The sequence below is a fragment of the Homo sapiens genome, chromosome 8 (genome assembly GCF_000001405.40).
Source record: "Homo sapiens chromosome 8, GRCh38.p14 Primary Assembly".
NCBI classification, from domain to species: Eukaryota; Metazoa; Chordata; class Mammalia; order Primates; family Hominidae; genus Homo; species Homo sapiens.
Genome location: NC_000008.11, coordinates 11,671,046 through 11,890,639, shown reverse-complemented (window position 1 = coordinate 11,890,639; position 219,594 = coordinate 11,671,046). Strand labels below are relative to the sequence as shown.

Genomic DNA, 219,594 nt, shown 5'->3' with positions numbered 1-219,594 from the left:
TGGTATTAGTCCATTTTTATGCTGCTGATAAAGACATATCAGAGACTGGGCAATTTACAAAAGAAAGAGGTTTATTGGACTTAAAGTTCCACATGGCTGGAGAGGCCTCACAATCATGGTGGAATGTGAAAGTCACATCTCACATGGGGGCAAACAAGCGAAGAGAGAATTTGTGCAGGGAAACTCCCATTTCTAAAGCCACCAGACTTCATGAGACTCATTCACCATCTCAAGAACAGTGCAGGACAGACCTGCCCCCATTATTCAATCACTGCCCACCAGGTTCCTCCCACGACACATGGGAATTCTTGCAGTTACAATTCAAGATGAGATTTGGGTGGAGACACAGCCAAACCATGTGCAGTGGCACAATCGGCCCACTGCAACCTCTGCCATCCAGGTTCAAGCAATTCTCATGCCTCAGCCTCCTGAGTAGCTGGGATTACAGGCATGTGCCAGCACACCTGGCTGATTTTTGTATTTTTAGTAGAGACAAGGTTTCACCATGTTGGCCAGGCTGGTCTTGAACTCCTGACCTCAAGTGATCTGCCCACCTCAGCCTCCCAACATGCTGATGCCTGGCCCGATTTCTTCTTTTTCAATATAATGTGGAATTATCTGATATCTGGATCCAATTTAGTTGTTTATGGAACTGAAACTTCCATTTATTTTGTGGATTATTTCCAAAAACTGATTGGGACTTTGTGTCCGATTTCATTCGTTTCTGTGTGTCATCAAAAGCTGTATTTGTTATGGAGATTAATAATATGTTCTAATTCCCCAGAACTTAGCCATGTCTAACCCTGATATGGACAAGGTTCCATCACCTTTTATAAGACCTTTACAGTAAGTCTTCAATAAATATTTGTTGAATGAATGAGTAAATGACTGAATGGATGGGTGAATGGACACTTTCGCTGGCTTGGGTTTGGGCAGACAGTAGGAAGTGGGGGCCACTGTTTCACCAAAGGAATCACGCTGGAGAAAATCCCTGCATAGCATTGAGTTGTGCAACTATAAATCTATTCCCATAAATTCCAATCAATCCTGTAAACTTCAGAGCAAAAATGCCAGGCTGTGTTAGTTTGCTCAGGCTTCCGTAACAAAATACCACAGGCTGGGCAACTTAACAATAGGCGTTCGTTTTCTCACAGTTTTGGAGGTTAGAAGTCTGAGATCAAGGTGTTGGCATGGCTGGTTTCTCCTCAGGCTATGCCTTCTCCGTGTCCCCACATGTTGTTGGGTTTTTTTTTTTTTCTGTGTATGTGCAGCCTTCATGTCTCTCCCTCCTCCTATAAGGACACCAATCAGATTGAATTAGAGCCCACCCTAACAGCCTCGTTTAACTTAACTACCTCTTTAAAGACCGTGTCTCCAAAGACTGGGTGTGGTGGCTCACAATGTAATCCCAGCACTTTGGGAGGTGGGAGCGAAAAGATTGCTGGAGCCCAGGAGTTTGAGACCAGCAGGGCAACATAGTGAGGCTCTGTCTCTACAAACTGTTTAAAAAAACAGCTGGGTGTGGTGGCGCATGCCTGTAGTCCCAGCTACTCAGGAGGCTGAGGCAGGAGGATCGCTTCAGCCAGGTAGAAGAGGCTACAGTGAGCTATGATCATGCCACTGCACTCCAGCCTGGGCAACACAGCAAGATCCTGTCTCTAAAACAAAACAAAAATCAAAACCTTATCTCCAAATATAGTCACATTCTAAGGTAGTTGGGCTTAGGACGTCACTGTGTGACTTTGAGGGAAGTCACTATTTAGACCATACCACAGACCAGGCCTCGTTTTTGCAGGCCTTCCTGTCCTTGCCTCTCACCATCAGACCCTGTCAGTCCCCAAGTCAGTTGACTGAGGAGCCTTCTATCAGCAGCCCCAGACCATTCTTATGGGGGTGTGAGGGGACAGTGCAGGTCCCTAGAGGATATGTCCATCTTCTTTACTCTGGGGATCAGCCCAGAGTCTGGGGGCCACAGTGGACCCCTCTGAACAGCTGCTCCCCAACCCACACACTCCCACTCCCTTCAATGGGGCACCTCCCTACACGCCCGGCCCTCCTGCACTGCTCCTCAATTCCCATCCCTAACCTTGTCTCCTCACACAACTCCAAACCCTGAACTGCCTCCCAATGGCCCTCAGATTTAGCAGTGGCTGTAGACAGATTCGTGCAGGCACAAACCCTGATAGTAGGAAGCTCCCGAGGTGCCACTCCGCCCGAGCCCACGAGCATAGCGCTCACCCTTCCGGCGGTCCTCCCTCCCTCGTTGCTGTTCCTCCTCTTCCCCTTCCTGATCCCTCCTTGGATGGCTGACCTTTCAGCTTAAAGTCTCTGGCTCACTCCTGGGACCTGTGGAGAACGTTTTGGTTTGGTTTGGTTTTGGCTGTTCTCGCTACGCTGGTGAACTCTCAGTCCCGTGGAACTGATGCCATCTGTGCACTGATTGATTGCAAATCCATGTCCCCAGCTTGGCTCTCTGTGAACTCCAGACTCAGCTCTGTTCAGTGTCTTGGCTCGAATGTTTAATAAGGCATCTCATTCTTGACATGCCCCAAACTGAGCTCCTGCTCTCCCCCATAAAACTTCCTCCTCTGAAGTCTTCCCCACCCACGTTTATAGCATTCCCATTGTTGCACAACCATCTCCACCATCCATCTCCAGAACTTTCTCATCCCCCAGCTGAAACGCTACACCTATTAAACACTAGCTCCCCCTTCCCCAGCTCTTGACAGCCCCCATTCTACTTCCTGGGCCTGGGCTTTTACTTTGATGGTGTGGGCGCGATTGGTGGCCTTTGAGCAGAGGAGTGTATGATTTGACTTGGGTTTTAAAGAAGCCCTCGGGCGCTGCGTTGAGACTGACATGCCAGGCGTGAGGGAGAAAGCAGGACGCAGGGGGTCATTAGGAGGAGCCCAGAGGCTCAGCCAAAAAAAAAAAAAAAAGAAGCTGGGCGCATTGGGTCATGCCTGTAATCCCAGCACTTTGGGAGGCTGAGGCTGGTGGATCACGAGATCAGGAGATCGAGACCATCCTGGCTAACACGGTGAAACCCCATTTCTACGAAAAGTACAAAAAATTAGCCGGGTGTGGTTGCGGGCGCCTGTAGTCCCAGCTACTCGGGAGGCTGAGGCAGGAGAATGACGTGAACCCGGGAGGTGGAGCTTCCGGTGAGCCAAGATCACGCCACTGCACTCCAGCCTGGGCGACAGAGCGAGACTCCGTCTCAAAAAAAAAAAAACAACTTGGAATCATCCTGCTTCCTCTTTTTCTGTCTTTTTCTCTCATAGCCCACACCCAACCCATGAGGAAATCTCTGCCTTCAGAATATTCTCACTTCTCACACCTCCCTGCAAGCCCCCTGCTCCAAGTCACCCTCTCCCCTAGCCTGGATTCCTGTTTTGTCTTTCATTTGAGCCAACATTTAAAAAGCAGGAAGCTTCATCCAAAAATACGGATTTCTGCTTCTAGCGAATAAAGAAGCAGCCATGGCAACATTCTGCTATCATCCTCTCTTGGCAGGAATCTGCTAGAACTAAGTAGAAGCTACCGTCTTTATTTAAGGCTTACACGTTCCACTTTTCCTCCTCCGTCCTTTAGTTTCTCCGCAACATTGAGGCCACGTGTGAATTACCACTTGTCATTGTCACTGAACTTTTTCTTTTAGAAAAAAGAGAAATAGGGATAGGCGCTTTGAGGGTTCAAGGTGATAGGATCACTTGATACCAGGAGGTCAAGACCAGCCTGGGCAACATAGGGAGCCCCTGTCTCTACAAAATAATAATAACTAATTAATTAATTAATTTAGCTAGGTGTGGTGACACACACCTGTGGTCCCAGCTACTTGGGAGGCTGAGGCAGGAGGATTGCTTGAGCCTAGGAGTTTGAGGCTGCAGTGAACCATGATTGTGCCACTGCACTCCAACCTGAGCAACAGAGTGAGACCTTGTCTCAAAAAAATAAAAAATAAAAATGCTGGATGCGGCAGCTCACACCTGTAACCTCAGCATTTTTGGGAGGCTGAGGTGGGAGGATCACGTGAGTCCAGAAGTTTAAGACCAGCCTAGGCAACATAGCAAGACCCCATCTCTTAAAAAAAAAGAATTAGCTGGGATCTTCAGTTGTCACATAGGTGGAAAAAAAAAGAAAAAAATTAAAATAAAAAATTAGGTAGGCGTGGTGGTGCATGCTTGTGGTTCCAGCTACTTAGGAGGCTGAGGTGGGAGAATCAGTTGAGCCCGGGAGATTGAGGCTGCAGCGAGCCGTGATTGCACCACTGCACTCCAGCGTGGATGACACAGCAAGATCCTTTCTCGAAACAACAGCAACAAAAACCCTGAATTGCCAACCCGGGGAGCCTCTGATGGACTCCGCCCTGACCAGGACTGTAATGAGCTGTGGACGGGGCTCATGGGCTATTGCGTTCCATAGTGCAATTCACCTCACCATTTATGTGAGTGGCACCCCCTAAGGTTATGCCATGGGCAGTCACACAGCCATCCAGTGCATCCTGGAGACAGAGGAAAAGTCAAGTGTGGTCTGGGCCCAGGACCAGGACAGCAGGGTGGGCAGGCATGGCCAACAGAAGGAGCCCTCTAAGCTTCACTGGGAAAATGAACAGAAGGGAGGAAGGAAGGCATGGGGCTGGTTGTGGGGTCAGACTCTGCTTCCGTGACCCTCAAAGCAGAGATGGCAAAGCAAACCTCCAGGGCCTCCAAAGGCCTCACGAGTCCTGGCTGTGGAGCGGGGGCTTGCAGGAGGCTGCAGGCTCAGGAGCACCCAGGACATCAGTGGCCTCTGCAGACCAGCCTCGTCTGAATGCTTCCATCACAGTAACGCAGAAGTTTCTGGACACCAAGAGACAGAGGCCAGGCAACATGTTTTCACAGTCTCATTAGTCCCTGTCCAAAGTAGTGCCATGCAATATGGGGCAGTCCCACACCGAAGGGGCCTCTTCACTGCCCGCCTGTCCAGGGTCCTTACCGCCATTGACGGGTCACCTGGACCCTGCAGCCACACTCTGGAAGAGCCTCTGCAGAGAGGCTTCAAGCCCCTTTTCTTTCTTCCCCTGCTGCAGAGAAGGGGCTCACGAAGGCATCCTGTCAAGCTTCTCTTGCCTTACTTAGAATAATGACGGGCTAGGTTTTTGTTTTTCAACTGTCAAATCAAAACAGAAAAAAAGCAAATGTAGATTGTAGACCCAGGGGACTTTTGCAAGGGATCCTTCTGGCATGAAACTTTCTCCTTTCTCTGCCTGGCATATTTTCTGGTAAAGGGGAACACACATCTTGGGGAGGTATCTCGAGAGTCGATAATAGTTATGGTTCAGTTCCGTCTGCTTCCCAGAGAATTCTAACTGTATTGCATAGTGAGTGCCAAGACCTCTTGAGGCCAGTGGGGGATTGCCTGAGGGGCTCCCATAACTCATCCATGGACTCATTTAGCAGGAAGGAGCTGAGGGAGGAGGCAGGCAGGAACCAGTCCTGAGTGAGGGCAGGGAAGTGTAGGGTGCCATCTCTCCCTTCAGGGCAACCCAGGGTAGTGGCACTTATGCTGCAAGGTACAAGTACCTGCAAGGCCACTAGCAAGGTGACGACAGAGAATGAACTCCAGCAGGCTTAGGAAAGGGAGAGTTCACTTCCCACCACGGGGATCAATAACACTGCGGAAAACAGATGCATTCATTCTTGGCCTGAGCTCCCAGGTGCAAATGGAGAGAGGGGAGGGCATTGGAAGTACAGAGAGCAGCAAAAACAAATTTCAAAGGCATGGCTATGAAAGGCTCCACGTGAAACTTCTTCAAAAGAATGCCCCACGGTCTACTGTGGCCGCCATTCCTTCCTGGTGCTTAACCTCCCTCCCTCAGCTGCTCTTTCCAGCCACATCTAGTCCCCTTGCCAGCTAGATTCTACTGGCAGAAGATTCAAAGACAGAAATCCCCCTGTCTTCCAGTCTAACTCCGAAGCCTCTATGGTAAAGCCTACCTGAGTCTCTCAGTCTGAATTCTAGCCTCTCCTCCCCACCCTCCCTGACACAGCATTTCTGAGTATGTGAGTACTGAAGTGCTAACTCATGCGGATCCTCAACTAGAATTCCAGCTCCTTGAGGGAGTCTCTGGGGCTCACTCTGCTTTCTGTCCCACCCCATGTTCTTCCCACCCGGCTGCCTCAAGAAGAGCTCTCCATCTCTCTCGGTCTGTCTCAGTCTCTCTCTATCACTGCCCCGGCCGTCTTTGCTGAATGCCAGTCACTGAATTGAGTTCATGTCCTGACTTTACTGCTGACCTATCTGGGATCTTGGACAGGTTACCTCATTCCTTGTGCCTCAGTTTCCTCATCTGTTAAAAGGTCTTAAAATTGATGTAAGGACTGAACGATATTGTGCATCGAAAGTACATGTTAACTATTATTATCATTTACATTTACTTGTTATGTATACAAAACATATATCTTTAAATCTGTCTTTGAAAATTCCAGAGCTATTTTTACCTTACACCCAGAGATAAAAATTTGCTTTGATAACTACAAGAAGAGAGTGACCTATCCTTGAGCTCACAATGATCTGAGACTATTCCAGAAAGAAAAAGGAATTCCTGCCATCCCCTTTCAGCTCAAACCACAGAGTCGGCTTTTAGAAATCCATAAAATATTTAGGACAGGTTTGCTACACCAGACTTGCCGTAACTGGCCAACTTTTTACAAGTGGACCAATGTAATTATTTATAACAACAAAGGGCACGATTTCATAAGGCTACTTGAATGTAAGGAAGGGGGAAGTGCAGGGATTGAATGGTGAGTTTGAATGTTAGAAATGTGAGGAAAAAATACTCTTTTTTCCCTAGTGTTGATAATCTTATTGCTTCCTGAAGAAATAGCACCTGGATCTGTGTGAGAACCACTATCCCCCCTATTTCTTCTCCTCCTCTGACTTGGTTGCAACACATTTCTGTGAATTCCAGAAAAAGCAAACAATTCCTCAGTACTCCTAGCCCAAGACAAGTACCAGAGTAGACCCTGCATCTAGACGATGCTGAGCAGGCTTTACATGTTTTTCTCCTCCTGACATCAGCTTTTCCCGTGAAACTCTGAAAAATACTGCAAGCACTCCCTGCAGAATCACCAACTCCCAAACCATGGAAACAGTCCAGAATTAGGAAGAGCCGCGGGAAGGAATGAGAGCTCTTGTAATAAGAGCAGCTAGACCGAGCGCAGTGGCTCACGCCTGAAATTGTAGCATTTTGGGAGGCCGAGGTGGGCCAATTGCTTGAGCTCAGGAGTTCGAGACCAGCCACAATGTGGCAAAACCTCATGTCTACTAAAAATACAAAAATTAGCTAGGAGTGGTGGTGCATGCCTGTGGTCCCAGCTACTCAGGAGACTGAGGCAGGAGAATTGCTTGAGCCCAGAAGGCTGAGGCTGCAGTGAGCCGTGATTGCACCACTGCACTCCAGCCTGGGCGACAATGAAACTCTGTCTTGAACAAATATATAGATAAAAAATGAACAGCTATAATGGTGAACTGTGTCCCCCAGTAATTCATACATTTAAGTCCTAAGCCCCAGTCCCTCAGAATGTGGTTATCTGGAGATAGGGTTTTTGAGGAGGTAAGCATATATATATATATATATATATATATAAATTTTTTTTTTTTCAAGAAACGGAGGCTGGCTAGGCATAGTGGCTCACACCTGTAATCCCAGCACTTTGGGAGGCTGAGGTGGGTGGATCACTTGAGGTCAGGAGTTCGAGATCGTCCTGGCCAACATGGTGAAACCCATCTCTACTAAAAATACAAAACTTAGCTGGGCTTTCTAGCACATGCCTGTAACGTCAGCTACTAGGGAGGCTGAGGCAGAAGAATTGTTTGAACCCAGGAGGCAGAGGTTCAGTGAGCCAAGATCGCGCCATTTCACTCCAGCCTGGGCAACAGAGTGAGACTCCGTCTCAAAAAAAAGAGAGGTTTGGAGACAGATACACACAGAGGAGAGACCATGTGAGCACATAGTGACAAGGCACCCATCTGCAAACCAAAGAGAGAGGCCTCAGAAGAAATGAAACCTTCTGACACCTTGATTTTGGACTTGCCAGCTTCCAGAACGGTAAGAAAATAAACACATAGTTTAAGCTGCCCAGTCTGTGGTATTCATTATAGTGGTCCAAGCAAAGTAATACACCTGTTGTATTTCATTTCACCCTCAGAGCTACACCGATTCTTTTTTTCTATCCTGCAGAAGAAATCAAGGCTCAGAGAAGTCAGCTAATTTGACTCAGCTCATAGTGAGTGTCAGAGCCAGGCTCTGCAATGAGGTTTGTATGGTCGCAAAACTGACATTCTTTTATTTTTTCTTTCTTTTTTTTTTTAGACTGAGTCTTGCTCTATTGCCCAGGCTAGAGTGCAGTGGCTCAATCTTGGCTCCCTGCAAACTCTGCCTCCTGGGTTCAAGTGATTCTCCTGCCTCAGCCTCCCCAGTAGCTGGGATTACAGGTGCCCTCCACCACGCCCGGCTAATTTTTGTATTTTTAGTGGATACAGCATTTCACCATGTTGGCCGGGCTGGTCTTGAACTCCTGACCTCAAGTCATCTGCCCGCCTCGGCCTCCCAAAATACTGAGATTTTAGGTATGAGTCACTGCATCCGGCCAAAATGCATATTCTTTTTACCATATCAAGTTGCCTAGTCAAATGAACATTTCACTAAAAATATTCTAGAATCTAACTGAAACTAGTTACTAGCTAGATCAGTCATTGGAGGACCTCCCAATGGGGCGATTTCTTGCTAATCCTACAAGTAGGCTGGGCAACACCAATTTAACGCCTTTGCCAGCTTCAGTCTCACCCACAGCAAAGTTACATGGGCCTGATGACCACTGGCATGAGGAGGAAAGTCCATCAAGTCCTCAATACATTTTTTTTTCTTTTTGAGACAGAATCTCACCCTTCTCCAGGCTGGAGTGCAGTGGCACAATCACAGCTCCCTTCAGCCTCGACCACCTGGGCTCAAGTAATCCTCCTACCTCAGCCTCCCCAGTAACTGGGACCACAAGCAAATGCCACGGGGCTAAATTTTTTTTTTTTTTTTTTTTTTTTTGGAGATGGAGTTTCGCTCTTGTCGCCCAGGCTGGAGTGCAATGGCACGATCTTGGCTCACTGCAACCTCCGCCTCCTGGGTTCAAGTGATTCTCCTGCCTCAGCCTCCTGAGTAGCTGGGATTACAGGCGCACACCACCATGCCTGGGTGATTTTTGTATTTTTAGTAGAGATGAGGTTTCACCGTGTTCGCCAGGCTGGTCTTGAACTCCTGACCTCAGGTGATCCACCCACCTCAGCCTCCCAAAGTGCTGGGATTACAGCGTGAGCCACCGTACCTGGCCAAATGTTTAATTTTATGTAGACACAGGGTCTTCCTATGTTGTCCTGGCTGATCTTGAACTCCTGGGCTCAAGTGATGCTCCTGTTTCAGCCTTTCAAAGTGCTGGGATTACAGGCATGAGCCACTGTGCCGGGTCAAGTCCTCAATACTTAAGTCCACCTTTAGCCATTCCTTGCATACTCTGAAGGTGGTGCTGACTGTTACACAAACTCCCATCTCAGTCCCTGTCCTCATGGGTGTCAGAGAGCGGGGTTCCTCGCAGAACAATAATAATTATGGTGCCAACTATTACCTGCAGCCTAACCCCTCCAATCCACTGAGCACAGTGCTAGGCACATGACATATGCTATGTCTAATCTTTTTTTTTTTTTTTTTTTTTGAGACTCAGTCTCGCTCTGTCACTGAGGCTGGAGTACAGTGGCATGATCTCAACTCACAGCAACCTCTGCCTCCCGGGTTCAAGCGAGTCTCCTGCTCAGCCTCCCAAGTAGCTGGGAGAAACGTGCCACCACATCCAGCTAATTTTTTGTATTTTTAGTAGAGACTGTTTCGCCTTGTTGGCAAGGCTGGTCTCAAACTCCTGACCTCAAGTGATCCACCTGTCTCAACCTCCCAAAGTGCTGAGATTACAGGAGTGAGCCACCGCACCTGGCCCCTGGCTGGTTTTTGTATTTTTAGTAGAGACTAGGTTTCACCATGTTGGCCAGACTGGTCCCAAACTCCTGACCTCAGGTGATCCACCCACCTCAGCCTCCCAAAGTGCTGGGATTACAGGTGTGAGCCACCACACCCGGCCTGTTGTGTTTAATCTTTCCCTCTGTTTTGTGAAGAATATACTATCCCCATGCTGCAGAGAATAAACCTGGGCCTGGGAAAAGCAGTGTGACTCACCCTGGGAGGCACCAACGGAGCAGCACAGAGCCTGGGTTCAAGCTCACCTGTGCTGGCCCCCAAAGCCTGTTCTCCCTCCTCCACCCCGCCCTGCCTCGCAGTGACAGAAACCAAAGGACACTAAGGCATCCCTGTGTGGCTCATTCGGGCTGCCCCAGAGACCCCTAAGAAGACCCTCAGGAGGTCCCTGAAGCCCCTTCAGAGGGGAAACCACTATAGGAGTCAGGGGAGCTCCAGGGTTGTCATCCACCTAATTAAAGCAAGTACCCAGCCAGTAATGGACCAAAGATGGTTCACAGAGAGCACATTCCTGCCAGCCCATCCCAGTGGCTCCTAGCACCCTGCTCAGCCCCACACCTTTGACCCACCCTCCAACAGGCAGCCATGGACCGGGGGAGTGGTGGGATCAACACTATGACCTTGGCATTTGTTATCTCTGGCCCAGGTAACAGCAGCATGAGGATGACCCTCATCATGTGAGTGTCTCTGTCATGTTTGTGGACATCTGGGTGTGTCTCAAGGACAGGCAGAGTGGGGCAGGGGACTGCAGGAGTTCCAGCTCGAATGAGCCACAGGCCCATGTTATCTCTCTGAGCCTAATCCTCCTCAACTCTCCATTAAGGGTGTGCCTGATCCTCTCTGAAGACCCTCAGGGCAAAATGATTTTGCATTCCATTCCCTGGATTTTAGTCCTAACCAATAGTGGCTATACCATGCTTCTAGATGAGAACCAGAGTTGGACTTTATAATTCACACATTTACCACATCCAGCTGATGTCTACTAGGTGCTGCTGTGGGCCTGATGTGGGAACAGCTACAGGAATCCCTTGGAGAAGCATAAGACAGCACTTGATAACCCGGGTTATCAGGCCCCCGAGGGTCTGCAGCTGGGAGATAAGCACACTGTGTCTGGTTGAGCTGACTGATTGACGTCTGTCTTCTCCAACCTAGACCCAAGTTCCATTCCAGGTGGGCTGACATTCAGTTCCCACTGCCTGCTGCAGTGCCTGGCACACAGGAGGCAAAATAATAGACCAACACTGCAAGCCTAGAGAAGGACTTTTATTTTATTTTATTTTATGTATTTATTTTTATTTTATTTTATTTTTTGGGACAGAGTCTCTCTCTGTCACCCAGGCTGGAGTGCAATGGCGCGATCTCAGCTCACTGCAACCTCTGCCTCCTTGGTCCAAGTGATTCTCCTGCCTCAGCCTTCCAAGTAGCTGGCACTAAAGGCACACACCACCACCCCCAGATAATTAAGAAGGACATTATTTTTACATGAATACAAACATGGATATCTCTGGAGTACAAGTCCAATTTCACATGCATTTTTAAGATGAAACTTTAGGGCAAATTGCCTAAGTGGGTACGTTTGTAGAACAAGGTTATTCGTCTGGGAGAGCTTATGGGACACCAGCACCAGACCAGGCCAACAGAGAAAAAGGGGCCCACCCCACGCCCATTATCTCCCTGCTGGGCGCCCCTTTGGCCAGCCCGTCTGCTTCCTATAGGCATATCGGGAACCATGGAAGCCACAAGAAGATGGGGTGTTCAGGCCCACATGACCCCACCAGCAGTACTGCCCTGACCCCCTCCGTTGAGCTAAGCAAGGTTGCAATTTCTTAAGAAGCTTTTCTAGAGAAGTGAAATTAAAAAGAGAGAGAACAGCTGGCCCCAGAACTCTAACCAGTGAAGGAACTATCTTTAGCGTAGAGAGACTTGGTTGGGGAAGATGACATCTTGTGGGACGAAAGTCAGCTCTGAGCCTGCAGATCATGAGGGAGGCTGTTCTTGGGGGAACAGGGAAGAAATGAGTTGTTTTGCCACTGAAAGGAATGGAGAGAAATCTGAGAATGAGGGCGAAAGGGAACCAAAAAGATGGGAAGTTCAGAGTGAAATGAAATCTAGCCTGGAAGGGTCACCAAAGAACGTTAACTGAAAGGCAATGCCTGTGTTCTGGATGCATTTCTACCAAGTAAATCTCTCCTCTATCTCTTGGTCACCCCCTCCTCATCCTCATTGCCTACCCCTAAGCCTCCAGAAAAGTCTAAACTCACTATGATTCCAGTGTACATAGAAATCAAGCAAGAGGCTGAATTTTATAGCCGGATCAAGCATGCCCAAGAGACAAACATGCAGAAAGAGTCCTCTTAGAGACAAGACATCAAAGCATGAATGAAAGACAACCACAGCCTCCTCCACCAGCACTTCCTTCTTTGCCTGGAGGCTTGCAAACATCTTAGGGACAGGTTTAAGCCATCAGAAACCATGAAAACGGAAGGTTTTTGTCCATTTTACCTAGATCTAAAAGGAGGAGAGGCCACAAATGGAAATCTAAAGCCCATCCGTGAAAAGAAAAAAGAATAAAAGGGATAAATGAACAGAGCACAATAGTTCTGTCTGAATTAACTCAGGACTGTCTGAGACACACAGACCCTGGTTCACTTCCTGCCCCGGTCTTGAGCTAATGCGCTGATTCATCATGAAGGCTTGGGCAAAGCTCAGTCTCCACCCTTGGCTCCAGATTTGCATCTGGCCCAGTAGTACCACAGCCACTCTGATGGCAGGCCCGGCCACGCTCCCACCCGGCCTCTGTATGCCAGCTCCCCCTCTGTTGGCAGGAGGCTCCATTCTCTGACAGGCTTACTCGCCTGCAACCCCTAACCCCAGTCAATCTTCCAGGAAGCTCCTGTTCCAGTTCCAGTTCTTCTTCTTCTTCTTTTTTTTTTTTTTTTGAGACGTTGTCTCACTCTGTCACTCAGGCTGGAGTGCAGTGGCGCAATCTCAGATCACTGCAACCTCTGCCTCCCGGGTTCAAGCGATTCTCCTGCCTCAGCCTCCCTGACTAGCTGAGATTCCAGGCACCTGCCACCGTGCCCAGCCTGATATTTTTGTATTTTTGGTGGAGACGGCGTTTCACCATGTTGGCCAGGCTGGTCTCGAACTCCTGACCTCAGGTGATCTGCCTGCCTTGGCCTCCCATGGGATTACAGGAGTGAGCCACCGCACCCGGCCCGGTTCCAGTTCTGAAGGACACTTCCAGTGGAAAGGCAGTCAACTTGAGCTCTCGTTAAGCCAGCTGACCTGAGACTGAAGATGTACCCTGCCCCTATGGAATGTTCAAGCCCTTCCCAGCTATTGTTGCAAAATTTCACCAGCTTCCCACATGTTCCCGGGTGACTAATCCACCACTTCCCCCCATACACACAAACAAGATGGCTAACAAAAGAAAAATGTCTTCTGTGTCTAGTCACAGACACATCTGCCAATTAAGTCCTCTTGCCCACACAGAGCCCTAAATAAATAAACAAGGGTCATATGCTCAGGCAGGTAAACATCTGGGAAAACAAATTATTTCATGCCTCAACATGGATTTCCAAACTCCAAAGACACCCTCAACCAAAGCAAAATTCACAAATAATAAAAACACTTCTTTAAAGATGAGGACATTTTTGAAAATGATTTCATGGCCATCTACAGCGAGCATGCCAATGATAATGAAATCCATAAAGCCCTTAGACCTTCTCCATGGATGATCTCCCTGGTATCTAAGTAAGTCAGAGCAGGTCAGGTGTGGTGGCCCACACCTGTAATCCCAGCACTTTGGGAGTCCGAGGCAGGAGGATTGCTCGAGCCCAGAAGATTGAGACCAGCCTGGACAACATGGCAAAAACCCATCTCTACAGAAAAATACAAAAATTAGCCAGGTGGCCAGGCATGGTGGCTCACACCTGTAATCCCAGCACTTTGAGAGGCTGAGGCTGGTGGACCTCATGAGGTCAGGAGTTCGAGACCAGCCTGGGCAACATGGGAAAACCACATCTCTACTAAAAATACAAAAAATTAGCCGGGTGTGGCCGTGCACACCTGTAATCCCAGCTACTCGGGAGGCTGAGGCAGGATAATCCTTTGAACCCGGGAAGCAGAGGCAGCAGTGAGCTGAGATCACGCCACTGCACTTCAGCCTGAGCAACAGAGCAAGACTTCATCTCAAAAAAAAAATAAAAAAAATTAGCTAGGTGTGGTGGCACACAATTATAGTCCTAGCTACTTGGGAGGCTGAGGTGAGAGGACTGCTTGAGCCCAGGAGGCTGGGTCTACAGTGAGCCATGATTGCACCACTGCACTCCAGCCTGGGTAACCTGGTGAGATCCTGTCTCAAAAAAAAAAAATTAATTAAATAAATAGGCTGGGTGTGGTGTCTCACACCTGTAATCCCAGCACTTTGGGAGGCTGAGGCTGGCAGATCACTTGCAGTCAGGAGTTCGAGACCAGCCTGGACAACATGGTGAATCCCCATCTCTACTAAAAATACAAAAATTAGCTAGGTGTGGTGGCATGCACCTGTAGTCCCAGCTACTCGGGAGGCTGAGGCAAAAGAATTGCTTGAAGCCAGGTGGTGGAGGTTGCAGTTAGCTGAGATCGCACCACTGCACTCCAGCCTGGGTGACAGAGCGAGACTCCATCTCAAAAAATAAACAAACAAATAAATAAGTCAGAGTAACAATGATGCATGGAAATGGGAGTGGTTTACTGTCCACCTTTACTCCACCTACAAAAGGAGTCTCATTCAGAAGCTTTTTCTGCTGGCCTGTGGTACTGAAATGTCTCTTCTGTTTGGGTTTTTTTTCTGAGACGGAGTTTTGCTTTTTCACCCAGGCTGGAGCGCAATCTCGGCTCACTGAAATCTCCGCCCCCGGGCTCAAGCAATTCTCCTGCCTCAGCTTCTCAAGTAGCTGCGATTACAGGCACCTGTCACCACACCTGGCTAATTTTTTTGTATTTTTAGTAGAGCGAGGGTTTCGCCATGTTGGCCAGACTGCTCTTGAACTCCTGACCTCAGGTGATCCACCCACCTTGGCCTCCCAAAGTGCTGCGATTATAGGCATTAGCCACCACACCTGGTCTGTCTCTTCCATTTGGACCACGGACTGGACCAAAAATGATTGAGAAATCCAATTGTTTCCTCTTCTTGTCCACAGAAACTGAACTGATAAGTTTGCCAGGTGGACATTCAGTGTCCACCGTTGACAGCACAGATCTATTTTTCACAGACAGCGAAGTCAAATTTACTACCTAGGATAAAACACTCCAAAATATTCCGTGAAACGCCAAGGTATAGGATCTGAAGTAGATGCCTCATTTTTCTGTGACTCAGATTTCTCCGCAAACTTCCCAGCAGCTTTGGGGTGGGCCCAGGGGGCCACACTGCACTCAAGGTGGTAACTGTGATCTCCGCAAAGAGACAGGAAAAGTGCTGGACTGAGTCAGGAGGCTGAGCTGTGTAAGTGCCATGTGACCTTGGCAAATCTCCCAGCCTCTCTTCGGTTTTCTCATCTGTGAAATGCCTACCCCACAGCTTGCTGAGAAGCTAAAAGTAGAAACAGTTATGAAGATGAGAATGCATTGTAAACTGCAAGGAGTTGTAGGAGCGCAGGTGGTTTGCAGGGCTGGGTGGTAGCTAAGGTGAACTGAGCTTGCTCTCACTGAGTACCAGGGGTACTAACTCCCTCATCTCACAACAGCCTTGTGACACCAGCCCATCGTCACAACCCTTCTGCAGATGAGGAAGGCCCCAGGGAGTTTAAGGAACTTCCCCCAAGGAACCATCGGGGAGGTGGTAGTACCAGGATCATACACCTGTGGCTCAGATAAGCTGGAGCCCACCAAACCGTATTTTTTTCCCTGGGAATGCAGCTTAACCACATTCCCCAACTCTGTGACATTCAAATAGTTGTCATCAATGGAGCACATATCCTGCTCGCAGGCTGGGACAGTTTTCAAGACAGGAGGGTTTTTCCCATTCTCTCCCTCCCCTGGAGCAGGGACCCTGGCATCCATGTGTAGGAGATGGTGGTGCATCCCAAAGCAGCCCGAGTCCCTCAGGAACCTCAGAGTGCAGCATCTCCCCCCTTACGAACCCTCACGGTCTTCAACCTGAATAAGAAATTAACCATTGTTGGGTGGGCTTGTTTATTATAGCAGCTTGCATTATTACCCTGATGAATACATCTCCAGTCCCCAAGAGTCCTTCTTAACAGGGACTACTGAACCCTCTTCTGACTACAGCTACAGGCAGCAAAGAGGTACTACCATTTAGGATGGCTTAACAGCGTAAAGGTAGAAATTTAGTATCAGCCAGGCAGCCAGACCAGAATTATATGTGAAACCAATGAAGATTCTTGGCTGCAGTATAAAAGAATGAATGAATGCTACCTCTAATTATAAATCAGGAAACAACACAGAGTTTTCTTTTTGTTTTTTGGAGACAAGGTCTCTGTTGCCCAGGCTGGAATGCAGTGGCACAGTCTTGGCTCACTGCAGCCTCCAGCTCTCAGGCTCAAGCGATCCTACCAAGTAGCTGGGACCACAGGCATGCACCATCATGCCCAGCTAATTTTTGTGCTTTTTGTAAAGACGGGCTTCACCATGTTGCCCAGGCTGGTCTCGAACTCCTGGGCTCCAGCGATCCTCCTGCCTCGGCCTCCTAAAAATGCTGGGATTACAGGCATGAGCCACCATGCTTGGCCAACACAAAGATTTTTAAATGAATATAGGAAGGATCACTTGCTATTGCACTTACGTTCAAGGAAATTTATTGTGATTACTAATACATATGGCACCAAACCTAGGTGGCTTATAGCAAAGTTTCCCTTTAACTTCCAGTTTGCAGTGCCTGTCACAGGCCAGGTTCTCAGCTAGCATTTGTGGAGGGATGACTGGCCTTGCCCCTCCTCGTTTTGTGCTCACTACCTTGTTGACATAAAAAATGTTCTCAAGATCAGGCGTGGTAGCTCATGCCTGTAATCCCCGCACTTTGGGAGGCCAAAGGCGGGAGAATTGCTTGAGGTTAGGAGTTTGAGACCAGCCTGGGCAATACAGCAAGATCCCATCTCTACAAAAAATAAATATTAGCTGGGCATGGTGGCATGCACCTGTAGCCCCAGCTAATTGGGAGGCGTAGGCAAGAGGATTGTTTGAGCATGAGAGGTTGAGGCTGCAGTGAGCTGTGATCAGGCCACTGCACTCCAGCTCCAGCCTGGGAAACACAGCGAGACTCTGTCTTAAAAAAAAAAAAAAAAAAGAAACAGAATGTTCTCACCCCGTTTTTCTCCAGAGTTTCCAAACAGCCTGCCTCTGAAGCAGCCCTCTTCTCAAGCATAGTATTATGGGCTGAATTAGGCCCCCAAAAGTTTGTATGTTGAAACCCTAACCCCTAGTACCTCAGAATGTGACTGTATTCAAGGTCTGGGTGTGGTGGCTCATGCCTGTAATCCCAGCATTTTGGGAGGGCAAGGCGGGCACACTGCTTGAGCCCAGGAATTTGAGTCCAACCTGGACAACATGGCAAGACCCAGTATCTGTAAAAATAAAATAAAAAACAACAGCCAGGCATGGTTGTATGCGTCTGTGATCCCAGGTAGTCCAGAGGCTGAGGTGGGAGGATTGCTTGAGCCCGGGAGGTGAAGGTTGCCGTGAGCCAAGATCCTGCCACTGCACTCCAGCCTGGGTGACAGAGCGAGACCCTGTCTCAAACTTTTTTTTTAATTAAATAAATGAAAAATAAAAATAAATAAAACTACAAGGGCAACTGAAACCCCAAGTGAGATAATACATTTGCTCTTCATGGAAGAGGACAAGTGAGTAAACCCTGCTCTTCTGTGGTGGGGAGGCCATAGTTAGAATTGAAGGGGCCCCACCAGAAACAGAAATGGTGGGAAGTGGTGGCCTCTGGAGGCAAAGCTTTGGGGGCTGTGGACATCTGCTGAGACCCTGGCTGCAGACATGGCTTCCCTTCCGAGGGAGTTCATGTGAAAGTCGAGGCCCCCACCGGTATTAGAGGAGCAGCCATCTCTTTTGCTCGCAGTTAAACAAGTGCTCTCGCAGTAGGATAAGCCACAAAGGAGACACTGTAGGAGAATAAAGAGGAATCCTTCTGGAAGCCAATAGAAAAAAAAAAAAAACAATGTGGTCAGCCCTCATAAGGCTAGAACCAGAAACTTAGTTCTCTGAAGCCAAGGCACTGTAATTTCCCTCCCTCTGATGACAGTCACACCACAGAAAGGGAGCTGTCGGGAGGAAGAAGAAGGAGCCCAGAGGCACGGCTCATACCTCCCTGCTGGAAGGAGGGGTAAAGGGCACGAAAGTCCTTTGAGAAGAGAGGAAGGAGAAATAGAAATGAATAAGACAGCACCCTACACCAACCAACTTAGAGTTTAGATAGGAATGGAGACATATTTCTGAAAATACTGGAAACAATCACAGCCAAATAAGAAATCCAGTTCATTTCAACACTGAATAGTTGGGCACTGTAGCGTATTCAAGGATAATTTTTAAAAATTAAAAAGTTAAATCAGGCTGGGCGAGGTGGCTCACACCTGTAATCCTAGCACTTTGAGAGGCGGAGACAGCAGGATCATTTGAGCTCAAGAGCTTGAGATCAGCCTGGGCAACATGGGAAAACACCGTCTCTACAAAAAATACAAAATTAGGCTGGGCCCTGTGGCTCACGCCTGTAATCCCAGCACTTTGGGGGGCCGAGGCAGGTGGATCACGAGGTCAGGAGTTCGAGACCAGCCTGGCCAACATGGTGAAACCCTGTCTCTACTAAAAATACAAAAATTAGGGGAGTGTGGTGGCGGGTGCCTGTAACCCCAGCTACTCAGGAGGCTGAGGCAGAATTGCTTGAACTCGGGAGGCGGAGGTTGCAGTGAGGCGATATCGCACCACTGCACTCCAGCCTGGGCGACAGAGCGAGACTCTGTCTCGGCAAAAAAAAAAAATTCATATTAGCCCCCAGAGAAACCCCACACCCTTTAGCTGTCACCTACCTAACCTCCCATGTGGATTTCACGGAATCATACAATACTGAGTCCTTTGGACCTGGCTGATTTTACTTAGTAAACGTTTTCAAGGTTTATCGATGTTGTAGCATGTGTGACTACTTCATTCCTTTTTACGACTGAATAAAACTCCATTTGGTGGATTTATGACAGTTTGTTTATTCGTGCAATGGTTTTTAATGGATGGACATTTGAGTTGTTTTCACCTTTTGGTTACTGTAAATAATGCTGCTATAAACATCTGGTGTAAGTTTATACATACGTTATTAACTTTTGTTTTAGAGTTGGGGTCTCACTATGTTCCCCAGGCTGGTCTTGAACTCCTAGGCTTAAGTAATCCACCCACCTCTGCCTCCCAAAGTGCTGGGATTACAGGCGTGAGCCCACTGTGCCCGGCGGATTTTTGTGAGGACGTATGTTTTCACCTCTTTCAGGTGTTAACTTAGGCCTCTTTTACGGATGTTCAACAAGCAAACAGCTTTTACACACGTGAGTCAAGGCCTCTCTGTAAGTTCTGAGAGCTGTTCCCCAGGCCCTGAACCCTGACCCCCAAATCTAGCAGGTTAAGCCAAAATTCTCCTCAACTTCAAGGCCTACTTCATTCATTATGCATCCACTCAACTCACATTTCTCTATCCTCTGCTATGGGCCAGACACCCTGCAATGAGCTGGGATGAAGCAGGGGAACACCGCAGGTAAAAATGCTTGCCTGGGTGGGGCTTAAGATCCAGTGAGGGCAGGAAGGAACATATACAAGTAAATATGCTGTATGTTCCTTTCTCCATGAAGCTTTCCTGGATGTTCCAGGAAGGGACGAATTCTACTCTGGTAGTAATATATTTCTTTTCTTGTCTTTTGAGGAGTCTTGCCCATGTTGGAGTGCAATGGCGTGATCTCGGCTCACTACAACCTCTGACTCCCTGGTTCAAGGGATCCTCCTGCCTCAGCGCTCGAGTAGCTGGGATTACAGGCCCGCAATGCCACACCCAGCTAATTTTTGTATTTTTAGTAGAGACGGGGTTTCACCATGTTGGCCAGGCTGGTCTTGAACTTCCAACGTCGTGATCCGCCTGCCTTGGCCTCCCAAAGTGCTGGGATTACAGGCGTGAGCCACTGCGCCTGGCCTATTTCTTTTTTTCTTTTCTTTTCTTTTGAGATGGAATCTTGCCCGGGTTGGAGTGCAATGGCGTGATTTTGGCTCACCGCAACCTCCACCTCCCGGGCTCAAGCGATTCTCCTGCCTCAGCCTCTCAAGTAGCTGGGATTACAGGCGCGTGAACCACCACGCCCAGCTAATTTTTGTATTTTTAGTAGAGACTGGGTTTCACCATTTGGGCCAGGCTGGTCTGGAACTCCCGACCTCAGGTGATCTGCCTGCCTCAGCCTCCCAAAGTGCTAGGATTACAGTGGTGAACCACCGCGCCTAGCCTGTTTCTTTTGTTTCAAAAGTGATTTTTACCTCTCAAAAGTGATTTCTATAATGACACTGATGGAAAATTCCATCAAATAGCCATAACGCATGTCAAGCACTCTGCTCTGCATACCTTCTGTCACACTCTAAGGATGAGAGAGGGGAGAGTTATCCTGGTTCTGGCTGTGTCCTCCCCATTTTGGCCATCTTATGAGCTCCTTATAGAGGTCTGAAATGATTTGGAGTCCAGAGTCCATGGCTGTCAGGATATGACTAGGGTGAGCAGGCAGTTGGGACCACCTTGACCTCCAGCCTCCTGGTCCTCAGTTCCTCGGGTATCCCACTCTGCTGGGGGCTTAGTGACCATGTTTGGGCTCCAGAGATTATTTTTTCCTTCCACTCCTATCCTTAGTTTGTTACTAACCAGGCGGGAGTACAGGCATGTCTCTGAAGACAGGCTCAGGGCTGTGTGACAGCTGACGACCAGGCTGCAGGGAACCAGGTCCCATGCAGTCCTACTGCCTTTTTTTTTTTTTTTTTTTTTTTTTTTGAGGCGGAGTCTCGCTTTTCGCCCAGGCTGGAGTGCAGTGGCACGATCTCAGCTCACGGGTTCACGCCATTCTCCTGCCTCCGCCTCCCGAGTAGCTGGGACTACAGGCGCCCGCCACCACGCCCGGCTAATTTTTTGTATTTTTACTAGAGACGGGGTTTCACCGTGTTAGCCAGGATAATCTTGATCTCCTGACCTCGTGATCCGCCCGCCTCGGCCTCCCAAAGTGCTGGGATTACAGGCGTGAGCCACTGCACCCGGCTACTGCCTTCTTACTGTCGCCACAGCCTGGATAAAATACGATTCTTCTGAGCCTTTTTTTTTTTTTTAATACAGAGTTTCACTCTTGTTGCCTAGGCTGGAGTGCAATAGTGCGATCTCTGGTCACCGCAACCTCCGCCTCCCGGGTTCAAGCGATTCTCCTGCTTCAGTCTCCCGAGTAGCTGGGATTACTGACACGCGCCACCACGCCCGGCTAGTTTTGTATTTTTAGTAGAGACGGGGTTTCTCCATGTTGGTCAGGATGGTCTCGAACTCCCGACCTCAGGTGACTCACCGGCCTCGGCCTCCCAAAATGCTGGGATTACAGGCGTGAGCCACCGAACCCAGCCCCTCTGAGCCTCTTGAATACAACTGGGGTCATGCCTGCTTTGCAGGTTTGTCTTAAGGATTAAAGCTGTTTGGGGAGTGTCTGGAGGAGGGTGAGTCTTGAGCCAACCCCTGCATCTCCCTTCCAGGGCCTCCCGGTAATAAACCCCAAGTAAATGTGCACTTTGTCCGTCCTCTCGGAGCAGGTCTCCGGGTACTCCTGTGCCAAACCGATTTCCGCCCCCAAGGTCCTTCTCCTCTTAGAAATCCTGACGCAGCTCCTAGGTTCCTTCGCAGTGACAGCCACTCTTTTCTATTTGTACGTAGCTGTAGTGTTTTGTGGGTACGTTCTCTGAACAACAAAGTGGCCCTTCTAAAGGCTGTTCTGTGGGGTCCACAGCCTCGCCACCCCCAGCCTCTGCAGCGGCTTCTGAATGAATGAAATAAGCGACGGCGCCCTCTCCACCACCCCACCCCCGCCAACTCGGCAGGCAGGGATCCCAGGCGCGGGTTCTGGCGGAGGCGGTCCCGCGAGGCGGGGGGACTTTTCTAGGCGGGGTGGGGGCCTTGGGACCACCTTTAGGGGCTTTTTCCCCATCCCCTGGCCCCAATTCGCAGCGTTTCGCCACCCAGGGCCCGCAGGGCTCCAAGCCCTTCTTCCCCAGCCCGCGCGCTCAGGCCCCCGCCCGCCCCCGGCGGTGGCCCCGGACCCCGAGCGGAAGGGGGCGGGGGGTGTGCGGGGCCGGGAAGCGGGGAGCGCGGGCGGCGGAAGGTGGCGGGAGGGGGTGGGGGCTGGGAAGCACCGTGCGCGGGCGGCGGGAGGGCCCGGGCGGGGCTGCGCGGTGGTCACGTGGGGCGGGGCCGGGAGGGTACTTAGGGCCGGGGCTGGCCCAGGCTACGGCGGCTGCAGGGCTCCGGCAACCGCTCCGGCAACGCCAACCGCTCCGCTGCGCGCAGGCTGGGCTGCAGGCTCTCGGCTGCAGCGCTGGGTGAGTGCTGGGGACCCGGGGCCACCGCAGCGTAAGTGACCTTGGCGGGGACGGTGCTACCCGGCCGCCGAGACGGGTTCCTCTGCGCCCTCAGTCGGGCCCAGGCGCGGCCCCGCGGCGTCCCTGGGGGCCGGCGGGGAGCCGGGACCCTCGGGACTGTCCCTGACGGGCGGGCTGGGGTGGGAGTCCGCGCGCTCCGAAGCGTCGGCGAGAAAAGCAGAAAACAGCTCCGCCCGCCAGCCCTCTGCCCTCCGCTCCCCTCCCCGGGCTGTGCGCCGGACCCCGGCCCTCGGAGCGGGGACGCGGCCAGGACCGCCGAGGGAGGCGCCTGCGAGGAAGAGCTCGGCCGGGTCCGGAGACTGCTGCCTGGGACCGCGCTCCCAGCGCCTGGGCCTCGGTGTCTCCGGGCCAAACTGCCGACATAATCGCATCTGCCGGCATCTATTTTCGGTTTATTTCCCCCTCATTGCGAAGGATTTGCCTGGCCAACTTTCTGCGCAAGATCCCACGCAATTCCTGGGACCCCAGAAGACAGGTCCTGTTGAAGAACAGGAATCTGGCACTGGGTGGGCTGGGGAGGAAGCCGCACGGTGTTAAATCCATAAACAGGAAGAGAAACCAGACAGCGAAACCAAGAGGCGAATGGGCGATTGGATGCCGGTGGGGAGAAGGCCGGGGGCGCACCCTGCTCCTGGACTCCAGTAAAGGGAGGCCGGGCAGAGTCCCTGGGGCGCCACCTCCCCCTCGGTTAGTAGCCCTGGAGGCCGGGGGGAGTTGGCCTCTGGGGAGCAGTGGGTGCTGGGTGTGGGGCGTTGCAGGCAGGCTGGGGTGGGCGACCCAGGTGGAAGTGAATTGCACTTGGCTTCCTGGTGGGCCTCTGTCACCCCCTTCCCAGGCGCTGAGAAAGCCAGCAGGCTGGCAAAGAAAAGGACCCTAGCGCAGGCCCCACACTCCTCCTCCTAACGGACGAGAGACCCCCCAAACCCACTGGAGAAGTGACGCTGTGGGGTTCAAATGCAGACCTGGCACCTTTTTGTAGCCTGGAAAAACATTCCCACTGCCTGCTGCCGGAGGAGAGGATAGCTGAGATGCACTCTCTTTGAATCCAAACGTTCAGGAACGTAAGGCGAAGAGGCCTAAGAGGGCGTTGGCTGGCTCTGTCTCTCAGGCTGGAGCACAGTGGCGCGATCTCGGCTCACTACAACTTCCGCCTCCCAAATTCAAGCTATTCTCCTGCCTCAGCCTCCCGAGTAGCTGGGATTACAGGTGCCCGCCACCACGCCCAGCTAATTTTTGTATTTTTAGTAGAGATGGGGTTTCACCATGTTGACCAGGCAGATCTTGACCTCCTGACCTCAGGTGATCCGCCTGTCTCGGCCTCCCGGTGAGTCACGGTGCCTGGCCAAGAACTGTTTCTTGTTGGCTCTGGTGCTGGTGACTTAGAACCCGCCAGCTCCTGGAGAAAGGGGCTGGGCCGCCCACCCTGTGTAGCTTTCCCAAAGACAGAGTCAAACGTCTCCTGGAGAACAGAGGCTTCCCTTCGTCTTTGGTCATTTGTCCTCTAGCTGGGGGTACCCCCTGGTGGAAAGGCACAGGTCCCTTGCTCCCCAGGTGGCAACGCAGGCCAGACACGGCCCTGGCACAGCTCTCCTGGGTGTTGGCTCAGGACAGCCCTGTTTCCAACTGGTTAGGCGGTGAGGGGTGGTGGCCCTTTGGTTCCAGGTTGAAACTGCCCATGTGGTGCTGATTTAGCAGACTGGGGAGGCTCTTTTTGTAGGCAGGTTCTTTTCTTTCCCCAGCTGCTGGACCTGGGAGTTGGAAGAGAAGTTGCACCCATTTTAGGGGTAACAGATATTTTCTGTTGCTCTTGGTTGGATTGGGAAGTGAATTGAAGGGAGGTCACGTTTCAGGGGTGCCTTGGGATGTCTGTCAGTGATTTTCTTTTCTTTCTTAATTTCTTTTTCTTTCTTTTTTTTTTTTTTTTGAGACACACTCCCTCTATCGCTCAGGCTGGAGTGCAGTGGTGCGATCTCGGTTCACTGCCACCTCCGCCTCTCATGTTGAAGCAATTCTCCTGTCTCAGCCTCCCTCCCAAGTAGCTGGGATTGCCAGTGCCCATCACCACACCTGGCTTTTTTTTTTTTTTTTGTATTTTTAGTAGAGACGGGCTTTCACCATGTTAGCCAGGCTGGTTTTCGAACTCCTGATCTCAAGTGATCCGCCTCAGCCTCCCAAAGTGGTAGGATTACAGGCATGAGCCACCGCGCGGTGGAGGGGTAATTTTCTTAAATCTGGTAATGAGTTGTGGTTGTGTAGAGTAACATACCGTCCTTTCGAGATATGGACTGAAACATTGAGAGGGAGGAGTTACAGGTATGTCGATTCTTCTTTTCTCTCTCTCCTTTTTTTTTTTGAGGTGGAGTCTGACTCTCTCACCCAGGCTGGAGTGCAGTGGCAAGATCTCAGCTCACTGCAACTCCGCTTCCTGTGTTCAAGCCATTCTCCTGCCTCAGTCTCTCAACTAGCTGCGATTACAGGCATGTGCCTCCACACTCAGCTAATTTTTTTATTTTTAGTAGAGATTTTTTGTCTCTCCTAAAAAAATCCAATGTAAAAAAATCCCAATGTGGGGGTTTTGCCACGTTGGCCAGGCTGGTCTCGAACTCCTGACCTCGTGATCCGCCCACCTCGGCCTCCCAAAGCGCTGGGATTACAGGTATGAGCCACTGCGCCCAGTCTGCTGCCTCTTTTCAATGGTCTGGCCTAAGGAAATTATTGGAAACATGTGCGGTTGAGTGATATTTACTGGGCACTTCCACATGGTCCATGTAAAGGGAGATGGTTGGGGTGACAGGCAGTTGAGTCTAGGGGAGGCATGTACAGATGTGCTGTGCCTCTGGGATATCAGGGTGGCAGGCAGCAGTCTCTACGTCTGGTCCCAGGCTGCCTGAGAAAGAGCATGTGGGAGGCAAACCTTGCGCCCTGGCATGGTTGTTAATGTTTATATTTACCCTAGCTTGTGTGGGGTAGGAGGTTTAGGGATCAAATTCCACTCTGTGTTTAGACATTTTTTTCTTTCTTTTTTTTTTTGAGACAGTTTCACTCTGTCACCCAGGCTGGAATGCCGTGGCACAATCTCAGCTCACTGCAACCTCACCTCCCAGGTTCAAGCAATGTTCCTGCCTCAGCCTCCGGAGTAGCTGGGATTAGAGGCATGCACCACCATGCCTGGCTAATTTTTGTATTTTTAGTAGAGACCTCAAATGATCTGCCCGCCTCGCCTCCCAAAGTGTTGGGATTACAGGTGTGAGTCACTGTGCCCAGCCATGTGTTTAGACTTTTAACTAATCTCTTTTTTAGTTTCAAGCCTTATCGTCCGCCTCTGTAGACCACTCCTGTGCCTGTTTCCTGATCCTTCCAAGGGCCATTGTATTCCCTGTCTGCTGCCCCTCTTTTGGATTCTTCTGCACATTTTTTTGTTCATGCATTCATTCATTTATTGTTTGATTAATGACAGGGTCTTGCTTTGTCTCCCAGGCTGGTGTGCAGTGGTGCGACCACGGCTCACGGCAGCCTCAGCCACCCAGATGTAAGCGATCTGGTTCCCACCTCAGCCTCCCGAGTAGTAAGTAGCTGGGACCACAGGCGGTGCCCAGGTTTTTTTTTTTTTTTTTTTTTTTTTCGTTGGTAGAGACAGGGTCTCACTGTTGCCAGGACTGCTCTGAAACTCCTGGTTTCAAGTGATCCCCTTGCCTCCTCCCACTTAGGCCTTCCAAATGCTGGGATTACAAGGCATGAGTCACCTCCAGGCCTTTTTGTACTTTTAAAACTCTGCATCAGTGTATAAACAATGTTATTAAAGTTTATATGACTTCAGTTACACTACATGGATCCTTTTTCACTCACGGTTGTGAGATTTATTTCTGTTGCTACATCCAGTTCTAGTCCATTTGTGTTAAGTGCCCAGTGTGTTTATCTACTGAGGGACAGTTATGTTATTTCGTGTTCACTATTATCCCATGCTACAATAAATATCCTGTGTCTCCCAGATACTTAGAAGAGTTTCTGCAGGGCACATGTGGGAGAGTTTGTTTCTGGGTCATGAGGTGTGTTCATCTTCCATCTTGCTAGATGCTGGCAAAGGGTTCTCCAGTGTGGTTGCATCAATTTACTCGCCCAGCAGTGTGCAGAGTTCCTGTTCCTCACATTTACCAACACTAGATAGTACCAGACTTTGATTTTTGCCAATCTGATGGGTTTGAAGTGGTACCCCTGTTTTAATTTCATGACCAGAAATTCAAATTTAATCTTTGCTGTAGGACAACAGTAACCCACTTATGCCTAGTGTTCCATTATTAGAACGCTAAGCATGTGGGAGTTTTTACATCATACTGCTCAAGGTCATCGCCAAGGTCTGATGTTTTTACTCGTGCAAAAATTTAAAAAATTGCAACCTCTGGCATAAATGGGTTGAGTGACACTTTTCCTGTTTTTATTGTTGGTCAGTGATGGCATATTTGCTGGGTTTTTTTGTTTTTTTTTTGAAACGGAGTCTCACTGTGTCGCCAGGCTGGAGTGCAGTGGTGTAATCTCGGCTCACTGTAACCTCCGCCTCCCGGGTTCAAGTGATTCTCCTGCCTCAGCCCCCTGAGTAGCTGGGATTACAGGCGTGTGCCACCACGCCCAGCTAATTTTTGTATTTTTAGTAGAGACGGGATGTCACTATGTTTGTCGGGCTGGTGTTGAACTCCTGAGCTCATGATCTGCCTGTCTTGGCTTCCCTAAGTGCTGAGATTACAGGCCTGAGCCACCGCTAGCCTATTTATTTTTTATTTTAAATTTTAATTTTCTATATAGAGACGAGGTCACTATCCTGCCCAGGCTGGTCTTAATCTCCTGGGTTCAGTCAATCTTCCCACCTTGGCCTCCCGAAGTGTCAGAATTATAGATGTGAGCCACTGTGCTCAGCCCAGAACTGATGTTTTCTAAATGCTGGGTGCTGAGAAGGATGTGTGGCTGGCAGTCTTGACTGTGTTATCTGTCTTTACCAGGCCAGTAACTTCTTTGGTCTGGTCATCAAGATAATCTAGCATCACCAGCAAGCATGCATGGAGAAGGATGGGCCCAATGTGGCCAAGATGGTAACGGGACCAGTAGAGAGCCCTGTAGAAGACATCTAGATATTCTGCCCTAAGAGCCCGGAGGGCCGGGCTGTCTCATGACCCTCTGACGTGCTGACCTGGACTCTGGCAGAATGTGCACACACACAGTCACACAGCTTCCTGGCTTGCGCAAGTCCCAGGAGGGCGGTGCCAGCCACAGGCTTTTCCCATTCGAGGGTTGGAAGCGTATCATCAAACCACATCAGAGTGCTGGGGGCCACCTGCCACCCATTCCCAACCCACTCAGCCTTCCTGGTGTTTGGGACATGCTTTGCTTTGGCAGTCAAGACAGCAGAACAAATCAACTTTTAAGGCCTTGTCACTGATAGTACAATTTCCATTATTTTTCATCCAAATTAGGATACTTCTGAAAATAGAAATGATGACTCTGGGATGCAAACGTTGGCTGTCCTATGTATAAGGAGATGGCTTTTCACGCTCCCAGTGACTGAGGAAGTTTCTCCCAGATGGCGCTGCTCTGAGCCTGGTGCAGGGTAGGCACTTTCAAAAGAGTGTCTCCTTGTATCTTCCATCAGCCTTGCGAGATGGGTATCTGTTCCCAGGGCCCCAAGGGAGGAAAACAGGACCTAGCTGGATCCAAGAGCTAGGCCTTTCTTTTTTTTTTTTTTTTTGAGATGGAGTCTGACTCTGTCGCCCAGGCTGGAGTGCAGTGGCGTGATCTCGGCTCACTGCAAACTCCGCCTCCCGGGTTCACGCCATTCTCCTGCCTCAGCCTCCCGAGTAGCTGGGACTACAGGCGCCTGCCACCATGCCTGGCTATTTTTTTGTATTTTTAGTAGAAACGGGGTTTCACCGTGTTATCCAGGATGGTCTCGATCTCCTGACCTCGTGATTCGCCCACCTCAGCCTCCCAAAGTACTGGGATTACAGGCGTGAGCCAGCATGCCCGGCCCAGAGCTAGGCCTTTCTGTGGCTGGCCTTCGCGTCAGCCTCAACTACCCTGGTGTAATCTCGCCTGCGGTTGAATTAGGGAACCGCCGTGTTCTGCAAGCTGGAGAGGCAGAACACTAATGAGCAGAACACTAATCTCATTGCAATCTCAAAGGATCTCTAAAAGCTTTTATAAAGCAGGCCCAAGGTCCTTTGGTATCCGATGCAGACGTGGTGAATGCATTGGCTCTGTCAGCATCTGAGCAAGTCAGTAACAGAAATGGGGAGTAAAAGCTTTCAGAACTTTCCAGAATATTGACTAAATTGTCTTGTTTACAACCAACAACGACAACAAAAAATAACTGCTGAGGGCCTTCGTAGTGTCTGCTGTTTCAAGTGTACAGTAGTCATTTTGTCTGCAGGATGTGGGGTTGCTGTGGCTGACCTTGTACAATATTCCACTCATAGGTGTCTTCAGGCCTATGGAGAGCAGCTTGCGTGGGCTGGGCCTGCAGTACCTGGTTTGCATAGATGATTGGCAGGTGGGCAGCACGGGGAAGGACCTGTGAGTGGCCAACCTGGTTCAGGTGAGGGAGGTGGAGTGGGGCTTCTCTGCTTCCCCTGGTTCCCTGGAAGCCTCCAAGGCTGGTGAGCATCACTGCTGCCTCTGCACACCTGTGTGCTGGGTGGGTTTTCTGACAGGTTTTCAGTTGCTTCGGGGCTACAGCTGCAGGGAGCCTGCTCCATGGGACAGATGGGCCTCTGGTGCCCGTTCATCAGGGGACTGATGAGACCGAGGCCTGAGAGCCCTTTGGATTTTGTTTTTGTCCTTAATTTAATCATAAGCCAAGAATCTACTAAACACAGTTCCATTAGGGGCAAAGACGTAACACATCAGAGGCCACAGCAAGGCTGTGATTCATACTCAAAAAGGAAAGGTCTCTGGGTCACAACAGAGCATAGTTGAGGTCAGCACACTCCCACCCAGTGCAGGGCTGCTCCAGCATTGAGGTGTGTCTGGCAGGTTGAAGTAGGGGAAGATGAAACTCGCCGAAGTCTTGTTTTGTGGTTGCACTTAAGTGGTCAAAACTTCAGGAGCAACTGCCGTTATTAGCGGTGAGTGCCAAGACTAGTTTTTATAGAAGAGAAAGAAACAAAGTACTCTGGGAAGGTCTTACTGAGCCTTCACAGTCTCCCCACCTTTCCACTGTTCCCGTGCTCTTAGCCGCTCTGCTGGCCTATAAGGCACAGTCTTCATTTGTGGCTTCTGGCAAAATGTAAGCACTTGACTTTTGTTTTTGTTTTGTTTTGTTTTGTTTTTTTGAGACGGAGTTTCCCTCTTGTTGCCCAAGGTGGAGTGCAATGGTGCGATCTCAGCCCACTGCAGCCTCCACCTCCTGGGTTCAAGCAATTGTCCTGCTTCAGCCTCCCGAGTAGTTGGGATTATAGGTGCACAACCACCACGCCTGGCTAATTTTTTGTATTTTTAGTAGAAATGGGATTTCACCATGTTAGCCAGGCTGGTCTCGAACTCCTGACCTCAGGTGATCCACCTCCTTGGCCTCCCAAAGTGCTGGGATTACAGGTGTGTGCCACTGTGCCCGGCCAACTTTCAATTCTTTAGAGCTGACTATGAGAGGAGCCAGCAGTATAGCCACAGCACCAACGAATGAGGAAGAGCAAAATACTGCATGACAGCTTTGCTAAGAATTCTTTCACTTTTTTTGTCTATCAGCCAGGAGCTAGCAACTTGGCTTATTTGGAAATTTTAAGTGTACATATCCTGTCTCCTTAAATCCTTTACAGATTTAAAGTGCAGTCTACCTGAGGGCTCTGTGACCATGTAAGAAAGCTTTTTCTTTCTTTTTTTTTCTCTGAGACAGAGTGTTGCTCTGTCGCCCAGGCTGGAGTGCAGTGGTGTGATCTTGGCTCACTGCAACCTCTGCCTCCTGGGTTCAAGCAATTTTCCTGCCTCAGCTTCCTGAGTAGCTGGGACTACAGGCAGCACCACCATGCCCGGCTGAGTTTTGTATTTTTAGTAGAGACAGGGTTTCACCATGTTGGCCAGGCTGGTCTTGAACTCCTGACCTCGTGATCCGCCTGCCTCAGCCTCCCAAAGTGCTGGGATTACATGCGTGAGCCATTGTGTCCGGCCTTTTTTTTTTTTTTTTTTTTTTTTTGAGACAGAGTCTCGCTCTGTTGCCCAGGCTGGAGTGCAGTGGTGTGACCTCAGCTTACTGCAACCTCCGCTTCCTGGATTCAAGTGATTCTCCTGCCTCAGCCTCCCAAGTAGGTGGGATTACAGGCACCCACCACCGTGCCTGGCTAATTTTTGTATTTTTAGTAGAGACAGGAGTTTCACCTTGTTTAGTAGAGACAGGCTGGTCTCGAACTCCTGACCTCAGGTGATCCGCCTGCCTTGACCTCCCAAAGCGCTGGGATTACAGGCATGAGCCACTGTGCCTGGCCAGAAAGCCTTCTTTATTGAGCTTGGTGGCAGCCCAAAACTGATTCTTTAAGGGTGTCAGGACTTAACACCTCCTGTGACTTAGCCGCACCTCCTCTCCTTTGACTTTCATTCCACCTCCTTCCAGGATCGCAAGGTCCCTATTTGTCCTGGAAACGGCTTCAAGGTAGTCTAGGGTGCCGTTTGCCGGGGGAGGAAGGTGCTCTGGTTGATAGAGTCGCCTGGCCGCACACTCTTTTTGGCACATAACAACGTTCTACAGAGCCGGGGTGGAGCGTGCTTTCTCATAAGTGCTCTGCAGGTTTGGAGAGAGAGGATATGAGGAGCACCCTTTTCTGTTTTTTTTAACCCAAAGATTAGCTTGGAAAAGGGGCAGAGGGGTGCACTGGAACTCAGGTCTGCCTAAGCAGCACAGCAGACCAAGGTCTAGAGATGACATCTGCTCGCAGCTGTTCTTCCACCAGCCCGCATCCTGGAAAGGGGTCTTGTGGCACACAAGAGTTCACATCCTTCCCTCGTGAAATAAGGACTTTGTGTTCATCATCTCTTGTAAGAAGCAGAGCAGAAAGCACAGAATTAAGAAATAAAAGGGAAGTGGGTGCCTATATAAAGGGAAGTGAAAATGGGTTGCTGTCCCATGCAAAGACCCTGGAAAGCTGTTAACAGCTCAGCTTGTCACTTTCACCATCTGCATTTGTCCAGAGTGATTGAGATTTGCGTTGTTGTGGAGAGAAAGGCGCCTGTTGCACAATGGAGTGAGATTGCCACTGCTGTCAGGACCTCTGTGTTTGGCTTGACACTTTTTGAGTTCTCAGCAGTCTCGGGACCCTCAAGAGTGGAAGCATTTTTGGATGTTAAATGCTGGGGTTAATTGAAGTTAAGAGCTTGTTTTACTGGGCATGGTGGCTCACACCTATAATCCCGACACTTTGGGAGGCCAAGGCGGGCAGATCACTTGAGTCCAGGAGTTTGAGACCAGCCTGGGCAACATAGCAAAACCCCATCTCTACAAAAAATACAAAGCTGGGCGTAGTGGTGTATGCCTGTAGTCCCAGCTCCTTAGGAGGCTGAGGGGAGCAGATCTCTTGAGCCCAGGAGGCAGAGTTTGCAGTGAGCCATGATCGTGCCACTGCACTCCAGCCTGGGCAACAGAGTGAGATCCTGTCTTAAAACAAACAAAAAAAACAAACTTGTTTTCATTTAGACTCTTCCTGGCGTTGGGGACCTATTGGAATAGGTTTAGTGTGAACTGAGAGCTAGAAGTGTTAGAGGAGAGAGGGAGGGAACAGAGCCCGCTGGAGCGAGTGCCCTTCCTACCTTATCACTGCATGCCAGGCATGTGCCGGCGCTTTGGTCCTCCTCATTTCATTCTTGACTGCCACCTGAGACACGATGGTTACTAGCTCCATTTTATAGGTGGTGAAACTGAGGCTTGGGGAAGGTCAGACCCCAAGGGTGCCATTTAGTCAGTGGCAGAGCCAGATCCAAATGCAGGTCTCCTGACTCCAAGTGCAGGGCTCATTTTATCGTCCGGTTGCAGCACGCTGGCGGCCCCTTGAGCCCCAACCTGGATACCATAGGGGAGGAGCAGAGAAGCCAGGAACACCACAGCCCTGGGCCAAGGTGCGGGGCTGAAAGAACTTCCCAGCGCTCAGCCTGGGACTAGTGGAATGGGCTGGGCCCTGGGGCTGGCAGCGGTGGCCCCGGGGAGCCTGGGAATGAGTAGGGAGCACAGGGAGGTGTGGGAGGGCCTGGGAACCATGAAAAGGAGGGCGGGTGCAGGGAAGTCGCCTGCTAGTGAAGTGGCGAGGGGGCCCTGTGGGACTCCAGGGAATGGCCACGGCAGGTTGTCCTCCAGGAGTTGAGAGCCACTGGACATGGCAGCTGCCTGTGTTCTCAGCCACCACAGTAACCAAAGAAATCTTGGTTTTAAAATTCAAGTTGCCATGGAAACGCTCCCATCCTCGACTTGGCTTATTATTTAAAATAACATCTCTACAGCACAAAGCCCCCGGGTACATCCAAGGACACTGCTGTCTGCCCACGAGACATGCTAACCTCACAGTGTGGAGGCTGTGTGGGTCACTGACATGCATGGCCACGTGAGACGCTGCCTACCCACGAGTCACGGAAAAGGGGAAGATTATTAAGAAAGTCACTAGGGGCCAGGTCCAGTGGCTCATGCCTGTAATCCTAGCACTTTGGGAAGCTGAGGCAGTTAGATCCCTTGAAGCCAGGAGTTCAAGACCAGCCTGGCCAACATAACGAAACACGGACTATACTACAAAAATTAGCCAAACGTGGTAGCACAGGCCTGTAATCCCAGCTACTCAGGAGGCTGAGGCACAAGAATCACTTGAACCTGGGAGGTAGAGGTTTCAGTGAGCCAAGATTGCGCCACTGTACTCCAGCATGTGCCACAGAGCGAGACTCCCATCTCAAAGTCACTAGGGAGGAAGCCTCATTGGTGGGAAGGAAGACCAAATTGGAAATGCTCTGAGGAATCATTAAAACAAATGTCCTTTTATCAGTTTGGTGGCTCAGGGCCTTTAGTAATACTGCCAACTATTTTTCCTAGAAGAAACAAAACTGAAATAATAGGAACATACTCACTTTTTTTTTTTTCTTAAAAGTAAGGGTATGTTGTGAAAAAAAGTCTCCCCACCGTAGTGACCGACTGCCGTGCATCTTCCTTGGCATTTTGCATGTAGTGGCAGGAGTGTTCCTACATGTGTAGATTGCTGAGAGGGTCAGATGCTTATGGTCCTCAGTCACCCACAGCTTGCTTTTTCCCCACTTAACATTGGGACTTGGGGCATTTTTACTCTGTTAATACAATAGAATTCACTTCAACTAGTTGGTTTTTTACTTTTATTTTATTATTATTATTTTTAGATGAAGTCTCAATCTGTCGTCCAGGCTGGAGTGCAGCCTCTGCCTCCTGGGTTCAAGTGATTCTACTGCCTCAGCCTCCCAAGTAGCTGGGATTACAGGCATGCGCCACCACGCCTGGCTAATTTTTTGTATTTAGTAGATACAGGGTTTCACCACCTTAGTCAGGCTGGTCTCTAACTCCTGACCTCAGGTGATCCAACCGCCTCGGCTACAGGCATGCGCCACCGTGCCCCACCAACTAATTGCTTTTTTAATGGTTGCTTCATATTCTATTTAACCACTTACCGTAATTTAACAGTTACTCTGTTATTGGATACTTGATTCATTTCCAGGACATGCAGATTTAGAAACTGGTGGGCGTTGCTGGTTGATGTCTCGGTGGTTGTGCCCACCCACCCCAGGCACTCATTATCATGCCTTCCGTTTCCCCACTTCCTAAGCCCTGCAAGAAGTGCCAAACTGTCCAGCCCTTGCCAATCTGATACATGCTGAATACCTCCTTGATTTTATCTGCACCTCCCTGAGGTTGAACTTATTTTACTTTATTTTATTTTATTTTTGAGGCAGAGTCTCACTGTCACCCAGGCAGGAATGCAGTGGTGAAATCTTGGCTCACTGCAATCTCCACCTCCTGGGTTCAAGTGAGTTGAAGCAATTCTCCTGTCTCAGCCTCCCAAGTAGCTGCGATTACAGGCACCTGCCACCACACCTGGGTAATTTTTGTATTTTTAGTGGAGACGGGGTTTCACCATGTTGGCCAGGCTGGTCTCAAACTCCTGACCTCAGGCGATCCACCTGCCTCAGCCTCCCAAAGTGCTGAGATTACAAGCTTGAGCCACCATGCCGGTTGAACTTATTTTTATCTGTGTTGGCCATTTGTAGTTTTTCTATTATGCTGGTTCCATTTTTCTGACTTTGAAGAGCCTTTTGTGGAAACGAAGCCTAAAGTATATGTGAGTACTGCTTTGTTTCGTCAGTTTTTGTTTTAAAGAGACTTTTCAGTGTAATGCAAGCATTTTCCCTTGAAGGCTGTGTTTCCTGTCAATCCTAAGCTTTCCTCCAGCATTACCTTTTTAAAAAACTTTATTTTCTATATTGATGGGGTCTCACAATGTTGTCCAGGCTGGTGTTGAACACCTGGCCTCAAGTGATCCACTTGCCTTGGCCTCCCAAAGTACTGGGATTATAGGCATCAGCCACCGCACCCAGCCTGTTTTTCAAAGGGCATTGATTTTTTTCATAAAACTTTTTAAATTAAGATCTGTGGGCCTGGTGCGGTGCCTCACGCCTGTCATCGCAGCACTTTGGGAGGCTGAGTCAGGTGGATCACGAGGTCAGGCGTTCGAGACCAGCCTGGCCAAAATGGTGAAACCCTGTCTTTACTAAAAATATGAAAATTAGCTGGGCATGATGGCACATGCCTGTAATCCCGCTGCTCGGGAAGCTGAGGTAGGAGAATAGCTTGAACCCAGGAGGCAGAGGTTGCAGTGAGCCGAGATCATGCCATTGCACTCCAGCCTGGGGGACAGAGTAAGACTCCGTCTCAAAAAAACAAAACAATTCTGTGTTGCATGTGGTACTTTTTGTGTGTGAGGAGTCCAGTGTGAAGATTCAGACTTCAGGCAGCCACTTGTACAAGCACTGTCCTGTTTCCTCTCTGGCCTCACCTAGGTAACGCTGATTCCTCCACGGAGGATGTGCTTCTGAGTGGTCCGTTGGGTGCTGTGCTGATGAGCATCACCCAGCATTTTACGACACATGTGCTGCCCCAGAGGGCTGGGCTCCCGTCAGAGCTCTTTTCCACTGGCTGGGTGCGGTGGCTCACACCTGTAATCCCAGCACTTTGGGAGGCTGAGGCCAGTGGATCACCTGAGGTCAGGAGTTCGAGACCAGCCTGGCTAACATGGTAAAACCCCATCTCTACTAAAAATACAGAAATTAGGTGCGTGTGGTGGCGCACACCTGTAATCCCAGCTACTTGGGAGGCTAAGAACCTGGGAGGTGGAGGCTGCAGTGAGCCAAGATTGTGCCACTGTACCCCAGACTGGGTGACATGGCCCACAGACCAAGACCCTGTCTCAAAAAAAAAAAAAAAGCTTTTTTCCAGAGCCATCTTGCTGTCCTCATATATTTATTCTCCTAGATGAATTGTTGCTTAAGCAACAATGAAGTTTAAATTGTTCTTCAGATAGAACCCCTAGGTGCCAGGCAGTTTGTTAAGCACTGACACCGCAGTCCTGTGACTTTCATGACGACCTGTGACCTGTGGGAGGTAGAACACCTCACCCACCCGTGGGAGCCCCTGGAGTGACTGACAGGAACCCCTGCCTCACCCAGCTCCCCGCGCCGCGGCTCTCCCCAGCCCTGGATGCAGGCGCCCAGGAGACATGTATTGCTTTTGTTGAGCTGCTCACTTAGGAGGGTGACTCAGAGTTCAAGCTGGAAAGCACTGGCTTGTGACTCATGAGCCAGTGCAAGATCAAACGGCTGGGGCATCGAGGTGAGAGTTTTCCTTCTCAGAAGCCTCATCTCCGCAGCCGGAAGCAGAGCCCTTGGCTGACTGGAAAAACCAGAGAGGCCCCGGGAGTGGGTGGATGGCCAGCCCAGCCCCACCTCTCAGCCTCAACCTCCACCAGCCCACACCGAGCTTGTTTGTCTGTGTCCTGTCGAAACTAGGACTCCTGGATTGTAACTTTTCTTACATTTCCCTGTCCCCTGGGTCCTCCACTTAGGGTGTAATCACACAGACAGGCTCTTAACTGTTTCATATCACTCACTTGGGAAAGTGTCTCAAGCTGTTCTACAAATCCATGCAAAGGCCGTTTAAAAATAGCAGCGAAGGCCCTGGACTCGGTCTCGTCCAGCACAGCCCCTTGGCTCTCTCTCTGGGCTCTGGCCGCCTGGCCCCCGGGGACCCACACGAGGTCATGGCGTGCTTCGGGCAGGGGGGCGGGGATCCCATAGACACCTCAGCTCCTTAAGAGTTCTCCGCCTGGGCCAGGACGAGCATGGGGGTCCCCACTGATGCCCGAGACGGTGCCCCTGTGTGTGTGAGCCCTCGACCCACATAACAGAGAGGTGTCCTGATGCCCTCTGTCCTCTCCAGGTGGATCTAGGATCCGGCTTCCAACATGTGGCAGCTCTGGGCCTCCCTCTGCTGCCTGCTGGTGTTGGCCAATGCCCGGAGCAGGCCCTCTTTCCATCCCCTGTCGGATGAGCTGGTCAACTATGTCAACAAACGGAATACCACGTGGCAGGTAGGCTGTGGGGCTGCGTCCTATGTATGTCCCCTCCCAGGTCGGTCTGTGCACACTGACTCCAGGAATGGGAAGCCAGCCCTCACTGTGGCCCACAGAACATTGTCCTGGACTGTTGAAAAATGGCCCTGACCCTGAGTCATGTCGGCTCTGGACCACGCCTCCCTCCTTTGTCCCATACCCCACGTGTGTGCATGAGTGTGTGTGCATGTGTATGAATATATGGTTGTGTGCACGTGGAGGTGTGTGGGGGAGTAAGTGAGCTTCGGAAGTGTTCAAAACCAGCTAGCCCCTGTGACGCCCGCCGTGGCACAGTGGCAGTTTATCAGTCCCGCCCCTGATTCCCTTTGTCTCTGCCCAGCCCTGACCCTCGGACTGAGAACCAAGAATGAGGAGTGAGCCATGTTGAGGGCTGGAGAGGGTCTCTGATTGTCAGCAAATGGGAGCAGATCAGGGGAGACACCCACTCTGCCCGTGTGTCACTCTGGGCTGTTCCCCAGTGCCCCCCAACCCTTGGGCCCTTGAATTGGGTAGGGTCTCTGGTTTTCCCTGGGTTGGGCTTCGTGTGTGGGCAGCGTGCCCATCCACCGCCATCCCGGGAGACCCTTCAGTCAGTGGGTGACTCTCTTCCAGGCCGGGCACAACTTCTACAACGTGGACATGAGCTACTTGAAGAGGCTATGTGGTACCTTCCTGGGTGGGCCCAAGCCACCCCAGAGGTGAGTGCCTGCTCCTCTGCACCGCTGTAATGTGAGTGGCAGGCGTTGGTTTGGGGCAGTGGGAAGTGGGAGAGTGAAGGCCTCTCTGGCGTCCGCAGGGCTCATGCTGCCCAGGGCTGCCGACACCGCTTGAGGTACAGTACTTGTTTCTTTTCATTTTTATATTACTTTCTCTTTTTATTTTATTTTTTCCTTCTCAAGTTATTAGTAGAGAAGATGCTGGTGCTTTTTTTTGGTTTTTGAGAGAGTCTCACTCTGTCACCCAGGCTGGAGTGCAGTGGCACGATCTTGGCTCACTGCAAACTCTGTCTCCCGGGTTCAAGCGATTCTCATGCCACAGCCTCCTGAGTAGCTGGGGCCACAGGCTTGCACCACCGTGCACGGCTAATATTTGTATTTTTAGTAGAGACTGGGTTTCGCCATACTGGCCAGGCTCGTCTCGAACTCTTGGCCTCAGCAAGTCATCTGCCCAACTCGGCATCCCAGAGTGCTGGGATTACCGGCATGAGCCACCCCCAGTGTTTTCTATTGTGCTTCTCCAAGGTGTCTCAGCCGCAGATGTGACAGACAAGGTCTGGGTCCCCACTATGTGGGCAGACTCAATCTTGAGTAATTTAAGGGAAATCTAAGAAAAGCCAGATGAGGCCAAGTATGGTGGCTCACGCCTGTAATCCCAGCACTTTGGGATGCCAAGGCAAGCGGATCACCTGAGGTCAGGAGTTCGAGACCAGTCTGACCAACATGATGAAACCCCGTCTCTACTAAAAATAAAAAACTTTGCCAGGCGTGGTGGCGGGCGCCTGTAATCCCAGCTACTCGGGAGGCTGAGGCTAGAGAATCGCATGAACCCGGGAGGCAGAGGTTGCGGTGAGCTGAGATGATGCCACTTCCCACGTGAGGATGGGGTAGTTAAGTTGCACGACACTGCCTTCTGCACAATGGGGATGATATGAGAAATGATGAGAGGATCCTGGGCAGAGGTTGAGGCAGGAGAGCAGGGCAAGAAACACTATCTGGACTGAATAAACTTATTTAAAAATGAGTTTATAATTTGTGGATAAATTCATCTTAAAAAATCCATTACATAAGCCTAGAAAGAAGCGTACAATATCGCAAGTCAGGCCAGGTGTGGTGGATCATGCCTGTAATCCCAGCACTTTGGGAGGCCAAGGCAGGCAGATCATTTGAAGCCAGGAGTTTAAGACCAGCCTGGCCAACATGGTGAAACCCTGTCTTTACTAAAAATACAAAAATTAGCCGGGTGTGGTGGTGCATGCCTGTAATCCCAGCTACTCAGGAGGCTGAGGCACGAGAATCGATTGAACTCAGGAGGCAGAGGTTGCAGTGGGCAGAGATCTCGCCACTGCACTCCAGCCTGGATGACACAGTGAAATTCTGTCCACTCCCACCCTCCCGTCCCACCCAAAAAAAAAATCAAAAGGTGCATTGAGCAACAGAATTTCCTTTTGTTTTATGAAATTACCAAGGACACCTGTCTGCAGCCTTCTTCGGCATGTCTTGTGCTCATTTCCTTGTTAGGGGAGTGTGGCCCAGCCAAAGTGGCCTTTGCAGGGATTGGGGAGGGAGTTGTGGGATCAGAGCTTGTAATGAAGACCTTCCTTTATCCAGAGTTATGTTTACCGAGGACCTGAAGCTGCCTGCAAGCTTCGATGCACGGGAACAATGGCCACAGTGTCCCACCATCAAAGAGATCAGAGACCAGGGCTCCTGTGGCTCCTGCTGGGTAAGGCCCTGCTGGCTGGCGGGGAAGCGCTGGAGAGAAAGTGGGAGCAACACTGGAGAGTCTTGGGGGATTCGGGGTGGGGACAACTCTGACAAGGCAAGTTATAGAAACTTTCTGAGTCCCAGTTTCCATCAGTACAAAAATCACAATCCCTCTGGCCATGAATGATGGCGAGGATTAGGTGGAGTGGCGGGCAGAGCATCCAGCAGATTGCAAGTCCACGTGTACAGGTGGCGAAGCAGCTCCCTTTCCCTGACATGCTGGCCCGTCCGCAAATACCAGGAGCTCTCACTGCTACTCTGCTTCAAGAAAGCATCCCTTTAGTGTCAGTGAGCTGTCTTAATTTTGTCATTTAATTGTGGTAAAATACACGTAACAGAAATGTAATAATCTTAGCAATCTTCTTTTGTTTTCTTTTTCTTTCTTTTTTTTTTTTTTTTTTTTTTGGAGATGGAGTCTTGCTCTGTCACCCAGGCTGGAGTGCAGTGGTGGGATATTGGCTCACTGCAACCTCTGCCTCCTGGGTTCAAGCAATTCTCCTGCCTCAGTCTCCCCAGTAGCTAAGACTACAGGCATGTGCCACCACGCCCAGCTAATTTTTGTATTTTTAGTAGAGATGGGGTTTTGCCATGTTGGACAGCCTGGTCTCAAACGCCTCACCTGTTGATCTGCCTTCCTCGGCCTCGCAAAATGCTGGGATTACAGGCGTGAGCCACCGTGCCCAGCAACTATTTTCAAGTGTACAGTTCTGTAGCATTAAGTACATTCACAGTGTTGCTCAGCCACCACCACCATCTGTCCCCCGAACTCTTTTTCAGCTCGCAAGACAGAAACTCTGTCCCCATTAACACCAATATTGTAGCCCCTGGTAAGCCCCACTCTACTTTCTGTCTCTATGAATTTGACTCCTAGGGACCTCATACAAGTGGATCACAACAGTATTTATTTTCTGGGTGAGCTGTGTTTTTTGTTAAGAAAAAAACACAGCCAGGTACGGTAGCTCACGCCTGTAATCTCAACACTTTGGGAGGCTGAGGCAGGCGGATCACCTGAGGTCAGGAGTTTGAGACCAACCTGGCCAACATGGTGAAACCCTGTCTCTACTAAAAAGACAAAACTTAGCTGGGCCTGGTGGCAGGCACCTATAATCCCAGCTACTATAGAGGCTGAGGCAGGAGAATTGCTTGAACCCAGGAGGCGTAGGTTGCAGTGAGCTGAGATTGCGCCACTGCATTCCAGCCTGGGCAACAAAAGTGAAACTCCGCCTCCAGGAAAAAAAAAAAAAACCACACACACACATACAAACTAATACTACACATTTTGCAGATTTCAGAAATGAACCCAGTTTCCAGGCAGAGGTTCACGGGGGTGCTTCTCTTGCTTTAAAAGCTGAGTTGGGCAAATCGTTGAGGCAGGAGAGTGGGGCAAGTGGCTCATCACGCCTCTAATCCCAGCACTTTGGGAGGCCAAGGTGGGCAAATCACTTGAACCCGGGAGTTCAAGACCAGTCTGGCCAACGTAGCAAGACCCCATTTCTACCAAAGAAAATAAAAGCTGAGTTTGAGCCCCAGGAGCGTCCCCTGGTGTTGAGAGATCAGTTGCCTACAAGGTCTGAGGTGCCCCTGTGGCCCTTTGAGGGGACTGCTGCAGAGGGCCCAGCCCGGACATGGCAGCCTCACCCGGTGGGGCTCGTTCCTGCAGGCCTTCGGGGCTGTGGAAGCCATCTCTGACCGGATCTGCATCCACACCAATGCGCACGTCAGCGTGGAGGTGTCGGCGGAGGACCTGCTCACATGCTGTGGCAGCATGTGTGGGGACGGGTGAGTCAGGCTGTGCTTCCACAGCGGGTTTAGTGCTGAGAGACCCTGGGCCCCAGCTTCTCAGTGGAGGGGACTTTGAGGACTTCCTGGGACTGCTGCGAGTCAGAAGTGTTTCGGGGAGACTCCGAGAGTCTGGCAGGCAGGGCCTGGCAAGGCTGCTGCTTCCTGGGAGGTGCCTGAACCAAGGCTGGCCCGGCAGAGCTGTCTGAGGGGTGGCATCCCAGCAAAACAGTCAGTTTCAGAAAATGTGGTGGAATGTCTGGCCCCTGGTCTGGTTTGTGTCATCGCATGTTCCTTTTTCCTGCTTGGGGAACCAGTTTGGGGCATTTCCTTATGTGTAGTTAGCGGGGATGGCTCCACCTTAACAACAAGGTGGTGGCACAGAACTTTCTGCTCCAGCTGCCTGCAGCCTCGCCTTGGTTCCGCAGTAGCGGTGTTCACTGGCGGCTGCAGATCCGAAATGCCTGAGGGCTTAAAAAAATGCATGGGCTTCTCCCCTAACTAGTTAAATGGGAATCACTGGCGATTCTCATTTCAGAGAACTGGTGGTGTTTTTAAGTACCTTAGGGAAGTTTAGCGTCTGCTCAGTTGAGAATCAGTGTTCTACCCGGAAGGGCACTCGTAGCCTGGTCTGGTATGGACATGAACAGGAGAGCCTCCTGTCTTCTCCCGGATCTTTGTGGGCAGGGGTGGGGCTGGCGGTTATTCCCTGCAAGCTGTGCTTATCTAGGGAGCGTCCCTTGGAGGGTTTGGGGTCTGGGAGGTCTGCTCGCACCACTTGCTGCAGCTGGGGGTGGGTCCACGAGTGGCCTCGGGCACTTGGGTAGCACACAGTGGTCTGGAGAGCTGGTGGTGCTTCTCTCAGAGGTTTTCATTAGAGGCTGTCTTTTCAGCTGTAATGGTGGCTATCCTGCTGAAGCTTGGAACTTCTGGACAAGAAAAGGCCTGGTTTCTGGTGGCCTCTATGAATCCCATGTAGGTAAGTGTGTCCCCTTGGCCACTTTCTGGCCAGATGGATTGTTTGAGCAATTAACCATCATGGCTTTATTTGCCTTTATAAACTGGGGGTTGAGACAGAGGGGCTGCTGAGAGGTGCTAGCCAGGTGCACAGGCCTCTGGCAGGACCTGCCTGGCGTCCATGCTGCAGGCACGAGGCTTGCCTTGCCCCAGGTCTTCTCCGTGGGGGCTGTAGGTTGACTCCGCTTTCTCCCGCGTCCCATCAGGGTGCAGACCGTACTCCATCCCTCCCTGTGAGCACCACGTCAACGGCTCCCGGCCCCCATGCACGGGGGAGGGAGATACCCCCAAGTGTAGCAAGATCTGTGAGCCTGGCTACAGCCCGACCTACAAACAGGACAAGCACTACGGTAAGGGGCCTGGGGCCTGGCCACGGCGCACGTGGAGGCTGGGGAGCTGCTGCATCCCTCCTCACGCTGCAGCGAAGAGGTCAGGGCTGAGGAGCCTTGGGGTCCCGGAACTCTAGGATAGAGGAGGGGGAGTGATGCCCTCTTGCCAGGAGAAGCAGCACACTCTCCACTTTCTGCCTGTTCCACCCTGAACTCAGCCTCAGCCCTTCCAAACTGGAAGGGACCAAAGCCCTCCTTTTACAAGGGAGTGGCGTGTCCTGGAGTCTTGAGGTATCCTGGCCTCTTCCGGGGCCTCGTGCTCATTGCTCCGTTCTCCCATTTCTGAGCTTCCAGCCCCAGCCCTGTCCTTAGTTCTTCAGGGGAGCCTTCCTTGAGCTCCCCTGGCAGGGCAAGTCCCCTTAGATGCAGTCTTCCCCTGGAGGCCACCAGAAATCAGTGACTGGCTGACCGTGGCGTGCCACGAGGCACGGTCACTGCCCTCCCCAACCCCGAGCTCGGTTCATTTTCCAGGATACAATTCCTACAGCGTCTCCAATAGCGAGAAGGACATCATGGCCGAGATCTACAAAAACGGCCCCGTGGAGGGAGCTTTCTCTGTGTATTCGGACTTCCTGCTCTACAAGTCAGGTGCGTGCTGATGGCTGATGGCAATAGAGGGTGGGGGTCGGGAGGGGAGCCTGGGTGCCAGGATGGTTCATGTTGACCAATAGGGCTGGATTGGGCAGGCAGGTGAGGGGCTGGGGAAGAGGGCTGTGTGGGGCCTTCCATATAGGCTCACTCCTCTGTGGACCAGCCTGGCACCTGACTGTCTTTGTCCAGGTGTTGTGCCAACACACACAATTCCAGAGGCCTCTCCCAGAGCCTCTGGGCTAGTTCCTTCCCATCCATTAGCGTCCAGCTCATACATGTTCTCTGTGGGAACGCCCCCCTCCCTGGTGGCTGGCCACGCCTGCCCTCGCCTTCCTGGCTTTGCATTGCTTTACCAGCATGTTTCTGTTATAATGGCAGGCCGTTCGTGTTTGCACTGGCTGACACATTTTCTTCATCTTTCTCTTTGCAAAGGCCTAGATCGTGCCTCACACCAGTGGATGAACACACAGGGAGGACCTTGCCCTGGGTAGTGCCATAGGGACTCCAACCAAGGAATCTGGACAGTCCCCATCCCCAAGTCCTGTCTTAGAAATCCCTTGCTCCAGATGAACAGTCTTTGCTGACTGCATCTATCCCATTAATATTTTGCTAGATTGGAAACTTGTAAAACAACAGTTTGACAAAGGAAGATGATTCTGGCAAGAAAAAGTTTCTGTGAAGATGGCACTTCTTAGCATAGTCCTCGCCCTTATTATTAAAAGATGCATTTCCACTTTGACAGTGATTTCCCCACCCGAGAGCCTGGTTGGGCAGCCCTGAGCCCCTTAGCCAGTATCTTTCCCATCAGCTAGCATTAGCTGCCACCAGTCCTCCCTTCTCCTCCCTCACCTCTTCAGGGTGTACCTGGAGCAGCTATTAAAACTCTTTAAGCCGTGTAACGCTTTTGACAAACCCTTACTTACATGGAATCCCAGTATAAAGAACAGATGAATCAGTCATCTAGCATTAAATGTTTTATCAATTAGAATGTATTAGAAATTCTATTTTTAAAGCCAACAAGCACATTTTGTAGGAATCTATTTCAATATTTACTCAACAACTTTGAGTGTGTTGGGCCTTCAAAAATATATTTAATTCCCCAGTATTGTGGGACCCCCCCTGGAGCCTCCTGGTGGAGCAGCAGGTTCCCTCTGGAAGCTGTTTCTCCTTCCCGGAGCATGACCAGCTGAGTGTGGGGGGTGCTGTGGGGCGTGGGACAGTGGCCCGGTCTCGGTCTCAGCCAGTTCTTCCCTTTTCAGGAGTGTACCAACACGTCACCGGAGAGATGATGGGTGGCCATGCCATCCGCATCCTGGGCTGGGGAGTGGAGAATGGCACACCCTACTGGCTGGTTGCCAACTCCTGGAACACTGACTGGGGTGACAATGGTGAGTGGCTGCCCCCTTCCTGCCAAGAACAGTGAATTGTGAGCCACACCCCGTGGCCATCTCGGCTTTCTCTGTTCTACCCACCGCACAGCCTTAAACCCTGGACCTACGGCCAGGCTGTGAGCTCCTCCTAAGTGCCAGGCAGTCAGGAGTTCCCTTTTGCTGTGAGGGCAGACTCTGAGCAGCTTCAGAGCCAACGCCTGCAACAGTTCCCACAGCATCGCGCCAGATCCTGTGATGGGAAGGGTGACCGGGCAGGGGGCTTGCCCGTGGAGGTGTGCCCCACGGCTCCAGAAGCCTTGTGGTGTTGAGGACTGTGCTAGTGGGCCAACAGCAGGAGTGGCCAGGGATGAGTGACTTAAGGTCTTTTAAGGATGAGTCTGACTATATTGGTTGACCCTTGTCACACTTTAAAAGCACCTTACTTTTTATTCCCAGGCTTCTTTAAAATACTCAGAGGACAGGATCACTGTGGAATCGAATCAGAAGTGGTGGCTGGAATTCCACGCACCGATCAGTACTGGGAAAAGATCTAATCTGCCGTGGGCCTGTCGTGCCAGTCCTGGGGGCGAGATCGGGGTAGAAATGCATTTTATTCTTTAAGTTCACGTAAGATACAAGTTTCAGACAGGGTCTGAAGGACTGGATTGGCCAAACATCAGACCTGTCTTCCAAGGAGACCAAGTCCTGGCTACATCCCAGCCTGTGGTTACAGTGCAGACAGGCCATGTGAGCCACCGCTGCCAGCACAGAGCGTCCTTCCCCCTGTAGACTAGTGCCGTAGGGAGTACCTGCTGCCCCAGCTGACTGTGGCCCCCTCCGTGATCCATCCATCTCCAGGGAGCAAGACAGAGACGCAGGAATGGAAAGCGGAGTTCCTAACAGGATGAAAGTTCCCCCATCAGTTCCCCCAGTACCTCCAAGCAAGTAGCTTTCCACATTTGTCACAGAAATCAGAGGAGAGACGGTGTTGGGAGCCCTTTGGAGAACGCCAGTCTCCCAGGCCCCCTGCATCTATCGAGTTTGCAATGTCACAACCTCTCTGATCTTGTGCTCAGCATGATTCTTTAATAGAAGTTTTATTTTTTCGTGCACTCTGCTAATCATGTGGGTGAGCCAGTGGAACAGCGGGAGACCTGTGCTAGTTTTACAGATTGCCTCCTTATGACGCGGCTCAAAAGGAAACCAAGTGGTCAGGAGTTGTTTCTGACCCACTGATCTCTACTACCACAAGGAAAATAGTTTAGGAGAAACCAGCTTTTACTGTTTTTGAAAAATTACAGCTTCACCCTGTCAAGTTAACAAGGAATGCCTGTGCCAATAAAAGTTTTCTCCAACTTGAAGTCTACTCTGATGGGATCTCAGATCCTTTGTCACTGCCTATAGACTTGTAGCTGCTGTCTCTCTTTGTCCCTGCAGAGAATCACGTCCTGGAACTGCATGTTCTTGCGACTCTTGGGACTTCATCTTAACTTCTCGCTGCCCCAGCCATGTTTTCAACCATGGCATCCCTCCCCCAATTAGTTCCCTGTCATCCTCGTCAACCTTCTCTGTAAGTGCCTGGTAAGCTTGCCCTTGCTTAAGAACTCAAAACATAGCTGTGCTCTATTTTTTTGTTGTTGTTGTGACTGACAGAGTGAGATTCCGTCTCCCAGGCTGGAGTGCAGTGGCGCCTTCTCAGCTCACTGCAACCTGCAGCCTCCTAGATTCAAGCGATTCTCCTGCTTCAGCCTTCCGAGTAGCTGGGATGACAGGCACTCACCAATATGCCTGGGTAATTTTTGTATTTTTAAGTACATACAGGATTTCACCATGTTGGCCAGGCTAGTTTCAAACTCCCGGCCTCAGGTGGTCTGCCTGCCTCAGCCTCCCAAAGTGTTGGGATTACAGGCGTGAGCCACTGGGCCCTGCCTGTATTTTTTATCAGCCACAAATCCAGCAACAAGCTGAGGATTCAGCTCATAAAACAGGCTTGGTGTCTTGGTGATCTCACATAACCAAGATGCTACCCCGTGGGGAACCACATCCCCCTGGATGCCCTCCAGCCTTGGTTTGGGCTGGAGTCAGGGCCTGTATACAGTATTTTGAATTTGTATGCCACTGGTTTGCATTGCTGGTCAGGAACTCTAGTGCTTTGCATAGCCCTGGTTTAGAAACATGTTATAGCAGTTCTTGGTATAGAGCAAACTAGAAGAACCAGCAATCATTCCACTGTCCTGCCAAGGTACACCTCAGTACTCCCCTTCCCAACTGAAGTGGTATGAGGCTAGCTCTTTCCAAAAGCATTCAAGTTTGGCTTCTGATGTGACTCAGAATTTAGGAACCAGATGCTAGATCAAATAAGCTCTGAAAATCTGAGGAACATTGTAGGAAAGGTTTGTTAAGCATCTCTTAAGTGCCATGATGAGCATAACAGCCGGCCGTCGTGGCTCACGCCTGTAATCCCAGCACTTTGGGAGGCCAAGGTGGGAGGATGACAAGGTCAGGAGTTCAAGACCAGCCTGGCCAACATGCTGAAACCTCACCTCTACTAAAAATACAAAAATTAGCTGGGCATGGTGGCACATGCCTGTAATCCCAGCTACTTGGGAGGCTGAGGCAGGAGAATCGCTTGAACCCGGGAGGCGGAGGTTGCAGTGAGCCAAGACAGTGCCAGTGCACTCCAGCCTCGGTGACAGCGCAAGGCTCCGTCTCAATAATTAAAAAAAAAAAAAAAAAAAAAAAGGCCGGGCGCAGTGGCTCAAGCCTGTAATCCCAGCACTTTGGGAGGCTGAGGCGGGCAGATCACCTGAGGTCAGGAGTTTTGAGATCAGCCTTGGCAACACGGTGAAACCCCATCTCTACTAAAAATACAAAATTAGCCAAGCATGCTGGCACATGCCTGTAATCCCAGCTACTCGGGAGGCTGAGGTACGAGAATCGCTTGAACCTGGGAGGCAGAGGATGCAGTGAGCCGAGATCACGCCATTGCACTCCAGCCTGGGGGACAAGAGTGAATCTGTGTCTCACCAAAAAAAAAAAGAAAAAGAAAGATGCTTAACAAAGGTTACCATAAGCCACAAATTCATAACCACTTATCCTTCCAGTTTCAAGTAGAATATATTCATAACCTCAATAAAGTTCTCCCTGCTCCCAAACTGAGTTGATTCATTCCATGCGCACTGTCTCCCTCACCTCCATCGTATACGCACCTGCAGCTCCTTGCCTGCTTCTAGCATGGAGCCAGCGGGGATGTGCTGGTGAGTGACAAGGAATTGTGGGGCATGTCGACATCAGCTTAAGGCTTTGTTAGAAACACCTGCCTTGCAGTGTTTGTGACTGGGAAAGAGCTCAGTGTTTTAATACACCTCAGATCACCACATTGATCATAACTTTGTCACCTCAGTTCAATAGTTTCTCCTGGATTCTTGTCCAAGTGAGATGACAGGTGGACGTAACAATGCCTTTTCAGTCTTTACCTAGCCTCTCCAGAGAATCACTCCAGAATAGAAATTAGAGTATAGGTAGGCAGTCCAACCTCTGCATTTAAAAAAAAAAATTTTGAGATGGGAGTCTCTCTCTGTCACCCAGGCTGGAGTGCAGTGGCATGATCTTGGCTCACTGCAGCCTCCGCCTCCTGGGTTCAAGGGATTCTCCTGCCTCAGCCTCCCGAGTAGCTGGGATTACAGGCACCTGCCACCACACCTGGCCTAATGTTTATATTTTTAGTAGAGATAGAGTTTCACCATGTTGGCCAGGCTGGTCTGGAACTCCTGACTTCAAGTGATCCACCTGCCTTGGCCTCCCAAAGTGCTAGGATTATAGGCGTGAGCCACTGTGCCCGGCTGCCACTCTTTTTAAAGAAAGCAGTAATTTGCCCTCTTTTATTGTGCTTCAGCCATACTGAAGTGGTCCACAGACCAGGAGCACGGCCGTCACCTGAGAGCCTGTTAGAAATGCTCATCAGAGTGTCAGAGGGCCAGACCTCTGAACCAGCATTTGCATCTCCCAAGACCCCAGGTAGTTTCCCAGGTACATTCAAGCTCACAATACCTTTCCAGCTGCTCCCTGATTAGAAAACTGCATGAGAATTTAGGAATGCAACCTCTTGGGCACCCCATCAGACCTACTGTATCAGTCTCTGTTCCCAGCAATCAGGCAATTCTGATATAAAGTCTGAGAACCACAGCCTTAGAACTGTTTCCAAAACTGCCAAGAATAACCTAGAATGTTTGTTAACATGCCTGACTCGCCCTCTTCCTCCTATACACACCCGAGCCCCTGGGAAATGGCTCAGTAGATGGAAGAAGGGGCCCTCCCTGCACTTGCCCACAGGGATCCGGAAGTTCCCATATGCAGATATAAAGCTCTTGCTCCCAAGCATTCTAATTGTTTATGGTCCTAGATTCACATGGGTCAGAGGCTCCTCTGAGGAAAACAAAATATTGCACCATTAGGTCGGATCCAAATAGACTGTATGCCAGAGATGCTATAAAATTATATTAGAAGTGGGGAGTAGAGGGTAGTGTTGCCAGAGTTACCAAACAGAAATACAAGATGGCCAACTACTTCTGAATTTTCAGTTATGCAAGTTTGTTTGTTTTTTGAGACAGAGTCTCACTCTGTCGCCCAGGCTGGAGTGCAATGGCGTGATCTTGGCTCACCACAACCTCTGCCTCAACCTCTTGAGCTCAAGGGATCCTCCTGCCTCAGCCCCAACACCCTCCGAGTAGCTGAGACCACAGGTGTGAGCCGCCATGCCCAGCATCCCCTATTATATCTGGCAACCTTAGTAGAGAAGATACTTAGAAGGAAAACAAGCTTTCAAAGAGCTTCAGAATGGAATGAGAGCGGATACCTTTCTACAACTCAGTGAGTAGAAAAAAGCACATAGCTTTATAGATAGAAAAAATCTGAGATCACCCAAACCACACAGCTCAGGAAGTGGTCCCACAGGTAATGACCAAGTCAGGAAAGAAGATTTCCACAGGCCCCACTCAGACCAAATCTCTTTCCAGCAGGTTGTTCTGTCTTAACGTGAACTTTGGCAGAATTAAATCTTAGATTTCAACACACAGATTTTTAACAACCTACCCTGAAATCTCAAACCAAGTTTTGAGGCTTTAATTCCTTGGAAAATACTGTCGAGTCTAGCTCAGTGGTCCCCAAGCTTTTTGGCACCAGGGACCGGTTTCATAAAGACAATTTTCCCAAGGACAGAGGGAGGAAAATGGTTTTGGGATGAAACTGCCACCTCAGATCATCAGGGACTAGATTCTCACAAGGAGCATGCAACCCAGATCCCTCACACGCGCAATCGCACCTATGAGAATCTAACGCCGAGTGGAGCTCACGTGATAATGTTCACTCACCCGCCGCTCACCTCCTGCTGTGATGCCCGGTTCCTAACAGGCCACGTAACAGAAGGTTTAGTGCCGGTCCTAGGCCTGGGGGTCGGGGACCCCTGGTCTGGCTGTATTCCATGTGGCAAGTTATCTTGGCTGGTGACAAATGAGTCCAGGGCTAAGCCTCAAATGAACCAATTAACTGAAGTCTCCCTGGGCCCAAACTAATTTTGGTGTCAGTGGTCACAGCAAGAAAGTGTGCTTACAACAATGCAAATCCAACGCTGCAGCTCGAAACAACTCAAATTCAATGATTAAGCCACCATCCACGATGGGCTGCAGAAGAGTAGACTTTATGAGTACCTGTAGCATTAATGGCTTCTAGAAAGTACCGAATGCCCTAGTACACCAATTCTCAACTCGAGGGTCCACAGGCCTCCTTGCTGCACTGAGCACCTCAGTGAGAGCACATCACAAGCTCTGCTGCACTGGAGTAGAGAGGAAGGTGAAACCCCGAGCAGAAGTACTGTTCTGCCCCCAAGCCAATCACCTGAAGACAGCTTTTGCCTTTCTTAAGACCTGAATATATAAACTGATAACTTTAGAAAACAAAAACTGCTGGGGGAAATTTTTTTTTTTTTTTTTTTTTTTTTTTTTTTTTTTTTTTTACAATTTTTTCCTTTTTTTGAGATGGAGTCTCGCTCTGTTGCCCAGACTGGAGTGCAGTGGCGCGATCTGAGCTCACTGCAAGCTCCGCCTCCCGGGTTTAAGCCATTCTCCTGCCTCAGCCTCCCGAGTAGCTGGAACTACAGGCACCCGCCACCACGCCTGGCTAATTTTTTTTTTTTTTAGTAGAGACGGGGTTTCACCGTGTTAGCCAGGATGGTCTCGATCCCCTAATGTCGTGATCCGACCGCCTCAGCCTCCCAAAGTGCTGGGATTACAGGCATGAGCCACCACGCTGGGCCATCAACTCCATTCTTGAGCTCCATCTTTTCCACAGTCAGGCAGGCTTTCAAGCGAACTGTACTTGACAAATGCAGAGCAATTAAATTCTTTATTATAAAAATCTCAAAAATGTCCACCTTTACTGGAGACCAATCTTCTAAAAGGTCAAAAGCAATCCTGCTGTTTCTCTCTGAAAGCTAAACTCCTTTAAATGAGAATACGAGAATACCCAGAATTTTATTCCCAGCCTTTGTGTGGAAAAGGCAGTTTGCATTCTTAGGAAACATCTAACTGTTACCTAAACCATAAATATTTCTATCTACTCCATTCAACCCAATTAAAGAAAACAAAATGATGAGAAAAATAGGAGCCGAACAGAAAGAAAATTCACATCATTTTCTACTATTACGAACATTCAAATGGTGCTTCAAATTAAATACTTTTAATTATCATTCTAGCCAGGATCATACTAAGTAGGATCTCATGACAGTCACATATGCAGCGACTTCACCTAAACCGTGGCACTGAATGCTCTGCCATGAGCCACAAGCAGCACAGTGATCATCACCCACAAGGACAGGTTGCTGGGATGAGGCACCCTTTCCTTTCATGTTTAGGTTCTTCTCACCTGCATTTCACTTTCCTAAAGGTCCCAGCCACACAGCGTTCTTTTAGGGATTAAAGTAGTAGGAAAAAAATAAAGAGAACACAACATCCATCCTTAAAGAAAAAAAGTAAATCCACTTTATGGTGGACTTCAGCTATGGACAAATTTGGGATCAGTGTTCTCCAGTCTGAACATAGTCTTCTGTTACCTGGGAGAGAGTGGTCAGGTACTGCCAGCTCAGGGCAGCCAAAAGCATGACAAACGACAGGTAGATGGGGGAGTAGTGGCTTCGGGAAATCAGCTGACAGTTGGGAAGATTCTGCGTCCGGATGGTGGAGATGATCTGCCTTGTTTTGCTAGAAGATGGGTCTGAGTCGGGGATTCTATGATAAATCTGTTAAAGACACAGGAAAAAATGATAAGTGCTATGTGCTTTACATTTTCCATGGCTACTTACAACAACCCTCCACTGGCAGGTATTTTATACCCATTTTACCAATGAGGAAAGGGAGGCTCAGAGAACATGAACATAACTTACCCAAAGCCATCCCAATGATAAGGTGGGGATGTCAGCCCCAGCTCATCTCAAAGCCTGTCTTCCTGAGCAAACAGGAGGCACAGGTGTGCATACTGCACCCAGAGGCCCTCGAGAGCAGCGGCTGAGCCACAATGATCTTCACATCCCCAGCACCTCACAGTGCCAGGCCCAATAAACGTCACCATAGTTCACGTAGACAGGCACAGACTAACATGACGAAAGGGAAATGCTGGAAAGACTGGGCAAAAGCAGCTTAGAAACAAGATGGAACACGCAGTACAGACCACAGCTTGACAAAGGGGGACAGGAACAGAAGCAGGGAGCCGTATGAACCACCCTGGAGTCCTCCCTGTGCCTCCCTCCCCACTCCTCCACAAGCCTCCCAAGTATGTGCAGAATCCATCTCTTCCCCTACATCCCTAAAATTACTGCCTGAGATTAGGCCCTGAGTGCCTCTCAGATGAGCTATCTCAGTCTCCAACGTGAGTCTAAGCTTAAATTCCCAAATCTACCTGTCTGCTCTACACTGTCACCAAGGAGATCTCAAACCTCTGCTTGATGCCTCAGTGGCACCAGCCCTCTCACCTGGAGAAAAAAAGCCTGAGCTCTGTAATGTGTAGCGCAAGGCCACCCATGGTCCAGACCTACTGCACCTGTCTAGTGTCACCAGCCCTTGCCCACCTCCCTCTCTACAGTCTAGTAACAGTTGCCGGGCCAGGCACAGTGGCTCATGTTTGGAATCCCAGCACTTCAGGAGGCTGAGGCACGTAGACTGCTTAAGCTCAGGCGTTTAAGACCAGCCTGGACAACACAGTAAAACCCTGTTTCTACAAAATGTACAAAAATTAGCCGGGCATCGTGGCATGCACCTGTGGTCCCCCAGCTACTTGGGGACTGGGGTGGGAAGATCACTTGAGCCTGGGAGGTGGAGGTTGCAGTGATCCGAGATCATGCCACTGCACTCCAGCCTGGATGACAGAACAAGACCCTGTCTCAAAAAACAAACAAAAACAAAAGAACAACTGTCTACTGTTGTTTCGCCCATGCGATGCTGCTGCACACCTCTGTTCCAGTCTCATACCACTCCTTCTCTCTGGAATGCGCCTCCCACGTCCCTTCAACTGGCTCCTACCTAGGCCCCCAAGTCTCAACTTCAGGATTATGCCTTCTAGAAAACCTGTCTGCAGCTCCAGGTTCAGCCAGGAGCCACCCTATTGTACATACCTTTACCTTTCCACTTACGTGGAAATGGACCATCTGTAGTTTTCACCCTGACTACACCGCACCTACTTACTCACCTTTTTATCTCCAGCCTAGCCCTGTGCTGGCACACAGCAAGCGTGCATCCCTGGCTAATTTTTGCATTTTTAATAGAGACAAGGTTTTACCAGTGTTGGTCAGGCTGGTCTCAAACTCCAGACCTCAAGTGATCCACCCACCTCGGCCTCCCAAAGGGCTGGGATTACAGGCGTGAGCCACTCCACCCAGCCAAGACTTTTCAATACAAGCATCCATAAAGTAAAATATATAGTGATGAGATAATTCTATTAGAAGTCATCCTTCTGCCTGCCCATGTTGCTTTACTGCTTGTCTTAGCCTTCCTCCTAAAAGCAGAACCTGAGGCAAAAGCTTGCATGCAGCCATTTATTTGGAAACGAGTGGAGAAGTGAAACAGAAGGCAGGAAGGCCTATCAAGGATGTGTTGAGTTGGCTTGATCTTGAGGGACCTTCAAGGAGCCTTATGAAAGGTGGCCCTGAGGAGCAGAGAGGTGGCCCTCACCTCCTCTGGGTTGTGGGGACCCACGTGCCAGGCAGTTCCTGCAGCTCGTCAGAAGCCCAAGGGCAGGAAGCGAGAGGTCTCTGGAGCAGAAGGCAAGGTCCAGCCCTACTTGGAAACTGGTTGCTACAGCAGTGGCCGAAGGCCAAGATGAGTGGCAGTGACACACAGGGTCTCACACACTACTCTTGTAAATGACCTGAGTGCCCTGATGCCATCAAAAGCCATAAAATAGGCATTCACTACAATGACCCTGAGAATAGTTTCTCAGGTAAGTAATGGTTTTGGTATATTGTAGATTTTTTTTTTTTTTTAAGATGGTGTCTCGCTCTGTCACCCAGGCTAGAGTGCAGTGGTGCAATCTTGGCTCACTGCAGCCTCCACTTCCCAGGTTCATGCGATTCTCCTGCCTCAGCCTCCCAAGTAGGTGGGATTACAGGCACCTGCCACCATGCCCAACTAACTTTTGTATTTTTTTTTTTTTTTTTTTTTTTTAGTAGAGACAGGGTTTCATCACATAAGTCAGGCTGGTTTCGCACTCCTGACCTCAAGTGATCCGCCTGCCTCAGCCTCCCAAAGTGCTGAGATTAGAGGCATCAGCCACCATGCTCGGTGACATTTCACTTTTGAAAATTTAAGACTTACCTTCTCAGAGCAACTGTACAAGCAATGTACAAATAAAGGATGATAACATCAGCACCAAACTACACACTTATTCATTCCTGGGTTAATTCTGTGGCTCCTATGACTTTATTTCTTCATTTTACTTTCTCATCTACTTGTACTTTGTTAGCCTGTTGTACTTATAACCATAAGCCATCTTACATCCTTTTGGGAAAAAAGATTTACTTATTTGGAATCAATCGCTGGCACCCAAGTGAATATACACAACCAACAAAAACCCTTTTAGAGAACTCCAAGAGCACTTCAATATGCCCTTCCAGGAGATAAGTAAGGTGAATAAATTAAGAGAAATCTTGGTTGTGACAGTCCCCGGTAATACAATTAGTGGCAAAACTTTTGAGTCCTTTGATGATCATTTCTAACATATAAGCATGACAGCACAACTGGAAGAGCTGCAGTCACTGGTACTCAGACGTGGACTTACCTAAAACAGAGCCGGTAAGGCCAAAGGGACCTTCTAGATGCTTCGTTGCTAGACCAAACCCCACTCTCCATTTACCTGAAGGCACACAGTAGGTTTCTGCAAACTCAATTATTCAGGTCTTAAAAACCTACTAGCCTCAATCAAGGAGTTACATCTGCTTGTCAAGGACAGGTCATAGCCGACTTTTCATCTACATGCCCGGCATAAAGTTGAAGCCAAATACTTGAGGGGTTTGAGAAAGGGCCTTCACCCTGTTGCCCAGGCTGGAGTGCAGTGGTGCCATCTCAGCTCACTACAACCTCCACCTCCCGAGTTCAAGCGATGCTCATGTCTCAGGCTCCGGAATAGCTGGGATGACAAGTGTGCACCACCACACCTGGCTAAATGTTGTATTTTTAGTAGAGACAGGGTTTTGCCATATTGGCCAGGCTGGTCTCGAACTCCTTACCTCAAGTGATCTGCCTGCCTCAGCCTCCCAAAGTTTTGGGATTACAGGTGTGAGCCACAGTGCGAGGCTTGATGATTAAATGACACAGGCTCCTATAAATGTTTACTAGACTGAAATAAGCTCTTGTGCAATGCTGTGCTACATACAGCAGCTCCTCTGTGAGTCCATGTGGTACTTCCACGTCTCAGCAGTTCTACTTACAACTGCGAATATGGAATCAGCTTGATCATCATTTAAAACTCTTGTCTATGAACATCTAAACTTCCATTAAAGCAAAAACATCATTTGGGAAAAAAAGGCAGATTCTGATTCGATACGTTTGGGTGGGGGCTGGATGTCTTAATGGGCTCCCAGGTGATTCCTGGCAGCTGCTGGCTGGGGACCATCCTTGAGCAGCTAGGCACCTGGGGCTCAAAGAGCCGGATGATTCTCTGACTTAACCACAGGAGGGCACAGGAAGTGTGCAGAGACACGAACAAGATTCTCCCTGCCAAGGAATTCACTTTGGCAGAGAGGGGAATGGGGGTTTCTGGCCGTTTGGCTGAGCATTTATTTCTATCCCAAAATAGCAGGTTGATCTTCTCCCCAGCTGACAAGCATCCAGGCTGGTTTGAAGCAGAGGCTGCTCCAGAGTGGGGTGAGGGCCCTGCAGTGTGGCCAACTGCTCGTGAAGACCTGGGGCTGCACTCCAAGCCCCCACTAAGCACTGGAGAAGCATGAGGAGGTCCTCTGGCAAGTCCCTTCCAGGTGCATGCTCGCTACAACACTAAGTCCAGAGATCGGACAGAGTCAACGTTTCTTCCTTTCTTACTACAAAGGACAGACTTGGTCAGCAAGGAGAAATAGGATCAGTGTTAATATCTGGACACCAGCAAGAGGCCAGACGACTTGTGGCTTCATACAAAATGTTTTCATTTAAAACTTTACTTGTAAAATGTCCTTACTGCTGAAACTAAAACCATTAACAGGTTCTACTGCTTAAGACTTAGAAATCTTCAAAGATTTCCCTAAATCAAATCAACTTAAGTATTAATATTAACATTTCTCCCCTAATGCCTTGAGTTTTACTGGGATAACAGAACAACTGATACCCTAAGTCAGAAGTCAGCAAACCTCTTATTCAAGGGCCAAAAAATATTTTCAGCTTTACAAGTCATCGCCTGTTGCAGCTCCTCAACTCGGCCGTCACATTGCAAAAGCAGCCACAGAAGACAAAGAAGCAAATGGGTGTGGCTGTGTTCTGATAACATTTATTCACAAAAACAGGGCTCAGCCAACTGTAGACTGCCCACCCTCGCCCTCAAACTATGAATTACAACCAGGATTTAATCCCAATAGTTAAGGAAAAACCAAATAAATCTGAATTTTAATATAGTAATGGAATTGGCCACAAAGTGTTTAAAAACTGGTTTCTAAAACTAGTGATCAAACTGCAAAACCAAAACACTCTCAACTACTTACTACATAAAATGTTTCTAGTTTATATAAAATGAATAAATAGTGCTTAATATAGCAGGATTCCATTTAGAAAGGGTAGTTGAACCCCTTAGAATTGGGGTTAACATCATGGATTCTGATGTCAGACAGACCTGGGTTCAAATTATGACCCTAGCCATGAGGCTGGGGCCTCAAGTTTCCCTGAGATTACTCCTACCCACCTACTTGGTCACTACCCCAGGCACATAGATCAAAGTAAGTTCTGGCTACATGGCAAAATGGAGAGTCTCATTGGTAGCAATTTTTTGGGTCACTGGCTGAATATTTTCATCTAGTGACTACAAAATTTTAGGGTTTTTAAAAGCGATGTGGTCTTCCCTTAGACTTCCATAGGTGCCTCTGATAGAAGTTCTGGACATACAGCATTTCTGTGTCAGATAAAGGTAGGGAGGAAGTATAAGAAGAATGTGCAATATGCAAGAGAAATCAGAAATCGCTATTTTGTATAATTCTATTTAGATGAAAACACTGTTGCAAACCATATTCCTGTAAACGCGTAACAGGGGGACTAGACGGATGCACAAAACCATGAACAGAGGTAACCTCTGGGGAGGGAGCTCAGGCAAAGGAAAAATGATGAGGGTCTTGTATGTTTTCATAAAGTCTACAGTGTTTCATTCTCAACAGGATCACACCTGAGGATCACAGCATCATCCTGGGCCTCTACTCACCAGATGCCAGTAGCACCCGATTCCTGCCGGTTAGGACAATCAAAAATGTCTCCAGACATTGTCCAATGTCCTCTGGGGGGAGGGGAGCAAATCACCTCCATTTACAAACCACTGCTCTAGGGCCTAGAGATTATTAGAGATTACAAAGACTTCTGGTCTCTAAGACTTTTTTTTTTTTTTTTTTTTTTTTTGAGACAAAGTCTCACTCTATCACCCAGGCTAGAGTGCAATGATGAAATCACACAGCTTACTGTAGCCTCGACCTCTCAGGCTCATGTGATCCACCTGCCTCAGCCTCCTGAGTAGCTGGGACCACAGGCGTGCACCACCATGACAATTTTTAAATTTTTTGTAGAAATGGGGTCTTGCTATGTCGCCCGGGCTGGTCTTGAATTCCTGGCCTCAAGTGATCCTCCCACCTTGGTCTCCCAAAGTGCTGGGATTTCAGGAGTAAGCTACTGTGCCTGGCCAGAAATAAACTTTTTGAACCTAGTCAAATATTAGAGATTTGACCTAAGAAGGTAAGTTTTCTTTTTATAGGATGGTTTTGGTATTTGAAATGAAATTTTCCAAAGAAAATTTAGGAAATAATTGCAACTTGATGGCTTTCCTTGGCCTAAATTCCCTACTGTGATTTTTCAATTGAGGCCTGTGGCATAATGAAAGTACCAGACTGGGTGTCAGGACACATGGACGGGAGCCAGAGATCCACTCAATCACGCACTGCATCAGCACAGACAAGCTTCAACCTCACATTCCTCACCAGCAACAAGAAGCTTGGTTGGCCTCCTGCATCATCTTGCAGCTCAAAATCTATGATTCTACTGAGGGGCTCCAACCTACAGCCTTGCTCCATTTATCTCCTCTCACCAGGGTACTACACAGCAGTGAGCAATCTGCTCGGCTCCTGTGAATAGACTTTTTTCCTTATAAAGGATATCAATTCCTGTCTCTTTAGGCCACAGGATAGTGAATTGTTAGGATCATCTAATATCCAAACCTGGTTAAACAGTGACATTACTAAATCATAAAAGTAGCTACAAATTATCCAAGTAGTTAAATAAAAACCCACCTCTTCCATATACTGATATATGATGGCTTTGACAGCTGGCATATTGGTGGCATCCATCATCAGGGTCACTGCTTGCCCTTTCCGAATCTTCACTGCCCCTTTGAACACCTGCTGGTTATTATAACAGGCAGCCAAAGTGGCAATGGCCATCACCTAGAGACAACAAGAAGAGAGGGAAAAAAGAAGAAATGATGTCGTTAGCTATCATTATCACAAAAAGGTAAGAAAACCTTCTGTTGAATGGGCAATTGCTAACTGCTAATCAACTAAGATGGAATCGCTCAAGAAAAAATACCCACGAAGAAAGTATGTCAAGATTTTTACCTTCCCCACTCCTCCCTTTCTCAACAACACACAGAATTAAGCAGTCTAAAACAATTCTATAATGTAGCCACAAAAGTTCCATTTTATTTGGAAAAAGCAAACACAAGTAAATCCAACATTTTCCATGCTAGAGCAATGGATTATCGGATCGGAAATATGTATTTCAAAATAATATATGGGAAGAATTTTCTATTGTAGTTGTTTTTCTATTTTTCCTACAACAAACATAATCATTATATATTTAAAACCAATGCCAGGGGGAGAACAACCAGAAGGGGATTAATTTCCTGTGCTCAAAGGTAAAGTATTTCTAGGTAAATGGAAACATAAGACGGCGATACAGATTTTACTTTCAACCACCATTCGAAGTTGGTCATTAGAACAAGATCAAACCAAGTTCCCAAATCAGTTAAATGCTGTTACTTTCTTCACTTATTTGCAGTAGTATCTGCAATACTTGGTAAAGGCAACTAAAAAGTGTAAGTTCCTAGCATACTGAGAGGCTAGGTCTACCGGACCAGGTTCTTTTTATGCCGGGTCTAGGAAAAGGACAGCAGTAATTAGGTGCTTAATGAAGACTTTTTAATGATAACAGCTTCACCCAGGTTTTACCCAGCACTCCCCATAAATCTAAGCCAAAGACCTTGACTTAACTGTGAGGAAAAGAACCTAACTAGTTTAGGATAGCTGTAGAAAATAGTAAATCCAGAAAGAAGGTTCTGAAAAGGAGCAGGCTTAACCTCAAGGCTGAGCTGAGTTTGGTGGCTGGAAGCAAAGGCGGGTGCTATGAAACTCCCAGCGTAATAAACTGGAGTCATCGTCTTTTTAAGGAATCATATCCTTGAATATAGCACAGCAAAATCCACCCTTACTCCTACCCCACTCCCTTTAGCCCCGTATCCACCCAGAGGAGCCCCCTTCCCTACCTGTGGAATAGCACAGAAGTTAAACACACTCTGGTTTCTGAGTCTCGAAAGGTAGGTGATGACATCTGGGATGTGGTGCAGTGCATTGGTTATAAGTTCATTCAGGCACTGCACGGCCAAGTCAATATTCTCCGGCTTAGCAAAATCCCCTAACTTCTTAACATACCTGCTCCAAACCTAGACAGATAAGAAGATTAAGGAACAGGTCAGCGTGTGCATAGGGGAGAATTTACAAACAATATTAAAGGGTCTTTGTGCATAAGAACTATGATACAGGCTGGGCGCCGTGGCTCACGCCTGTAATCCCAGCACTTTGGGAGGCCGAGGAGGGTGGATCACGAGGTCAGGAGTTCAAGACCAGCCTGGCCAAGGTGGTGAAACCCTGTGTCTACTAAAAATACAAAAACTAGCCGGGTACGGTGGCAGGCGCCTGTAATCCCAGCTACTCAGGAGGGTGAGACAGAAGAATTGCTTGAACCTAGGGGGCGGAGGTTGCAGTGAGTCAAGATCTCGCCATTGCACTCCAGCCTGGGTGAAAGAGTGAGACTCCGTCACAAAAACAAAAACAAAACAAAACAAAAAAAAACACTATGATATACAGTAAAGTCTCTTAGCTGCAGACTCATCTTTCACGAAGATCAAGTTCATTTTAAGCTCCATGCAATAGCTATTTCTGACTACCAGTAAGTGTCCAGTTGCAACCTGGAAGTGAGTTACGTATTGGGGAGCATGTCCCGAGGGACAACTAGTGCAACACTGCACTACTTGGACGAATTCAGGCTAAAGAGGCTCCTGTTAGAGCTACTGGCCTACTTCTGAAAAAAATAACCCAATATACAAAAACAGTTATAATTGTACTGCAGACTAAACAGTAAACCTTCTCAAGATGGCCAGGCCTCTAAATAATGACTAACATTATATTCCTACTCTGGTAAGAAAGCTGCTGAAAGGCATAGCTGGGAAATGAGCTGAGTCTATCCTCTAAGTGTATTACACCTCCCTGGATCCTGATAACTTGAAAGTGAAATAAAACCTTTAATTCTAACAGTGGGATTCGGCTTGATGATTTTTAATGATATTATTTAGAGGATTCTCTGAAGCTAGCGAAAGTTCTGGAAACATAGTGTTGATGGTTATATAACATCATTAATGTACTTAATGCCACTGAATAATAGACTTAAAAATAGTTAAAATGGCAAATTCTCTATTATGTACATTTATTATAAATAAAATGTTAAGTATATATACATACAGTTAAAAAGAGATAACAACAAGTGCTGGTGAAACTGGGACTCTCACACTGCTGACGGGAATGTAAAATGGTGGAGCGACCTTGGAAAAGCGTCTGGCAGCTCCTCACAAGGTTCGAGCTGCTGTATGAACCAGCAATTCCACTTCTCAGCATAGACCCAAGAAAAAGGAAAACACACATCTACACAAAAACTTATATGCAAATGTACACAGTACTATTCACCATAGCCAAAAAAAATGGGAAGAACCCAAATATCCTTCAACTGATGAATGGATAAATGTGGTCTATCCACACAGTGGAATAATACTAGGCGATAAAAAGGAATAAAGCAGTGATGCAATGCCCCAGCATGGAGGAGCCCTGAAAACATGCTAGCAAAAGAAGCCAATCACCTAGGACCACATTTGGCATGATTCAACTACTACGAAATGTCCAGAACCTTTACTAAGCACTCTATGCTAGAAGTTCATCTCATTTTATTCACACCACCACCGTGTGGTAGAAATGATGCTATTTTACAGATAAAGTAAGTGAATGAGAAGAGCAGGGCTCTGCTCCTGTGTGTGCAAGATGGTGTGGCTCACGCTCATGCATCACATGCCCGTGGCTGATGTTCTGTCTGGGAGACAATGGAACAGTGGTCAGGGGCTGGCCTAGGAGCCGGGAGACTGAGACTCCACTTCCAAGGCAGCCACTGCCTCACTATACATCCCCAGACAATCCCCTTCCCTTCTCTGAGCCCTGTGTCTGCAAAAGAGGGGTAAGACAAGAGTGGTTTCTCAACCCTGGCTGCACACGAGTCACCTAGGAAACTTAAAAGGCCATGTCTGAGCTGAGGGAAGTGTTTTTTGTTTTTTTGTTGTTGTTTGTTTGTTTTGAGACAAGGGTTTTGCTCTGTCTCCCAGGCTGCTAGAATGCAGTGGTGCGATCATGGTTCACTGCAGCCTTGAACTCCTGGGCTCAGGCAATCCTCCTGCCTCAACCTCCCAAGGAGCGAGAACTATAGGGGTGTGCCACTATACCCAGCTAATTTTTGATTTTTTTTTTTTAAATGGAGTCTCACATCAGCCTCCCAAGTAGCTGGCCCTACCAGCGTATGCCACCACACTTGGCTAATTTTTGTAATTTTAGTAGAGACGGAGTTTTGCCATGTTGGCCAGGCTGTTCTCAAACACCTGACCTCAAGTGATCCACTCACCTGGGCTTCCCAAAGTGCTGGGATTATAGGCAGGAGTCACTGTGCCCGGCCAATTTTTACTGTTTTTTTTGTTTTGTTTTGTTTTGTTTTGTTTTAAGAGATAAGGTCTCACTACGTTGTCCAGGCTGGTCTCGATATCCTGGCTTCAGTGATCTTCCTACCTTGGTCTCCCAGTGTTGAGATTACAGGCGTGAGCCACCTTGCCCAGCCCCCAGAGTAGTTTAAATGTGAATTTTTCTTAGGAGTAAGACTCAGCATCTTTTCAGATTTTTAATAATCATCTGTGTGTCTCTTCCTGTGAACTATCTTGTTCTTATCTCCTTGCCCATTTTTCTGTGGGGCAGTTGGCCTTTTTCTTAACTTTTAGAAGTTTTTTTTAATATTAGGAATATGAACCCTGTATCTGCTCTATGAATTGCAAATATTGTTTCCCTCTGTCACTTTTTTTTTTTCTTGAGACAGTTTCATTCTGCCACCGAGGCTGGAGTGCAGTGGTGTGATTACAACTCAATCCAACCTTGAGCTCCTGCGCTCAAGGGATCCTTGTGCCTTAGCCTCCCGAATACCTAGGAATACAGGTGCATGCCAACATGCCCAGTTAATCTTTTAAATTTAGTTTTATTTTTTCTACTTTCTTTAATTTTTATTTTTGCTCTTTCAGCAGAATCATTTTCTAACAATTTTTTATAGAGATGGTATCTTGCTGTGTTGCTCAGGCTGGTCTTGAACTCCTGGCCTCAGCACTGGGATTATAAGTATGAGACACCACACTTAGCCTCACCCGTCTTTTTAAAACTTTAAAGTACTTGGCTGCAGGAAACACTTTTATGGAAAGCAAAAGGTAAATGCTGGAATAAATTCAGGGAACAGTCATAAAATTTTCTACTTTCCTTCTGAACAAAATCAGTATCAAAAGCTTTCTGTTCCCTGTCCATGTTTTAATTAAAGATCGACCCTGTCCCTTATTACAGACACCTGGAGTTTTTGTCTACCTGCCATCCCTTTCCCCTTCCTGCTGCAGAATTCTTTCTTTGGGGGAAATCCATTCTGTGTGTACTGTGTAGACGTAATCCAGGCGAGGCCAGAGAACTCAGCTGTGTAGCAACAGTAACTGATTCAGGGCTGAGCAGAAGAACCAAGCCCTTCCTCTTCTTTTGAGAGGGAGTCTCACTCTGTCGCCCAGGCTGGAGTGCAGTGGCACAATCTGAGCTCACCGCAATCTCTGCTTCCTGGGTTCAAGCGATTCTCCTGCCTCAGCCTCCCAGGTAGCTGGGATTACAAGCCCTTGCCACCACGCCCGGCTAATTTTTGTATTTTTTAGTAAACACGGGGTTTCACGATGTTGGCCAGGCTGGTCTCGAACTCCTGGCCTCAGGTGATCCGCCCACCTTGGCCTCTCAAACTGTTGGGATTACAGGCATGAGCCACTGCGCCAGGCCGAACAAAGCCATTCCTAAGAACTTTTTGTTAAGCTAGTGCACATGGGTTGTTACCATATCCACCACTTGGAGAAAGACCGTCTGAAAGAAATCAAGGACAGCAAGGCTTGAATATACTGATTACGTGGTGTGAATCCTGGGAGTCAGCCAGTCTACCTGAAGCAAACTCATGTCAAGCTATCCTATTTTCCACATCCCCTTATGCTGCCTGGGGGAGGCCTGACTTGTTTTTCTGTCACCCGCAACCACAAGAGTTAAAGGATTTTTCAGAGAATGTCTAAAGTTATTTTCCCCCAAAATACCCTGAATCTGTTACCTCTTGAGGCCAGAACTCTCTTCCTCCTTGCTGGTCTTCCAGATAGTCACGGATGATGTTTGTTTTCTGCAAAAACAGGCCCATAGAGTTGGCACGTTCTGTATCTTCACCAACTAAGGGGTCTTCAAACTCTGAGGCTGAGAAAAGACGGGAAAGGCCAATTCCGACCAGCCCAGCAACATAGTGGCAGTACTGTAAGAGACGATTTTTAAAGCACTTTAATAATGGAATTTTTACTGAAATGGACACACTAGAGATCATTAGCTACAAAAAAGCAGGTTCAAAAGAGAATGGGTAAGAATGCATTTTGATTTTAAAATACAAATATACATACCAGGATTTAAAAAACATTCAAGAAGGATGTGCTCAAAACATTTCATAGCAGTCTCTGGCTGACGGGAATTTGATGTTTTTATTTTTCACTTGTATTTTCCAAATTTCTACAATACACATGTACTGCTACTATAATAAAAGGCTACTGAAAAAAACTAGTAAACATTTTTTTATTTTTATTTTTTATTTTTTTTTTGAGATGGAGTCTCATATATTTGCCCACGTTAGACTCAAACTACTGGACCCAAGCAATCTTTCTGCCTCAGCTTCCCGAACAGCTGGGATTGTAGGCAAATACCACCGTGTCTAGCTTTACAATAACTTTTTTTTTTTTTTTTTTTTTGAGATCAAGTCTCACTTTGTCCCCTGGGCTGGAGTGCACTGGCACAATCTCAACTCACTGCAACCTCTGCCTCTTGGGTTCAAGTGATTCTCCTGCCTCAGCTTCCTGAGTAGCTGGAATTAAAGCACCCACCACCACATCCAGCTAATTTTTTATTTTTAGTAGAGACGGGGTTTCACCATGTTGGCCACGCTGGTCTCGAACTCCTGACCTCAACTGATCTGCCAGCCTTGGCCTCCCAAAGTGCTGGGATTACCAGCCCAAGACACCGTGCCCGCCCTAGCTTTACAATAAACTTTTTGATACATAAAACTATGAGAGAAGGCAACGATGAAAGATGGAATATTCTGGTAACAGGAACTAGGACAATACCAACTATGGTTTAATCTTTTTTTGACCAATCTGATAACATGTCAAGATCCGCAGGCCCTCAAAATCATCATTATATGAAAGAACAAATAACTATTTTATGTTCTTGACACGGTTTTAAGAACTCTGCACATTCAGCCGGGCACGATGGCTCATGCCTGTAATCCCAGCACTTTGGGAAGCTGAGACGGGCGGATCACGAGATCAGGAGATCAAGACCATCCTGGCTAAGACGGTGAAACCCCGTCTCTACTAAAAATACAAAAAAATTAGCTGGCCTGGTGGCGGGTGCCTGTAGTCCCAGCTACTCAGAAGGCTAAGGCAGGAGAATGGCGTGAACCCAGGAGGTGGAGCTTGCAGGGAGCCGAGATCGCGCCACTGCACTCCAGCCTGGGCGACAGAGTGAGACTCCGTCTCAAAACAACAACAACAGAAAAAAAGAACTCTGCACATTCAATCCTCACAAACATTGTATCAGGTACATAGCAGTATGATCTCCATTTCAGATGAGGAAACTGAGGCACAAAGAAGTCGATTTAACTTGCCCAACATTGCCCATGTGAGAAAAAAAAAAAATTAGCCAGGCACAGTGACACAGGCCAGTGGTCCCAGTTACTCAGGGGGCTGAAGTAGGAGGCTCGCTTGAACCCAGGAAGGTTCAAGGGGCTGCCGTGTCTGTGGCAGGGGCTAAGAGTTCAAAACTAGGTAGTATGACTTAAGTGTCAGGCTTTAACAACTTTGCTAAAACTTCCCCTTTTCTTTTTAGTTTTTCTTTTAGAGACAACGTAACTTCCCCTCTCTCAACAGAGATTTCAGTAAATGCAACTCTTAATTGCCAAATACTTTTTTTTTCCGCGACAGCAATTTGTCAAAAGCTGTCCTCCTCTGAAAAGGGTATCCTAAGACAACTTAATGCAATATCCACATACAATAATTGTCTATTAGTTAACTTAAGAAGCAAAAGTAAAGAAGGTAAGCTCTGGAGTGTCATTAGGAAGGGTAAAAGTTAGGAAATGACCGAAGTTCACGCCTGTAATCCCGGAATTTTGGGAGGCTGTGGAGAGGGGACTGCTTGAGCCCAAGAGTTTTAGACCAGCCTGGCCAACAAAGCAAGACCTCATCTCTGTAAAAAATTTTAAAAGGCTGAGTGTAGTGGCTCACACCTGGGAGGCTAAGGCAGGTGAATCGCTTGAGCCCAGGAGCTCAAGACCAGCCTAGGCAACACGATGAAACCCTGTCTCTACCAAAAAATTACAAAAATTAGCCTGGTGTAGTGGTGTGGACCTATAGTCCCAGCTAATGGGGAGGCTGAGGTGAGAGGACTGCTTGAGCACAGGAGGTGAAGGCTGCAGTGAGCCTTGATCATGCCACTACACTCCAGCCTGGGTGACAGAGCAATACCCTGTCTCAAAAATAATAAAAATTAAAATAAATTAGCCAGGCATGGTGGCAACGTGCCTGTGGTCCCAGTTACTCAGGAGGCTGAGGGCAAGGAAGATTGCTTGAGCCCAGAAGGTCAAGGCTGCCTTGTCTGTGCCACTGCATTCCAGTCTGGGTGACAGAGTGAGACCCTGTCTCAAAAAAAAAAAGTCGTCTCTGACTGAAAGTAATACAAAGCCAGAGACTAATCAGGGGGAAGAATGCACAGGTGAAGAGAAAGCACTTGAAATTTGTTCTGGGACAAAAGTAACATGAAAAGAGTGAAATCTTGCTGAAATTAGGTAGACAGAAATTGGCTTTGGACAGCTATACAAAATCTTCAAAAGAATTACTAGAAATTTAAAAAAAAATTAGTATATCTATAGTACTATCCAAAAATATATTTGAAGATAATAGTTCTTTTGGTAGAAATACTCCTAAAATGGAGACTTATATAATTCATCTTCCCCCAAAGTAGAAGAAAAAAAATAACTCCTTGAAATAATTGGCTGGTCATGCCTGTAATCCCAACATTTGAGAGGCCAGAGTGGGAGGACTGTTTGATGCCAGGAGTTTGAGACTAGCCTGGGCAACATGGCAAAACCCTCTCTCTACAAAAAATGTACAAAAATGAGCCTGGTATGGTGTCATGCACTGTAGTTACAGCTACTCGGTAGGCTGAGGTGGGAGGATCACCTGAGCCCAGGAGGTTGAGGCTGCGGGGAGCCGTGATCACACCACTACACACCAGCCTGGATAACAGCAAGACCCTGTCTCAAAAAAAATTTTTTTTAATTCAATTTTATCTGATCAAAACTTCTATTCAACAACCTAAAATTAAGTTTCCTGAATAAATCTGCACAACAGAAAATGAGTTACTATCATAACCAGTGCTGGTTCTTGGCCAGAAGTTTTAACTTCAACTTTATTTTCTTTCAGATGGTGTCTTGCTCTGTCACCCACGTTGGAGTGCAGTGGCACAATCATGGCTCACTGCAACCTTCAACTCTTGGGCTCAAGCAATCCTCCCACACCTCAGCCTCCAGAGTAGCTGGGACCACAGGCACATGCCACCAATTCCCTGCTCATTTTTTAATTTTTTGAAAGACGGGGTCTCGCTATGTTGCTTAGGCTTGTGTCTAACTCCTGGGCTCAAATGATCCTCCCACCTCAGCCTCCCAAAGTGCTGAGATTACAGGTAAACCATAGTACCCGGCTAACTTCACCTTAAATGCAGAAATTGATTTCTAGCAGTCATTGTATGCTGTTAACTTAGGAAGCACAAATCAGCAGTTCCAAAGATAACTGCTGTCAAGTTTTGAGGTTTGAAAAATTAAGAGGCCCAAGACCTTGGACCTACACTAACGTAGTGACCATGTAGCAGCATCTTTTCGGAGATCCTAATTTAAGCACAGTTAAAGGTATGAAATACATCAACACTTTAGATGTCTGAAATGTCTCTGCCTGCTAAATCTGACTGGCTTTAAAATAAATAAATAAAATGTCTTTACTTCCACAGAAGTGATGAGTAAGTCTCACAAACACCATTCCTATGAAAAATAGGCAAGACTCCTAACCCTACCTTATGTTTTGATGTGTAGTTTTAATCTTCATGGTCAATTACATCCCTTTGTCTAGATAAGCACTTCTCTCCAGTACCCTACTCCTAGCCTGGCTGATATCCTACATAGCTGCTGGTTTGGAATTAACTCTGGAATAAACTGTTTATGATGAGACATTCAACCTAAACAGATGAATTGTAAAACCAGAGGGGCTGAAAATACTGGACAACTTTTCTTGTTCTGAGCTTCACTATGAGGACTGCCAGCTCTGTCTAATACATCACACACAGACACTGTTTTATGAGACTAACCTTGTCCCACTCCTGTTCAGAGGTCACATGCTTATCCAAAAACTCTGCCATCCCAATGCCCATTCTCCGGCAAATGTCGGCAATCACTGTTTGGTATTTCTCAGCCAGATTTCTAAACTCAAGGGAGATCTGAAATGGAAACCGTAAAAACACAGAAATCATGAAATATGTACAGACATGGCACCAAAGATCACAAGGCAAACAATGGCGGAATTAATCATGACTGCAATGGTTCATCTATAAGCCTAATTTAGGTCACACATTTTTTTTGTTTTTGTTTTTGTTTTTGAGATGGAGTCTCGCAATGTTGCCCAGGCTGGAGTGCAATGGCACGATCTCAGCTCACTGCAAACTCCGCCTCCCAGGTTCAAATGATTCTCCTGCCTCAGCCTCTCCAGGAGCTGGCATTACAGGCATGCACCACCACGCCCAGCTAATTTTTATATTTTTAGTAGAAGTGGGGTTTCACCATGTTGGCCAAGCTGGTCTCAAATTCCTGACCTCATGATCCACTAGCCCTGGCCTCCCAAACTGCTGGGATTACAGGCATAAGCCACTGAGCCCGGCCTCATGTTTCTTATTATTTCATAAATTTCATAAATATTAAAATAGAATGGTCTAAAAATGCTAATGTTTCTAGATTCAAAAGAAGATTCAAAGTCTCACTACACATTTCATCTTTCCAATGTATAATGAGATGCTTCAACATAAAGCTGGGTTTAAGTTTTTGGGAGAACAGCTTGTTTAGAGAAACCTCATTATGAGAAAGATTCATTTGTGCAAACATGGATCAAGCACTTCCTATGTAACAAGTATCATTCTAGGCACTGGGGATATACATCAGGGCAACAAACAGAAACTCAGACCCAGAGTTGCTTCCAAGATGTCCCAGTAGGAACAGCTCTGGTCTACAGCTCCCAGCAAGATCGATGCAGAAGATGGGTGATTTCTGCATTTCCAACTGAGGTACCTGGTTCATCTCACTGGCACTGGTTGGACAGTGGGTGCAGCCCATGGAGGGTGAGCCAAAGCAGGGCAGGACGTCACCTCATCCAGGAAGTGCAAGGGGTCAGGGGATTTCCCTTTCCTAGCCAAGGAAAGGCGTGAGTGACTGTACCTGGAGGAACAGTATACTCTGCCCAAATACTGTGCTTTTCCCAGTCTTCGCAACTGGCAGAGCAGGTGATTGCCTCCAGTGCCTGGCTCGGGGGGTCCCATGCCCATGGAACCTTGCTTGCTGCTAGCCAAGCAGTCTGAGATCAAGCTGGGATGCTGGAGCTTGGTGAGGGGAAGCGCCTCCCCGCCATTGCTGAGGCTTCAGTACGCACTTCTATGCTCACAGTGTAAACAAAGCAGCAAGGAAGCTTGAACTGGGTGGAGCCCACCGCAGCTCAGCAAGGCCTACTGCCTCTCTAGATTGCATCTCTGGGGGCAGGGCATATCTAAACAAAAGGCAGCAGACGGCTTCTGCAGATTTAAACATCCCTGCCTGACAGCTCTGAAGAGAGCAGTGGTTCTCCCAGCTCGGCATTTGAACTCCAGTAACGGACAGACTGCCTCCTCAAGTGGGTCCCTGAGCCCCATGTAGCCTGACTGGGAGGAGACACCTCCCAGTAGGGGCCGACAGACACCTCATATAGGTGGGTGTCCTTCTTGGACGAAGCTTCCAGAGGAAGGATCAGGCCGCGATATTTGCTGTTCTGCAGCCTCCACTGGTGATACCCAGGTAAACAGGGTCTAGAGTGGACCTCCAGCAACTCCAACAGACCTGCAGCTGACGGGCCTCTGTTAGAAGGAAAACTAACAAACAAAGGAATAGGATCAATATCAACAAAAAGGACACCCACACCAAAACCCATCTGTACGTCACCAAAATCAAAGACCAAAGGTAGATAAAACCACAAAGATGGGGAGAAACCACAGCAGAAAGGCTGAAAATTCCAAAAACAGAACGCCTCTTCTCCTCCAAAGGAACGTAACTCCTCACCAGCAAAGGAACAAAACTGGATGGACAATGAGTTTAACGAGTTGACAGAAGTAGGCTTCAGAAGGTTGGTAATAACAAACTTCTCCAAGCTAAAGCAGCACGTTCTGACCGATCGCAAGGAAACTTAAAACCTTGAGAAAAGGTTGGACAAATGGCTAACTAGAATAACCAGTGTAGAGAAGAGCTTAAATGACCTGATGGAGCTGAAAACCAAAGTACAAGAATTTCACAAAGCATAAACAAGCTTCAATAGCCGATTCGATCAAGCAGAAGAAAGGATATCAGTGATCGAAGATCAAATTAATGAAATAAAGCAAGAAGACAAGATTAGAGAAAAAAGAATGAAAAGAAATGAACAAAGGCTTCAATAAATATGCGACTATGTGAAAAGACCAATGCTATGATTGTTGTACCTGAAAGTGATAGACAGAATGGAACCAAGTTACAAAACACTCTTCAGTATATTATCCAGGAGAACTTCCCCAACCTAGCAAGGCAGGTCAACATTCAAATTCAGGAAATACAGAGAACACCACAAAGATATTCCTCGAGAAGCGCAATCCCAAGATACGTAATTGTCAGATTCACCAACGTTGAAATGAAGGAAAAAATGTTAAGGGCTGCCAGAGAGAAAGGTCGGGTTACCCACAAAGGGAAGCCCATCAGACTAACAGCAGATCTCTCAGCAGAAACCCTACTAGCCAGAAGAGAGTGGGGGCCAATATTCAGCATTCTTAAAGAATTTTCAACCCAGAATCTCATAACCAGCCAAACTAAGTTTCACAAGTGAAGGAGAAATAAAATCCTTTACAGACAAGCAAATGCTCAGAGATTTTGTCACCACCAGGCCTGCCCTAAAAGAGCTCCTGAAGGAAGCAGTAAAAATGGAAAGGAACAACTGGTACCAGCCACTGCAAAAACATGCCAAATTGTAAAGACCATCGAGGCTAGGAAGAAACTGCATCAATTAATGGGCAAAATAACCAGCAAACATCATAATGACAGATCAAATTCAAACATAACAATATTAACCTTAAATATAAGTGGGCTAAATGCCCCAGTTAAAAGACGCAGACTGGCAAATTGGATAAACAGTCAAGGCCCGTCACTGTGCTGTATTCAGGAGACCCGTCTCACGTGCAGAGATGCACATAGGCTCAAAATAAACAGCTGGAGGAAGATCTACCAAGCGAAAAAAAAAAGCAGGGAATGCAATCCTAGTCTCTAATAAAACAGACTTTAAACCAACTAAGATCAAAAGAGACAAAGAAGGCCACTACATAATGGTAAAGGGATCAATTCAACAAGAAGAGCTAACTATCTTAAACATATATGTACCCAATACAGGAGCACCCAGATTCATAAAGCAAGTCCTTAGAGACCTAGAAAAAGACTTAAAGTCTCTCATTATTATTGTGTGCGAGTCTAACATCCCACTGTCAATATTAGATAGATCAACAAGACAAAAGGTTAACAAGGATATCCAGGACTTGAACTCAGCTCTGGACCAAGCAGACCTAACAGACATCTACAGAACTCTCCACCCCAAATCAACAGAATATACATTCTTCTCAGCACCACATCGCACTTATTCTAAAATTGACCACAGAATTGGAAGAAAAACACTGCTCAGCAAATGTAAAAGAACAGAAATTACAACAAACTTTCTCTCAGACCACAGTGAAATCAAATTAGAACTCAGGATTAATAAACTCACTCAAAACCACACATCTACATGGAAACTGAACAACCTGCTCCTGAATGACTACTGGGTACATAACGAAATGAAAGCAGAAATAAAGATGTTCTTTGAAACCAATGAGAACAAAGACACAACATACCAGAATCTCTGGGACACATTTAAAGCAGTGTGTAGAGGGAAATTTATAGCACTAAATGCTCACAAGAGAAAGCAGGAAAGATCTAAAAACAACACCTTAACATCACAATTAAAAGAACTAGAAAAGCAAGAGCAAACAAATTGAAAAGCTAGTAAAAGGCAAGAAATAACTAAGATCAGAGCAGAACTGAAAGAGATAGACACACAAAAAACCCTTCAAAAAAAAAAATTAATGAATCCAGGAGCTGGTTTTTTGAAAAGATCAACAAAATTGATAGACCGCTAGCAAGAAGAAAAGACAGAAGAATCAAAAAGACGTAATAAAAAATGATAAAGGGGATATCACCACCAATCCCACAGAAATACAAACTACCACTGGAGAATACTATCAACACCTCTATGCAAATAAGCTAGAAAATCCAGAAGAAATGGATACATTCCTCGACACATACACTCTCCCAAGACTAAACCAGGAAGAAGTTGAACCTCTGAAATGACCAATAGCAGGCTCTGAAATTGAGGCAATAATTAATAGCCTACCAACCAAAGAAAGTCCAGGAACAGACAGATTCACAGCCGAATTCTACCAGAGGTACAAAGAGGAGCTGGTACCATTCCTTCTGAAACTATTCCAATAGAAAAAGAGGGAATCCTCCCTAACTCATTTTATGAGGCCAGCATCATCCTGATACCAAAGCCTGGCAGACAAACAATAAAAAAAGAGAATTTTAGGCCAATATCCCTGATGAACGTTGATGCGAAAATCCTCTATAAAATAATGGCAAATTGAATCCAGCAGCACATCAAAAAGCTTATCCACCACGATCAAGTCGGCTTCATCCCTGGGATGCAAGGCTGTTCAACATACACAAATCAATAAACATCATCCATCACATAAACAGAACCTATGACAAAAACCACATGATTATCTCAATAGATGCACGAAAGGCCTTTGACAAAATTCAACAGTCTTTCATGCTAAAAACTCTCAGTAAACTAGATATTGATGGAACGCATCTCAAAATAATAAGGAGCTATTTATGACAAACCCAAAGCCAATATCATACTGAATGGGCAAAAACTGGAAGCATTCCCTTTGAAAACCTGCACAAGACAAGGATGCCGTCCTCTCACCACTCCTATTCAACACAGTATTGGTAGTTCTGGCCAGGATAATCAGGCAAGAGAAAGAAATAAAGGGTATTCAATTAGGAAAAGAGGAAGTAAAATTGCCTGTTTGCAAATGACATGATTGTATATTTAGAAAACCCCATCGTCTCAGCCCTAAATCTCCTTAAGCTGATAAGCAACTTCAGCAAAGTCTCAGGATACAAAATCAATGTGCAAAAAATCTCAAGCATTCCTATACACCAATAACAGACAAACAAGGAGCCAAATCATGAGTGAACTCCCATTCACAATAGCTACAAAGAGAATACAACACCTAGGAATCCAACTTACAAGGGATATGAAGGACCTCTTCAAAGAGAACTACAAACCACTGCTCAATGAAATAAAAGAGGCCATAAACAAATGGAAGAACATTCCATGCTCATGGATAGGAAGAATCAGTATCGTGAAAATGGCTATACTGCCCAAGGTAATTTACAGATTCAATGCTATCCCCATCAAGCTACCAATGACTTTCTTCACAGAATTGGAAAAAACTACTTTAAATTTCACATGGAAGCAAAAAAGAGCCTGCATAGCCAAGACAATCCTAAGCCAAAAGAACAAAGCTGGAGGCATCACGCTACCTGACTTCAAACTATACTACAAGGCTACAGTAACCAAAACAGCATGGTACTGGTACCAAAACAGATATGTACACCAATGGAACGGAACAGAGGCCTCAGAAATAACACTACACATCTACAGCCATCTGATCTTTGACAAACCTGACAAAAACAAGCAATGGAGAAAGGATTCCCTATTTAATAAATGCTGCTGGGAAACCTGGCTTGCCATATGTAGAAAGCTGAAACTGGATCCCTTCCTTACATCTTATACAAAAATTAACTCAAGATGGACTGAAGGCTTAAATATAAGGCCTAAAACCGTAAAAACCCTAGAAGAAAATGCAGTCAATACCATTCAGGACATAGGCATGGGCAAAGACTTCATGACTAAAACACCAAAAGCAATGGCAACAAAAGCCAAACTAGACAAATGGGATCTAATTCAACTAAAGAGCTTCTGCACAGCAAAAGAAACTATCATCAGAGTAAAAGGCAACCTACAGAATAGGAGAAAATTTTTGTAATTTATCCATCCAACAAAGGGTAGTATCCAGAATCTACAAAGAACTTAAAAAAAATTTACAAGAAAATCAACAACCCCATCAATAAGTGGGCAAAGGATATGAACAGACACTTCTCAAAGGAAGACATTTATGCAGCCAACAGACATATGAAGAAATGCTCATCACCACTGGTCATCAGAGAAATGCAAATCAAAACCACAATGAGATACCATCTCAAGCCAGTTACAATGGCGATCATTTAAAAAGTCAGGAAACAACAGATGCTGGAGAGGATGTGGAGAAACAGGACTAAATTTACACTGTTGGTGGGAGTGTAAATTAGTTCAACCATTGTGGAAGACAGTATGGTGATTCCCCAAGGATCTAGAACTAGAAATACCATTTGACCCAGCAATCCCATTACTGGGCATATACCCAAAGGATTATAACTCGTCCAACTATGAAGACACAAGCACATGTATGTTTACTGTGGCACTATTCACAATAGCAAAGACCTGGAACCAACCCAAATGTCCATCAATAATAGACTGAATAAAGAAAATGTGGCACATATACACCATGGAATACTACACAGCCATAAAAAAAGGATGAGTTCATGTCCTTTGCAGGGACATGGATGAAGCTGGAAATCATCATTCTGAGCAAAGTATCACAACGACAGAAAACCAAACACTACATGTTCTCACTCCTAAGTGGGAGTTGAACAATGAGAACACATGGACACAAGGAGGGGAACATCACATACCGGGGCCTGTTGTGGGGTGGGGGGCCAAGGGAGGGATAGCATTACGAGAAATACCTAATGTAAATGACGAGTTGATGGGTGTAGCAAACCAACATGGCACATGTATACCTATGTAACAAACCTGCACGTTGTGCACATGTACCCTAGAACTTAAAGTATAATAAAAGAAAAAGAAAAAAAAAAACTCAGACCCTTGAAGAGCTTAGATTCTAGTGAGCAGATCTGCCAACCATTTTATCTCATTAGTTACCCAATTTATATTATGAAGCTATAGAGTTTCTCTCACTATTAAGGCTATACTTTTAAATTCATTAAACAACTCAGTATGAGGCATGCTGCCCAATACTTTTTCCATAGTCCAAGCCCTAATGTAAAAAAGTTGAATTGATGTTTTTAAAATTTATTGTTACTGCCCAAATATCTTGTTTTAAGTTCAAAGAATTGTTTATAGGTTAGCAAAATACAATACAAAAACACCATGGGAAGTCTTAAAACATGAGAGCCTACAGATAATACTGCAAACAGTGAAGAGATTTGGTTAAACATTGAAAGTATGCAATATACCTGGTCTGTGTTTACAGAAAAGTTAGAAAAACTTCCTCGGAATACACCTAAAATTAAGAGCCCAGAGGAAAACCAGGTGGCCGGCTGATTGCAACATACCAGGAATACACATAATTTAGGATTTCTGATTAACATCAACTGTCAATACCCCCATGTCCCTCCAAAAAAAAAAAAAAAAACCTATAAAATCAATCTGGTACTTCCAGAACTTTCCAAAAAGTTTTTCTTTGCACAACAGCTGTTCAAGCCAATGTCAAAAGGTAATTCCTTCTTGTGGCTGAAACAAACCAGTGATTCTACAAGAGGTTATTAGAATCCCTGAATCTCCGTTGGACTCTGCTCATTCCACAGATCCTTGGTTAGACCAGTTCTATTTATTAGAGAGGAAAGGTCAATGAGGGTGGGAAGGAGCTTAGACTCCTCCAAAACACTTTCACTTCTGAACTTCACCTATCCTTCCAACGACTTTTTATTATTTATTACGTAATTGTACAGTTCTAAAAGTAAAAACAAAAATATACAGGAGAAAGTGACAATGAAGGGGTCCACGTTTTCCCCAGAAACCCAGAGGATGGACAGGGCTTTCCTGACTCCGCACTCAGTGCCCAGTTTCATATGTTCCCCGGATACGACCATAAGCCGTGACATGTGAATTGAGCCAGGAGGGCTTTTTCCGCTTCCAGGTAATTCTGTTTCACAACACAGTAGATTTCTATGTTCTCAGATCACTTTCTGATGGTTCCAAGTACAAGAAGGAAGGTCCCAGAGCGAGTTCACAGGGATAATGGAGAAAGGCCAAATCCCACATAGAGGGTAAGAGTAGCAGGGAATACAGATACAAATTCCTCTGATTAGAAACCTTAGAGGTAGTAAAGTATGCGAGTGACTCAGCACAAGAGATCTGAAGCCAGACCTTCCAGATTCATTGATTCTGTCACTTAACTTCACGGGTAATCCTAGGCAAAGTACTTAATTTCTCTGTGCCTCAGTTTCCTCATCTAGATAAAATGTAGATAACAGTACATTATGTACTAGGTAATTTCCCTGTTAAACGATGTTATAGATCAAATAACACAAAGAGTAAATTAACGATGAAATATATTTAGTAAGTAACTCATAGTAAAATGCTCAATAAGTGAACACTATTATTGCTATTATCATTTAAAAATAAGGCTGTATTATTACTTAAGCTATGTTTACAGGTAGACTTCTAAGCCTTCTAGCTTTCCACTAGTACCAGGTGAGAAAGATACGTGCTCATGTACTGTATAATGATGTTTCAGTCAACGGAGACTGGAAATACAATGGTGGGCCCTTAAGACTGTAACACCCTGTTTTTACTATACCTTTTCTATGTTTAAATACACAAATACTTACCACTGTGCTCCAATTGCCTACAGTATTCAGTACAGTACCATCCTGTAGAGATGTGCAGCCTTGGAGCAATGGCCTGTACCACAGAGCCTACGTCTGTAGTAGCTATGCCATCTTGGTATGTGTAAGTACACTCTATGATGTTCACAGAATGATGAAATCATCTATCAATGCGTTTCTCAGAATGTATCCTGTGGCCATTCATTAAGTGATGCATGACTGTACTCTAATCGAACCCCTAACATACAATGAGATTTCTAGAAAGCCTGACTTGAACTGGTATCAACTAATGATCACTAAAGTATAAAGGATCAGGTTCAATCTACTGTACATCGAGGCGGAAGTCACTGGGTTAGAACACTGTATTGAGGCTTATTCCTAAATTCTGCAAGGCCTGGGATAAGAGGACAAATGGAGGCCCACATACTATATGTAGCTAAAAATTTAAAAATGATCAATCGAGCTAGTAACTTAAGTAAAATATATTGTATCCTCCTGCACTGACAAACTTATCTTTGTAACAACCTGGTTGATTCAGGTTTGAATTTAGAATTCTTAGTCCCTCAGAGTTTTATTCCAGAATGCAGCAGGGCACAGACAGCTGATCCCCATATCCCAGGCTCTTCCCTTCCACTGCTTCCTGAATCCCGCTCTCTCCAGCACTGGGAGGCACCTCACATTCATTTGAGAGGATATCCCAGCCCTCGGTGCCAGGATCCATCCACAACACTCCCCAACACAGCCCTTGGCCATCACTCAGGCCCAAGGGCACAGTCAATGGTGGCACGTTCCCACCTGGAGGAGATGGACTGACCTTAGGAAATAGACTGTGCGGACGCAGACGTGGGCTCAGGGATTTGGGGCAAGGAACTCCAGATGTCCAGAACGTGGTACAGAAGGAGAGCCCACGAGAGCTGAACAAGCACATTCCCATGGCCCCAGTGATCCCTCACCCCTTTGGGAGTGAGGGGGCCTAGAATGGGGCACTCTGAAGTGAGGAGTTTCACTTGCCCCAGTCTAAGAGCAGTACTGTGTGTGAGGCCAAGGTATCAGTCCTCTTTCACACTACTTGTTCCATCCTGGGACCTCTTAGCCAAAAGCTGATTGCAGGCCTAGCCCCAGACAACTGGTTTCAAAGACATACTGAGCTATATCAGCACATACACAAATCACTCCTTAAGAAGACAAGGCACTGTTAATTCCCATACAGTCCCATCTCAAACTGAATCACAGACTGGAGGGACCTACAACTCAAGTAGCTTAAAATTATATATGCACGCAAAACACACAACTTAGTACATCTTCATATTCGTAAGGATACAAAAGGTGAACAACAGTGAAAACAGCCGTGCCTGGCTTACGCCTTCTGCTCCCTTTTACTCTTCCCGGGGCAACTGTGCTTTCAAGAGGATGGAATCTCTAACTCTACTACCCAAAAAAGAAAACGATGAGTTCAGTGTTCACATCTGAAACCTTCCAGAACTAAGCATTATTTTTCCACTGGAACACTGTATGAACACAGGAAGACACTGAAGTTTCACAAACATGTTGGAATATCATCTGGAAATCTGACGGCGATATTCCCCAAAATTATGTTAGCATTCACACACTTTCATATTCCCTCACTTCTGCTGAGGGGATAGGGCTGCCTTGACTTAGCAATACCTAACACATTTATCCCATGCCCCAGAAATTTTTTAATTATTATGAATCCACTCAAGTCAAATGTAATTTGGCTGTTTCTAGAGGCTAGGTCCAGCTAGAATAATATTAGTTGTTTTTAAGTGAGAATGCACTTCCATTATAAATGGGGTATTACTACTTCCTCTGCTTCAGCAGAATTCAGAGGCCCATCAATGAATCGCCACAGATTTCCCATCAAAGGAAACCCATCCTCTGGTCATCAGGTGTCCTGTGAGAGTCAAATCACCAGGACCTTCCCAGGGTTACAGTTCTAATTCTCACCCAGCTAGTCGTCATAAATTTTCTTTCTTCTCTTGAATTGTACTGTATAAACTCGAATTATTCTTCAGCTATTTTCTTCTCATTTGTATTATGTTGTACTATATTTGGGCTTTGGTACTTAAGGTCTGATCTCAGCAATCTGAAACAGCCTTTGCACCGCAAGAGTCTTCCCCAAACATTCCTTTTTTTTTTTTTTTTTTTTTTTTTAAATATTGCTCCCATTATGCCCAAGAATCAAAGATTCTTTTGTTTGGGTGGAGGACTCTCTGTCCACTTAGCTCCCTCCCAACTCAGCTACAGATTAGGTTTGTTTCAATAACATAAGGACTGTTCTCCAAAAGCTCTGGCAACTGTGGACAAAAAGGGCTTCTTCGAGCTATTACACAACATGTGACTTTGCTAAATCAAACCTTTATTTATAAGATATGGAAGAATCAGTTATTTGTGTGATAAGACATGCGAATTCTAGGATAGTAGGACCTAGGCAGATGTCCACATGAACTTGAGGGACTTTAAAAATCTTAGGATTTTAACTATAACCCACTTTACTCCAACAAAATAGACCAAATAGCTAATACTTACAGAATACTTACCCTGTACCAGGCACTAAGTACTTTATATGTGCGAAATTAATCCTCTCAGCTCTAACTTTACAAACGAGGAGACGGAGACACAAAGCAGATAAGGAACTTGCCCAGGATCACAGGTGAAGTGGCAGAGGCTCGCCCTAGCTGCCAACAGACACCGCCCCCATGCCAGGCTGCTGCCCATCGTGAGCAGCAGTCCCATGCTACCAGGCTCCGGGTAGTCAAGAGGCCAGCAGTGTTACAGGTAGGCTGCATCATACAGTCGGCAGGCTTTTGTGAGCTAGCCTGAGAATCTTTCACAACACTAAAATTTGACTGCGTCTTCCCACAGGAAGAAACACTGGACTTCCAATACTGATAATAACAGCAGTAGCTAACATTCTAAGAGCATTACCTACGTTAATTCTTTGAATCCTCAGAATACCATGAGGTAGGTGTTATTATTACCCCTATTTTACAGATGAAGAAACTGAGGCACAGAGAGTCTTTGTAAGTAACCAACAGTTTAGTAAGTGGGAGATTTGAGATTCCAACCCAGGCAGCCTGGCTTCAGAGTCTTGGCTACCGGAGTTTTTAACCCTCACATTATGCTGCCCTCAGAATGCTTATTTAACCTTTCTCCACATGTATGGAGGCTACCGGACAACCACGTTAGCAATTATGAACACAACAGTCCGTAGACAAGATGCGTAACCCCACTCACCGTTGGGAAGTCCTCCAGCACCTGGCGATCCTTCTCCTTGCTCTCCATGAACCGCCAGTCTGGTTGGTAAAGGAAAGAGTGAAAGTTGTGTAACAGCGGGACCTTCTTTTCCACACTGATGGTCATGTCATCTTCCAGTGTGTCCAGAGCTCGGAGAACCAGATAAAATATGCACACTGCGTTGCTGTAAAAAAGGGAAAACTATTAATATATTGGAACAAACAGCCAAAGATTTTTTATTTTAAAATAACTTGTGCCTGGCCACTTTCTAAACCCATCTCACCCTTAACTCTAAAGAACTATAAGGATATCCAACGCTTTTCATACTTAACGAAAGTTACATTAGTTTTCCTTCCTTACATGAGAGTAATGAACTTCTGTAGTTTATTAAAAAGCCTACTAGTTGAATGTCACCACTACTCCCAGAAGTGAGTTGCATTTAACCAATGTAGAACTATGGAGACCAGAAGACCAAACGTTTAGACCGAACTAATATGTAGCAAATAGAAAAGAAAGTCAAAAAACACAGTAACTTCTCAGTATAAATACGATCATACATAAAGGCAACTGGTCTAAGTTCATGGGTGTAATGTGCACAGAGGCAGCTTCAAAAGAATCAACCCAATATGCTAGAAATAGAAATGCAAAGTTGGATAAGGGAAGCCGAGAAATACACGACCTGCTCACAGGCAGGTTCAGCTGCCAAGACTAAAAAAAGTTAATAAACATCACCCCCTCCCCCCTCTTCTCTGAAAGGCTGGGCCCGCAGGGACTCTACTAGATGGCAAAGAGCCTGGAAGGGCTTTCTAAAGTAAACACGTAGGGCCGGGCTATGTTCTGGATAAGCCACAGCAACGAGGCTGCAACGCTGAGCGCTATATCAAAAGGTAGCTTCCAACACACTCAAAGGTCCCGGACAAGCTTTCCTCCAAGCCAGAGGCGCTGCCTCCATCACTCACCGCATTTCCCCATCCAGCGCCTGGATAACAGCTGCGAAACTGCGACTGGTCTGATTGAGATACTTGTAGCAAGTTTTCAGGCTGCTGCTGAGCGAGTCCTGCGGGCAGACAACACACACGGCGGTGGGAGACGTCGAGGAGCAGGAGTGGGAGTGGGAGTGGGAGTGGGAGTGGGAGTGGGACTGGGGCAGGCGGCTCCACAGCCTGCCGCCCTCTCCCCGAGGCCAGTCCTTGCAGGGCCAGGCGGCAGGAGGCAAGCAGCAGCCCCGCGGGGCGGTGCCTGCGCCCGGGCCCCTGGGCGCCGCGGCGGGACTCAGCACCAAGGTGCGCTTGAAGAGGGCCATGGCCTTGGTGCCGCAGGCGGCTGCGGCCATGGGAATCGCGGACCCCGCGGAGTTTTTCCTCCATAGACTCAAGCAGATCTGGGAAGCGCCCGACGAGGGGCGGGACGGGCTCGCCCTCTACTCGAATACGCGCTGGGCCGACCCACAACGGGCCCGCCCCGCAGCCCCGCAGCCCCGCCCCCGGCCTCCCGCTCCGCACCGGCGCCTCCTCCCGCTGTTGCCCTTCTCACCAGAACCCACTGGCCGCTAAGGGAACCCAGCGCACTTCCGAGCGGCTCGCTCGTCCTCCCAGTGACAGAGTCTCCCTAGACCAAACTCTACTCGGGCTCCGCTGAAATCCTCTTCCCAATAAGGCCTGGACTTTGTACTCAACGCATCTGTCTTTGCATCGCCCAGTTTTACCAAGAATCCTGCTAAATTGATTTGACCAGAATCCCCCAACTTCAGTATCTGATCACCCTAGACAGCCGATTAGGTTCCACATCCCCCTCCATCCCTCAGGTGATGTCTGATAACTCTGGCCTGCCTTCAGCAAGAATGCACACCCCTGTGTTTCCTCGTAATAATTTTCCATCCACTGACATCCGGCTCCCCCGCCATCAATTCCTACTTTTCTTTGTATTCGCAGTGGAGCAGTTCTGTACCGAGGTCTCTCTCCTCTTACTGCAGTAGTTTTTCTGAATAAAATCTGTTTTGCCGTTTTACTACCACTGTCCAACCCTGGTTTTTCTATGACACCTATTAAGCCTCTACTATTCTCTAGAAAGCCAGCCATTCCTTTCAAGATGTCTTCTCATCTTTCCCTTCGAAATTAATGCAATGCAGCGCACTGACCTTTACTCTTCCCTAAAGCAAACAAGGACTGTGTTTTTCCAAAAGGGAGAAAAAGCCTGATTTTAAATGCAAGCATATCAGAAAGAGTTGCTGTTTGTACTATGTATTTTTTCATGGACTATTTTTTAGAGCAGTTTTAGGCCCACAGGGAGTGGAAAATACGGCGGGTTCCTATTTGTCCCTTCCCTCCCCTCACCCCACAGTCTTACAACAGTTCTTTTTGGGAGAGACTGGAATCATTTATCCAACAGGGCCGGGTGCAGTGGCGCACGCCTATAATCCCTGCACTTCGGAAGGCCAAGGTGGGAGAATCACTTGAGCCCAGGAATTTGAGGGCAGCCTGGGCAACATAGTGAGACCTCGTGTTCATAAAAAAGTTTTTAAAAAATTTTTTAAAAAGCCAGGTGTGGTGGCGCCCACCTATAGTCTAGCTACTGAAGACTAGCTACTCAGGAGGCTGAGGTGGGAGGATCGCTTGAGCCCAGGAGATACACGTTACAGTGAACTATGATATTGTACACTGCAGAGTGGGACCCCATCTCAAAAAAATAAAAAACAAATATCCAATAGGAGTGGTTAAAAAAATATGGCATATCCACTTCTAGGAAATTCCATAGTCACTTCAGAATGGTAACAGTGAACCCTGGGCTCTGGTGGGAGGTTTAAGTGAACTATGTTGTTTTTATTTGTATATATTTCCTATCATGAATACGTATTTTGCCAAAAGGGTCAATCTTTTAAATCACATAATCCTGAAAAAGTCATTTTATTGCCATAAAAAATATTAGTAAAAACAAGTATTTACTGGGCACCATAATATTAGTAAACTTCAGCGTCTGGCACATAAATATATTCAGAAGTGGTGTCATGAATAAATGAAGACATTCATCGAGGATTTTAAAACAATTCACCAACTCCTTCCTTCTCAAAATATCGAGAGGCAGGATTTCAGAGTGAAAGAAACAGAATACCCGCTCTGGACTGAGCTCCAGAGCAGCTCTTCACATAGCCTGACCATTACCAGGCTACAGCAGGAAGTGTTTTTAACTGCACTGCCAAATGTCATGTTCAGTCCAACTAACAGTTTCGGGGTGATGTTAAGCCAGGAGTTTCAATCAATGCCAAGACACGGTCCCCCTAGATTTAAACCCCAACACTCTTCAAGAACACTACCCCTCCTTTCCATACAGCCCTCCATTCTGAAAGAGAGCAAGCCAAGCCACTTACTCCTCCAGCTCGTACCCCTGCTGCTCTTTTTCCTGTCACCTATTTGTTTCAGTCCCTTACCTTGTAAACAGGTTTCTTCAAATCACCAAGAACAAAACAGGAAGACACAACTAGTAAGCATACTATGGAAAACAACACTCACTAAAAATTTCTACTGCTTGATTCCCATGAGCCAGGGGAGAAAGCAAGCTCAGGCTACTGGTGCCTGTCCCTCTTGGGTTTATCTATTGCAGTCTGAGATTCAGCACACTCCCAAAAGCTCGCAAGCGGGAGAAAAACAGGGATGGAGGGAATTTAGAGGAAGGGTGTGGGGGTGGTCAGGAAGACGACAAGACCAGACTCCCAGGAAGGGGCTCCAGCCTCAGGCTGAAAGTTCCACAAGTGAACAGCTACCAGCTACCAGCCCTCCACGGAGCCTTCCTCACTTTAAAATAGAATAGATTTCTCCAGGAGGGGAAAAAAACCACAAACTTGAGAACTGAATTTACATAAATTTACATAATCAGATTGATAACCACCATTTATCAAGCACTTAACTCCATGCCAAGCACAATGCGGACATCACCTGTGATCCTTACTCAATCAACCCTTTAAGGTCTCACAGGCCCATAGTCCACTGAAACATCTGTGGCAAGACCTGGGGCAGAATTTAGCATTTTTAGTGTTTTAGAAAATAGGCAATAAAATGCATATACAACCCTAGTCAGTGTGAAGTAGCACCTCATAATTATTTCTTTAGCAAAACATTTGAATATACTAAGTGGGATGAATGAAGCCTCAACTTCAAGTCAGGTTTTGCTGCCAAGTGATTCTGAGCCAAACACTCAAAAAATTCTTTTCAGACCATCTTAGAGTTGGGAAGTTGTGGTTAAAAAATCGTTACCATACATACATCCCTATTTTACAGATGAAGTAACTGTGGTTCAGAGGTTAAGTTACCAAGGTTGTTCACCTAACTTAATAGCGTCAGAAATCGGACTTAATAACAGACTTAAGATATTAGTCTAAATAACAGGATTTAGATTGGACAGGAGCCAGATCTGCCTGATTACTAACAGCCTGCTCTTTCCATTACTCTCGGCTTTTGGGTGATGCCACACAACTTGCAGGCGGCATATGCCCGTAGATTTACTGATATGCACCTAAAAATTCAGTGTAAATCAAGTTTACTAAACCCTGAAATTCTATAGCCAAATGCTTCTGTGATAGAAATAATCAGCCCTCAGTATCTGCTAAGCGTAAATTTTTTCCCTAGTTTGCAGAGAGAAACTGGTTGGGTGCAGTGGCTCACACCTGTAATCCCAGCACTTTGAAGGCTGAGGTGGGAAAATCGCTTGAGCTCAGGAGTTCAAGACCAGCCTGGGCAATGCAGCGAGACATTGTGTCTACAAAAAAATTTAAAAATTAGCCATGCATTGGTGACACGTGCCTGGAGTCCCAGCTACTCGGGATCAGGAAGCCGAGGTGGGAGGATGGCTTCAGCCAAGGAAGTCAAAACTGGAGTGAGTCATGTTCAGGCCACAGCATTCTAGCCTGGACGATGGAGTGAGACCCCCCCCTCAAAAAAAAAAAAAAAAAGGCCGGGTGCAGTGGCTCACGCCTGTAATCCTAGCACTTTGGGAGACCAAGGCGAGCAGATCACTTGAGGTCAAGAGTTCAAAACCAGCCTCACCAACATGGTGAAACCCCGTCTCTACTAAAAATACCAAAAAATCAGCCGGGCGTAGTGGCAGGTGCCTGTAATCCCAGCTACTCAGCAGGCTGAGGCAGGAGAATTGCTTGAACCCAGGAGGCGGAGGCTGCATCTAGCTGAGGTCCCGCCACCACTGCACTCCAGCCTGGGTAACAGAGCAAGACTCCATCTCAAAAAAAAAAAAAAAAAAAAAGAGAAACTAAGATAATGTTAAGTGAAGGGAAATGTATTTTTCCAATTTATTTCCCCTAATTAAAGGTTCAGGTATTTTTTTAACGGCTCATGGGGATGTAAAAACTGCCCAGAAAGACTACAACTAACATAACAAATACTGCACCATATTATCAGAGCTAGAATAGCTCAAGTCTCGCTTTTAAAAAAACTCAAAATGTACAAAAACAGTATACTGTGAAGTCTTTCTCTACCCACTTACCATGACCACCCACTTTCCCTCCCAACAGGAAACCAATGCTACCATTTTCTCTAACAGTCTTTCTGTAGAAAGGAAAGAGACATAGAGGAATGAAGTCTGGACCCAAATGAGGTCTGACTGCACTCAGATCCCTTGCCCTGCTAGTATCTTCCTCTGCAGTGCTTTTCTCCACGTGAAAAACTGTACATTCGCTTTCTTAAATTGTCTCTCTTCCACTAAAAAGTAAGTTTTATAAAATCAAGGTCTTCACCTAGCTTGTTCACTGTTGTACCTCCAGCACCTAGAACACTATCTGATATACAACTGGTCGTCAAATATTTGTTAAATAAATGAATGCTATATCTAAATATAAAAAGTGACATCTGCCATATCAAATAATAGAAGTTATTCTGTAGCAAAATAATTCAAATAATGTAGCACCGGCAAAGAAAAGATGAAGAAAACTGAATGTTCTACAAATAGACTGAAGGATGTACCTGTATTAAAGATAGCACGTGAAAAATAACACCAAATGAGGGTGTAGTCTACTGGGGACAAAAACCAGAAATTTATTTTCTAGTGTGTTTACTGAAGCACATGGACACTGAAAGAAAGACTCCGATGTTCAGGCACCTATCAAGCCTCGGCCTGAGTCACATTTGCTACTGTCCTGTTGGCCCAAAAAAGTTACAGAAATCAGCCAGGCTGGTCCAGACCAGAAGAACTTGGCTGAATTTGTCTATTCATTCAATAATCGCGTACGAATAATTTTCTTGTTGGAATAAAAACACCTCCTATGCATTCATTAAACAAATAGTACAGGCATGAGGCAGATAAAAATCTAAGTAAAACCAAGTTCTGACCTTCCACCAACCACCTAGCTAATCCATAGACGTTAGATAACTCATTGGAACTTGGAAGCGTAGATAGGCGATTTTAAAACTCAGGAAGCACCGAGGATGAAGCGATGGAAGGCAGCAAGGCGGGGAGAGCTCCGGAAGAGGTGGTGAAACTGGAGGAGTCAGACTTCATTCCAGAAACGGCCTTCATGTGATGTTATCTGCATAGTTCATTCCGCTTACCAAAAAACTCACTCGTCCTCTCCCGCGTAACCCACCCACATTGCCTCAGATGTGTAACCCTCGGGTTAAAATACCGGTAAGCGCCGATGCTCACGGAGGGGACGAAACGGGGAGCGCAACCACCGGGAACCACGCAAAAGTCGCTCATGCCCAGGGCGGCTTGCGGGGGCAGGGACAGGTCAGCCAGGACGGCCGCGTCCACCCGGGCCCTACAGGGGGAAGGCTCGAGGAAAGGGGGACGGGAACACCCAGGCGTCGGCCCTGCTCGCCGCGCCCCTTGCCCCAGATCCGGGCCCGGCCGCTCAGGCCCTGAGGCCGGCCCAGCGAGCTCCTTCCCCGCCCCGGGCAAGCAGGGAGGCTCGGCCCACCTGGTCCATCTTGGGCATCACCTTCCGCTTGCCCCCGATCCGGAAGCGCACCAGGTTGTAGAACTCTTCGGGGTGGCCAAGGCATTTCACGAACTCCATCCTGGCGCAGGCGGCGGACTCCCGGGCGCGACTCTCACCTCTGCGGTCCCCAGGCGCTCACCGGCCGGCTGGACCTGTGGAGTAGGTGCTTCGAGGGGCTGGCCGGACAGGGGGCAGGCCTAGTACGGCGACGCCCCGCCCGCCGCTCCGCCCACTTCAACCGGCCTCGGCCGCCAGCGGGGCTAGCTGCGGCCTCGTGGGGTGGGCTGACGGGCGCTGATTGGCCAGGGCCGCTCACACTAGGAAGACCCCGGCCAATCAGTCGCGGAAGGAGACTGGCGTGATAACACTCTAGAAGCTCATTGGAGGCCGAGAAAGAGGCCGACGAGCGGGATTGGTGCCCTGATGGAGCCGGGCCTTTGTTTTCTTCCGCTTACCCCGGCTGGGAGCGCGAACGCTGTGGGGACTGGAGGTGAGGCGGTGGGGCTTAGGATGCGCAGGAGCCCAACGGTGGTCCGCAGTCGGGAGAGCAGTGCGGGGCTGCTTCCTCCCCACTTGGTCAATAAGTCGCCCACGTGTCCGGCCTCGGTGGCTCCTGCCAGCCGGGTGAGCTCTGCAGCCGCTCTCTGTAGAGCCTAAAACCGTGAAAAGGCCGGGCCAGCGCCAAGCTGGGCGTCTTTACTGTAACACACCCGAGCACAGCCCAGCTCGCCTGCCCGCCACCGCCATCCAGCCCCAGGGAGCCCCACACACTCCTGGAGCTTCAGCTGCCCCCTCTCTAGTGTTTACTTGAGATCCAGCTTAGTCCTAGAAAAAGGAGCTGAAGCCTTAGAGAGCCTGTAACAGGAATGTGGAAACTTCTCTCATCCTAGATCTCTCCAGCCCTAGAAACTACTGGCTACCCGTCCAGGCGTGGTGGCTCACGCCTGTAATCGCAACACTTTGGGAGGCCAAGGCGGGTGGATCACGAGGTCAAGAGATCGAGACCATCCTGGCCAACATGGTGAAACCCGTCTCTACTAAAAATACAAAAAAGCCGAGTGTGGTGGTGGGCGCCTGTAGTCCCAACTACTCCGGAGGCTGAGGCAGGAGAATCACTTGAACCCGGGAAGCGGAGTTTGCAGTGAGCCAAGATGACACCGCTGCACTCCAGCCAGGCCAACAGAGCAAGACTACGTCTCCAAAAAAAAAAAAAAACCTACTGGCTACCTAAGCCATCCTGCAGTCTGTTTTAACACAGCAACCAGTAATCCTTTTAAAACCTGTCAGGTCTAGCCGAGCGCGGTGGCTCATGCCTGTAATCCCAGCACTTTGGGAGGCCAAGGCGGGCGGATCACCTGAGGTCTGGAGTTCAAGACCAGCCTGGCCAACATGCTGAAACTGCGTCTCTACTAAAAATACAAAAATTAGCCAGGCATGGTGGCAGGCGCCTATAATCCCAGCTACCTGGGAGGCTGAGGCAGGAGAATCGCTTGAACACAGGAGGCAGAGGTTGCAGTGAGCTGAGATCGCGCTATTGCACTCCAGCCTGGGGGACAAGAGCGAGACTTCATCTCAAAAACAAACAGGAAACCTGTCAGGTACGTTCACTGCCCAAAGCTGTTCAGTGTCTCTCCAACAAAAGCCAAAGCACCTATAGGGATCCTGAGAGGCTGCAGCCTTCCACCCAGATTACCTCTCTGGCCTCCATCTCTTATGCTTTTGCTTTCTCTGGCCCTAGGACTTTTTGTCTAGCTGTTCACTATTCCTGCACTATCCCCCAGATACTGGCTTGACTAACTCCTGTGCCCCTCGAGTCTGCTCACACCTCATCTAGACCCACCTGTTTGCCCTCTCTCACATTTCCACCACTGCTAATCCCAGTGGGGGTCTACTTGCCTATATTTACCATATTCTAATACATCATTTACTTATGTATTAGATTACAGAGTGTTTCCCCTACTACTGTAAACTAAAAATCCTAAGTCCCTACCACTGGACAGCCCTCCCACTCCCCACCTCGGCCAAGGGAACCCCAGAAAAATCTTAAAAACTTAGTTTCCAGCCATGACGGTATAAAAAGTAAAGTAGAGGTTCCTCTTCAAAGACTTTCCTCCCCATTTAATTAGGAATAAATAGTAACTTCTCTTAGAAGCAAACTTTATTCAAAGACCTGTGCTAACATTCTTAAATATCTGCTAGCTATGATAAAGAAATCAATGTACTTCATGTTCTTAGCTCTCACAATTTAGCCTAAATATTTGCCCTGGCATGCTTATAGTGGTCCAAGAAAGCATTAGGTCATAGCCTGTTCCTCTTCCTTATTTGAAGGTGTTTCAACCTTTGTCACCATTCCACAAGTTACTTCCTCCTTCCTTTGTTCTCCTCTACCTTTGCCTCTTTTAAAAACTTCTAAGTTGCTAGCCAATCGGGACAAATACAGAACGTGAGGCACCGTTCCAGCCAATGGAAACTAGACACAAGCAGTGGGGTGGACGAGTCAGGTTATAAATGACCCTGTCTCCTTTGTTTGGTATACTCCCATGGCAAAACTGCTGGCGAGTGTACCCTTTCTGCAGGAAGTAAAAATGGCCTGCTTAGTAAATTAATGTTCAAGCGCCTTTTTTTTTTTTTTTTTTTTTTTTTTTTTTTTGAGACAGAATTTCACTCTTGTTGCCAGGCTGGAGTGCAGTGGCACAGTCTCGGTTCACTGCCACCTCTGCCTTCTGGGTTCAAGTGCTTCTCCTGCCTCAGCCTCCCGAGTAGCTGGGATTACAGGCGCCCAACCACCACGCCTGGGTAATTTTTCGATTTTTAGTAGAGACAGGGTTTCACCATGTTGGCCAGACTGGTCTTGAACTCCTGACCTCATGATCCACCCTCCTCGGCCTCCCAAAGTGCTAGGATTACAGGCAAGCCACTGCGCCCAGCCTTCGAGTGCTATTTCTTCTTCATTTTTTTTTTTTTTTTAAATGGAGTCTCACTCTGTCGTGAGGCTGGAGTGCAGTGGCGCGATCTTGGTTCACTGCAACCTCTGGCTCCCAGGTTCAAGTGAGTCTCCTGCCTTAGCCTCCCGAGTAGCTGGAACTACAGGCATGTACCACCACGGCCAGCTAATTTTTTTATTTTTAGTTGAGACAGGGTTTCACCATGTTGGTTAGGATGGTCTCAATCTCTTGACCTCGTGATCCGCCCGCCTCAGCCTCCCCAGGTACTGGGATTACAGGCGTGAGCCACGGCTCCCAGCCTACAAGTGCTATTTCTTTCCAGCACCAGGGAAAAAGCATTTCAAATAACGGGACAGGAGATCAGATAGCCCTCATTGTACCCCCTTCCTTTTGGAGTTCATACACAACTGGCTGGCATTAACATTAAAACAGAGATCATAAGACTAACGGAACAGACTCTGTGGCAATAAGATACCCAATTATAAACAGGACCTAAGGCCATGCAGGCAATGGTGAAGTCAGGCACCCCTACACTTGAAGAATCAACTAAGCTCTAACTGCCACAGGGCTCTTCTTTTTCTCCAGCAGCTAAACGCTGGCCTTGAGATAAGCAATAGTAAAACACCTGCAGCTCCACCAGACAGTGACTAATTGAACCCCTGTTCCACCAGCCATAACTACAGCTTTGACTGGTCAAGAGATTGATCTCAGTAACTTTCTCCTGATAAGACCGCCGACCGTGGACTGGTCTGGCCAGTTTACAGAAACTGTACACTCAAGGCGCCTTCCTGTCCTAAAAAGACCTTTTGACCTATAGGGTGTAATTGTAATGCATTCACATGTTGAGTCTCTATCCCAAAGTGAATATGGGTCATATATTACATACATGTTTGTTCAATGTGTCAGGTCCGCCATCATAAATATTCGTAGCTCCTCTTGTAATCTGTTAAATATGTACGTTTAGCCAACCCAGTCAGCATAAAGCTCCTACCTCAAACGCCTTTTCCTTCAAAGTGCCCGTCTGTGGTCTAAGCTGGAAGCATGCTGTAACCCTTTAGAAGAAATAAAGGCTCTTCTCCCTTTCTAAATTGATAAATCATATTTTTTAAGTCAACACTAGAAATCTAAGCTCAGTGACGACACACCTTTGTTTTGCTCACTAATGTCCCCTCAACCATCTGGAATAGTGCCCAGCACATACTGGCTCAATGAATATTTATTGGGTGCTCAATGAGTATTTATTGAATTGAGCTGCGTATAGGACACGATGGTGCCTAAACAATGCAAAGTTAGTTAACGTGCCCATTCTTTAAATCTCTCTTCCATTAAATCTGCTTCTCCTGTGGATAGCGTTAACAGCCTCTCAGTTTTGTAATCACAAAATCCAGGTGTCATTGATAACGCCCTTTCTCTCCTTATATCCACCCCTTCAAAATCATTCATCAAGTCCTGTGGAGTCCAAGAAAACAAATACCTTTCATTTTAATCTCTCCTCTCTGCTCCATCTTGGTTTAAGCCACATCTTCTTTCCCAAACCATGTTGAAGTTGACTTCCCCTGTCCTTTCCCATATGGCAGGTAGAGTTATTCGTCTAAAACACACACTGGGCTGGGTGCAGTGGCTCACACCTGTAATCCCAGCACTTGGGAAGACCAATGCAGGCGGATCACTTGAGGTCAGGACTTTGAGACCAGCCTGGCTAACATGGTGAAACCCCGTCTCTACTAAAAATACCAAAATTAGCTGAGCGTGGTTGTGGGTGCCTGTAATCCCAGTTACTCGGGAGGCTGAGGCTGGAGAATCGCTTGAACCCACGAGCCGAGATCACCACACCACACTGCAGCCTGGGCAACAAAGTGAGACTCCGTCTCAAAAAAATAAAAAATAAAAACACACACTTGATTATAATCCTTCCATTTTAAATTCCTCCAATGAAATGTCTTCGAATCAATGGATTGATTTAAAGGAAATCAAGCCTTCTGGCATAGAATAAAAACGTCCTTGCCATTTGGCATCTACATCCTTTGTTGGGATTTCAGCCTCCTGTCCACCCATTCTTGTACTACTTTCACACCCTGATCCAGTCCTAGCAGCACTTATTGTCCCCCGAACAGGCTACAGTACTTCACATCCGGCCTTGGCCCAAGCAATTCACCTGCCTGGAATAGGCTTCCTGCTCCTTGCCTAGCCACCTGCCACGCCTCCATTACAGCTCAGGTGGAATCTGCTTCAGGAATCCTTTTCTGGTGTTTCCTGGCCTCTCCTTTATCTGTTCCCCTCCCCCACCGTTTTTTTTGTTTGTTTCTTTTTTTTTTTTTTTTTTTTTTGAGTGTGTGTGAGAGACAGACAGGGTCTTATGTTGTCCAGGCTGGCTCAAACTCCTAGGATTAAGGATCTTCCCATCTCAGCTTCCCTAGTAGCTGTGATTATCTGTTCTTTAAATGCAACAAACATTGGCTGAACATCTACAATGTGGCAGGAGACATGGGAAAAAACAAAGATGAGTAAGATAAGGTTCCACACCCAAGGAGCTTACAATGCAGAGGAAGAAACAGACATGTTATGTGATGGTGCTATTTGTTAGAGAGCCCCTAATCCAGCTCCCTCAGTCTGACTTAGGTGTCCACTTGGAAGCTGAACATACGAATGGATAACAGCCAGACACTATATAACAGAACCATGGCTTAAACAACCGCTGCTGCAGGCAGTCCAAGGAACTCAAAATGAGATAGAAGGCGAGATTCGACTCCAGAGGTGGGGTTCAGACAGCCGACCAAATTGAGGACTAGCTAAAACAGGGAGGGGCCGAAGCAGCCGTCCTTAAGACACGCCCACCAGTTTGCCATGTCAGTTTACCATTGCCATCGCAACACCCAGGATTTACCACCCCTTTCCATGGCAATGACCCAACAACCCAGAAGTTACTACCCTTTTCCTACAGATGTCTTCAGAAACTGTCCTTTAATCTGCGTGCAATTAAAAGTAGATATAGATCTGACTGCACAACTGCCCTGAGCTGCTTTCAGCACACTGCCTGCGGAGCAGCCCTACTCTGCAGGAAAAGTCACGGAGCTGTCACACTGCCTCTTTAATGAAGTTGTTTTCTTCCACCTTACCACTGGCTCACCCTTGAATTCTTTCCTGGGTAAAGCCAGGAACCCTCATGGGCTAAGGCCCAATTTGGGGCTTGCCTGTCCTGCAAGAAAACCACAACCTCAGCAGCAATCAGCCCCAAATGGTCAGGACTCTTGCAACTCAGAATCAACCACAGAAAAACAAATAGGCTCCTCAAACCAATCACTGAAGACACCTACCTCTATCAGCTGCTTCCAACTTCCCCAGGCCAGAAGCCTCCAATCAGAGCACTGCTGCAGCCTTCCCCTTTTCCACCGTAAAGCTTCCCACTCCCCTGCCTGCCTCGGAGTGTCCACTAAGTACAAAACTCCCTTACTACAGCAAGCTCCGAATCAAGAACCTTATTTGTTTGTGTTCATTGGGCTGATCTTTACTTTCACAGACCTCAGTACTTCTACCATGTTCAGTGGTTCCTCCCAACCTGAACTTTCTGTATTCTAATAATCTCTTGTCTGTTTCGCCACCTCACAGTGGCCCCCTCAAGCACAAGGGCTGGGCCTACACAGTATCTGGCGGAGTGTTTACAGCGTAATCAGATCAGTCCTAGAAAGCTCAGAACACAAACAGTCCAGTCACTTAACCCCCATCCTCACACAGCACTTTTTCCATTAACAGAAACACTTTACATACTCCCATTACAGTAGGATTTGGCTTTGTATTTTGTTTAGCCTTGTATTGCCAAATCCTAGCATTTAGGAGGCATTTAAGAAATATTTATGAAATGTCTAAAGCCACTGTGAAAATCTATGTTAAATCCCCCGTTTTTCACAATGTCAGTTATCACAAAACCCCAACTCATGAACTAAACCAATCTTTCACCTTAGAGTCTGTCGAGTCCAAGTGTGTCCGGAATTGGTTGGTTCTTGGTCTCACTGACTTCAGGAATGAAACCGCCCACCCTCGCGGTGAGTGTTACAGTTCTTAAAGGCGGCGTGTCCGGAGTCTGTTCCTTCTGATGTTCAGATGTGTTCGGAGTTTCTTCCTTCTGGTGGGTTCGTGGTCTCGCTGGCTCAGGAGTGAAGCTGCAGACCGTCACAGCGAGTATTACAGCTCTTAAGTCGGCGCGTCTGGAGTTGTTTGTTTCTCCCAGTGGGTTCGTTGTCTTACTGGCTTCAGGAGTGAAGCTGCAAACCTACCCTGTGAGTGTTACAGCTCATAAAGGCAGTGCAGACCGAAACAGACAAGTATTAAAATTTATTGCAAACAACAAAGCTTCCCAAGCGTTGTAAAGCAAACCCAGCGTGTTGCCACCGTTTTTTTTAAGGCAGCCCGCTTTTATGCTCTTATCTGGCCCCACCCACACCCTGCTGATTGGTCCATTTTACAGAAAGCCGATTGGTCTGTTTTACAGAGAGCTGATTTGTCCGTTTTGACAGGGTGCTGATTGGTGCGGTTACAATCCCTGAGCTAGACATAAAAGGTCTCCACCTCCCCACTAGATTAGCTAGATACAGAGTGTCCATTGGTGTATTTACAAACTCTGAGCTAGACACAGGGTGCTGATTGGTGTGTTTACAAACCTTGAGCTAGATACAGAGTGCTGATTGGTGTATTTACAATCCCTTAGCTAGACATAAATATTCTCCAAGTCCCCACCAGACTCAGGAGCCCAGCTGGCTTCACCCAGTGGATCCCGCGCAGGGCCGCAGGTGGAGCTGCCTGCCACTCCCGTGCCATCCGCCCGCACTCCTCAGCTCTTGGGCGGTCGACGGGACTGGGCGCCGTGGAACAGGGGGTGGCGCTCGTCGGGGAGGCTTGGGCCGCGCAGGAGCCCACGGCGGCGGCGCGGGGGAGGCTCAGGCATGGCGGGCTGCAGGTCCCGAGCCCTGCCCCGCGGGGAGGCAGCTAAGGCCTGTTGAGAAATCAAGCACGGCGGCTGCTGGCCCAGGTGCTAAGCCCCTCACTGCCCTGGCCGGCGGGGCCGGCCGCCCGCTCCAAGTGCGGCCCGCCGAGCCCACGCCCACCCGGAACTTGCGCTGGCCCGCAAGCGCCGCGCGCAGCCCTGGTTCCCGCCAGTGCCTCTCACTCCACACCTCCCCGCAAGCCGAGGGAGCCGGCTCCGGACTAGGCCAGCCCAGAGAAGGGCTCCCACGGTGCAGCGGTGGGCTGAAGGGCTCCTCAAGCGCGGCCAGAATGGGCGCCGAGGCCGAGGAGGCACCGAGAGCGAGCAAGGGCTGCAGGGCTGCCAGCATGCTGCCGCCTCTCACACGTATCCCGCCTCTCCTTACTAAGATGGAAGCCTAGATTCACCCCCGACCCCCCATATTTCCGTGCCCTCCTTCACAGTCCTGTCAAGCGAAAACCTCTCCTCCTTCCAGGCAACAGGCACAGGCACAAAAGGCATAACCGCCACTGGTCACACTCCACCCTGCTGTCTCTGTACCATCTCCTCTCTTTCAGTCCACTTACAACATATCGTGCCTACCTCCTTTTATGTATTTATTTAAAATTTTTATTTTTTTATTTTTGAGACAAGGTCTTACTCTGTCACCCAGACTGGAGTACAGTGACATCATCTCGGCTCACTGCAGCCTTGACCTCCTGGGCTCAAGTGATCCTTCCACCTCAACCTCCCTAGTAGCTGGGACTACAGGTATGCATCACCATGCCTGGCTAATTTTTGTATTTTTTGTAGAGATGGGGTCTCGCTATGTTGCCCAGGCTGGTCTCGAACTCCCGGGGTCAAGCAATCCTCCTGCCTCAGCCTCCCAAAGTGCTGGGATTACAGGCGTGAGCCACTGCACCAGGCCCTACCTCCTTTTGGAACCAACCTGAAACCCACTGAGGACCTACTGCCAGGGTGAATTAGATCTCACTCACTGGGAGAGAAGCATGGGAGTGTGGGTTGTTACCTGCCCACATTCCCCCTTCCCCACCTCTTCCATGAGGAACATGTTCCATGGAGTTCCAACGGCACCAACCACAACACTTAGTCTCAACTGTTAGGTACTAGTATTTTCCCAATTATTAGTTTTTTCCGTAAGTCACTGCAGTCAGAGACACTATGAGCAAAGCTGCTCCAGAGATCCTCCTAAGGCAGGGATGAAGGTCATTCTTTCATGTTTCACTCTATAAACTTTGTATTGTGTGACTCTTTTGACGTCTGTAATTTTAAAAAAATAATGTTTCTCCTTGTCCCTTAGGTCTCCCACCATCCTTACCCTGACAAACGTCCATGTCCATTGTGGGGTAATCCAACATCCAATGTCTCCATTTTTTATCCTAAGCCACTGGATGCTGTCAGGGAAAGTCAGGAAATGCACAGGTGTCCTGGGCTTGCCATGTGGCTCTACAGCCCTTCCCTCTAACCCGAAGTGATCACGTTTCCCTTACAGCCGTTACAAACCTGCCCACTCTTCTGTACCCCAAAGGCCTCACTTTTAGCAAATTTTCTAGGGACTTGTTATTCTTTCTCTTCCCACCCTAGTCCAGTCATCTTTAAGCGACAGCTCTGGTGTGAGCTTTCTCTCTCTCTCTCCTGGTTTTCTCCCCTGAACTAACTATACATACATTTTCACGTTATATTCATCCTTTGCTCTCCTCCCTAGCCTTCATTTTTTTTTTTCACATTTCTTACTTTTATTTCAACATTTAAAATATTCATAGATGGAGTATTATATTCAGACATCTCCAAGGAAGATGTATGAAAACAAAACATACAGGCATTTCACAATTACAGAATTGCATATTTGTGATTATGTGAATGTTTACCCTAGAGTTGATCTGGAAAAACACCATTTAAAAAAAAAACTTTTGCGTGATTCACTGGATTAATTTCCATAAAAAATGAACTGCAAATAATTTCAGGATACCTAAATATTAGTACTTTTTAAAATTTTCAAACTTTTATGGTATTCTACTAACATATCTCCTACAAGGAACACTTAATACTTAATTCTTTCTTTTTACCCTCAATAGCCAAGTCAGAATATACTTATTTCATTTTTCACCCAAGTCTTTGTTTCTAAACACATTATGTAGAATAGATTTGGTCGTCACAGCATCTTGAGTAGCTAATGAGGTAGGAGTATTCTTAAGTTCTTAGACATTAATAAAGCAAAGCAAAAGACAAGCAAATTACGAAGTTTTTCTTTTTTAGTGGTTGTTCTTTAAGTAAAATGCTAAGAGCACTGGAAATTGGTCAAAAGCTGCTCACATTTTAAAAACAAAGAGGAAAAACCCATTAGAAAGCCCTGATACACATAGAGTCTGTTAAAGGGAAAAACCTGAGTACTGGAATTAAATTCATTTTGACATTATAAGGTAAGGGATCTATGCCTAAAAATGCCAAGCTTTCTGCCTTGGAAAAAAAGTCTTACCAAGGAGATAAAATTTAAACAGAAAACAAAATTAATCTATACTTTCTTTTCAGAACAAGTTAATTTGCTTCTTTTAACCCACTTCTCTTTTCCTATACACAAAAAAGATCAATAATTTCAGTATACTGCATATCCAGTAACACATTTCAATGAAGTTAGCAGTCAACTTACCAACTGTGCCAGAGAAACACTCCTTATATGGAGGCTTCATTAACATAATGCTAAAGAGCTAGAAAACATGTAGGCAATAGATTTCAGCACCATCTGTTAATAGCGTTTCAAAATGCGTACACCCCCTAAATTCATATAAACCTAGGAAATTTACCCATCATTCTCTCCGTATCTACACCAAAAATCAAAGTTCTGTATTCTAACCATCCTGTGTGCCAAAAATAAGAAATACTTAAAAATCTATCCAATTAAGTTAATAGGACACAAACATGTTCCCCAAAAAAGGAGGGAAGTTACCAATCAAGCATGACGTGTCTAAAATACAAATTTTGGGAGTTTCTCTGAACCTACTCTGGTTCAAAGGGCTGCCAAAAAAAAAAAAACCACATATTTTTAATACATTGGTACCTATTATTTGATGAAGGCTAAATGACAAGAAGAGATTTATTTTACTAATATGCACCTCTTAAGGTTACTGCTAAATAGACTTTAAAAAGTCATCTAAAAAATGTTTTAAAAATACAACAGAATAGCTGCTAGAAAGAAAATTGATAACTATGTGGCCTGGCAAATGATTTTCAAATTAAGTCCTTGACAATCAACTACAAAATGTTTTAGATGTACGAATCAAACTTGGTAGCAAAATAGTGCAAAACTCTGATATGGCAGCCCTTAATAGCAGGTAATCATTTGAGATTTGCTACCAAAAATAAATTGTCAACAAGAATCTTTTATATGTCTTTAAACCTTTCCTTTTTCTACTCTACCCAGAATTGTGTTCCACTGCAGTTATAAAAATCTCAAAATATCATATGTATATCATTTAGATAGAAGATAATTATTTCCTCTTCACTGCCGCCTCCTTTAATTTCAGTTATAGTTCCCTTTATAAACATTCTTTTCCTAAGGCACACCATGCCCTATTTATTGCCACAAAGCCACTAAAATCTGTGCCTCAGTCTGTCTGCTTCATGGCTGTGGTTAAATACAAACCACTTGCTAGTGTCTGCTAAAACTTAGTAACATCAAGACTAGAATGTCATTGTCTGATCTACTGGGGCAAAGGCCGAAATACACAAGCATGTGCTCATACGCTCTTTTCCCTACAAACTAACCATATTACCTACCGACAGTAAGCCTTATTGACATCTCTGGCTACATATAATTCATACTCAATATTATAAAATAAACTGTTAGGCCAGTAAGCTTTCACAATTTTTATTAAATCCTAGTCTAGTTTAACAATATCTGACGTTACAGACATCATCCCATGGTGAACATGTTTAATAAGTGAAAGCAAGTCAGACATCTCATCTAGGTCATTATTTTCTGCAGACTAAGCAATAACTACACAGAACACTATGGGTAATGACAAACACCTGCTCGGTTTTCACACAAGCCATTTGTTTATCAAACTAGATCTGCTAATACTGAAGACAGTCGATTTGGTGATTGTAGTTCTCATACAATTATAAATATCTTATTGAGGTAACATTTTGACAGTTTCACTGACTTTCCAAATAAACATTTGATTGGAAGAAAACAGATCAAATATGGATTTCACAAACCAAAAGTTTATAAACTCAATGCAATACAAATCCTTTTTATTGTAAAAGCTGAGTTGAGACTAAAAGATTTATAAAAACTATTACTTTTGGCCTTAAACAGTACCAACTCTTATGATCAAAAAAGGCCACAACATTTAAGACTGTATTGCTCGATTTTATTTTACACTAGGTGGTGGGCACAAAGCAATCCTCCTTAATAAAGGTGACAATTGCTTCACTCAACATTTTTAATAATGCACATTAAAAAAAAGTTCATCTTACAAATTCTTCTGCAATCCAAACATACAATTGCTTGGAGAACAACATTTAGAAAACAAAAGCCAATGTAAAAAGACAGATTAAAACAACTAGAAAAGTACAGGTTTTGTTTGTATGACTCGGATTTTACAGTTTTCTTACTGCATCATCAATGACAGAAATCTGTTCCTTCAGCTGGCTCCATTGTTCTGGATTTAAAGCAATACCTTTTCTTCCTGGTTTCATTTCGCCTTCAGGATCCATCCAATATTCTCTAGTATCAATTAGCACTTTCCCTTTAAAATCTCCAACGCTAACGTACCTCATTTTCCCAATCTGAAACTTGTTATCATCTCTGCTGCTGCCGCTCTGTTTAGAAGATGACAGAGCTCTCGAAGTTTCACCTGTCTTTTGCTTCTTTACAGGTTTTTCTGGAGCAACTTGCTTTTTCCTCTTTAACTTTTTGTCAACCTCACTGTCAGGATCACTGCCAGAAGAGCTTGAAGAAACAAGTTCCTTTGATTTAGGCATCGCTTAGCTCAGCTCTAGCAGTCGAACACCCTCCTGCTTGTTCGCTCGCGACTCCTCCCTGCCCTTCATTTTCATCCCCTCCAAGGCCAAACTTCCTGCAGGGGAGACCACCCTCACATTCCACGTCCTCCCTCCCACCCGGTCCCTTCCCACTGCTGGCACTCTGCACACAGTGCTCTCCTGAAGGTCATCATGACCTCGAATTTGATCACCTGCCAAGCCCAAGGGGCCACTGCTCCATCGTCCCGCCTTCATCTCTGCATGATTCACCATAGCGACAGCCCGCTTCTCCTTGGACGTTCCTTTCTCCACTTACATTTGACCCATCTCACTGACTGGTTTCTCCTTCCTGTCTTGCTCCTTAAACACAAGACTTTCTCTAGGATTCCCTGCACCTTTCCTCGTGCTCCATGACACCCTGTGAGCCTCTGTAGCTCATCATGACTCCTACTAGGAAAGCTGCCCCATCGGTGCCTCTAAGACCAGCCTGTCCCTGTGGCAGGGGGAGGCCAGGCCTGCTTCCCAATTACATTGTCTCCATCTCCACAGCACAGGTGGTCACAGGCTCGAGCTCAGCACGCCTCAGGGGGTGATACACAGTGCCCGCTCACCCACTCTGCCTTTCCCCATCTGCCAGGCGGTGGCCTCTGCCACTGCTCAGCTCAGTGCCGGCTGAGCCGCTCCAGTGTTCCCTCCTTGCCCCGGTGCCCACACTGTTGGCCAGCTGACACCAACAGAGCCCAGTGCCGCCGTGGCCCGCGCCTCTCACCCTCTCCACTCCTACAGCTACAGCCGCCCCATTGCTTCTTTGTCAACAACTTCCTTTTCGGCGCCACAACCGCCTTTTCCTTTCTACCAATCCCAGTTGGAGCAGACCACACGCAGGCCATGGTATTCAGTCCCCACTATGTCTGGGGAGCCCCTGGACCCACTGTCCTATAGACACCCACTCATAGGAAATGGTCTCAGCCTCATTTGCAGCAGCTCATGCCTGGAGTCCTAGTCTTGTCCTAACCATATGGGTTAGAAAGGTGCATTTCAGTACACACACACACACACTTTTTTTTTGAGATAGAGTCTCACTCTGTGGCCCAGGCTGGACTGCAGTGGCGTGATCTGGGCTCACTGCAACCTCTTCCTCCCCAGTTAAAGCTATTATCTTGCCTCAGCCTCCCAAGTAACCGGGATTACAGGCGCCCACCACCACGCCAGGTTGAATTTTGTATTTTTAGTAGAGACAGGGTTTCACCACGTTGGCCAGGCTGGTCTCAAACTCCTGACCTCAGGTTATCCACCTGCCTTGCCTCCCAAAGTGCTGGGATTACAGGCATAAGCCACCACGCCTGGCCCACATTCTTTGATGTTACATATTTTATATATGTGCATATATACACACAAGTGCATGAGTATGCTCTTCTACCCTTCTAAATACAAATAAATCCATTATTCAATATTTTCCCATCGTCTATTCTGGAATTGAGGTTTTATTCATTTTTTCTTAAATCCAGGCCTTCATGAAGGGAAAGTGAGGTTTTTATAAGCTATTGTATGTTTTTTCAAGAGTGGGAGGAGACGACCTTTGAGAAGTTGAGGATTTTCTCCCAAATTCCTTTGTAGCCTGTAACAGACTGAATTGTGTTCCCTTAAAATTCACATATAAAGCCCTAATGCCCAGTGTGATCTAGCAGAGGAACTGAGTCAGCCAGCCCTTGATCTTGGACTTCCCAGGCTCCAGAACTATAAGAAATAAGTCTGCTGTTTGAGTCACCTCCCCTAGGGCACATTTCGGCAGCCAGAGCTGACTCCGGTGTGGCTCTGGCCCTTGTTAACTGTGTGAGCTTAGGCGAGGTCCTCAGCCTCTCTAGACTCTTCCGTTTTCTCATCTATAACTTAAGGACAACAAGGTTGAGGACCTGTCTTCATGTGTTGTTTTGTAGATCATGTGCAAGAAGTAAGCGAAGTGGTGAGAACTGGGTGGGGGAGACACAGCCCTCGACACAGGGAGAGCACCCCGTGCGGGAGGAGCCTTCAGTACAAGAGACTTGGTCTGCCATCAAGTGGCTCTCTGCACTGTTGACAATTGTCAGTCATTTAAGACAGAGGAGGCCGGGCATGGTGACTCATGCCTGTTATCCCAGCATTTTGGGAGGCCAAAGCAAGTGGATCACTTCAGGCCTGCAGTTCGAGACCACCTGGGACAACATGGTGAGTCTCCCTCTATACAAAAATACAAAAATTAGCCAGGCATAGTGGTGCACACCTGTAGTCCCAGCTACTAGGGCGGCTGAGGTGGAAGGATCACCTGAGCCCGGGAGGTCAAGGCTGCAGTGAGCCATGGTCACACCACTGTACTCCAGCCTGGGCAACAGAGTGAGACCCTGTCTCAAAAAAAAAAAAAAAAAAAAGAGAAGAATAAAGGAAAGCCAGAAATATCAGCCAGTGTTTTCAGCTTCACTCTCACAAATCTCTGTGCAGACATCGTGGTGACAGAGGTCAAGTCCATCTCTGTTCAGCTGGGGCAGAGGAGCAGGTGTGCGCTCACCTCCTCTCACTGCTACTTTTATGTAGATTCCTCAGCTAACCCAGTAAGCCCTGGAGGCCACCTCCATGAATAGTTGGGTATTTAAAGACCTTTTACTACCAAATAAAGACAAAAACAGCGAGTAACAGTGAGCTTTATTTTCATGTCACCGCTCTAGGTTCATTCACCTGTTGCCAACAACATGAGGGAGTTTCTCCACAGCCCTTGATTCCTGAATTGTTCAACAAATCAACAGTCACCAATACATTGACTTAAGGAGTAAACAAGCAGCTTTTCTCTACACACCACCGGGCACCCCAGGAAGGCGCAGCTCCCTGCTCCACGACCGCCTCTTGGTGCCTGTATCCAGCAGAAGGACCCAGCAGGAGGCTGAATCCAAGCACTGCTCTCAGGCCACTCTATCCTCATCCCTGGATCCTCCAGGGAACAAGATAAAAAAAAAAAAATCCTGTTTTCCTGCTTTCCAAAATGGAGGGCCTTAACATCAACCAAAGTTACAAAACAAAAACAAAACACAGGAGCTAGCTGGGCGCGGTGGCTCACACCCGTGGTCCCAACATTTTGGGAGACCAAGGTGGGAGGAATGCTTGAGTTGTAGGAGTTCAAACCAGCCTGGCAAATATGGCAAGACCCCATCTCTCTAAAAAGTAAACAAAAATCAGCCGAGCATCATATCACATGCCTGTAGTCCCAGCTACTCTGGAGGCTGAGATGAAGACTGCTTGAGCCAGGGAGGGCAAGGCTGCCGTGAGCCAAGATCACACCACCACACCCTAGCCAGGGAGACAGAGCAAGACTCTCTCTCAAAACAAACAACCAAAAAAAAAAAAAAAACCCACATCATCTGCAAAGCTATGTTGGGAGCACAGCCATTTCCCATAGGCTTTCTTTTTCCTTGCCCCATTGCCTTCCGGGAAGTTTTCCCCTTACCCATCATCACGATTTTTCCCATCTTTCACGATGGTGCAATTCAACAGGATGAATTAACTGAACTAGAAAAGGATAAAAAAAATCTAACCCTATGAAAACTCTGCCTTCAACATAACTCCAGGGAGACGAATATTATACTACTGGCACCTCTGACCCACACTATCCTCTGTACCCCGTCCCTGCCCACATCCTCCTTTCTGGACACTTAGACGTCAGGTTCCCCAAGCGGCAAGGTTCCGTGAGGAGCACCACCAGCTCCTTAGGAGAACTGGCACTGCTCTGGCTCCTCTGACAACTGGGGCTGGCACTGCGGGCACCACCAGGTGAGCCTCTGTAACCCATCTTCGGGCCCAAACGCCTCCTTCATGACCTGGTGGCCAGCAGGGCACTGTTCTTTCTGGTAGACCTGTGTGTGCTGCGGTCTGCCTTGGAACTTGCCCTGCAGCCAGGCTGTACTGAACTCCACCACGTGATCCACCAGGACCTCCCGACGCGAGGCACTCAGGACTGAACCGAGAGAAAGGGGATGGATCCCAGCTCTGTACAAGGCTTCATTCTTAATGATGTTCCCTGAAATAAAGCGGGGGAAGGTAAGGGAAGGACAAAGGACACATGGCATGATGAAACCACCCACAAAGTTAACAAGGCAGAAATCAGCTCTTCCATGTCCTGGGGGACCCTAGACGGGTCTGCGATCTCTGACTCCATTTCTCTGTCTGTAAAATGGAGTTGACAATTCCTACCTTTAAGGTTGCTGTGAAGATGAAATGAAACTCATGCATGGCCCGTCATGGCAAACAGGCTATCAAAAACGGATCGGGCATCTGACTGCCTGCACTTGAATCGCAGCTCAAGCAGATCCTACCCACGTGACCCTGACAAGCTCCTCAGCCTCAATTAGCTGCAGTTTCCTTATCTGTAAGGCAGGGATGGCTTACCTGGTTTTTGTGAGCATTAAATGAGAATTCACCAAAAGACGCTGAGCACAGTGGCTGGTATGTAGAGTACTCAATAAGTATTAACTGTTGTTATTATTTAAAATGTTGGCCTGGCGCATTCCTGTAATCCCAGCACTTTAGGAGGCAGAGGCGGGTGAATCACTTGAGGCCAGGAGTTCAAGATCAGCCTGGACAACATGGTGAAACCCCATCTCTACCAAAAATACAAAAATTAGCCAGGCATGGTGGCACCTGCCTGTAATCGCAGCTACTCAGGTGGCTGAGGTAGGAGACTAGCTTAAACCTGGGAGGTGGGGCTTGCAGTAATCTGAGATTGTGCCACTGCACTCCAGCCTGGGCAACATGGCAAGACCCTGTCTCAAAAAAAATTTTTTTTTAAATTAAAAACAAAATGTCAAGCATAGCTAGGCACAGTGGCACACGCCTGTAATCCCAGCACTTTGGGAGGCAGAGGCAGGAGGATCATTTAAGCCCACAAGTTCAAGACCAGCCTGGGCAACACAGTGAGAGCTTCTTGTCTCTACAAAAATTTTAAAAATTAGTGAGGCGTGATGTCATGCACCTGTAGTCTCACCTACTCAGGAGGCTAAGGTGGGAGGATCGCTTGAGCCACAGAGGTTGAGGCTGCAGTGGGTTGTGATTGTGCCACTGCACTCTGGCCTGGGTGACAGAGAGAGACCCTGTGTCAAAAAATAAAATAAATGAAATACCAAGCATAATGCTTGTTATGTAGAAAGTGTTTCGGGAGCTGTTATCTTATTATTTTTCTACTCCTGCCTCATTCTCTGTGAAGCCAGCCTCGATCCCTCCTTCCAGAATCAGTAACTCTCTTGGGAATGTTCCAACCATACTCTTTCAGCTCCACCAGGCATTCATTGCAATCTTTAGTAACCCACAGTGGACTGAGTCCATGCTTGCTGGGCCATTATACAATGATCTCCTTAAGGAGAGGTGGTGAGCGTGACAGAGCTCAAGTGAGTGTCTGTGTGTTTGGAGTGAGTGGGTGAAGGAAATTCCTGCTGTTTCCAAGAGCCTCATAGTCACACTCCTCATTACACACATCAGTCTCTCCAGAATTCATTGACAAAACACCTGGATTCACATCTCAGCTGCACCATTTACTAGCGATGTGTTCTCTGCTTCAGTTTCCTCATCTGAAGGAAGGGAAAAGCACTATAACCATCCTACAGGACAGCAGTAAGGACAAGAACATGTGCCTGGCACATCAGAGCTGCTTGGAAAACACTGGCCGTTATTAATTACTACTGTTACTGTTAGCTCTTGCCATATATACCCAAAAAGCCACTTCCGACGGCTCTTCGCTCCTGAGTGCACAGGGACTCCCATGGTCCTAACATGAAAATGCAAGGCAAGTGCCTGCTGTACCACCTGGCCTCCTCCGACCCTCGTGAAGGGTGGTGAGCAGGCAGCAAGGCCACATGTTGGATATGGAGATGACTCTGTCACCACCAACCTGCCTGATTGCTTCAGCAACCAATTTTGGGCACAATTATTCCCCTACTGTGAGTAATAAGAACGCCACGCTGTCATAGTCCCGCTAATTAGCTGTTATATGTATTTTTGAAATTGTTCAGCACTTCTCCCTATCCTGAAATGCTCACAGTTTCACTGCTCACGCCACTGCAATAGAGAGAGGGAAACAGCTTCTTCACTCGCGTCGCATAAGAACCCAGTGTAGACTGAGTCATCTCTGTGCCCTGGCCAGGGCAGGAAGCTCCATCCACCCAAGAGCAGCATCCCTTAGAACACGCGCTCACTGCTCTGTTAGCAGCCTGCACGACTTCAGTTCCTACAGACACAGGTCAGGCACCTCCTACGTGCAGGCGCTGCACTGTGCAGTGGAGGGTACAGAGGTGCCGGAGACATGACCCCACCCTTTAGGAGGTGATGCTCCAACGCTGCTGGCAGAGGGCTCACAACTGATAACACAGTTAGGGTGTGGATTCTGAAGCAGAGAGACAAGTTAAAAACTGCCTGATCTAATGCCCTCAGTCTAAAAACAAGGGAAGTAAAAGAAAGGAGATTGAGCAAGTGGCACCTCAAAACCAACAGCACTGGCACAACTAGGGTGGCCCTCAGGTCTTCTGACTCCCACAGGACCGACTTTTCCATGAAGCAACTCTGTGGACTCACCCCTTTCCCATGAGTCATACCTAGCCCTGAGAAGTATCTCTGGTCCAGCAGTGTATAGCAGACAGGCTGAGCCTGGCCTAGAGCTTCTAAGGCTTGTCCTCGATGGAACTTCTCAGACAGGATGTCACAGGTGGGTGTGACCACTGGGGAAGAGCTCCAAGACAACTGACAATTATAAAATGCCAGGAAGCCACCACCACCAAAGTGCAGGACCAACCTGGGAAGAAAGAACAGGTCATATGTACACATCGTTACCACAGTATAGTCAGAGCACACCCTGTGGCTGGGTCATACACACATACACACATCCCCACATCGTTACCACAACATAGAGCACACTCTGTGGCTGGATCATACACACATACAGACATCCCCACATCGTTACCACAGTATAGTCAGAGCACACTCTGTGGCTGGATCATGCACACATACACACATCCCCACATCATTACCACAACATAGTCAGAGGACACTCTGTGGCTGGATCATACACACATACACACATCCCCACATCGTTACCACAACATAGAGCACACTCTGTGGCTGGATCATACACACATACACACATCCCCACATCGTTACAATATAGTCCAAGCACACTCTGTGGCTGGATCATACACACATACACACATCCCCACATCGTTACCACAACGTAGTCAGAGCACACTCTGTGGCTGGATCATACACACATACAGACATCCCTGACTTACAATGGTTCACTTTTAATTTTTGATTTTATAATGGTACAAAATCAATGCACACTCAGTAAAAGCCATACTTTGAGTACCTATAAAACCTTCATTTTCAGTACAGCATTCAATAAATTACGTGAGATATTCAACATTTTATAGAACAAGCTTTGTGTTAGATGATTTTGCCCAACTGTAGGCTAATGTAATTGTTCTGAGCACATATAAGGTAGGTTAGGCTAAGCCCAGATGTTTGGTAGGCTAGGCATATTAAATGCTTTTTTGACTTATAATGTGTTTTTTTTGAGATGGAGTTTCATTCTTGTCACCCAAGCGGGAGTGCAGTGGCACTATCTTGGCTCACTGCAATCTCTTCCTCCCAGGTTCAAGCGATTCTCCTGCCTCAGCCTCCCGAGTAGCTGGGATTACAGGTGCATACCACCACACCTGGCTAACTTTTTGTACTTTTAGTAGAGATGGGGGTTTCATCATGTTGGCCAGGCTGGTCTCGAACTCCTGACGTCAGGTGATCCACCTGCCTCGGCCTCGTAAAGTGCTGGGATTACAGGTGTGAGCCACCACACCCAACCTAATATTTTCAATACTCCATATACCCTTTCCATATAGAAAGGATATATAAAGCTAATTTTATTTATTTATTTATTTGGAAATAGGGTCTTGCTCTGTTGCCCAGGCTGGAGTATAGTGGCACAATCACAGCTCACTGCAGTCTCAACCTCCCTGGCTCAAACTACCCTCCCACTTCAGCCTCCCAAGTAACTGGGACTACAGGTATGCACCCCCACACCCGGTTAATTTTATTTTATTTTTTTGTACAAACAGGGTCTTCACTATGTTGCCCAGGCTAGTCTCTTACTCCTGGGCTCAAGTGATCCTCCTGTCTCAGCCTCCCAAAGTGCTGGGATTACAGACAGGAGTCAGTATTATACCTGGCAAGCTAATAGTATTTATTTCAAAGACCAACAAAGTAGATAAACTCAGGCCAGCCTATTAAAGAAAAAAGAGACAAAGCAAAGTAAACATAAAACAGGTACATGAGAAAAGAGACCTAACCAGGTAAAAAGAGATTTAAAAATAATGGCATGATACACATTCACTCTACGGCACTATATCTGAAAACCTAGGGGTGAGCCTCCTTCGGGGAGCACATTTCAATGCCTCCAGCTGGTGACTAATCCAGGACTCAGCAAAGGGCAGGCTCCTGATGATGACAGGTTTGCTGGGGGTTCTAAGGAAAGTTTCCTCATCTGAACTTCTAAAAATGATCTGCTCTTCTTCTGGATTTTTTGGTGTGAATAAAATCCTGGAGCTGCAGTAGCCTCTTGCTGCTGGTCTAAGGAGAAAACCAATGCGTGGAAAGTGCAAAGCCAGGAGAATCACAAAAACAGGAAGCCAGAACCTTGGAACGGCAGCCCCAAAGCCCACCCTCCTTCTGAACTTCCAGTCATGTGAGCCCAAAATCTCCAGACCACAGAAGCTACTCCGAGTTATTTTTACAGCCCATAGCATCCTATGGTACCTACGTCAGGCCACACAAATAAAGACTACACTTCTAAACATTTTTACAAGTTATAAAACTTCAGAAAATAGAAGGCATGTGACTTTCTCTGGGGGCAGAAGGGGCCTTTTTTTAGCAAAAGGGGAAACCTACAAGCAACCAAGAAAAATACCCACCGTTGATGATATAAAAATTTAAAATCCCAAATGCCAAGAGACATCATAAGCACAATCAAAGGACAGAGGACAGACTTGAAACAATACTGGCAACACATGTCACAAAAACAAACAGACTTTCTGTGCAAAAGCTTCATTACATTGATAAGAAGTACACAAACGACCTAACATTCATGAGATTTCAGCTCAGCTAGCACTTTCCTAAGGCCAGAAAAATGTACAGCCCTAAGAATATGCATTCCCTCTGACCAGCAATTACTCCTCTGGGAATTGACACTGAGGACATATCCTAAACCTAGATAGAGTCTTATGCATAAAATGTTGATCTCAACATTCATAGATTATAAAAACTGGGGCCAAGCATGGTGGCTCACGCCTGTAATCCCAGCACTTTGGGAGGCGGAGGTAGGCGATCGCTTGAGGCCAGGAGTTCCAGACCAGCCAGCCTGTCCAACATGGTGAAACCCCGTCTCTATTAAAAATACAAAAGTTAGCCGGTGTGGTGGCACGCACCTGTAGTCCCAGCTCCTCCGAGGCTAAGGCAGGAGAATTGGTTGAACCTGGGAGGCAGAGGTTGCAGTGAGGCGAGATCGTGCCACTGCACTCCAGCCTGGGCCAACAGAGCAAGACTCCGTCTCAAAACAAAGCAAAAAAACTCATCAAGCTGAATACTTAAGATCTGCATTCTACTGAATGTTAATTATATCTCAATAAAAAATAAACACACAAACAATATACTTAAAATAAAACTGGGAAAATCTTCTCCCTAAATTCAAAGCACACTAGTCAGGAGTCAGGCAATAAAATGTTCTTCAGGGACAGTCCCCCCTCAAGTGCCACATTTGCTGGGAAAATTCTCCCCTTCTCCCAGCCACCTCTTGGTGCACAACCCTCTCCTGCATGCAGACCACAGTCTACTTCCTATCACAGGTAGATACAGAGGTGGCCTCTCTCCCCAAGACAGCAGGGCCCTGGGGGGCAGACTGGACGTCCTCAGTATGTCCCCACTGCTGAAGTCCCAAACCCCACCAAGCAGGGCCCTATGACTATCAGAGCCCACGAAAATCAGATGGCCACACCATTACCTCGGGGAAGGGTCCCTCCAGTCCCCCCTCTTGTTGGCTTTCTTGGCTCTGGAGAAATCGTTCACCCAAACGCTGCCAAACAAACCAAAGCTGACACGCAGCCACCTCCCAGCATCTCCTGCAGGGGCGTCTCTCTCCAAATACTCAGAATCATCCTCGCCCTGGGGGACGAGCTCTGCAGACCGTGAGGATCCATCAAGGGTCTTCTGCCCGCTGGGCTCCCCGACCTGCTTTGGGTCCGCAGCCCCTTCCTTCTGCACTTCTTTTTGTGGAGGCTCTGGTGTTGGGCTGCTGCCAGGGGGCCCCATTTCTTCATCTAGATCAAATCTAAGGAATAATTTCTTTCCATGGACCTAGAAAAAATGAACAGAGATCCAAGCCTTACAGACCCAGAGAGGGGAACTGGGGAATGCGGATATTTATCCTATTGCAAAGGTCTTCCTTCTCACCCCTCCTGGGGGGCCTTCCCAAATGAAGTCTTTGGACTCTGCCTTTTGCTCTTTTGCTCCAGTGGTGTGAGCAGTTCGCATGTGGTTTTCAAAGTGACTGGGAGCAAGGAGACTTAGTTGGCAGTGAAACACACCCATGCAAGATGGCAAGGCCACCCTGGAATACCTGAAGGGAATCGCTCCCAATTTTTTCATGCAGTAGCTAAGAAATGAACATAAGTTGTCATTCCTTCATTCCATTCGTAATACATTTTCTATGCCAGAAATAAGCGGTGCGTGGGAATGCACACATACAGAGCAGCTAAAGACAACACCCTGTGAAACTGGGTACCCCTCGCTACCCCCTCCACCAGCATATTGGACTTGATAAGGAAACTGTAATCAATAAAAATTAGATACTGAAACAAAAATTGATCAGTGAATCAGATCACCACTCTAAAAAGTATAAGGCAAAGGACCCACCTCATCTCACTGAAAATGATTTCAGTAGAAGAAAATAAATATAGAAAATGTGTGTTAAAGGATGTTCTGCTGTCTTTTTTTTTTTTTTTTTTTTTTCAGATGGAGTCTCGCCTAGACTGGAGTGTAGTGGCACCATCTTGGCTCACTGCAGCCTCCATCTCCTGGGTTCAAGTGATTCTCTTGCCTCAGCTTCCCAAGTAGCTGGGACTGTAGGTGCACACCACCACCCCCAGCTAATTTTTGTATATTTAGCAGAGACCACGTCTCACCACGTTAGCAAGGCTGGTCTCGAACTCCTGACCTCAAGCGATCTGCCCGTCTTGGCCTCCCAAAGTGTTGGGATTCCAGGCATGAGCCACCATGCCTGGGCCCTTGCTTTGACTTTATTTTCATATTGCACCTCCTGATATGCAATATGTAGGCCTAGATTCCAGGATGAGTCAGTTCTACACAGCCTGAAATTCAGGCAGTCTTTCAAGGAGTATAAACCAAAATATCTGGCATTAATACTGGAAATGCCTGTGTTACTTTCTTGACCACTACAGGTCCGTGCTTAAAGATCACTGTTCTGGTATGATCTTTAACTTGTTAATTAGTACACAAATTAATCTTGAAGTCCTCCACCCAAAAGAGCATTACCTTTCGAAATAATCCCAGAATAGCTTATCTGTAAATCTGAGCACAGATTGTTATCTGCCACATATTAGAAATGGTTTAACTGACCTACATAAAAAAAAAAAAAAAAAAAACTGAGCAAGGATTTAAGTGGGCATAATAGAATTTGCTGCAGAAAATATTTCTTGGTATAAACTCACCAATGTTGATATAATTCTGATGAAAATAACTGTCAAATGCCCATCATGAACAAAACATTTACTAGGTCAAAAATGTCTAGGTCAGGATGTCCTCATACCAACTATGGCAATTTCTGCTGTCCCTCTTTTGGGTTCCTGTGACACTGCAGCCACTTCAATTCACTAATCATTAATTAAGCTTATTCAATGTGCCTGGCAGTGTGCTAGGCTCCAAGGGCAAACAGATGAATAAGGCTCTGCAATGCTTTCAATGTGTTCCTCAAAAAGTATGTGTTGGAAACTTAATCCCCAATGGAACAGTGGTAAGAGATGGCAACTTTGAGATTAGGCCATAGAGCTCTGGCCTCCTGAATGGAATAATGCCAATTGCAAATGACACGGCAAGATGCCAATGCCATGCCCTTGGACTTTCCAGGCTCCAGAACTGTGAGCTAAATAGACTTACATTGCTTATAAATTATGCAGTCTCAAATATTCTGTAATAGCAGCAAAATTAGATTACAACAATCTCCAATCTTCCCTTATCTATAACATGGGTGAACTTTGAGGACTTTATACTAAGTGAAATAAGCCAGTCAAAAAAACTCCAAATACTGTATAATTCCACTGATATGAGGTATCTGGGGAAGTAAAATTCATCGAGACAGAAAGTAGAAAGGTGATTGCCAGGGGCTGCAGGGAGGGAGGAAAGGGGGAGTTAGCGTTCAACAGGTATGGAGTCTCAGCTTGGGGAGATAAAAAAGTTCAGGGAAACTGTTAGACAACGTGAATACACTTAACATGACTGAACTATATACTTTAAAATGGTTAAGACAGTAAAGTTTGTTATGTGTTTTTCATCACAATTTTAAAAATTTTTAAAAGGCGGTGGGGGTGGGAGGGGGACAACTGTGAAAACAGATACTACAAGAGCACAGAGAAAAGTGTGGCTAGGCCAGGCACAGTGGCTCATGCCTGTAATCCCTGCACTTTGGGAGGCTGAGACGAGAGGATTGCTTGAGCCCAGGAGATCGAGACCAGCCTGGGTAACAAAGTGAAACGCCCATCTGTACAAAAAAAAAAGAAAAGAAAAGTGTGGGTAGAAGCAGACGTAGCACACGGAAGAAGAGTCTACATGATGAGGGGAAGCTGGCCGTTACCTGGGCTGGGCTTCACAAGAAGAGTGGAGGGCAGAGGAGACAGGGTGTGCCCAGCTGAGGGGACATACCTGAAGGCAGAGGTGGAAACCCTACACTGGAACAGGGGCTCCTGGTCAGACACAGCAGCCAGGGCGTGCGCTGTTAGCACTACTCCCAACAAACCCGCTATAGGAACCAAAGAGCTCTCAACTCTCAGGACCAAGAGGAGGAGCAGACAGGAGATACAAAGTCCCCCCAGAAGATGAGGAACAGGCACAGGAAGGGTAACTGATGAGGGAGAGCAGAGACCCCTGCTGCAGCAGAGGGGAGCCCCAAGGAAGAGAGAACCCAGGGGACCTACCCATCGTGACCCCAGGTGACCTGGAGATGGGGAGGCCCCAGGTGCTGTGGCAAGAGGTTAAAAATGGAAGGATTGGTCCTCATACACTGCTGGTGGGATGATAAAATGGTGCAGCTGCCTTGGAAAACACTACAGAAGACACTAAAAAAGTTCAACATACTATATGGTCCAGCAATTCCACTCCTAGGAATACTCTCAAGAGAAATGGAAACATACGTCTACACCAATACTTGCATATGAATGCCCACAGCAGCATTATCCATAGAAGTCAAAGAGTTGAAACAATCCGAGTGTCCAACAACTGATGACTGGACATCACTGACCATAAAATGTGTGATATGGTTTGGCTGTGTCTCCACCCAAATCTCATCTTGAATTTTAGCTCCCATAATTCCCACGTGTTGTGGGGGGGACCCGGTGGGAGATAACTGAATCATGGGGATGGGTTTTTTCCCATGCTGTTCCCACAACAGTAAGTCTCACAAGATCTGATGGTTTTATAAAGGGCAGTTCCCCTGCACATGCTCTTTCTTGCCTGCTGCCATGTAAGACATGCCTTTGCTTCTCCTTTGCCTTCCACCATGATTATGAGGACTCCCCAGACATGTGGAATTGTGAGTCCACTAAACCTCTTCCCTTTATAAATTACCAAGTCTTGGTTATGTCTTTATCAGCAGCATGAGAACAGACTAATACTGTAAACTGGTATTGGGAGGGGGGCATTGCTGTAAAGACATCTAAAAATGCGGAAGCAACTTTGGAACTGGGTAACAGGCAGAGGTTGAAACAGTCTGGAGGGCTCAGAAGAAGACAGGAAAATGTGGGAAAGTTTGGAACTTCCTAGATACTTGTTGAATGGCTTTGATCAAAATGCTGATAGTGATATGGACAATAAGGTACAGGCTGAAGTGGTCTCAGATGGAGATGAGGAACTTGCTGGGAACTAGAGTAAAGGTGATTCTTGCTGTGCTAAGAGACTGGTGGCATTTTGCCCCTGCCCTAGAGATCTATGGAAATTTGAACTTGAGAGACATGATTATGGCATCTGGTGAAAGAAATTTCTAAGTGGCAAAGCATTCAAGAGGAAGCAGAGCACAGAAGTTTGAAAAATTTGCAGCCTGATGATGCAGTAGAAAAGAAAAACCCATTTTCTGGGGAGAAATTCAAGCTGGCTGCAGAAATTTGCATAAGTAACTAGGAGTCAAATGCTAACCACCAAGCCAATAAGGAAAATGTCTCCAGAGCATGTCAGAGACCTTCACAGCAGCCCCTCCCATCACAGGTCCAGACACCTAGAAGGAAAAAATGGTTTCCTGGGCCAGATCCAGGGCCCCCTCTGCTGTGTGCAGCCTAGGGACTTGGTGCCCTGTGTCCTAGCCCCTCCAGCCATGGCTAAAAAGCGCCAATGTACAACCCAGGCTGCTGCTTCAGAGGGTACAAGCCCCAAGCCTTGGCGGTTCACATGTGGTGTTGAGCCTGCAGGTGCACAGAAGTTAAGAATGGAGGTTTGGAAACCTCCACCTAGATTTCTGAGGATGTATAGAAACAACGGGATGTCCAGGCAGAGGTGTGCTGCAGGGGCAGAGCCCTCATTGAGAACCTCTGCTAGGGCAGTGCAGAAGGAAAAGACGGGGTTAGAGCCCCAAGGCAGAGTTCCCACTGGGGCACTGCCTAGTAGAGCTGTGAGAAGAGGGCCACTGTCCTCCAGACCCCAGAATGGTAGATCTACTGACAGCTTGCACCCTGCCCTGGAAAACACACAGACACTCAATGCCAGCCTGTGAAAGCAGCCAGGATGACGGACTGTACCCTACCAAAGCCACAGAGGCAGAGCTGCCCAAGGCCGTGGGAGTCTACCTCTTGCATCAGCGTGCCCTGGATGAGAGACATGGAGTCAAAGATCATTTTGGAGCTTTAAGATTTGACTGCCTCACTGGATTTCAGACTTGCATGGGGCCTGTAGCCCCTTCGTTTTGGCCAATTTCTCCCATTTGAAACAGGTGTATTTACCCAATGCCTGTACCCCCATTGTATCTAGGAAGTAACTAACTTGCTTTTGATTTTACAGGCTCATAGGTGGAAGCAACCTGCCTTGTCTCAGATGAGACTTTGGACTGTGGCCTATTAAATTAATGCTGAAATGAATTAAGACTTTTGGGGACTGTTGGGAAGGCATGATTGGTTTTGAAATGTGAGGACTTGTGCTTTGGAAGGGCCTGGGGGTGGAATAATATAACTCCCATGATTCCCATGTGTTATGGGACGGACCTGGTGGGAGGTACCCAGTGGGAGGTAATTGAATCATGGGGGCTGTTCTCGTGATAGTAAATAAGTCTCAAGAGATCTGATGGGTTTTTTGTTGTTGTTGTTTTTCAGATGGAGTCTCACTCTGTTGCTGAGGCTGGAGCGCAGGTGCGATCTCAGCTCACTGCAACCTCTGTCTCCTGGGTTCAAGCAATTCTCCTGCCTCAGCCTCCCAAGTAGCTGGGATTACAGGCGCCCACCACCATGCCCAGCTAATTTGTGCATCTTTAGTAGAGATGGGGTTTAACATGTTGGCCAGGCTGGTCTCAAACTCCTGACCTCAGGCGACCTGCCCACCTCTGCCTCCCAAAGTGCTGGGATTACAGGCATGAGCCACTGCACCTGGCCTGACGGTTTTATAAATGGTAATTCCCCTGCACAAGCTCTCTTGCCTTCCACCATGTAGGATGTGCCTTTGTTTCCCCTTCGCCTACTGCCATAATTGCGAGGCCTCCCCAGCCATGCAGAACTGTGAGTCCATTAAACCTCTTTCCTTCATAAATTACCCAGTCTTGGAAGGGGAGAGTAGAAGGAGCTTGGTTTCCAATGTTGCTCCTATACCACCCTGGACTGTTCCATTACTGGAGGAGGAGAAAACCATGAGCTAGAGTAGCCATTTTTCTGAGTCTGTTATGAGTAATCCAACACAACTCCTATATAGAAAATGGAGAGCTGACAAGAAAAGGATGTGCCAGACAAACAGATGGCACAGAGTGCAGCCAAGCTCCCTCCTGCCTCATCAACTCACCCTGCTCACTCCACCTCCATCGGCCCGCCTGTAACTGCTTCTCAAGCCTGAAATGCCCTTTCCTCCCTCTTCAGTCCACTGAAATCCTCCAGCCTTCAAGGCCCAACTCAAGTCCTACCTCCTGCACATCTTCTCCAGGCCACCGGGACCTCTTCCTGTCAGGGTCATTACCTGGGCCTTTATGATGTGCTCTGCCCTCCCCATTTAGCATAGCTTAATAGTGTGGCCTGTGTCGATACAAGCCGTATGTTCTCAATTCAGTTCTAAGTTCCTAGGGTCAGGGACCCGCCGACAGGGAGAAGCAGGGAAGGGCGCTCACTTCAAAGCACTGCCAGGCAGCCCCGAAGGTTCCCTGCAACCTTAGGTTCCCTGCAACATGGTTTTCTGCTTGGTTTACTGGGAAAGCAGCTCCCAGTCCCGTCTACGGGTTCCTTCACCGCACATCCATCTGCCCACCCATCCACTTGGGAAATATTCTCTTACAGCCAGCTCTGTGGCAGACACCCTGGTAAGTGCTGGGGATCCAGAGACAAGAGACAATTCTGCCCCTGCAAACCTCGAAGGACAGTGTGTACAAAGAGGCCACAGTCCTGGAGGCCATGGGACCCCGTGCTCTCACCTGTTCCTTGCCAGCCACCTGAGCTTGGGCTAAGTACTCCCTTCTCCGAGCCTCAGTCTCCAAAGGAATCAACTATGGGTACAGGGCTACAGGATCTCTTCCAGTTCTAACTAACAACGGTTTTAAAACCTCTGTGTGTGTGTGTTGCGGGGGTGGGGGGTGAGGGCAAGATGGAAGAAAGGGAACTAGTACTTATGGAGTACCCGTTATGTGCCAGGCATAAACTCTACTTAAAACAACAACTTTAAGAGGTCAATGGCTTATCTCCATTCTACAATAGAAGAAAGAGCTATGAGATGAACATGCTTAAGAGCACACGGCTAAGCAGCAGCAGAGCGCGTGAGCTCATCCACAGGCACCACCCGTGCTTCCTACGTGCCGGCACTCAGCTAAGTGCTGGGGGCACAATACTGGCGAGGAGCAGCCCCTGCCCTCTGCATCTGTCCTCTCCCCTCAACAAGCAGAACAACTCAGTAAAAAGGGAAGAACAGGAGGAAGTACATGATGTCCTGGAAGCACAGAGATGGAGTCTCCTTCCCACCTAAAGCAGACAGGGCAGGCTTCTCTGAGGATGCAATGGCCAAGTGGAAGCTGGAAGACCAGGAATTACCATTATAAATTGAGGGAACAGGGGCAGAGTTGGGAGAAAAAGGAAGAAGTGCTTGAGCAGGGGGCAGCAAGTGAAAACCACGGACAGAAACACTAAGAAGAGCCAAAGGCAGTTTCATCGATCAGAAGACAGGTTTGGGGCAGGATAAGAAGGCTAGAGAGGGAGGCAGTGGTGAGAAAACAGGGAGCTCCGTGAGCCCCTGGAAGGATGAGCTGGTTTGAACCTAGATCTGAAGGTTCTGCTCTTTTCTTTTCTTTTTTTTGAGACGGAGTCTCACTCTGTCACCCAGGCTGGAGTGCAGTAGCACAATCTCATCTCACTGCAATCTCGGCCTCCCGGGTTCAAGCAATTCTCCTGCCTCAGCTTCCCGAGCAGCTGGGATTACAGGCGCCCACCACCACACCCAGCCAATTTTTGCATTTTTAGTAGAGACGGGGTTTCATCATGTTAGCCAGGCTGGTCTTGAACTCCTGACCTAGTGATCCACCCGCCTCGGCCTCCCAAAGTGCTGGGATTACAGGTGCGAGCCACCGTGCCCAGCCGGTTCTGCTCTGTCCTTAATTCTCCACTGGCTCAGGGGAATAGAACACAGTTCCCAGCCAAAGGTGCCCATCAGCTGCGGCCGGAGAGAATAGGAGCACTCCAGACCCTCTGAATCGGGGTCTCCAGCTCATCCACACGTGTTCTTTACAGTTCTACAGTCCACAGCGATATCTACTTCTGGCTGAGACACGTGAGACTGAAAGAGGGAGCTGCATGGAGTCCGAGCTTGGTGGTTCCGGACTCAGGGAAGTGACACCCTGAGACATATGGGGATAGATCCTAGGGGAGGCGCAGGATGGGCGACAGAGCCAACCCTTCAGAGGAGTATTACCTCACCTGGGTGTCCTGGAGCCACAGAGACTGCAGGCTGGCGGGCTGTAGCTTCTTACTGCTGCCCCCTGTCTTGACCACCTGCTGACCCACAAAGGGGGAGACCAAATGGTGAAATTTCCTCACCAACGGCCCTTCTGGCATCCCTGTGGGCAGAAATGGGCAAAAGAGGCCACCGACTTAGCTCATTTATCTCTAGCATCTTTAACAGGTGCCAAGCATCCTCCATGCCGCCATTTTTGCTGCCAACTAACTTTAAGAGCAAGCATGGCCAAAAAGGGAGTGTGGCTGGGAGGCGGTCAGATCATAGAGAAGAGCAGCTGTGGCAGGGTGTGGGAAACGTAGCAGGAAAGGCAGCCCCTCTTACCTTTCTTCATGCAGCAAACACTTATTAAGCACCAACAGTGTGCTAGGCAGCACATCATGGGCACCATCCACTTTATTCCTGAGCGGCACCTGCCACACCAGGAGCTGGCCTTTGTTACTTTTTGCCTGGACTGTGAACCTCTAACACCTCCTGACTTTCTCTGTCCCCCTGCTCCCGCTCTCAAAAAACAGCCATTCTGACCCACTGCTGCCGACTTATTTCCCACTTTTGAAGGGACCAGATGCCGCCCTCCAGGACCGCCGACCACTAGCGTGGGGGAGGTGTGCATGAAACGACCAACACGCAGACAGAGCTCAGAATCATAAGTGAGACCCCCAGCCACGTAGGTAAGCCCGGCATAGCTACAGACAGTTATCTCTGATCCCCGAGAAACAGCTGTGGTTCTGTTCTAATCACCACGCAGGGCTCCCAGGGCCACCTCTACTCTCCCTGCCCCCAAATCATCCCAGTCCACTGACAGCCGCCTACATGAGGCAGTCTGAGTGGTGTACACCCGGGCTGTTCGGGCAGAGGAGACTCCCAGCCTCACCCGGGGCAGCTGCCTAACCACCTGTTCCTGCACCAGCCTCTCTATAAGTTATGATGAAAATCGAAAAGAACTAAGTAGATATCGGGCAGGGGGTAGCTATTATATTTCAGTGATTCTAAAAAACATTTTAGAATACTTTTAAAATCTAAGAAATGGTGACGGCTCACAATCTCGGCATTCTCATATTCGGCAGCAGCACATTCAATAACGCGCATCTTACACTCGCTGGTGCCGATTCGCTGAGATGTACTATTTCCCCTCATCAGGCTTTCCAGACACTCCCCAGGGAATCCTGACAAAACCGCCAGGCTGGAAGGAGACGTGCCAAACGCTGCTGACCTTAACCAGTTGGATGCCTGATCCTCTTCTACGGGGAAGCTTCTGGAAAAGCCTTCATCTGAAATGCACCAAGTCCTGAAAATCTCCGGACACGTGGGCATGTTTCGTTTAGGGATTTTTATGGAGATGGACAGGTGGGAAGCAAGCCGCCTCTGCAACAGCCTTGAAAGATGAGACGCGGAAGGGACTTCGAAGAGTCGCTGAAGATGCCGCGCCCACCCTCCGGCCCTCCCTGCCCGGGGGCTACCGAGGAGCTCGAGGCTGGCGCTGCGCCAGCCAGGGAAGAGGAGGGGTTGTCTCCGCCGTTCTCTTCCGAGTGCCCGAGGTGGGGGGTCTAAGACCACTGCTTTCCCAACTCTGCCTCGGGGTGCGGGGAGAGGGGCGCAGACGCGGGTCTGAGGGTCAGTGGGGGCCTCCAGGCGTGGGCAGCACCTCCGCAGGCGGCTGAGACGGAGGAGGGCCCGGGGCCCGCCCTCCCTTCCTGTCCCCTCCCGACTTCTCCGCCAGGCCGCAGATCTACCGGAGGGCGGGCGGCTGCACTCACCGGCTCCGGGTGGGTGGCACGTCGGCCCGACCCAGCACCGCTACGCAGCCCGCACAGCCGCTCCAGCTGGGGGCGGAGATTTCCCGGCTCGGCGGCCCATGCGGCCTCCGTCCCCTTAGGGGACGCCCCTGTAGGTGGAGGCTGCGGGGCTCCTCCCCCAAGTGGGCGTGGACTCCGGCCTGGAGGGGGTGGCGGGGTGCGCGCAGGCGCAGGGCTCATTCCCTGGAAAGTGGGTCTAGGTCGAGGCTGCTCTTTTGTGGGTGGGCGAGGGGTTCCATCCCGGGGGTCGCTGGAGGCAGGGCTGCATTAGAGGGTCGCGAGTGAAAGCAGGGATGGAAGAAGGGTGCAGGCTGGGACTAACATTGGAGAGACGCTCTTGGAAACTTTTTTTTTTTGCGGGGGGAGATAGTCTCGCTGTGTCACCCAGGCTGGAGTGCAGTGGCGCGATCTCGGCTCACTGCAACCTCCGCCTCCTGGGCTTAAGCCATTCTCCTGCCTCAGCCTCCCGAGTAGCTGGGATTACTGGCGCCCGGCTAATTTTTGTATTTTTAGTAGAGACCGGGTTTCACCATGTTGGCCAGGCTGGTCTTGAACTCCTGATCTCAGGTGAGCCGCCCTCCTCGGCCTCCCAAAGTGGTGGGATTACAGGCGTGAGCCACCGCACCCGGCCCTTTTGGAACATTTCTTGTCTCAAGGAGACAGTTATAGGGAAAAGTCAATGGGTGTGTGAATGGGACAGCCTGGGTGTTCCCACAATGGCAAGCCTTTCTGTGGGTTCTGCTTGGCCTCCGAGCCTAATGAAGTCGGGTGCAAAGGAAACAGGTGTTCAAGACTCGTGAAATGTTGAACGGGTGGGATTTTTTTGCTTTCTATTATTTGAATTTTATTACTTGAATTTTTACTATAAGCAAATTTTGCTTAAAGTATTTGTGTATTAAATTTTTTATTTCATAGAATAAAAGAGATAAAACAATAGGCTGTTTAAAGATACATATGTTTTCTTGTCTTTAGTTCTCGAAGGAGGATGGGGAGCCAGCACTTTCCAGGAAGTTGGGAGGAAAGTCTGGGGAACTCCCCAGCAGGTGTTCAGGAAATAGGCTGGGGTGAAGTCACCATGGACCCTAGCTGAGGGGTCCCTGGGGAAGGACTTGGTCAGCACAGGGAAACAAGCCCAGCCCACCGTCAGAGACATGGTTGTGTCCTACTGATTGAGAGGGAGGTTACAAGTGGCCTTCCCACAGTGGTCACCTACTGAACAGGCTAGGGCAGGAGGTGAGGAGAGGGAGGCCTGGGGAGGCCTAGGGTATAGGGTCCTCATCTAGAAAGGCATCTGGAGGCAGAGGGGATGAGGTTGGAGGGCATGGGGTTTGCAGGAGGCATCCCTTGAAGAGCCTCTGGTCCCCCTCTTTCTATGTCCGGCCTTTTCTGGAGAATAACGACCCCCCCACCCCCAGGATGCCCCTGCTATAGGATCAGGCTCACCACAATGGTAGCTTCTGGGCCCCCTAGTTTCTCTTTCTGTAGAGTGGCTGAGCCGGGAGGGAAGCCGTAGCCACAGTCCTCGCCTTACCTGGTGGAATGAATGCCTGGTGCCTAAAGGGGTTCTTCTGAGGCTAAGGGGCTATGCAATTGAAAATCTCATGGTTCACAGCTTGGCTCTGTCATTGATTGTTATTGTTTATTGAGCGCGTACTATGTGCAAAACACTGTTGTGAGCTCTTTGCATATATTGCTTCATTATTAGTTGTGGGGATACAAGCAAGTCACAGTATCTCTGACTTCATTCATTAAATGGGATATCTATTAAATGGTATTATAGAAATATCACAAAGCCACGCTTCTCAAACTTCAATGTACCTATGAATCCCCTGGGAACCTTGTTTAAATGCAGATTCTAAGGTCTATACCAGGGCCCAAGATGTTGCCTTTCCAGCAAGCTGCTGGGTGACGCTGATGCTGTGGTCTAGGGGCCACATTTTTGTTTTGTTTTGTTTTCCGTGACATAGTTTCACTCTTGTTGCCCAGGCTGGAGTGCAACCCAGGCACGATCCCAGCTAACTGCAACCTCTGCCTCCTGGGTTCAAGGGATTCTCCCGCCTCAGCCTCCCAAGTACCTGGGATTACAGGCACGCACAAGCATGCCCAGCTAATTTTTGTATTTTTAGTAGAGACAGGGTTTCTCCATGTTGGCCAGGCTGGTCTCGAACTCCTAACCTAGGTGATCCTCCCTCCTTGGCCTCCCAAAGTGCTGGGATTACAGGTTTGAGCCACCGCGCCCGGCCCTAGGGGCTACATTTTGAGCAGCAAGAATTTAGAGCATCAGCTATTGGCAGTTGGTAGACACTCAACAAATTGAGTGAATGATTCAATTCATCCATGTTATGTGAATGATTAAATGAGATACTAGCTAAGAAACACACATAAACTGTAAGTATATGCAAGTGCTATGCAAGCATATGCAATCATCATTCTAAGACAAAAAGGCTGAATAATCTGCCTGGAAAAGGCCAGCCTAGAATAGTGACTCCACAGAGGAGTGGCTAGAAACCTGCTCCCATACCAGGCTGCCTGGGTCCACATCCCACCACTCAGCTGGGAGAGCCTGGGCAAGTAACTCACTCTTTCTGCATCTCAGTTTCTTCATCTGTAAATTATGACCTTACTGATTTATTTTCTTTCTTTCTTTCTCTTTCTCTTTTTCTTTCTTTCTTTCTTTCTTTCTTTCTTTCTTTCTTTCTTTCCTTCCTTCCTTCCTTCCTTCCTCCCTCCCTCCCTCCCTCCCACCCTTCCTTCCTTCTTTTCTTCCTTCTCTCTCTTCTTTCTTTTCTTTTTTTTTGACAGTCTCGCTCTGTCACCCAGGCCGGAGCACAGTGGTGCGATCTCGGCTCACTGCAACCTCCATCTCCTAGGTTCAAGTGATTCTCCTGCCTCTGCCTCCCGAGTAGCTGGGATTACAGGCGCCTCCCACCACACCCTGCTAATTCTTGTATTTTTAGTAGAGACAGGGTTTCACCATGTTGGCCAGGCTGGTCTCGAACTCCTGACCTCAGGTGATCTGCCCCCTCCTCGGGCTCCCAAAGTGCTGGGATTACAGGCCTGAGCCACTGCACCCGGCCTCTGTGGGATTTCTTGAAAGGATTCAGTTCCATCACTGCATTGGGTCTGGTGACTGCACTGGGTCTCCAGCACTGGATCTGGTGTATAGCATCACTAAACGTTTTAGAAAATATTATTTGTATTATTATTATTAGTAGTAGTAGTAGTAATATTTGTCTGCCTCCTGGATTGGGGCAACCCCCAAGCCCACTGGAGTGGGCCTCAGCTCCAAAAGGATGGGCGCCCAGCTTTCTAGGAGGCGCAGAATCAATTGCTCCCCCTTCCTTTGTGCCCCTGTTTTTTTTCCAACAGAGCTAGAGTTGTAATGCACATGAAAATAGATTAAAATACAGCCACCCCAAAGAATGCGAGGAAGGGAGTGAAAGAGAAAAATACTAGGATCCTGTAACGGATTGAGTTGCTGCTGAGAGTTTGGGGATTCTGAAGCACACGGTGAGGGTCCATGTGGCTCTACGGGCACCTCAGGAGCAGGGGCTGAGTGAGGTTCCGCAGGCTCTTCCAGTTGTCCCTTTTTGGGGGTATGTGGCCATGAACAGTAAGCCCTATTCCCCAATGTCTCTAGGTCTTTCTTTCATTACTTATAAGTTGGGAGAATTTGGAACCAAGGATTCTCCTCAACTCCTAGAAAGACACTGAAAGACTCTTCCTCTTGGACTGCCGTCTAAACCCAGACTGCGCAGGGCTTCCCATTTTGTAGATTTCCACTGTTTAGGAGACACAAGAGTGGGGTGTAAAAGCCCAGATTCTGGAGTGAAATAGATGTTGTTTGAACCCTGATTTCCACTTACTAGCTCTGTGACCTTCAACAAGTGACTAAAAATCCGTAGGCCATATCTTTTTTATGTGCAAAACGTGAGTGGGGGGATATGGAAGTGTTTCCTGCGGCTATAGAAAGCTGCTAGCAGCGTTTGACATGCAGTCATGTTCGATTAGCAGCAAGTGATTTTTGTTGGCAGAATTTCGGGGCTGCTGAGGGATTGACCGCTGGAAAACTCAGGCTGTAATGGAAGCTGAAAGGGAGAACACGTGCGCCCCCGCATGGTAGGCGCATTAACTGCAAGGGCAGTACCCTGGGTCGGTCCCATGGCCCTCCTAGTGAGGGTGGGCGGTCAGTGAATGTTGCTCTTCCTCACACCAGCTCTGTGGCTTTGGGCAAGTTCCCTTGACTAAGAGACAAAAGGATTTCAACCAGATGGTCTGGAGACCCGACATGATTTGTAAATGAGTCAGGCATGGTACCTCAATCTGGGCTTCCTTTCCTTAGCAGGGTTCAGTTTTCTTTGTTCCATTCAGTCTCTCCGGCCAGCTGTTGGAAACTTAGGGGTGCTAACTTCCCAGTCATTAGCAGCTTGTCTTCTGGGAGAAATTCAGTTTCCAAGGCTACTTTGAGGAACAATGCTCTTTGGATGTATGATTCTGGAATCATTTTTTTAAACCTCATTAACTGGGTCACAATGAAGACACTGCTTTCTATTTGAGACTCGAGACACCAATTTTTTTTTTTTTTTTGAGACAGAGTCTCGCACTGTTGCCCAGGTTGGAGTGCAATGGCATGATCTTGGCTCACTGCAACCTCCGCCTCCTGGGTTCAAACAATTCTCCTGCCTCGGCCTCCCGAGTAGCTGGGATTACAGGCGCCTGTCACCACGCCCAGCTAATTTTGTGTATTTTTAGTAGAGATGGGGTTCCGCCATGTTGGCCATGGATGGCCTCAAACTCCTGACCTCAGGTGATCCACCCACCTCAGCCTCCCGAGGTGCTGGGATTACAGGTGTGAGCCACCGCACTTGGCCAAGACATCAATCTTGAGTCTCCAGAAAGAGCATTTTCAAATCTTGGGGCCCTGAGGTGTCATCTGTACCAATGAGAGTGTGTGAGGCCCAGAGAGAGGGGTGAGTCATTTTCCTCCAATATGTGATTCCGTAGCTGCTGGTCCAGTCTTGGACACCTGAAGCTATCCAGGCCAAACCATTTTACAGATGAGAATGCTAAGGTCAGAGCAGTTGGGTGAATGGCCCAACAGCACACAGCCAGCCCATGACCAAACTTGTGCCGGAAGACAAGTCTCAGAATTCCCCGTTGTGGGCACTTCCGGTCCCCTCCTTTTTTTTAAGGAGGCAGAAGCGCAGGGGTCTATGGATACAGGATCCTTCCAGGTGTGTGTGTGCGGCAGTGGCCCCTCCTGGAGGCCCAAGGACCCAGAGGAACCCACAAGCCATTGAAAAACAGTCAGAAAACATCTAAGTAACCATCCATTTAGTATCTGTCACAAGGCCACAAAGTAAACTAAATGGAATGTCTTTGCCTTAGGCAGGAATCCAGCTTGCTGTATTGACTCTCTGGTACTTGTTAGCAGAGATGAACCGTTATGATTTTTGTTTGTTTGTTTGTTTGTTTGTTTGTTTGTTTGTTTGTTTTGAGATGGAGTTTCTTTCTGTCGCCCAGGCTGGAGTGCAGTGGCGGGATCTCGGCTCACTGCAGCCTCCATCTCCCAGGTTCAAAGGATTCTCCTGCCTCAGCCTCCCAAGTAGCTGGGATTACAGGCACCCGCCACCACCCCCAGCTAATTTTTGTATTTTTAGTAGAGATGAGGTCTCACCACATTGGCCAGGCTTGTTTCAAACTCCTGACCTCAAATAATCCACCCGCCTCAGCCTCCTAAATTGCTGGGATTATGGGTATGAGCCACCATGCCCGACTTGTTCATTTTTAAATTGAGGTATAATTTTCATGCGTTTGTTTTTGAGCTACAAAAAATGAGGAAAACCCCAAATGATTAGTTAAAACTACTTCAAAACATGGGACCTGTGCTGGGTGTGGTGGCTCACACCCGTAATCCCAGCACTTTGGGAGGCCGAGGTGGGCAGATCACTTAAGCCCAGGAATTTGAGGCCAGCCTGGGCAACATAGTGAGACCCTGTCTCTACTAAAAATACAAAAAAATTAGCCAAATGTGGTGGTGGCACACATCTGTAGTGCCCAGCTGCTCAGGAGGCTGAGGTGGGAGGATCACTTGAGCCCGGGAGGTGGAGGCTGCACTGAGCTATGATTGCACCACTGCACTCCAGCCTGGAGGACAGAGCAAGACTCTGTCTCAAAAATAAAAACAAAAACAAAAATGGGGACCATGGCAGGGGTGGGAGTGGGTAAAGGGGACTCTGCCAGTGGGAAGGTTGGAAGCCACTCTGAGGAATCCCCAAGGAAAGCTATACAATGGGCGACTGTGGAGGATATCACAGAGGATTCCAGCCCAGAGTCTCCAGCAGGGCCCGGGAGCCTCGGAGTTTATAGCAGCTCCTTCCAATGGAAAAGCATGTTAGGGGCAATCTGGACCCATTGCTTTGCTCAGCAGGGCCCTGGCCCACTTAAGGTTCTTGATTTCAGTGTTTACCGACCACATCTATCCTCCATTCCAGCTTAACAGTTTGAGATCATCAAGAGCCCAAGAAGTAATGGATATTTTCCATTTTTATTAAGTTCTCAAGGAAAAGGAGAGAGGAGGAATGATAAATCTCAGTTTATTATTATTATTATTATTATTTGAGACACAATTTCACTCTTGTTGCCCAGGCTGGAGTGCAATGGCATGATCTCGGGTCACTGCAACCTCCACCTCCCAGGTTCAAGAAATTCTTCGGCCTCAGCCTCCCAAGTAGCTGAGATTACAGGTGCCCACCACGATGCCTGGCTAATTTTTTGTATTTTTAGTAGAGATGGGGTTTCGCCATGTTAGCCAGGCTGGTCTCGAACTCCTAACCTCAGGTCATCCACCTGCCTCGCCTCCAAAAGTGCTGGGATTACAGGAGTAAGCCATCGCGCGCAGCCAATGTTTTTTTTAACATCTCTAATTACAACTCACTTTCAGCAAATTCGTCCTGAAGAGGCAGCACCAGAGACTACGGTATCTTTGTTGTACGAGCAGTATGCTAATATTGTCCACTAGTATTGTCCATAGTATTGAGCTGCTTCTGAATTAACTCCTTATGTCAGCCATTCACTTATTAGGAAGCTGCGACTGGTTCATTTGACTTGAAACGTGATTAGAACTGGTGCATCCTGTTACAAACTGCTTATAGATCCAGCGGGCTGTGTGTGTGTGTGTGTGTCTGTGTGTGTGTGTGTGTGTGTTTCTGTGTCAGAGGGAGGGAGAGGGAAAGAAGTTTATCAGGCAAATAACAGCAGCCACAGCGGTAGGACGGAAGACAGTCATCCCAGAGGAAATGGAGCGAGTGTGAGTGCGAGTATGAGAAGTGACTCATTTATCACTCATCTTGGGACGGGAGCAGCCCCCTTTTTGTGTTCATCTGAAAACCCCCCGACCTGGAGCTTACGATCACGAGCACCAGTATCTCACAGGCTTTTTCGATTCTTGTGTTCTGGTTAACTTGGAGCACAGCGGTGCCATCAGTACTTTTTGCAAAACTAACCCCCACACACACCCCCGCCGCCCCCGGGTTTTAGCCAGAGAAGTGAGCTGGCAGTGCACGGACCAGAAAAAAGAATGGACTTTGAAAAATGAGGGCTGTTTTACTATCATCTTCGCTTTGAAGATTTTTTCTTATTTGTTCTCAAATAGCCTTTTTGCAAATGCCACTGCCACTGCTATCTGGAGGAGCAATGTAAAAGTCACAAAGGAGCCAGAGCTCATAGGACAGCACCATGTCCCTGGAGGATAAGGGACAGGGCCTCAGTGACCGAAATGGGAGCAACAGTGTAAAGTGGCAGACAGACAACCGAAGGAGATTCCTGGAGATTCCACTTCCCAAGCTAAGCCTCGCAGGCATGACGCATACTTGTGTTGTTACAGGGTGACGGGACATTTGTGCTCCAGCTTCAAGCAAGCAAGGCAGGGATGCAAACTGAAGAATAGGCGCCAATGTCACAAAATGATAAAACAAGCAAACCAAAACCAGAACACCCAGACCCACTCCAAAAGAAAGAGCTTTCCGAATGGCTGTGTCCCATGCACTTGGTCCACGAGTGAGAGCTGGGGGGCTCTGCAGTGCGGGGCTTGTCCTAATACTCCCCACCCCTGGCTCCATTTGGTACATATTCAGAGGTTGTAAACTTATTATTGTTTTGAGATGAAGTTTCGCTGTTGTTGTCCAGGCTGGAGTGCAATGGCGAGATCTCGGCTCACCACAACCTCTGCCTTCTGGGTTCAAGCGATTGTCCTCCGCTTCCCCAGTAGCTGGGATTACAGGCAGACGCCACCACACCCGGCTAATTTTGTATTTTTGGTAGAGACGGGGTTTCTCCATCTTGGTCAGGCTTGTCTCGAACCCCTGACCTCAGGTGATCCGCTTGCCTCAGCCTCCTAAAGTGCTGGGATTACAGGCATGAGCCACCGCACCCAGCCTAAACTTATTTTCATTACTGTTAAGCCAAACATAATCACAGCATAATCCCAGCTAAAATTAATTTTGTTACTGCTCACCTATCTTAGAGGCATATAAGTCTAATTTTAAAGATAAATGCTCTCCTTAATTGTTAAAGGACTTGATGCGGGCTTCAAAAGGTTTTGTTTGTTGTTTGTTTCATTGTTTGAGACAGAGTCTCGCTCTGTTACCCAAGCTGAAGTGTAAGTGGCATGAGCTCAGCTCACTGCAGTCTTGACCTCCTGGGCTCAAGCGATCCTCCCACAACCTTCTAAGGAGCTGGGATCACAGGGGCACGCCACCATACCCAGCTAATTTTCTACTTTTTTGTAGAGAGTCCCCCTCTGTTGCCCAGGCTTGTCCTCACCTCCCAGGCTCAAGCAATCCTCCTGCCTTGGCCTCCCAAAATGCTGGGATTACAGGGGTGAGCCACCGTGCCCAGCCCCACTCCACATACTTTTAAGATGAAGTGGTTAAGCACCCCTGTGGCCTAAGGAGGTGAAGACAAATGGATAAAGGAGAGGAACTGCCAGCCTTCTCTCTCATTCTTGTGGGACATAATTTGCCCCTTAGCCTGTTTGGATCAAACCATAAAATGGCAAGAGCTCCTTGCCCTGGAGGGACACACTTTTAAGTCAGACAGGGCTAGACAGAACATTTTCTTCCAGGTAGATGGAGTCTCTTGCTCCAGACCCTGAGGTCTGGAGGAGAGCTCTAAAAATGCCCTCAGATGGTTGGGAGCGGTGATCCATGCCTATAATCCCAGCACTTTGGGAGGCCAAGGTGGGAGAATTGCTTGAGCCCAGGAGTTTAACACCAGCCTCAGCAACAAAGCAAGATTCCATCTCTACAAAATAAAAAATTAGCTGGGCATGGTGGTGTGCACCTGTGGTCCCAGCTACTCAAGACACAGGCAGGTGGATCGCTTGAGCCAGGTAGGTCCATGATGGCACACAGCACTCCAGCCTGAGCAACAGAGCAAGACCCTGTCTCAATAAATCAATAAATACATTGAGCAACTTTTGTTGGACCACAAGGAACTCTGTTTATGGATAGGTACAACCCTCTCCCAGGAAATTAAAGCCCAGCGGTGACCCCCATCTAATGTCTCATGTTAGCAGGGCTGGGATGAGTGTGCTTTTCGGGACCCACTGCTACCTAAAGAGGGAGCATTGGCCAATGGCCAAAAATAAAGTAAGCAGCTGTGAGTGGGTCAGTGCCTACACGGCCTCAAGATTCCCCGGGAGAGAACAGCAACGCTGAACCTCCCAGTGAAGACCACTAAGGGACGAGGGAAAGAGGAATACAGATAAATTTATTAGTTAAATACTGATTTTCCAGCCATTTCACCTTAAGACAATGTTAACAGGTTTGTGGGTTAGGGAGGGTATACGAGGGGGCCTTTGGAAGAAAACAATGTAAATGATGATTAAAACAGAATCTTGGTTCAAAGGTATTCTCTGCTACAGCCAGTAGGATTTTGGAGTGAGGGGTCTGGGCGTGTGGGGAGGCGTAGTAATGCCACAGTCAGCTACAGCTCTGCTGAGAAAGAGGAAGGAGTCTCCTTGAGCTCCAGCATCAGGGGCAGAAACAGCAATGTGCAGAGGAGAACGCGGCAGATCCCGGAGCAGCTCAGAGTCGGAGGCTCCCTCCAGGCCCCCCTGCCGTGTCTTAGCAGTCGTCTTCTTTCCAGGAATTCTGTTGTGTTGTGTTTGTTTGCTTCGAATTCGTGTTGCAGAATCTCTGGCTTTTTGCCTCCTGGACAAAAGACTTCTGCCGGGGCGAGGCTGCAGGTCCTGAGGGACTCTGGCTGCCATCTGACCAAGGGCTAGGAGGAGCAGACAGACAGCAGGTGGGCCAGCCCTTGGGACACTCCTGCCCCCTGACCAGGACTCTGTCCACTTACACTCTCCCCAGAAGGACCTCGAGGCTGGGCTGAGTGCTTGCCAGACTGGCTTGAGCAGCAGAACGTTTTGTTCTTACTCAGAACCCCTCTATGTGTGACACGGTGAACGAAGGGTCTGCAGTGAACTCGAGGGGGTGCCGTTTGGCTAAACTACCCAGCTCTTGTTTTGCCAGGGGAGAGACATGTACAAGCTGCGGGCAGAGCTGAATCGCTCAGAGCGGGAAGAGGGATTTTTATTTTGAGAGATGTTGGAAGTGAAGGAGCAAAGGCCGGCAGCAGGGGGAAGGCACCTGGGGGAGAAGTTGCCAGCTGCATTTTGATGAGGCTGTGCTGTGGTGGGTTAAGTGCCCCTGTAGCTCCCCAGGAAGTGTTCAGTCACTTGTATGTCACACCCCACAATTTTGGAGTCAGATTTGGTATTAGGGATGCAGGGCGGTGCCATGCCTCAAGCGGATGGATGGGGCAAGGGCCTGTCCCCAGGGGCCCGTCGCATCCAGGTACATGGCAAACAGATGCCGTCATTCGGGCTGGAGCAGGGGTCCCAGGGCCCGGCCCTCCGCTTGTTCTCAGATCCTCGGTGCTAGAAACACAATGCAAAACCCACGGTCTAGGCCACAGTGGGGAACGCAGGGGACAAGGACATCTTGGGAAAGAAGTCTCCAACTCACAGGAGAGATGCAGTGTGCTCGTGCTGAAGGGTGGGCTCCCTCCAGTCCCATCAGCGTGTAAAGGCATCTGAGAAAATCCAACACCCGCTTCCCCTAACCAGATTGTCGACTTCAAGTTTCTTCCCAGTTGTTGTTCTGGAGTCATTACCAGGCAGAGGAGGCCGGCCCCTGGGAGCCCAGGGCCTCCTTCTTTGCTATCCTCCAAGTCCCAGGTCCGTGCAGGAATTTGAGGAGGGAAGAGGGAAGATTACGCAGTGATTATGTCCCCGTGACTGTCGGCCAAGACCAGGCTGTTCCAAGAGTCCTGCTTGGAGCTGGTCTGTGGAGACTGGCTGACGGGAGACGCATAGCCTTGTGGGGAGAGCTTCAGGGCCGAGAGGACAGGGTGGATGGAGGGCCCATGGCCAGACATCGCACTGACTGAGAACGTCTGAAAAGCAGAAAGCACACGATGAGGCCCATGGAGACGCTCCTGAGGGCTTGGGAGGTCTAGGCTGGGGAGGGTGCCCTGCTATGCAGATGTCCCCAGGATGGCTTCAGCCCTCAGGAAGGGACCAAGGAGCACTTCTCTCTGTTTCTCCTGATCCCGGTGATCTAGGCATGAAGGGTCTGGGTGATGCATCAGCTGCTTCTGAGCACAGTATACAACCAGGGCTATGACCCGGTGGCCCTGTGGATACTGTGGTTGCCCAGAAGGCTCTGATGGTTACAGGAGACACTTTCTACCATCCTATCACCACCACATCCACTTTCCAACAAAGAAGCCATCCACCCGGCCCAGAAGGGGCTCCTGGTGCCCCTGGTTCTGTGGGATCAGGTTCTCCCAGACAATAAGAAGCTCACTAAGACACGGCCTCCTTCAGTTAAGAGCAGAGACGAGATAACAGCCAGGGCTGGTCAAAGGAGACCGTGATCAAGCTTGGTGCATCCTGGTCCCAAGAGAGGGAACTGCAGAGGGGAGGAGGCAGGGAGGCCGAGACGCCATCGTCCTCCGCCAGAGGGAACATGGGCTGCCCCAGGGCGTCCCCTGACACACGTGCAGAGCTGGGTCTCATGAAAGTGGCATCCTGCCTGTGACCTCCCCACCAGCCTGCCCTGCCTGCCCTCTGCAGGATCCAGGCCTTTCCCCATGCCAGCTTCCTCCTCCTTCCCCACCCTCCCTGTTGAAGTCTAACCTCCCTGCACGTAGGAGGCAGACTTGCCTAGAGAACCTCCGCTCGGCCTCCGACAGCGCAACCACGCCTCCCCTCGCCCCAGCACGCAGTCTCATTCAGGTTGTACTTCTGTGTTGTTTTCCGCCCCTGCCACCCATGCTGTATGCCAGCCCTGGACTCCCCTCTCTTTGTTTCCAAAGATGATGGCATAGAGGAGCTGTTAAAAAATTGTGAGTCACAGTCATGTCCACATCACCATCTTGATAAGATGTCCTGAAATACAGCCCGATGCAGATGCCCCTAGCCTCGTGCGGCCCTGAGGGCACCACACAGCTCAATGGCTGGGTCTTCCTAGCGCAGAGGGTAGCTCACTGCTTGCACCTGTGAGGCCTGGCTGCAAGTCCCACCCAGTACTAGGCTGGCCTCTGGGACTCTGCAGTCGGCCTCCCCACAAACAGCCCTGGCGCCCCAGCCATGGCGCGTACCTGGGACACGGAGCTGCTGTGCCCGTAGTGAGATGACAGGCCAGGCTCCGTCTTGATGGGACGCATCTCCTCGCTGCTGCTGGTGGTGGCGTTGCTGGAGTTGCTGGAAGCACCGCTGGCGGGAGGAAGGCTCTCACTGCCTGAAGGAGCTGGAATGAAGCAGAGTCAGCACACCCAAATCAGCGGCAGGGACAAACGAACAGCCGGCAGCCTGCGAGACAGCCGGGATGGGTGCAAGCTAATGGCTTTATCTACATTTGCCGGGGACAGCAGCAGAGGTCCTTATCTGCGGAGGGCTACAGTTCTCACAGGGATGGCTTCTTCCCCCTATCTCATCTCAAACCCTTGAGGCCACGTGTGTTTCAGGCTTCAAAACTTTTTAAAAAAAGATTCTTCCTCATTCAACTTGAAGATTCACATTTTTAAAAATCCAAATACTGTGTATTATTACAGAATACCTCCAGCAGGGCCTGAGATAATACTCTATAATGAAATACAATAATATCCCCACAGCAAAACACGTGAATATCATACTGAATGGAGTAAACAGAGACTATCAACAGCCTAGTGTCTGTTCAAAATAGGTTTTGCTGCCGAATCTTGCTTCCTGGATTTGGAATTTTGGACTGGGAATCGTGCGCCTGAACCGTATGTCTTCTCTATCTGTGATTGCTACGTGAGAGGAAATAAGGTTACCCAGGGGACATAGGGGACTCGTCAGCAGTAGGGAAGCAGGAGGAGAGGTGGAAGACCACAGGTGTGAGACACTGAAAATTCCAGTAGGAAATATGCCTGCCAGAAGGGATAAGCCATGGTTGAATGTACAAAAGCAGAACTTTGATCATGTTCTTGGTAGTGGAAAGGGCCCATTTATCTGACTCTGTCATGCCTTAGGTTAGAAGATAAATTTTTCGTCAGATCAGCCAATTCATTTTCTCTGTGACTGCAGCACCGACCAGTCAAATCTTTAACTGGGTAGCAGTACTGAGTGAGGAATGTTTTGGTAGGGAACATAAACGTATTAAAGAACAGCCGTTGTTCTGTCAGAAATTTATATATAATTTTATAAATAAATCTAATTTAAATTTAATAAATAGTTAATATATTTATTAAAAATAAATTTAAAAAAGAACAGCCCTCGTTCTTTTTAAATGTATTTCTTTTTTTTTTTTTTAAAGACAGGGTCTTGCTCTGCTCTCCAGGCTGAAGTGCAGTGGCACGATCATAGGTCACTGCAGCCTCAAACTTTTGAGCAGCCCTTATTCTTAATCTAGAAATTAAGAAGGCAGAGTGGTATATTGAAGAGAACATTGACCCAGAAGCAGAAAAACTTGGGTTTTAATTCTCTACCCATTAACAGCTGTATGACCCTCGTTAAATCATTGTCCTCTATGAGCCTCAGTTTGCTTGTTAGTAAAATGGGGTCATAAACTGGTTCTCATGGAGTCTTACTTTCATGGAGATAATATTTCTGAAGGGGCTTTCTAAAGCACAAAGCACTGCATGATGTTAATTATACATTGGCTTAGAGATCAATCTGTTAGGGACATGATTAATTGGACCCTGCCCTCCTGGATCCCCGTTAGCCCAAAGAGAATTGAAAGGAACTGAGCTTTTGGGTGGCTGCAGCGCCAAAGATGAAAGGACCGAGTAAAGTTCCTCTTTCCTGCAGGACCTCGGCTGGTCCAGCCTGAGCACTGGGTCTTTGCAGTCGGCAATGATCAGGCCCCAGCTTGAGTTGAGCCTGCTTCGAAAGCTCCCAACACGTTCCATGGCAATTGTTACTTTTTTGCTGGGCTCTTCATCCTGTCCTGAAAGGCCAGGGATGTCCGATGCTGTCACCACCCCCTGGCGGCCCGGGCTGGCCTGCCTAACCCGGAAGATATGATTCTTAGGCACTCTGAGGGCTCCTGATGTACTCATATAATCACTCACAGATCTTTTCCTCACCTGCTGGTGTCTTAGATTTATTCAGGTTCTTGGGCTTCCGTTTTCTGGTTTGGATCCCCTCTTTCCGCATTGCAAGAGGCCTGGGGACCTGGAGGGTCACAAGTAAATATATAGGGTTTTCCATTTCTGCGTAGTCTGCTACAGCATTGAAAGACACACACCTGCTGCGAGAAGGCAACACCTAAGCAATCTCTCCACAAAGCCTGGGGCCCAGACGGGCTGCACAGGCCCCTGGAACTCAGCGAGAAAGAAATCAATTCCATTTTTAAAAAACTTATCGAGCACCTGTGTGATGTGATGGCTACTTTACTAGAGCCTGGAGAATAGGGAACTAAAGACACACAGCTCCTACCCTCAGAAATTCACAGACAAGGAGAAATAACCAGACTCTGGTCGGTGATGTAAAAAGACAGAGAAACACTAAACTCTGTCCTGGGGTGAGGAGTGGGAAGGAGGGGCACGTGAGGATATCAAGGAAGGCTTCAGTGTGGAGGTGACACCTGAGTTTGTAAAAGGTTTTGAGTAGACAGAGGCAGGCATTTCAGGCAGCAGAGACAGACTGTTCAAAAGCCTTTATCATCCACACAAGGACCCTGAAAACAAAAAGTGGGTGCTAGGCCAGGCACAGTGGCTCATGCCTGTAATCCCAGCACTTTGGGTGGCCGAGGTGGGAGGACTGCTTGAGCCCAGGAGTTCGAGACCATCCTTGGCAACATAGTGAGACCCCATCTCTACAAAAAAGTTTTAAAATTAGCTGGGCACGGTGCTGCATGCCTGTAGTCCCAGCTACTCAGAAGGCTGAGATAGGAGGATCCCTTGAACCCAGGAAGTCGAGGCTCCAGCAAGCCGTGATCGTGCCACTGCACTCCAGCCTGGGTGGTGGAGCAAGGCCCTATCTTCAAAAGGTGTGAGGGTGCAGCGGTGCTATCAATTATTGTGCTGGGAAAATTGGCCTCAACAGCAACAGTCCCAGTGAGTTGAGATGTAACATCACTCTACTTATTGCAGCTCTGTACTGCATTGGGTCTGGCTGGAGCCATTGGTGCTTCTGTGAATGGTGGGGAGCAGTAAGAGACTATGCTAGAGACTGCCCTGTGACCAGGTTCTGAGATAAAATGTCCCTGGACAACACTTTGACCACAGTTCTGTTGGGAGGCAGGCCCCAGAGCCATTCACAGATGCCTAAGCCAGTCCTGGGGAGCAGGACTGCAGGGTGCCTTCCCCACATCTGGTTTCTCTTAGGCTGAGCCAAATCTTTTAGCCCCTTTTCTATGCTGTGCTTGTCTACCATGTGGGATTGATAAAGGCCACACCTGCAAATACAGAAAGAAAAGCAATTACTGCTTCAGAGACATGAACACGCAATGGTTAAGCGAGAAATGCACCAGCATATGTGAACTTGAACTGGCCTCCTATTTAACTGTGGGTAGATGGGGTGGCACTTGCACCCCCCGACCCCACCATCTGCACATCTCTCTGTGACTCTACACCCAGACCCCTATTTCCCACCTTGTGGAAGGGTGTCCTCCCCCACCCCATCCCCCTAGCTATGCCTCAAATGTTCAAACCCATTCTGGCCTCAGAAGAATCTCCCCCTCACGTTAATCTCCATTCACTTAGGTATGCTTTTTTTTTTTCAGTTGCAGTAAAATGAAACACACCTAACTTAAAATTTACCATCTGAACCATTCTGAAGTATATTGCTCTGTAGTGTTAAGCGCATTCACACCGTTCTGCAAGCCTGACCACCATCCCCAGAACTCTTCTCGTCTTGCAAAACTCAAACTCCATACCCATTAAACATCACTCCTCATTCCCCCTTTCCCTAGCCCCCGACAGCCTCCATTCTACTTTCTGTCTCTATGGATTTGACATGTGGTGTCAGGGGCCAGAATTCCCTTCCTTTTAAAGGCTGAGTAATATCCTACGTGTATGTATATCACACTGTGTTTATCCGTTCATTTCTCCGTGGACACTTGGGTTGTTTACATCTTTCTGCAATTGTGAATCATGCTGCTATAAACAGCAGTGTACAAATAGCTCTTTGAGGCCCTGCCTTTAATTATTTTGGGTATATATCCAGAAATGGTACGCTGGATCATGTGGTAATTCTATTTTTTTATTTTCTGAGAATATAATCTTTTTAATACCTATATAATATTTCCCAATAAGTTTCTTGTACCATTCCCATATTGAAGAACAATAGTTTAACCATTTTCCTTCCAAAGGTTTTCTTTCCTCCATTTTTGCTATTACAGTGATTAACAAACATCCTTGTATACATGCTTTGTAGAAATATTTTCTTATGAATGTTCATAACTTTAGCCATTTGCTTGTTCATTATAACAAGAAATCATGAAAAGATACATGAGACTAAGTTAACAACAGCCCTCTCACTCTACTACCGTCAATCCTATCCCAGTGAGGCAAATGGATTTAACAGCCTGTTATATATTCTTACATTTAAAAAAATTCTCAAACATCTGTACACATATATATCTATTGACTTGGTTTGGCTGTGTCCCCACCAAAATCTCATCTTGAATTGTAGCTCCCATAATTCCCACATGTTGTGGGACCGACCTGATGGGAGATAACTGAGTCACAGGGGCGGTTTCTCCCATACTGTTCTCACTATAGTGAGTAAGTCTCATGAGAGCTGATGGTTTTATAAGGGGAAACCCCTTTTGCTTGGCTCTCATTCTCTCTTGCCTGCTGCCATGTAAGACGTGCCTTTCACCTTCCGCCATGATTGTGAGGCCTCCCCAGCGATGTGGAACTGTGAGTCCATTAAGCCACTTTTTAATTTTGGGTATGTCTTTATCAGCAGTGTGAAAACAGACTAATACACCTATACGTGTATATTTGTGTGTGTGTGTTCACCCATCCACTGGTCTGTCCACCCATCCATATGTATGTCTGTTTAATGCACCTTCGACACTCATAGTATGGGGTCATGCTACATATATTTCTTTGCAATGTGCTTTTTCATTTTCTAGATCAAGATACATGGCCCTAGATTATTATTTTTAAGTTTCTTCTCAATATTCCACATTTTGGGATATAGCAGAATTTTTTCAACCATTCCTTTATGGGGTTTTAAGGTTGTTTCTAGTTTTTGCCACCACAAACAATGCAGCAATAAATGGTTCAAAGGTCATCATGTACTGGTTATTTTTTATAGGCTAGTTTCCCAACAGTAGACCTGCCAGATATAATGGTGTTCATGGTTTCAACCTTAAAAAATACCACTAAGTTAATAGATGCAGTAATTCAAATACAGATCAATAATATATGAGAGTATCTAATTCCCCAAATCCATAGCAGCAAACACTTTAATTTTTGCCAAGTATATGGGCAAACTAGGGACTTTCATGGTCATTTTCAGGTACATTTCTCTGATTTTTAGTGAGATTCAGCATATGTGCACATGTTTCATGGCTATCTGGGCAGCTTCTGTGAGATGTCAGTCCATATCTTTTGCCCATTTGGGGGAAGTGGGGAAAGATCAATTGTTCTTTTCTTATTAGGCTACAAGACCTATCTGTTTCTGGTTTGGTTTGGTTTTAATTTAACTTGTATTTGAACAATTAAGACTTGCATATGTCCCGTCTAAGGTACCAAGGGGGTACACAGCAAAAAGAGTGTCCTTCCAATCCCTTCTCCCCAGGACCCCAGTTTTTCTCCTGGAGGCACCCCATGTACGTATATATGCATACATGTGACCATGTGACCAATCTCTACATATCCTACCAGAGGTGTTCTGTATATGTGGAAGCAACCACCTATAAATTATATTCTTCCTCATATTTATAAAAATAGTGCCATAGTAGGTAGTGTTGGGCACCTTGCCTTTTTGTTAATATTGTATAATGGAGAATGTTCCAATAAAAATTAAAGAGCTTTGTAGAAGCTCCTTGTAATTCTGGAAATATTAACCCTTTTTCTGATACTGTGTGTATTGGTCTTTACTTTCCCTAGGTATCATTTCCAGGCACAAACAGTAAATATTTACAAAATCAAATATATCTAACTATTCTTATATGGCTAAAAAGTTTTAAAATCTTGTTTAAGAAGTTCTCCCATCCCCAAAGTTATATAAATACTTTCCCTTACATTTTCTTCCAGTGTTTTTATTGTCTGATTTTCTTTGCAGTATTTTATTATCTAATATTTTTATTTTTTTGGAGACAGGGTCTCACTTTGTCACTCAGGCTGGAGTGCAGTGGGACAATCAGAGCTCACTGCAGCCTCAAACTCCTGAGCTCAAGCCATCCTCCTACCTCAGACTCCTGAGTAGCTGGGACTAGAGGCATGCACCACCATGCCCAGCTAGATTTTTTTTTTTTTTTTTTTTTTTTTTAGTAGAGACAAAGTTTCACCATGTTGTCCAGGTTGGTTTTGAAATCCTGAGCTCATGCAATCCTTCTGCCTCAGCCTCCCAAAGTGCTGCAATTACAGGCATGAGTCATGATGCCTGGCCTTACTTTTAGTTTATTTCAAAGATGTTTTACATGTAATATCCTTAATTCACCCAAGTTTATTTTTGTTTAAGGTAGGAGGTAGAGGTCATGCTTTCCTTCTGTTTTCCAAATGAACAGCCAATTTTGTCAATACAACTATCCTTAAGCTTCTTATCCACTGAATCGAAACGTCACCTTTGTTACACATCAAACTGCTACATATAAATGTAGCCTGCTCATCTGTAAAACGGAAAATTCACTTATACAATGTAAAGGACGGAAGAGGCCAGCAAAGTAGTTGAAAGCCCCTTCCAAATCTAAGTCTCTTTGTTAAGAAGGAAAAATGAATGCTAGTACAAAGGAAGAAGACAAGGGAGGACTGAGAGATGGGCATCAGAAGGCAAGGATGCCGCATGGGCGCAGGACCCACGTACCCCGTGGAGCTTCATGTAGAGGCCGCAGGCATTGCACACAGGCTCGCCCTCCGCATTGCGGCGCCACAGCGTGGTGGTGGTGGTCTGGCAGTTGGCACAGGAGAGGCCCACTCGGCGGGAGGCGGACTGCAAGACAGGAAACAAATGCTTCATGTCCAAGTAAAAGGTGTGCACTGCCCTTCCACCTCGCGTGTGGCTGCGGAGCTGGGCCTCCCTAACGGGAGGCAGGGCTGGGCCCTAACGACCCTGCATGAGATCTCTGACCTGTGACGGCACCTAACTCTCCTGTCACCTGCGCCACTGCGAGGAATAAATCAGAACAAGGTTTCTGCTGCCCGAGGAGAGCGAACGTGGGCATCGAGACCTGGTTTCCAGTCCTAACCATCATTCACCGTCAGGCGAATAACCAGTGAGCGCCGGGCACTGCCGGCAGGAAAGCTTCTCCTGAGAGGAGAACTGACCGGGGCTGCAGGTGCCGGGGGCAGGCAGAGAGTGAGGAATCACGGTGTCCAAATGGTATCAAAGTCTGAATGGCCCTGGGACCTCAAGAAAGGGAGGCACCAGGTTTATCCCCTCTGTTCTTCCCTCCTTAATATAGTGCAAGCTGGTTGGTGTTGACCAGAATCAAATTATATTAAAAAGGAGCAGGAAGCCAGGAGCCAAGCCCCAGGCCCAAACTCTTCCCTAGCCACGGGGCCCAACACAAGCTGCTTGCACTTCTGGGCTTTGGGATTTATCAACTGATCAACTGAGGTCAGGGTAGAGACCAGCCTCTGAGGTGACCTTCCTTGCAGGGTTGGTGTGGGTGGAGGAGACACTCCAGTCAACACTGGACTGGGAACCAGGAAACCTGGATTCTGGTTCCAGAGTTCTAGATGGGAGACTCAGTACCTGAGTGGCTGTGGGCAAGGCCACTAGCTTTTCTGAGCCTCACTTTCAGTTTCTGTGTGCCGAAGAGGTTGAACTAGACAGCCTGGATCATTCTGGTGGCTCCAGCTAACTCTAAAGTTGTGAGAATTATTATGGGGCTCTCACCCACGTAATCCCCGATGCACACCCTCAAGTTCCAAAATTCAAAACCAGAGGATGTCCCACCAAGGCGAGAGCTCCGCAGCCAGGTGCCCAGAGGAGGCTGCGAGGCACGTGCTTACCAGCCGGCGCTGAGGCTTGATGAGCGGCCGGTTGATGCCGTTCATCTTGTGGTAGAGGCCGCAGGCGTTGCACAGATAGTGACCCGTCCCATCTCGCCTCCAGAGCGGGGTGGACATAGCCCCACAGTTGACACACTCTCTGCCTTCTGAGAAGTCGTCAAACATATCTACTGAGTTGGGGGGAACAGACAAGAAAAGACACAGAGGATTAATTCTTTGTTTATGCCCAGCTCTCACATCTGAGAATCTAGAGCGCACAGAAACAATGCCCTTTCCTTGGAAAGAGAAGACCACCTCGGGCTGCTCTTGCTCTTCCTCACTCTGACTTCAGCCCCTGCTCCCTAATCCCAGACACTGAGAGTTCCCCTGAGCACGAGAAGAGGAAAAAGTTGCAGTGATCACCCACGTCCTGGGCTGGGAGGCGGGACACCTGGATTTCAGTGCAGGTATCACATTCAGAGCCTCCAGCCCTAGGCCTCTCACCTCACACTGAGGTCCACGCAAACCTTGCTCTCTCTTTTTCCCTTTCAAAGTTAGTAAGATTACTTTTCCTTTTGCATAAAGATATAATAAATATTTACCTTAGGAAAATTAGTGCCAAAATATATAAAGAAAATCCAGATTGTCACTAATGTTTTGAGCATTTGGTTCTATTGTATCCTTTGTAAGACTGTATTTATTTTATTCTTTTTATTAGAGACAGGGTCACTCTGTCACCCAGGCTGGAGTACAGTGGTGCAGTCATAACTCAGTCCAGCCTTGAACCCCTGGGCTCAAGCGATACTCCAGCCTCAGCCTCCCAAAGTGCTGAGACTACATGCATGAGCCACTGTGCCCAGCCCTTTGTGAGACTTCTTTTCTCTTTTTGAGACGGAGTTTCACTCTTGTTGCCCAGGCTAGAGTGCAATGGTGCGATCTCAGCTCACTGCAACCTCTGCCTCCCACGTTCACGCGATTCTCCTGCCTCAGCCTCCGAAGTAGCTAGGATTACAGGCATGCGCCACCACACACGGCTAATTTTGTGCTTTTAGTAGAGACGGGGTTTCATCAGGCTGGTCTCAAACTCCTGACCTCAAATGGTCCACCCGCCTCAGCCTCCCAAAGTACTGGGTGAGTACACCACACCCGGCCTTGTGAGACTTTCATATGTTGATCCATATTTTTGCCAAGCTATATAATTCTGAGTCTGTGTGGGTCGTTTGCTTAATACCAAAACATTTTCCCAATGACAAATTCTTTATAAACTCATTTTATAAAATTCTTTATACACTCATATACCATTGTTCCATCATATAAAGGTGCCATCATTTAACTAGTATCATTCAGCTATTAATCTTCATCCAGTTTTGGATTCTTGTTTCATAAACACTGCTCCTTACTTAAGTCTGTGCATTTCTAGTTATTCCTTAAGATACTCTCTGAGAAGTAGAATTTCTGAGTCAAAGGCACTAAATTTCTTTTTCAGTTCTTGGAATTTGCTAACTGTCCTGCAAAAAAAGCTTCATTCATTCATTTTTTCTGTTTTAATATACCTGTATGGGCTGCCATATCATAGTTGGACATTTTTCTTGCTTATTGGTATATAAAATAAAGGTGCATATTATAAGCAATGGCACTTTAGAGCTGCTCACATAAGCGTAGCATCTCCCCAGCTACCACAAGGCTGCCGGGGTCTGCCGCTCCCTTCACTCGCTCACCCCTCCCCGCCATCACCTTTATCATCCATGTCTACAGAATGTTACAATTGACAGATTCCACCTGTGTCCATTCTCCTCACCCTCGTGAGACAGGCTGGGCCAGTTTTCTTGCTCCCCGTAGTCTCTATAAAGCCTGGCTCACCATCTCCAGAAGTCTCTCTGACTTCATGTTATCCTAATTTGCTGTCCCAAAACACATCTACCTTGGTCTCCAGATTCTTCCTATGCTGCTGCCAGAGGCAAGGGCAGATTTTTCTCTAGTGAAGAGGGGTGCTTTTATTGAGTTGGGAGGACAGGTGGTAAAGAGCTCTCTTTCCAACAGGACCCAGCTCGGGAGTGGGTTGAGGTTGCGCATTTTGCTAGTTATGTGGCCCAGCTACTTGCTCTAGGGGAATGTGGGCCAGAGAAGAGGATGGTGGGGGGCCCTCCCCACAACTCTGGGTACACAAACAGTCATTTGCACCTGCAAACAGGTAGCTGTGTGTCCACACCAAGTAAACAGTGTGCAGGTGTAAGGGGCTATTTGCTCAGGCCAGGGAGCGGAGCACAGGCGTCACAGCAGAGGCTATTTTTACACCTGGGTCACACTGACAGCCTCCACCAAGGTCGCCTGCCCTCAGAGCCGCCCATGAGATGCGGCCACTCCCGCCCATAGCTTGCTCCCAGCTGGACCACCACAATCAACACTACTGTTGCCACCTCTACAGTCCGTGCCTATGGGCTGTCAGCCCCGCTTCTTTCATCCAGGCCTGCCCATGAGGGGATTAAAGAGGCCAGGAATTTACAGAAGGACATTAGACCAAGCCCACTCCACAGCAAGAGGCGGGCGCGGGCAACGTCGTCGTTTTGTTGGGTGTTCGCAATAAACACTGGGTGGCGCTACCATCTCAAAATTGAACCAAGACACGCGGTCTAGCCTGAATCGCACTTGGACATAGAGGCCTTGTAAGATCACCTTTCCATTCCAAACCTAGTGCAACCCTCCCATTCTGGTTTCCTTTTTTATTTTATTTTGCTCTTTAGAGACCGGGTTCACTCTCACCCAAGCCGGAGTGTAGTGGTGCAATCACAGCTCACTGCAGCCACCAACTCCTGGCCTCAAGAGATACTCCTGCCTCAGTCTATTTTACTTTTTCTATCTTTTTTTTTCCTTTTTTTTTTGAGACAGAGTCTCACTCTGTCACCCAGGCTGCAGTGCAGTGGGCATTGCAACCTCTAGCTTCCTTAGAACCTGGGACCACAGGCACACGCTACCATCCCCAGCTAATTTTTGTAGAGACAAGGTTTCACTGTGTTGCCCAGGCTGGTCTCAAATTCCTGGGTTCAAGTGATCCTCCTGCCTCGGCCTCCCAAAATGCTGGGATTACAGGCATAAGCCACTGCACCCAGCCCTATTTTTCTTTATTATGAAAAAATTTAAACATATTCAGAAGGGGACAGAATATGAAAACGAACTCTTAACTATCATCCAGCTTCCAATCATTTGTGGTCAATCTTGTCTTACCTGTACCTCCATTCACTTTCCCCCACATTGTGTTACTGAAGAAAATCCCAGACTTCTATTATTTTATTCATAAATATCTCAGTATGTTCCTCTAACAGATAGAGTCACACTCCTAAAAATAAGCAAACTGGCCTCTCTCCTACATTCTGGTTCATTTAAGTGAAAAACATCTCATAATGTGTTCCTCTTGTTCGGAGGGGAGATTCTCTTTTCTCCTCACAATTATTGTTTTATATGCAGGAATGGAGTCTTTTTTTTCTTTTTCCCACACTACACTGATGTAAAGAAAAACTTTTTGTGAGACAGGGTCTCACTCTGTCCCCCAGGCTGGAGTACAGTGCTGCGATCTCGGCTCACTGCAGCCTCAACCTCCTAGGCTCAAGCAATCCTCCCACCTCAGCCTCCCAAGTATCTGGGACTACAGGTGCATGCTGCCATGCCTTGCTAATTTTTTTTTTTTTTTTTTTTTTTTTGGTAGAGACAAGCTCTCACTGTGTTGTACAGACTGGTCTTGAACTCCTAAGCTCAAGCGATCCTCCCACCTCAGCCTTCCAAAGTTCTGGGATTATGGGCGTGAGCCACCATGTCCACCCCAGAACTGTGCCCACCCCAGAATCTTATTAAAGGACGCAGGAATCCCTGGAGCGTGATCTCAGCTGCCGACTCACCTCTGGCTGCCTTGAGAGCCCAACACACAGGTGTGCCTCAGCAGCTCCTGCAGGCTCACCTCAAAGTTGGGTTATGCATTCAAGCAATTATTTTACTGTCCAGGTAAAGTCACTGGAGGTTGCCAAGTATGTATTTGCCACCAACAAATATTTACTGAGCATCTGCTATTTAATCACTCTGATAGATGTCACAGGAGCTAGGAGGGAACCCAGGTCTCAGAGTGCTAATGATCTATTTGGACAAATTGGATTTGAATATCAATAATGACTAATAATATTAGTTCATTTTTAGAACACACCCTCAGCAGAGTGGGGGACTCATGGCAGACCCTAATTGTCTAGGGCAGAAAGTGTGGAATTCCCACCAGCATAGAAGTCCCATTGCGATAGAAGGGTCAGGGGTTACCAAAACAGCCAAAGTAAAGGCTATGCTTCCTAAAGACATCCAATAGTCAACCTCCTACACCTCCAAATCGGCAGAAGTTTCCATATTTCCAACCACAAAATCCTGCCATCCAACCTGCTCCATGAAATGTTACACATATTTTTAAACAATTATTACCAAAACAAGGTAACCATAGAGGAAAACGTTGGCCCTACAATGTTAAATCACAAACACAGCACTAACTAAGTCCCAAACTAGCACTGACATCTGGTATGAACCTCGGTAAGCACCACTTCTCATTCCTTCCTACGAAAGGCACTGAGAGGAACTTCCCTGGGGGCAAGAGTGATTCCGAAGCCAGGGGGCACAGCTGTGGCCTCGGATGCAGCCCCTCCCACCCAGTGCTGGCATCCCGGGAACTCCTCCAGCCACTTGGAAGGCATCACCCACGTTTGGAGGAAAGACTTGTAATAATAGTTGTAAAGTACTTTGCAAATGAGAGGAAAAACTTACAACAATGGCTGTAAAGTGCTTTGCAAACATCAAATGAGATAACAATGATGGATTATTGTTAGGAGGCTGAAGTTGGAGGGGTCAGGAGGGAGTGGGAAAGACCAGGACAAACTTTGGCGCTGGTTATTGGAGGAGGGGAGGACAGATAAAAGAGCTAGGAGACTGGGGAATCTGACCTTTCTTAAACCACTGGGGCTATACTCAGAATTGTCTGTGCTCTCAGCGGTCAGGTTTGAGACTGCAAGCCAGGAACCAACTGACAGCAAGGCTGACCGCGTTCACTTGTACTCAGTCTCCAAGTTGCTTCTCATGGGAAGTATTAATTAATGATTAGTTTAGCAATGAAAAGCACAAAATAAATTTTGTCCTAACTCCAAGGATGGGGATCTCACTCTTCACTTCCTCCCATACCTTGCTAAAAAAAGTTTTTTTTAAAGAGGAAACAAAGTCTGATAGTCTGATTTCTCAGCGAGCCGGTGCAGTATGGATATTCCTATCAATTAAACAAGCTGCTCCCACCCTAGTGCCTGAAAGAAGAATGCAGGCCAGGAGGTTGAAACATCCCACCCCTGACTTCCCTACAAAGAACTGACGCAGCCAGAGGCAAAGACACCGACCTCTCCTCTCCTCTGACCTGCTCCATCCATCTTGGGGAACCCACCCACCCCAACAAGGGGAGGCCAGTCAGGGCGGGGAGAGGGAAGGCACGGGAGGAAGAAAGGGAGAGGAATCAGAGGCCAGGGTCACGGTTCCGCTCTCCACTCCCTCCCCTGGGCACTGCTGGCCGCTGGGGAGACAGCTCAGGCCACTGCTGCCGCCCCATCGGCGCCACAGAGCCTGGTCTGCTCTCCTGCAGATGCTCCCCTCAGACTTCCACCTGCTGGGGAGAGCTGGTGTTGAGCCCCAGCCTGTGTTGGAAGACCCTCACCCTCATGCCTGGAGGCAGAGTTGATGGGTCTCAGCCCCTTCACAGCAATGCCTGAAACTCAAATATCTGCCATGCGTCTGTATACGCGCCCCTGTCCAAGTGCTAGACGTAACGAACATGTTGGCAAAATCCATGCTAACTCCTTGCCCAAAGTTGTTTTGGTCTAGCTGGGGATGCACAACTCAAAAATAATCACTACCTTTGTGATGACAAACGGCAGTGGGCCTGGGCCTCACAGTGGTGCCCAGCCCACCACCTCCAGCTTCAGATCTTCAGCATCCTGGACGTTCAGGGAGAGACACGTCAACAGTGGAAAGGGCCCGTGCCCGGGGCAGCTGGGCAGTGCTACACAAGAGGGGCCAGAGGGGGCCAAGGAGATACAACACAGAAGGCTTTCTTGGAAAAGGCCAGACCCCAGCCCAGACTGGGCAGGAGGGGAGGGACCTGCCCAGAAACCGTTCCCTGGGAACCAAAGGGGCTTCAGAGCAAAGTCTCAGCCCCACCCAAATGTCCCTTGCTGAACCCCAGGCCCATGTCCCATCCAGAGTTCACCAGAGATGGAGCCTGGATTTCCCGACAGGCCCGGATCTGTCCCTGCGGCTGGCGCCTGGGTGTGGGGCACGAGGCCCAAACAAAGCCTGAGGTTTTCCTGGCAGCTCTTGAGCCCTGGGTCTTCTGGGCTTCGTCAGGCTCGGCAGATGCCTGTGACAGGAGGCTGTCACGGGGAGGCCCACACAGCTCCAGCGGCGCTCCGGCCGGGGATGAAATCACCTATTTTGGAAGCTCCTGCAGCTGCTGAACAGAGGCGGTTACCAGTTACCGCCCACCTTGCAGTCACCCCACAGAGTCCAAGGCCTCTGCTTCTGACCCTTATAAAGGACAAGAACCCAGGACGTCAGCTGGCTGGAGTGACAGAATGTGACTCAGTTTTGTTTTGTTTTGTTTTTCCTAAATCACAAACAGGCAAGGACATTGTGAAAGGGAAAGGGAAAGGAAAAAAAAAAAACAAAACACCAAAAACAAGAACGGAGGGAGGGGGGAACGTAGAGAGATAGAGGAGGAAGAGGTTGAAGAACAAATGATAGGGGAAAATACACCCGCTCATATGCAAAGAGGTTTTACAAATGACAAAGAGAAAGATGAGCGTGAAGGCTGTAACAGGCAACCACACCTGTCACTGGAGGAACTGTGGAAAGACTCAAGCCCCTGACACCCTGGGCCCCAGCGGCTCCTCCCTGGAGGTCTAAGAACTCCCAGCACCTCCACACCTGCCTGGTCTGTGCTCATAGTAGGGTGAGCGTGGGAGGCTGGTCCAGGAGAGGATGGCAATGGAGGAAAGTTCATGAGCTTTAGAGAACAGATCCTGCCCAGGGCCACAGAGCTAATCAACAGCAAAGTGGGATCGAACCCAGGCTGGGCAGTCAGTCTCTTAACCGCAGGCCAGCGTCCCACCAGCGCTGCCCACAGATGCCTTGGCCATCCCTGACCCCTTCCCCAGCGGCAAAAGCTGGCAGCAGATGGAAAATCAGTCTCAATTTGGCCTGAGAGCAGCAAGGGCTGCAGGAGTTCAGAGCGCAAGCATGCTGTTTTCCCATCTTGTCTGATCTCAGAAACTTCCCAACATCTCTGTCTCAATGCTTCTCAGCTCACCCACTTGGGAAACGCTTCCTGGCCTTCATCATTGTCAAGATTAGATTTTGAGACCTTCGAGAACCCCTCCATGTGGGCCTATAATTACAGCATAAAGATTTCCCCATAAAATGCAGGATCAGTTGCTGGCTCCAGGAGAAATGTAGGATGCTTCTGAATTCAAATCTGAGCCTCTGCAATCACAATGCCATAGAGCTAAGTCCGCGAACTTGTGGACTGTTGCATTGCTCTCACAGGGACTTTTTTTGTTTGTTTGTTTTTTTCAATGGGGTCTTGCTCTGTCACCCAGGCTGGAGTCCAGCAGCTCAGTCATAGCTAATTGCAGCCTTGACTTCGCGGCCCCAGGCGATCCTCCTGCCTGAACCTCCTGAGTAGCTGGGACTACAGTTGCACACCACCACGCTCAGCTAATTTTTCTAGCATTTTGTAGAGATGGGGTCTCACTATGTTGCCCAGGCTGATCTTGAACTCCTGAGTTCAAGCAATCCTCCCGCCTCAGCCTCCCAAAGTATTGGTATTACAGGCATGAGCCACCACTTCTGGCCACAAGCACTTTCTTGAAACAAGTGAAACAAAAGTATGGTGGTGAATAAGACTTCATTTGCTGCATCTCGACACTAAACATGCAGACTCCCAGAAAATGGTCACCATGGCCCCTTCCCACCAGAGAACCGCAGGCTGGGATACCATTTTAAAAACAGGCAAAGGGTCAGGTGTGGTGGCTCATGCCTGTAATCGCAGCACTTTGGGAGGCCGAAGCGGATGGAACACTTGAGGTCAGGAGTTCAAGGCCAGCCTGGCCAACATGGTGAAAGCCTGTCTCTACTAAAAATATAAAAAGTAGGTGGGCATGTTGGTGCACGCCTGTAATTCCAGCTACTCGGGAGGCTGAGGCAGGAGAATTGCTCGAACCCAGGAGGCAGAGGTTGCAGTGAGCCGTGATCATGCCACTGTACTACAGTCTGGGCGACAGAGTGAGACCGTGTCTCCAAAAAAAAAAACGGAAAAGGAACAAAGAAAAGAAGGCAATACTGAAAGACTGCAGTGAGCTCTACATTTCTATTTGAAAACTCTCCCGAATGGCAGCATTTTGCCCCTATACCAATACATTTTTTACAAAGACTGTCTTGCCAGCTGTCACCCTCAGGTGAAAGAACTATGGAGTTTTCATGGGGGCCTCCATGTGGGAAGCTACGATCAGTCCCAGAGTGGAGGGGCCTGGGCCTCCCAGCTGCTGTGTTTGCAGGGACCCTGCCCAGCAGTCCCCACCCCGAAACCTGGGACAAGGTTCTCCTCTTTGTGCCGTCCGCCTCCCCGGATTAATATGGGAGCCCTGTGACCTACCATACAAAATGGGACACTTCTGAGGGGAGGGGGCATATTACTAATTATTCTGAAAGCACAGTCTTCACACCAGGGTGTGTGGCCACCCTCTGCAGACCTCACTGTGAGACCTGCATCCGTGACATGCTGATCCCTCCTCTCTGTGTCTCCCTAGTGTCCCGGCTGACAGGTAGTACGGCTGACTTGCCCCCTTCCAGAAAAGCCACACGCAGCATGCCAGGAAAGAGGCCAGGACAACGCATTGGGCACTGGGTCCTGCAGCTCCTGGGGCTTCCGGCTTCAGGCTCAGATACAACCAGGGGAGCCCTGGCTGGGGATCAGCACTTGAAAATATTTGCTCCTTCCTGGCCTCTGGGGACTGCATGCGAAGGGTGCCCCCGCCGCTGCTTCCCTGTCCACTGCCTTGTTGAGTCGGCTCTCTCTGCACATCCCCAGTCCTTCTGTGGGAGAGGCTGCGAGGGTCCAGGAGCAAGGGGCAGGTGGCACAGTGGTACAGTCTTAAAACCTGCAAGCTGGGTCTGGGCTATTTCGTGAATATCCATAAGAGAAAACCAAGGTGCAGAGCAGGCCGGGCAAGTGCCTCATCTGAGCTCCCAGTCCTCGCCTTCCGCACACGACAGAAACTCCTCCGCACACGACAGAAGCTCCGCACACGACAGAAGCTCTGCACACAGAGCCATCGAGTTTCAACAAACCCAGTGCCTAGAGAGTCCCATGAGGCGGCCGAAATGACGATGGGACAGCGTCACTCCCAGGGCTCGGCTTCCGGCCAGCTGGGCTGCCCGGCCACTGAGATGCCATGTTCCTGGACACACAATATAATTCAGCTGTGAGAATTATCTATGCAGGGCCAGAAGTTTCCGTGTGTGTGTGTGTACACATACATGTGTGTATATAAAATCATATATGATGGATGTATATGGAAAATCACACCACGTTGCACTAAAAGCCAGCCCACTCTTGCTAGCAATAAAACTGCTCTAATAATTCACTGGAATAAACTTTTTTAAAGGGAAAATATCTATTTTTCAGGTATTCCTGCCAAATACTGGAAACAACCAAAACGCCCAATGGTAGAGGAATGAGTACAAAAACAAAGTTTCACCAAAGCCATACGGAAATTGGAGTTGGTTTATTACATGACAATTGGATAGACTATGTTCTTCAGATTTTCTCTTCCTGTAACATGGTTTAAATTAGTTAAATATGCAGTTAATTAAGCAAGCATCTCTGCCTAGGCACTGCAGGATTGGAGATGTTTATTTTCTTCAATTTCCTGGGATCCTCCTGGCCGGAAAGAAAAAGTACAAAGTACTTTTTCCACCTCGGTCCCAGCTGCCTCCCACCACAGTGGCATCCCCATCTGGGCTCAGGCATCGCTGTGGCACCAACTGTTCCTCCCACTCTACAGAAAGAAAGGGAGAGGCCCTCCCTTCGGGGTACAGTCCCAGCCAGGGTAGAATGTACATGAAGAGCTTTCCAGTCACGCTGTGGACAAAGTCTGGCACTGGTCCTGGATCCTCCAAGTCACTGTGTTGTGATGATGCCCCTCTCCAGGCTCCTCCCAGCTTGCCTCAGTCATAGTACTGTGCCCTGGGGTTGGGGGATGTGGGAAAGCAGACACCCTGGGCATTGATGGGAAGTGTGACATGCTACAGCCCCGCAGCCAGTGGGGAAAGCAATTTGGCAATATCTTATCAAAAGTATAAATGCATGTGTCACTTGATCCAGAAACTCCACTTCCAGGAATTTATCCTCCAGATGTACTTCTGTGTAAAATGGTTTATATACAAGGATATTCACTATGGCATGTCCTTCCATAGCAGAGGACTGGAAAAACAACTCTTACGTTCATCAATACCGGACTGGTTAATTCAATTAAGGCACACTATGTAGCCATAAACAATGATCTTGATGTACTGATATGGAATTCTTGCAGTATATGCTATGAAATATTAGAAGGCATGGACATTACATTGATATTCTCTTACAAAAAGAAGGGGAGAAGAATCTATACATGGATTTGTTTATATACAGAATGAACATTTTTAGGAGGACAGACAAGAAACTGATCATGCTGGTTGTTTCCAGGGAGGTGTCTTGGTGGCTCACGGAAGGACTTCTCATTGTTTGCTGTTGTGTACCTTTTAAATACTCAACTATGTTTATGTTAATGTATTTCTTATTTGTGATAGTGATTTTTTTTTTTTTTTTTTGAGACAGAGTCTTGCTCTGTCACCCAGGCTAGAGTGCAATGGCATGATCTTGGCTCACTGCAACCTCCACCTCCCAGGCTCAAGCAATTCTCCTGCCTCAGCCTCCCCAAAAGCTGGGATTACAGGTATATACCATCACGCCTGGCTAATTTTTGTATTTTTAGCAGAGACAGGGTTTCACCATGTTGGTCAGGGTGGTCTTGAACTCCTGAGCCTAGGTGATCCGCCAGGCTCGGGCTCCCAAAGCACTGGGATTACAGGCGTGCGCCACCATAGCTGTCCTATGATTATTTTGCATGTTAAATAAAATACATAAATATGTCAGGGGCTAGCATCATCACTCTTTCATGCAGTAACATTTTTAATTTAAAGCTGGGCAGGTTCCATTTTCAGATTTTTCCATAAAAGCATCTTTTCTCCCACCTTCCTTTCCTACAAAAGCATCTTAATTCCCTAATGGGAAAATGGAACCCATTTCCCAAGTGGGTCCTCAGCTTTGCTGCACTCCTGAAGCTGTTGACCCGCTGTCATCTTTCACAGCACCCTAGCTCCTGTCCCAGCGAGCCCCAGCCTCAGCCCCAGGGAACCCTGGCCTGGCTTCTAATGCTGTGATATGGTCCTGGTTTCTTTTATTTATTAGGAAGATTGCAATGGAGCTTTGGCCAGAGGAGACTTAAGCTGGGCTAGTCTGGGCCATTTGACTCTGCAACCCCAGTTAGGAGCTGGCAGGACGGAAAGGGAATATTGAATAAATTGCCAGGGCAGCTCCCTCAGGGACCGAGACAATGGGTCTGCAGGGAGAGGCTTTTCCTTCCAGGCCCATGGCCTGCCGTCAGGAGGAAACAACTTCCCCTTCGCCTCTGGAATGGCAGCAGCAGCAGCCAGCTGGGAGATTTATGGAGATATAATGTGACCTCTTTATTGCCCTGAATGCTAGGGAGGCATTTCAGGGGAGATTTACGCCTTTCAGAAGAGGAGGCGAGCAAGGGTGTAGAAATTTATACGTGGGGACTGTTTTCCCCTCTCGGGGGTGTCTGGGGGATTACTTAATCAAACCGAGGTTAAGCTCCAATCGCCATCACTTTACATCTTCTTCTCCTGCTAATCCACCGAGTCACCCTGCTACCCTGAAAGCTTTTTGCATGAAATATGGAGTCTAAGCCAAGTTGCAAGGGATCTGTTTAGTTCTAAGTTCAGTTAACACAAAACAAAACAAAAAATAAGAATGAAGACCACATTACCAGGGCCAGGAGACAATGCCCTGCAGTCGTGGACCTGGGCAGCACACATTTTGCCTATATAGGCCTCAGATCTTCTTTGTAAAAGGAAGGTGTTAGACCAGATGACTTAGGTGCTTCCTAGTGTGAAAAGAATCTAGATAATATCAGATCAAATGCTAACGCTATACCTTACTCTGCACCAGTGATTCTTCTGTCACTTTTTTTTTAAGCTGCAGAACTCTTTCTTCAAAGAAAATCTAATCTGAGGAAGCCCAACATTAAAGACAGAGGAATGCAATTGACTGGGTGAAAGGGTGGCTCCGCCTTCTGCCCACCACTCCTCCAGGTCCACATCCACACCCCCCGGGGTCTTGACGAAGGTCCTCCAGCCTCTAGAGGGCGCCCTGGGCTGCAGAGTTCCTGCCAAGCGCTGCTCAGGGCTCTCCTGATGCAGTGAACGGGGTCCGCCCCTGGCTTCGCTATCAGAAGCCACGCAGACCAGACTTAAAGGCAGAGGCAGGGGCAATTCCAGACGCAAGTAGAGGTGGACGCCTTAGCCAACAGTCATTTCACCTCTCTTGGTCTGGTCTCCACAACTCAAAAGTGCAGTAGTTGGAACAGATGATTTCTAGGCTCCTACCTGTGAAAGCATTCAACGTGGCACTGCATTCTAACTCTCATTTATGTTTTTAGTCCCTGTCCCCTTCAATTTGTGTTTAAATTACGCAATTTTTAATTGCTACAAAAATTCAAACAGGCCAGGCATGGTGGCTCTGGCCTGTAATCCCAGCCCTTTGTGAGGTCGGAGTATGGCTTGAGCTCAGGAGTTCAATACCAGCCTGGGCAACATAGTAACACCACATCTCTTAAATAAAATAATAATTAGCTGGGCTTGGTGGCCCTCGCCTGTAGTCTCAGCTACTCCAGAGGCTGAGGTAGGAGGATCACTTGAGCCTGGGACTTCAGGCCTGCAAGCGAGTTATGATCGCACCACCACACTCCAACCTGGGTGACAAAGCAAAACCCTATCTCAAAAAAAAATTTTTTTTTTCAAACAGGCAAACGGTACAGAAGAATGTCACGTAGAAACAAAAGGTCTCAGCTAGGCGCGGTGGCTCACGCCTGTAATCCCAGCATTTTGGGAGGCCGAGGCGGGCGGATGACCTTAGGTCGGGAGTTCGAGACCAGCCTGACCAACATGGAGAAACCCCATCTCTACTAAAAATACAAAATTAGCCAGCGTGGTGGCACATGCCTGTAATCCCAGCTACTGGGGAGGCTGAAGCAGAAGAATCGCTTGAACCCGGAAGGAGGAGGTTGCAGTGAGCCGAGATTGCACCATTGCACTCCAGCCTGGGCAATAAGAGCAAAACTCCGTCTCAAAAAAGAAAGAAAGAAAGAAACAAACAAACAAACAAAAAGTCTCCACCATCACCATGATCCCATCTCCAGGGGCAGAGGTGGCTAACAATTTTCCTGTTTTTCCAGATATCTTCCACTGCATTAATTAACATTTTTATTTTTAGAAATTTTAAAATTACATAAAAACACAAAGGACACTGTAACAATTCTGTTTATTCCCCCACCATCTGCTATCCAATCACTATATTGAATTTAGTGTATATCCTTCCAATTAATCTATATACTTCTACACACAGGGATAAATGTTCCTCTGAAGAACATAAGCATTGCTTTGCAATTTTAAAGATTTACATGAATGCTTTCTTTAAAAAATATGAAATATTTCAGTCACTGAGAAAAAAATATATAGCAAACACTCTTAAACCCACCACCAGCTTTTTCAAATCTTTGTTTTACCATATTTCCTTCAGATGTTTTTAAAGAAATACAACATTGCAGATACAGTAGATGCCTCTGTGTAACCCACAATTCCAGTCTCTTTTTTGCCTATTATGTTTCCCAGTTTTAATTATACATGTGGATCTGCTTTATTTGAGTTGATTTACAGTTTTCCATTATATTAATAAATCACATTTTACTTGTTCATTTCTTTATGGTTATGGACTAAACGTCTGTGAATAACCCAAATTTAGATCTTGCAATCCTAACCCACATGTGATGGTATTTGGAGGTTGGGCATTTGGGAGGTGAACAGGCCATCGGACGGAGCCCTCATGAATGGGATTAGTACCCTTATAAGAAGAGACAGAGGCTGGGCACGGTGGCTCACTCTTGTAATCCCAGCCCTTTCGGAGGCCGAGGCAGGGGGATCACCTGAGGTCAAGAGTTCGAGACCAGACTGACCAACATGGTGAAACCCCCCCATCTCTACTAAAGATACAAAAATTAGCCGAGCATGGTGGTGCATGCCTGTAATCCCAGCAACTCAGGAGGCTGAGGCAGGAGAATTGCCTGAACCCAGGAGGCGGAGGTTGCAGTGAGCCGAGGTTGCGCCATTGCATTCCAGCCTGGGCAACAAGAGCAAAACTCTGCCTCAAAAAAAAGAAAAGAAAAGACAGAATAGATATCTCCCTACACCCACCCCATGAGTGGATGCAGTGAGATGATGGTCTTCTGCAAAGCAGGCTTGGGTCTCTCACCAGACACCAATCTGCCAGTGCCGTGATCTTGGGCTTCCTGGCTTCCAGAACTTTGAGAAATAAGCGTTGTTAAAGCCACACATTCTATGGTATTCTGTTACAGCAACCTAAACTGGCTAAGACACTTACTGATATATATTCAGATTGTTTTCAGTTTTTTGCTGTAATAGCAATGCTTCATCAGGCATCCTTGTACATGTCTGTTTATACACATGAGAAAAGTGTATCTAGGATATAGGAGATATATTTTAGCCATGTTCAAATGTATATGTATAAAACACTTATGCTTGGTTTGGTGCTGTTTAAGCTGTTATGCTGTAACAAACAAATAGTTATTTGTTTGCTGTTCACATTACATGTCAGCTGCAAGTTGGCCGAAATTCTATATGTATGCTTCAATTGGACATGCAGGCCGAAGGCAAAACCTCTATGTGGTTCATGCCAGCCTCGTGGCAGGGGGCAAAAAGTAATGACAGAACCACGTAATGGCTCTTAATGCCTCTGTGTGGAAGTTGCATAGTGACTTCGAGTCACATATTCTTGATCAAAGCAAGTCTCATAGCCAAGCCTGTGTCATCGGGGTGGTGGAAATAATCCTCACCAGAAATGGGCTCCCTCAGTACAGGAAAGAACAGAGCAGTGTGCTGAACACACGTGGGATCATACCATGGATACTCCTCTGCAGCTGTTTCTGCAGGGACGCATATCTGTTTAGACATTTTTCCATATCAGCACAGATCTACTTCTCTCTTCGAAGAGGATTTATTAGTTTGGCATTGTTAAGGCACATAACACTTACATTCTACTCCATAATTCTCACAGCTGTTTAGCTGTACATGATATTTGAAAGGATTCAATGCTAATGCCAATCTTTTTATGCCACAGCCTCCCCATTCCTAATACCTTGGCTGCATTTCAGCAAGTAATTTTTCACTGCTACACACAACAGGGCTGCAATGAACATCACTGCTTTAGCTTCCGTGCCAGTGTGTCTCTAGTTTGTTTTGATTTCTGATAAGGCAAGTTCCCCTTTCTTAAGTCTCCTTTTAAAAAATTATCTTGGCTATTCTTGTACAATAACTCTTTCATATAAATTTTATAATCAGCTGGACACGTTGTATTTAAGAAATCTTGCTGGGATGTTTCCTGAGACTGTGTTAAATTTATAGATTTGTTTGAGGGAGTTTGGAATAAAGAATGCTGCCAACTTTTCCAATCCAAGGATCTAGTATCTTTCTCCATTTATTCATGTCTTCTTTTATGCCCTTCAGTAAAGCTTTATAGCTCCCTCCACAGGGAATTTACATTTGTTTAGTGAAGTTGACCAGTATTTTATCTGCAAATAATGAAAACATTGCCGCTTTCTTTCCTATCTCATTCATTTTATTAACAAGGAAATTTACTCCTGGCAACCCTAACCCACATGTGATGGTATTTGGAGGTTGGGCATTTGGGAGGCGAACAGGCAGGAGAGCTGAGAGGTATGGACCAGCTCTCGAAGTCTTTCCCTCCATGTGGTCTGGATTTATATTATATTCGGCAGTTTTCTATAGTTGGGGATATGAGTTATCTCTTAATTTCACTGCAGATAAAAGTTTTACTTGATTTGGGGGGTTCTTTTCATCTGATGTGCTGGTCTTCGGGGAGGAAAGGGAGAAAGCAAACCTTTACTCTGCTAGCCTTCGCAGGAAGTCTCTACCTCCTCTTCAGACCAGACACACATCCTCCTCAAATTCCGTCGGCTCCTCTTCCTCTAGCCTCCAGACTCGGGTTCACCTGACGTGTTCATGAATCTTTATGGCAATCAATCACATCTATCTTGAATTATCTATTTTATCCTTGTTTTGCAATAGCAGTTAGTTTTTTGGTGTTACTTCACGTTTTCTTCCCAACCTCTCTCCTTCTGTTTTGTTTTGTTGCTCTAGCCTCAGAATTCTTTAGCCAAGCAAATCAAACATTTACAAATCAAATATAAAGTAGATGAAACGGAGCTTCTCTGCAATAGGGGCCCCACAGACCCTGCTCTCAGCCTTCCTCCCATCTAAAGCACCTGCACTGAAATCAGTGCCCCTGGAGAATAGTTCGATGACAATACGTCTAGTAGTTCCATCTGCCTTTTTACAAATACATTTCACTTACTTGGCAGACATCTTAGGTAGAGCATGAAGCTGCTACAAAATCTACAGTCTTTTATTACACATGGTTAATAGCTTTAATCCAATCTGATTTGCATTCCAAAGAAATTTTAAAAGTGCATCCACTCCTATATTTTATGAATGTGACTTAAAATTTTAATGCAGATTATAAATATGATAGATTTGCAGATCAAAACTCGGTTGCTTGTAGTACAACATTTAAAAATCACCATTTTCCACCTCCTCACCAAGGATAACCTTCTCCTTAGTGATCAGCCCTGCTGTGATAGCAGGATAACACTGAGGCTTGGGCAAAGAGAAACACTGAAGAGCCAGAAAGGCAATCTTGTAGAACCAATTCTGGATGGCTAGTTCTACCTAATCGTCCATCAATGCTACTTACACCTTTGGCCAAAGAAGCAAATAGAATGAAGTGTTAGGAAAAAGGTTTTCACAATTTACTTTCTACTTACTAAGCTTGTACACTGCCTCTCCATTTTTCTCTTCTTTAAATTGTGATAAAATACATATAAAATTAGCCATCTTAACCATTTTTAAGTGTACAGTTCAGTGATAGTAAATGTGTTCACACTGTTGTGAAACTAATCTCTACAACTGTTTTCATCGTGCAAAACTGAAACTCTGCACCCATTAAACTCTAACTCCCCATCCTCCCGCACCCCGATCCTGGCCCCACCACCTGGCAACCCCTCTTCTGCTTTCTGTCGTCATGAATTTGACGGCTCTGGGGGCCCCACAGAAGTGGGATCATAGAGTGTTTGTCCTTTGGTGACTGGCTTGTTTCACTTAGCGTAATGTCTTCAGGATTCATCTGTTGTAGCAGTGCAAGACTTCCTTTTTAAGGCTGAGTAATACTCCACTGAGCACACAGACCACATTTGTTCATTCATTCATCCACGGATGGACACCTAGGCTACTTCCACCTTTTGGATATTGTGTCTCTCTCTTTTAATCAATAATGCGCTCATTTTTACAAGAAAATAAACATTGGGAATAAATGTAAACTCAAAATACATCAATCAAATGTGGATCACTGTGGTTTTGCTGATCCAGCCAGGAAACTCCTCAAAACCGGGTCTTCATAAGACTCAGTCTTCCAGGAGGAAACTCAGAGGCAGTGGTAGCTGCAATATTATTCTCTTGCTGACCAAGAGTGAACAGATTACAGGTAAGGAAATGAAAAACCAGAAAAGTCAGGACCAAAGGAGAATCCTGCAGCAACAAATGGAGAGGGAAGGAAGACTGCCCGAGAAGCTCGCCCTGACAGAGCCGTCCAGGCACGCGGGCTGCACCTCAGTGGGCACTGGGCCACATGCCCTGAAATGTGAGCTCCCAAGGCAGATGACACGAGACAAACAGAGAGGGCACTGGCCGGGGAAGTCAGGCTGACCTAGGTCCCGCCAGCCTCGGGCCTTCTGTGGCCTTGGGCAGGTCCCTGTGACCTGGGTTTCTTCTCCTGCCCATGGACATTACAGTTCCTGCCCACAGGACAGTCGCTGGAATAAATAACAAAACAATGCCAGGGCAGCAGGAAACATCCTAAGCGCTCAGTGTTGGCTGGGCCTCAGTGCTACCACCAAATATCATCCCTTTTCCCACAGCTGCTCTGCTGACCAGGCTGGCCATGGCCTGAACACCCAGGAGCCATCCTCCTCTTCGCTGTCTGCACCTCTGCCTAGTTCTTGTCCTCAGGCCCCTACGTGGAGGCCAGACAAAGCTCCCAGCTCCTGACCAGAACAGTACAAATAATCACTCTTCAGATCCCCCTGTTTCACATTCTATTCCGATTTTTAGTAAAATCATTAAAACATCCCCGACAGTGACTGTTCACCTTCACTGAATCTCACAGATCATCAGAGGTAGAAGGGCCCATAGATCTAAGAGGTGTCTGGTTTCAGTTCACTCATCTTCACAAGAATCGAAAGCCTAGGCAAGCCCACTTGGCTCCTCTGAGATGGACACCACGTCCCTGTCACTCCTGCAGCGAAGACAGCTGGATCCTTACTCCAGCCCACAAAACCACTCACTGAGGCCAGGCACGATGGCTTATGCCTGTAATCCCAGCACATTGGGAGGCTGAGGCAGGAGTATCACTTGAGCTCATGAGTTCAAGACCAGCCTGGGCAACATGGCAAAACCCTACCTCCAAAAAATATAGACGTTAGCTGGGCATGGTAGTAATTCCAGCTACTCAGGAGGCTGAGGTGTGAGGATTCCTTGAACCCTGGAGGTAAAGACTGCAGTGAGCCATGATCACGCCACTGCACTCCAGCCTGGGCAATGGAGCAAGACCTTCTCTCAAAAACAATAGAAACAACGACAACAAATAGTAAGTGGTAGGAATATCCAGGAATTATATATTGGGTTTAAAAACCAAAAATGTATAACGACTAACTAATAAGTAACTCCTCATTTTCCTTCCTTCTCCAAACTCACTCAGAATTGAGCAACCACCATGGGTCAGATGCATTTCCAGGCGGAAATTCACAAGGCAGCGGACTTAACCCCTGCTTTTCAGCGAACACAATTTTGCATCATGATAATTCAAGCTGGAATGATTCACTTATTTCCAGAGATTACTAGAGACCAACGCTGTGAGGGCTTTCTCAGAACACACACTACTGAACTACACAGTCCTTCTTCCTTTCTGTGTTCAACCTAAGTAGCTTCTGCATTTTTTTTTTTTTTGAGACACAGTCTCGCACTGTTGCCCAGGCTGGAGTGCAGTGGCACAGCAACCTCTGTGTCCTGGGTTCAAATGATTCTCCTGCCTCAGCCTCCCAAGTAGCTGGGATTATAGGTGCATGCCACCACGCCTGGCTAATTTTTTGTATTTTTAATAGAGATGGGGTTTCACTATGTTGGCCAGGCTAGTCTTGAACTCCTGACCTCGTGATCCGTTCACCCTGGCCTCCCAAAGTGCTGGGATTACAGGCATGAGCCACCGCGCCCAGCTGCATTTTTTCTTTTTGTTCAAACATCACTGGAGAAAATCATCTGGTCCCAACTCCCTCAGCTAGATCTTTTTTTTCTTGCTCTGTCACCCAGGCTGGAGTGCAGTGGCACGATCATGGCTCACTGCAACCAGGTTCAAGTGATTCTCCTGCTTCAGCCTCCTGAGTAGTTGGGATTATAGGCACCTGTCACCACACATGGCTAATTTTTCTATTTTTAGTAGAGAAGGGGTTTCACCATGTTGGCCCGGCTGGTCTCGAATTCCTGACCTCAAGTGATCCTCCCACCTCGACCTCCCGAAGTACTGGGATTACAGGCGTGAGCCACCACGCCTGGCCGTCAGCTAGGTCTTTAAACTATTCTAAAGCTATGACTATAACCCCAATTAGTCTGTGCTTATCTAAATGTGCCCCCCTATGTAAGAGAAATTATAGACAGTAAGTTGGATATGGGGTCTATGACCTAAATGTAGATTAATACTGAGAAGGAAGGCAAATTCTCACTAATATAAAACCCCACTTAATTCAACTTGGCAGCCTCCTGTGCAATCTAACCCTTTATGGTATTGAATCCAGGGCTGGGCACAGTGGCTCAAACCCATAATCTCACCATTTTTGGAGGCTGAGGAAGGAGGATTGCTTGAGCCCAAGAGTTGAAGGCTACAGTGAGCCATGACCATGCCACTGTACTCCAGCCTGGGCAACAGAGCAAGACCCTGCCCCTACAGAAAGTAAAATGATAATTAAAAAAAAAAAAGCTGGGTATGGTGGTGCACACCTGTAGTCCCAGCTACTTAGAAGGCTGAGGAAGGCGGAGTGCTTGAGCCCAGAAGTTCAAGGCTGCAGTGAGCTATGATCACAGCACCGCACTCCAGCCTGAGCATCAGAGCAAAACCCTGTTTCAAAAACAAAACCAAAAATAAAACAAAAAAGATACTATTTTCAATATTTCCTTTAATGATAATAGCATTTATTAATGGTTGGCTTAATGACTAATATTTGGCTGGGTGCAGAGGCTCACGCCTGTAATCCCAACACTTTGGGAGGTCAAGGGCGGTGGATCACCTGACATAAGGAATTTGAGACCAGCTTGGCCAACATGATGAAACCCCATCTCTACTGAAAATACAAGATTAGCTGGTGTGGTGGTAGGCGCCTGTAATCCCAGCTGCTCGGGAGGCTGAGGCAGGAGAATCGCTTGAACCTGGGAGGTAGAGGTTGCAGTGAGCTGAGATTGCACCACTGCACTCCAGCCTGGGCAACAAGCGTGAAACTCCATCTCTAAATAAATAAATAAGTAAATGCAGACTAACATTTATAGACACTTACTACATGCCGAGTACTATGCTTTATGAATAATATTTCTTAGCCTCTATGGAGTAGTTTCCATTCCAATTTTATGGGCATGAAAACTGGGTGACATTATACGGGGTAAAGCTGGATTTTTTTTACTTTTTTTTTTTGAGACAGAGTCTCACTCTGTCACCCAGGCTAGATCACGGCTCACCGCAGTCTCCACCTCCCAGGCTCAAGTGATCGTCCCACCGCAGCCTCCCTAGCTGGGGCCACAGACAGACACTACCATACTGGGCGAATTTTTTGTATTTTTAGTAGAGACAGGGTTTCATCATGTTGCCCAGTCTGGTCTCGAACTCCTGAGCTCAAGCGATCTGCCTGCCTCAGCCTCCCAAAGCGCTGGGATTACAGGTGTGAGCCACCGCACCCAGGCTAGCAGGAATTTTAAATCAGGTGCCTGACTCCAGCTTCTTTAACCACTTACTAGACTCTAGTGCCTCTCCTTATCAACTGTCAAATAAAAAGTTGGCGGTCCCCATAAAGATTATAAGCAAAATCCCTGAAAACAAATGAAAAAAGGGTCTGGCTAATGGGCTCCCCCTTCACCAGGAACAGCTGCTTATATGGCCAGCTCTCCCCCCTTCCCAGCAGGCGGGTCCATTCTCCTCTTCCTTCTCCCCCCATCCTCTGCTTTGTCCTGGGGAAAGGGTCCCCATTATTAATGCCACTCCTGGAGATGTGTTTACACAGGGGAGGAAACTCAATATCAACATTCCCCGAAGAAAAGTGTCTTGTCACTTCTGTGAAGGTTTTCAGGCAGTGAGTCACTATCCTCCAAGACTGACAGGCACTTACCGCCTTTAAACGCCTTTAAACAGGGTCTGAAGGGAGCTTGTTTCCCTGTGACGTTTGTTATGATGAGGCTGAGAGGCATGGCTGGCACGCACAGCTCTCCTGGTGCCTCAAGGGGCTCTCCAGGAAGGATCATGGAGAATCTACACAAAGTGAGTTGGAGGGAAAAACAGTGGGCTGAGGCACCCAAGATGGGAAAGGACAAACTAGATGAGTGAAAACTCCGGAAGTCTCTGCAAGCTGGCAGGGAAAGATTGTGAGTCATCTGCTCCAGGTCCAGAACACTGATGGAATGTAAAGATGGCAGGGGGCCTTTGGAAGCCAGGAGGGCACCATCAGGGCCCAGCAGAGCATCAAGGGATCAAGTGAGGATGCAAGGGGTGTCTACAGGCAAACACGGGGGCACACGCCTATCCACTTCCTCATCTCCCTTGCCTGGCTCTGGGCCTCCCAAGGCCTCCAACTGCATCAGAAGGCAGCTCTGCAGAGCTCCTCCTCCACCCCTCTGCACCGCCCCCACTCCCCTGGGGGCTCTCTCCTGCTCTCAAGGGTTCAAACAGAGACTGGAGTATCCCACATGTGCACCAGCCCTTAGCCCTCAGAGTCCAGCCACTGCCACCTGTCCCCCTGTCCCTGGGACATCTCCACCTGCACCTTTCTCCCTGCCTCAGACCCAAGAGGTCCCCGGTGTTGGCCACACCTCACTGCCCTGTTCCCGTGTTACTACCTTTGAGAACATAATGTTAGAACTTTCTGCGCTCTTCTCTCGCTTCCTGGCCTTCTAGGTTTTGGGCGCCTTTGCTACCTCAGTCTCCCTGGCGTCTCTCAGGGTCCTTCTCCCTGTAAAACTGGCCAGGGATCCACATGGGCTCATCCCTGGGCTTCTGTTTCTCAGGTTCCTTTTACAAGGATGGCTCCGCTCCCGCCGAAGATGTCTCAGCAGAGCCTTTCACAGAGGTCTGAATATGTGAGCCAAAGCTGCCAAATGCTTCAGGATGGATTCCGGGCTGCATCTTTTCTGTGAAGGAATACGTGCATGTGTCCTGTATGTACCAGGTGATGGTATTCCGGACCCCAGAAGGAAATGTGGCATAATTCTTGCCCTGAAAATACTTCCAGGCTAGTGGAACTATAATCCAAATAAAAGGACAGCACCAGAAGGTAGAATGAGAACAGAGGCCACAGGCTGACGCTCAGGAATTGTGGCTGGAGATGAGTCAAAAGCTGCATGCAGAGACAAGCCACACAGAGATGCAGAGGCCAGAAGCCACCCCACCCCCCGGGCCCAGGCCCCTTTCCCGCCACTGGCTTTCATGCACTTGCAAGATGCACCTTCTGCTTCCCTCTTTGAGGCCATCAGTACCAGATGGATTGCCAAGGTGCCGAGTAATAATGGCTTAGGGTCAGCACTCGCTGTGAGCCAAGGCTGCTGGGTCCACGCTCTTCCCTGCCACGACAGGCAGGCAGCAGCAAGTCTGACCTCCAGAGTGAAGAGCGAGGGGCAGGAGTTTCACGAACCTTGGCCATCCCCACTAAGACCAAGACTCACCCCAGCCTGCGCAGTAAAACCCAAGCACTCTCCAGAAATACTGTAGAACTTGCTCTTCTCCCAACAGGAAACCAGGCAAAAAGAGGCCTTCGGTTCTGCAAGTTCCCTCCCTGGCAGTGGCATCCACTTCCCAGCGTGTGCCCGGAGCCGGAGGCTTCTGAAGGTGGGGGCCAGTACGGAATCAGATTCCCCAGCCCTTGCGTGATGCACGGGGCTTCAACAGGACTGGGGGTGAGACAGTCTTTCCTAACTTTCACAACCTACTCAAAATGTACTCAACTCCCTATTCAAAAGTTCCTCCAGACTTTCTCCACCCAGCAAATAAAGCTATTGGGAAAACATGGATCTAAGTCCCTGCTGGGGAGGATGATGACATTGGCCTGGGCCACATGACCGGATCCCATTTGCTACAGGGTATCCCTCCTCCCTCATCTCTACCCCAGCCCCACAGGGACTGCATGGGCTGCGCACGAGGCTCCAAGGACAGAGCGTGACTCCTTCCATGACAACACAGAAGGACAGCAGAGAATGAAAGGCGGTGAAGCAAACGTGAAGGCCACCCCTGAGCGGGCAACGTCAGGATGACCCACCCCCAGCCCGTGTACACTGCGGGCATGAGGGGCACATGGAAGGCGTCTTACACATACAGCTCTTCCCTTCACACTGTGGCTACAGGAGCTCAAGAGAAAGACGATGGCCACTGGCTCCCCCATGGCCTTCCTTCCCTATTTGGCCTGTGACTTTCCTTCCCTCCATGTCCTCTGTCATCACCCACTCACTCCCAAGGCTGGGTTAGGCCTCTGATCGCCTCCTCTCTCAAGACTCTGCCTTCAGCCTCCATGTGGGCAATGCATTTGATACACACACACACACTTCTTTGTGCATGTGTCCCTAAGGCACTTATTTATTCATGCCTGCCCATGTGCCACCAGCTCACGAAGGTGATGAGGAGCCCACAGCCAACAGCTAGAAACACTGGAGGTGAGCCCAATGTCAAAAGGCAAGACAAGGCAAGCAACACAGGGCGGGTTTCAGGACTCGTACTGCTGGTGAAGTGTTCCTATTGTTACTCAGAGATGAGGATGTTATGACATACAGAAAATGAAGAATTACGTTGGAGATGTTGAGAATGGGATTTTTGGAAAGACTGACAGATGTAAAGATGCCATGAAGGATATAAAATGGTGCAGTCTCTGGAAAATGGGATGATGGTCCCTAAAAACCACATAGCATTACCCTAGGATCCAGCAATGCCGCTTTTGGGCATATACCATAAAGAAGTAAAAGCAGGGAGGTGAATAGATATTTGTTCACCCATGTAAAAATGGCGGCATTATTCACAATGGTCAATGGGCAGACGCAACCCAATTGTCTATGGAGGGATGAATGGATAAACAAAATACAGTATCGATCCATACAATGGAATATTATTCAGCCTTAAAAAAAAAAGACATGCTGCATTCTGACATGCTACAAAATGGAGAAACCTTGAAGACACTATGCCAAAGGAAACGAGCCCGTCACAAGAGAATACTGTGTCCTTCCATGTAACTAAAGTAGTTACATTCAGAGAGACAGAAAGCACAATGGGGGCTGCCTGAGGCTGGAGGGAAGGGGATACGGAGACGTTATTTAATGGGTACAGAGTTTCACTTGGGAAGATGCAAGAGTTCCGGAGACTGCTGGGGGTGATGGTTGTACAATACTGTGGATGTACTTAATGCCACCCAACTGTACACTTAATAATGGCTAAAACGGTACATTTTATCTTATGTATAGTTTAAGATAATTTTTTTAAAAAGATGAATGAAGCAAGTAAAAGCCTTTTAGCCCTAAATTTGAATTGAAAGCATCAGTATGAAGACATGCTGTATTTTATCTTATCTTTGGGGTAGGAGGGGTACGTATTTCCTGACTCTGCATGTTGAATGACTAACCCAATAGCAATAAGCCCAGCTGGCAGAGCTAGCTCTGAGATTGATCTCCAAACGCCATTCCTCACTAACAGGAGCCAGGTTTCTTGGGGCAAATGGCCAAATCCAGGCCTGGCAAGAGAAAACTCATAAAAAGAGATTAGGACATTTTATAGGATGGAAAGCAAGAAACTATTAAACTAAGATTTTGTCAAAAGAGCTCAGTTTAAGCAAGTTCCCTCTAGCAAAGATAGGACAATCTGAACATCAATCAGGATATATGGATAGAAACACATCATGCTTGTTTAAACCCATGAGGTTTTTTTGTTTTTTTTTTTTAACACAGGGTCTTGCTGATTGCAGTGGTTGGACCATGAGTCACTGCAGCCTCGAACTCCCAGGTCAAGCAATCCTCCCACTTCAGCCTCCCAAGTATCTGGGACTACAGGCACATGCCACCACCCCTGCCTAATTTATTTATTTATTTATTTATTTTGTAGAGACAGGCTCTCACTATGTTGCTCATGCTGGCTTCAAACTCCTAGGTTCAAATGATCCTCCAGCCTCAGCCTCCCAAAGTGCTGGGATTACAAGCATGAGCCTCTATACTCAGCTGAAGTCCATGAGTTCTTAATCATGCTGAAAACAATTTCATTTCATTGGTAATTGTTGAAGGATGCTAGAGAACTAATTTGTTCTTTTGAACAATGAAAAGTAAAGCGACTGTAGCAGGCATGTATCCTGCCTTTCCTAGACAAACTGTACCTCCAAGTAACCAAATATTCAATAAGCTAAAAATGTGCTTGTTGCTATAGAAGAATTCCAGCTAACAAATGAAGAAGGAATGGTGGCAGTAGAATATTACCATTAGCAATGCCTAACAAAGTAAAGGGTCTAGGCAATGAGCATCCAGGGCTGCTGCCATCACAAACTTGAATCTGAGTGTGCCTATTTTTCCCATCACAGACTTACATGAGCAACAGGGGACAGAGGAATATGTTCAATGTCATGAAGAGAAGGCAGTCAACAAAATCCAGTCTGCAGAAGTCCTCTGGGAAAAGCCTCATTTCTTTAGCAAACAGAATGCAAGGAGAAGAAAAGGAGATGAAAGAGAAACCCATAGATTAAAAGAAACTTAACAGGCATAACACAGGCAATGCTTAGACCTCATTTAGATCCTGATTGGAACAAGGCATTAAAGACAATTAGACAAACTGGGAAATTGAACAGTGACTGGATATTGAATGATATTAAAGAGTGACAATTTGTTTCAGGGTGATAACATGGCAGTGGGGCTGTATTTTTTAAAATAAAAGAGTCCTCGTACTTTTCAGACATATATACAAAAGTATTTGTGGGTAAAATGACATGCTGTTTGGAATATGCTTCAAAATAACACTGTGTGGGGGAAAGTGAGTAATGTATAGATTAAACAGCTGGTCATGAAATGATATTTGTCAAAGCTGAGGGATGAATATTCTACTCTCTATTTTTATTATGTTTGAAATTTTTCACATTAAAAAACTTATTTAGGTGGGGTGTGGTGGTTCACACCAGTAATCCTGGCACTTTGGGAGGCTGAGGCAGGAGGATCGCTTAAGCCCAGGAGTTAGAGACCAGTGTGGGCAACAAAGTGAGAGTCTGTCTCAAAAAAATGTTTTTTAACCTATTTAAAAGGTAGAAATTGAACTTAAAATTAAAGGAAGGGTGATGGATCAAAGTGAGAGAGGTTCAAATGAGAAAGAAAGATCGGTTGATCTGAGCCCTTCCTCTTCACCTCTACACCTCCTGGGAGGTAGGTGAATCCACCCTACAGGGTCTGGCAATCCATCCTTGCATCATAGTATTGTCCCCTGTAATTATCTATATTGTAATCCTATGTCATCCCACCACCTTTAGAGAAAGTACAAGAAGAGGGCAGAATTACAAGATGCTTGACCTTCTGGGTCAGACGAACACTCCTCTTCCTTCCCAGGGCAGGGCTCCAGATTTGGGGACTAAAATTGGCTTGAGTTTTGTCCCCTCTTGGCCCTCAATTTGAACTCAAACCACACAGCCGCCGTGCCCTGCTGCCGAAGCACACCACATAAATCCTCCAAAACTGGCCTGTAGCGTGCGGCTTCATTTTAACCAGAGTTCCTTCTCCGATGGGAAATGGGTGACTCAGCGGGAGGCGCTCATCACCCTGCTTGGGTGCAAAACAAAACCAACAGCCAGGAGCTTGCGCCTTCTTATACCATAACCAAAGCGCTATATCTGAAGTGCTGCTCGAATCCTGCTCACCTTTCCAGCATTCTAACATCCCTCAACGCCGTGCTTCTGCTTGCATTCCTGCCTCGCGCCCTCCACTCGGGACTGCAGAACAGCCTGATTCAAGCTAAGTCCTGGGCTCAGAATGGCCTTCCTATAGGCAGCAAACGCCTACTCATCCTTTAGGATGCCACAAGTCTGCCTTGCCCAGGAAGCCTGGCCTTGACTTCAGGCGCCCAGGCCAGTTTCGGTATCCTAAGGGCTCCGTAGAACCCACTTTCGCCCCCTTGCGCTTCAGATCCCCTGCCCCTAAGAGTGCACATCCACGTGTTCCCTCCCCTAGCAAGCTCTAAGTTGCTGGGATTCGGAGACACTTCTGTTCATTTTGTATCTTTACAGCCTGACCAGCGCCAGGCTCACAGGGAATGGGGAGAAGTATTTATTGGCTGGTGGATGGATGAAACAAATCACGCATGTGGAGCTGGGGTGTGAAGGGAGCTGAACTTCTATGAAATCTCCACCACTGCCTAGACCTGCAGACAACACTCAGTGGGTTTATTAACTGAAAAGCAAAGCCCAAGCAGCAGGAAACTCAGAGCACCTGAGGTCACTTTGCATAAGAAAAACAATGCAGCCGTATAAAAAAAAAACCAGATCAGGTCTCTTGAGGGAACATACATGGAGCTGTAGGCTATTATCCTTAGCAAAATAATGCAGGAAAGGAAACTAACCGCATGTTCTCACATATAAGTGGGAGCTGAATGATGAGAACTTATGAACACAAAGAAGGAAACAGCAGATGCTGGTATCTAATTGAGAGTGGAGGGTGGGAGGAGGGAGACGAGTAGAAAAGATAAGCATTGGGTACTGGGGCTTAATACCTGGGTGATGAAATAATCTGTAAAACAAATCCCCGTGACACGAGTTTACCTATGTAACAAACCTTCACATGCACCCCCAAATCTAAAATAAAAGGTAAAAAGAAAAGATGAGTCCATCAAACCCAAGATTTCACAGAGTTGCTTAAAACAAGGCAGGCAGCCGTGGAAACCTACCTGACACAGGCAAGCATGAATTCGAGTTTGATGTCCACGCAGGCACAGGAAGGCTTAATGTTAATGTGGCCTCTGTGGTACCGGGAAAGACAAAGTCAGCCTGAATGACTATCACGGGGCATGCCGGAAGACACTCGATTTTAAACATCTCCAAAGGGCGGTAGAGCAGTCCTTCTCACCATTGCTGTACCTGACCTGAATTCTTCACCTTACAAATGGCCACACAAGCAGAGAGAGGCAGTGAGTCACACCGCAGGAAGAGAAGGGTCTGGGAGAGGAGCCCAGGGTTTCTCCGCGCCAGACCAATGTGCTTTCACCTCCCTGCGGCTGCTGGGATCTTGGGTCACCCCTTTTCAAATAGCAGATTTCAGCGCTGCAACTCCCATTCCCCAGTGAGGCCTAGTAAATCACACGTCCTGGGGGCACCTCGCTTCAAGGACCCTAATTTAAAACTTACAAATATGCTTTAGTTTTAAAGTGGCTATAAATTATATACCATAAGATTAAAAAATATGTTTTTACACCCAACTCTTCCATTCAGCTGTTATTGACAGTGCTGGTCAATTTCTCATTTCTGCTTTATTTAAAAATGGCATCAGTGTTTAAGGATCCAATCTGGGTCACTAATTTTACAGAAATTGCCATCAGTGCTGAAATGACTTTAAACAGTAACTTGCACGACTACTTAATAATGTAGTTATACACATACCTGTGTATGTAGGATAACTGGAAGTCAAGGATTAATGCCTAACAGTGGTTATCTTTGGATGGTAAGATTACCAATTATTTTTACATTGGTTTATGTGAGTTTTCCATTTTTCTATAATAAATATACATTGAGTTTCATAAAATAAAGAAGTTTCCCTTATACTACTTGAAAAAAAATTACTACGTGTTTCTCTGAAGCCATTTTTGCCTGGAAAGCATTTTCTTTTTTAAAATAAGCAGTATTTTCCTACATCTGTGCACTCCGTGGGAACTACATTCTTTATTTCGGGTCAAGTTAAGTTCTCCCCAAATGCTAGGGAAAGGTTTTATTTGTTGTTTGTTTTCCCCGCCTACTCAATTTTGAGGGGCAACCTGTATTATTGCCTGTCTTTACCTGGTTTGATTTATGATCTTGGAAGTCAGGTCATTCTTTTCTAGGTCAAAGAAGGAAAAAAAAAAAAAGGACTCCCCCACCTAATACCTGATAAAATATCTGAAAAGGTCATTGCAGACCTTGACGGAGACACAATTTCAACCCAAGCTGATAAAACAACAACTAGCAAACTTTTATCAGAATAAAATGTAACTTTGCCATTTCCCAGCTCAATTGATGAACTCTTTTTTATCTAAAATGACAGATATCATAAGATAGGAAAACCTCTAGATAAGCAACCAAATTGAGTTGTTTGAATCAGATCTGATTGTCTGCCCCTGGTTCAAACTCCCACACCTGCTCGGAATGGGTCAATGAGCGCCTCCTGGCATGGTCCCGAGGGGTTTGGAAACATTGCAAAAGTGGTGAACTTTGAGACTTCAGCGTTTATTCTGCGATTATAATTAACCTGCTCACCAGTTGCTATCGATCAGTTCTAAATGGAGGCGATAAGGTTTGACTGGATTTCTAGAAGTAGAAATGGAGATTTCAACTGGGGAGTAGAAAGGAAGATTTAAAAAATAACTTAAGGACTGATTAGATTTTAAGAAGCAAAACTGGATTTGCGATTAGGGGATCCCAAAACCCATGGCTTTGATCTGCCTGGAAGAATCGTGAGGAAGCTTGAGTACAAAGGAAAACTCCAAAATTCAAAATTCCCACCAAATTGTGGTAGTAACTTCTTGATTTTTTATCCTCCAAAATAAAATATATCTGTAACTATTCAATGTGGGTTACAGACAGCCTCAAATTTTACTTGCAGAGGCTTTTCAATGACTTTAAACACACAGAATGGCCCACCTGTCTGGATTTTACTCCTCCTTTGGAGGGAAAATATATTTTAAAACATCAGGTCAATTCTTGGGCTCCTGCAAAATGCAGAAGGCCAGAAAACCAAATTCCCATCATTCAGATAAGAAACTTGAATATCGTGGCTCAATTCTGATTACAGAGCAGTAATAGATAAAAGCATAGGCCACCTGCCAGAAACAAGAAAACTTCCACTGATGGGCTGCTACATTCAGTTCAGACCAATTCCACGGGGCTTTTCCTGCCTGGGGTTTTAGTCATTGTCTTGATCCATGCCCCATTCTTATCTTTACTAAAATCATCATTATTGTGCTTTTATTATGATTTTCTCCTCTTCTTTCTCTGCTTTTACCACAAATATATTTGAAATCTTCAGAGAAAAGGGAACACAGAGGGTCAGTTATAGATTTCTCTTAGGAAAGGGATTTTTGAGTGAGCCATATGGTTTTGCTCTTAAGCAGCCAACAGTTCCCCTAGAGTTAGGAGAATCCTCCCATTGGAAGGGTCTGAATCCTGGGAAGTCTCTTTAGTTCTCTGCACACCAGAATCCAACGGCTAGAAAGGAAGTTTGTGCAACACTGGGATTCCTAACATTGCATTCCTGAACTGCAGAGCTTACAGTTGAGGAATGATACGGAAGATTCCGTAGGACGACATTGCTCCTAGAGAGACAGTGATTGGTGGGAAGCAAACGGAAACTCAGACAAGAAGCTACCCTGGGGAGAGGAAGCGGATGGGAGCGACAAGTCATGGAAAATCCTAAGGTTTAATAGAGCCCTTCAATCACACATAGCTTCTGGTTCTGAAGAGCCAAGTGCCCTCATATCAGATTTGGCAAATACAAAGTGTGGGGAAAGGGGGAAAGTACAATCCTGCAGGTTGGACTTACCTGGGTTCCAAACCAGGGCTGTTTACTACCCACGGGGACCTGAGATTACAGGCTCTTTCTGGGTATCAGCTTTCTTTCCAGCAAAACAGAGATCATCGTATCTACCTCTTGGAGAAAGACTTCAAAGTCCCTGGCATCAGATGATTTCTTCATTGACAGGGATCCACCTTACTGTTCAATGGAATGACATGCAAGATACAGGCTACTCTCGCTAAAAAGTTGTTAGCCAGTATCCAAACGTGAATGTGCCAAAACTTATAAATGTATTTTGTATAAATTAAAACAGATTCAAGATTATTCCTATTATAACCCCATTTATATTTTCTTCCCTGCCTTCTTTAGAAGGTAACAAAAGAGTAGCTCTAGAGATAGCCATTAAATTACTCTTAGTAACCAGTTTATGTTGTATGGCATATGGGGCCATGTCATGGTCTACCAGAGGTCAATATAGCAGAGCGATACTCCTTCCCAACAGAGCCTTAACAGCTGGTTCTGCAGGCAGGCTAGGACAAATAAGTTCCCAAAAGACAAATAGTTTCAGATGTCAGAAAAGTTGCTTCAAGTTCTTAAAGCAGCAGCTCGCGTTGGCAAGAACTGCCCTCTTCTGGAACAAGGAAAGGAAAACTAGCATACTTCCTCTTTCTTATGCAGACACAAGCAGCTACATTTGCAACTGGCTTCAGCTCTAAATTCAGTACAACTAAATTGTCTTAAAATTTGTTTAAAAGAATCACCTTGCCCTGGAGGAAGGTAACTTGTTCTTCACACAATCCCACCGCTGCAGCCGGTTAGTGGTTTTCAGGCAGGTTCTAACTCCAATATAACCTGAGGGAAAACTGCCTACCTGGAGAGGTCACCATTGCCTAGTACGTGACTGTTTGTGCCCACAAGTGGGGAAGCCACAGTAGTGTGGGGCTGGGGTGTCCGCCCATTGCTGATTTAGATCCACTACCAGCACTGAGACCAGGAGTAGAGATTTCCCCCTCTCAGTAAAGCAACCTCCTGTGAAATAAGCAAAATCAAAAGCCAAATACAGGATTGCCACTGAGGATGGTTTTGATCTGCCTTGAAGAATCTTGAGGAAGCTTGAGCATAAAGGAAAACCCCCAAAATTGTAAAAGAATAGGTAAAAGACAAATTTAATAAAAAACAACTTATGCCTTAAAGCAGTTTTCCTGTGCATCCATAAACACTAAATAGAGAATCTTCTTTAAAAAAAAAAGAAAAAGATGCTACTTTCAGGTTGATTCATGAATATCATGTATCTGTTTTTTAAAACTTAATTAGTTTAATATGTTTTTAAAATTAGGTAATATAGTCACATTCTCCAAATTCAAAAGGTTTCATTTGCATACCCATGTTCATAGCAGCATTATTCACAGTAGCCAAGACGGAGAAGCAACTCAGGTGTCCATCCATGGATGAATGGATAAACAAAACGTGGTCTACACATACAATGGAACATTATTCAGCTTTAAAAAGGAAGGAAATTCTGGCACATGCTACAACATGGATGAATCATGAAGACATTATGTTAAATGAAATTAGCCAGAAACAAAACGACAAACACTGTACGATTCTACTTGTGTGAGGTCCCTAGAGTGGTCAAATTCATAAGAAAAAGAAAATAGAATGGGGGTTACCAGGGGCTGGTGTGGAGAGGAATGGGAGTGGTATTTTAATGGGCAGAGTTTAAGTTCTAAAGATCTGATACACAGCAATGCAAAGGTATTTAACACTACTGAACTGTATACTTAAAAGTGGCTAAGATGATTTGAGTTGTTTTTTTTTTCTGAGATGGAGTCTTGCTCTGTCGCCCAGGCTGGAATGCAGTGGTGTGATCTCGGCTCACTGCAACCTCCAACTCCCGGGTTCAAGCAATTCTCCTGCCTCAGCCTCCTGAATAGCTGGGATTACAGGCACGTGCCACCATGCCCAGCTAATTTTTGTATTTTTAGTAGAGACAGGGTTTCACCACATTGGCCAGGCTGGTCTCCTGATCTCACGATCCGCCCGCCTCAGCCTCCCAAAGTGCTAGGATTACAGGTGTGAGCCACTGCACCCAGCCGATGATTTGAAATTTTTACATTAAACTTAACTTTAACTTCCCTGTATGTTAAATGTATTTTCTTGTTATTAAATGGATTAATAAGGCACAGAAATGAGTATAAAAATGATTAAGGTGGTTAAAAAATTCAAAAAGTTCCAAGGCATGCATAGTGAAAGTCCCTTTTCTACCATTATCCCTCACCTACCCGCTTTCCTCCCCACAGGCAAATCTGTGTTACAAATTTTTTGTGAGATTTTGTATTTTCAAGTGAATATAATCTTTTTCTTTCTTTTTTTTAACACAAACAGTAAAGTGCTATATACACTTCCTGCATTTATAAATGTCTTTGTGAGGATTCCATACATTAGATAATGAACTTCATTATTTCTTGCCTACATAGCTTATGGTTTGTATGTGCCACGTGCATAAAAACATTCCCCTAAGGATGCACATTTAGATTATTTCCAATTTTGTTATTACGAGCAATGCTGAAATTAATATGTGCCGGTGTGCTTGTGGAACAAATCCCTAGAAGTGAAAATTCCGGAGTCCAGGCTGTCTACTTTGCAATTTTATGGCTACTACACCTAAGACTCTCCATAAAGGTCAGAGCGATTTACACTCCCACCCACAGGTATCAGAGTTCCTGTTTCCCCACACCTCAGTGTGTTTGTTTTCTTAGTGCATTTAAGTTAGAAAAGAAATGGGGAGGGATACAGAATAAAGCGTTATCTAGAACTGTCTCCCGGGCATCATTCCACCTGAGTGCTTAGAAAGTGCCTAGCAAATGTGGCCTGACCTTTTGATGGGACACAACTGGGCAAGTGACAGGGCTCACTAGAGGTAGTGACACACCCCTGGCCACCCCAACACACCTTTCTTATTTAATTCGTTCTCAGCTTAGCACCACAGACCAACCCCAACTCTGACTGACCTGCTCAGGGTGGTAACCGGAAAGTTAAACAACTTTGGTTTTCCTGAAGATCGACAAATCATTCTCCAGTCTCACAAAGTTCCCTGCACAAATGAACCGGCTTTGAAAGCCACTAGCGTACTTGATAAGCAGGTCCCAAAAGATCCAGAAAACACTTCGGGGTTTTTCACTGACCTGCACCATAAAAAAACTCTGAGAACACCTTGAATGCCCCCACTCCATCCCTAATGGGGCAAAACTTCTTTTAAATAAATTGTTTGAATAACACAGTGATATACTGTACATGTATTTCATTGTGTTGTTATTTTTATCGACTCTAAAAATGATTCAAACTTTTTGAAATCCTTGGAGAATATCATAATTGCTTATGTCTCCATTACACAAAATAATTGTTATTCCATACTTAAATATATTTTCCTAGCCTTTCCAGTAACACCTACCACCATATATCCGTCAAGGCATATTTACAATCTATTTCCATTTCGGTCTCCTTTTCAGCCTTAAGTACTCACAAGCATTAACTGGTATAAAAATCAGCTTCACTGAGGTGTAATGTACATGCAATAAAAGACTCCCATTTTAAGAGCACAGCTCCACAATTTTGCCATATGGAGATACACGTGTAACCACCGTGACTGGGTTCTTTAAAAGGAAACAGCTACGTTCTCCGGCTACGTCCGTTTCACAGGCACATGCAGATCCTATCCTAGCCCTGCAAGGCAAGAACTATCCGCAGAGCTCCACCACAAGTGCTTCCAGCGCCCAGGAGTTTATGATGAAGACAAGCCATATTCTATACTGCATTTCCACACAACCACAATTGTCTAGGAGTGTTCTTCTCACATCTAATATCTGCTCACCTTCACTAACACAGAGTTAAAAGGTCATGGTCTTTTTTTTCTTTTTTTTTTTTGCTTTTCAGAAATTTGGACACAGTCATACTCCATCTTGCTTTCATCCACTCAGTGACTTCTCCAGCCTAAAAGCCCTGCTTTCCTCCAGTGGTTCCCTGAAGTTTCCAGAACCCTCTTCCATCCTGCCCACCGTTCCCCTAGGGCTCTCCAGTTTGCTTCTTAAAGGACTCACGCAGCCATTCTGTGTGGTTGGACCCAGGCAGGGCAGAGTCCTGGGGCAATTACCACCAAGATCCCTACGCAAATATTTGCTAAGTGCCCAACATGTGCCAGGCACTTAAAAATGAGTAAGACTCTGTACCTGCCCTCAGTAAGGTCACATAATTCCATTCATGCAGCCTAATTAATGATTTTAACATTTGTCTTAGGGTCGTAGCTCATATGGAACTTGGAGTGAATTAAAGTTCACATACATTGCAGTCAGGCCACACTTATTTCTTCCAACCTAAGTTCAGGGCTTTACAGAGGCCCCTGTTAACTTTTATTATTTATTATTGTTTTGATTTTTGCCCTATTCACATAACCAACATAAGAACTATGGCAAGATATTGTTAAAACTACAGCAGTTACATAGAAAAAAAAAAGTGTTCTCTTGTTTCTCCTCATTGAAATTAAAAACAGTTTCTGAGTTAAGGTTAATTAGTCTGTATAGTTTTACCTATTGTGACAAATATATTATTTAAATCAAAGGCCAGGTTGCATTGTATTATTTCATGGTACTACACAACATATTAGTAAAGCAGAGTATATCCTTTCTTTTTCTTTTTCTTTTTTTGAGACAGGGTCTTTGCTCTGTTCTCCAGGTAGGAGTACAGTGGTGCAATCACGGCTCACTGCAGCCTCAACCTCCCTGACTCAAGCGATCCTCCCACCTCAGCCTCCTGAGTTGCTGGAGTTATAGGCATGCATTACCATGCCCAGTTAATTTTTTTTTTTTTTTTTTTTTAGAGATGTGGTCTCACTATGTTGTCCAGGTTGGTCTCAAACTCCCGAGCTCAAGCAATCCTCCCACCTCAGCCTCCCAAAGGGTGGGATTACAGGTGTGAGCCACTGCACCTGGCCTCTTTTTCTTTGTCTTTCTTTTTTTTCCTATAAAATGGTCAATATTTCTTTTTTTAAAAAATTGCTGGTTCTTTTCCTGACAAACTCCTACTCACCCTTCAAGACCAAATGAAGCTGGCAGCACTTAAATGACTACTTCCAGAATCTCAGCAGAGGGAAGAATGATGCTGCTTCTCCTTTGCTCTCAGCTGCTTCTCCTCTGCTGTTTCTTCTTTGTTCTCAGCTCATTACCAAACCACAACGATGGGTAATGCACCCATTTTCACATTGAGTGTCCAACAATCTGCGTTCACTGGGGACTGTCCCAGGTTTACCACGAACAATCCCACATTCTGGGAAAACCCTCAGTCCTGGGCACACCAGCAAAATTGGTAACTCTACATGACAGTGAGTGGCTATTCAATAAAATAACCATCATTTATGAAGGGCTAAAGCCAAATTCTTCAAAAGTATTACCTTACTTTTCTAATTTAAGGCAACACTAAAAATTGTTATGATGATCCCATTTTACAGAAAAAGAGGTGAGACCGAGAGAGGTAAGTAACTTGCCCAAGATGACACGAGGCTCCTGGAACTGAATCTAGGTTTGCCCAACTTTAAAACCCTGTGCTCCTCCCACCACACTGTCTGGCCATCTTAGGGCTCAGTGGCAACTCCTCAGAAAGCTGGGGTCAGTTCTCATCTTCCCTCCATGACTCAGGGTCAGCTACTATGTGATGCTGGTCCTCACTAAAGCTGCCAGGCAGGTAGGAGAGCCCAAGTAATGGGAAGAACATATAAAAAGCACATTCACATGCACTGGTTTTTTTTTTTTTTTTTTTTTTTTTGAGAGAGGGTCTCACTCTGTCACCCAGGCTGGAGTGCAGTGGCCTCGGGCTCATGTGAGCCTCCTACCTCAGCTTCCAAAGCTGGGACTACAGGCATGCCACCCCAAGCCTGGCTAATTTTTTAAAATGATTTGTAGGGATGGGGTCTCACTATGTTGCCCAGGCTGACCTCGAACTCCTGGCCTCAAATGATCCTCCTGCCTCAGCCTCCCAAAGTGCTGGGATTACAGGCATGAGCCTCTGCGCCTGGCCACATGCACTGCTTTTAATTTCAGTTGCTTTTATGTAAGTGCCACCTGCATAACACGCTGAAGCTATGAATGCCAACAAGTTCAACATGCCCTGTGTTCCCTCACAGAGAGCCGCACCTCTCCTAAAACACTTGGCTGGGTGCAGAAGAGAAAAACCACCCTCTAGGCCAGATTCAAAGGCTGTGGACTTCATAAGCTATCCGGGAAGAGCCCAGAGAAGGCAGGTGGCAGTTCTTGGCAGAGAGACGCACAGGGAGGTCAGCTTGCCATTTGCTGACATGGGAATTTGGGAAACATCACTTCATCAGCAACCTCTACATGGCATGGCTGACATTTCAAAATCTGAATACTGTGTGCATTCACATGGTATTTCGGTTTTTTGTTTGTTTGTTTTGAGACATACTCCCTCTGTCGCCAGGCCTGGAGTGCAGTGGAGCAATCTCACTCAACCTCCGCCTCCCGGGTTCAACCGATTCTCCTGCCTCAGCCTCCCAAGTAACTGGGACTATAAGCACACACCACCAAACCCAGCTAATTTTTGTATTTTTAGTAGAGATGGGGTTTCACCATGTTGGCCAGGAACTCCTGACCTTGTGATCCGCCTGCCTCGGCCTCCCAAAGTGCTGGGATTACAGGCGTGAGACACCGCGCCCGGCGGGTATTTCGTTTTTACACTGCTGGATGTAACTCATGACTTTTAACTTCTCTCTTTTCCTTAACCAAACACCAAATTCCCTCCAGGATTGTCGGGGTTACAAAGCAAACTCTCCCTGGACCAGTCCTTTTTTTTTTTTTTTTTTTTTTTTTTGAGACGTAGTCTTGTTCTGTTACCAGGCTGGAGTGCAGTGGCGCGATCTCGGCTCACTGCAACTTCTGCCTCCCGGGTTCAAGCGATTCTCCTGCCTCAGCTTCCCCAGTAGCTGAGACTACAGGCGCGCGCCACCACGACCGCTAATTTTTTTTTTTTTTTTTGTATTTTAGTAGAGGCGGGGTTTCAACAGGTTGGCCAGGATGGTCTCGATCTCCTGGCCCAGTCCTCCCTATTTTAAGTCAGAGGCCCCAGAGGGCCCTGGAGAGGACCCCGTAAGCGCGCAAGGCCAGGGCGCCGCGCCCCGCCCCGCACTCCCGCCTGCGGGCTCCATTGTGTGGCCATGTCGCCGCGCTATCTCGCAAAAGTCGCGGCGAGGCTCGGCCGGGCCCCTCCTCCCCTGGGGGTGGCCGTCTGGCTCCCCCAAGAGGGGTGAGGGGGAGGGGAACACCAAGAGCCACAGACCGGGCCTCGGCGCCACTTTCAGGGTTAATCAGTTTGCCGGCGATGTGTATTTGGCTGCACCCCCGGGAACCTTCCCTGGCCACCCAGGGCCAGAGGACAATTTAAAAGCGCTTCAAAGCCTAGGCCCTTCTCGGAGCCAGCCCAAGACTGGAAACCTGGCAGGGGTAGCCTTTACTCTTCAAAGTGAGAACAAATGCAGAAGGATTTAGCACTTAGTAGGTGGTCAATAAACGCGAGCTTTGCTTCTCAAGCCTGGGCTTCCCCTCCCCCACAGGGTGGGCTCAATCCAAACTCACTCCTCCGTCTCTTCCCGAAATTCCAGAGGTCGTTTGCATTTTGAACTAGGGGTTGCCACTTCCCTTTCTCCCCCGGCCCGTGTACTCAGGCCCCTTCTCAGATCCCGCTGCGTTTATTTGTGAATCAGTGGAGGTTGAGACAGGTTTGCCGTCCCTCCCCGTCTGACATCCGATGGAAACACTGCATGGAACCTACCACAACGGTTATTTCCAACCCTGGCCCACGCGAGAAGAGGAGGCTCCACGCGTGCAAGCGACTGCAAAGTCTCCATTTAACTCGGGTGTCATGAACAAGCGCGTTTGAGGTCCCTATGTTCCCGGACACTGACCGGGCGTGTGCGCCCCCCCCCCCGCTGCCCGCATGATGCGCCCACGCGCTCGGCCGGGTGGCACCCGCACAGTGCCGGCTCCTGTTCCGCGCATCTCCCCGGCGTCTCCTTTGTCCATCCCTCCTTTGTTCTCGGTGTGAGACCCCCGACGGGAAAATCATCAGCTACCCCGAGGGATCCTCCAGCTGGGCCGCCAAATGGCCCAGAAGGTCTGCGGTCCAAACCATTGTAATCAGTTCCCTGCGGAGGCCCGAGGGCGGGCGGGGAGGAAAGGGGCGCAGAAACTCAGCAATCTCCAGCACCTTCCACGAGGAAATCCCAGGCCGCTGCCCCCGGCTCTCCAGGGAGCCCGCTGTCCTCCCGCGTCACCCACAGCGCAGCGCGGCCACGGTCGATGTCTGGGATGGCGGGGAGGCCGCACTCCGACCCTGACACCATCTCAGAAGAGGCCCCGGCGGGCAGGCCCGGCCCCTTCCACAGAAGCCGGTCTTCTGGGGCTGTGATGTCGCCAGCCCCGCACTGGCTTCTGCCTTCCCTAGAAACTCGAGGTAGTGAAGCACCATCCCCAGCCCAACGAAGGCGTTGGTGGAAAAACAAGAGGCCCTCGACAGGGCTCAAGACGGCCCCTGCCCCGGCCCTCACGCGCCCCAGCCCTCGCGCTCCTACTCACCGAGATTGGGGTGTCGGGCGGCCGGGTTGGCCCGGCCGGGCAGGCTGTGCAGGACCGGGCTGTCGAAGGGGCCGGCGGAGGCGGCGGCGGCTGCGGCCCAGGACGCGCCCACGTCGGCCATGTAAGCCGGGTAGGGGCTGGAGTAGGAGCCCGCGAAGCCGGCGCGCCCGTACTGCTCGCGGCCCGCCAGGCCCGCACCCGCCGCTCCGCCGCCACTGCTGTAGGCCGCAGCTTCCCGGGCCGCGGCAGCGGCGGCGGCGGCCGCCAGGGACCCGGTGGTCCCCGGGAAGGAGAAGCGCGGCGACACCGGCGGCGGGGTGTAAGCGGCTCCGTCGGCTCCCGCCTGGCTCCATCCCGGGCTGCCCTGCTGGGTCCCGGGCCCCGCACCAGACGCGGCCCCACCGGAGCTGCCGCCCGAGGCGCCTCCGGACGCAGAGCCCGCGCCTCCGCCCTGGAGGTAGGACAGGCCCAGCACGGAGGAGGGCACCCGCGGTGTGGGCACGTAGACTGGCGAGGACGCGGCGCCCGCGCCGTGCATGAAGGCGCCGGGGCCGCCCGCCTCGTAGGCACCGGGGGGCGGCCCGTGGTTGGCGGCCATGGCCAAGCTCTGATACATGGTCCCTGCGAGCTCCCGGCTTCGGTGTCCTCTCTCTCCCTCGCAGGTCAAGGAGCCACGCGGGGAGAGAAAACGACGGCAACAACGATAATATGCGTGGGAGGAACTGTCGCGAAGATCAAAAATCAAAGGGGAAAAAACCAACTCGCTTAAAAATATATACGTATTAAATCCAGCATTGAGCAAAGGGCTCTAGGCTCTTGTTTACTCCGGAAAATCCCAATTTGAATTTTTGGTGGTTCCGGAAGCTGATGTAGGAGCAGCTGAATTCACCCCAGGGCCTGAAGGTCCGGCGCACCTATTGGGGGCAGAAGACGGAGGGCAGCGTCCAGGCCTGGAGGTGGCGCACGAGCCTTCGGGTCCCCCACTCGTCACACCGAGAGGCCTCCAGGACACCCGCGGCCACAGGCGCAGAAGCTGCTAGGCTGGCTCCTTCCTCCTCGCCGCAGCCGGGGTCCTAAAAGAGGAACGACAGAAAGAGAGAGGGTGGTTCATCCCAGAGCTTTCAGAACCCACTCTCCACTTGCGTGGTTGCTTCTTCCACGCTTCAAATGAAGTCGCCACGGGGATTTGGGGGTGCAGCTCCGGAGGCCGCGCGGTGCCGGGAAGCAGGGGCCTTTGTTTTGTCCAGGCGTTGGGTCAGGCGGCCCAGGCAAGCCTGGGGAGAGGCGCCCCAGGGACCAGGGGCTTCCCGGGTCTTTGGTGTGCAGTTATTGGTTGTGATCTTGGTCAATGATTTTTGTATTGCTTGTCAGGAAGGACTTTAATGTTACCTTATTCTGCAAGCATATTTTTGTAAGTCCAAAAGTTTGGCGTTAATGCAGAGTGCCTGGGACCCAAGAAATCTCTCATCTCCTCTGTTCCCCATCTCTCCCCAAGAAAGATGGGGAGACTGGCCTAGAAAGAACTTTAGATTGTCCTTGGGGGGACAAGGACAAACTTTACACAAAACAACAACCTAACAAAGTTTTGTTTGTAATTAAAAAAAAAAAAAACCAGAAGTAGAGTCCAAATGTTTATAAGTGAACAACGGTGTCTGCTAAGCCTCCTGAAGAGGGTTCTGAAACCCTCATCCATACACTAACCATGTGGACGTCAAATCGGACAAGTTACAGGTTTCTTGCAAATAGTTACAATTTAGACGTTTTGCAAATTGTATATCAGAACCAGAAAAGTGAGAAGAATGTACAATGCCGCTCTACAGAATAACCCACTGGACCATTCTAATTCACTGAATGGGTTCTTCATATAGAATAATAAATCCACCCATAAGCAGAATCATAACACCAAGGTGGGTGCTTGGGGAAAGAGCAGTTTGTGGAACTTGATTATATACTTCCCAGCATCCTGCGTTTTGTTATTATCAGGCAATTTTTCTGATAAAATAAGAGCTCCACTTTTTGAATTACCTGCTGTCTGAATTACCTCCAGGTCCTTTTCTCTACAACTCTACTAAGTACAGGTGTCTCTCCTCATTTTACAAGAGGGAACTGGAGCACTGGAAAGTTTTGAAACTTGTCTAAGATCAAAGTACAATCAGAAGGGGTGGGGGAAGGGAATGGGATCAGTAGGGCTCCAGGGGCTTGAAGCTGTCCACCACACTCCATTTCTCTCTTTAAGAAGAGGCAACTACTCCCGACAAAGTTTTCTTTTTTATTTCAATAGTAGATTTACAAGAATGTTAACTATATATGAATCCAGGCTCTGAGACTTACGGAATAAACACCTTTAGACAAATTACTTAGCCTCTCTGTGCCTTAGTTTCCTCATCTGCAAAATGCAGATATTAAAGGTACTTATTTTGTAGAGTCATCGTGAAGCTTAGGAGTGAGGATTATAAATTAATATTTGTAAAACACTTATAACAGATTTTTATAAAACTGTCCTAACAGGCAAAAAGAAAGTTCTAAATAACAGTTGACTATTACTACAGATTTCTAGTATAATACAAGAAAGTACCTCAAATGTATATACTATAATAAATGATCATCTTTATTACTGTAAAAATCTGGAAATGGAATCTTTAATACACACTACATAATGCTTTTCACCATTTTTTGCAACATCACTAGTAATAATAATGGAATAGTACTGTATTGTATTATATAGTCACATGGTAACTCCTAAAAGCTTATTTGCTTTCAAAATATGCAATAACTTATTGGTTTGGCAAATAGTTCATTCCAGCAAGTTTGGTTAGAGAATAGATTTTTTTAAAAATTGACCTGAGGTCACCAACTTTTCCCTTTGAAAATAAAGTTAAAGAATTATGGGTTTACCTTAATAAAAGATCCAGTATTTGACTTTTAAAATCAAGTAGCTGACCTATTTCATTGCATTTTCTGGAATACTCAACTCCTGCAGTTCTTCAAGATAATGTAATTTTTTTTCTTTCATAACTTTGGAAAAGAAAGGAGATTTAGAATTTTATAATCCAACTTCCAGTATACACACAGGTAGTAACTTGCAGACTTTAAAAGGTAAATGCAAAAAATGTCATCAATCTAATATTTGTCTTTATCACATTCTCTGCCTTTTCAAATGGCTGATATAGTGCCTGAGTTGGATTACTAGAACAACAGAAGGTGGAGAAAATACTCCTCTATAACTTTCTGGAAAAACAAGGAATTAGCTGCTCTTGGAAAACGCCTCTGGCTGGTTGTTGAAATTGAGCCTGGATCCTGCAGTTGGCGGAGAAAGCCCAGCAGCTCCCGAGGCTGCCAAAATCGGGGAGTTTTTGCTCTCCTTCTGATCACTTGTCCCAGTTCACCCCAAATTCGCAGGCCAACAGGAAATGCGCTCCCCTTTCAAGAATCAACCAATAGCCCTCTTCCGATCTATTTTTCAGAATGGGAGAATTGCAAGCGCCGAAAAGTCCCCGTCCCTTTATAGGACACTCCTCGCTGGCCTGGGTTTACGCCTCCGCTCTCGGCCTGCAGCGAGGAGGACGGTCGCACGCTAGCCGGCACAACCAAGCCGGCCGCAGCAGGGGAGGAGACACAGACGTGTGCGGAGCATCACCTCCACACCCCAGGCTTTCTTTAAAAGCCTGAAACCTGCTCTCGGTTGTCTTCCTTTTCTGGGAACACAGGAAACACTTCCCCGAGGCGCTTCCCCAACCTCCACGGTGCGGGCCGCGCTGCCCCAGGGATTCCATCGGCCGCGGGTCCCCCACCACGCTCTTTCCCCAGCCAAAAGGCCCCTCCTTTCCTCAACCTGGTGGCAGTCCGCGACCCCGGCACCCCCCTCTGCCCACGGTGACCCCTGAGCCCAAAGCCAAGCGACATAACCCGGCGGATCCGGGCAGCCCCGTGGCCGGCGGAGGGAAGTCACGGCTCCGGTCCGGGCTCGGGCCCTTGGCCAGTTTCAGGTAGAAGCAGCGCGGGCAGGTGGGGTGGTGAGCTTCCAGAGGAGCATTCAGTCCCTGGACCCCAGCCCCGAGGGCGAGGAGGCCGGCCAGAAAGGGCATGAATAGTTCCGCCACTCAGCAGCCTCTCCGCACCTCAGAGCGGCTCCCGGGGGCCCCTGAGGCCCAGCGGAGCTGCCTGGCACTGCCACCCTGCGTCCCCGGAGTCGCTGGTGGGCGACAAGCCTCCGTCTACTTCCCTCCATGTGCGAGCTGCCGTGCAGCCTGTCCCGGGCCCGTCAGTCCCGGTAACTTCACGCGGCCACCATCACCACCCAGGCCCCGGCCTGCGATATGCAAACAAGGGTTGGAGAATGTGCACACGGGGACAGGGATTGAAAGCGTTCAAGTTCACACGGAAAGAATCCAAAGGCGCTTCCAATATTTCTCTGTTTTGCCCCCAAGTCTTACTTTGACTTAAAGAAGTTGCTAAGGCAAAGTCAAAAGCAGAGCAGGGGTTGGGCAATTTCGGTGAAGTGAGTAGCGCACGTCTCTTTTCCTCCCACTAGCTACCTCTCTACCTCCAGACAAGCAAAGGCGGAGAAGCTCCGAGTTTGGGGGACCGCGGGAAGGAGCAAAGAAAGGGAAGAAAAAAGCCCTACCTGCTGGGCCTGGAGGTTCCGCGCACGCTCCCCTGGGAGCCCCCGGAGCTGCAGCGGCGACGAAGCCTCTCGCGGCCCCTGCGCCGGCCGCCTCCAAGTCCCCAGCTCGCGGCTCGGGTCCCCGGCCCAGCAACTCGGCCCTAGGGCGCTGACTGGCCTGTGGGAGTCACGTGCAAGGGCGGGGCGGGGGTGCGCGGCCCCGGCTACACCTCCGCTGGGCGCAGGCTGCGGGACTGTGCGGAAAGCTCCCCCAGCAGGCAAAGTCCAGGCTCTGGGGTCTCCGCGGAAAATGCCCAAGTGCTACCGCCAGGGAGCGGGGAATCACCCGCAACCCAGCCGGAGGTCGATTGGGTTCGCTGTGGTGCCCAGGGTCAGCTTTATTAATGAGTTCCCTTTCTCCCTCCCCGCCCCCCCTTCCTGTGGTCCTCATCCCGCAGCGGCGGGCGAGGGGCGGGGCCAGTAGAGAAGAAGGTGACCTCTTGGGCTCAACTCTCGATCTTGTGTGGGGCACTGGGTCACCCGGGGTGCCCGGCTGGATGCTAGTTCCTGGGCAGGGGTAGTGGGGATCCTCCCAGCCCCGGATTCCTTGGAGGTTCAGGAGACACCCAGACTGCCTCCTAAAATCAGAGCGTAGAGACCGAAGCCTCCCTTTTGCCTTCCCAAAATCCCAGGGAGATGGTCGGGAGCCCAGGCCTCAGCCTCAATTTTATGTATTTATGCAATCTGCATCCCTTCCTGGCGACACTTCCCATCTCCTGTGGCCTCCTCTCTTCTAATCTTTCCCCCTTTTTTCTGCAGCCTGCGGCGGCTCTGCACCAATCCAAGGGACGTGGCAAGGGCTGGGGAGCCAGGCGGTCCAGGGGAGCTTCTTCATGGAGGGGGCTCTTCCAGGGTATGGGGGAGGGGAATGTGTCAGGCCTGAGTTGGGAGTCGGCGTCAGAGCCTGGAGGCCCCAGCGCAGCGGGGCTGCGAGCCGGAGAGTCCCTCAGACAGGTCTAAAGGTTAATAGAGCAATCACAGGGCCCTATTACCGCGTAAAAATAACCCATCGATTACCGCAGCCTTCAGCCCCAGATAACAGCCGGCGGGTGGCTCTCACGCTTTCGGTTAAACTTTTTTTTTTTTTTAAGGCCGCGTTTTTCTCTCCAGCACGGGCTTCTCAAGCCAGATTAGAGGGATGGGGGAAGGGGTCGGGATAACACCCTGCACGAAACCCGTGCTGCTCCGAAAGCAGGCTGGGAACGCCACCCGCTTCCGTAGTAGGAAATCAATCGTGGATTCCCAGCCTGAGTGAAGGCAACCCGGGGGTTAAGGACGAGGCCAGGACGCGGGGCTGGGTAGAAGGAAACCCCCCATGGGATCGTGGCCAACTCCTGGGGATTCTCAGGAAAATCCCAGAGGAAGAAACGAGCGCGGCTGCGCGGGGAATTCTCTTCCCTGAATGAGAGGTGCGGAGGTTCACTGGGGCGCAAACAGAGGAAAGGAAACTGAGGCTGCCTGGGGCGCCGAGCGGCGAAAGGCCTGCGCACAGGCTGGACGCACGGCAGCCGCCCCTCTAGACCCCGGCGGGCCTGCATCCCGGAAGCTGGGGGCGACACACTTAGGGTTTCTTCTCCGACTTCCCCCAATTCCTAGCCTGCTACTTAGCAGAATTGGCGCCACGGACCCGAAACGTGGGAACTTAAGGCTGAAGGGGTGCTGGGGATCTCGGAGGCCGGCGCTGCGGAAAAGCGGTCTCCGGAGCACGCTCCAATCTGCGATCCTTCGGACTCAGCGGAGAAGGAAGCAGACTCCCTGCTCCCGGTTTGAAACCGGCAATCATCTTCGTGGGGGGCGAGCGAGAGAGGCGCGAAGCCAAGGCCTGCGGCAGGGACCTGCAAGGCCTTCCTGGAGAGTGGAAAATCTGGGCTTGGGCGAGCGGGAAGCTATCCCGGCCTTTCTTTTCTCGGAGGAAATCTGTGGCTCCAGCGCTACCCGGGGTCTCAGAGCTGCCTCCCACGCGCGACCCTTAAAGGGCGAAAAGGGCTGAGTCTGGACCGGGCAGTGAATTTTCTTAGCAACAAGCCAGGGGCTTGGGGCTTAGTGTCTGGCGGGGTGCCATCTGACGTCCTCCCCACAGCCAAGGACACAGGCGGCGCTCCTACGCCGGCTTCTCCTAGTAGTGCGGGATGGGCTGCAGCGGGAGGTGCGGTGCCTTGCGGCGATCCTTCACCCTCGCCCTCCCCATCCTCCCTAAACTTCAACCCCCTGCTCTGTACACTGGTGGGGCTATAACAGGCTGTGCTGTGGATGGTGGGGCTATAACAGGCTGTACTGTGGATGGCCGCTGCCACACCGCTGGGTGGGAACGCCTGCTTTTGCTGGGTGCTTGCTTGCAAGGAACCCCAGATTACCTGAGCCGCCGCTTTCTGCCAACCCTGGGCCACCCCTACCACCTCCCACCACCCCCCACCACCCCGGTCCTTTACCCACACCTTCCGCTGGCACTCCTAGTGGACTGAAACCTGGGATCCCCTGACCCAGGAATATTCGCTGTCTCTGGAAGTCGCCTGGGACAGAGAAAATTATGTTTCTTGTGGCTTTTTCCTCTAGGTCCAGCGCCCCAACTTTCTCCCCAAGGCCTCAGCTCAAGGACAAACCAGGGGTGGTTGGCAAACGGCCTGCTTTTTTGGGGGTGTTTCCTTTTCCCTCCTTTCCTCCTTCGCTCTCCGCTCGCCCCCTCCCTCCCTTGGGCCAAGCGGGAGCCTGCAGGTTGGCTGTGCGTTGCCAGGAGCGGGGAGCATTTCAAGGCCTCGCTGGGCCGCCGGCTGGAGGAGGTTTATCGGCGCCTCTCTAGGTTCCCAGGCTTCTCTCTCGCTCCAGAGGCCGCTGGGAAGGGGGGCAGCGGGTGGGTGCTCTGAGGTCCGGCCTCTTGGCTATTTTTAAGGAAGATATGCCTGGGCTGGCCTGGGTAGACAGGCCCAATCCCCATTCAAGTCCTCTCTCGGGTTTCCTTTCCCGTAGTCTAGGAGGAGAATTTAACACTGTGAACGTCTTTGACTTTTTTTTTTTTTTTTTTTTCTAAGAACCTGGGTCTAATGACCCAGTGTCAGGTCGTCAGATTTTAGACAAACAAGAATTACTTAGGTGTACTGTACTCTTTTAAAAAATATCTCCAAGGCAAGAATAAATTGCTTTACCCTGTTCCATTAAGGCTCTTGGGACTTGAGCTGGTCCATACCCCAGAAGAGGCAAATTGTACGCTGCGTATTGTGTACAGAGCAATCTAAACACTGGTTCCCCCCAAAAATAAAAATAAACGGTGGATGCTGGAATTCACAGTGAAGCCACTGATGGTTTTCCAGCGCCGAGTTTCTGCGAGTTTTTGGTGGGACCTGTCCAAGTTTGTTTTAAACCAAGTGCCACGCCTGGGTCCATGATCTTGGCCGCTACACCCGGAACAAAAGCAACATCTGAAAAAATCTGGCGCCACCAAGGTCGCCAGAGTCTTATAATGGAAAACAAGAAACCCCAGAGAGAATCAAACCTCATTCTATGGAACGAATTCCTCCAAGATATGGACGCGCCTCTGCGGCCCTGCCGCGAGGGATCCGGACAGACATTCAAGGTGACCCGCGCAGAACGAATGCCGAGTCCTGCAACACGGCCCTTGGATTCCCCCGCTGGGCCTGGGCGCCGGTCTGCGATACTCCTTCCCTGCGCGGCACTCAGTCCTCACCCGCACGGGCAGCCTGCCCTGCACGAGCCTCCGCGGGCGCAGCGCCGAGAACCAGGGTGCAGAGCAGGATGCGTCCCTGCTGAAGGAAAAATGGAGAACGAATTCAGCTGCAAGGCCACGTCGACCTACCTTCCTTCACTTGCTATGGTCCGTGCCTCGGACACTCTTTCTTGGGGATACGGAGTGGACGTAGAGCCTCCGCCCTGTTCGCCCGGAACCGTGCTCTGCAGCCGGTTACAGACGAGAGGAGAGGAAGGAGCAATCCTTGTTAATGGTCTTGCTTTCGAAATTACTACTCTGGGTTGCAAAGCGAATACATCTTCTCCCTCGTAGACCTCCTCAAATGCTTCCTGGTGCTTCCAGCCCTGAGGACCAGAGTTTCTGGCACACCCTCTCATATTTTATAGTCACTTCCAGATTACAGAACACTTTCAAATCTCATTTTTCTCTAGGGAACAACAATATCATTAGCAAGAGGAAGGGAAAGACGGTGTTATCGCCCTCACCTTAGAAACCAGCACATGGAGGCTCAGAGAGGTTAAGGTACTTGTCTGAGGTGGCAAAGCAAGGGCGAAACTGCAGGTCTAGAACCTGGATTCCTGAATCTTAGTTCTTTTTTTTCCATTCTATTTAATATCGACTTTCTACCATGAAAACGTATTTTTAAAAACTGTCTTTTAAAAATTGTTCTGAGTTTCCTTTAATGAGCATGTTTAACATTTAAAAAATAAAATCAATGTTTAAAAAAGTTTATATCTCATAATCTGAGAGCCCACAGGAAGAGGGAAAAAAGTGGAAAGGAATCTCTGAACATTTTTGCTGAGTTCAGGACGGACACCATAGCCTTTTTGAATAGGGAGGGGCTCTTCAGGTCCAGCGTAGCTGAGGCTAGGACTGAAGCCTGGTCCAGTGCCTGCAAGTCCAGGCAGGGGCCCCAGCAGGTTGAGGAGCGCCAGCGCTGGAGGCGCAGTGGCCACGCAGGCGCCGCCATGTATGTTTCTTTTCCTGCTGCCAACCTGGCTCCCTCTCTCCCTCCCCATCCAAGGACCTGGAGACAATGGCAGCCTGAAAGAGCTGCTAACACCTACTGCCCAGGCCACCCACCACCCAGAACATAGGGAGTCTGGTTCCCAGACTGGAGGTTCTTTGAGTCTGTAAGGGGCCCTTTCTTCGGGGATTGCCTCCTCTGAGATCTCTCTTGGTGACACAGGCCCCAATTCTTTCACATATGGGGCTTTGCTACTCCCCAGTTAGAGACTTTTGAAGTCACAGTGTTGTTTGTGCTGAGCCCAGAGCAAGACCAGGGTTAACATCCCTGGACTAGTAAAATGATCTTGTGCTTTATTCACTTGTCCATGCCCCCTGAAGTTATAAAGTAATTTATATGGGGTTGGCTGTCCACACACATGCACCGATCACCTCCCTTCTACACCCCCAAAAGGTATGCTCTGTGAATGCAGTGATCAAAATCCTGGTCTGCCCAAAGCAAGGATTACAGTAGGTGCTCAATAAGTGTTGGGTGAATGATTAAAATTTTAAAAAGGGCTGTTAATAACATCCATCAAAGTTGCTCGGAGATGGAGAATGAAACATTCCCCTCAAGGGACCTGGTGCACTGGTGGGCAGGACTGCCATTTCTCAGAGTAGAATACTGGCCAGAAGTGGAGGGAGGGGCCCAGCCTGGGTGGCACAAATCTCCCTGGTGGCTTCATCTGCCTGTGGAGCTGCTATCGCCTACAAACCACCAGCTCAAATCTAGGCTGCTCCTAAGGACACCCCGGGGTCCCCAGGTCCTGGGGACTGCAGGAAGAAGGGACTTCCCTGTGCACAGCCAGGATTTGGGAAGTTGAGCTGGGAACCTGGCCAGATGCTTAGGCTGTTAGACTGGCGAGGGAGTCCCCGGGCCTCCGGGGATGAAGGCTGACCAGAAGCCAGGGGCACCCTTTCTGAGGCATAGGGAGCCCAACCCATAAATCCTGGAAGGATGGAGAGACCAAGTCAGCCGGATAGAGGAAAAAATGCAGGGTGAGGAGTGGAGGAGGAGAAACAAGAGAAGGGAGAGAAAAGCGAGAGAGACAGAGGAGGACAGGCAGAGACCAGGGCAGAGAGAAATGACTGGCCAGCAGCAGAGAGGGAGAGATGGGGATTCATTCACTCATGCATTCACTCACTCACCCACTCATTCATTTCCCATTGACTGAGCACCTTCTCTGTGCCAGGAATACTACAGGCATGAGTACTCAGCATGGAACAAAGTAGAGAAGAATTCTATCCTAAGCAGCTTACATGCTGTAAGAGAAAAACGGACAATAAGTAAGTCAAATACAGTGTTGAATGATGAAATATTATGGAAAAACCAAAGCAGGCAATGGACGGGCAGAGAGAGCAGAGACAGAGAAAGGAGAGAGACCACAGACCCTGGGAAGTTAAGGCGAGCTGGGAGTCAAGAGACTTGGCGACGCAGAGAGAGGCCAGGACCTCCTGGGAGAGGACGGACGCCAGAAAGCGGCCGGGCCTGGGTGGGAGGAGAGAGAACCCGACCGGGACGAGGTCAACCCAGAGTCCAGGGCTCCTCTTGCCCAGCTCCCGGGGAGGACAGTGGTTATGGTAGGGACACCCGCGGCTGGAGCGCCGCCAGGCCCAAGACCTCAACGCGCACATCAGGGGACTGGTGGGTCCCCCAGAGATCTGGCATTCCCTGAGCCAGCTCGGCCCGTTTCCGCAAAGGCCGCTCCCTCCTCCGCCCCGTGGTGGCCGGAACGCCCCACCGGCCCGGCACCCTTGCCCTCGCCCCGAGGTGACCCGGAGTTGGAGAAGACGCCCAGGCAGGCGCCGCGACCTGGCGCGGCGAGCAGAGACAGGAAAGTGTCAAGGAAGCGCGAAGCCCAAGTGCGAAAACAGCCTCTGGTCCGCAGGCGCGAAGACCCGGGGTCCTCTGAAAGGGGGGCTGTGCTGGGGCCGGAGGCCCGGCCGTCCGGCCATCCTCGGCGCAGGCGAGGACCCCTTCAGACAGACCAGGCTTCCCTGGCGGTGGAGGGGAAAGTGGCCTCCACGACCACCTCTCCCTCCCCAACTGCAGCAGGTGCCCACCGAGAGCGCTGCTCCCCTCCGAACACCGCTTCCCCAGCTGGGAGGTTCCTATTGTTAGAAATCATCGGTTTCTTGTAACAACAGTCTCAAGAAAGGGGAGGCACGGAGCTTGGAATAGCTAGATAGTCCTTGTTCTGTCAAAGGGTGTTCACTGTGTTCTGAACGGAATGGATTTTAAAGAAGAACCTCCCACTCCATTTCTTTGCGGCTGGTTTCCACTCATCCCCCTCGTTAGTCCTGTGCGTGTGTTTGACAGAAGGACAGGGGCTCTCCGGTTAGAGTGGGACTTCTGGTGCTGCCCCCTGTTCTGCAGCAGAGGTGCTAATGAACAGCAAGTTGCCAAAGGGCAAGGAAGTGAAGAGAGAAAATCCAAGGTGCAAAGGGGCGCAGTGAAATGGAGCCCTCCGCACCTAGGTGGAGGGCACTGGCAGGATGTCACTCAGGAAGGTGCAGAGCTATCCCGACCTCATCGCCTCCTCCCTCCCCTATTTCACACCATCTCCCCGGGGGGCCTCCGCCAGTGAGGGGCAAAGTCCACCCCTCCCCCAGGAAGTCTCTGCAGATGCCCAGTTCCAGGGGCCCACACTCTCCCTGAGCAGATGGGTAGGCTCAGGGGCTGGTGGGCTCAGAACAGGTAGAGTAAATGAAAGACTTACTTGCCACCTCAGTTTCTCAATCACCCTGTGAGCACTCTGTCTTTGCTGCACCTCTGAAGCTCTGAATTCATATCTTTCTTTCCACACGTCCAATGCAGATGCACACACCCCTCCATACACCACTTTTTGTCAGGGATTGTGACGTCCTCACCCCAGTCTTTGAACATGCCCCAGCAGATATACTATTTGCAATGAGCTTCAGGACAAGAAGAGCTAAATATAAGTTGTGTTTTAAACTTTAAACTCTAAAGTAGTATTGTTGTTATTTTCAAAACCTACAGCTTTATTCATAATTGCCCCAAACGGGAAACCACTCAAATGATCCTTAAGCAGGGGAATAGGTAAACTGAGGTACATCCATACAATGGAATACTACTCAGTAACAAACAGGAATGAACAACAAACACCCCAGCAACACTAATGAATCTCGAATGCATTCAGCTAAGTAAAAGAATATTCAAAAGATGATAGACAAAATCCATTTTCTATGACATTCTGAAGAAGACAGAACAATAGGGGCTGAAAACAGATCAGAGGTTGCCAGGGGCTGAGGAGGGGGAAGAGTTGACTGTAGAGGGGGAGGAAGAAATTTGGAGGGGCGCTGGGACTATTCTCATATCTTGTGATGGTGGTCACACAATTTGTGTGTATGTCAAGACTCTGAAAACTGTACACTAAAAGGAGTGAATTTACTGTATATAAGTTGCACTTCAATAAATCTGGCTTTGAAAAAAGCAGAAGGAAAAAGAGCACAGGTGGAGCAGGATAAGACTCTTCAGCTCCCATTCTCTCCAGCCCCATCCTGTCTTTAGTGCGAGTCCACATCCCTGGTACACGTTTGACTCCCATCTAAAATATGTTAGAAAAGTGATTTCTATACAAAAGAAAGCCTTGCATTTCTTTTTAAAGGATCATTTTTCAAGGTTGGTCCTCCCTATTGCTCATCCTCAGTCCACAGGAATGGCCACAGTGGTCCATCCTGGGTACAGCTCCAGTGCCTATCTTGAGCATGTATGGCACAAACATACGAGCGCCGGTGCACTCATGTTTTTGGGCAGGCTGCAGGAAGGGTGACGTCAGAGTGAGGGTTATCCTCCTCTCACATCCTGAAGGTCTTGAAGCCAAACAGCAGAAGCTCAGGGATTGCTAAGTCCCTTTCAACAACCTGATGGCTGCCTGGGAGAGGGTGATGGGAAGCGGAGAGAACCAGTCAGTCCTTGGAAACTGAGTTTGGTCCAGGTGTTCCCCTGAGGCAAGGGTAAGCCAAGGACTGGCCTTGAAAGAGAAACGCTTTGGCCCCTTGAGCGTAGGACTGTATTTCTGAATGGACTAAGGGAAAAGCAGTCAGTGAAACATGGCCTTTTCTGTACAAGATGATATCGTTCTGCAGAACCCATTACTCTGGCTCTTATTTATTTTATTTATTTTTTTTTTGAGATGGAGTTTCACTCTTGGTGCCCAGGCTGGAGTGCAAAGGCGCGATCTTGGCTCACCGCAACCTCTGCCTCCCGGGTTCAAGCCATTCTCCTGCCTCAGCCTCCCAAGTTGCTGGGATTACAGGCATGTGCCACCATGCCCGGCTAATTTTTGTATTTTTAATAGAGACGGGGTTTCTCCATGTTGGTCAGGCTGGTCTCGAACTCCCAGCCTCAGGTGATCCACCCCTCTCGGCCTCCCAAAGTGCTGGGATTAAAGGAGTGAGCCACCGCGCCCCCAGCCTCTGGCTGTCATTCTTAAGTCAATTTCCATTACGCTCAGTTGCAGGTCACGATGTTCACATGGATGGGCTACCATCAGGGCGCAAGGTAGCAGGATGAAAGTGCTCTGTGCCAGATAAAACCACACTCTGGACTTGTATATACAGCAATTATAGTCTAGTGGACATCACACAAGAGCCCAAAGCCACTGACTGCCTGGGCCACAGGATGTCTTTGCTACCCTTGCTCTTCAATAAAAGTGAGGTGTGTGTGTGAGTGAGAGAGAGACAGAGAGAGAGAGAGGAGAGAGATTGTTTCTACCTCTTCCCAGAGTTCTTGATAATATGATTGTTTCTAACTCCAGTCATACCTCTGTGATCATGGAAGAAAAATGGATGTTAAGACTGGCAGACACCCACTGGTCACTGATTTTAATTTCGTCATTTGAATTTGAATTTAAAATCCAACACCACCAACACTAAGAAAACAACACCATGAACAAAAACAAAACAATCCCCCACAAAATATTGTGTTTCCTCTTAGGAACAAAGCAGACAGTTTGGCTTCCATGATCTTCTCTGTCCCTCACCCTGGGAGAGCTTGCTAATTAAGCAGCAGAGGAACCAAAAGGTGGCAAGGGAAAGAAGTGATGAGGATGCAGTCCACGGCTCGGAGAGCTGGTGGCAGCGCAATGTTCTGGGGGAAGAAAAGAAAGGATCCCTGAGGGCCACGCCAGCTCTGACCTTACAGAGGAAGGCCTTGAGTGAAACAGGCAACGGTTCAATGGGGCAATGCTGGGAGCCTCAGTCTCCCTCTTATGAAATGAGATTGGACACCTGATCTGTGAGTTCTTTCAGCCTACAAGCCCTCTGATCCAGAATTATTCGAATTCCCTCATAAGAGCTACAATTCACAAAGCAAACATTTATTGAATGTTTACTATGTGCCAGGCATCATGCAAACTTGTAGATACAAGGATGAACACAAGTTTCTACCCGCAAACCGGAGAACAAAAGCGTCCTGCAGACAGGAGCAGGAGTGAGCGCTGGCAGACACGAGCAGGAAGGGGGACCCACGGCACCTCCTTGGGGAAAAGGGCAGGTGGGAGACGACCTAAATGAATTCAAGGAACACATTGCTTTTAATGTAGAGGTGTTCCCCCCTCTCTTTTACCTAGTACTCTTTCTGGACCTCAACACACACACACATGCACACACATGCACACAGACGCACACACAGGCTGTGGCCTGAGTTGGGGGACAGAATGCCTGCGGACTCTGTGCTGTTCATGCACTGACACCCACACCCATAACCTATGACTTGGCCCTTTTCACACATTCGATGCCAAACACTCATATCGATCCTGGACCTGCGGAGTGCCCATTTGGAGGGCACAAGGGCTGGGAGTGGGGGTAGGGCAAGAGATGCAGGCCCCAGTATAGTTTCCATCACCTCCTCCTGGTGTGGCCTCAGGCACGCCAGCCGCCCACTCTGGCCCTCGGTCTCCTCATCTGTGAAATGCACCGGTTGTGCTGAATCAATCCTCTGTCTCTCTCTCTCTCTCTCTCTCTCTCTCTCTCTGTGTGTGTGTGTGTGTGTGTGTGTGTGTGTGTGTGTGTGTTTGTGCTGAATCAATCCTCTTTTTTTCTCTCTCTCTCTCTCTCTTCTTTCTCCCTTTCTCTCTTTCTCCACAGGGTCTCACTCTGTCACCAGGCTGGACTGCAGTGGTGCGATCTCAGCTCACTGCAGCCTCTACCTCCCCAGGCTCACATCTTCCCACCTCAGCCTCCCCAGCAGGACCACAGGCGCGCGCCACGACGCCTGGCTAATTTTATTTTTTCGTAGAGATGGAGTTTCGCCATGGTGCCCAGGCTGGTCTCTATCTGCTGGGCTCAAGCGATCCTGCCGCCTCTGCCTCACTAAGTGCTGGGATTACAAATATGCGCCACCGCGCCCAGCTTGCCGAATCATTTCTAAGCTTCCTTACAGCTCTTTAGGAACAAATGAACACCACATCGTTAACAGACACTGGGATTAAGAAGTGGAATAAAGCCATGTATTTGTTGCCGGGTAGAAAAACGCTGCCGGCCCACTCCACGCAGAGGCCCCGCAGGCGCTGGCAGAAGCCTCGGTGCGCGGCCGGGGGTGCAGCCCGGGTGATGGATGGCCGCGGGGCCGGCGCCTGGCAGGCCTTATTGATGAGGTGCGCGCTGACGGCCGCCGCGGAACCCCAGGCGGCTGGAGGCGAGCGCGGGGCGGCGGGCGGCGCAAACTCGGCGGCGCTCGGGGTCAGCCCCCGGCCGGCCGCCCCCGCCTCTGCCCGGCCTGGCGCCCGCTGCGCCGGCCCCGCTTCCTCCCCTCGGCAGCCTCGCTTCCCGCCCCCCGTCCGTCCGCGCCCTCGCGTGGGTCCCGGCGCCTGCTCTCCCTCCCAGCCTCCCGACGGAGCAGCCCCGCACCCCTCACCCCCGCACCCCCGCACGCACCCGCGGTGGAGGTCGGCTGAGGCGCAGAGGCCGCGGGTCCCCAGAAGCCGGTTCCCGCCCCAGCGCGGGGGCCACGCCCTCCCAGGCGGAGCCGCCGCGGCCCGAAGGATCAGATTCAATCTAGATCCGCATGAGCATAGTTTCACGGGAATTACTCACGCTGTGCACGGGAGGAGAAAATTCAGGACACCGGTCAATATTCTATTAGGGTTCATTCGAATTATATAGTGATAGATAAGATAGGTAGAGAAATCAACGTAAATACACCTGCGTATAAAGACGGCGAGGTCTTGCGTGAAATTTTTTGTACGTTTCTAATGTTCTCATGGAGCAAGTGTTCTTTTATAACAGCACACACTGTCATTGCTGTGCTTGAAAAGGTGTGATGGAGCTTAGTTCATTCTCCACCCCTGCGCTCAGTTTCCCCCAGTTCCACCTTCCTCCCTCTGGTTGTTGCCTCGTTTTTCTTCTCTTGCCTTTGGGGAAGTAGGAGTGAGGCTGCTGGGCTGTTACCTGAGGCCATTAGGCTGGAGAACAGGTGGCCCGAGCTCCTGCCTGCCTCACCTGTCACCTTCCCTTTCTACGGAAAGCACCCACGGCCACCTCTGTTGGTGACACTAAGGTGAGGATCATGAACAGATCCCCTGCGAAGCAGTCTCCCTGAATGAGAATTAAAGGAGAAAGTCAACATTGTAAGCAACATGGAGCATTTATGGTCTGAAGTGGTTTTTGATTTTTTTTTTTTCTTCCCTCTTTGAGTTGAGAGCTAGCCCTGGACTGGGAAAGGTCCTAAATTCTTCCTTAGATGTGCCTTAAGTACTGGGAAACAGGTAGTCTTTTGTTTGGGGCGCCATAGAAAGAGGAGGGAGGGACCCCAGGTTGCTGTGGCCTGAGTGTCAGTGTAGAGCGAAGCTTAGGCCTCGAGGATCTGGATCTAGTTGAGGCTGGAGGGAGCTCCTTGGTCTGGGAGTCAGGATTCCCGGATTCTAATCCCACGACTGCCACCAGAGGACTGCCATGCCCACAGGCGAGTCACTTAACTTTCTAAGCCTTAGTTTTCTGTCCATAAAATGAAGAGACTACTAAACTGTCTCCCAGGTTCCTTCCTATCCCAACATTTTGTGACTTTAAGCTCTCGAAATCCAGCCTGGACAACATGGAGAAACCTCATCTTTAATAAGGAATAGAAAAACATAGCGGGTTGTGGTGGCACGTGCCTGTAGTCCCAGTTACCAGGAGGACTGAGGTGGGAAGATCATTTGAACCTGGGAGGTTGAGGCTGCAGTGAGCAGTGATGGCACCACTGCACGCCAGCCTGGGCAACAGAGTGAGGCCTTATCTCTTAGGGTGGGAACACCAGGATCCTAAGTCTGAACTCAATCTTAGCCATTCATAATGAATATGTTCAGTGAGGAACTAAAAATGGGAGGCCCATCTGAATATGCAAAATAAAAGGCTTGGATTGCAGATGAAAACTGGGATCCATTTACTAGGCAAACATTTACTGAGTAACACTGGACATTGCTATATGCCAGGCACAGCGCCAAGTATGCTGCGTGGATTGATTATCCACACAATCATTTATCCACACAGTCACTCTATTTCCTCCATTTTATAGATGAAGAAACCAAGGCACAAACTATTAAGTAACTTGCCCCGCTTATAAGGTGGTGGAGCCAAGACTTAAATTCAAGTAGGTTGACTGCAGAACTCAAAAACTGCTCCTCTGGGCAAGGCATTGGTATTGTGCAGGGTATCTTCTTACATAACCTTTTTTGTTTGAAGAGAGACAGACAGGGTGTTTCCCTTTCACCCAGGTTGGAGTGCAGTAGTGCAATCATAGTTCACTAGAGCCTCCAATTCCTGGGCTCAAGCGATCCTCCCACCTCGGCCTCCGGAGTAGCGAGGAGTACAGGTGCGCACCACCAGATCTGGCTATTTTGTTTGTTTGTTTGTAAAGACGGGGTCTCACTATGTTGACCAGGCTGTTCTGGAATTCCTGGCTGGAGTGACCCTCTCACTGCCCTCTTGCTTAACCTCCAGAAGTGCTGGGATTACAGCCCTGAGCCAGAGCCACCACACCAGGCCAGCTTTTTTTTGTTTTTTTAATTTCCATCCTTATTCCAGAATCAGTCTCTTTCCCCTTCTGTTTCTACAGCCTTTATCACACTGTATTTTAGTTTAACCTGTCTATACATCTGCCTCTCTATATACCTCTCTCTCCAAAATTTTAGTCTCCTTGAAGGCAGAAATCTTATATTTGACATCTTTGTATTTTCCAGTTTCTAACATATAGTAGACATTTTTTAAAAAAGTTTGCTGAATTGAATTTTAAAAAGTGGAGTTTCCACTTTGTCCTATTACAGTGTAAATCCCCATCCTTGATGACTGAAGATGTGGTATCAGGGCTGTGGCTGAGACACGGGCGCCATGGTCTCTTCCACTGTGTGCAAACACAGAGGCTCATGTGCGGAAGATGCCACGTGGCACCTCTTCACACCTTCATCCTCCATTGGTGGGTGATTATGGCACCAGGTACCTTTGGCCCGTTTATCAGTCCTGAGACAGCCTCTCTCTGACACTGATGTGGAGCCCTGGTATTGCAAGGGACTTCAAGGATTCTGGTCCAATCCACTCATTTTGCAGAAGAGGCAAGTAGTATCCAGACAGGGCTATAGAGCCACACACCTATTTACCAGCACAGCCAGGACAAGGTTCCCTGGCACCCTGGTTATATTCTGTTATCCATTTCAACATGCTACTATAGGAATTGATACCTCCCCTCTATACATTGACTCCTAAGGCCAAACTTCCCTCGCCCTGATGTAATCAGTAGGGTGAGAGGATCAGAGATAAGGCAGCCCTGGGCTCTCGGGCAGAGCCTAGAAGTCTGGCAGCCTGGTTAGAGCTGCTGCCCACACCCCTTGCAGGGCACTGGAAACAGTGACCCTGGCCCAGCCAAGGGTGGGGGTGGGTGAGGGCTTGAGGATGAGGTAAAGGGAGGTCATAGACATTCAAAACCGCAGTCATTCCATGCACTACTTAGAGTGGGGATAAACCAAGCCAAAATGGGCACCAGGCACATATTGCACCTCTAGGCTGAATATCTTCCTAATGGTCTTGTGGACTCAGCCTTCAAAATAAACAAAAGAAGGTAGCCAAGTGTGTGTGGGGCATAATGGGTGGGTCCTTGTTCTGATTCTCATTGTTTATTGGGGGTGATCCAATGTCCTGGATGCCTGAAACAGGTCAGGTGCATGCTGCTGTTCTGGGTAATCATCAGTGATATACACATTCACTTATAATTTTGCATAAATTATGTGGTCACTCTATGTATAAGTCATTTGAATTTGCTGAGCCTCAGTTTCCCAATATCCCAAGTAAAGGATTTTGAGTGAATGTCTTCCCATTTCTTTTTACACTGGAAAATGCTTCAGTTTCACAGATGCAGGGCCCAGAAATAAGTGGTTACTGGCCTGAAGAAACAGGCCCCATCCCTGGGGAGGGACAGTGAATTGACCCATGGGAGGTTCCAGAAGTCGTCTTGCAGCTTCTTGTCTGGGCAGCTAAGAGCAAAGTCGCTTATTGGATTTGCCGCTGCTTTGTTATTTATATTGAACTTTGGGTCTCAGGTCCACCACTGGAAGACTGGGAGTGATAAAAATATAAGGTAAACCGACCTTTCTGAATAACACATGAGAATTCATTAGTGCTCACCTCCCAAATAAATCATCTGTTGATTTTATTCATTTTCTGCAGACATTACAAATATTATAACTGCTATTGCCCCCATTGTTCCCTCACCCATCTCTCCACCAGTTTGTGCTTCAGGGGATTTGGGGATTAGGTTCTTAATTGGGGCCATCAATTCTTTGTCTTATTTTCTGCCTATGAATTTTCCTAACACTATTCTCATGAGAAAGATATGTCACTGGGGAGAAGGTTGAGGCAAGGCCACCTCCTCAATGTGTTCCTAGTTGTGGCTCCCCTAGTCACACCAGGCAATCTTTCCATTCCCTCCTGTCCCCATGCACACACTCCCCTGACACCCACTGACTCTGGGCATCACATAACGTCCCCACACAAAGATTTATAGGGTTGAGATTCAAGTGTGTGTGTGTGTGTGTGTGTGTGTGCATGCGCGCACGCGCATGCATGCATGTGTGCTTTATTTTGTCACCTCAGTAGGTTTAAAAAGTTCTTGATGGCTGGAATATCCTTTAGTAATTCTATAATCCCCTACAGTGGTCTGCACAGAGTAGGTACACAATACATACTCAAAAGAATGAATTAATGATTGAATATGTCTGAAGGTCAAATATAGAGCTCTGTATAAGAAATGTGCCTATTTCTGAAATGCAAAAAATGTTCCCAAGTATTATTCTTTTTCATATTTCAGGAGACCTCAGGCATAGACGCATTATAAATGTATAGCTTTGAAAATCAATTTGTTTTTCACTGTTTTGATCTCACGTGTGTGGGGGGCTCTTGAACTGCTATTTGCTTCACTTTATAACTTGCACCTTGGAAAGGCTGGATGATAAATGAGAGATGAATAATTCCTTATTGCTACTTATCTGCTGAATCTATAAACTGGTGTCAGCATTTACTCAGTTGGGTTTAAGCTGTGCCTGGTATACTTATTAACCTGCTTAAAATAAGCCATAAAAATGGGCTTGGTAGAAGGTACTTTTAACTAATTTTTAAAAATGACATTGGTCATTTTCCATGAACTCATGGAGTGACCTTTGGCAAATCACTCAACCTCATTGGGCAACACCTGCCAAATGAAACGGGGGCAGGGCTTGATCAGTTCTAGGAGCCTTGTAGCTGTGTAATTTTTTGATTTTTGGATGAGTAAGGGATCCCAATAAAACCTGTCAGAGCCATTACATATCAGCTCATGTAGACAATCTCCTGTATTCTTGGCTTTTCTCTGGAGGGTGAGGGAGGCAGCACTTGGTAGTTAGAGCAAGGCATTTTGAGTTCAATTCTGTTACTTATTAGTACTGTGACCTTTGGCTTTACAACATCTCTGAATCTCAGTTTTCTCATCTATAAAAAGGGGGAAATGGTCTAATAATACACCAGAGAGTTGCTGTGAGGTTCAAATGTGATGTATGTGATACCACTTTGATAAACCACAACAATTATTCATTGCCCCCAACTCACAGATGAGGGCACAGAGCTCTGTTTGGTTCAGCAGTTTGAAGCAGGGCCAAGAGGAGGATTGCTTGACCTCCCGGATTCTATTTTGATTACAGGTGGAGATTATTACAAAACTGTACAAAGATGGAGCACCTTGGATACTTCTCTGGATAATTCTCTGCGGGGGGAGGGTGGTCTATGGATGCCTAAAAAAAACTGTGCCTGAGGAGCCATTTCTGGGGATGCTAAATGGTACAGCGATAAGAAAAGCAGTCAACAACATACTGACCCACCCATCCCAGAATGCCTAGCTAGCAGAGAATGAAGCGTTTTTCAAAGGCAAGGGAAATCTCTTCCCTCCCAGCTGTGTCCTCCTCACTTCTCACATCTCTTGCTTTGGAAGGCATCCTCTGCACATCAAGAACACAGATGTCTGCTCAGGCTTTGGAGTTAATCCCCTTCCTAGAAAAGGGGCAGATTAAACAACTGTGGTTGAGGATTTTTTTTTTTTTTTTGAAACGGATTCTCACTCTGTCACCCAGGCCGGAGTGCAATGGCGCAATCTCGCTTCACTGCAACCTCCGCCTCCCGGGTTCAAGTGGTTTTCCTGCCTCAGCCTCCTGAGTAGCTGGGATTACAGGCGCGCCCCACCATGCCCAGGTAATTTTTGTATTTTTAGTAGAAACGGGGTTTCATCATGTTGGTCAGGCTGGTCTCGAACTCCTGACCTCGTGATCTGACCGCCTCGGCCTCCCAAAGTGCTGGGATTAGAGGCATGAGCTACTGCGCCCAGCCTGAGGATTTTGTTTGTAGAGAATTAAGTCAACAAGGGTGTCTGGAACTCACCCCTGCAAGAATCATCCTTCAGGAAAGTTCCTACCACTATGCCTGTGCAGTGTAGGGGGCTGGAAAATTACATGAAGATGGCTATGGTGCCTGTCTCGGCCTTGCTTGCCTTGTAGATGAAGAAGGGAAGAGATGAGCTTAGGAGGAGCTGCCTCCAGTCTTCAGAAAATTCTGTGATTTGCAAAAATTCTATTCACACTCCATTATCAACAAACACACCCACCCAACCAACGAAGGCCAACCTCAAAAATTTTTTTTAAATGTAGGACTTAGAGAAAGAAAATACCATTATTAAATGGTATTTTAAGTTTATATTTCATGCTATATTCAGAATGCAATTTATTTGCTATTTATTTGCTAATTAATAAAAGTGAAATTGGTCTTTATCTCGATGTTACTTTTATCTTCTGTTGACTGGGATGTGCTACATTAAGATTAAAAAAAAAAAAACAGACCCAGTACAAGATCTTTTGAAGGTCTCCTAAGTTTATGGTGGGATCTCACTTCTACTTGCTTTTGTGACCACTCTCCCCCAGCTCCATCCCACACCCTTCTTGTAAAGCAGGAGGAAGGCATCTGCTACTTGTTTCTCTACAAGTGCAAACTATTTCAGTTTCAAAACCGGAACCTGACATTTATTAAGAGCTGTCTTGTGATTCATTCAGTCTGCAGTCCTGTCCTCCGCTTTGGCTCTCTTGCCTTCAAACGGCCTTCCTTTCTGAACACCTGGCTTCTTGGCCACCAACAAAGCTCTGACTTTCCTCCCCACCAAGTCTCCTCCTTTTCTCCCTCCCTGAGGTCTGAATAATCAGCTTCTATTTGCAGCATCCCCCATCACTACCCCACACCTGGCCTCACATCCCACCACATCCTCCTGCCAGAAAAGGGAGTCGTGGAAGAGGGAAAAGTTACAAGAACTTAGATGATTGTTTTCAATTTCAGAAACACTCAAGGTTGCAAGTGAAATTCTGAGAAAATTTGGACCTGAAAACATTTTCTAAATGGGGAGGGGAATCTCTTCCTTGTGGAAAAATCACTCCTACCAACTGTGAACATCTCTAGCCTGGAATCAGGAGTCCAGGGCTGTTCTTGGAGTTTTGAGTCCATTGAGTTTTGGGGACCCTAAAACTGAATTCTCTGGAACAAATGATTTGCTACGAAAGCGCACCAGTCATAAACATCGTAGGAAGCCTGAAGAAGGCTGACATGTCTTGGATCTGGCCAATCTTCCTCACCTCTCTCAAAATATTTGTTTATTCTGCTTTCAAATAAACACGAGTTTGTCATAGTCCATTTGGAAATACAGAAAAGTATAACGGGGACAACCAAATCCATCCTTAGCCACATTAGGCAGAAAGAATTGGAAACATTAGTCTTCTCTCTTCTCTTTCTCGACTGTGGTAGAAGTGTTTCACAATCTACTTTTTCTTTCTTAAGAATCGAGACTTCCCATGTCATTGAATATCTTAAGAAAACATAATTTAATGATCGTGTAATGGATTTAGTATAGTTCATGTAAGTAAACTCTTATTGTTTAGAGTTTAGGTTATTTTCTGTTTTTCACCTCAATTCATAATGTTTGGTGCGTCCTTGTCAAATTATAAACTTTGCTAAGTAAAGCATCTTGTGAATCTCTGATTATTTCCTGAGGGTAAATTTCTATTACCAGAAAAAGTGGGTCAAAGAATATGACCACTTTTTGGGTTTTGAATATCTATTGCCAAATTGCCTTTCGGAAAGGTTAACTCACACAATTTCCACAACCACCAGCAGCAGTCAATTTTGGCTAAGCTAAATAAAAAACATATTTATCAGTGTGTCAGATAAATTTCTACCTCTCAGTAGATGTATTTAATTTCTGAAGAGTTTTGAAGTAATAGGTTAAGAAACAAAACACACAAAGCCAAACAAAAACAAGGAGAACATTAGCATCCAGCTGAACACATGATTATGTCAGGGATTAGGGCAGTCTTTCCGTCCTCTAAGGTTTATAAAGATTTTAAAATATAAGAAACTGAAACACAGAAGCGTTAAGTAATTTGACCAAGAAAACACAGCCAGTGAGTGGAGGAGATGGAATTCAAATCACAACATTCTAATACTGGAGTCTAAACTCTTACACTGACCTAGGGACGATGTACATTTAGGATCTAAACAAATCTAAAAGGTTTCCAGAACATTCTTTGTAATGAGTTTATGGTTCAGAAATTGGCTTTTGTGAACACAGACTATAAGGAGAAATTTTATCTTTGAAAAAGATGTCATTTTCAACTTTTGAGAAGCACATTCCTGCACCTTATTTTTAGACTATGCTAGAAATAGAAGTGAAATAACTTACTCAAGGTCACCCAGCTTGTAGGTGTTTGTGTGGGAACTAGAATCTAGAATCTAGGCTCTGGCAATTCTTTGGCTACTCCCTGTAGTGTTTTCTCTCACCTGGCAGCAAATATCCACCATAACATCAGAGGAAGGTTGGCTTGACTAAGGCCCACAGCGTCTTCAGGTTTCAGGGGCTTTAGTTTCTAGCAGCTCAGGGATCTCCATCACCAGGGCAAGGCTGAAGGGAGCCATGGCACAGCCCAGGTCGTGGCCAGCCAGTTATGGCTGAGGACATGGGTTGCCCTGGGCAGGGGAACTCTTACTTTTGGGGCATAAACCCGGAGACTTGGGAGTCACAGTAGCATTAAGGGCTCAGCAGTCCAAGTTTAGGTGTGGGCAGGCTAAGACCATTTTCTCCCAGGGAAATTCTTTCCCGTTCACAGAGCCAGTTTCAAATGGGAAGCCCACCCGGGAGCTGTAGTTTCCTGAGCTGGCAGAGAGTACAGGTAGGGGCCTGGCCCAGGCATTGTGGGGAGGGATTCCTGCACTGAATGGAAGGCTGGCTAGATAACCTCTGGGGCCCTTCCAACGCCAAACATCTCCGATTTGTGTGTCTTGGGGCAAACAAGTGAGCAGTTGCGGGACTGAAATAGTTGATTTAGGGTCCCGCCCCAGTCTCCGGCTTTAGTCCTCATCTTGGGCAAATAATTTAACCTGTCAGTACAAGGCATAACGCCCAGCGCAGAGGAAAGCTTGGTAAATGTTTGCCGAATGAATGAATGAAAGAATGGGGGGATGGATTTAGTCTACCTAGTCTCAAGGAATACGGTGAAAGTTGGAATCGAACCGCGCCCCTTGATGGGTGAGTTTGAATGAGACAATGTAAAGCTCATTGAACTTCTTAAAAGAAAAAAAACGATACCTCCAACCCAAAAGGATTCTGCTACTTCCTAACAGTCACAATGGGTAGAATTACTATTTACCGGCATCAGCAAGCATAATACGCAGTGGTGAGTTTTGATTTAGCACAAAACTCTCTGATTAATCCCCCTGCCACCTGTGGGGCAGCTCTGCGCCTCCCAGGGCCAGGTGGAGCACGCCAGCCCCGTCCCTCCGTCCTCCCCCGCTCCGGATAAATGCTGAGGTCTAATGGATTGTTCCTGCTGCTGTCCAGATTAGATAGCGAGCCCCTCCATTATCTCTGCTGGAGCAAACCCCAGTGGCCACCACACCAAGAGCTTTCCAAGGCAATCCGGCGAGAAGGCTGGGAAAACCTAGGGGGTAAGAGACACCAGAGAGCTGTCGAGAAACCCCCGCGCACCGAGGCTGTTTCCACCTCAAGACTCTTCCCAGAACTTTCTCTGAACCCAGTATCTTGTCCCCACACCCATAGCATTTAACAAAGCAGGTCCCCGGTGTGGAAACTAGCTACTACCTACCGAATTCTCCGGAGTAGTTCTAAGAGGGTAACTGTTAGATTCTGTGTCAACCTCTGAGAAGTGAGAAGGACTATTGGACCACACTCCCTCCCCACATCGCCACGGCCAAGAGGTGTTTTTGCACAAACGGGGACTACTACGTCTGACCAGTAGGATAGTAACTTTCCAAATTTTTGTTGTTCTGCAATCATTGCAGAGGAGACATAGCTGACTTTCACATCTTCCTTCTGAATTTCTCATGGTCAAGTTTTTCCCCGTTAAAAATTTTGTTTCTTCAAGGAAAGTTTTGTTAGAATTTTTTTTTAAGAGTTAAAGCTTTCTTTAAGTTTCTTGAAGGGAAAAAAACTTCTTACAAGCAAAATCTTGTCTCTGTTTTGTTGGAAATGAAAAGCATCTACTATCTATCAGCACTATTCTATGAAATAAAATTCTCATGTATGATCTAACAACAAATTCTACCTAAAACAAATAATAAGCACTCGAAATCATTATTTATCTACAAAAAAGACGAATTGTTCTATCATTATTATGATAGCACTACTGTGATCTAACAGAAAGCAAATAAAATCTTAGCTAGTGAACAAGGCAAAGTTATCTATTTCTACCATATCAGTTTCCTGTTCAATCTTTAGAGTTAGTGGAAGCTACAAATAAACGATGTAGCAGGAGAAGCCATCCGACACCGTTTTAAAAGATTCTACATTTAAGAAATTCTGCATCGTTTTTGAGTGAATCAATCTTGTCAGACACCACCTAGTGCTTGGAAAATTATTTAAAATGTGCCATTAGTTAGAGGTAAAAACCTAAGAAATTTATTAAAGGCAAATAAAATAGCTACTGTGCAGTTTAATATCCAGAAATTAAAATAATTCACAGACAAGAAGCCTTTTGATTCATGAAACAAAACATCTTTATCGAGTAACTTCTGTAGACAAACATCAGAATGAATAAAAACGAATTTATTGTGAGGGGCAAGGATCTCAGATTGAGGTGGGAAGAGACCCAGGCAGACGCAGACCACATCTGAAGGCGCAGAGTATGCCAGGGAAAAGCTGCAGTCCTTACATCAGCCGGGTCTGCCCACGGCCAAGAACAGCGGGAAAGAAGACAGGCAGGCAAGGAGAAAAGAAGAACGAATGCTGTGGGCAAAGAACAAAGTAAGCGGGGAGAATTTTGATTAAGCAAGAAAAGGAAACTTTGCAACAGAATTAAGGAAAAAGAGAGAAATGAAGAGAGAAAGGGGATGAAAAAAGGCAAGGAGGAGACAAGAAACGTTCACAAGACAATAGTAAACCAATAAATAAAATTGTTAAGAACAGCGAGTGGGGTGGAGGAGGGAGAAATTATATTCAGTATCTAAAGAAACAACAGCAGCCGTTCCCGAGAGGGACCGACCCCATCCCCCCCCCCCCCCCCGCGAGCGCCGCACCCCGCGCGGGGACCGGGCCCCGGATTCCGGCGTCTGCGCGGGGATCGTAGCTACGGCCCCCGAGTTGAGCCACGCGTGATCCCGGAAGGGTCTGCCAGGAGTTTTTATGAGACCTAGGGGGACGAGTGCTGGAAATTTGATGGGTTGGGGCGCAGGTCGAGAAGTGGTGAAGACAGTGCTCTTCCCCGGAACCTCAGCGTGCGGAGGCCTGGGAATCCAGTCGCTCCCAGACGAGCTGTAAGTCCCCAAACGTCGAGAAATCTCTGCCTCCAGATCCCGCGCGGGCCAGGGCCTGTGACTAACCCCCGAAGGTTCTGCGAACAGAACGGAGCTGGAGATTCCCTGGGCTCGGTTTTCCGGACCACGAACCCTGCGAGCCTGGGGCGCCACCCATGCCCCTCAATGTCCCTCCAAATCCGGCCAGAGAAGGAAGGCATTAGATCTGTGCTTTGCAGCCTGGGGTATGGGATTCGGGGGTGCGGGGTCTCTCTGCAGGGGGATATTGAGATACCAGCAGCCTAACCTGGGGGACACAGTGACCATTTTGATGAAACACCTACTGTGATCCTTGGCCTCTTTAGGGGTCTCACACAGGGGGTCGCAACTGAGAAGAAATGGGTCAGGGGCTTCGCTATGTGTCTTGCTGCCCAGAGCGTGGGGACCGAGGCGTCGGGGTGAGCAGGGCGAGGGGCGGGTGAGCACCTCGCATCTGGAGAGGGGTGCGCAGAAGCCGGGCTCTCCTCGCCGCCCAGGGTATCCGTGCGCAGCGGCTGGAGGATTCCGGTCTCCCCAAGGGGGGGGTCTCTGACGCAAAGGGCGACCCGAGACACGTTCCCAGCAGCGCCAGGCGTGGCAAGAGGTCACGCCACCGACCGCCGCTCGGACCCGGCTGGGCATAGCCTGGGCTTCCTGGCCCACCAGCGTGCGACCACGAAGGACGTCGGCGCGACACCCGTCCGAGGTGACCTGGCCCATGTGGCGCCAGATTGATCGAAATGCATCCAAAGCAAACCGGCTTCGGCCTTGCCAGGAACGGAGAGGCGATGAGAGGGAGCTCCTCAGCCTCGTGGGCCGAGGGCGGGAAAGTGGCAATGAATCCGAGGGGCCTGGTTAGTTACTTGCAGAGATTCCCCGGCTCCAGGGCCCGTTGTCGCGCCTGTCCGCGGGGATCTTCCGAGCCTCGCGCTGCTGAAGTAGCCTGCTCCACCGGCACCGCCTGGTCTCCCGCCTGCCCACTCAGGCTTTGCACCAAAGATTGAGCCGGGGGTCGGGACATTCCGGACGTTAAGCGGCCCCAGAGCGGCCTAGGTGGGAGCGGCGTCATTTACAGGCGCGCGTTATGTTTTCCCCGCGGGCTGCGCGCTCTGGGTGGGAATCTCTCTTGGGAAGACCTTCTCCGGCGGGAAGTCCTTTAGCAACTGGTCCAAGCCCCCTGGCAGGAGACCCCGGCGATGTGACTTTGAGCTGATTAACTTCTCCCAATCTTTCTTTCTTCTCATCATGCGGGGAGTGGGAGAAACAAAACCCCAGTGCAAAAAGAGTTTGTAAACTATTCGGCGACACACAACAGGGATTAAAATTCATGGCCAGTTAACAATACTGTTACCCTCTTCCTCATTTTCCCCTCTTAGGGACACTTCTCTATCTGTTGCTGGTGTCTCTGAGGCTTCTGCGTTTCCATTATTCGGGGGTCTCCATCTCCCTCCCGATCCCAACCTCGCCCCTGTAAAAATGTCACTTTCCGTTCGCTTTTCCAACCTCAGTGCAGGGCTAGGACTGTTCGCCCAGCACCCGGCCCACTCAGGGCTCGCCGGGATACTTTTAAGGCCGCGGGTGCTTGGCTGCCCTGGGGTCGGGCAGGTGGGGGGCCCAGGCCGCGCGCCCAGCTCCTCTCCCCGGCTGCGCGCCCCGCAAGCGGCCCAGGGCTCGGACCCCAGCAGTCGGGGTTCCTTTTCATTCCGCCGCCAGCCTGAGAGGGCTCCACTCTCCTCTCCTCCCGGCCCTCGGCCCAAGCCTGACGCCGCCTGGTTTATTGACCTTAGATCGGCTTCGGGGCTTTATCAGACCCGGCTGGGGCGTCCCGCGGCGCACGCCCTCCACCTACAGTCGTGCGGCGCGAGCCCCCTTTAAGTTTCTTCTAGAAACGTCCCCTTCCTCCCCCATCCCCGAGTCTGAGAACCTTCAGAAAAATTGCCCGAATTCGCGCGACCGTGGAGATCCGAGGCAGGGCCTTCAGGGCCACTGACATTCTCCTGTGTCGCTCTTTTATCTAGATAATTCAGGCGAAAGTGCCCCCCCCCGCAATTATTCGGATAATTGCCTCGAATCTCCACTTCGTGTAGTGTTTAGACAATTGGAGATTGATGGCTTGAATTTAACCCTAAAACCTCTCCTCTCCTCTGCTCCAAGCTCTAAAATATCTCTGAACTTTACACACGCAAACTATAATTTTCTGTCCTATAAATCACTTGGCAAATATAACAAGACATTAGAAAGCTATTTGAAATGGATATTTTATTATACTTGAGACTAGACCAGGGAGAAAGAGTAATTTATAAACACTTCCTCAATACTAAGCACACAAAATTGTTTTTAAGGCTCCCCCCTAATCGAACTTGAGAATGCAAAATCACTTTCAGAGACAAATTCTTAGAAGAAAAAGGAAATTTGTGGCAATGATTATGTCACTAAAAATGAACTCTGAAAAAAAATAGTTCATAAAGTGGGACTTTCAAGTATCCTTTACTGTAGACCGATTTATCAAAATGAGACCAGCAGAAACAAAACATTTGCTAGTACTACAAATACTACAACAACTACTGCTACTACTACTTAAAAAGCCAATCCAATTTTGTGATGATAAATCACAGGATTCTAGCCACCTTACATAATACGGCTTTCCCTTAACTCAGATTGGCCCGTCCCTGCTTTTCCCACTAAAACCCTTTCAATTTCCCTTATTTTTGGACAGCGTACAGAAGAGCAGGAATATCAGCCCTGGGAAAACATTAGCAAGGGTAAGCAAGCCAGAGAGTTGGGCAGGGGAAAGATAAGCAATGCAGATGATTGTAAGTTTTGTGACAGCTTTTCAAATCACCCCCTGGAAGCCGGTGGGGCTGCTGGAGATGGAAAGATAGTCAAAGGGAACAATTTTCTGTTCTCTGCTTCACAAAGCTAATATTTGTAATAGGTACACCAGGACTGAGAGGCTTTGCCCTCAATCCTACCCAATTCCAGAAGAGCGCTTGCTGGGTCCTCCTGAGGCTACAGAGTGAACAAATGGTGTTGTCTGCTTTCAACCTGCGAGCATGTGGACTAGGCACAGGAAACTTGGTAGGTTTCAAACTCTCAGAGCCTTGGTTATGACACTGACCCGTGCCTTCTCAAAGCTGCACTCCTTCTCAAAGCTGTCACTCCTATTTATTATTATTATTATTATTATTATTATTATTATTATTATTATTATTTTGACTCAGCCCTTTTCTCAGCTACAAATCAGATTTAAGGCTCATTTGCCCAGACTTTGGCTTTGTAGGAAGTAGAGGTAATTTCGACTTGTATGCAAAAGCGTGTGCAACCAAAAGCATTAGCCACCAAGCTCTGCAACGCACGCAGTGGGCCTGGGGAAGAAAACTACGAGCTCTGTGGTCCACCTGCAAAACCCACCCCCACGCCTCCTTCCCATCTCAGGTCTGGCTCCAGAATAATCGGAAATTAAACCCTATACCAAGCCTGGCTGACCCTTGATCTGCGAATAGGCAAAGAAAAGTATCCGACTCTGAGAGCTCTGAGACCTAGCTACTAACTAATGAAGCCAAGCGATGGGAAACAGCACAGACTTTCTGACCCCAAAAGCAAAGTGGGCTGGGTCTGACATGGGCCAGGTTTGCCTGAAGTTTCCAAGGGCGTTCTTAAGAGGACACCAAGGGCTGCGGGGGACCCCAGGGGATTTGGGTGTTCTGGAGGAAGCAGAGGCCAGATGGTCCTGGGATACCTGGTCAGATCCATTTGATTTCTGGTGTGTATGTATTTATTTAGGTTTTTCCTGAGACACCAGGCACCCCTCTCCATTTCCAGTTGTTGGAGTGGGAAGCTGAATCGGGAAATAGAGAAACTAAAATGCCACCTCAGTGGAAGAAGGAGGGACACAGAAAGAAAGTGGGAAGGAAGCCCGGCGTCTGCGGCCTGGCCTTCACAGAGCCTCATCCTTCCTTCCTGTCCGCAAAGGCCTCAAAGCCTCTCCACAGCCTCCGCCTCGGCCCCACGCTGGGGAAGCCTTCCCCTCCCCTCCCCCACCTCCCTCTCCCCACAGCTGGAGATTGTGGTGAGCAAGGAGACTCCCCAAGCCTTCCATTCCCCCAGCATCCCAGCCTCCCACGGCAGAGGGGTCACCAGGAGGGCCAGGAGGGGACTCACCCGCGGTGGGGAGCGGCGTCCCTGCGGCTGCTCAAGGCCTGGTGTGAGGCAAACTCTGCACAGGGATTCCAGGCTGTTCTCAGCCGGGTGGGAGGGAGACGTTGTGAGCCGTGTCTCCCAGCTCCCTCTGAGCTCCCAGCTTCCTTCTCAGAATTAGATAACAGGAAAAATAGATAAGAGAAGTGGTTCATTAATTCAGCAAGCCTCTTTTTTTTTTTTGGTGTGTGTAAAAGTGGAAGGAAACTCTGCTAGGGAATGAAGTTCTGGCTGGACAGTTTTAAAAAAGTCAGTGTTCACAAGGTTACAGAGATGCTTCTGGAAGGTCACTCAGAAGGACCCAAGGAATCGCCGTTCATGGGGAGAAATGCTCAGTTCACCGTATGTGCTTCCTGCACCCCAAGACTCCTCTCAGACTCTAGTCTTGCCTTTAGATTGAGGTAGGGAGGGCTGCTTTGTGGCATTTGCTTATGTTGTGCGATCGCCCTCTGGGCATGGGATAATAGTAACAGCAGCGCAGCTCCTCCTAGCATGCCAATTACAAATTACAATTTTTTCCAAGTACTGCTATAACAGCATTTCTGAGCTCCTTACAATAGGGTCAAGCAGGCAGATGCTATATTATTAACCTAGATGAGGTAACCGGCTCAGAGAGGTTAGGAATCTGCCTGTGGTCAAGTCACACAGCAAGAAAGAAATGGAGCCGGTACTGAACTTCAAATTAAAGAAATCCATGGCTTCTTAGAATAGGAAGAGACCTCAGAATTCCAAGCTCCTGCTTAAATCAGGAATTCCCTCCAAGGCGATTATCCGTACTCTACTTGAATACTCTTGGTGATGGGGAGCTCATTCTCTGCGTGCCATGGGCGTGCAGCTCTGCTGACCACCACACTTTCCTGCTTCCCAAATGACCCAGCATTGCAGGGCTGGGAACACAGGCACAGGGAGCTGCCGCTGTCATGTGATTTGAGGAACCGGGCAAACAGATCTCCCTTGACAGGTCTGCTGCGGAATTCCCTGCTCTCCTGCCTGGTTTTATTTTGGGAAGTTGTCCCTGTTGGGAGTTGGTATCTCGCAAAGGCAGTTTGGAGGAAAGGAAGAAACACAATACCTTTCTATTTTAACATATTTCCCAGTTCACAGTCTCACGGGATCCTTAGAACTATCTCTGCAAGGTAGGGAGAAACCGAATAAGTTAATATTTTTTTCCAAATGTAGGCCAGGATGCTGAGCTTGGTGGCTCACACCTGTGGTTCCAGCACTCTGGGAGACTAAGGCAGGCAGATCACTTGAGGTCGGGAGTTCGACACCAGACTGGCCAACGTGGCAAAACCCTATCTCTACTAAAAATGCAAAAAATTAGCCGAGTGTGGTGGCGGGTGCCTGTAATCCCATCTACTGAGGAGGCTGAGGCAGGAGAATAGCTTGAACCTGGGAGGCAGAGGTTGCAGTGAGCTGAGATCGAGATCATGCCACTGCACTTCAGCCTGGGTGACAGAGTGAGATCCCATCTCAAAACAAACAAACAAACAAACAACAAAAACAAAAAACAAATGTAGGCCAGGAAACTGAAACAGAAAAGGTAAGTGAACTGCCAGAAATCAAAGAGTAAAGGTAAGGTCATATGGTGGGAACAGAACTAGAGAGGTGAATCAGGCTGGGAAGAGAGAGGAAAAATATGAAGGAAACATGAATATTTTTTCCCTTCCAAGAATTTTTGGTTTTGAATATTTTTGCAAATGATGAATAAAGTGTCCTTTATTGTTATCTGTCTTTATACTCTTCCCCTGCCAAATGACTCGTAGAAACTAGGCTTCAGGAAGATTTTAGTGTAAAGCTCCCTGTGGTGTCAGATCATTAAAATTCCTGACGCATGAGCCCAACAGTACAAGGCACAGATGCAGAGGCCAGGGCCAGGCCTTGTCTTTCCAGGGGCCCTGTCATTTACACCAGGGAGGAGCCTTGTTCACTTGTAGCTTTCCCTTATGGAGTTGTTTTTTTTTGTTTGTTTGTTTGTTTGTTTTTCTAGACAGAGTCTCGCACTCTCGCCCAGGCTGGAGTGCAGCGGCAGGATCTCGGCTCACTGCAAGCTCCGCCTCCCGGATTCATGCCATTCTCCTGCCTCAGCCTCCCAAGTAGGTGGGACCACAGGCGCCCGCCACCACGCCCGGCTAATTTTTTTGTATTGTTAGTAGAGACAGGGTTTCACCGTGTTAGCCAGGATGGTCTCAATCTCCTGACCTTGTAATGCGCCCGCCTCGGCCTCCCAAAGTGCTGGGATTACAGGCATGAGCCACCGCGCCCGGCCTTATGGAGTTATTTTTATTACTTATGATTATTATGGTAAAATACGCATACTACAAAATTTGCCACATGAACCTTTTTAATTTTATTTCATTTTATTTTTTTGAGTCAGAGTTTCGCTCTTCTCACCCAGGCTGGAGTGCAGTGGCCTGATGTCCGCTCACTGCAACCTCTTCTGCCTCCCAGTTTCAAGCAGTTCTCTTGTCTCAGCCTTCCAACACTTTAACCGTGGTTTTTTTTTTTTTTAAACTTGCTCTGTAGCCCAGGCTGGAGTGCAGTGGTGTGATCTTGGCTCACTGCAACCTCTGCCTCCCAAGTCCCGGTTCAAGCAATTCTCCTGCTTCAGCCTCTCCAGTAGCTGGGATTATAGGCACGCACCACTATCTCCAGCTAATTTTTGTATTTTTCTTGTTAGCCAGGATGGTCTCAATCCCCTGACTTAGTGATTCGCCTGCCTCGGCCTCCCAAAGTGCTGGGATTACTGGAGTGAGCCACCGCGCCCGGCCCCACTGTAACCGTTTTTAAGGGTACACGTCCATAGTATTAGGTACATTCACATTGTTGTACAACTACCACCACTTCCATCTCCGGAACATTTTCAGCTTTCCAAACAGAAACCCTGCACCTATTAGCACTAATTCTCCATTCCCCTCTTTCCCATAACCTCTGGTAACCGCCCTCAACTTTCTGTCTCCATGAATGTGACTCCTCTAGGTACCTCCTATAAGTGGAATCATACAGTACGTACTCCTTTGTGGCTGGCTTATTTCACTTGGCATCCTGTCCTCAAGCTTCATCCATGTTGTAGCAGGGGCCAGAATTTCCCTCCTTTTTAAGACCAAGTGATACTCCATTGCACACAAAGACTGTATTTTGTTTATCCATTCATCTGTTGATGGGCATTTGGGTTGTTTTCACCTTTTGGTTACTGTGAATATTTCTGCCATAAACACAGGCGTGCGAATGTCTGTTTTAGTTGCTGCTTTCAATTCTTCTGGGTATATCCTTAGAAGGGGGATTGCCAGCTCACATGGACCTATCTATGTGCAAGTTTTTTGAGGAATTGCCATACCATTTTCTACCTGTTATGGAGTTTTGACCCAAAATTTAGAGAGGAGGTCTCCATCATCCTCTTTATGTAGCAGGTAACTGGGAGCAGCAGCATCCACTTATCCCAGTTTGGGTCATATTCACGGGCAGATTGCCCTGCCTGCTGCAAAGTTCTGTGAGAGAGTGATGTGCAGTAAGGAAGAAGGTGAAACATGAAGTTCTCTTGAGAATTGCACTGGAGCAGAGAGAACACTCACTTCTTTATTAAAAAATTAGGAAGCATAACTTCCAGCGTTGTGGTACAGTAACAAGAGCACCTGTGTTTGACCTTCACCTCTGACATCCCACTGCCTCCCTCCTCCACATGTGCCTACAAGAATCTGGGGACCTCATGGCATTATTATTGAGGCCAGCAATGTCCAGGAAAAGTATTCAAGTCCTAGAGAACACACTTTTGTGTTCCAAAATTGAAAAAATAAAAGGAATCATGGGAGTGTTAGAGAACCGTCAGGTATTTTTATTTCTCCCTACTTTTCTGAATTGTTTCTTGTGAGGTGAAAGGAAGCCCATTTTTGTCCCCCATGGTTTCAGATTTTCCAGGGGTTTTATATATTTTGGGGAACCTAAAACTCCACTGTTCTGAGGCCTAGCTCAGGGCGTTATGCCAGCCCAGGGCAGCATGAGTCTTTCCCTGGGAAAAATTCTAATGAAGCCCAGTGGCCACTACTGCCCGGGATGGTGGAGAATGGGGCCAGGACACAGGACCCAGGGAACCCAGGCGTCATGAGCGAAGCCACCTGCTGTGACTCCTGAGTGTCCTTGTCCTGGGCAGAGGCTGGTGTGCCTCTGTGCTCCCACGTTTGTCCTGTTGAGTCAGGGGGGCCACCAGAGATGATGAGGATGATGTGACTGCTGATAACACCAGCCCAAACTCCAAAAATCACTTGGAATCCAGACCAGGGAGAGGGCCAGAGAGAGACTTTCTGGGGAGCACCTCGGCCTTGAGGCCTGCTGTCCCTGTTCTTTAAACTGAGTGTTTACACACACACATACATGCGGGCATGCACGTGCACAAAATTTTTATTAGTTTTTCTTATCAAGGTGTTACATATTTATTGCTGAACTTAAAACTACTGTATTTTATTTTTTATTTTTAGAGAAAGTCTCTCTCTGTTGCCCAGGCTGGAGTGCAGTGGCATGATCATAGCTCACTGAAGCCTTGAACCCCTGGCCTCAAGCAGTCGTCCCCCTCGGCCTCCCAAACTCCTGGGATTATAGGCATGAGCCATTGCGTCCTGCCCAAAAGTACTGCAGAAGGTAGAGAACAACAGTCTTCTGACCATCTGCCATTTCCCCGTCCGCAGCCAACTCTTCTATTCCGACTTCGCATCTGAGGACTGTCCTTTTCCTGAGGTGTTTGACATTAAGCATGTGATTACGAGACAGTCTCCAGAAATTACATTTCTTTCTCTAGTGTAGCAAATGAATGAACATCTTTAATCCTCAGTTTTCAAATCTGTAAAGTGAGTGCAATAATAATACTTATCTCATAGGGTCCTTGCCAAGGTTAAAATGAGATAACCATATGAGAATCACTTAGTGTGATGCCTGGTGCTGAAAACAACTAGCTATTACTACCACTGCTAATATTATTAGTAGCTGTGGGCAAAAGGATTCTTGCATTCAGCCTGGTGACGCTGCTCTAGCCACCTAGACTGACTTGTGTTTAAGGCAGAAAACCAAAACCTGTGGACAGCTGCCTGCTGAGTGTTCACGAGCTGTGGCTGCTCCAGGCCCAGGAGCTGAGGGCTATGCAGTGCTCAGTAGGCAGCTTCTCCCATCGTGGCGACAGAACTGCTGGAAAGAGTGTCCCCTTGGGACTAGGAAGCCCTAAGTGATGAACTGCCGGTGAGTGGCACTTTATTTGCACCTGAGTCTCCAGAAGAGCTAAGGGACCCTGGAGTTACCTGAAGTCCCCACAGCATGGGCAGAAGTGAGAATAATTTGAAACCAAGTGGACTGATGGACCAGGCTCCGACTGAACCTCTACATTTCCTTCCTGCAATGAGTGATGCTCCCTGTTCCAGCCTGTTAGGCTTCCACTGTTACAAAATGAGATAGAATTCACATAGCATCAATTTACCCTTCAAAAATGTATGAGTCAGTGGTTTTTAGTATCGCACAAGGTTATGCAACCATCTGTTATGCAATGGTTATGCAATACTGATGTATTGAAATCTTAACATTTTCATCCCCCAAGTCTGCAATTTGATTGGATTCAGTAAATGTTTACTGGAAGTTTCTTGTGTAAAATCCCACGTATTGTAGTTAGTGTGCTCCTTGGAGTTTGGCTGGCCCAGCTCCATGCTGGCTCACTTTTTTTGGTCCACGTCTGCAACTGAGCCACACTCCCTCCCTCTGGCTTGACACATTAACATTGAACTGGGACATTGGTGAACTGGGACTGTCTTGATCAATGACCACCATTTCTTGGGCTCTCCCAGTAGCAGGCACTGTGCTAAGCCCTCTGTGTGCATTCTCTCTTATTATCTAATTTTACAAGAAAGCCTAGAACTGAGGTCTTCTGGCTTCCACTCTCATATTCTTGTGGCTGGGCACAGTGACTCAAGCCTGTAATCCCAGCACTTTGGGAGGCCAGAGTAGAAG

General features: G+C 47.9%; 4 protein-coding genes, 3 long non-coding RNA genes, 1 other non-coding gene and 1 pseudogene across 44 annotated transcripts, besides 54 other annotated features; 3 read left to right on the top strand and 6 right to left on the bottom strand.

The window, feature by feature from the left end:
- Nucleotides 10,566-10,860: a silencer, noted in NCBI's record as "tiled region #3210; K562 Repressive non-DNase unmatched - State 5:Enh". NCBI's record gives its function as "represses a minimal TATA promoter and a strong SV40 promoter by Sharpr-MPRA in K562 cells {active_cell/tissue: K562}" and the evidence as "EXISTENCE:reporter gene assay evidence [ECO:0000049][PMID:27701403]".
- Nucleotides 10,566-11,362: a biological region, named in NCBI's record as "CRISPRi-validated cis-regulatory element chr8.429". NCBI's record gives its function as "regulatory_interactions: CTSB".
- Nucleotides 10,568-11,362: a transcriptional cis regulatory region, noted in NCBI's record as "candidate enhancer chr8.429 targeted for multiplex CRISPR interference". NCBI's record gives its function as "positively regulates CTSB gene expression with high confidence in K562 cells {active_cell/tissue: K562}" and the evidence as "EXISTENCE:mutant phenotype evidence [ECO:0000015][PMID:30612741]".
- Nucleotides 12,459-12,974: an enhancer, noted in NCBI's record as "H3K4me1 hESC enhancer chr8:11735175-11735690 (GRCh37/hg19 assembly coordinates)". NCBI's record gives its function as "activates a minimal SCP1, AML or CMV promoter by ChIP-STARR-seq in primed H9 embryonic stem cells {active_cell/tissue: H9 hESC(primed)}" and the evidence as "EXISTENCE:reporter gene assay evidence [ECO:0000049][PMID:30033119]".
- Nucleotides 12,542-12,917: a transcriptional cis regulatory region, noted in NCBI's record as "candidate enhancer chr8.428 targeted for multiplex CRISPR interference". NCBI's record gives its function as "positively regulates CTSB gene expression with high confidence in K562 cells {active_cell/tissue: K562}" and the evidence as "EXISTENCE:mutant phenotype evidence [ECO:0000015][PMID:30612741]".
- Nucleotides 12,606-12,900: an enhancer, noted in NCBI's record as "tiled region #14431; HepG2 Activating non-DNase unmatched - State 8:EnhW, and K562 Activating DNase unmatched - State 5:Enh". NCBI's record gives its function as "activates a minimal TATA promoter and a strong SV40 promoter by Sharpr-MPRA in HepG2 and K562 cells {active_cell/tissue: HepG2 | K562}" and the evidence as "EXISTENCE:reporter gene assay evidence [ECO:0000049][PMID:27701403]".
- Nucleotides 12,949-13,048: an enhancer, noted in NCBI's record as "active region_27039". NCBI's record gives its function as "activates an Ori minimal core promoter by ATAC-STARR-seq in GM12878 lymphoblastoid cells {active_cell/tissue: GM12878}" and the evidence as "EXISTENCE:reporter gene assay evidence [ECO:0000049][PMID:35858748]".
- Nucleotides 12,949-13,492: a biological region, named in NCBI's record as "H3K4me1 hESC enhancer GRCh37_chr8:11734657-11735174".
- Nucleotides 12,975-13,492: an enhancer, noted in NCBI's record as "H3K4me1 hESC enhancer chr8:11734657-11735174 (GRCh37/hg19 assembly coordinates)". NCBI's record gives its function as "activates a minimal SCP1, AML or CMV promoter by ChIP-STARR-seq in primed H9 embryonic stem cells {active_cell/tissue: H9 hESC(primed)}" and the evidence as "EXISTENCE:reporter gene assay evidence [ECO:0000049][PMID:30033119]".
- Nucleotides 22,400-22,519: a silencer, noted in NCBI's record as "silent region_18945". NCBI's record gives its function as "represses an Ori minimal core promoter by ATAC-STARR-seq in GM12878 lymphoblastoid cells {active_cell/tissue: GM12878}" and the evidence as "EXISTENCE:reporter gene assay evidence [ECO:0000049][PMID:35858748]".
- Nucleotides 22,553-48,116, top strand: CTSB (cathepsin B). 13 transcript variants are annotated; one of them, NM_001384726.1, is made up of 12 exons: nucleotides 22,553-22,639; nucleotides 26,177-26,264; nucleotides 32,700-32,782; nucleotides 37,161-37,311; nucleotides 37,945-38,030; nucleotides 39,660-39,774; nucleotides 41,476-41,594; nucleotides 42,488-42,573; nucleotides 42,818-42,961; nucleotides 43,472-43,588; nucleotides 44,851-44,979; nucleotides 45,418-48,116. In NM_001384726.1, exons 4-12 carry the CDS (start codon nucleotides 37,186-37,188, stop codon nucleotides 45,513-45,515), a joined length of 1,020 nt encoding a protein of 339 aa, NP_001371655.1. In that variant the 5' UTR covers nucleotides 22,553-22,639; nucleotides 26,177-26,264; nucleotides 32,700-32,782; nucleotides 37,161-37,185; the 3' UTR covers nucleotides 45,516-48,116. The 13 variants fall into 13 exon arrangements, with proteins under 13 accessions (NP_001371655.1, NP_680090.1, NP_001371653.1 ...); NM_147780.4 differs by lacking the exon at nucleotides 32,700-32,782 and adding an exon at nucleotides 29,161-29,234; NM_001384724.1 differs by lacking the exon at nucleotides 32,700-32,782 and adding an exon at nucleotides 29,161-29,279.
- Nucleotides 22,660-22,989: a silencer, noted in NCBI's record as "silent region_18944". NCBI's record gives its function as "represses an Ori minimal core promoter by ATAC-STARR-seq in GM12878 lymphoblastoid cells {active_cell/tissue: GM12878}" and the evidence as "EXISTENCE:reporter gene assay evidence [ECO:0000049][PMID:35858748]".
- Nucleotides 23,080-23,289: an enhancer, noted in NCBI's record as "active region_27038". NCBI's record gives its function as "activates an Ori minimal core promoter by ATAC-STARR-seq in GM12878 lymphoblastoid cells {active_cell/tissue: GM12878}" and the evidence as "EXISTENCE:reporter gene assay evidence [ECO:0000049][PMID:35858748]".
- Nucleotides 29,299-29,468: an enhancer, noted in NCBI's record as "active region_27037". NCBI's record gives its function as "activates an Ori minimal core promoter by ATAC-STARR-seq in GM12878 lymphoblastoid cells {active_cell/tissue: GM12878}" and the evidence as "EXISTENCE:reporter gene assay evidence [ECO:0000049][PMID:35858748]".
- Nucleotides 31,602-31,651: an enhancer, noted in NCBI's record as "active region_27036". NCBI's record gives its function as "activates an Ori minimal core promoter by ATAC-STARR-seq in GM12878 lymphoblastoid cells {active_cell/tissue: GM12878}" and the evidence as "EXISTENCE:reporter gene assay evidence [ECO:0000049][PMID:35858748]".
- Nucleotides 32,805-33,338: an enhancer, noted in NCBI's record as "H3K4me1 hESC enhancer chr8:11714811-11715344 (GRCh37/hg19 assembly coordinates)". NCBI's record gives its function as "activates a minimal SCP1, AML or CMV promoter by ChIP-STARR-seq in primed H9 embryonic stem cells {active_cell/tissue: H9 hESC(primed)}" and the evidence as "EXISTENCE:reporter gene assay evidence [ECO:0000049][PMID:30033119]".
- Nucleotides 36,923-37,530: an enhancer, noted in NCBI's record as "H3K27ac-H3K4me1 hESC enhancer chr8:11710619-11711226 (GRCh37/hg19 assembly coordinates)". NCBI's record gives its function as "activates a minimal SCP1, AML or CMV promoter by ChIP-STARR-seq in naive H9 embryonic stem cells {active_cell/tissue: H9 hESC(naive)}" and the evidence as "EXISTENCE:reporter gene assay evidence [ECO:0000049][PMID:30033119]".
- Nucleotides 37,166-37,460: an enhancer, noted in NCBI's record as "tiled region #10233; HepG2 Activating DNase matched - State 5:Enh, and K562 Activating non-DNase unmatched - State 14:Gen5'". NCBI's record gives its function as "activates a minimal TATA promoter and a strong SV40 promoter by Sharpr-MPRA in HepG2 and K562 cells {active_cell/tissue: HepG2 | K562}" and the evidence as "EXISTENCE:reporter gene assay evidence [ECO:0000049][PMID:27701403]".
- Nucleotides 40,709-40,891: a silencer, noted in NCBI's record as "fragment chr8:11707258-11707440 (GRCh37/hg19 assembly coordinates)". NCBI's record gives its function as "represses an EF-1alpha promoter that drives an FKBP-Casp9 reporter gene in an ReSE screen in HepG2 liver carcinoma cells {active_cell/tissue: HepG2}" and the evidence as "EXISTENCE:reporter gene assay evidence [ECO:0000049][PMID:32094911]".
- Nucleotides 41,122-41,815: an enhancer, noted in NCBI's record as "H3K4me1 hESC enhancer chr8:11706334-11707027 (GRCh37/hg19 assembly coordinates)". NCBI's record gives its function as "activates a minimal SCP1, AML or CMV promoter by ChIP-STARR-seq in naive H9 embryonic stem cells {active_cell/tissue: H9 hESC(naive)}" and the evidence as "EXISTENCE:reporter gene assay evidence [ECO:0000049][PMID:30033119]".
- Nucleotides 41,816-42,510: an enhancer, noted in NCBI's record as "H3K27ac-H3K4me1 hESC enhancer chr8:11705639-11706333 (GRCh37/hg19 assembly coordinates)". NCBI's record gives its function as "activates a minimal SCP1, AML or CMV promoter by ChIP-STARR-seq in naive H9 embryonic stem cells {active_cell/tissue: H9 hESC(naive)}" and the evidence as "EXISTENCE:reporter gene assay evidence [ECO:0000049][PMID:30033119]".
- Nucleotides 51,342-95,058, bottom strand: FDFT1 (farnesyl-diphosphate farnesyltransferase 1). 11 transcript variants are annotated; one of them, NM_001287742.2, is made up of 10 exons: nucleotides 94,629-95,058; nucleotides 88,185-88,382; nucleotides 87,709-87,881; nucleotides 81,749-81,846; nucleotides 80,790-80,973; nucleotides 68,762-68,890; nucleotides 64,425-64,616; nucleotides 60,220-60,396; nucleotides 58,970-59,122; nucleotides 51,342-52,252 (listed from the first exon to the last, which is right to left on the bottom strand). In NM_001287742.2, exons 3-10 carry the CDS (start codon nucleotides 87,805-87,807, stop codon nucleotides 52,031-52,033), a joined length of 1,254 nt encoding a protein of 417 aa, NP_001274671.1. In that variant the 5' UTR covers nucleotides 87,808-87,881; nucleotides 88,185-88,382; nucleotides 94,629-95,058; the 3' UTR covers nucleotides 51,342-52,030. The 11 variants fall into 11 exon arrangements, with proteins under 11 accessions (NP_001274671.1, NP_001274672.1, NP_001274674.1 ...); NM_001287743.2 differs by lacking the exon at nucleotides 88,185-88,382; NM_001287745.2 differs by lacking the exons at nucleotides 88,185-88,382; nucleotides 94,629-95,058 and adding an exon at nucleotides 87,122-87,318 and having other exon boundaries at nucleotides 87,709-87,899.
- Nucleotides 69,954-70,003: an enhancer, noted in NCBI's record as "active region_27035". NCBI's record gives its function as "activates an Ori minimal core promoter by ATAC-STARR-seq in GM12878 lymphoblastoid cells {active_cell/tissue: GM12878}" and the evidence as "EXISTENCE:reporter gene assay evidence [ECO:0000049][PMID:35858748]".
- Nucleotides 70,014-70,063: an enhancer, noted in NCBI's record as "active region_27034". NCBI's record gives its function as "activates an Ori minimal core promoter by ATAC-STARR-seq in GM12878 lymphoblastoid cells {active_cell/tissue: GM12878}" and the evidence as "EXISTENCE:reporter gene assay evidence [ECO:0000049][PMID:35858748]".
- Nucleotides 81,933-82,092: a silencer, noted in NCBI's record as "silent region_18943". NCBI's record gives its function as "represses an Ori minimal core promoter by ATAC-STARR-seq in GM12878 lymphoblastoid cells {active_cell/tissue: GM12878}" and the evidence as "EXISTENCE:reporter gene assay evidence [ECO:0000049][PMID:35858748]".
- Nucleotides 82,123-82,322: a silencer, noted in NCBI's record as "silent region_18942". NCBI's record gives its function as "represses an Ori minimal core promoter by ATAC-STARR-seq in GM12878 lymphoblastoid cells {active_cell/tissue: GM12878}" and the evidence as "EXISTENCE:reporter gene assay evidence [ECO:0000049][PMID:35858748]".
- Nucleotides 82,393-82,672: an enhancer, noted in NCBI's record as "active region_27033". NCBI's record gives its function as "activates an Ori minimal core promoter by ATAC-STARR-seq in GM12878 lymphoblastoid cells {active_cell/tissue: GM12878}" and the evidence as "EXISTENCE:reporter gene assay evidence [ECO:0000049][PMID:35858748]".
- Nucleotides 87,521-87,640: a silencer, noted in NCBI's record as "silent region_18941". NCBI's record gives its function as "represses an Ori minimal core promoter by ATAC-STARR-seq in GM12878 lymphoblastoid cells {active_cell/tissue: GM12878}" and the evidence as "EXISTENCE:reporter gene assay evidence [ECO:0000049][PMID:35858748]".
- Nucleotides 87,851-88,100: a silencer, noted in NCBI's record as "silent region_18940". NCBI's record gives its function as "represses an Ori minimal core promoter by ATAC-STARR-seq in GM12878 lymphoblastoid cells {active_cell/tissue: GM12878}" and the evidence as "EXISTENCE:reporter gene assay evidence [ECO:0000049][PMID:35858748]".
- Nucleotides 88,171-88,330: an enhancer, noted in NCBI's record as "active region_27032". NCBI's record gives its function as "activates an Ori minimal core promoter by ATAC-STARR-seq in GM12878 lymphoblastoid cells {active_cell/tissue: GM12878}" and the evidence as "EXISTENCE:reporter gene assay evidence [ECO:0000049][PMID:35858748]".
- Nucleotides 88,368-89,109: an enhancer, noted in NCBI's record as "H3K27ac-H3K4me1 hESC enhancer chr8:11659040-11659781 (GRCh37/hg19 assembly coordinates)". NCBI's record gives its function as "activates a minimal SCP1, AML or CMV promoter by ChIP-STARR-seq in primed H9 embryonic stem cells {active_cell/tissue: H9 hESC(primed)}" and the evidence as "EXISTENCE:reporter gene assay evidence [ECO:0000049][PMID:30033119]".
- Nucleotides 89,110-89,852: an enhancer, noted in NCBI's record as "H3K27ac-H3K4me1 hESC enhancer chr8:11658297-11659039 (GRCh37/hg19 assembly coordinates)". NCBI's record gives its function as "activates a minimal SCP1, AML or CMV promoter by ChIP-STARR-seq in primed H9 embryonic stem cells {active_cell/tissue: H9 hESC(primed)}" and the evidence as "EXISTENCE:reporter gene assay evidence [ECO:0000049][PMID:30033119]".
- On the top strand, nucleotides 89,285-103,422 carry LOC105379243 (uncharacterized). The gene is made up of 3 exons (XR_948962.4): nucleotides 89,285-89,327; nucleotides 102,573-102,840; nucleotides 103,335-103,422. It is a non-coding gene; the product is annotated as an uncharacterized LOC105379243 (long non-coding RNA).
- Nucleotides 89,982-90,625: an enhancer, noted in NCBI's record as "H3K27ac-H3K4me1 hESC enhancer chr8:11657524-11658167 (GRCh37/hg19 assembly coordinates)". NCBI's record gives its function as "activates a minimal SCP1, AML or CMV promoter by ChIP-STARR-seq in naive H9 embryonic stem cells {active_cell/tissue: H9 hESC(naive)}" and the evidence as "EXISTENCE:reporter gene assay evidence [ECO:0000049][PMID:30033119]".
- Nucleotides 90,278-90,337: a silencer, noted in NCBI's record as "silent region_18939". NCBI's record gives its function as "represses an Ori minimal core promoter by ATAC-STARR-seq in GM12878 lymphoblastoid cells {active_cell/tissue: GM12878}" and the evidence as "EXISTENCE:reporter gene assay evidence [ECO:0000049][PMID:35858748]".
- Nucleotides 95,106-95,400: an enhancer, noted in NCBI's record as "tiled region #11637; HepG2 Activating DNase matched - State 18:Pol2, and K562 Activating DNase unmatched - State 8:EnhW". NCBI's record gives its function as "activates a minimal TATA promoter and a strong SV40 promoter by Sharpr-MPRA in HepG2 cells, with weaker activation in K562 cells {active_cell/tissue: HepG2 | K562}" and the evidence as "EXISTENCE:reporter gene assay evidence [ECO:0000049][PMID:27701403]".
- On the bottom strand, nucleotides 99,355-100,688 carry SUB1P1 (SUB1 pseudogene 1; annotated as a pseudogene).
- On the bottom strand, nucleotides 103,295-120,930 carry NEIL2 (nei like DNA glycosylase 2). Of its 11 annotated transcripts, none has more exons than NR_146181.2 (6): nucleotides 120,849-120,930; nucleotides 120,305-120,466; nucleotides 119,050-119,194; nucleotides 110,118-111,042; nucleotides 107,241-107,437; nucleotides 103,295-104,677 (listed from the first exon to the last, which is right to left on the bottom strand). NR_146181.2 is itself a non-coding variant. In NM_001349442.2 (6 exons), exons 3-6 carry the CDS (start codon nucleotides 119,190-119,192, stop codon nucleotides 104,367-104,369), a joined length of 999 nt encoding a protein of 332 aa, NP_001336371.1. In that variant the 5' UTR covers nucleotides 119,193-119,194; nucleotides 120,305-120,466; nucleotides 120,849-120,930; the 3' UTR covers nucleotides 103,295-104,366. The 11 variants fall into 11 exon arrangements, 8 of the variants coding, with proteins under 8 accessions (NP_001336371.1, NP_001336369.1, NP_659480.1 ...); NM_001349442.2 differs by having other exon boundaries at nucleotides 110,690-111,042; nucleotides 119,055-119,194; NR_146180.2 differs by lacking the exon at nucleotides 120,305-120,466 and having other exon boundaries at nucleotides 119,055-119,194.
- Nucleotides 119,190-121,838, top strand: LOC124901888 (uncharacterized). The gene is made up of 2 exons (XR_007060824.1): nucleotides 119,190-119,762; nucleotides 120,232-121,838. It is a non-coding gene; the product is annotated as an uncharacterized LOC124901888 (long non-coding RNA).
- Nucleotides 120,280-120,780: an enhancer, noted in NCBI's record as "H3K27ac hESC enhancer chr8:11627369-11627869 (GRCh37/hg19 assembly coordinates)". NCBI's record gives its function as "activates a minimal SCP1, AML or CMV promoter by ChIP-STARR-seq in primed H9 embryonic stem cells {active_cell/tissue: H9 hESC(primed)}" and the evidence as "EXISTENCE:reporter gene assay evidence [ECO:0000049][PMID:30033119]".
- Nucleotides 120,280-121,119: a biological region, named in NCBI's record as "H3K27ac hESC enhancer GRCh37_chr8:11627369-11627869".
- Nucleotides 120,540-120,669: a silencer, noted in NCBI's record as "silent region_18938". NCBI's record gives its function as "represses an Ori minimal core promoter by ATAC-STARR-seq in GM12878 lymphoblastoid cells {active_cell/tissue: GM12878}" and the evidence as "EXISTENCE:reporter gene assay evidence [ECO:0000049][PMID:35858748]".
- Nucleotides 120,710-121,119: a silencer, noted in NCBI's record as "silent region_18937". NCBI's record gives its function as "represses an Ori minimal core promoter by ATAC-STARR-seq in GM12878 lymphoblastoid cells {active_cell/tissue: GM12878}" and the evidence as "EXISTENCE:reporter gene assay evidence [ECO:0000049][PMID:35858748]".
- LINC02905 (long intergenic non-protein coding RNA 2905) lies at nucleotides 127,416-129,384 on the bottom strand. Its single transcript, NR_171032.1, has one exon. It is a non-coding gene; the product is annotated as a long intergenic non-protein coding RNA 2905 (long non-coding RNA).
- Nucleotides 130,638-213,705, bottom strand: GATA4 (GATA binding protein 4). Of its 5 annotated transcripts, none has more exons than NM_001308094.2 (7): nucleotides 213,577-213,705; nucleotides 189,862-190,129; nucleotides 141,555-141,724; nucleotides 140,404-140,529; nucleotides 135,507-135,594; nucleotides 133,557-133,705; nucleotides 130,638-132,347 (listed from the first exon to the last, which is right to left on the bottom strand). In NM_001308094.2, the coding sequence occupies exons 3-7, from the start codon at nucleotides 141,717-141,719 to the stop codon at nucleotides 132,165-132,167; spliced, it is 711 nt and encodes a 236-aa protein (NP_001295023.1). In that variant the 5' UTR covers nucleotides 141,720-141,724; nucleotides 189,862-190,129; nucleotides 213,577-213,705; the 3' UTR covers nucleotides 130,638-132,164. The 5 variants fall into 5 exon arrangements, with proteins under 5 accessions (NP_001295023.1, NP_001295022.1, NP_002043.2 ...); NM_001308093.3 differs by lacking the exons at nucleotides 189,862-190,129; nucleotides 213,577-213,705 and adding exons at nucleotides 181,712-182,784; nucleotides 186,336-186,438; NM_002052.5 differs by lacking the exons at nucleotides 189,862-190,129; nucleotides 213,577-213,705 and adding exons at nucleotides 181,712-182,784; nucleotides 186,336-186,438 and having other exon boundaries at nucleotides 141,555-141,721.
- Nucleotides 143,454-143,967: an enhancer, noted in NCBI's record as "VISTA enhancer hs508". NCBI's record gives its function as "enhancer in: heart[6/13]" and the evidence as "EXISTENCE:transgenic organism evidence [ECO:0001131][PMID:17130149]".
- Nucleotides 146,593-151,365: an enhancer, noted in NCBI's record as "VISTA enhancer hs2205". NCBI's record gives its function as "enhancer in: heart[6/7]" and the evidence as "EXISTENCE:transgenic organism evidence [ECO:0001131][PMID:17130149]".
- Nucleotides 153,131-153,632: an enhancer, noted in NCBI's record as "H3K27ac hESC enhancer chr8:11594517-11595018 (GRCh37/hg19 assembly coordinates)". NCBI's record gives its function as "activates a minimal SCP1, AML or CMV promoter by ChIP-STARR-seq in primed H9 embryonic stem cells {active_cell/tissue: H9 hESC(primed)}" and the evidence as "EXISTENCE:reporter gene assay evidence [ECO:0000049][PMID:30033119]".
- Nucleotides 154,191-154,240: an enhancer, noted in NCBI's record as "active region_27031". NCBI's record gives its function as "activates an Ori minimal core promoter by ATAC-STARR-seq in GM12878 lymphoblastoid cells {active_cell/tissue: GM12878}" and the evidence as "EXISTENCE:reporter gene assay evidence [ECO:0000049][PMID:35858748]".
- Nucleotides 154,385-154,885: an enhancer, noted in NCBI's record as "H3K27ac hESC enhancer chr8:11593264-11593764 (GRCh37/hg19 assembly coordinates)". NCBI's record gives its function as "activates a minimal SCP1, AML or CMV promoter by ChIP-STARR-seq in primed H9 embryonic stem cells {active_cell/tissue: H9 hESC(primed)}" and the evidence as "EXISTENCE:reporter gene assay evidence [ECO:0000049][PMID:30033119]".
- Nucleotides 162,559-163,542: an enhancer, noted in NCBI's record as "H3K27ac-H3K4me1 hESC enhancer chr8:11584607-11585590 (GRCh37/hg19 assembly coordinates)". NCBI's record gives its function as "activates a minimal SCP1, AML or CMV promoter by ChIP-STARR-seq in naive H9 embryonic stem cells {active_cell/tissue: H9 hESC(naive)}" and the evidence as "EXISTENCE:reporter gene assay evidence [ECO:0000049][PMID:30033119]".
- Nucleotides 171,708-171,852: an enhancer, noted in NCBI's record as "145 bp enhancer 121 fragment used in the MPRA reporter construct; PK_construct_1557". NCBI's record gives its function as "activates an SV40 promoter by MPRA in HepG2 cells {active_cell/tissue: HepG2}" and the evidence as "EXISTENCE:reporter gene assay evidence [ECO:0000049][PMID:23512712]".
- Nucleotides 171,773-171,786: a transcriptional cis regulatory region, noted in NCBI's record as "HNF4 motif; enhancer activity is reduced when this motif is scrambled". NCBI's record gives its function as "necessary for full MPRA enhancer 121 activity {active_cell/tissue: HepG2}" and the evidence as "EXISTENCE:site-directed mutagenesis evidence [ECO:0005528][PMID:23512712]".
- Nucleotides 179,735-180,658: an enhancer, noted in NCBI's record as "OCT4-NANOG-H3K27ac-H3K4me1 hESC enhancer chr8:11567491-11568414 (GRCh37/hg19 assembly coordinates)". NCBI's record gives its function as "activates a minimal SCP1, AML or CMV promoter by ChIP-STARR-seq in naive H9 embryonic stem cells {active_cell/tissue: H9 hESC(naive)}" and the evidence as "EXISTENCE:reporter gene assay evidence [ECO:0000049][PMID:30033119]".
- Nucleotides 180,659-181,584: an enhancer, noted in NCBI's record as "OCT4-NANOG-H3K27ac-H3K4me1 hESC enhancer chr8:11566565-11567490 (GRCh37/hg19 assembly coordinates)". NCBI's record gives its function as "activates a minimal SCP1, AML or CMV promoter by ChIP-STARR-seq in primed H9 embryonic stem cells {active_cell/tissue: H9 hESC(primed)}" and the evidence as "EXISTENCE:reporter gene assay evidence [ECO:0000049][PMID:30033119]".
- Nucleotides 185,082-185,278, bottom strand: SNORA99 (small nucleolar RNA, H/ACA box 99). Its single transcript, NR_132779.1, has one exon. It is a non-coding gene; the product is annotated as a small nucleolar RNA, H/ACA box 99 (small nucleolar RNA).
- Nucleotides 186,357-186,406: a silencer, noted in NCBI's record as "silent region_18936". NCBI's record gives its function as "represses an Ori minimal core promoter by ATAC-STARR-seq in GM12878 lymphoblastoid cells {active_cell/tissue: GM12878}" and the evidence as "EXISTENCE:reporter gene assay evidence [ECO:0000049][PMID:35858748]".
- Nucleotides 187,143-190,834: an enhancer, noted in NCBI's record as "VISTA enhancer hs2204". NCBI's record gives its function as "enhancer in: heart[5/14]" and the evidence as "EXISTENCE:transgenic organism evidence [ECO:0001131][PMID:17130149]".
- Nucleotides 187,166-187,460: an enhancer, noted in NCBI's record as "tiled region #9827; HepG2 Activating DNase matched - State 1:Tss". NCBI's record gives its function as "activates a minimal TATA promoter and a strong SV40 promoter by Sharpr-MPRA in HepG2 cells {active_cell/tissue: HepG2}" and the evidence as "EXISTENCE:reporter gene assay evidence [ECO:0000049][PMID:27701403]".
- Nucleotides 187,166-187,460: a silencer, noted in NCBI's record as "tiled region #9827; K562 Repressive non-DNase unmatched - State 20:ReprD". NCBI's record gives its function as "represses a minimal TATA promoter and a strong SV40 promoter by Sharpr-MPRA in K562 cells {active_cell/tissue: K562}" and the evidence as "EXISTENCE:reporter gene assay evidence [ECO:0000049][PMID:27701403]".
- Nucleotides 215,190-215,712: an enhancer, noted in NCBI's record as "H3K4me1 hESC enhancer chr8:11532437-11532959 (GRCh37/hg19 assembly coordinates)". NCBI's record gives its function as "activates a minimal SCP1, AML or CMV promoter by ChIP-STARR-seq in naive H9 embryonic stem cells {active_cell/tissue: H9 hESC(naive)}" and the evidence as "EXISTENCE:reporter gene assay evidence [ECO:0000049][PMID:30033119]".
- Nucleotides 215,286-215,580: an enhancer, noted in NCBI's record as "tiled region #1846; HepG2 Activating non-DNase unmatched - State 21:Repr". NCBI's record gives its function as "activates a minimal TATA promoter and a strong SV40 promoter by Sharpr-MPRA in HepG2 cells {active_cell/tissue: HepG2}" and the evidence as "EXISTENCE:reporter gene assay evidence [ECO:0000049][PMID:27701403]".
- Nucleotides 217,531-217,725: a silencer, noted in NCBI's record as "fragment chr8:11530424-11530618 (GRCh37/hg19 assembly coordinates)". NCBI's record gives its function as "represses an EF-1alpha promoter that drives an FKBP-Casp9 reporter gene in an ReSE screen in phorbol 12-myristate 13-acetate-treated (for megakaryocytic differentiation) K562 erythroleukemia cells {active_cell/tissue: K562(+PMA)}" and the evidence as "EXISTENCE:reporter gene assay evidence [ECO:0000049][PMID:32094911]".

Excerpts from the sequence above, each read along its gene's own strand:
- CTSB (NM_001908.5), top strand. The coding sequence starts at position 37,186 with ATGTGGCAGCTCTGGGCCTCCCTCTGCTGCCTGCTGGTGTTGGCCAAT. Across the intron at positions 39,775-41,475 it reads GCTCCTGTGGCTCCTGCTGG|GCCTTCGGGGCTGTGGAAGC; the intron begins GTAAGGCCCTGC and ends TCGTTCCTGCAG. Across the intron at positions 42,574-42,817 it reads CCTCTATGAATCCCATGTAG|GGTGCAGACCGTACTCCATC; the intron begins GTAAGTGTGTCC and ends GCGTCCCATCAG.
- FDFT1 (NM_001287750.2), bottom strand. The coding sequence starts at position 82,122 with ATGGCCGCAGCCGCCTGCGGCACCAAGGCCATGGCCCTCTTCAAGCGC. Across the intron at positions 64,617-68,761 it reads CTGAACAGGAGTGGGACAAG|TACTGCCACTATGTTGCTGG; the intron begins GTTAGTCTCATA and ends CGTCTCTTACAG. Across the intron at positions 59,123-60,219 it reads ACTTCTGTGCTATTCCACAG|GTGATGGCCATTGCCACTTT; the intron begins GTAGGGAAGGGG and ends TGTTGTCTCTAG.
- GATA4 (NM_001308093.3), bottom strand. The coding sequence starts at position 182,327 with ATGTATCAGAGCTTGGCCATGGCCGCCAACCACGGGCCGCCCCCCGGT. Across the intron at positions 140,530-141,554 it reads TCAAGCCTCAGCGCCGGCTG|TCCGCCTCCCGCCGAGTGGG; the intron begins GTAAGCACGTGC and ends CCTGTCTTGCAG. Across the intron at positions 132,348-133,556 it reads ACAGCAGCTCCGTGTCCCAG|ACGTTCTCAGTCAGTGCGAT; the intron begins GTACGCGCCATG and ends TCTGCTTTTCAG.
- NEIL2 (NM_145043.4), bottom strand. The coding sequence starts at position 119,192 with ATGCCAGAAGGGCCGTTGGTGAGGAAATTTCACCATTTGGTCTCCCCC. Across the intron at positions 111,043-119,054 it reads TGTGGCTCCAGGACACCCAG|GTCCATGGAAAGAAATTATT; the intron begins GTGAGGTAATAC and ends CATTTTTTCTAG. Across the intron at positions 107,438-110,689 it reads TGGAGGGACCCTTCCCCGAG|GTTGGTCCTGCACTTTGGTG; the intron begins GTAATGGTGTGG and ends CTTTCTTCCCAG.